Genomic DNA, 205,240 nt, shown 5'->3' with positions numbered 1-205,240 from the left:
CATTGGCTCAGACTCTCCGGCTTTGTCTTTTTGTTGTATAATCTATGTGTGTGTGTGTGTGTTCTGCGTTCTGTTGTCTGGCTTTGTTCAGCCCTATTCAGACAAGGTTAGTTTTATATGGGGATGTTGGGTAATTCAGTAATTACCAGATCTTCTCAGTCATTTTAATCACGTACGAATCTGTCAGTCATTTGACTGCAGGAAATTACAGCATGTTCTACCTACTATAAAACGGCCGTAACTCTGCACTTTCTAGAACTTTAGCACTTTAAATATTGCTGTTTCTTAAGTTCTCTTAACTGTTGGTGTCCAGTTCTCTATTAAGCTACCTGCTATAGTTCAATAAATTCCCCACTGGAAGGGTTTCAGGACAAGTACAGCGGATACAACTCGTGTCACTTTATGAGCTTTTATTGCGCACATACACAATACTCATCCACAAACCAGGTAGCCTGAATGCTACTGCTACGCTAGCCTGTCAGTTGGATATTATTGACGTTAGTTAAGTTAGGTTGTAAACCTGCAATGAAACACAAACACCAGAATTAACTAATAAAATTACACAATCATGTGATATTAAATTTTGACCTGAATTACTAGCAATGCTATTTTATAGTCACTCACCGGCAAGGCATACCAGTCCTGAACATCAACTAAATGAAAATGAAACTTAAAGGTGAAACGCCTGCGTACTGTAACTAATTAAGCATACTCAGACACTTAGTCTGGAGACCAGGAACAATATTAAACAAACCTTTAACCTAGTAAGAATATAACATATAACATGAAATATAACATAAATATGCCTTCATTTGGAATAAGTCGGTAAATGTACACACTTATTTTCTCAAATACCCCAGAACATCCATCACATGTAATATATATATATATATAACACTAGTTATACCTGCTGGAAAGTTCTACAGTTGGTCAATAGAAGACGCTAGAAAATATAAAACGTTACATTTGGACGGATGCATGTTTTTATTAAGCTTTTTATGCTGTCCGGTGTTTATGTACACATGTAAAAGAGAAATGACAAATGAGTAGTATGTAGTATTTAGACAAATGAGAACAGTGTTTAGGAAAATTAGAAAGAACACATGCACACATGTTTTATTTTTTTTATTTAAGCAGAGTGAGAGCGGGACATTGTTAAACTCCGCACATCGGACAGTGCTGGGCGGATTACTTGTGAATTGTTATCAGATAATGCAATAAACAAAAAATGCAATCAGTAACGTAATCTCATAAATTAATCATTAGTAGGCCTAATCTGATTTTTGGGGTAATCTAATCCGATTACTTTTGGATTACTTTTAACCTATTCTATATTTTGTTACATATATTTGAGTAGCATCCTCATTTTAACATAAAAGCACAAAGAGAAAAATTTTTTATTTCATTCTTTATTAATTTGGGGGAGGGGACCGATTCTGCATATCGTGGCGCTGTTTTGTGGTCTGTTTTGCATAACGCAGCGGCTCATTTTAGTTTATCACGGCCCATTCAGCCTGTTTCGCGGAAAGACCCACCGGTTTGCTCGGTTCTCCCGATGGCCAGTCCGCCCCTGATTGGCCCCAAAGTGCATCGGCCCAGCGGGAAAATGCCCAGTATGCCAGATTACCAGTATAGCCCTGACCTCTTCCAAATCTGAGGTGCCACCGAGTCACACAAGGAAAGATTGTGTCAAGTTTCATGCAGTTGACTCCACTGCATCAGCAGCAACAGTACAGCAACAAAATGTTCATCTGTGAGACTATTGCAGTTCTGGGGTAAGAATTTGATGAAATTGATATGAAAATGATCAATAAATGATTAACAATTTACTGCCGTTGCCTTGTTAATATGTAATAATGTGATCTATAAAACATAACTGCGGTCTGATTATGAATATTTTCAAATGTAATTTAATCCAATTACAAGTACTTGATTATTGTAATCTGATTACATAATTCAGATTACATGCAATATGGTACTTCCCAGCACTGGTTTTGGAAAATATATTCTAGATGGACAGTTAAAATGACATAATGTGAAGCGACTGTCCATATTTTTAATTCAAGAGTGTAATTTATGAATACAGGGTTGTTAATGTCACCAGTTCTGTTGTATTAAGAGAGATATTCCAATCAATTTCTTCTTATAATCATAGATACATTATCCGCTCATGTTTATCATAATTTCCTGCATAATTATTCAGCACAGTATATATTTTCTATTAGATGAGTTCTGTGTGACAGCAGTGTGTATAGGCCTATACTGTAGACACACCCATCTCAGGGATTTTGCAGCTTATCCCGTGAATATCAACAATAAATATTACAGATGTCCGCAGTAATAATTATTTGACAAATTGAAAATAAAAATGCTCTGTAATAGTTTCAGCGAGTGTATGTGTATTTTGAGTGTATGTTTTGCACATAGGATGTTTTATAGTCCAACCTCTTCATTTCTGTGTGTTATGTTTGGCATTGAGGTTGTTTTATTGAGTTTATTCAACAAATCTAAGAAGACAAAAAAAGATAATTTTTTTCTCCTACTCATTTCTTGTGGTTGGTCAATTTTGACGCAAACAGCAAAAGTGTTGCTTTTTTTTAACACTTAAAAGACTCATCGAATCAAGTCCAAATATTGTTTATATGTGCTGATAGCAAGTCCAAGAAAAGTCGCAAAGTCTTGTACCACTCAACTTGAGGAGTTATTTTTTATTTACAAAAGTACTTGAAATCAGTCAAAAATGACCGATCAGCCCTGGACGGTTAAAAGATTCATACAAAAACAATGATTTGTTCACAAAATCCAGAGTAAGACAGCAAAAAAGCAGCAGCTGCCACTCATCCTTTGCATGATGATGTTTTATTACATGCATTCATTCAGAAATCAACACACTTCACAAAGGCACTTACACGTTCAAGTGAGGAGTTTCAGAATTCTGCTAGCATGAACACTTTTTGCAGGGACACTTACAATCATAAGAAAATATTATTTCTGAATTATTATTATTTTAGGAGTTTTCTGTCAAATCTATTTTTACACACTAAATAGATACCAACAATTACATTTTGGACATGGATTTATTGTAGTAATTAAATGTACTTGTTCAAAACATCCATCAACACCACCAACCCACCCCAATGTCATGATAAACATTTTAATTAAAAATAGCAGGAAACACTCAATTCAAAACACATTATATTTGAAACCGATTGACAGAAACAGATAAAAGAGGAGCTAAGAACACAATACATGCAGTCTCTCAAAATTGTGACAAATGCATCCCAATGCCCTGCAATATTTCATGCCATCTTTGTGGGTCCAGTACACATGCAAATAAAATAAAGTATCCAATTAAACAAGATCACATCATCATTTCGATGATAGAATTTCACATTGCAAATCTGCATTTCAGTTAGTGCCACAAATGAAATTCTTTTGCCCCACTTGAAGAATCGTCTCGGCAGATAAAAGATAGAATTGGCTGGGTTTCCTGTGCACCTGGAATTAAAACTGTTCCCTTGTTTATTCTTCTTAAGTTTGCCATATCCTATGACAGAAATGCTTCTAAATGAAGAAATAAAAAATTGGGATCAAAAAAGTTTTTCCTGAATATTTCTGCTATAAAAGGCCCAAACCTATCGGACTGAACTTCAGTAATTACCCTTTGAAGGTCTCTGCGTTGTTCTGTCTTTTACAAGTGCTGAAGTAAAGCAATTATTGTTCATTTACACTAAACAAATTGATTCTGTTATTAATTTTATCTGACTCCAATTTTAAGTTGACCTCTAATTTAGATTAAAGCTCTGATTACTTTCTGATCATTCTATTAATATGACATTTTTAAGTTATTGATTACTCTAAATCCTTTTCTATTCGTTGTCCTTTTGATCAGTGAAGCCAGTTCCGGTCTTAGTCAGCGGTTGTAGGGTTAACTAATATCGTCTGGTTTGGCTTGTCTCATAACTAGATGATATTGCCATTTAGTCACGTACGGTGAGCAGTGACTGAGTCTTTATATGGCTCTTCTCCTACCCGGTTAGCCTACCTGGTTGTCCTGAGTGGTTAACCCTATATTAAAACTCCAGTATAGATCAATATCCTGGACATAAGTTTGTGGTAACAAGACGCATCCCTCAAATCTACCGGTGATTAATAATTTCGGAGGAATACAGAATAAATAAAAAAGTAATAGTTTATTTGCCAGGTAGGATTTAAAATGTAATTAAAATTAAAGCCAATTTCACACATGATCACAATAAACAACCAATCCTAAAAATAAGAATCAAGAGACACCCGACAAGACTGCAGCAATGGCAAAGCATGGGAGATCTGGTTTAAAGACTCCTGGTAGAGAAAACTACACACAATGTTTTCTGTGTGGGTCAACTGGCTACAGAGGCCCCAATTCCTTTGTCATCTCTCCTTAAATGCCAAGCGATTCTATTGTTTTTTCAGATGTGTATGTTTGATGTTATCCAGGTTTCAGGAAGGTGGACCTTTGAAACTTGTGAGTAGGTCTTTTGATGTTTACAAAGAATGTATCTAATCTGCATACAGCATCTGGTCACTATGAGAGACCTGGGAGGGGTCATGCCCCTGATAGAATACAGTATTTTACTAAGTTTTTTAATCTTACTGTGATTTGACTTTAATGAAAGGGAATGAGACCATTTTACCAGAAGCGCCGAGACCTCTTGAATGTATGATCAAATTCCAAAGATGTATGATCAGAATACCTTTTACATTACAGAACAGGATATGTCATCCTAAAGTGAGATAGATGGCAGATGTGAGATCATTAAAAAGTATGGAGTGTTGTCTTAGGTGGAGATGTTCATCTGTGTGAGTTCTTTTGACTTTTACGACAACTTGGTGCCAGCCTTACACTGCTCATGTGTGGATTCTACACCAGATGAGGCACATTTTATTTCATTTAAAATTCTCTGCACTGTCCGTTTCAGATCCAAACAACCAAGATAAATGTAACCTAACACATATGGCCTATTTTATGTTCATTAATTCAGCAGGTTACACCACATTTAGCAAAACAATATAGGCAGGTGCTGTGCATGTCCTATACAACCTGCTCATGTGATATAAAAACATTATAATAAAAACTAACTAGCAGCACCTGAAACGGCTTCTGCTTTTAATAAGGCAAGACTGATGACAGTGAACTGATTTAAGATAGAATTCAAAACCTTTATTACAAAAATAAGTTACACTCACCTCATTTTACAGTATAAAACAATTTATTTGCTGGAATGCAAAAACATGTTGGCCACCAACAATAGATTAAAACTGTTTACATCATTTCAAAAGGTTGCAATGTTACAGCTTTATCGAGAGGGAGTAAACTGTGTACAAAACCGGTTCAATGGTTCGGTCACTTGCTTGCTATATATGGAATATAAACCAAAACTGCAGTATCCACTTTATACACAACTCGTTTCATATCTTGCCTGTAAATGTGACCACGGGAATGATCGCTCGACAAAGTTCATGATTGATTAAAAACCTCCAAGTTGATGGAACGGAACATAATTCATTGTTCTTCAGAGAGCTGAACTGGTATTTATAGAAAGAAAAAAAAAAGGATACTGCAGGGCTTTGCAAATGCAGCGGATGCATTTGAGATGTTTAAGCCAATACAAAAAGTAACATTATAATCCAAACTATCATACAATCATACACCCAGTAACTACATAATCTGAAGAAGCAAAGCAGCTAATTCAGTTGAAAATGGGATAAAAGCAGGGCTTGTTCCAGCTCATCATATGAGACTCGTTTGCTTGCCCAGTTTCACTGTTTGCAATATGAGCGCAGCAGCCGTTTGACTATATTACATTATCTGCTGCCCTCGTGCATATTTCATTAGAAACAAGCCCTGCTCCTATGTGTTTAAGTGTCTCTATGTACAGTACAGGCAGGGTAGTTCAATCCTCTCTACTGAGGTAGTTAACCGACCCTTAAAAGACTAGTTCTCAAAAGAACCACGTTCCTGGAATGCCTGACTTATCCATGCGAGGCGGTTACACCAAAAACCTGCAGATGTTCTCCATCCAAATCCAAACATTTTGGGTTACATGGATATTCCGACAACAAATTTGTAGTTAGCACTAAAATATACATCAGCATCAAGCTCCTTTGAGCCACTTCAAACCCAGGAGTAGGAAAGAAAAAAATAGAAGTGCAAAAACATTTAACATATCCTTGAGAATGTTAAATTCAATTAAAACAATTGTGGCATATTTAGGCTTGGAGATTATAACCAGGGGGGGTAGGTTTTTTTTCTTTTCTTTTTTAAAGCTGGACTCCATATTTAACAAAACCCTGCAAGTGCAAGATTGTGACTACAGAACTCTTATGGTTTGTCAGGAGTGGCAGTACAGGAGATATGCTTTAATCGAGGCTGGAATATCATTGGAGTCTACCATAACCTTATGAAAACTGGTAGCATCTGGTGTAACCCCCATACAATCAGTCTTCATACTACCTGGTCAGGACCAGCCTCGACCCCCTTTCCCTGGAGGAACAGAAAAACATGTCAATATTATTTACTTTTATACAAACAATGGTATATAATTGGGCAGGTTCATGCAAGAGAAGTGAAACTTGGAGCCACAGCAGACTGTTTTATATGAAGTCTTGGAAAATGTCCAGTTATCCAGATTATTGATTTAAAGGGGAAAGCATTTGTCTGAAGACATTGTGCCACTTAACCAGTGTGAAATATCATCACATTCAAATGAATCATTAGGTTCATTAGGCTGTTCCATTCTAAAGCTCCTTCACAATGTAAAAGCATGTCTTCGTGTTGGAGTGATTTTTAGAGGTTTCTGAACGGTCATGCTGCAAGAAGCCTCATATTTTCAGACTACTTGCACTGAGCTTCATGACGAACTTCCATGTTGAAATAAAGCGACTTGCTAGTTTTTGGTTATGTGTGTTCACAATGTGCCGTAGTTGCTGAAACGCCCTTTTAAATGTGTTAGGAAGATTTTAATGTCCAAACATTTGCAGACAGGGAAGAAATATCCTGAACGCTACTCAAATAAGTTTTCATAGCTTCAATTCAGCCCAAGCTGAACCGATGAACCACAAATGACAGAAAGTTGAAGACTATTAGTGTCAGTATTAGTGCTATTTGAATGAAACCACACGCTTCAATGAGAGATGTAACCGACGCGTGTAGTAAGTCTTTGTTTTCTCTATTTTGTGTTTAATTGAAATGAAAATGCACGTTTTTTATATGTAAAGAATAGTTGAGCTGCCAAAGATGACGAGTTATGTTGAGATTAATTCAATGTGTTTAATGCTGTAAATCTATTTAGCACAGTTCGTGCATTTATTCAATTTGACATTAAAACTGCAGTCGGGTGTACTTTTTAAAGTCTGGTCTGAGTAAGAGAATAGGTTTTTAAAAGAAATCACCCAATGTATATGGGACATTTATTAAAAGTGTTTGAAGCTCAACGGGTATGAAATATCAACGAATGAAACAGGCCGTTAATGAGAAGTCAGATTAACATGATTTTTTTATTCAGACGCAGTGTAATGTAACTGCATTTGGAGAGGTAAATAATCCATTTTAGGTTGGTCACGTGAACACCAAAAAAATATTTACTGACCGCCCTAAAAGAATGGAAATAATCTGCCTTCCCATGAAAACATTTCTGCATGTGTATTGAATGTCGATGCTGGAAACGCCTGAACAGCTTTAAGTAGGACGCGGATGCAGTTGTCCATTGTGATTCTCATGAAACCTGTCAAGAAAAGTCATATTTTAACTCCAATACAATGTTTTTTTGTTAAATATATTAAATTAATGAAGCCTATATTTATGACCATCAATATTTTTTGTGTTGTGGCATTACTTTCAGGACACTTGAGCACATTTTACCCCCAATTCTAGTAGCACAACCAGACATTTACTTTTCCCATTGTATCCCAGGGAGCACTGCTGCTTGCACACTATGTCACGTCCTTTCAGATTTTTCACTTCTTTCCTCAGATGATCAACATTTCGTTTACTCCCTAAACTGTGCTCGTGTCATTCACTGGCCTCCCTGTATCATCCACAGCGATAATCACGTCAGTTCTTGCCGGGACAGCATGAGAGGTACATTCACATTCATTCATCAGTGTAGAGGTATGATAACTGTATTCACACAAGTTTTAATGAACTCAAATCTGTATCTTCTATACAAGTTATTAACAGCAATACATTAACAGTAAATTAAACAATTCACAAATTCACACTAACTCTGAATAAACAAAACAAATTACACTGAACTGAAAATATATCAAAAGGAAAATCTCATCTCACATTTAAGTGCATTACATGTACATACTCTGGCGGCTGTTACATGTTTAAATTTGTCTGATGCAGTGTTGATGTTGACAAGTTTGCATTAGAACGGTTGGTCAGTCATAAATCAAAATGTGCATAAAGCTTTGATTGTGTGTTGCATGTCAAGCTGTTCACCACAGTTTTATTTCACTCATGACTCATTTAATGATGGTTGATCAAGAAAATTCCTTTTTTTCCCGATTAATATCGGAGAAAATGAAAAGGCTGATAGTGCTGCTGTGATGTGTAAATACTTTATAATTTAAGTCATTTAAGTTTCATGTTGTGGTAATGAGAATATCATCATAACCATGTTTTTTTTTTTTTTGCATTGCAGAAATAAAAATTGAGGGTTAAAATAACATGAAATCATATCATGGAAATAATATCACAATGTAAAAACAATTAAATAAATCAAATAAAAGATTCTTCATTAATGCAAAATATAATTTCTTATGTTTCTTTTGATTTGAGTAAAATTGGACCAGGACATTTTCTTGACAGGTTTTGTGAGAATCACCCATTTAAACACTTCATTTGAGGAAGTATGTGCTGGACCACATAATGGTCTTTGAGATTGTGGCCAATAAACATAAGTGTTAGCTCTCCCATGTGTCACTTCCAAAAGGTTTATTCATATATATATATATATATAGAGAGAGAGAGAGAGAGAGAGAGAGAGAGAGAGAGAGATATGAAGGAAAAAGGTTTTTTTTTTTTAACATTTAATATAAATATTTTGTAATACATATAAAACATGCATCTTAGTCATTGGCCACCCCAAACTTCTCGGCACCAGCATCAGCAATTGTAAAATCCATATTGGTCGACCATGACAGCTAGTTTGGAAGACTATTTGAAAATGCAGCAAGTCTTTTAGACTAGTTTTTTACTTTTCAATAATCTCCCAGAAATAAAGAAAAAGTGCAAACCTTTGGTCCGTTTCGTCCACAAGGTGCCTTGCATGTGTAAGCAATTTGAAAAGGGGAGGAAACAAAAGCCAAAACAAGTATTTTGATCACCTGGTCTTTTGTCATGAAAACAATGATAAAAGGGCAAATACAAATTTCCATGACAAAAAATACCCCAAATAGACCAACATCTAGCCTACAGCGTTTTAAAACCTCCTGTCATTGTTCCAAGACTGCTCCATCCACGCATCACGTACCAGTCGACATCTCTGTTGGAAGCCTCCTCTAGAGCCACGGCCACCTCGGCTGAACCCTGCACTTCCACGCTGAGAGAAACCGGCTCGTCCTCGGGTAGCGGTGGAGCCGCGGCCTCTGGTCAGTGAAAGGCCCCGGACCCCTCTGTTGCCTCTTCCTCTCACGTGAGCTTGAAAGTCTTCGTAGCCATAGTACGGATCATCATATCCTCCTCTGTAGTTGTGATAGTCATAGCCGTAGTAATCATAATAATCTTCATAGCTGTAATAGTCTTGTGGATATGAATAACCTCGAGCGCCTCTGCCTCGTGCTCTTGTTGGAGGATGCATATGTGGTGGCCCGTAGTAATAATATTCATCATACCTGAAAGAATGACATTTACATGAAATATACAGCCTCACTGTAATGAGGAACAGTGGACACTAGTCAGGTTAATAGTGGCTAATGCATTTTTTTTCACAAACTGAGATGACGCATTTCCACCTTAAAAGAGTAGATCTAGCAAACTGTTTTAGATACATTTTTTAATGTTTTGTACCCTGGTATTATTTTAAAGTCAGCAATGCTGTGGGTTGGCGTCATCTCACTTCTGACTGCCGTTAACATTTTTTTACCCCCTCTTTTGGAAATGTGTGCACTCAGAAATGTAAAAGGTAACATTAATCTTATAACATTGTGTTGCTTTCAAACGTTCTTATCATTTGAAAGTAATCATGTGAATGTATATAAATCAACTTACAATTGCGTTTTAGCAGCTTGTCTCTGGGCCTTTCGCTCTTTCCTCTTCTGATCAGGCGGCTTTGCAAAGACAATTTCAATTGGTTCTCCTTCTAAATCTTTCCCGTGCATTTCAGCCAATGCCTATTGAAAAACATTTGGTTGAAAAATTGTGTATAAATTACTGACACCCTCTATGAAGATAAAGCAAGACGAGATAATGACCTTTACAGCCCCGTCTCTCTCCTCAAAATGGATGAAAGCGTAGTCTTTCAACTTCTTAACTCTTTCCAGTTTGCCAAACTGACAGAATGTCGTCTCTAGAAGTTCTTCAGTTACTGTGCTTGCAAGATTTCTGACAAAAAGGACTTTGACCTGAGAAATATCATGCGAAAACAACATATGAGAATCACTGCGACATAATTCAAGTGAATCTCATGAAAGCATGAAAATACAAAGTTTAATATGTATTAATAAAAAGTCTAATTTTGTAGGTATTTTGCACAGTGATATTTTCATGACAATTACATTTCCCCCCCAAAAGGATCTTTTCCTTAACGATAAAAAATTATATTATTCTTTTTTTTTTAAATGTACGTGAAGTTTTACTTTCAGTTTGTTACTAATTATTCTCAATGATGATTCTTGTTAGATTATCATTTTTTTTTTTATTTAAATCAGCTTGAATTAAACAGTAAAACAAACACTACAATGTTAAACACACAACATTATTAAAAACATGATAATTAAATCCAATAAATAAATATTTGCAGTGAAAGCCCACAAATAAATGAACTATAATAAATACATAATTCAAATAATGATAAATACAATGAATATAATTTAGATGCATTATTGATCGAAAAAAGGTCCGGCTCTTATTTTGAGGCTGCGGTGCCTTTGAGGTTTGTTGATGTGCTGACTGCCCCCTGCTGATGAGGCTCAAAAAAAAGTTACCAGTATTTCACACTTCAATTGCTCCTATTAGGACTGGGTAAATATAGCAATTTTCTGATGCACCGCAATCTTCATTCGAATGATCTTAAATCACAAGAATTATTTTTTTTTTACTATTTACGCAACGCTCTACAATGCTAGTAAAATCACTCACATGAGTGCTATGAGAATTACAATGTCTGTGATGAGACAATGGCTGGTAAGTGTTGAGATTTCACTCAGCAGTGATTGAGCAGCACAGTGAAGTTCAGCAGTGAGATCTCAGAGTAAAAGTGTGTTTTGACTCGTTCTGTGTAATGTGTGTTCAAAGATGAGATCCACGCAATCCATAGTCATTGAATAATGTCTATTAATTCTGTTCTTAACAGTCGGTTGATGATCAAAACAATAAAAATAAATATTTAATTCTAATCATGCGCAAAAGCCATTGAGTCCTTGCTCATTAATGAGCATTCATTTACAGAACTGTCAGTGTTGTTTACTGATTTTTTTGCACACGTTTTACAAATCAATGTAAATACTAATTAGTAGTATAAATTATGCATTTCACAATATATATGTCAAATATAATACATACAATATAATATCGTATTTAGGAATGGACATTTTAAAAAGGATAAAATGTGACCAAAATGATGAAAAACACCTAAAATACAATTTGTTACATTAATATTTTGGTAATGTACCTAGTTAAAGGGTCCCCTTTATAACAGCATTAGCTGGGAGGAAATGTCTTTCACATATAAGCAAAATGGACATTATAAAAGAAACATACCCATATTAATCAATATTGAATCAAATTTAACATTAAATCGACAACCCAGATAAATACTTCAGTTGGGGGAAAAAAAGTTTTTGCGTTACATTTTAGTGAGATATCTGCTTGACTGTAATGAAAATGTCACAATGCAAAAATGTAATAAAACGTTTTGGCCAAGAAGGCATATTACAAAAAAAAATAATAAGACTATTTATGCAATATATTAGATTTGGGGGTGAAATATGACCCACACGTTCTTATCAGGTTTTGTGACATTCAGACACAACATGCTACTCTTGCATTAAGTTACAGAGCCGACAACTTACCTTTGCCATGACCTCAGGGTCGGGGTCTTCTATGGGGTCAGCCCATTCTACAGTAACCACATTCCCCCAAACCTTCACTTTACCGCTCATTAACCTGCGGCGCGCCTGAGCTGCTGTTTTATGATCCTCGTACTCTAGGAAGCAGAAGCCTCGATTCTTCTTTTTGTCATCGGGCTGATGGTATAAGATGACATCATTCAAGCCCTCTGTTGGAAGTGAGGAAGGATAATTATTTACTCAGTCAAATCTATAATAGAACATTATAGTCCACATTTAATTCTTCAGTTCTACAGACAAAACTGTATCCACCACTAATTGGTTGGATGGTGAAAACTTGGCATGTCACACTAGAATGAAGTAAGAGCTGAATGAGAGTTTGCGGAGGACTACTCCCCTCCAGAAATACTGCCAGCACACAGAGGACATGAAGGCTGAAGGTAAAGTTCACCCTCCAGAACATCAACACTATATCTCAATAGTAAAATTTTCAAATCTTTCATTATTAGCCATTATTGCTGTAATTATTACAAACTATAGGCAAAACTTAAGGCTGCATTACCTACAACAGTAGCCTCAAATAATGCATAAATAGCTATTTATCCACTGGTAATCATTAACCAACAGCCTGTGCACCTGCGTAGTCCAGAGAAGTGAATTAGGAAAGTAATTGCTGCAAATTGTGACTTAAGAGATGCATGTATTTCAGATCAACATGAAGAGTTGATGAGGCCAACACTTACCAGTCACTTTGGTAAACTCCTCAACTATCTGGTCCTTAGTTTTGCTCTTGGGGATTGACCCCACAAAAAGACGATTATTGGCAACAGAGATGCACACACCAATGTGTTTACCCGGTCGAATTTCATTGTTGTTACACTGCAGAAAACATCACAAATAGAAATCAAATGACTGCACTGACTCGGATGAAGTGTGGTAAAAACTTCAACAACACAGAATGATGGTCACTTACGAGTTTGACTGCCTCCTGAGCAGCATCTTTAGTGCAGAAGGTGACAAAGGCATATCCTCTGTTGAGTCCACTGAGAGGGTCCATCATCAGACGGAGATCCCATATGGGTCCAGCTTTCTCAAACAGAGGCACCAGCTCATCCTCAAACAGATCTCTTGGGATTTTTCCCACAAAAATCTATGAACATTTTAACACTATTGTCAGAACAAGGTACAAAAAATGTCCCTGAAATTATTTAGCCTAGAAGGGATTTCTGACACCTTTATAGAGTAATACAGCAATAAATCAGTGATATGATAAACAAGCAGCAGTGCGTTTTGTGTGTCGCACTGACCTCTGTGCCAACGGTGGGCTGTACTCCTGCATGGGTAGAGCCCGGAGGAGGGCCACCATACTTCCTTTGACCAGTCGTGACATCAAGTGTATAACCAGTTCTGTCAAGCAAAGCCTGGCAAAGCAAAAGTTAAACATCGTTAGGTATCAACAAGCAGTCAATTGCTGCACCTAGCCAAAACCACTGACCAAGTTAAAAGGTGAGGAACACTAACTCCCTCTTCCAGACTTACTTTGATTTTGGCCTCATCTGGTCCTTTGGTGGAATCTGACACTTTGGTCCCCTGCTTCTCCCGCTGTCTGTATGTCTTCATTACGCCACACAGAAAGGCACTTTTATTCTGTTCAAAACAGAAATGACATGTGTGTTTATGTGCTCTACATGGGCATGTCACAGTGGGCTGAGAATAAACAAATCCATCCCTTGGATATATCCAAGAATACTACTGATTTTATTGTTCACCAATTGTTTTATCAAGATGTCTGCTTAATGTAAATCCCAACTCATTTGAATGTCTGCTTCAAGTAATTCTCAGCTATTATATTTACAAGTATCCATACAATGAAGATACAAAAGATAAAAGAACACATAAAACCTCAAAATGGATGTAATCATAGATTTGTCGGTCTCCTACATACTTGAACGTGTGAGAGGTCACTGTCTTTAAACTGCAGGAGAACTTGCAGCGCACCCTCTTCGTTGAACTCTTTAAGTGCTTCAATCGCTCGATCATCAAGATCACTGTGTGAAACGAGACCTGCAAGATACAGAAACATCCAAACAATCTGTTAGTAGAGTTCACTTTACTGATCAATACGGTTTTATAATCAGGTCTACTTCGCAGTACTTTTCTGAGCTCATGTCGTGTGTGATTTGACACAGTCGAGTGGAGCCATTCACTGCATCTCATGTAAACAACGCTTTATAATCGCTCATCATCTAATCACGACCAGCTGCTGTCATTGTCCTGCATGTTCACATTTGGCAGCACGCTTCCTCTGACACCAGACACCGAGAACGCACCAGAACTGTATTTTATTATACACATTACTTGCCTAATATATTTACCAATATTCACATGATTATCGGATCCTTAATAACAGATCTACCAATAAATGGTGCCACTTGGTGGGTCTGTACAGTTTAGCACCTAACAATGCCATTTCACCACTGCAATCATGTAGTGAGAATATGATGAATGTCTCACCTGCTATGTAAATTTCATCTAGTTTGACAGCAACTTTTCTCAGTAAGCCCGCGTCTAGCAGCGTCTGGAAGTGCTCTGAATGAGAAATTGCAGTCGAAGAATCCACCGGTTCATCCGTACCATTCCCATTTATATGCTCTGTGGCCATGTCTTTGTGATCTGTGCAGATATGAAGAGCCAAATTAATCCACCACAACTGGATCAAAGTTGAGTGATGTGAAGCCTGGGTTCTTGTCTTTATCACGGACAATAAAAATCACACTTCTGATTGAGGGTAGTTGACAGTGTAATTAATATGCTATATTCAGAAGAATCTTAAAACGTTTAGATTTTAACATTAATAATTGTGTTATTATGCATGTTTTCTTATTCATTGAGACTTAATGAAATATCAAATGAACTATTCATATACACCAGTGAACTGTGAGAAATGTCCAACCAAAAAACTAAATGAGTCAGTTGTTGACAAACTAGGTTGTTCAAGGTGATAAAAATGGACAAATCCTTTTTAAAATACTATATAAGACACGTGTCAAGATAGCAGAAATGTTATCTTTGTGTTCATGTCAGTTTCACCATTTGTTATAAACACATTTAGGCTACAGCATTTACTACATACAAAACTGACTGAAAGACTACACAAGTCATGTGGTGTAACAAAGTAAAACGTATTAAAAGGAATATTAGTTCAATATAAGTTCAGGTTTATCTACGGCATTTGTGGCATAATGTTGTTTACAACAAATGAATTTACACTCATCCCTCATCCCTGTGAATTTGTGAGGGTTTAAAGGCAGAAATGTGACGCTTCTAATTAAAAATAAATCACTTACATTAATTATTCTGTTAAAACTAGTGTATTATTTGAGCTGTAAAGTTGTTTAATTCATCATTTTTACAGTCATTTTATGGTTTGATGATATTATGACAAGGCAACAAAGTTGTGAAATTGGATATAACTTTACACAGATGCGGTTAGTAAGTGATTTTACAGTAAATTCATGATAATACACATTGTTCACATCTTCTGGCTAAACGTTTGAAACAGTATTTTAACACAAAATATTTACACCATTGACTTCCATTTTAAGTCTCACTGGAACACAGATTTTTGCTTTTTTTAAGACAAGGAGGAAAGGGTAGAAATCAACATTATGCCACAAATGCTGTTGATTAACCTTAAAGGGTTAGTTCACCCAAAAATTAAAATAAGCCATCCTAGTTGTATATGACTTTCTTCTTTCAGCCAAACACAATCGGAGTTATATTAAAAAATATCCAGTCTCTTCCAAGCTTTATAATGCACTCTCATGTAAGTTTATAATGAGAGTGAATGGTGCCTCCATCATTGAAGTAATCCATATGGCTCCCGGGGGTTCATAAAGGCCTTCTGAAGCGATGGGTTTTATTTAAAGAAAAATATCCATATTTATAATTTTATAAACTACAATCACTGGCTTCCGGTAATGGCCATCAGCACGTTCATGAGACAGTTGAGTTCCGGCGTATGACTTAAGCGTAACTTAAGCTCTGGTGTGAAGTGACGAATGTGGAAGCGCAGAGGATAGAGTGAGCAAGTGATTATAGTTTAGAAAGTTATAAATATGGATATTTTTCCAAAAACGCATTGTTTCACTTCAGAAGGCCTTTATTAACCCCCTGGAGCTGTATGGATTACTTCTATGATGGATGGATGCACTTTTTTGGCTTCAAAATCTAAGGTACCATTCACTCCCATTATAAAGCTTGGAAGAGCAGGATATTTTGAATATAACTGATTGTGTTTGGCTGAAAGAAGCAAGTCATACACACATAGGATGGCTTGACGGTGAGTAAATTATGGGATCATTTTAATTTTTGGGTGAACTAACCCTTTAACTTGTCTTGAACATGGAACAGTTGTTTAAAATACTGTCCTTGTACCTTAAATACACATATACACAAATTATTCATAAAAAAAGGACACATGTTTCAAGTTAAAAAATATTTTACAAATATTAGAAATTTTTGAGTCAAGACTATAAAGGTGTTACTCTATTTCACACAAATATGAAAATATTGATTTTTAAAGATCTGATAAAACAGTCTCGATGGTTTAAAGGGGTTTTTCTGTTTGTTTTTTTTTCACATATCAGAATTGCGATCTGCATTTTGGTAGCACCATCATATATATATATATATATATATATATATATATATATATATATATATATATACACACACACACACATATATATATATATACACACACACGATTCTGCACTACTCATGCAACATTTATTTTTTCAAGAATTACAGCTTTTAACGAGACTTTGTTATAAAATTACTTTGAACTCAATATTTGATGTTCATCATAAAAGAGGTGTATTCAAGTAATTGATTTGGGAATTACATTTTTGAATAATCTAAAAGTTGCAATTTTTTCTTCATTTAAAAAGTTTTCCTTCTAAAGAAAGAAATTGTAATTTTAAAACAGGTGTATAAGTCATGAGCACTCACATTAAAATGAAGACTCCGGTCATATCAGTCACATTATAAAAGCTGTTTTATTCTACATGGAGAGGGTCCGCACATTGGGGCTGCCATGTTAGAATCACACGACCAGCCGAATACTACTCGCTTAATCTTAGTAACCGTCCTGTTATTGGACACTTTCATTCATTGATTAAAGTAGCCTAATCATGACTGACTGTGAATTTCTACAATGTCATCTAAAACTGAAAACTATTGATTTTTAAATATGCTGCATCCAAACCGCTAGGTGTCAGTGTTAAGTCCAAGATGACATTAAAAAAAAGTTACAGAGTGCTAAAATAGCTCTTTTTTCTAAATAGAAAATATGCAATTATACATTCGTATAAATTAACATTAAATACTGATTTTGGGAGTATGTGTCAATTAATCTTCTAATTTACCATGAAAGCAGCAAAACTACCAACAAAATATCGAAATGTCTCAAGATTGCATCATTCCAGACAACAGCAAAAAGAAAAGGTACAATAAAAATCTGGATTTGGAGAAAGCCAACACACCCTTATAAAGTAAACTGACAGATATCAGATAGTAGTAACATGGTAATAAACAATTAGTCCCATTTGTACACAATTACAGCAACTTAACGTCTCATTTACCTTAAATTTAAATGTGCCAATATGTTTCGGCCATTAAAGAAATACTACAGCAGTCGGGCACCATTTACACATTAATTTACCATGGTATTTACATGGTACGTCAAGACTAACACAATACTTTTGTAAGGGCACAGCACCTCCGAGGCCTCCACGTGTTACCATGTCTGCATCATTTCCGCTTCTGCACGACTCACGAGCATGTGCTCTGAAACATGCTGTCTACATATAAAGTGCTTCAGTCTGAGAACAATTCATGCGTTACAACAGTGTAATTACACAATCTCCGAAACATTAATATATTATAATGCAAACATTAGTAGAACTGATTATTACATTCCGGTTTATAAGAGAGAATGTAGAAACGTATCCAAATGACCACATTCCTTGACAAATAATTATTTGTGCATGTTTTCGGCTTGTTTTACAAACTAACTTTTCTCCAAACGGGCTGTGTCCCTTTGTTGTGTCCGCGCACATTCACTAGGCCACAACACGAGCTACGTGGACAATCTGCGCTCCAATAATACCCCTTTAACTACCTCCGACGTGTCATTTAAGAACACCGGACACATTCACTACCTTCAAATGACACATTTACACTTTTAAAGCACACTTCCACCATGGTTGGACGTGTTAAGTGTGTTTGCATGATAACGTGTGTCAGTGTATTTGAGTTGAGGGAAGGAGGGGCAACATCGTGCTTGACTAGCCAGCAAACAGCACCCCACATCAACGCGTCACTATGCCAGTTTACCAGGGTAAATGCACAGAAAGTATACTAGTATAAGTGAATATGTGAAAATGTCCCTCGTGTCTGTGTGTGACGAGTGGAGCCGCGTGCCGCCACAGAGTCCATTTGCGAAAAGCCGGTGTGAGGCGTCCATTCACGCGCGACTTTTGTTTGGAAACAACCAAAGCATCAGTTCACCGTCAAACACAGCGAACTCTACGCTAATGAAATCTGAAGAGAGGGTTCTCATACCTGTCCGGTAATATCTCAGATTATGTTGGGATAAATCCAGAGGGAAACGAGCCGAAAGAGAATAAAGTGGCCAGATCCCGCCGTGTCTGCGCTCACACTCAAACAGGGCTGATGCAAAATGGCGGCGAAACTCATGCCGCGGGAGTTTTTTTCCGCTTCCGGTTGTACGGGGTTTCTCACACAGTTCTTGGAGGGCTTACGTTACACCGTCTGAAATATGTAACGAATACACAACGGAATGCTCATTCTATAGTGTACACTGCATACTATATCGATAAACTAGTATTAAAAATAGGGTTAAAACACTCACTTTTATAAAAGTATCATCACATGATGTAAACTTTATATATGTTGGCATGATTTTAGTGTGATAAAATCACTTACTAACTGCATCTGTGTTAAAGCTGCACTCAGTAACTTGTCTTAGTGTCATCTTTGACTTACACTGACACACAGTGGTTTGGATGCAGCATCATTTAAAATCAATAGTTTTCAGTTTCAGATGACATTGTAGAAATTCACAGTCAGTCATGATTAATTTAATCAATGAGTGAAAGTGTCAAATTACAGGACGGTTACTGAGATTAAAGCTGCTTTCATGTTCTATCGTAATTATCCTACTTTCCACTTCTGAAGTGGTAATTCCGAGTATGTCATGTTCAAGTTCTTTGTTGTCAGAAAGAACAGGAAACATGGAAGATGTCAGGTTCATGACAGCATGACAGTTGACAGCATAATACATATTATTCAGTTAGCTTGCTGACCATAATGACATTTTGGATTGAAACTGCAAGCATAAACAATTAGCTGTATTTAAAAAAAAAAAAAAAAACCTGTATCATTTTACATGCAAGTTCATGACAATAAAGGAAATTATTTGTTCTTTTTTAAATATTTTTTTCAACTCACATTTTTAAGAGGCTTAAATGCGATTAAAATAGTTGTAAATGGAATATAAAATAAAACATACACTTATGTGTGTGTGTGTGTGTGTATGTGTGTGTGTGTGTGTGAATATAGTGGCACCCCTTCCACCGTCCCAGTTTAACACTCAAAAAAATCCACTCACCTGGAGTCTTATGGAGTACTTTTATGCTGCCTTTATGTGTTTTTTGAAACTTCAAAGTTTTAGAACATGCGTCTGGACCTACAGATCTGAAATTTTCATCTGGCATGGCATGAGGGCGAGTAAGAGAATTTGTATTTTTGGGTGAACTGTTCTTTAAAAGCCCAGGACAAGGACTTGTAGATCAGTGACATGTATGGCCTCAGAGAATTTACTCAACTTTAATGTCCACTACGGAGTACAAAAATGAGTTGCTTGGTTACAGGAGGTTAAAGTACATTTATTTTAAGAGGAACAACGTGGGTTTATTATTTTGTTCTGTGAAATAAAATCAAACCCAGACTAATTATTCAGCCTCTGAACTCTAAAATGTAACACTATAAAAAGATAACATTTATATACATATACATAAATAATTGAATTGTTGTTATGCAAAGAATCATGTGCGTTCATAAGCTATATGCCGATAAATGTGAAATTATCACTTGTGTCATAAATTACATACATAAATATTTGCAGCAAATGCTTACTTGAAATTGATTCATACTTTTATTCTAATGTGTCACAATGCAGGCTGAAGCATTACATCTTACACTAAAAATGTTATGCTACTTGAAAGCATCAACAGCATATCACTTGTCTTCCAAAAGAGAAACATGACAGTTCCAGAATGATACGCCATCATATCAGTGAGTCATTTTTCTCCTGGTGGTGATGGGCAGTTGTTTGGGTGGTGGCGGTCTGCTCCTGATGTTCTGGCACATTGGGATGTGCCTCTCTGCCGGTCCTGGAGCAAACCTCCGGCCGCAGTGTGGGCAGGTCACATATTCAGAGTTCAGGACTGAAACGGACTGTGGCTCTTCACCTCGACCCTGCCGCATGGTCTGAATGAAGGCCTCATGTTTCTGACGCCAGTTATTCTTCTTCAGCTGTGGATATTAACAACACGATGAAAACACACAGACAGTAGAAGTGCAATGTAATAAAGTGAATAGTAACATTGCTAAACAAAATGATTTATCTCTTCAACATTTTCTACTTATGGGTAGTTGACAAAAGGATATGAACTTCTGTTTTTTTTTTCACCATCAAGTTTTTAGGTTACAATTTCTATGAATGTAAAAAGTGTATATTTTTAGATGCTTAAACTTGTCACTGTCTCTCTTAGGGTTTTCCACCAGCTTTAATCACCTTTCTTTGATTTACTGCATTTCACTTAAATAGTCCAGCTATAATTATTGCCTGAAGGCTCACTGACAGAACGTGCCATATCGAGCCAGTGATGCATTGTCACATCATACGTTTGTTGATCAAATGCATGTGTTTTAATATCCTGCAAAAAAAAAAACATTTCATTTCCTGTGATATTTTGAACAATGTTGTGAATTTTGCTGATGTCACCTTTGTAAAATGATGTAGCTGGCTAAAATAAATTAGGGTTTTGTTTTGTTTTTAGTTGAGAATGATTTGAGGTAGATTTGAAAGCATTAGTTAGAATGGCTATACATTATTCTGTAGTTGTATTAGTTGTTAATTCTCACAAAATGCTAATTTTATTCAGATCTTTTTTAAGTCAATAATTTCGTCTTGTCTTTTGCAACATGAAATGGGAAGTCTGAAATCATTTTCAACAGTACAATTAGGACGTTTTAAAACATTTCCACATGTTTGATATCATTTTTCTGTAGCATGTGCAAATCAATTCTCAATAAATCAACAAAAAGTTTAAAAAAATAAATAAATAAATAACAAATACAAATAAATAAACCAATTTCAGAAGCTGAGTATTTAATAAAATTATTTCAAATGTATTTAAACTTTACATGCCAACATTGCAGTGGCTGTAAAACAAATAATCATTAATCACCAAATTTGTTTAAAAATAAACAATTTATCTCATCATCAACACACACCAAACCTGCATTTTTATTAGACATTTTTCAGATTTATTTTGTGCCTATCCTTGATCTAAGGATAAATCATCAGATTTGGCATTTAATATAATAATTGTTTACATTTTCTAGTATGTCTAAATAAGATATTGGTACATGTTTCAGTAATTAAATCCTAGTTGCAGTATTGAGAATTATTCATAATTTATCGTAAAACCCAACTCAAAAACAATTAAAGACTCAAGCTACATTTTTCTCTGACAGATATAATTCATATAACAACCTCTCACACACAATAATATTAAAATACTTAAATTTAGTGATGGAACAATCTACCAAATCTGCTAATCTGTTGATATTTGGCCATACAGAAATTATCATATATTATATTATATTGGTAAAGGGATAAAAAAGCTCACGATACACCATTTACTTAATCGAAATGACACTCAGTTTAAAGTGTGCATGGATGTTAATACATATTCCTTTTCATAAATTTTGTTTATGCATAATTCCAGACGCAGCTCTCTTTTCAACCTGGTTAACAATATATTATATTATTAATTAATAATGCATTCATATTAGAACTAAACAGAAATAAACAGAAATCTAACGTATTATTTAGGCAAACTCTTGACTGACTGTTGATCTTCTGTGCACGTTCATGAGTCTGCACGCGAGCTTTAGAGCGCCTTGCACAAGATCAGCAGTAGTTGCGCAGCACATGGGCATTCAAGTGAAAACTCATTTTGTTTCGCATCGACAGGGCCACCAGTGATCAACAGAAATCATGGCTTGGGTATCTCAGCAAGTAAAGATGCTGACTATCACACCTGGAGTAGCGAGTTTGAATCCGGGGCGTGCTCAGTGAATCCAGCCAGGTCTCCTAGGCAACCAAATTGGCCCGGTTGCTAAGGAGGGTAGAGTCACATGGGGTAACCTCCTTGTGGTCGCTATAATGTGGTTCTCGCTCTCGGTGGGGCGTGCGGTGAGTTGTGTGTGAATGCCATGGAGAATACGCTCTACGTCTCCATGGTAACGCGCTCAACAAGTCACATGATAAGATGCGTGGATTGACGGTCTCAGAAGTGGAGGCAACTGATATTCGTCCTCCGCCACCCGGATTGAGTCATTACACCAACACGAGAACTTAGAGCGCATTGGGAATTCCAACATAGCTGCACACAAACCAGAGAACAGACATTACAAGCAAAGTCAAGTCTTTTTAAAATTACAAGTCTTTAAAAAAATTATATTTTTTGTCCTAAGCAGCTGCAATGAGCAATGGGACATTCTATCGATTGCTTGGTTTCTACATTTGGCATTGTGCCCGGTAACCCCGTCTGCTATGAACTGACCAAAATGCGATGCGTGTTGCAAGCGTGAGGCAATCATCTGTGTTCTGCGACTATGTTAGGGTCCATGAATGACCTTAATGCGAGTAAGGGCAGCCAGTGGGGTTTCTGGTGCCCCTATAGGGTAAGATGGTGCCCCCATAGGGAGTTGGTGCCCTAAGCAGACTGTGTAATATATGTACAGGGAGCGGCGGTACTGGTAGCTACCTTCAGCCTCCGCCATCACACTGTTTGATTGAGGACTCCTTTTCAAACAAATAAGGTTGGATATTAAAATGCATCTATTTTTTTACTACAAACTTATCAAACATGTTTTGTAAGTTCTGTTTACTGGTTTGTGTGCAGCTATGTTGTGTTTTTTGTTCTTAATATCGCTGTGGTCCTGTTGAAGAGAAACAAAACGAGTTTTCGCATAAACGCCCGACCTCACGAGCGGCAGCGTAACTAATGTTGCTCTAGTGCAAGGAGCTCTAAAGCTCATGTGCAGACTCATGAATGTGCACAGAAGATCAACCGTCGGTCAAGAGTTTTGCTTAAAAATACATTAGATTTCGGTTTGAACCCCAACAATGAATATAATTCTTGACAAGTTCTTACTTCTGGGCTCTTGCTCCTTCTGTTGGTCTTCATGAACTTCTCCAACTCTGTTCCTTTCGCTCTGTGCTGTGACATGTCAAAGATCTTGCGTTGAGGGCGTTTTCTCTCACACACCCTCATGTGTGTCTCCAATCTGTCTCGTGAGAAGTGTCGCTGGCACACACCACACATGACAAGATGGTGAGGAGCATCTTGGCTCTCGTCCAGACTGAGTTCTACCTGCTGAAGTCTGTTTCTTTCTCTTTGGCTCGGCTTTCTTTCTGGGATGGCACTCTTCCTTCTGCTTCCAGTGGCATCTTTTGATGGAGTTTGATACAAACCCTCTTTATTTTCCCTCCTCTCACCTTTGAGCTCATTTGTGAAATGCTCTTGCTCGAGGTGAGGTCTGTCCAGTCTCCTTGAGTTGTATGAAGCTGGTTTCCTCACGTTCCACAGGTCCTGCATGTCCCGTCTTCTGTCATATGTCTCCTTTACTTCTTCCACATTCCTCCAATCCCTCTTGTCCCGTGTATCCCATCCCATTGCTCTCTCGCTGACCATCTTCAGATTGGCCATCTCTGAGGAGGGCAGAGGTCGTCTCCTGCCTCTGCTCTCCGCCTGGCCACCATTCTCTCGCTCCCATTTCGCCCATCTTTCCATATCATCTCTGATTTCCCTCTTTTTATTCCCATATCTATCCTGCTCCACTGATTTCTCCTCCCAGTCACCATATCCGTCACTATAACATTTGTTTGCCTCCTTCTCTAAATATCTTGTATTTCTTTCGTCTCCCATTGCACTGTCCTGACGGCTTGACCGCTCTCTCTGGAGTCTCCTCACAGTCTCTTCCGCTTTGAAAATCTTCTGTTGCAGCATCATTTCCTTTGAGTGGATTTCTTTGGACAACCCCACGCGTTTCTCAGAAATTCTCGGTTCCTGGTGCTCATTTTTTAAATCAGTTCTCCTTGTTGATGTTTGATGATATGTTGAATTAAAAGCGTCTGGTTTCCTTACAAACTTCTCTTGTTGTCTAACATTCAGTCTGGGCAAACATGTGTAAAATCGCTCTCGATATTCAGAATTTGTGACATTGCTCAGGCTGTACGCTCTCTTGTGGAGGACTGGCTTCAGAGGAAACACTTTCTCCACTTCAGAAGCTCGTCGTGAAGGAACATATTCATTCGGCTCTTCCAGGAACATGTTGTCTGGATGTTGCCTCTCTCTCATGGAGCTCATCTGTTTCTCCTGGTCTTCTGGCATATCTGACTTGGAGTTGTAGCGAGTTCCCGATGGATTACGCTGTTGACTCATGTCCATTCTGCACAAGACTGGAAGTTTTGAAGATAGAGTCTCTTTTTCCCAAAGATTATGTGCGAGATGATGGTGCGGCACCATTTGCATGTTTATGCAGTAAATAGATCTAAGCTCCAGCAAGAGTTTAAAGTCTAATGCAAGTGTTTTAACCAGAGGTCCGTAGAAGTTTAGAGGGTTTAGGGGGTCTGTGGACCAAAAAATAGATAAAAAAATATTTAATCAGTGTATATTTAAAGGGGTCATGACATGAGGAATCAAGTTTTCCTTGATCTTTTAACATATAAGAGGCCATTCTACTATAAAACATACTGTAAGTTTGAGAACTCAAAACATCCTCCTCAATAAAAAAAAGAGCATTTATTTAAACTAAGCTGCACATTTTTTTGGGACATCACAAGGACCAATATGTTAGCAAAAGACCACCTCTACAGCAAGACATCAACGGCCACTTTTACAACGTTGGACCCATGGCCCCGCCCACTGTCAAACAGGTGAAGAGGAGAAAGATGAGCCTGCCGTAGGAGATTCATCTACACCAAAGGGGATGACAGGACACCTTCCAAAAAGTTTTTCTATATAAACGTGCACTAGACAAAATGCTTTGACTATTCTCATGCATCTCGCACGTCTTTTAAAAGATGCAATGTCGAGTTATAACTCTTAAAAGGAGACCCCCATTTAGCGTCTTGCTGTTTTTAATATAAATGCATCAGGCACGTGTTTTTGCTCCAATCTGCTTTATTTTAAATTGTTGGTCTATGTAAAAATGCAGTAAATGCACAGCTTTGATAGTTTTCATGAGTTTACGACAAAGTGCGCCAATCTTTAAAGACACATCTGTTCTGCTCTATTCAACTATTCATCCGCTGGCTGAGAGAACTGTATGCCATCCTGTATGTAAACAGACATGGGAGATGTGAGATGTCTTGCCTGTGAAGACCAGCATTTCTGCTTTGGCCTGTTGAAGCACCCCAACATCAGGAAAAGAGTAAATGAAACTAACAGTTTCTGATTGCGTCAGTGCAGGATTGTTTCACCGTTTATTGTATTACGTTTGTGTGTTCATAACATTTCAGTGTGGATTGTATGTGTTTTAGGCTCAAATTACAGCATGGATTACTTGTGAAACAGGCATAATACGATTCAAAAAAGGAACTGTTATTGAAGGATGGGGCAGTTAAAAACACTTGGACCCGAGCGAAAATGTTAGTAAACCGTTTCATTCATGAATATTTCAATTACCATTACAGTTTAATAGTTCAAGGCACTGCTGTGCTTGAGTGAACAGTTTAAGACATTTAGATAAAATGTGTTGCATGTGAATGTGTGAATCCTGAAAATAAGTTTAGTTTTATTGCAGAATTGGTTCATTTTCTTCCAACTGAGGTTCAAATATGGCTGTTTTTGAGGGGCTGCACGATATAAGCCAATCATAACAGAGACAGTTTGAGAGGGAAAGAGACAGGGTGGAAAATAATCATATATTATATTACACTAAATTATGACTAAATTACATTATCAGTGAACCTCAGGGAAGGTAAAATGAGTAAAAAAAGGAAAAATGTAATGCCATGAGCCCTTTAAAATTTTTTCAAAATGTGATTATTTTATCTATAGCATTTAATGTACAATTATTTTTTAATAAAATCTCCTTATATATATATATATATATACGTTTTTTTTTCATCTTCTGTATTTATGTACATAGAAAAAAGAAACAAACTGTAAAATATTTGTTTTTATAAAATCTCTTTAAAAAATATAGTAAACATATTTATATACAATACATATTGTTTCAAAATGTGATTATTATTTTTCTATAGCATTTATTTTATATAATTGTTTAGCCAAAAGAAACAACCAGTTTAAAAGTATCAATAAACATACATTTCTGTGATGAATCCAGGACATGGTGGTTAATTGATAAAATAGGTCAACTCTAGTTTACAAAATGTAACGTTTGTCATAATAAAAATTATTATAAAGTGTTAATGTCTCTTATTTTTACATTAGGATGTGTCTTTCTAAGCTGTTATTATTAGTATTTTTTATGGAAAAACATACAAACACATTATAGGCATACTGGGGGATCCAATTCAAATCTTCACATTGTCCAAAAATAACATTATAAACTAAACATGATAATAATTCTTCATAAGCAAAGCAAATATGCGTATCCTTAGAGTCACACAATATCACAATTAATTTGACTTTATTCTAATAGAAGAAATGTTTTAGTGGATTTCTTATTACTGGTCAAAGTAATCTCTAAAACAACTCAAAACAGGGTTTAATAGATATTACATTAGCTTGTTGTAAGTGAAAATGTTCAAAATATTCATTACATTTTAAAATTTGAGTAAATTATTCTTTATATTAGTCTAAAAAAACAGGATCATACTGCCATTCATGACAATTATTTTACGAAATGCATCAAATATACAAGAGAGAGCTGATTCCAGAAGTATTTACAGTCATAACAGCTGCTAATTAAAAGTATAACGATTTCAAAATCAGAGCACTGAGGTGAGATGTCCTCCTTATTTTATGCAAATATTTATGCAACACTTTAAAATCACTTTCCTGGCTCTGAAAAGTTTGATAAACCCTGCCCGAATAAAATATATATATTGTGAATTGAGCATCAAACTCACCAGATATGAGTGTTTTCTTTGAGTGTGAAATGAATATATCTCCAGTTGTGTTTACACTCGTTGCCTAGAAACAAGACCACGCAAGCTTACTGCATGTTTACTATTGGGTGCTTCCGTTTGACGTCATGCCGTAACCCGGGAGAATGACGCACTGCGATGACGTCACCGGTCGGCGCGCGTTGCCAATTGATGAGTGAAAAATCGAAGTCGAGAAGGTGGGTTTAATTTTTCACATTAGGCAAGGCAAATACAACAAATAAAGTCCAATAAACTCTTTTCGGATCAGATTTCAGAAACGAGAAAAGATTTATAATCACCTGACTGTCGGTACGTGATACAGTATGCTTTATGATGATATCAGGGTTCTTATGGTCACGGAAAACCCATTGATAAAAAATAATGATATTCCGGTTTCATGCGCTCATGTGAAGACGATAAAATAGGCTATTTATTCAATATTGTATTCATGACTTTTTTGTTTTGTTTATGTGGAATGTTTGATTATTCAAAAGAAATGAAAGAGTGAACTTGATGAGCACATGCCAGTTATCCACTGCTCAAAAACCCCCAAAGCTGTGAAAACAGTACTCTTATATTTAACCTTTGGGGCCTATTAAAATCCAAAAAGTTTAAACATGCAAAAGTAATTAATTCCTGATCTTATTATTAATGGATTTATGTGCTCCTATATTTTTTTTCAGCCGAAAGTGCGGAAACCCAATTGAAATTGTAGTTCTCCGGCTGACTAGCCATACGCATGGACTCGCCCCGATCGGCCCATGGGTGGCGCTGTAGTGGGGGAAAAAATGTTACATTTTGGGCCTTGACTCTTGAGCCATAATGCCTAGAAAACAAAATATTTTTTTCCTGTGATTCCCTTTGTCATGGCAGATATGTTGGAGTACTATCAAATGGTCGCTTCGCCCTTTCGTTTTTCCCCGCTATTTTTGATTGTTTGAAAAGATTAAAAATGAAATAGTTCTAAGCCGTTCACCCGATTGGAACCAAACCAGTGCAAAAAGATTCAACAGTGTCCCTTCATGAAAAGTTATCAAAGGAATTGTGAACTTTCGATTCATCAACGGTATGCCAAAACATACATAGTGGGCGTGGTCACTTTTACTAAAACGGTTATAACTCATGTGTGGGATGAGATATTATCACTAAATTTGGTAAACATATGCATGGAGTCATTCTGAAGTCAGGAAATTGCGCACCTCTGCCTCTTGGTGACGCTATAATAATCACAAATCTAAAAATGGCTCTGACAATGGAACCGTTGATCTGATCAACTTGAAATTTTGCATGCAGTATCTTTGTCCAAGGTGCCATCAAGGTCTTTGAGGACAGTCTTATATCTTGAAAAACATGGCCGCCTTTGACCAGGCAACTTTTAGCAGCTATTTGATAAGGTTATAAAAGGCCGATTGGAATGAAACTGGGGAGGCCTATTTGTCTCTTGGTCCAAGAGGTGTGCGCAAAATGTGAAAAAATTGGTCACTGGGAGGCGCTCTCATGTGTTTGATTCGTCTATATCGTATATGTTTCGTTTACCGCTGTGTTTCACTCAGACACGTTATTCATACCATATGATAGATCTCATTCTGAACAACTTTGTACCATTGGTTTGAATCAAATCATTTTAAATATTTGAGATTATTTAAACAATATATATTTTTAAAAGTAGACCTAGAATGTTTGCCAGATAGGAACCAATCCAGTGAAGAGAGATACTATGGCATCTCAATATAAATAATTCTAAAAAGTTTGAACATTCAATTCATCGTGTGCCAAAACTCACACTTATGAATGGGGTCATTCTGAGGACACTCACAAATTATTGTGCTCCTCTGCCTTTTGGTGGCATTATAGCAGCCAGGAATGTAAAAAATGGCATATCTCTGTGCTTCCTAGTCTGATGGTTCTGAAAATGAAAGCACTTTATCATTGTTTTAAGTGCTTAAGGTCTGTCTCATTAATACTGAATATCAGTTGCATATGTTCTTAAAGGATCTTAATAGCTTGAACCCTGTTAATTGTTATATTCTTTTTTTATTTTTATTTTTTAATGTTATTTGTATGTTTTATGCCGTCTTTGAATGATAAGTGTAATTATTGTAATATGTCATCATTAATAATAATAAAAAGATGATAATGACTGCTGTGTTATATTTGTATTTCAGGTGATCATGTCCTCTGAAGAACTGTTGTCTGTAGATTATGAGGTGTGTGGGAGGGTGCAGGGGGTGTTCTTTTGAAAATACACACAGGTAATGTACACTGCATCATGTGTAGGGGTTAGTTGTCACACTTTTTACTCAACTGAATATTCTTAGGGTAGATTTATTTTCAAAAGTGAATTTCTTTATAGAGCAAAAATACAGATATTGTCAATAAATTGGAACCTGCTGTTTATTGACACTGGTTTGAGAAGATGTATTATTTGAAATAGGAATTATTACCCAGAGTAAAAAAATAAATAAAAGCAATCTTCCACAACATATTTATAAACTGTATAAAACATATGGCTTTTAGCTAAATGAAAGTGATAAAATGATGATGAAACGCTAAGCAATATATGAAACAACAATATATATAAGGTAACCATTGTTTTGGCCAACAGAAATGTACTAAATAAATTGAATGAAATTACAACATTAAACACACCTGACATATGCCTGCCTCCTGAGAACACAGAAGAACCTTAAGGTTAAAATTTGCAATTGTACGTTTGACTCAACAGTCACTGAGATACAACCAATGTGACAACTAGCCCCTGTCTCCTCTACCTACATGGGAACACATTTTAAGCCTCAGTAGTGTACCAGGACTATGTCTAGTTCATTACTCCAGGTTTGTGTGTGTTGTATTTGCAGTCAGAGGGGAAGAAGCTGGGTCTGGTGGGATGGGTGCAGAACACTGATGCTGGGACGGTTCATGGGCAGCTCCAGGGTCCCGTCTCTAAAGTCCAACAGATGCAGCAGTGGCTTCAAACCACCGGCAGCCCGCAGTCACGAATTGCCAAAGCCGAGTACAAGAACGAGCGCACTGTTGACAAACTGGATTTTAAGGATTTCAATGTAGTTCGTTAATGAAAATAACCAATCAGTTATTATTTATTGCAATAGATATATGTATTATTATATTGCTTTCCAACTTATCTGTTACTGAAATAATTATCATTGGACGCCGCCTAGCAAAACTTGACCAAATGTAGATATGTGAATACAGACTTTTGTTTTACATGCAATAATTATTCAGTTTAATAATTGAAAGAACAAATATGTTTGGAAGTTCAAAATAACATATAAAAAATCCACTAAGCTGAAATATTTGTGGTGGTACGTGCCCCCTCAGTTTGAATGGGCACGACTCCTCTGTTAGCCAGTTAGATAATGTTACTATGGTGACATTTAAATAGTAAGAACTGAGCAATTTTTAATACATAAATGAAAACCAATTGTTTTAATTTAAAAGGCCTAAATATATATGTGCATGATTAATGGACAACACAAGTCCTATAATTTCTTAAGCTCAACTGCTTTGATTTTTCCCAGTTGTGTGATATTGAATTTTGGAAAATAAAATCAACACAACATATTTTTTTAATAATTACATTTGAAACCAAATATAAGCAAAAACACAACACATATCAAAAGAACTGAGATTGTGAACACTACTTACAGTATAAATGCTACATGTATTCATTAGAATGCTTCATAGATGAGAATAAGTGTGAAATTATGTCTTCACATTCAGTGACAAATCAACACATTATACTGTACACTCACCGGCCACTTTACACCTGTACATCTATTTATTCATGCGATTATCTAATCAGCCAATCATGTGGGAGGAGTGTAATTTATAAAATCATGCAGATAAGGGTCAAGGGCTTCAGTTAAGGTTCACATCAACCATCAGAATGGGGATAAAATGTGATCTCGGTGATTTGGACCGTGGTATGATTGTTGGTGCCAGACGGGCTAGTTTAGTATTTCTGGGATTTTCACACACAACAGTATGGGTAAGGGGTCGGCAACCTTTATGACATGGAGCACCAATTTTTTATTTTCCTGGTCAGTGTCTGTACTGTACAGGAAACTGAGGCTGCAGTGGGCATAGGCTCACCAAAACTGGACAGTAGACGATTGGAAAAACATTGCCTGGTCTGACAAATCTGAATTTCTGATGAGGTACACAAATGGTAGGCCCACTACAGCCTCAGTTTTCTGTTCTTGACTGACAGAAGTGGAACCCAACATGGTCTTCTGCCGTTGTAGCCCATCCGCCTCAAGGATCGACATGTTGTGCATTCTGAGATGCTATTCTGCTCATCACAATTGTGCAGAGCTGTTATCTGAGTTACTGTAGACTTTCTGTCAGCTAGAACCAGTCTGGCCATTCTTTGTTGTTCTCTCTCATTTACACAGCCTTTCTGTCTGTTGAACTGCCACTCACTGGATGTTATTTGATCCATTCTCTTTACACTCTAGAGCAGGTGTCGGCAACCTTTTTGACGTGAAGTGCAATTTTTTATTTTCCTGGTCAATGGCTGTGCAGATTCGTGCTCTACAACATCAGGGAAATCAGACCTTTTCTGTCTGAAAATGCTTCACAGCTTCTGGTCCAATTTCTGGTCATTTCAAGACTGGACTACTGCAATTCTCTGTTGGCTGGCCTCCCAGCTAACATAATTAACCCACTGCAGATGGTCCAGAATGCAGCAGCAAGTCTGATTTCAATCAGCCAAAAAGGGCTCATGTCATATTGAACTTAACCTGCACTTACTGTACACACACACACACACACACACACACACACAAAACAATCATAATACTTCTGTCTCTTTCTTCTGCGCTAGCACCTACACTACTCCAGCCACCTTGAGAGTTTGGCAGTACAACACTATAGATGTTGTTGAACTTTGTATGACGAGTTGCTTGCTATGTTCCTCATTTTTAAATTGCTTTGGATAAAAGCGTCTGCTATATGACTAAATGTAAATGCCATGGTTAAAATCACTGCGATCAAATTTTTTCCCCATTCTGATGTGAACATTAACTGAAGCTCCTGACCCTTATCTGAATGATTTTATACATTACACTGCTGCCACATGATTGGCTGATTAGATAATCTCATGAATATGTAGATGTAACTCAAATTCTCTTAAAGGAATATTCCATGTTCAATACTAGTCCAGCTCAATCGACAGTATATGTGGTATAATATCCAATACCACTAAAATCCGCTCATCCCTCCTTTTCTTTAAAAATAAAAAAGGAAAAATCGAGGTTACAGTGAGATACTTACAATGAAAGTGAATGGGGCCAATCCGTAAACGTTAAAATACTCACCGTTTCAAAAATATAGGCACAAGACATAAACAATATGTGCGTTAACATGATTTTATTGTGATTAAATCACATAGTAACCGCATCTGTATAAAGTTATCTCAAATTTTACCACTTTGTTGCCATAGCGATGTAAACACAGAATACCCTGAAACCCTAAAACGACCATAAAAATTACAATTTAAACAACTCTACAGCTCAAATAATACACAAGTTTAAACAGAAGAATTAATGTGCTTTTATAAAATTTCTTTCTTTAAACCCTCCAAAAATTGGCCCCAAATGTGACTGTAAACACAATCTTTTTTTAAATAAATGGAGGGATGAGTCTAAATATTTATGCCACAAATGCTGATGATTGAGCTTAACTTGTATTGAACCTGAAATATTATTTTATTGCGACAACAAAACGAAGTGTGTCACTTGAGGACTGGACCACATTTAGTCTGTTTCTCATCTAAAGGAAATTTAATTCACATTTTGGCTGGAGGAACATGATGATGTGGCATGTTGGCCAAAAAAACATACCTTTCCATAATTTTTTGCTACGCCATGTTTCATGTCTATATTGACCAGCTCGCCTGGTGTTCTCCCAACTCCAAGACTCCAGAATGAATGGACGTATTGTGAGGGAGCCAAACATTCCAAGAAATTTGAGATCCCACCCCCTGCTTCATTCCAAACGCCTAGCTCAGCTGCTTACCTTCGACAGGAGCTTTTTTAAGGCCCACATGGATCCATTCACCAACTGTGAGACCATGTGATAAAAAAATTAGTACAAATGAAATTACAAAAACATGTCCTTTGTGAAGGCATAGATCATAATATTATGGACACAACTTTTTGGTTTGAACAGAATCCAGCTCTTTTCCAAAATCAACACTATAAAATAGCTCTTTGGCTGAAATCGATTCATTTGTGGACAGTGTTTCCAAGTGTTTGAAAAGAGTTTTCTTAATTTAGACTATGTAATCTAAACACAAACACTTTGAGGAGAAAGTACCTAGTAAATTTGGGTAAACCCAACAAAATTAGACATGTCAGTGTAACTCAAATAAATCACTTTGATTTCTTTATGAACTAACTAGTGAGTGCTAACATGCTAATTACCTGCTGGTTGGAAGCACTACACAGTGTAGTTTAGTGACTAATATGGTTAGCACAGCATGTACTCAACGAAGCGAGCAATCGATTTCATTTGCACCATGTACCTTTCCTCATCGTTAGCTCAAGCTCCACTTTTCACCATAGTGGTAACCCCCAAAACGTCTAAATCACAACATACAAAACATTAAACACTAACAAGAATCCCCTTTATATTCATCTTGCACAAAAACACATAAAATAACACTAAATTAACACCACAAAAATATGAATGTAATCCCAACTCAAATGGATTTAATAAACTTCCATTTCATAAATTTAAATGGATGTAACACAATGAAATTAACATTGAGGCAAGTTGTGTCAAAATGTTCTAGAATTGTGATTATTTTAATTAAGTAAACTGAACATGTAGCAAAATCCTTTTTCTAAAGGAAGGCATTATACTCAGTGATAATATTTATTCAAGATGGCGGACGAGCCAAGATTATGAATATACGTACAATTCAATACCCAAATATATTGATGAAGAAATTCTATCTTATTAAAATAGGCTGTTATAGCAAATATTTTTGTATACTCCAATTGCTTATTGACATGTCTTACTATTAGTTTGGCATCACCCTTTAGACGGGTGTAGCAATCATTTTAAAAGAGTGTGTGTGTGTGTGTGTGTGTGGGGGCAGTATTAATATATTGTATTGTATATTAATATATAAGTATGATAGAAGGATTATATTAATATATACCTGGTATTTACTTTTAATATTTGTAGTATTTTAAAGATTCAAGAATTGCTAAATAATTGCAAAATTACACAAAATTTGCTGCAAAACTAAAGGGCCTCTTGTGGAGCACTTGCTTCTGTTTCACATGTGACAATAAAAGACGGAGCACAAGCTGGTCCTGAATAAATTATTTCATCAATTACAATAATGACAATTTTGCATGTGCATTTTTTCATTGTGGTATTTAAATGTATCCAAGTGGCTGGAGTGTCTTGACTACGTTCATCAAAATTCATTCAGATTTAATGATTCAGTGACCATGTCTGGTGATGCCAAAAGGTGACAAATAAGTATCTTGTGTGAAATGAGTTAGTCACTGAATCAATGATCAAAAGAACATTTTAATCCTTTAAAACAGATCTATCATCTGCTTAAATTGGCAAAAACAGCCGAGCAAACAATTACCTCACAAACGTACAGGGTTGTGAGGGTTACTTTTGAAATGTATTCCACTACAGATTACAGAATACATGCTATAAAACGTCATTTGTAATGTATTCCATTAGATTACTCAAGGTCAGTAATGTATTCTAAATATTTTGGATTACTTCTTCAGCACTTGTAGATTTTTTCACTTGTTTTGACTATAAAAACTCAAAATATACATGATAAAAATACATTCTCTGAAAAACCCAAATATCTGATGCAGTGTTGCTTCTAAAACAAGATCAATCTAATTTTCTGATATTTTTACAGGAAAGCAAGACAAATATTAGGGCATATTATCAAGAATAAGTTTTTGTCCTAATATCAAAGGTCTTATTAGAAAAAAGAAATTATGATCCAACATGAATTTTCTTGAGAAATAAATATGATGGTGTCTGGTAACATGTGCGTGTAAAATGGCTAGAAATAGTATTTTAGCTTAGCGTAAAGCTGACTGCTCGTGCTTGCCCTTTTGTCTAAAAGTATTTTGTTTAGTCCCCTTAGATAGTATACACTTAGAGAAACATTATTTCTACCCAGAGGTAATGACCACTAAATTTACAAAGATAGACCAACAATACCTATGTTAAAATAGCTTTATATAATCATGCCAATGATGCACACTTAGCTAGAAAATATTACAATAACCAGAGGTTTAGACTTCACCCTATTTAGGCTTGGTTGAAAACTTCACATTGTCCTAAATGGAAATTCCATATCGAGCCTGTATACTCGAAGTACACTTGAACTAATGCCAATTTGTTAATCAGAGCTCTAAAGTCTCAGTCGGTGTGCTCCATGCTCCACTCAGAACTGAACTTTAGTCTGCTACTAACCTGGTCCTAGATTTGTGGAAACATGGATTTAACGTAATCTATTAAGGACAATGATTTCAAGTAAATCAGAATAAACTCAAATGTAACAATTTATTTACCAGGTAAAATAATACATTTGTCAGTTCCAATTAGACAATAGTAGGAATACAGTATCTGATAGAATACAGTATTTTACTAAGTTCTTTAATCTTACTTGTGATTTGACTTTGATGAAAGGGAATGAGACCATTCTACCAGTTGCACTGAGACCTCTTGAATGATACCAAACATGTATGATCAGAAAACCTTTTACATTACAGAACAGGATAAGTCATAACTTAGATTGTGATGACCCTAAATTGACCTGAGGTGAGAGAGGGAGTAGATTTGGGTGAGATTTGTGTTTTATGGTCCTTAATCAGTAGGGTGTGTTGTCTCAGGTGGAGTTGCTTTTCTGTGTGAGAGTTTTATGATGTTGGCTCTCACAGAGCCTTTTGGGTGTAGACATCCTGGTGCCAGCCTTACAGAGACACTTCCTGTTTCCCATTTTTCGCCATTAATTTAATGCCTCGGCATGGAAACACCGTTCGATATATCAAAATCTGTTCACAATTTAGCATCTTCAATGTCTTGGCATAATGTTGTCTCATGAATCACCTAGGAGGAGTATTTGAAAGTTTAAAAAAAGATTTTAAAAATCCAAAATGGCCGACTTCGTGTTGAGTAGACCTAATGACTATAATTATGAAAGTTGTCTGGCTTGATGAGAACTATATGTACCAATTTTGGTGACTATAGGTGAAAATGGGGGTGCTAAAGAGGCAGCATTACACCCCCATTTGAAGGGGGCGCTATAGAGCCTCCCTACATGCCCATGTGTGAACTTTTGGCCAGACCTAATGGCCAATGACTCTGATGTGTGTGTGCAAAATTTCAAGTAATTTTAAGCATACCAAATGCCTAAAAAATACCCAAATATAGGAAGAAATTAATAATAAAAATTAATGCATTGCCATGCCTACAATATTTAAGATATCAAATATCCCTTTACAATTTTACATCAGCAGTGTCTTGACATTATTCTAAAGAATTTTGAAGCAATTCATGTAAACATAAGAGGGCTATTTCAAAGTCTGTTAAAAGTGCCATACTTCCTGCTTCCAGTTGAATGAAATTGACTGGAATTTATCGCCTCTGCTAGTGACATCATCAGGATGCGCCAAAACCAGGGGCTGTAAATAGATGCGCCACAGGTGCATTTTCAGGTATTTTTGTCTCAAGAGCAGTCCTGGGGCAACCTCAGTGTGGAAATGATGCACAGCATCTCGTTCCGATTTTTCAGGGAACAAGGGTTACAGTTAAGTAACCCAAGATGTTCCCTATCAAAAGCTACACTTTGATGCTGCGCTTGATTTAGCACTTTGGGTAACGAGTATACACACGCTGCCGCACTACAGATGTCTGGACCCCTTACGGTTGTGTAGTTTGTGCTCACAAGAACGCGAGAGGTCTCAGACATGAGCTTGTGAGGTTGACTCAAGGACGGAAAAGCCCGGAGTGGCATGAACATCCAAACTATAAAATCTTATGAATGTATGTGGAGAGGACCAGCCTGCCGCATTACAAACATGCTGTAGAGGGACACCTCCATTCAAAGCTTTAGAGGAAGCGACCCCCCTGGTAGAATGAGCCCTGATACCTACTGGCAAATCTTGACCATGCGCCTCATAGGCCAGGACAACAGCATCCCTCACCCAATGTGACATTGTTTGTTTGGTGGCGGCCACCCCCCTGTTACGGCCCCCATGACAAACGAATAGTTGCCCAGACTTACACCACTGGCTAGTGTGGTGGACGTAAGCCTGAAGGGCAAGGACTGGACACAATCTGTGAAATTTCTCCTGATCCGGCGTTGTAAATGGCGGAGGCCTCAAAAGTGACCGGATATACGGTCGAGAAAGGAACCTTAGGCAGGTAGTCAGGATGAGGATGCAATATTGCTTTCGCCATTCTTGGGGCAAAGTCTAAGCAGGATGGCAAGACAGACAGAGCCTGCAAATCCCCAATACTTCTTAAAGAAGTAATAGCCATAAGAAAACCATCTTAGAGTCAGACATTTGTAAAACGCTGACTCTAGAAGTTCAAAGGTTCAAAGGGGGTCTAAACCAGACCCTCAAGGACTATAGCTAAATCCTATAAAGGGATCCTGGTTCTAATGGGAGGCCTCAGTCGCATTGCCTCATGAACAAAAGTGAGCAAGCAAAGGATGTTTCCCCAGTGGTACCCCGCCAATCAAGCATGGCTAGCCGACAGAGCGGCCACATAAACCCTGAGAGTGGTGGGGCATTCTGAAGTCCACAGCTGAAGCAAGCTGGCAGTTATCTGGATCTGCATTACGTGCAGTGCAACACTTTTCAAAGACACCCCATTTATTGCATAACTTTTCCAAGTGGAAGGAGCCCTAGCACTGAGAATGGTCTCGATAATTTCAGGTGAAAGCCCAGTGTCCCTCAGTTGGTACCCTTCAGGGGCCAAACATGAAGGTTCCACAACTCGGGCAGGGGATGAAATATCGTCCCCTGCGCCTGAGACAGAAGGTCTCTCCTGTCCGGAATCGCATAAGGCGAGCCGTCGAGGAGAGATATTATCTCCGAAAACCATACCCTGTTCGGCCAACATGGCGCTATCAGTAAGAGGCAAGACCCTTGCTCGCAAACTCTGGCCAGAACTCCTGGGAGCAGAGAAACCAGAGAAAACGCATACAGGTGCATTTTGGGCCATGTATGTGCCATCGCGTCCAGAACAAGGGGGGCTGGGTGACTCAGGGAGAAGTAGAGGGGACATTGCGCTGTCTGTTGGGAGGCGAAGAGGTCCACTTCTGCCTTGTAAAATCTTAACCAGATTTGTTTCACTACCTCGGGTTGGAGTTTCCACTCCCCCGTCGGTATTTTCTGTCTGGACAGTAAATCCGCTCCCACATTCAGGCATCCAGGGATGTAAACTGCTCTGATTGACAGGAGCTTGCCCTGGGCCCAAAGGAGAATCTGCCATCCCAGTCTGTTTAGCTGGCATGACCATAGACCTCCTTGATGGTTTAGGTAATAGACTGCCACTGTGTTGTCCACCCGCACCAGGACATGACAGCCTCTCAAATGCTGGAGGAAGTATTTCAGGGCCAGAAATACAGCCATCAACTGTGCCAGTCAAGCTAATGATCCTCACATTCCCTTTGAGCTGGACGATTACTTAAGACCGCTCCCCAGCCCGACAGGAAGGCATCTGTCGTTAACAATCTGCGATGGCAAGACGCACCTAGAGTGGGACCAAAGGTGAGAAACCGGGTTCTGAACCACATAGAGAGGGTACGTAGCCTGTGGTGTGTAACCCTTATCTGCCTTAGGGTACTGGCCCTTGGATGAAATCCCCTGGCTTTGAGCCACAACTGAAACGGTCTCATGAGCAGAAGGCCCAAAGGAATCACAGAGGACGCAGATGCCATGAGACCTAGTATTCGTTGATACTGAAGAACAGTGCAACCTTGGCCTAGCCTGACTTTGCTCACGGTGTTCTGAATGGTCTCGATTTGAGCGGGAGACAATTGTGCCCGCATCACGATCGATACAATCCCCAGATACATAGTTCTCTGAGTAGGAGAGAGAGAGAACCCTTTTCTTGTCGTTGTTTCAAACCCACAGAAACCAGACGAGCTAAAAAGATATTCCTGTGCTGTAATGCCAGTTCTTGTGACTTTGCTAGTATCAGCCAGTCATCTATATAATTCAGAATGCGGATGCCCTGGAGTCGCAGAGGAGCCAGTGCTGCATCCATGCACTTCGTGAATGTGCAGGGTGATAAGGCTGGGCCGAATGGAAGAACTCAATATTGGAAAGCTTCACCCCGAAAGCGAACCTCGGGAACTTGCTGTGTTGTGGCAGAATTTCTCATATGCATCCATGAGATCGATCGTGACCAACCAGTCGTGATGTTGGATTTGAGACACAACTGTCTTGACAGTTAGCATCTTGAACTTGAGCGCCTTGACTGAGCGATTCAAGCCTCAAAGGTATAAAATGTCTTCTTGGGAACCAGGAAGTATCTGCTGTAGTAACCTGACTTTCTCTCTGGAAGAGGAACATGTTCTATGGCCCCTTTGACCAAGTTCTTTCAACAGAAGATGTGCTTGTTCCGGTTTCACGGAAGTGGGAACCATGCTGTTGAAACATGCCCTTCGAAAGAATTGGAAGAGATGGACTCAAGATGGCGCCGAGTATGGCTGCTGCGTTGCGAGCTCCGTTACAACACTGCGGTTTATTGTTTGTTTTGTTTACAGTTCTTTGTTTTTTTGTCTTGGATGTTGTCTGCCTTATTGTTTACCACAGACAAACGCTTTTGGACATTAGTTCTACAATCACACATCGAAAACCGGACTTCAAATTCTAATGCCGTCCGCTGAACCCCTGTCTGTGCTGCTCGATGCGCAGAAGGAAAGGAACGGCGGCGTTCTCATCAGGTAAGGCGTCGTGCAAATCGACCCCGCTACCCAGTATACTACTGGCAAATGTTCAGTCTCTGGACAACAAACTCTGCGAGCTGAGGCGCGGATCTCTTTCCAACGAGAGACGAGGGACTGCTGCGTTATGTGCCTTACAGAAACCTGGCTGTCTACGGAGATTCCAGACTCGGCCATCGAAATCACGGGCTTTTCCGTGCACCGGCGGACAGAGCGAAAGACCTCTCTGGTAAAAGCAGAGGTGGTGGTGTATGTTTTATGATCAACAAATCATGGTGTGATCAGAGGAACGTACATTTCATCAAGTCTTTTGCTCTCCTGATCTGGAATATCTCATGCTTCTGTGTCGACCATTCTGGCTGCCGAGGGAATTCACAGCGGTTATCATCACAGCTGTGTACATCCCCCATAAGCCGACACAGACCGGGCACTCAGGGAACTGTATGGGTGTATAAGTGAGCAGGAAACCGCGCACCCTGAGGCTGCGTTCATTGTTGCCGGGGACTTTAACAAAGCCAACTTCAAAGCAATACGCCCCAAAATACCACCAACACATAAAGTTCAACACCGCGAGGGACCGGGTTTTGGATCATTGTTACTCTCCCTTCGGGAAGGCTACAAATCCCTCCCCGCCCCCCATTTGGCAAATCGGACCATTCTTCCGTTCTGCTTCTGCCCGCTTACAGGCAGAAACTGAAACAGGAAGCACCCACCCTCAGAACGATCCAGTGCTGGTGGGACCAATCAGACTCTGCGCTACAAGACTGTTTTGATCGCAGCGGACTGGGAGATGTTCGGTCCGCCTCTGATGACGACATCGAGGTTTACGCTGACAGCGTAGCGTGTTTCATCAGGAAGTGCGTAGAGGGCGTTGTTCCGACCAAAACTATACTGGATATACCCCAACCAGAAACCATGGGTTACCGGCGATGTTAGCGCGGCACTCACTGCAGCGGACCTCCGCTTTAATTCTCCTAACACGGAGGGCGTAAACAAGCCAGTTATGCCCTCCGTAACACTATCAGTGCAGCTAAGCGCCAGTACAGGCACAAGCTTGAAGGCCAGTTCAACACCACTGACTCCAGAAGTATGTGGCAGGGAATTAACACAATCACGGACTACAAGCGGAATAAAGTCTCCGCCATGAACACGCTGCATCTCTCCCGGACGAACTTAATACATTTTATGCTCGTTTTGAGGACAGTAACACCGCCCTCGCGGAGAGAGCACTCGCTGCTGGCGCTACAGAGGTTGATTCACTCTCCGTCTCTGTTGTGGATGTAACCCGATCATTCCGACGGGTGAACATCCGTAAAGCCGCGAGTCCAGGCGGCATTCGGGCAGCGTCATCAGAGCGTCTTGCGAATCAACTGGCTGGTGTTTTTACGGACATTTTCAATCTGTCCCTCTCCCTGTCTGTAGTCCCCACATGCTTCAAAACATCAACCATTGTGCCTGTACCGAAGCAAGCTATAATCACATGCTTAAATGACTGGCGTCCTGTTGCTCTGACCCCCATCATCAGCAAATGCTTCGAGAGGTTAATCAGAGATCACATCTGCTCTGTTCTGCCCCCTCTTTGGACCCATTGCAGTTTGCCTACCGCAACAACCGCTCCACTGATGATGCCATTGCATCTACAATACACACTGCTCTCTCCCACCTGGAAAAAAGGAACACATATGTGAGAATGCTGTTTGTAGACTACAGCTCAGCATTCAACACCATAGTGCCCTCCAAGCTTGATGAGAAACTCCGGGCTCTGGGCTTAAACAGCTCGCTGTGCAGCTGGATCCTGGATTTCCTGTCAGGCAGACGTCAGGTGGTTAGAATGGGCAGCAACACCTCCTCATCACTGACCCTCAACACTGGAGCCCCGCAGAGCTGTGTTCTCAGCCCACTCCTGTATTCCCTGTACACACATGACTGTGTGGCAACACATAGCTCCAATGCCATCATTAAGTTTGCTGGCGATCACGACGGTGGTAGGTCTGATCACTGACAATGATGAAAGAGCCTACAGAGAGGAGGTGCACACTCTGACACGCTGGTGTCAGGAGCACAACCTCTCCCTCAGCGTCAGTAAAACCAAGGAGCTTGTTGTGGACTTCAGGAAGAAAGGCGGAGAACACAGCCCCATCACCATCAATGGAGCACCGGTGGAGAGAGTCAGCAGCTTCAAGTTCCTCGGTGTCCACATTACTGAGGAACTCACATGAGTCCGTCCACACTGAGGCCGTTGTGAAGAAGGCTCACCAGCGCCTCTTCTTCCTGAGGCGGCTGAGGAAGTTTGGAATGAACCACCACATCCTCACACGGTTCTACACCAGCACTGTAGAGAGCATCCTGACTGGCTGCATCACCGCCTGGTACGGCAATAGCACCGCGTACAACTGCAAAGCCCTGCAAGGGTGGTGCGAACTGCCAGGAACATCATCGGAGGTGAGCTTCCCTCCCTCCAGGACATATACACCAGGCGGTGTGTGAAAAAGCTCGGAGGATCATCAGAGACTCCAGTCACCCAAGTCATGGGCTGTTCTCACTGCTACCATCAGGCAGGCGGTATCGCAGCATCAGGACCCGCACCAGCCGACTACATGATAGCTTTTTCCCCAAGCAATCAGACTGTTGAACTCTTGATCTATCAGGATCAATAATTAGCACTGCACTTTATTAATCTATAATCTCACACTGGACTGTCAACATATTCTCCTCAATACAACTGCTATATATATATATACACATATATATTTCATATACTCCCACTTATTGTATTGTATTGTATATTCTGTTCTATATTCTGCATTGTATATAATTATTGTGTTGTGTAAGTATGTGTACATCTGATTTGTAAATTGTTTTGTGTAAGTATGTGTACATTTGATATGTAAATTGTTTTGTGTAAGTATGTTGTTTACTGTAATAGGTATATGTCTCGTCACTGTCATGACTGCTATGTTGCTCGGAACTGCACACAAGAATTTCACCTACTGTTGCACTTGTGTACATGGTAGTGTGACAATAAAGTGATTTGATTTGATTTGATTTGATTTGATTTGATTTTGATTTGATTTGATTTGATTTGATTTTGATTTGAATGGACCTCGTCGGGCCATTAGAACGGACGGCACGCGGACATCGCTTTGTGATAGTCCTGATGGATTACGCAACGCGATATCCGGAAGCAGTGCCTTTGAGCAACATCTCAGCACATAGTGTTGCAGGGGCACTCTTCAAGATAATCTCCCGGGTGGGGGTTCCGAAAGAAATCCTCACCGACCAAGGCACTACTTTTATGTCACGAACACTTCGCGAACTTTACGAACTCTTGGGCATTAAGTCGATTCGCACTAGCGTGTACCATCCTCAGACAGATGGACTGGTGGAACGATTTAATAAGACGCTCAAAAATATGATTCGTAGAATTGCGTACCTAAGACGCTAGGAATTGGGATAAGTGGCTGGACCCTCTGTTATTCGCGAGTACGAGAGGTCCCGCAAGCCTCCATGGGGTTCTCCCCATTTGAGCTGCTGTACGGGCGACGCCACGCGGGGTCCTCGACGTCATCCGCGAGCTTGGGAGGAGGGACTTTCTAAAAATGAAATTCAATACGTTCTTGATCTTAGAGCAAAACTCCACACACTGGGGAAATTAACACAGGAGAATTTGCTCCAGGCTCAAGAACGCCAACGCCGGCTGTATGACAGGGGTGCTCAGCTACGGGAATTTGCACCGGAGATAAAGTGCTTGTATTACTCCCAACATCGAGCTCTAAATTACTCGCCAAGTGGCAAGGACCCTTTGAGGTCACACGACGCAGTAGGGGATCTCGATTATGAGGTTAAACGTACCGATAGAGGGGCGCGTCAAATATATCACCTCAACCTCCTGAAATTGTGGAGAGAAGAGGCGGCCTCTGTGACGTTGGCAACGGTAGTTCCGGAGAGGGCGGAGCTCGGACCGGAGGTAAACAAAGCCCGCAATCTCAACACCCCGGTTCCTTGTGGAGACCACCTCTCACCGCACCAACTCGCAGAGGTTTCCGAATTACAAAAGGAGTTTGCAGACGTGTTTTCTCCTCTACCGGGCCACACAAACATCATACATCATCATACACCAAAGACGGTCGTCCTTGTTCCCAAGAGCGATGGGTCTGTACGTTTCTGTGTGGATTATAGAAAAGTCAACACGGTGTCTAAATTTGACGCGTACCCAATGCCTGTGTTGATGATCTGCTTGATGATCCAAGACCAAAAAGGGGGTGAGGCAGTTCCTGGGGCTGGCTGGCTATTACAGAAGATTCGTGCCTAATTATTCAGATGTCACCAGCCCGCTGACTGACCTCACTAAAAAGGGGGCTCCAGATCCGGTCCAATGGTCGGAGCAGTGCCAACAGGCGTTTACACAGATTAAAGCTGCACTTTGTTGGGGGCCGCTGTTGCATGCACCTGACTTCTCTCTCCCTACGGCTGGGGGCCGTACTCTCGCAGGTGGTGGAGGGAGAGGAGCGCCCGGTGCTGTACATTAGCCGGAAGCTCTCCTTGAGGGAGACTAAGTACAGCACCGTTGAGAAGGAGTGTCTGGCCATCAAGTGGGCGGTCCTCACCCTCCAATACTACCTGCTGGGGCGGGCCTTCACCCTCTGCTCGGATCACGCCCCACTGCAGTGGCTCCACCGCATGAAAGATACTAACGCCCGGATCACCCGTTGGTATCTGGCCCTCCAGCCTTTTAAGTTCAAGGTGGTCCACAGACCGGGGGTGCAGATGGCTGCCGCTGACTTCCTCTCCAGAAATGGGGGGGGGGGGGGGGGGGGGGTGGTAGGCAGGCCGGATGACGCCCCGGTCTGAGTCGGGCGGTGGGGGTATGTGGCAGCGGGGGGGCGTGGTCAAGCACCCGTCCGGGAGAGAAAAGCGGTAAGGGCGCTCACACCTGAGCTAAATTATGTCTAACACCTGTCTCTAATTGCAGTAGCTTGAGGAGAGCGGCATAAAAAGCAGCAGCAACCGAGCCCAAGGGAGAGCCCGACACGAAGGCCAAGAAGCTACTGTGTTGTATCTTTATGTGTACATTATTTGAGAATTAAAAAGCAACCTTACCTGAAACCTGTTGCTGTTTCCATCCCTTCCTCAGTGGAAACGCTTCACAATGGGATAACCTGGTCATTCAGTACATTCAGCTAGTCCGCTGACTTCATTTTATTGCCACATAACATTGCTGAGATAGACCTCACCAATTGAAGCAACCCCAGATCATAACACTGCCTCCAGAGGCTTGTACAGTGGGCACTATGCATGACGGTTTCATCACTTCATTACCCTGAGGGTAAATCTGGACTCATCAGACCACATGACCTTTTTCCATTGCTCCACAGTCCAATCTTTACGCTCCCAAGCAAATTGAAGTCGTTTTTTCCAGTTAGCCTCACTATCAAGTGGCTTTCTTTTGGCCACACAGCTGTTTAGTCCCAATCCTGTAAGTTCTCATCGCATTGTGCATGTGGAAATGCTCTTACTTACTTTCACTATTAAACATAGCCATGAGTTCTACTGACGACCAAGAGTTTTAGTGACCTCCAATCACAATCATTCAAGATTTTTTAACAACAATATTTCTTCCGTGAAGCTATGGTTCACCAAATCAAATCACTTTATTGTCACACTACCATGTACACAAGTGCAACAGTAGGTGAAAGTCTTGTGTGCAGTTCCGAGCAACATAGCAGTCATGACAGTGACGAGACATATACCAATTACAATAAACAACATATTTACACAACACAATTTACATATCAAATGTACACAACCCAATAATAATATACAATGTACAGTAAACAATACATACAATATAGAATACACATACAATAAAAATAAAAAATATATATACATTAGTTGTATTGAGGAGAATATAATTATGACAGTCCAGTGTGAGATAATAGATTAATAAAGTGCAGTGCTGATGTATATTGATCGTGAGAGATCAAGTGTTCAAAAGTCTGATTGCTTGGGGGAAGAAGCTGTCATGTAGTCAGCTGGTGCGGGTCCTGATGCTGCGATACCGCCTGCCTGATGGTAGCAGTGAGAGCAGCCCATGACTCGGGTGGCTGGGGTCTCTGATGATCCTCCGAGCTTTTTTCACACACCGCCTGTTATATATGTCCTGGAGGGAGGGAAGCTCACCTCTGATGATGTGTCTGGCAGTTCGCACCACCCTTTGCAAGGCTTTGCGGTTGTGGGCGGTGCTATTGCCGTACCAGGCGGTGATGCAGCCAGTCAGGATGCTCTCTAGAGTACTGGTGTAGAACCGTGTGAGGATGTGGTGGTTCATTCCAAACTTCCTCAGCCGTCTCAGGAAGAAGAGGCGCTGGTTTGCCTTCTTCACAACGGCCTCAGTGTGGACGGACCATGTGAGTTCCTCAGTAATGTGGACACCGAGGAACTTGAAACTGCTGACTCTCTCCACCGGTGCTCCATTAATGGTGATGGGGCTGTGTTCTCTGTCTTTCCTCCAGAAGTCCACTACAAGCTCCTTGGTCTTACTGACATTGAGGGAGAGGTTGTGCTCCTGACACCAGCGTGTCAGAGTGTGCACCTCCTCTCTGTAGGCTGTTTCATCATTGTCAGTGATCAGACCTACCACCGTCGTATCGTCAGCAAACTTAATGATGGCATTGGAGCTATGTGTTGCCACACAGTCATGTGTGTACAGGGAATACAGGAGTGGGCTGAGAACACAGCCCTGTGGGGCTCCAGTGTTGAGGATCAGTGATGAGGAGATGTTGCTGCCCATTCTAACCACCTGACGTCTCCCTGACAGGAAGACCAGGATCCAGCTGCACAGCGAGATGTTTAAGCCCAGAGCCTGGAGTTTCACATCAAGCTTGGAAGGCACTATGGTGTTGAATGCTGAGCTGTAGTCTACAAACAGCATTCTCACATATGTGTTCCTTTTTCCAGATGGGGGAGAGCAGTGTGTATTGTAGATGCAATGGCATTATCAGTGGAGCGGTTGTTGCGGTAGGCAAAGATATGATCTCTGATTAGCCTCTCAAAGCATTTGCTGATGATGGGGGTCAGAGCAACAAGACACCAGTCATTTAGGCAAGTGATTTTGTCTTGCTTCGGTACAGGCACAATGGTTGACGTTTTGAAGCATGTGTGGACTACAGACAGGGAGAGGGACAGGTTGAAAATGTCCATAAAAACACCAGACAGTTGGTTCGTGCACGCTCTGAAATCTTCCAGCCCACGTGATCAAAACAGTCTTGTAGCGCAGAGTCTGATTGGTCCGACCAGCACTGGATCGTTCTGAGGGTGGGTGCTTCCCGTTTCAGTTTCTGCCTGTAAGCGGGCAGAAGCAGAACAGAAGAGTGGTCTTATTTGCCAAATGGTGGGCGGGGGAGGGATTTGTAGCCATCCCGAAAAGGAGAATAGCAATGGTCCAAAACCCGGTCCCCTCGTGTTGAAGCTGATGTGTTGGTGGTTTTTGGTGCGATTGTTTTAAAATTGGCTTTGTAACAATGAACGCAGCTTCAGGGTGTGCGGTTTCTTGCTCACTTATGCTCCTATACAGTTTCTTGAACAACCGGTCTGTGTTGGCTTGTGGGGGGATGTTCACAGCTGTGATAATGACCGCTGTGAATTCCCTCGGTAGCCAGAATGGTCGACACAGAAGCATGATATATTCCAAATCAGGAGAGCAGAAAGACTTGATAAAATGTACGTTCCTCTGATCACACCATGATTTGTTGATCATAAAACATACACCACCACCTCTGCTTTTACCTGAGAGGTCTTTCGCTCTGTCCGCTCGGTGCACGGAGAACCCCACGGGTTCGAAGGCCGAGTCTGGAATCTCCACAGACAACCAGGTTTCTGTAAGGCAGATAACGCAGCAATCCCTCATCTCTCATTGGAAAGAGATTCGTGCTCTCAACTTGCAGAGCTTGTTGTCCAGAGACTGAACATTTGCCAGTAGTATACTGGGTAGCTGGGGTCGATTTGCACGACGTCTTACTCAGATGGGTACGCCGGCTCTTTTTCCCCTTTTCCTTCTGCATTTCTGCTGCCGGGCTGGCGCGTTTGTAAACAGCGGGTCGGCATTGAGGAATTTGAAGTCCGGTTTTCGGTGTGTAATTGCAGAACCAATGTCCAAAAGCGTTTGTCTGTCATATACAATAAGGCAGACAACATCCAAGACAAAAAACTGTAAACAAAACAAACAATAAACTGCAGTGTTGTGTCGGAGCTCGCAACGCAGCAGCCATACTCGGTGCCATCTTGAGTCCTTCACCACTATCCTTCCAGGTGTTAATGATGCGTTGGACAGTTCTTAACCCAATTCCAGTGATTTCAGAAATCTCCTTTGTCGTTTTCTTTGCTTGATGCAGACTAATAATTTGCCCCTTCTGAAACACAGTAACATCTTTTCCAACGACCAAGGGATGCGTTTTTAGAAATGAGAAGCTACACACTGCATCAATTAGGTTTAAAATAATTGTTGCCAGCTGAAACATATTAATCACTCCAATAGTGATCCAATAATAGGCTCTTAAGTATCTGCTTATTAAAATACAAATGGTGACATTATTTTTGGCCAGGCAGTGTAGTTCTGAATGACACTTTAGTTTTAGCCCCAAACTTTTAGCCTTTCAAAGCTCTCACAGTGGATGATGAAGTCTTTGAATGGAATAGGGCATAGGGATGATCACTTCTGAATGGAATGCACCCTAATTCAAAACAAAAGCAAGCCGCGCTTCATTCATAGTGACTTGAACAGAATTAATTTTAATACAATTGTCATAAAATACCAATATTAAAATGTGGACCACCTCATAGATAATTTTCAGTTTTTGAAAATACATAATTTGTTCTGTTTAGCTACCTAAAAGTATGCACTAGTCATTTTATTTTGACAGATCTGGGTTGCCGCTACCAGAAATGCTTTAGGGTCAGACATGCACAGTAGCTTTCTTCTCATTCCTTTATTGTTTGCATCCTTGAAATGGTCTATTAAGTCTAGTGTTTAATACAATGGTTTAAATGCATTGTCCTTTGGTATTCTTTAATATTTGCAAACTGTTCAGTCACTCAATTTATACTTTACACTCAGTTTTGTAGTCACTCAATACAAATATTTAAATAAATAAAGTCTATCTTTGATCTAATTTCTTGAAAACACAGGTTGTCTTATTTACTGAATCATATTATTTGTGATATACACAACTAAATTGTTTATTTTCAAAACGTTTTGTTTTCTTTGCTTTCGATTAATGTAATTCTTGAAAACGTGCACTCTACTAGATTACATTATGTAGAGTAAATGTGAACCTGTTCAACAATAGCACAAAAATTATTTTTGCTTGTTAAATTTACTTTAAATTTACTAAGATTGAATCTTTACTGAGATTCAATGCGCTCAATCCGGGTGGTGGAGGACGAATCTCAGTTGCCTCTGTGTCTGAGATGTCAATCCGCACATTTTATTCAAACTCATGACTCTAGGTGTGGAAGTCAGTGTCTTGACTTGCTGAGCTACCCAGGCCCCCATGCAATGGAATTCTTAAACTTAATTAATGGAAGGTTCCTTAATCCATTTGTGTTAAACTACATGAGTACTTTTTTTACTTGATGCAGGGATTAAATATTTTGAAATGAAATGTTATATTTTGTATTTTTGAGCAAGATGAGCAAAGGGGAGACTTAAGTGTTTAATGCTCTTATTTTAGGATTTAGAACAGATTCTGTTACACTGGTTTACCACTGTGGTGAAGACTGGAGCTTTTGCTTAGTTTGAGGATGGGTAAACAAACAACATGCTATATGCTGCTTTAAGGAGCAATTACTACTTAGTATTTAACATTCTAATATTATTGCTAACTAAAAATTTGTTTATAATGTAAATCTGTAATGTGATCCAAAATATGGTGTAAAACTAAAGAAATTAATCAGATATGGACACATGTAAAATCACTTTAAGACTACTTAATTGGGTCATTTTAAAATAACTTTATTCTATTATTTTGAAATTACGTGAATGATTGTTTTTTTTTTTTCTGACAAAGAATTAACTAAACTATGTTGCTGTACATAAATTAATGTGGAACTGATGTACAAGATTAAATCATATGATTTCAAAGCATTTTTTCAGTGCTCTTAACAACATTTAGAAAAAAATTTCAAAATTCGTTTTGTAAAAAAAAGTGCTGTTAGCTCACGTTGGTTTCGTAAGCATCACACAACTGCACTCTCTCACACACACTAGTATCTTCAGATCTGTGCAATTATAGACTCCACGTGCATTTTAAAATGATTATATGCGCATTTGAATGCCGGCCGGCATATAAATAAGCGTTTCGCACATTTCACAGAACACAAAGCAGCAGCACTAGGTTCAGCCCATTGGAATCCCAATACGTAGGTATCCACATATGGACATCTTCCTGTTTGGCTCTGTTACGTCACTGTGTTACGTAGGAGCAGGTGCCGATGCTGAGACCAGAGGGGTCAGAGGAAAAAGATAGCACATTAAATATATATTTAATCATTGGCGATCGCAGTACGAATTATCAAAATATATAATTATTAATTAATTACTAGCCTATAATCTATTTATTTGGTTGCAAAAAAACTGCATTACATTTTAGTCGACGGTCCCATTTGCTCATAGTCTTTCAGAAATGGGTTTCTGTTTACAAAAAACAATCTGAGTTGGTTTATATGAAATGGCAACGGAATATCATATCAGATAGGCCTACATTTATAGTGTCGATTCACCTAATGATGACATGATACGTGTGCAGTTTGCATGAAGTAATACACATGCCATACATTGTTCATGAAGTCTATGTGCTTTCTGTGTGTCCATCAGAATTTTATGAATGAGTTTATAGCTCGTACCACATTTCTCCCCTCACAGGGGTGCTCAACCCCTCACACGGGTGCTCAACTCCCTGCGCCCAAATTGACCTCAGAAGCATGCATTCTGATCGACACATTAGTTAAAACGGACTAAAATACAACAGTGTGCTCATAAAAAAGGCTTTTTCCCTGGAATATGCATCATGTTTTTGTCCGAGTCGCTCCCCACAGCTGGATTGGCACATCCCGTTTCATTCATAAAGTTCAGGCGGACTATAAATAGAAGGAGCTCAGCGCGCTGTGTATCACTGACCAGGTTAATAAAACTGGAGAGAACGACTCGAGCGATTTGAATTTTATAACCTGGGATCTAATACACATTTTTGCCCGTGTGCGCTGGAGAAATGTTCCTGAGCAAAGCGAAGACTGAAGCGGACTCATCCTCTTCCGACGGGGACACCCTCAAACCCCGCACCGATGCGCTGATGGACAGCACGCAGGTACAGCTCGTGTCATCATAAGCTGCAATGTGATCATTAAACCAGACCTATTTGGTGCATATTCATTTAGACCCTTCATATAACATTTAACATGTATAATGTTCATTTGGAGACCGTGTTTCTGCTTAAAAAAATAACAGCATGCATGGTGTTATGGTCATCATTATAGCCTCGTGACGCCTCATCCTTCAGTCTGTGATGTTGCGTGTGATGCTTAATTGCGCATCCTTTGCAATGCATCGCAACATGGAAAGCACTGTACAAATGCAGCTGTTCATTGAGAAATATAAATCCATTGAGGAGAGCCCACAACAGCTCTGCGTAGGCATTGACGTCAGAGACTATGCAAAAGTTAAATATTGATCAGGGCGAGCCTATTTTTAGATGCTTGAGAGTATTTTAAGAACGAGTCATATAGGTAAAGTAGAAACTCGAGTACCTTAGCAATAACCCAATAAAAGTATGAGATAAAAACAATGCGTTACGATGCATTTATGACAGCGCAGTTTATCTGTCCAGGGTTCGTGCGTGGATGCCGAGTCTTCAGGCTCGTTTATTCCGACGGTCACGGCGATCACCAGCACCCCGGATCTGCAGTGGATGGTCCAGCCGACCATCATCACGTCTGTATCTCCGTCTCTGGGTAAAGCTGAAAGCAACGAACCGGCAAAGACCAAGACAGCTGGGAACAAGGGGAAATGCGCTGCCAGAAAGGGCAAGAACGAGCAGGTACACGTTTGTTTTGCAATAGACGTGCATGCTCATCTGTGAAGCATGTGCCGGGTGAGATTGATGGGGATGCAGCTCAGGTTCTGGCGTGTTGCCTAGACCAGCATCCACTTTATATTCAGGTCACAGCGAGTCTGCAACAATAGGCTATTTTTAGACGCATTGCAGAGAGGGATGCTTTTGCCACTGGATTGAATTGGCAACAGAAGTCAAGGATTTGTGCATTCAGTGTGCAAGCTAATATGTGCAATGTTGGCTTTGACTAGCTCTCACCAGAGGAAGAGGAGAAGAAGAAGATCAGGAGAGAGAGGAATAAGATGGCTGCAGCAAAGTGTCGCAACAGACGACGAGAACTCACCGACACCCTCCAGGCGGTTAGTTACTACATACATTAAAAACATGAGGATTTGAAGAGTCAATTTCAAAATAATTTGCAAAAATGTGAATTCTGTATTTTACTCACCCCTCTGTTGTTCCAAATCCATATAACTTTCTTTCTTCTGTGGATGCAAAGGACTGGGTCTGCCAAGCTCCAAAATGACAGATAAACACCATATATGTAATGTAAATGTAAAAAAATAAGTAAATATAGCAGAAAAGATCACAAGTAGCTACTTTCTACATCGAATATGTCAGTTTAAGCGTGAATTAAAAAATATTAAATAATATGTACATTTGCACATAATTCATGAATGTAAAAACGAATGTATCAGGAATATCAGGATGCACATTGAAATCCATGTGACCTTGCCTCAGCAATCAATGTTAATAGTCTCATAAATATTATCTCATAGCATCTGAAATGTTGCTATTGTTATATTCTCTTTTGCTCCAAGATATTAGGCATCTGCCGCTTAATGCTAGCAAACAAAAAGTTCTCCGAGTGTTTTGTCTGTGCGCTCATTACATTTAATAAAAGAGCCACGGTGGCTTCAACCTCCATTTCCATTTATACAGTATATTGTGCAAATTTCCCAGGCTGGAAGTGACAATATTGTTCTCTTAAACAAATGGGATGGAAACACTGCTTTATTCACAAATAATTTTTGCGATTTTATTCGATTTTCAAATAAATACAATTCAAATAATATGGTATTGTTTCTTTAGTGTCACGTCATTGAATGTGTCATATTTGATTCGAGAGGACATTTGCTGTGAATTTTCCAAATTCGAATCATTTGGAAAAGAAATTTGGTCCGTGTATCACACAAAGCATATTGTATGACTTAAGAAGATGTGGAATATTCTGCACAATAGACCTTTTTCACAGTTCCAGTTTTTGGAGGAAAAAAATCCCAATCACAGCTGTGGTAACTAGTTTTTTCCTGGGTAATATAACACAAAGCATAATGTTATAAATGTACACTAAATCATCTAAAAATAAATTACATAAAAGTTATCTGCTAAAAATGCAGAAACGTGTCATCACAGTCTAACAAAAAGGTCTATTGGAAAAAACTAATGGATATTCTTCAAAAATAAACTATTTGTGTTCCACAAAAGGAAGTCATACAGGTTTGGAGTAAATTTGTTTGTGTGAGATATTTCTTCAAATCTGTCTGTCTGTGGAATAATGAGATTTTTGATTTTTCCAGGAAACCGACAAGCTAGAAGAGGACAAAGCAGCTCTACAGGCTGAAATTGAGAATCTCCTGAAGGAAAAGGAGAGGCTTGAATATGTTCTTGCCACTCATAAACCCCTTTGCCAACTGCCTGAAGAGTTGGACTGCATGTTCCCAGAATCTCCTCAGCCTCTTCCAATGTCAGAAGCGGCCACCAAACTCCCGGAGGACAGTCCTCAAGATTCCACTTCTCTTCAGGACTTGGAGATCCCAATGGTTCCATCCACTGCTATTTCTGGGAACTCCAACCTCCTGTTGTGTTCAAGCGCGGAGATCAGTTTGTGCGATCTTGAGCCATCTCTCGACATCAGAGACAAACTCCTTGCAACCGTCGACGAGGACCGCGTCTCTGTGGAAACAGCTCGCTCTGTCCCTGACATTGACTTGACCGGCTCGCTGGGCATCACAGACTGGGAGACACTGTACAAGTCAGTGGCCAATGATCTCGAACCTCTAAGCACCCCGGTGGTGAGCACTTCCACGCCAACCTGCAGCAACTACCTGTCCATCTTTACCTTCGCCTGCCCAGAGCTGGACTCACTGGCCGAGGGACTTGACGGTTGCAAAGGTGGAGTGACCAAAGCAGAATCTAGTGTCGATATCCTCAACTCTCCAACGCTTCTTGCCTTATAAAAGCAAGTGTAGATGATGTAATGTCATGATGTTGTTCTTAACTACTGGATATCGCCATGTTATGATGTCCAGATTTGTAATGTCAATGTGAAGCCAGCTGTTTAATGGCTGCATCCATGAAAAGTGTGATGTGTAAGGTGGGGTGTTCCCTTCTTCCAGATACATTTGATGTAGCCCAAATCCAAGAGCATGTACAATTATCTTTTGAGCAGATATGAACTATGTTCTGGTTTGAAAAGCATGCACAGAGATATCATGAGTAAATCTAAATACATATAAAATACGTATATATATATATATAGAAAGACAGTATATATGTATCAGTTCCATATTTGTTTGATCTGGTGCTAAGTTCTGTCCTGTGGAATTGATCGAGTTGTGTTCGTTTTTTATGGCAATAGTTAATCGACTCGTGTTGTGCTTTATATAAAGTCATATCACAGTTATCGCATACCTCAATGCTATCATTCTACTGTGTTTTCACATCGTTCTTCAATGTTTAGAGTTTTCCATGAAAACATCCAGTGCTATATTGATGGAGATGTATTTTATGATAATTTATTTTTCTACATTTTAAATTTGACTTCTTTGTCAAATGAAAAGAGCAAAATGAGCATTGATTGCTGAATAAATATTCACGATAAACGCGCACTGGCATGCTTGTGTTCTTTGTGTCAAAATAAAGAAATTACTTGCTGATGTAAAGATATTTACTGTATTTCTGTTTGAAATGACCAAACTCTCACGTGACATTCGTTCCTGTGTTGTATACAAAGCGAGCGCTTCCAACGTCTCGCATGAACGCACCTAAGTCACGCAACAGCTCCGTGATGGGTTGACTGGAAGCATTTTTTTTAAGTTAATACAATTTTAATTATCAACTAATTTTTTACACAAACTTATCTATTTGCTTCAGAAGACATTCATTGATTGACTGGAGTGTGGATTACTTTTATGCTTCCTAAATATGACTTTTGGACCGTCAAACAGCCAGCAGTATAATGGCACCCATTCACTTTCATTGTATGGCCATACAGAGCTGAAATGTGCTGATAAAAATCTTCACTTTGGTTCTACTGAAGAAGGAAAGTCATACACATCTGGGATGACTTCAAGATGTGTAAATCATGACAGAATTTTTATTTTTGAGTGAACTACTCCTTTAAAGGCAGAAATGTGAAGCTAATAATTGAATAAAAGCACTAACATCAATTCTTCTGTTAAAACCTGTGTATTATTTGAGCTTTAGAGTTGTTTAAATCGTCATTTATATGGTCATTTTAAGGTTTACTGTGTTATGTCGTTAGAAAGTTTAGTACGTGATTTTATGTTAACACGTATATTGTTTATGTCTTGTGGCTATACTTGGCTCCATTGACTTCCATTGTAAGTGTCTCACTGGAACACTTGGTGCTTTATTAAAGAAAAGGAGGGACGAGTCGAAATACATTTTTGTTGTAATCAACATTATGCCACAAATGCTGTTGATTTAGCTTAAATTGTTTTGAACCGGAAATATTCCTTTATGGTAACAATTGCAGGTTACCTCTTTTTACAGGGTGACGTTCTATTGTTTATTAATGCTTTGGGACAGTCAGTGCTTTTCAAAAGGGCAATAAGGCATCTTGCATGTCACATGTGCATTTGAGAGCAATATAATATTACCACAAACAAGAACCATTATGATGGTATTATGGTACCATGGTATTACCACAGCACTTTTTGAAAGAGACTTAAGCGGAGATAGCATCATTAGGTAATGTCGTTTGGACAGGTATCATGGTAGTACCAAGGTGTTCTTTGAAGAATGTTGGTTCTTTTTTGGTAACATACAAATACTATATTGTAATTTAGAACCATGGTATATATCAAAGTACCAGTGTATTATGACTGATTGGGTGACCTGCTCAGCTGAGATAGGACTGAACGTTTTCAAGTTTTTCTCTTACTGCCATGTTTTTCAGGCATGCACCATAGTAGTAGTAGCAGCACCATCTACAATGATCTGATGTACCTTGAGGTAACATGTAAATATTATGGTGTAAGACTATGGTAATCATTCCATACCAAAGCATTCCAATGTTACACCATCACAGGACTTTTTAAGAGACCTTCTCAGCTGCACTTGTGTGTAGGTCTCCAGCTCGGACCACGCAAACCGCTGACGGTCAACGGAATGTTTGTTTTCTGGTATCTAAGGGGTGGAGCAAGGCTTCTCCACAATTCTCCACTTCTTCTCCATGTGCAGCTCGTTTCTCGTCCTCCCTGCTGACGTCTGACTTCCGCATTCCTCGCTCTTCCCGATCAGGGATCAGCGCTCGAGAAACGAGCTGATGCAACGATTCCCGCTCTTCAAGATCTACTCGCGACCGACAGCTGACGTCAGAAAGGGATTCCACGCGCTCACCGCGGGACCAAAGTCAGGTAAGAGCGCAACTTTGACGAACTTTTGGAGGGCTTCGCGTCCAGACTGTGCATTTCTCTCGGGATGTGCCACAAAAGCGAGTGAGCTGCCAAAGCAGACCGAAATTTTGCGCCTTAGAAGCGCGCGGCAGTATTTCCACGCGCCGATGATGCGCAAAAATGCAGGGGACTCACTAGGTTTTGTGACACATCCCGAGTGTATGCAAGCACAAAATATTATCTTATTTGAATAATAGCATTGGATATTGGTGCACACCCCGTGTCCTGTTTTTTTTTTTTTTTTTAATTGCTGTAGTTGCATTTAATCTTAAATAGCTCTATATTTACAAGATTTGAGCAAATGTCACTCCACCATGTCCATGTCTTGTTCTGTATTAGTAATTGATTAATATCCAATGATGATGATAGTGATGGGACAGATAGGCTCTACACTGCTGTAAGCTCAAGTTCATGTTATATAAGAGGAATTTCCGCTTTGAAATCAATGAGTCAATATATTGGGCGTGGTGCATTCCCACATTAACATTCCTTTATTATTATCATTATTTCTTATTATTTGCATATTGTTCTGTGGCATTGTGCACCAATAAAGCAGAATGTCTTTCTTTGAAGTCGCCTATGGGCATTAACATGGGCAAGGATAAAGGATTTTAGGTTAAAAATACACTTTCTCATGATCAAAATATGTTTCTCATGATCTTATAACCATCTTGCTTTAAAGACTAAAAAAACTAAAACTGTATAACAAGAAAAATTAGAAGTGGATGAGATGCACTGAAAACCCTAACAAGTTGACTCTACCCAATTGATTGAGTAAATTGTTCTCTAAATTGATAAAAGTAATAGCGTCTTCAAATCTTGAGTTATAAAGTTGAACTTAACTATCTAAGTTAAGGTAACTATATGAAAGTAGACTTAACTCCGATTTGCTATTTCACAGTTGTTGTTTTTGCTTAATCATTTGAATTGACTCATACAAGAACACAGTTTAAATGATGAAGATTCAAAATGATTCTTGTTCAATTATTAAATAAACTTATTTCTCCACAGAAATGCATATATGCCTGTCCTTTAGTTGCTCATGCACAATGAGAGCTGAGATAGTTAACAGGATACAACTTGACCAAAGGGGAATATAAGAGAAATTGCACTGGTCACTTTAATTTTTTACCATTTTGATTTACCTTTTAGCATTCTGCAGTTCACTTAGTGTACTCATTTTAGGCAATCTGTACCATGCCCGAGCATGTTTGACCCCCCAAGTCCAGTTCGTTTGACTAGTGTGATCGCTCCATACCATGCCCTGGTACGCTGAACTGTGCCTTGGCTTGAAGAGGTGGGCTCGTGTTCGGTTCAGTTGGCTCAGGCACAGTACACATCTAGTGTGAACGCTAACCGTGACCGAGCACGGAACTCGAAATATGATGTCAATGATGCAACTGGGCAAAGGGATCACTTTGGTCTACAGCATAGGTGCAGTGTTTAATAGAAATTTGGGCAGACGAGAGTATACAGGAACAACTGGATACAACACACAAGAACTCCAAGATATTTGGTAAAATTCCAGACTATTTTCGTGCACGTGGATACCAAAGAACCAATGAGCAATGGCGTGACAAGCTGAAAAAACTACAGGTCCAGTAGCTGAAGGTGCGGGATGCACTCTGTAAATCTGGCAGCTTGACGGACGAAAAGGATAAATTCCAGTGGTACGATGTTATTGATAATTATGCATGTGAGAGGGCTGTGTGTCACCGTGACCCAAACGGCTCAAAATAAACCACAGTGTAAGTAACATTACAATGCAGGACTCCATTGTGCTCTGCAAGAGTTTTCTTCCTGTTTTCTTCAAAACAAAATGTCACATCGTAATGACATAAGCATGCTCAGGCCCAGAACGTTAACTGCAATGTGAGTGCAGGCCAACAGGGGAGTGGGGAGGGGGAATAATCGTGCTTGGGCATGGTACAAGACAACCAGGCCTAGTGTGAGTACGACCTTAAATAGTCCCGTGGTGTGTCAGTTCAGATATTCCATGGGGTCTCTCAGTTATACAAGCTCTTAAACAGTTTTCTTGTTTAATAAAGTAAAATGTTGTTATAAACCGTTTTAGATATCATGTCATGTCAGCGAGCCTACAAGGGTCAAGCACTTTTACTTTCATGAATTACTATAGCGTAATTAGGATTATATTGTGTAAAACAGATGTGTTTATAATATGACTGTGAGAGTCATAGTGCACTGAAGTTACATGTGTGGAATTACTAGTGATCAACACTGCATAGATGATGTGTCATAATAACATTGCTAAAGGCGTCAGCACCGTGAAGGTCACTTTCATTTTGTTGAATTATGCATTTAGTTATAATAGCACTGTTATGCAATGAGAATCAGTTTCACATATAGCTTCCAGATTTGATCACACTCTTCTTTTTGAGTGGAACTGAAACCCATTTCTGAACCAGTGGAAATGCTTGCAGGTCATTGTTTATCTACAAAGGGCACTATGGTTCATTAACTTGGAAAAGGTTGTGGCACTGAAGTCTTAGATAGTCTCACATAAAGTGTTTTAGATAGACTTAGTCTTGGTTAGATACCCGCATCTGCTTGATATCCAGCTGCCACATGCAAACTACATGTAAACTGCTGAAAGAGAGCACTCGAGGACTTTGTGGGAAATCATCACCTTAGCCCCTTCAAATTGCTTGAAACTGTCTTATGTTTAGCTACACTGTGGGGTCCAAAAGACCACATTGAAAAACTGTGATTTTTCTTTTTTCATTTAAACCTGGACATAAACAAACAAAGAGAGGGTATGACTAGGGCTGTCAATTGATTACAACTTTTAATCAAATTAATGACATGATATCCCAACTAATTAATCGCAAATAAACGTCATTTATCACATGTAAATATTTGAGGAGAAAGGTCCCTAAATAAAAAGAATTCAATATATAATGATTAAATTATTATAAATAATCACGCATGATTCTATTTCATTGAACATAAGCGCATCATTGGCCTGTAGTCCACAGAAAATCATTTTGCATATGAATTTGTCAACCTGTCCAAGATAGATGTATTATAGGGGTCTATTTTTTAACTTGTTTTAAATGTAATTGTAGTTCAAACAATAGATTGAGGCTGCATATTATAAAACACTAATATCTGTAAACAAATAAAAGTGCTTGAGTTTAGCCACTGATCAAAAAAGCCTACTAATGGTTCTTAAGTGTTTTTGTTTTGTTCACGTCTTGCATGACCAGCAAACATAAATTATATATTAACATACCTGGTTAGGTAAATGTAAAGCTGTGCAAAGCTCTTCTTCATTGCTGATTCCTGCTGGAATAGTTGATATTTTCTCTCCACTGTCGTCTATCATTTGTAGAACAGTGCAACTGGAGTGCCCGTCAAGTATAAATGCCTCGTGCCATCGAGAGCTACATACGGTCAGATTTGCTTGTTTCCATTGCAGTACACAAGATACTCTTTGGAACATTTTCAAATCATGCTGGATTACATGATCATCAGGGTTTGTTTATGTCAGCTCCAGTGCATGCAGTCATTAAAGCAAATACTAAGACATTCTCAATTTCATGTCAATTTTCAATTCAGTTATTCACTAAAATTGTTACGCTGATAACAGAATTTATAATAAAAGTTTATATTAAATCTGAATGCAATGCAAAATAGAAGCATTTTCACTTGATGTCAAGTGTCTGGATTTTATGCACTGATGCACTGACAAATTCAGATACAGAACTTAAATAATCAACCAGTGGTATGGCCTGTTTACAACTGGTATCTGTATCTGTCTGGCATATTAACAAATGCATATAAAGAGAAGTCTGTGTCTCTGTATGTTGATATGACACACTGAAGACGTTCTGTGAAGTCTTTTGCTGTATATGTACATGCTTGTCCAAATTTTCTGATTGGATGATTATTTCCTTTTAAAGCTGCATGTAATCCGGCACAGTTTACAACTCTTGTTTTAGCCAGAGGCAGCTCTTACTGTTTCTCTTTCCTCTGTGGTACACAACGTTTATCCCGTTTACATTCACACCAATATGCTGATAACTCCCAAAAAAAAAATATTAAAAAAATCTGATAAAGTAAGAATTAATACAGAGTATTAATCTATGTAATACAGAGAAAGTAATTCTCTGTTTTTGACCTCAAACCATGAAGAGGCATACACAAAACACATGCACACATTGGATAAGTCAGAAAGAATGGCAATAATGGTGTTAACATGCAACAAGAAATCAGTTGGTGTCAGCGGTTAATATTTCATTGAGGGTTAATATCTTATTGACAATGTCCTCCTATCCGGCGCATTCTTGATAAGCATTTTTCACCCAAACAAGTGTTATTCAACTTTCTCTCGGAACAACTTCACTTACTCAAACGTCACTGCTGCTTTGGCGTCATGCACATACTTTGTTGAGAAAACGTGAGGCAGAGGTTACTGATTTTCACTGTTAGGACTTAATTAATTCATAAGACAGGTTTACTTTAATTCATCAAGAGAAATAAAGTAGTTGGAGATAAAAACGGGTTTGAAATGTTGCCACAGTTGCTGACAGGTTAAAAATAGCTATTGTTAAGGAGAAATTCCAACATTACTGATAAGCCAAAACATTATGCCCAATATGCTGTTGGTCCTCCGCGTGCTGCCAAAACAGCACCGACCTGCCGAGGCATGTACTCTACAAGACCCCTGAAGGTGTTCTGTGGTATCAAAATGGACATGAGCTTTTAAGGGGACCACTCTCCATTTAAATGCACAATCCTGCAATAATGAAAGCCATGTAATGTAGAAGGGTTGGCTCTCCTAAGAACATGTAATACACATTTGTTATTAATTGTCATTTTCACATTAATGTGGAAAAACCTGTGTGGCAATTGTAAAAGCAGCACTTACAGTAGGCTACAATTTTAGGGAAAACCATCTAAAACTCTTTAAAACCTGCAAATAATAAAACCGGCTGAATAATAAGCAAAGTTTAATAAGAAACTCAACATAAAACAAACATAGACACACATGCAATCCGCATTCGTCTCTCTCTCGCTCTCGAACTGGCGCAGGTGGCTCCCCTTAATCTCGCTCTCCCGCTAATCAGCTGATTCAGCGCCGGCCACACCTTCATCCTCGTCACAGTATGATATCCGTTAATGCAGCATTATGGATTAAATTAAGATTGAAATCATGATGTTGCCTTGCATGATTATTAATTCTGTGTTTAAAACAGTGGCTGTTTTCGGGAAACACTGAGCAGAACATCAACATGAGATGATCCAATATTTATCATTACCATTCAAATCATGAAGCTTTTCAAAATGATCCCTTCCCAAATGTTGGCTAATGATTTCATAACTTCTGCACTCTGTTAGGGTGGTTTTGTGCTGATCAACAAATGTGTTTGTCAAGATTCAATAGTAACATTTTACAATAAAGTTCCATTCATTAACAAACCTGTTCAAGTATGTGGACCCGCGGCAGGCCCAAAAGGAGGCACTATATCGTGGGAAAAGATTACTCTTAAAATGCTCACGTCCCTGAATACATAAGACAGGCATATGTAGTATCATTTGAAAGCTTAGAATCTGAACTTTTAATAGATAGTCATTTCTGCAGGTACTTAAAAATAACAAAAATAAGGCCTTAAATCATCCGTGTTGCAAATATGTGCCACCTAGTGGTTATGATGTAGAAATATTAATATGAATATAAGTCTTTAAAATAGCACTTAAATGGATAAATCATATATTGAATGAATACCCTTATTCTCAGGATTTTGACTGTACAGTTTTTATTTATTTATTTTGCACTAGTTCCATAGTTCACAATGTGAAATATGATATTTGTAAGTCATCAAATACAGCGTCTCTTTTATGCACCGATAACTGCCACAATCCGCTTTTACCTTAGGAAGTTCTCTAAAAAATGTGCAGTTGTTTACTTGTCTGTGAGCTTGCTTGTGTGAATAATAAAGTTTTAGGCACTGGTGAAAAATGTTGCTTAGTGAGGAGTCTTCAAAAATAATGACATAAATAGTTTTCATTTATCAATTAATGTCATACAAAGTCCAGTAAACATAAAGAGCTAAATCAGTTATTGGTGTGACCACCTTTGCCTTCAAAACAGCTCCAATCCTCCTAGATACACCTAGACACAGTTTTCTGGGTTGTTGGCAGATAGGATGTTCAAGCTTCTAGGAGAATTTGGAGTATCTGTTTCGGCTGTCTCAATTGTTTCTGTCTCTTCATGTAATCTCAGACTGACTCGATGATCAGTGGGGGTCTGTGGGGGACATGACATCTGTTGCAGGGCTCCCTGTTCTTCTATTCTAATCTTTTCTATTTACAAAAGTAACGTTTGGGAGTCTAACATTTATATTTCCTTTTGACACTAAAGCTGAAGCTATACATAACTATCTTAAGTTAAATTCTTTTATGAAACATCTTATGTGCTTTTGCACAGGACTGTATCTTAGATGTCCAGAAGAAATATGCAATCCAGCAGAAAAGGCATGCTAAACAAGTCATCATAAATATATGCTATTGATTAATGATAACATGATATACATCATTGCAAAGGGGAGAATGTCAGCTTTCTAATGACACCTAGATTGAGCTTCTATATTGTGGCTGAAATATTAAAAATAAATGGGGGTGGTGCATGAACTGAAAATTAGATTGAATGTCTATGAACAAGCATATCTGCGAAGGGGGCTAAAATGTGTTATAGCGCCACCTATATTTCAGATCGGCATTTTGTGACGGAAGGTGATAGAGGAAAACAAATTAGACCAATTTCAGATCTTGATTGCATTTTTATTTTTCATTTGGACGAACAACGTAATCACATTGGCGGTATGTTACATCATTTTCTTTGCAGGATTTAGCTTTGTGTTAGACAGTATTCCCCTTTAGATATTTACAGAATTGCTGTCCACAATAATGGAGCAATCAATCATTCAGTCAATCAATCAATCAATCAATCAATCAATCAATCAATCAATCAATCAATCAATCAGAGTAACACAGTCTGTGATAATGAAGCACGATATTAAAATAACATGTGGTAATGGTCACAGCGGAGAGAGCGTCAGTCAGGACAGCACACTCCAGTGTTCTATTGAGCTTTCCAGGGAAAATCTAAACAAAGAGAACACTGTTGTATTCTGTTTATTTTTCCAAATTCTTTATGCTGTCATTCCCTCAATACATGCTTGTTTCGACTGGTTTGTATGAAATTGTATTTGGAAGTGTGCAAAAAGTTTCAAAGATGGTGATTTTTACTATGGAAATAATTTTTCATTGGGGCTTTTAGTAAGATGGGGCATGTTTGCATTACGCCTCAGTGTTTTCTGAAAACCCATACATGCAACAATGGCATGAAACATGTTTGATCACATTTAAAAACGTACCTGTTTAAGAAAAGAGTCATATACTGTACCAGGCCCATTATACATACTGTAAGCCCCCCCCAAGCACAAATGAAGCATACGGTTAATATGTATCGCCCCTAACCCTAACGAAATGCACTGGATTGGAAGACGTGCATCGACAGAAGACGCCCACATACGTTTTTTTAGGATTTGAGATTTGTTCAGATCAATATTCAACAGTAAAAGTGGTGTTTGCGTTAGCTAATGGAACTTCCTCAGAGTCATAACTGTTGTGCATGTCCATACAGCAGTACACATATGGCAGTGATTTATTGTAGTTCTTGAATCAGTGTTTTGATGAAGCACACTGAGGGAGTTGTGTCGCCGATGACATTGTCCTGTTCCTCTGCGCCTGCATTCCTCCGGGCTGACACAGAAAACAGTGCACAGATTTGGACGAGAGGAACATGGGCAGCGGTCGGATCTTGGCTGACGTTACCGAGTCTCCTCTCCACGGATTTAAGGGGAATGTGTCTGCGTCTAGTTTTGTGCCTTTCATTAAATTCAGTGGAAAAGAGTCTGTACTGTATGTTGATTATACAATGTATTCATCAGATATAGAACATGGAGAAAGATATCAGAAAGATCTTGTGTGCAGCTTGGACAGTGAAATGCGCTGCATGAATGAATAGAAGGTTTGGGTGCACAATTAAATGCATTAAATAATCACTAGGAATCTGCTGTAGTCTGTAAGTGTGCACTTAATGCATTGTTTCTGTTGTTTAGACTAGTACCTGTTGATAGGAAGGAATTATTTGCACTAATCCACTTTTTAATTGCGTTTGTAATACAGTAATAAAGTCTTTCAATTTGAGCTATTTACATGTTGTAGGCTTTGTTTTGCTAAATGAATTGGCGTTCAGCAACTGTCAGAATATTGATTATATACTGATTATTAGAGATTATTTGTCAGGGTCTCGGATTAAAACTTTAGCAGTAATACTGGTGTTTTAATTTATTTATGGAAAGTTTGTTTCATTTTTGTGAATCAGTTTGAACTGCCCATTTCAATTTACCGATTCATAACTCTGATTAAAATGTATTTGCGTCATCACTGAAAAATGTCCCGGCATAACATTTTTCATACATTAAAATGTTTTACTAAAAATATACATTATGTAGATAATATTGCTGTTTATTTGGTTTGGTTAAGTTAAACTTTATTGTTCCCTTAAGGACATACATGTAATTTATATAAAAAAAGTGTACATGTAGGATTTACATCAACGGGGGGGGGGAAGCTCAATTCTATATGATACTTTATGTAATATACTTCTTGGCATTCACCCATGTGTAGCTTGTAATGCTCTATAGCCTACTATTTAAGAAGTTAATTGATGCTGGCACAATTATTACTATGTATTGTAATACTGGTTGCATGGATACGACGCTGATTAAATATAATTCTTCTTTGAGTTTATTTAGAGAAAAAAATGACAAAGACAAAATGCAATGATTTTTTTGTAACCATATAAAATGTTTCTGTACCTTACTGTTTTGATTAAACATTTTGAATCAATTTGGCTACAATGGCTGTTTGGTTGACATTCCTCTGATTAGAAAAAAGGTACACTTTAGTTAACATCAGTGTTGGGTGTAATGCATTACTAAATAATTAATTACTGTAATTAAATTACTTTTTCATTGAAAAAGGGATTACTCTTAATTTTTTAGTAATTTAATTAGTTACTTCTGCTATAATTGTGTTAAATACTTTATGACTACAGAACAATTCTATATAAAACAATAGTGAATTTAAAATCGAAATTTTAGGTCTAATGTTAAAATACATGTTTTCTTTTTTTTATCCCCTATTCTCCCAATTTGGAATGCCCAATTCCCACTACTTAGTAGGTCCTCGTGGTGGTGCGGTTACTCACCTCAATCTGGGTGGTGGAGGACAAGTCTCAGTTGCCTCCACTTCTGAGACCGTCAATCGGCGCATCTTATCACGTGACTCGTTGTGCATGACACCGCGGAGACTCACAGCATGTGGAGGCTCATGCTACTCTCCACGATCCACACACATCTCACCACACACCCCATTGAGATTGAGAACCAATAATCACCACCATGAGGAGGTTACCCCATGTGACTCTACCCTCCCTAGCAACCGGGCCAATTTGGTTGCTTAGGAGACCTGACTGGAGTCACTCAGCACACCCTGGATTCAAACTAGTGACTCAAGGGGTGATAGTCAGCGTCAATACTCGCTGAGATACCCAGACCCCCAAAATATATGTTTTATAATTTAACACTACCCCTTAAATTCTTTGGCCTGTTCATGAAAAATTAATTTGATTTTATATGATTTATTTGAAAGATTTAAAATGTTTCATGTCTATTCTTGTATTTTTCATCTTGACGAGGTTGATCAGGGTTTTAGAAAGTAATTAGTAATAAGTAATGCAATACATTTTCAGACAGAGTAATTAGTACAGTAATCTATTTACACTGTAGAAGATGTCATTCGTAGATACTAATATTTTTTTTTAGGGTAACTAATCCAACACTGGTTATCATACAATGAAATACTAACAATGAACAATTCTTTTACAGCACTTATTAATCTTAATTATGGCTATGAGATTTCCTTGCAGGAGTGTCGCTCTCTGAAACCCTTTACAATCACATCATTCTCATTGCCAGATGGTGCTTGGCGCTCCAACTCAATGCTCGTGTCATCGCAGGCATATAAAGCACAGCACCATTTCATCAGATTTTTCTCTTCGGTGTCCGCTTGACATCTCTCATCATCTGGAAGCCTGACTTATCCATTTGTCATTTGAAATTGCCCCCCTTTAACAACGAGAAGATTGTTTCTTCTCCCTGTTTGCGCTCTGACGAACAGTGTGTCCCTTGAACACTTCCGTGTTCTATATAGATTGAATTGTTTTGCATTGTGTGTTCTCTTTCAGTGTAAAGAAACTAAAAGAGCCTTTTGCTTAAGTGTTTCCAAAATGTTTCCACAAGCACATGAAAAAACTGTTTGCATTCACCGTGAGCGCATGAAACTCAAGACGGTTTGCTCTCGGCTCACTTTCGTTCTGACAGCTGAAGTCGCTCCACTCTCTTCCCGATATACTCCATCTGCGGCTCCCTAGGGTCCACACAAGGGAAGCACCCAAGGACAGAAAATAGAGTGCAGAGATTTTAAGTGGATTTCTCACAGGTCCAGCCTTGCGTGCCTCCTCTCCTTCATGTCTTGCAGCTTCGCCTATTCAGTACAAGCTGACAAAGCACTCGCTTAAACGGACTGCATTTACCATGAGCACATGAAACTCAAACGCTTCACTCTCTGCTTGCTTTTCTTTCCCGAAAAGCTGAGGATGGTCCCATCTCCTCGCTATATCCAGTGAGGACGGGGTACCGGAGAGTTAGGCTAGAGGATGAGTTGTCGCCGGTTTGAGCCTCGAATCTCTCCTCTTCTCCATCTCAAACGGCTTTGCCTTTTAAGTATGGCCATAATGATCTGTGCCCCACTATTGATGCTCCTGATACGATCACGTTCGGTGGAGGTTATGATGAGACGGATGCGGTATTGCTGGCGATTATCCCTGTCAGGCTTGAGCACTGTCCACTCTGACAAAGCACTCGCAAAACTCGAAAGCTTGCAGATTTGAATTTAAGCACTTGTACAATAAATATTTGTATTCGTAAGTTGAAATTTACACTCACAGCCCAGATGTGAACATTTGTTTTGTTTACAAAAATGCCATTGGCGCTGTTGCATGATGTCATCTAAGATGATCCGTTTTGATTGGTCCGGTATGGATTGTTCCAGATCTTGTGATTGTCACGAACTAATTGGCTAATAGTTTTCAAATCGGGACTGTGAATGTATATTTGAACTTATGAATACAAAAACTTATTGTGTAAGTTCTTAAATTCAAATTCAAATGTGTTCAAAGTGTTGGCGACCCTCTTTAGGGTTCAGGTTGTCACCGTGCAAGCATTTTCTCCTCCTCCCTTTGAGTTGGACGAGGTTAAGAGGCTGTGCATGCTCTATCCTGTCAGGGTACTATGCATGTACATTGACCAAATTAGTAAATTCAGGCTGTCTGAACAGGTCTTTGTTTGCTTTGCATTCAAAGGGTTTTGTCCATCTGCAAACAAAGACTTTCTCACTGGGTTGTGAATGCCATTGTGCTCGCTTACGATTTGCAAGGCATACCGTGTCATGTTAGTGTTAAGGCTCAATACACTAGGAGCATGGCCTCCTCCTGGGTGTCAGTGAAGGGCTAGTCCTTAGAGGACATCTGTCTGACTGCAAGCATGTTTCACTACCCTGTTGGCTAGTGCCTTTATATTACCTTCCAGGTCTATGTCCGTTCTGTCACTTCCCTTCTTAGTGTGCGAAGAAGAATTTTCTGAACAATGTTTCACTACCTGGAATGGCTAGTGTCATTGTTATACTATTACCATAAAGGGTTTATTTGTTCTCCCTCTTCCTTCTATTTTTCAATATGAAGGGGAGGTTATGTCAATGCTTGTACACTACCCTGTTGGCTAGTGGGCATTGCTAAAACAAATGGGAATTTTTATAGTGCAACAAAGTGTTCACAGTTCTCAACAAAACTAACCTATAAATGGCTTACTTATAGTTGTCTATGCATATTAAGCTGTGATAGGAGAAAGTGTTTTAACACCGAAAAACTAACACAAATTCTGCTTTAAGTGCCTGATCTTTCCTATATATATATATATATATATATATATATATATATATATATATATATATATATATATACATATATATATGCTGTTTATATTTATGAATATTTTGTATACTACTACTCACACATTTTACTGCACAAATATATTTGTTTTACCTTGAGATGTGTTTTGAAACTCACTGCTGCCTCTGCTGTGTTGTGCAGCTGTGGTCACAGGCGTTTGTGACATGATGCCCGGACAGATCCCGGACCCCTCGGTGACGGCAGGCTCTCTGCCCAGTCTCGGCCCACTGGCAGGCATCTCTGCCACCACACTAACTGACCAGCTGAAATACGCTGACCTCTGCAACCTCGGGGTCATGCTGTCCCCTTTACATCTACTAGGAAAGCTGGGCAAGCGCCCACTGCAGATTAAAGCTGAGGTGAGTCTTCAGACTTTTAGTTTGGGGACGTTTGGAAGGAACTTTGGGGCAACTGTAATACAAAAAGCACACCTGTTTACACTACTTACTAAACTGTAGTGTCTCTATCAAGTGGATAGAGAGGAACTTTATCAATGAAACAGCTGTATTTTAATTGTTCCATTGGCAGAATGATCTCTTAAAATCCCTACACAATTAGGCTCTGAATTAGAACATCACTAGCATAAATAAAACATCCAACGACAAAGCAAAAGCATTGCTATCTGGCCCAACAAACACAGCACACCATAACAGGTAGACACAGGACATTTCTGTCACAAGAAACGGTTGAGATCATAACAAAATTGAGGCAGAGCTGCATTTTTATACTTAATACAGTCAAATATAAATAAATGTTTGGAACATTTAGAACGGAATGTAACGTGTACATCAAAATGTTGCTAATTTGCCAATGAAAAACTTCCTTTCTGTTATGGGAACACAAGGACTGTTTTTGGATTGAAATACTAGCTTACAGTGTATACTGTATACTGCTAAAAAAAAAAGTAGGAATTGATCCAATCTTATATTAATTCTACATCACTAACTCCATAAGATGTAGAAACGTAATTATATTTTTGATTTGATGATACACAGAAAAACAATTATTAGTTTAGTGTGAAGACAAACATCATTTAAAATAAATGAAAACACTATAATTATAAAAAGGGGTCTGAAGATTTCTATATATTCTGAGATGATTCAGGTCTATGTTTTCAAGGACATTATCCTTAAATGAATAATACATGGAAGTTAATTTCCACATCATTGACTGACACTTCCTGTTGCGTTTACAGGCCTGTGACCAGCAGATGTCCTCAGTGTGCAGTGTTTCATTATGCAAAGCAATTGGTTTACTTGATTTAAAGTTTCGGAAAACTCTGTTTCTCCTATCACAAGTGGTGACATCACCACCTATTGCCCAAAGTGCATTAAATATGGCCAAACATTGTGGAAAATCTTTGGAATAACTTCTAATATTCATGCTTCTGTGCTCGATCTGGAAGTCTGGTTGCAAGCAGCACCTGGTCAAAACTTATAAAGCTGTAAACAATTGTAATTAATTCACCACCTAAAGTGCTCGGCCCGTAACGGCTATTTGGAAAGACATTTTTACTCTTTATTTCATCCTTATTTATTTTTAATCACTGCAGGTGAAGTGTGTAATTTATGCCAATTTATGTCACCAAAGAATTGTTCAAAATAAAGTTTTTTATACTTATTTTTGCTGTTTCCCCTTGCACAGAAAGATGAAGAGGAAGAGCGCAGGAAAAGAAGGCGAGAGAAAAACAAAGTAGCAGCAGCAAGATGTCGAAACAAAAAGAAAGAAAGAACTGAGTATCTACAAAGGGTAGATATGATATTAAATTATACTATCAGTGGTTCTCAACCAGTGTTGAATGTAATCGGATTACAAAGTCATTTGTTCATTTAATATAATTAATTTGTCTCAAAGTAGTTCAAGTTGAAGTTTATTTATAAAGCACACTTATAAACAACCAATGTTAACCAAAGTGCTGTAAATTTAAAATATAATTAAACAGAACTTCCAAAATGTTAAAAAGAACAAACTAATAAAACATTATAAAACCTACACATAAAACTCCTTTAAATATGGGCAATGAGGAAAAAGACCTAACGACAAATGGGAGTGCATTCCACAACCTGGGGGCCGCAACCACAAACGCCCGATCACCTTTGGTTTTCAAACGGGAACGAGGAACAGAGAGGAGTAACTGATTTGATAATCGAAGAGACCTAGGTGCCGAATGTAGATGAAGTAAATCAGCAATGTACTGAGGGGATAAACCATGCAAGGCATTATAAACATACAGCAGAACCTTGAATTTAACTCTGTAACTAACTGGAAGCCAATGTAGGGAAGCGAGAACAGGGGTGATATGCTCTCTTTTCTTGGTACCCGTTAGAAGTCTAGCTGCTGCATTTTGGACTACTTGCAGACGTTAAAAAGAAGATTGAGACAGACCCACATATAAGGCATTGCAGTAATCCAGCCGGGATGTAATAAGAGCATGAATCACTATTTCCAAGTCCTTCTGTAAGAGAAACCGTTTTAATTTAGCAATGGACATTAGACCTTCCTTTAACAACGGCATTTATCTGCTTTTCAAATTATAAGTAAGAATCAAAGATGACACCCAAGTTCTTAACTCTATTGTGCTAAAGTACCTAACTGATTTTCAATGTCAGCGATACATAATGAAGAGCCAAAAGAAATGACCTCAGTTTTATCCTCATTAAGAATGAGGACGTTTTCAGATATCCATAATTTAACTTCCTCAAGACAGGAGATGAGATTAATGATGGAACAACAATTGTTAGACCTGACGGAAGGTAAAATTGTGTATCATCAGCATAACAATGATAGGCTACACTGTACTTCTGAAAGATAGAGCCTAAAGGAAGCATATAAAGAGAAAAAGCAGAGGACCCAACACGGAGCCTTGTGGAACTTTGTTGTGGAAGAGAAGTGAGTATCAATACTGATAGAAAAAGTTAAGCACATTTAAACATTTACACATATTTAAATTCTAGTTATCATATTACAGTCAATGATTTTGAATTAAGTTAAAGGGACAGTTCACCCCAAAAAGAAAATTCTCTCATCATTCACTCGCCCTCATATCTTCCCAGATGTGTATGACTTTCTTTCTTATGCTTATGCTCTTTCTTAACACAAATAACAATATTTAAAAAGAATATCTCAACTCTGTAGGTCTTCCCAATGCAAGTTAATGGTGGCCAGAACTTTGAAGCTCTAAAAAGCACATAAAGGCAGCATAAAAGTAATCCATACAACTCCTGACGTTAAATCCATGTCTTCAGAAGTGTTAAATGGGTGATAAACAGATCAATATTTAAGTCCTTTTGTACTATAAGTTCTCCTCCCTGCCCAGTAGGTGGCGATATGCATGAAGAATGTGAATCACCAACAACACAAGAAGAACTCTTATGGTGCGTTCACATACAATGCGAAGCGAGTGTTTCGCGCCGTGTTTCGCGCCGTGTGATTACATACAAAGTCAATGCAAAGATGCGAATATATGCAAATTCACGCGGGGCGGCTCGAACACGCGAAATCGCTTCATTTGCGTAGAAATTTGTATGACACGTTATCACAAAAGCCTAGCAGCATTGAGATTGTCTGGATTTTCCACATAGTGTGTGCAGGATCAAACTGAACAACTAGCTGTTAATGACGCTGCTGTCTGCGACCCTATCGAAACTGACCTCAATCCCACCAGTTGAGAACCATTGCTCTGTGTAAGCTACAGTACTGAGTTAACATACAGCATGAGCATGTGTCATCTTTAAAGTTACTCTCTTATGTTAAAGGAGTCGGAACGTCTGGAGATGATGAACTCTGAGCTCAAGGCACAAATCGAGGAGCTCAAACACGAGCGACAGCAGCTCATACTGATGCTCAATCGCCATCGGCCCACCTGCATCGTGAGTACGGACACCATCAAGACCCCAGAGAAAGAGCCCAACCCCCTCATGGAGCAGCTGAAGTCCAAATGAGAAGAATCGGAGAAGAACGACACATTTCCATGTTACTGTTTACAGGCTGCTCCTCTCCGGCTAACTGAAGCACTTGCTTGAAGCACTTGGACGTTTAAGGGAAAAGAGAGAGAGTGGCTTTTCTGGCCTGTGAGGTTGGAGAATCGAGACTTAATCAAAGCAAAGAAAAACACGCCGATGCCCTGTTTAGATTGGGCACGCATTGGCACTTTTGGCAACTTTTTTTCATTCATGGTCATGAAGTGCCTTATTTGTTTGTTTAAGTCCATTTAGTTCCAAATGAATTGTCAACGATAGACCGATGTATCGGATATTTTGCCATTATCGGTATCAGCCGATAACCGTGTTCACTTGGCCGATAAACAAAACTGTTAATTTTCCCATGAGTCAGTTCCAACATCCACCAATAGATTTGTCAATGGATAGTCAACACTTTCTGTTTCCAAGGTTTTTGCGAATTTTAGTAAATACTGCGTAAAGTTTCACTACAAAATTTGTGTAAAACTGATTTGCTGTTGTTTACTTGTATTAAGTTTATCAGCATTTATATCGGCCATTCTGCTCTCTAGATATCAGCTATTGTAAAACCCATATCGGTCGAGCACTAGTTAGGAATTCATGAAGAAACTCACTCCGTTATCGTGGCAAAGCCATGAAAGGTTACACACCCATTGTTGTGGCATCATGTTAACTGGACTAGTTTTCATGGACTGTCTCCACAATGTTTATTCACCATTTGCTGCCTTCAGTTGATTTTTTTTCTGACGCAGGCGTCATGTATGCACATATGTATGAACTGTTTACATCTTGCCAATTTATTATAGTTATCTACTATATACAGTATATGACTTTTATACTTATTGTACGTTACATGGACTTATCACTAGATGTGATACATTTTATGCAACAATTTCATAACCTCTATTTCTGTGACTTAATTTGTTTTACAATTATTAAACAAGTGATTCATAATATTATTTTGCGATATCTATTTTTTGAGTGGTATGTCTTGTTGTTGCAAAACGTACCGTTTATTTTCAGAGAATGGGTAAAAAATGGTAATAAAATAATGTATGCAATTATAACTGTGTTGGTCACAAAAAGTAAGACCCCTTAAAAATAATGCTTTGAGCTTTCTGATGTGACATTTTTACATTTTGGACATTTTGGTACTGTGTTATGGATAGATTCATTTCTGACCCAAGTGTCTCAATGTGGGCTTGTTGCAGAACCATATTTGACCACATATCTCCATTGGAACAATTAGGGGCACTGTGGAGTTCAGGAGGGCCGCAGAGTCCCTGCCCCACATGCTCTGCTCCACTAAATGCGTAACTCTTAAAAATAGACAAAAATATTTTTTGAGTGTTATACGTAATTGTAAGTCATTGAGTGTTTGATTTGTGTGCAACAATGAACAAGGAGAAAATATGGACATTATTTTAATCGGTTGAGGGGGGGAAAACAAAAGCTTTATTGTGAAGTAACTTTAAAGTAATCAGTAAAGTGATTAATTTTATTGGGTAATCTGATTAAATTTTTATATAAATAATAAGTCATTTGTAGTGGATTACTTTTTGGAGAAACTTAGCAGCCTTGTCTCGTGAAAATGACGTGACCGTGGCAACATCTTTGCACAATGAAATGACGTGTCTTATCATACGTTTGGCTGCAGTTTCCCAGAGAAATGTCCAGGGCACCAAAAGCGAGGGCAAAGGTGTCCGTAATCAGAAGAGGTTACCGCTTCAACTTTGGAGTATTTTTGAGCTGTTCTCTACAACTTTTCACTGTCAAATTTAAAAGCTCACCATTTACACATACTGTGGACTAACTGCCAAAAATTGGTCTAATTGTTTTCAACATTTTATCATCTATAGTCAATAACATATTTTCCTGATGATTTGTTTTGCATGCTTTTCCTACAGGACCTCATATTTTGTTCTGGACATCTAAGATATAACATTGGATTATTCACTTAAGCAAGCTCACAGACAAGTAAAAAACTGCTCAAGGTAACAGCAGATCATATTATTTTGGCTATTTGGGGCTTACAGCAGCAGTGATTAAGCATAAAAGACACATTTGATGACTAACAGAAATCATATTTCACTTTGGAAAGTATTTCAAACTGTGGTATTAGGGCAGCTAAATAAACTTTACAGACAGGGCTTTCATTGGGTATATTATTTGTCTATTAAAGTGCTGTGACGAGGAGGAGAGTGTGGCCAGGCCATGAGGATGCACACCTGGAGCTGAGTTGCCCAACATGACAGAGATAAGGGAGGAGCCGGGGATGCCGGAGGGAGGGAGAGATGTACGCGGCTGTGTGTGTGCGTGACTGTGTGTTTTATGTTATGTTTAAGTTCCTTTGTATCATTAAAGTTTATGTTGACTGCTCACGTCCTCCTTTCCCATCCTTGAATCACATTACATTGGTGCCAAAACCCGGGAAAGGAGGTGGGGCAGGTTGTCCGGGAAAACTCGCCGCTGCCGTCTGCCGGAGAAGCCAGAGGAGCGTCTGAGGACCAAGTGGGTGGCATGCCTGCAAAGTAGAGTGTTTTCTTCTCTTTTCTCTCTCTCTCTCCTTTCTCTCTCCCTCCCCTCGTCTCTCTCAAATTTTCAGGAGGCGGGGAGGACCATTGTGTGGCGGAACGTCCGAAAGGGCAGCGTCTCCCCTCCAGAGATTGGGGATAGGAGTAAGCCAGTCCGGATGGCGCCCTGTCCCGAATCCGGCGGCGGAGGTGTGTGACGAGGAGGAGGGCGTGGCTGAGTCATGAGGATGCACGCCTGGCACTGAGTTGCCCAATCAGCGGGAGAGAGATGAGGGAGGATCCAGTGGACTCCGGAGGGAGAGAGAGAGAGACACACGCAGCTGCTGTGTGTGTGTGCGTGTCTGTGTGTTTTATGTTATGTTCCTTTGTATAATTTTTTTTTCTCCCCTTTTTCTCCCCTATTTGGAATCTCAGTTGCCTTCGAGTCTGAGACCGTCAATCCATGCATCAGGTGAGCTACCGTAAAGGCTAATCACACTGGATTAAGTGTGTAAATGAAGCTGAGTCTGTAACACAAGCGTTAAAATTTCGTTTTTCATATGATGCGTTAAGAGTAACAGTGTTTCGATATCAAACATAGCAGTGTGTGAGCAACTCCGCTCCAGGCGTGCGTCCTCGTGGCCCGGCCACACTCTCCTCCTCGTCACAGCACTTTAATAGACAAATAATATACCCAATGAAAGCTCTGTGTGAATAGTACGTTTTTATGAAGTCATAATCAGCTGTTGTACTCGTGATTTGTGTGGAAGTGAATAAAACATACAGTTGTTGTAGCACCTCTAGTGTTCATTTCACCAGGATACTGCAGCAAAACGTAGAAAGCGGCTCATAAAACTTTTGAGTAACGTCCATTCTATGAGACTAGGTTGAACTTTGCTACCCAACACTGATCGTTTCTGGGGCCCCAATCAAAGTTTGAATTTGTGTTCACTTTATCTCTGAAACTGTTGATTCCTAGTGGTATGATAGGAGTATAGAATCAATTCCATGCCACATATATTTGCAAAAATATAAAGTATTGCAAAATAAAGTAAAGTTTTGCAAAACAAAAAAAGTATTGAGCAAACAAAAAAAAAAAATTTAAAACAAAAATTAAGTATCACAAACGTAAAATAAAGTATCGAGAGAAAAATAGAAAGTTTTGCAAGCAAAAATAAAGAATTGCAAAATATAAATAAAATATAGCAAAAATCAAGATGTAATTAATTGCAAAAATCATTGACTGTTGTAAAATAATCTAAAGATCTTTTATCCTTTTTTATCTCTGCAACAGATTTTTAGGCAGCAATGATTTTGCCACACATCTTTTTCTTTGCAACGCTCCTTTTAATCTGCATTTCCATCACGTGTGAGCTCGTGATACCGTTTTGCCTTTGCGCTTCACTTTATGGCACTGTTTTGACGTGGGGGTGGAGTCAGGGGATTGGGGCGTGTACAACGGGCTCAGTGATGCCTCTCTGGAAGTTACGTCATTAGCTTGAGACACGGATCAAACGTCATGGCTGAGCAAACGCATGCAGGTGGATCTCAGGTATATAAAGTTGATTGTTTAAGGAAACTCATTTTAAAATATTCAATGGGGTATACCCGTCAAGTGAATTTTTAAGACAACGGTTTAATTTTGAAGAAAATGCCTGTACATTTTGTCAAATTGACAGAGACGTTCTGATCATATTTTTTTCTCGTTTTTCTTCAAATACTTTTTGGGAAAATATGTCTTATTGGTTGGAATCAAAGATTCACTCACTGCCCACTTTTGCTATAGGAAACATGTTATGTTTGGAGTGCTGTTGGACGAGAAAAGAAATGAATTTCTTATTAATGTAATGTTGATACTGGGCACATTTTTCATTCATAAGTCTAAATGTATGAAGACGAAACCTTAATTGCCAGAAATTGGCTGGAATAATAAGAGACCTTGAGCTCTTAAAAGAGGAATAAAGAGACCCCTCTGTATTTGTATTTTTTATTTTATACATTTAATTTCTTTTAACTGATATGTGCCTTGCTTAATACTCATTTACCTGTACTTACCAGTGCCATTGTAGATGTACATTCTGTTTTTTGTTCTGTTCTTGGTGTTCAATAAAAAAAAAAAAATTGTTTCCTTTTATTTAATTAGCATTAAATGTGTTTTAACAGCGTTTGCTTCAGATGAAGAAGTTAGAGATCAGTTAAAGCGGTGGATTTATTAGCCATACTCGCTAACATAGCCAGCATCTGCAGTTTATTCTCTCTCAACTGATTGGACTATTGATTGATTCTTATGTTTACTTTATAGATTATAATTGTCTATACCATAGTATGTTGTCTTCTAAAAAAATGTAAACTCCATATTTAAAAATATATAAATAGATGTTACATTATCACTGTTAAAGGAGACATAGATTACAAATAAAAAGTTAAACGATCGTAACAAACAAGCATCCCAGGAAACGATCTACAAACAATAAAAGAACATCACTTATAATGTTAATTGTGCAAAAGCAAAACAAATTTAACAGATTGATTCTCAAGAGTAGGTGCTGATAACCTGGTTATATCCTGCTCTACTCGAGGCAGAGAAACAGCAGGAGAAAGCTGTTGTTGTTGTTGTTGTTGCTGACCCTGACCCGCCTGAATATGGCCGAAGCTTTGAGTCAGAACACTAATAAGATTCGTCACGACATCTAGATATTCTCTCTGCTAAATGTGACATGGCAAATCATTACATGAGATGACCTAGATACACGTACATTTACTGTGAGCATTGTAAGAACTTAAGTAGCTTGTGAACAGGTTCGTTGAGCAATGGAGGAGTCAGAAGACAGCGAAGCAGGTTTGAAATCAGCACTTTAATTTCTTTCACGAACATACGACGGTCACCGCCGTAGAAATGTAAACATAAAACAATATCACACGCAGTCTGTGGAGCTTTCTGGATCCACTCTCTCTCTCTCTCTCTCTCTCTCCCTCCCCTCTCTTCTTCTTCTTTGGGGTTTTACGGCAGCCGGCATCCAATAAGTTGCATTGCTGCCATCTATGGTATTAGCACCTAAGTGCACTATATCCTATTATACAATCCAGTATCTTTTAGAAATTTAAAAAGACACTGCTTTCCCCTTGTGCTTGACCCTACTTCTAAAATATTTTTTAGAGATACTTCTTCCAAGCCAATTACTCGCATTTCTCTGAGCATATCTTGTCTTTGGTGGTCATATTTTCTACATAAAAACAAAACATGATTCACTGTCTCAGGTTCTTGACATGAACACAAGCCACTCTGGTGTTTCCCTAAAATAAATAAAGTGCTGTTCAGAAACGTGTGCCCAATCCTCATTCTAGAAATAATAACCTCTTCCTTACGTCTAACCTCTCCTCCTTTACAAACCTTAACTGAATCAGTTACCCTACTAGAAATAGAGAATAGGTGCCTCCCTTTATTTTCTTGCTCCCAGAACTGTTGCCATTTCAAAATTGTTCCCTGCCACACAATACTTTTACCCTCCGCTTTGGACAGATTTAAGTTTATATCTATTGTTTCCTTTTGAGCAGCTTCCTTGGCCAACTTATCAACCTTTTCATTTGTTGCAATACCTACATGAGCTGGGACCCATACAAATGATATTTCTACTTCTCTCCTTTTCACATCTCTAATTGCCAGAAGAATATCATATACAAGGTCTTGTCGACTCTTTGAGGTCCCTTTCCCCATACTATTAATAGCTGACACAGAGTCACTACATATCAACACTTTATGGTTCTGAATCTGCTCAGTCCATTGCACTGCCATCAGGATTGCATATAATTCCACTGAAAACACACTTAGGAAATTTGAGGTTCTCTTACAAACTTGGGTATTCCACTTCTGAACAACAAAATCTGCTCCTGTAGCACCTGTTTCCTGATCTTTTGAACCATCAGTAAAGATTAATATGTGCTCCTGATATCTCTCTATTATATGACAGTGAAATTCATGCACCAAATCTGATTCAGGATTCTCTGACTTAATCCTAAGTATCGCTAAATCAATCTTTGGAACCTCCAATTGCCATACAGGAACTGATGGCCACAGTACTCCTGGACAAAAGTTCTTATCATGTATAGACATTTCCTGGGCCAGTGCCTCCCCTGTCCATCCAAAACTTTGAGGACTTGCCATCTCTCTCTCCCAGCTTACCTGAATTGTCGCTTTAACTGGGTGATCACACTTTTGACCCATCAAGTTAACCCAATAGTTAGCCTGAAGCTGCTGTCTTCTCAAACAGAGTGGCATTTCTCCTGTTTCTACCTGCAAGGAACACACTGGGGAAGATCGCACAGCTCCTGTACATATTCTTAGTGCCTTAGCTTGAACTATATCTAATCCAGCTAAAACTGACTTGGCTGCAGATCCATAAACCAAACACCCATATTCAATTCTTGCTCTAATTGAATATACATAAATTTGCTTCAAAGAAGCAACATCTGCTCCCCATTCTGTTCCAGCAAGACATCTCATTAAATTCATTACCCTTTTACATTTGTCTACTACTTTTGAAACATGCTCCCTCCATGTAAGTCTTGTGTCAAAAAACACACCAAGAAATTTAAAACTTTTCACTCTTTCCAAATTCCTACCATATAACTTCAATTTTATACTTTCATCTATTCTCCTCCTAGTAAAAAACATAGCCTTTGTCTTCTCAATAGAGAATCTAAACCCCCATTTCCTTCCCCAATCCTCCACTAGGGTTAGAGCTTTCTGCACCTTCTTCAGTGTATACTTTACATTTTTCCCCCCTTTTCCATAGGCTACCATCGTCTGCAAATAATGACTTTCCAATTCCCGGCTGAACACTAGAAAAAACATCATTAATCATTATATTAAACAGCAATGGACTAATAACACTACCTTGAGGTGTACCATTTTCTACAAAGCAGCTTCTAGATTTTTCTGACCCTATTTTCACCTGAATACTTCTATTATTTAAAAAGTCCATTACCCAGTTAAACATATTTCCCCTAATTCCCAACATGTGCATCTTGATTAAAAGACCCTCTACCCATAGCATGCCATATGCTTTTTCTACATCTAAGAATACTGCCACAACAGTCTCTTTATTTATCTGTGCTTTTCTTATTTCATCCTCAAGGCATATGAGTGAATCAATAATACTTTTCCCCTTTCTAAAGCCATTCTGATGACCAGCCATCAACCCCCTTTCTTCAATAAAGTGCATTAGCCTTCCATTCACCACCCTTTCCATTAACTTACTAAATGAGAAGTTAAAGCTATTGGCCTATAATTTGCTGGATTACTAGCATCTTTCCCCGGTTTTCTTATTGGGACAATAACTGCCTCCTTCCATCCTACAGGAATCTTTCCTTCCTCCCAGACTTTATTAAATACATTTAAAACCTTATTCATTCCCTTATCACTTAAATGTCTTAACATAATATAACAAATTTCATCTTTACCAGGAGCTGAATTCTTACACTTATCCAATGCATTTCTTAATTCTCTCAGTGTGAGAGGAACATTATATTTATCCTCTAATTTTTCTTTCTTTTGAATAACCTCAACATATTGACTCCTTGTTTCTTCCCTAGCCCTCCTTTCTTCTTCTGAAAGATTACTGGAGCTATGTACCTTACTCAGTGTGTTCACCATCATTTCTGCTTTCTCTAGGCTTGATATAGCCAACTGCTCTCCATCTGAAAGGATCGGATAATTCCACTCTCTTCTGTTACCTTCCATTTTCTTAATCATTCCCCATACATCATTTATATTAATAGTACTTCCAATTGAGCTACAATAATCCCTCCAGTATGTTCTTTTCCTTTGCCTTATACTCCTTCTCACTACTGCCTGTGCTTTCTTGTATTCAATCAAATGTTGAAAGTTATGAGTTCTTTTTAATTTTCTAAAAGCTCGGTTCCTTTCCCTAACTACCTTTTCACATTCAACACTCCACCATGGAACCGCTTTTTTTACTAGTTTTCCTGAACTTTTTGGTGTTGTAGCCATTGCAGCCATATAAATACTCTGTCGCAACTCAATTTCATTTCTTTCAACATCATTTGTTTCTTGGACTGAACTAATATATAATTCACTTATTTTCATAAATCTCTTCCAGTCTGCCTTTTTGAAAATCCACCTTCCATGACTATCTTCTGTGCTCAACCTTACATCAACGTTCACTTTACATATAATTGGGTAGTGGTCACTTCCAATAGTGCTTTCTCCATGCACTTCCCACTTACACTTTGAAGCCATTCTACTAGACAAGATTGTGAGGTCTAATACTGACTCTTTACCAGTTCTAATATCAATCCTAGTTCTTCTACCATCATTCAGACACACTAAGTTCCTATCATTCATCACCTCCTCAATCACCTGTCCATTGTTGTCTGTCTTTTCTCCTCCCCACAGTGTATTGTGGGCATTAAAATCTCCACACCACACAACATTATCTCTATCCTGGCCTTCTATTTCCTCTAGTTTCTTTAACTCTAACTGTTTACAGGGGTTATAATAATTTATTATTACTATTTTCTTTTTATCTGTCCATACTTCCACTACCACGTATTCTTGCTCCTTCCCTATATCCAACACCCTATAGGGTATCCCCTTCCTTACAAAGGTAGCACACCCACCACCACTTCCTTGCTCTCTGTCTCGTCTGATGCCGATATAATTTGATAAAACAAAATCAAATCTAGGTTTTAACCATGTTTCCTGAATACACATTACATCAGGTTTTACACTTCTACTATCTATAAACTGTTTAAAATCTTGACCATTTGCCAACAGACTCCTTGCATTCCATTGGATAGTGATCATAATAAATAATATCATCCTTTACCTCCTTCCTGACTGGAATGTACAGCAAGACATTCCCTTATTTCTTCCCATTTTAAGTCTAGCATGCCCAAATGCTGAATTGCTGCCTTTGCTATGATTTGAATCCTTTCAGTTTTGGATTTAACCTCAGCTGTTGCATTAATTACCCCTGCAATAAAGATAACCAAGTTCCTCTTTTCACCCCACTCCTTTTTCTCCTTTTCCTTCTCTCTGACATGATCTTGTCGCTGTGTCCATGCATTCCCTGTTGCTATTTCCTGTCTAACATTTTCTTCATTAACCCTCTTTGTTTGCTCCATTCTTTTAACTGCTTCTCCATAAGGAACTCTATCCTTCCTTTTCACACTCTGAATCTCAGTCTCCCTTCTCATTACTTCACAACCCCAGTAGGCCGCACTGTGTTCCCCTCCACAATTACAGCATTTAGGTCTTACTCCCTCTCCACAGTCCCCATAGTCATGCTCCCCACCACATTTAGCACACCTTTTAGTCCCTCTGCACAACTTAGCTACATACCCAAACTTCTGACACTTGTAACATCTTATTGGCTTATGAGTGAACTCTCTTACCCTATATCTCACATATCCAAAGTATAATTCTGTAGGCAACTCTTTTGTGCTAAACTGAACCAAGACTGACTCGGTTTCTTTTTTCTCTACCCCCTTAGTTAAACGCTTCACACTCTGAACAGAATCACATTTTTCTTTTAAATTTTTAACCAGCTCCTTCATCTTAGTTACTAAAGGAATCCCATAAATCACTCCTTTACTTCCTTGTTCACCCACTTTCACGACCCTTACCACCACTGTTTTCCCAACAACTTGTAGTTTTAAAGCTTTTCCAATCTGTTCTTCAGAGCTACATCCAATCAATAAACTGCCATCTTTTAAAATCCTAGCATATTTAACCTCGCCAACCTGATTCTTAATTATTTTCGTCAATTTTAATGGATCCAAACTCTTCACTCCTGGTTCTTCAAACCTCACAACAACAGTCCATTTCTCCTCACTCTCTTTCATTCCTCTAATCCGCTTTGCTTTATTAATCCTCCTCATCTGCCAGTACCCATCTTCTTGATCCAATTCATCCATACTACAACAACTATCTTCCTGATTGTCTGCCACGATAGAGAATACGTGCAATTATATCGTATACCGGACCTATACAGGCCGTCGGCCGATATTCTCGCAGAATACTCTCTCCACTTAGTCTATCCTCCACCCAGCGCGTCTCTCGCCGTGCGCTAAAATGGCAGCGGCAATGACCCGTGGCTTAACTCCTGAACGATGTTTAAACTTATTAAAGAAGGAGATCTATAATTTTGCATGAGAAGCTACAACCTGCTCCACAGCCTACAACCGACCCTCCTTGCCGCGTGGCAGCCTCTCCAGTCTGGTGTCAAATCCGTCCTTTACACAAATATCCGTGGCAAATGTCTCTCAGTTTCTCCCGCGATCGAATGAAACATCTATATTATGAACAAGCCACTGTCCTTCTCAGACCCTCTCTCCCTCTCGACACTTGGCGTCCCTTTAAATGTCTTTCTCCGTATCACTACAACAAGACACAGGTGTTAGAGATAATTACAAACCAGGTGACAAGCCTTACCGCTCTCTCTCTCCCGCAGACTGACACACGACCACGCCCCCCATGCCACATAGCTGTATAACGCAGGGTTAAGAATATAGGGGATGTGAACATTTTATATTTCAAAACTTTATTTTTAAAGACAGAACACATGCATGTTTGTTACGATCGTTTAACTTTTTATTTGTAATCTATTTATTGTCTCCTTTAACAGTCAAGTCTAGTCAATTTTATTTGTATAGTGCCTTTCACAACACACATCGTTTCAAAGCAGCTTTACAGAATATTAGCATTAACAGACGATAAGAACTGTAATGTCTATAAAGTCAATTAATCATCATTGTGTAATTTAGATAAAATACGAATTATAATAGTGTTTATAATTAATTAAATAATAATTGTATTAATAACCCCAGTGAGCAGCTGTAGGCGACTGTGGCAAGGAACACAAAACTCCATAAGATGTAGATTAATGGAGAAAAATAACCTTGGGAGAAACCAGACTCACTGTGGGGGCCAGTTCCCTCTGGCTAACGTTATGAATGTAATGTAAATATTAATTATGTATAGGTAAAATCATGGTTTAAAATTATTAAACTAAGTGATAAGGGTCATTGATTAAACATAGATTGTGTTTGAACTGTAAGATTAATGACCAAAGTCTTTGAAGTCCATCTTGATTAATTGCAGAAGTTCACAGATGCAATTGTCCTTGTTAATTGGCTGATGAAGGCTTTTGTTGGCAATTGTTAGTCTAAGCATTTCATTTCAGGATCGTAGTCCATAAATAGACCGAGGTGATGCAGGTTGGAGTTGGCATCATTTCATCCTCTGAAGTCCGTCATAATAGATTGAAGTGATGTTTGGCTGGCACCAGCTGCATTTAGTCATCATCATTCTGTGACATGTAGCAGTGGAGTCCAACATGAAGCAGGAATGGTGCTGGATCCAGCTAGTTCTGGTGACCTCAGGATAGGAGTCCCGAGGTTGAGACAGGGAAACAAATAAAAAGATGTAAGCGTAGATGCCATTGAATTTATTGCAGAGTTAGAGATCATGCTCAATGTTTCTGGTTTCTGGTTCCGGCAGACCCAACTAAAGCAGCCTAATTGTGGGATAAATTAGGTGTATGCCTGGCTAAATAGATGAGTCTTTAGTCTAGACTTAAACTGAGAGAGTGTGTCTGCATCTCGAACAGTGTTTGGGAGACTATTCCATAGTTTAGGAGACAAATATGAAAAGGATCTTCCTCCTTTTGTGGATTTTGATATTCTAGGAACTATTAACAGGCCAGAATTTTGCGATCTTAATGAACGTGTTGGAATATAGCGTGTTAGAAGATCACTTAAGTACTGCGGAGCTAGACCATTCAAAGCTTTGTACGTAGTTAACAGAATTTTAAAATCAATACGGAATTTAACAGGTAGCCAATGTAACGATGATAAAATGGGGCTAATATGATCATATTTCTTGGTTCTCGTCAGCACTCTGGCTGCTGCATTTTGAACCAATTGAAGTGTATTTATTGATCTTTCTGGACATCCTCCCAGTAATGCATTACAATAATCTAGTCTTGAGGTCATGAAAGCATGAATTAGTTTTTCGGCATCAGCAACCGAGAGCATATGCCATTATTTATCAATATTTCTTAGGTGGAAGAATGCTGTTCTACAAACATTTGTAATTTGATTTTCAAAGGACAGATTGGTATCAAATATAACACCTAAGTTCTTTGCTGTTGAAGATGATGTAACAGCACATCCAGCTAGAGTCAAATTATATTTTAGTGGCTTATTTTTAGAGTTTTTTGGTCCAATAATTAGAACCTCTGTTTTGTCAGAATTGAGTAGAAGGAAATTTCTGGCCATCCAATCTTTTATTTCATTGATACACTCTGCTAATTTTGAGAATTGTGAAATCTCATCAGGTTTTGAAGAAATATAAAGTTGTGTATCATCAGCATAGCAGTGGAAACTTATTCCACGATTCCTGATAATATCTCCCAGGGAAGCATATACATGGAGAAAAGCAGAGGCCCTAAAACTGATCCCTGTGGCACTCCATACTTTACTTTTGTTTGGTTTGACAATTCCTCATTTAAATAGACAAAGTGGTAGCGGTCTGCTAAATATGACCTAAACCATGCTAATGCCACTCCACAAATTCCAACATAATTCTCCAGCCTATTCAAGAGAATGTTGTGATCTATCATGTCGAATGCAGCACTAAGATCTAAAAGCACTAGAAGAGAAATGCAGCCACGATCAGATGATAAGAGCAAGTCATTTGTAACTCTGATAAGTGCAGTCTCTGTACTGTGATGAGGCCTAAATCCTGATTGAAATTCTTCATATATACTATTTCTCTGTAGAAATGAACATATTTGGGAGGATACTACCTTTTCTAGTATTTTTGACATAAACGGGAGATTTGAAATCGGTCTATAATTAGCAAGTTCTCCAGGATCAAGTTGTGGCTTCTTAATTAGCGGTTTGATAATTGCCATTTTAAAGTTTATTGGGACATGTCCTAAGCATAGCGAGGAGTTAATGATATTAAGAAGAGGTTCTGATATTACAGGAGATACCTCTTTTAAGAGCTTATTTGGTATAGGATCTAACAAACAAGTTGTGGCTTTTGATGTTTCGATAAGTTTTGTTAGCTCTTCATGACCTATGATAGCGAAGGATTGAAGTTGCACATGAGGGAAATTATTCGACACTGTTTTCTGAGGTGCTATGACAGATGATTGCATAATTCCAATTTTATTTCTGATTATTTCAATTTTATCTGTAAAGAAATTCATGAAGTCATTACTCTTGAGCTGTGACGTAATATCTGGTTCGGTTGAGGCTTTATTCCTAACCAATTTAGCCACAGTACTGAATAAATATCTAGGATTGTTGTGGTTATTTTCTATGAGTTTACAAGGGTGCTAGAGAAGACTGCATTTAAATTTTTTGTTATTTCATCAAGTTCTTCTGGGCTTTGGGGTTTATTGAGTATATGAGATAGATCTGGAAGAGTATTAGTGAAGTCATCTTTAGTGGACGAAAGAATAGTTCTACCTGAACGATAGCGTGGTGTAGATTGAGTAACATTAGCTGATTGCAGAATGCAAGAGATGAGGTAATGATCCGAGATGTCATCGCTCTGCTGCAGAATTTCTATATTATCAACATCAACTCCATATGAAAGAATTAAATCTAGCGTATGATTATGGCGATGAGTTGGTCCTGTTACATTTTGTCTGACTCCAAGAGAGTTGAGAATATCGATAAATGCTAATCCCAGTGTATCATTTTAATTATCTATGTGAATGTTGAAGTCACCAACAATTAAGGCTCTATCTACAGTAACTACAAGATCTGATAAAAAATTTGCAAATTCACTAAGGAAATCTGAATAAGGCCCGGGTGATCTATACACTGTAGCAAGGGTAAAGGACGACAGAGATTTTTTATTTATATTTGTATTTGACGGTGCCACATTAAGCATTATTAGTTCAAAAGACTTACATTTATATCCTGTCCTCTGAGTAACACCAAAAACTTCACTGTAAATTGTAGCAACACCTCCTCCTCGACCCTTCAGGCGAGGTTCATGTTTATAACAATAACCTGGGGAGTAGATTCATTTAAACTAATATATTCATCCGGTTTAAGCCAGGTTTCAGTCAAACAGAGTGCATCCAATCTATGATCTGTAATCATTTCATTGACAATTAGTGCTTTGGTAGCAAGAGATCTAATGTTTAGTAGCCCTATTTTTATATGATGTTTATTTTTAATTTGTTTGTTTTGTTCAAGTTTGACCTTAATCAAATTTTTTCTAAATGATTTAGTGAGGGTTTTGTGGTTTGTAGTTTGGGGAACAGACACAGTCTCTATGAGATATCTAGGTGATACAGTCTCTATGTGTTGTAGTTTATGTGAACTGTGTGACGTCTCATGGCAGCTAGCAAACGTTCGGATTAACCAGTTTGTCTGCTTCCTGACCTGGGCCCCATTTAGTCAATTAATATCATTATTAAGTCTATAAGCCAAATTACTAGAGAGGAGAGCGGCACCTTCCTGGAGGGATAACGGTGATAATGTTACATCTAAATATGGAGTTTACATTTTTTAGAAGACAACATACTATGGTATAGACAATTATAATCTATAAAATAAACATAAGAATCAATCAATAGTCCAATCAATTGAGAGAGAATAAACTGCAGATGCTGGCTATTTTAGTGAGTATGGCTAATAAATCCACCACTTTAACTGATCTCTAACTTCTTCATCTGAAGCAAACGCTGTTAAAACACATTTAATGCTAATTAAATAAAAGGAAACAATCAACTTTATATACCTGAGATCCACCTGCATGCCTCTGATCGGCCATGATGTTTGAGCCGTGTCTCAAGCTAATGACGTAACTTCCAGAGAGGCATCACTGAGCCCGTTGTACACGCCCCAATCCCCTGACTCCACCCCCACGTCAAAACAGTGCCATAAAGTGAAACGCAGAGAAAAGTGAAGCGCAAAGGCAAAAGCGGTATCACGAGCTCACACGTGATGGAAATGCAGATTAAAAGGAGCGTTGCAAAGAAAAGATGTGTGGCAAAATCATTGCTGCCTAAAAATCTGTTGCAGAGATAAAAAAGGATAAAAGATCTTTAGATTATTTTACAACAGTCATTGATTTTTGCAATTAATTACATCTTGATTTTTGCTATATTTTATTTATATTTTGCAATTCTTTATTTTTGTTTGCAAAACTTTCTTTTTTCTCTCGATACTTTATTTTACGTTTGTGATACTTAATTTTTGTTTTAAATTTTTTTTTTTTGTTTGCTCAATACTTTTTTTGTTTTGCAAAACTTTATTTTATTTTGCAATACTTTATATTTTTGCAAATATATGTGGCATGGAATTGATCCCATATTAGGGGCTTTATTTTAGAATCTCGTCAAATGGCTGATTGAGAAATGTGTGAATATCTGTTTTAAAAAAGTCAGTCAAACTAAATATTTCTTTTTCACAGAACAAATTCTGCATCCTAATATGGCCCAACATAGATTATAAATAGACATGGGGGATTTACATGATTTATTGTCAGTCCTGAACCCTGAGTAGCTGATAGAAAGATGTTCAGATCACTTGTGGCCAGCAGGGCCGCCAAAACTCTGGGGCCCCCAAACATTTGTGTGGAGCTTTACACAGCCAAGGTGTTAAATACAGTACTATATGCAATACAGTACACTAAATATTATATACATCCAATATGCAATACACAAAAGCACTATCGGGATGTGTTGGGTTGATCACGTGCTAAAGATTCACTGTCATGTCATTTGGAGAAACGATGATGATGATCGAAGTGAAGTTTGAACCTCGCATGAGTGAATCACAGTGATATCAGACGCACAGTTGTTTCCTGGAGCGAAGAGCGTGACTTCTGAATCCACCTTTGAACTGGATCGCTGTTTATTGAGTCAGTCGGAATGTGATTCTTTGGCTCATTTAAAGCTGGATTTACGCGTCAGGAGTAGTTAGACCGACGCGCTTTACAGTTCATAAACACATTGCGGCTTTGACCGGATTTCAGAGGCACAAAATGTGTGAAAGGGGCGACAATGACGCTGGAAAGGACGGAGTGATCCACACAAACCAGACGAGAAGCTCCGATCTGAACTCGGATCACATTGAAATCACCGAATGCAAAGACACCGGCACAGGTCCCACTCGTTTATACCGGAGGAGATGGCTTATAGTGTTCCTCTTCAGCTCGTACTCGCTGTGCAACGCGTTCCAGTGGATCCAGTATGGAATCATCAACAACATCTTCATGAAGTTTTACAACGTGACTTCTTTCACCATCGACTGGCTTTCCATGATCTTTATGTTGACTTACATCCCTTAATCTTTCCAGTGACATGGCTGTTGGATCGGAAGGGGCTGCGGGTGATCGCGTTGGTCGCCGCGTCCATCAACTGCGTCGGGACGTGGATCAAAGTGGCCAGCGTTCAGCCCAGTCTGTTCTGGGTCACGATGCTGGGACAGTTCGCCAGTTCATTCGCGCAGGTGTTCATCCTGGGAATGCCGTCTCAGGTCGCGTCCGTGTGGTTCGGTTCGGATGAGGTGTCCACCGCTTGCGCCGTCGGAGTGTTTGGAAACCAGGTGCGTAAAGGCGCACAGCACCAACAGACACTTAGTTATTTACATGAAAACTGTGCTTTGAGGCTCTATATAAAATCATATTGATTTCCTGCCCGTAAACGAGCACCTGAAAGAAGGGTTGGCCCCTTACGGAAATCTACTTTTATTAACCACCTTTGTCATCAAAAGAAGAAATGATAAAAGGTTTAAAAATAAATAAAAAATTCAAAATGAGTTCAAAATCATTTTGATATTTGTTTCTTGGGCTTAATGTCACAAATGTCATGTGGTGTAACCATCTGGTCAAGAGAAGCCTTAAGAAAAGATGAAACATGAAAATGTTGGCATGAGTAGTGCAGAATAATATTTTATTAGTATTTACTTAAAAAAAAAAATAAATATATATATATATATATATATATATATATATATATATAATATATATATATATATATATATATATATATATATATAATAATATTTAAAAGCATTTGTCCGCCAGTTCAAAGTCAGGTGGTAACCAATATGTAGGTAGCCATTTTGTTGTCATGTGACAGAAAAACACAATACAGAGAGGCTTTAGACCCTCAAACGTGTAAGTTTAAATATATATTTGTCATATCATTAAATATCAATATCAAATTAAAATACTAAATATAAGTAACTGTATTCCACTATAGTTACAATTTAAATCACTGGTAATAAGAATATAGTTACATGTACATTCAAAAGTATTTTGATTACTGAAGAGATTACTTTGCATTATATTGTCATTTGTTTCTTTTAACATTTAGTCTATTCAGCTAGAAATCATTGATACATATAAATGATGTGATCCAAAGAGCATCAAACAGCAGTGAAACACTTTCTGATGATGTGTTTCATTTATGCATTCGCTTTCACGCTGTCAGTGAAAAGGTGGATATGATGTCATTGAGGAGGCTGAAGAGAGGAGCTACATAATGTTTCTACAGCGTAGAAATGCTTTGACAGATTAAACATAATAAATATACGATTACATGCCGTATCAATGTTTTTTTTATGTGATTAGGTTATTTGTTTTTACAAGAAATGCTAACCAATGTAGCCTGTAGCATCATATAGAAAGCTACAAATATTATATGTTCTGCCTCATTCTATGAACAGACTACACATACGATCAGAAAAGGATGTCGTTTTACAAACTGTGAGGGTTTGAAGTTTGGAGCAGCAAATGTATTTAACCATGTATAAATTGTCATCTCAACATTTATCTTTATGCTAAACTAAAATGCTATTTCTTGCCTTTACATGCATGTGTTATCAGGCAGCGATTATATTTTATAATGAATTCTATGAAGAAAATTCACATTAAGGCATTACCTTTTTCTCTAGTAAGACCTTTGATATTAGAGCAAAGATGTACTGCAAAAGTTTTATTCTTAAAACATTTTAAATAAAAATAAATCAACCAGTGCTGAAGAAGTAATCCAACATATTTAGATTACTTTACTGACCTTGAGTAATCTAACAGAATAGTTACAAATTACATTTTACAGCATGTATTCTGTAATCTGTAGTGGAATACTTTTTAAAAGTCACAACCCTGGTTATAGCTATGGTGTAACCCTGAGAAAACGTCTTCATATTCTCGACTAAACAATTCATGATAAAATACAGTTTTTGTATAGAAATATGTAAAACCAACATGCACACAAAGCTGAATTGTCTTCATGTGTTTTAAACTAGATTTGTGATTACAGACAATCTGATTTGTCACAAACTATCATTACCACGATACATTTTGTAGGGTTTAGATGGGGATAGCCTTGTAATAGACCCATATATCGTCCAGGGCAGTGTTTCCCAAAAGCATTGTAAGCCTATGTAGAACGTAGAAACAGTTGGCCTCAATGGCCTCTATGATAAATTTAAGCTTATGATGCTTTTGGGAAACGCTGCCCAGGCCAGTTAATTGGCCGATATTCGTTCCTTTTGTGATTTATCAGCATTGACTAATAACTGTGTTTTTTCGCTAATAAACAGAAGTGTTAACTTTCCCTTGTGTCAGTTCCAGAACCTACTAAAATTTGTCAATCAACGATAAACAATTTTAAGCGAATTTGAGGATATATTGAATTAAATAAGTGTTGTTTTCACTATGTACTATGTATTTTGTATACTATTATGATGATAGTAAAACTTTTGTAATATGGCACTTTTTGTACCACTGTCTCCCTAAGATGATTCGCTGATGTTCTTCCTCTTTTGTAAGTCGCTTTGGATAAAAGCGTCTGCCAAATGAATAAATGTAAATGTAAATCTGCATTTATATTGGCCATCCTGCTCATCCAGCATCCTGGTATTGGTACCGGTCATTGAAAAACCCATCTTTGTCGATCGCTAGTATGGCCCTTTTGAACATTTATGTTTAAATATGCAGGTAAATGAATGTCTCATTTTATCTCAGGTTACAAATGCTCACACAGCACTTTGAGTCACCTGTATTTTAAATTAGTCATTTTATACATAACATATTTGTGCCATATAAGTGAAAAGAGTTACACTTTAAATTGAGCTGTTTTCATTCTTTGCACTTTTAAATACTGCTGCATGCAAAAGTTAATTATTTTCTCTACTCATCATTACACTAATTTACACCTTTCATAATGGAGTTTATGTGGAATTCACATTGAAAAGAATTAGGAAAGTGTGGCTAGCCAAAGATTTACTGTTAACCAAAACATAGCAGCTTCACAACCTGCCATGGTTTATCCATGAACTATCAACTTTGCTCCCAGCACTTTTCCAGGTTAAACTTGTAATGCATTCAGTGTTATAATGAGTAAAAGGAAAGTAAGATATCTTGGTGATTGTTGCTCTCTTGTTTAGCTTCCAAATAGGACCAATAGTTGATGATTCCATATTGGCATGGCCATTGCAGATTATCTGTAAATTCATCATATTTTGAATCAAAGCATTCCGTTAATTGAAGAGAGAAAACTGCTGGCAACAGTGAAGGTAAACATAGCAAACATTTGCATGAGCTTAAGTGGTTTAAAAGGAATAGACACACATAAGTAAACATGTGCTTTGTTGGCCCTTTCTTGAGAACTTCAGTGTCATGCAAAAAATCTACCAGTGCTGAAGAAGTAATCCAAAGTATTTAGATTACGTTACTGACCTTGAGTAATCTAATGAAATACATTACAAATTACATTTAACAGCATGTATCCAAGAACAGGCAGTAAATCCATTAATGATGAGTAAAACAGGAATAATAATGCTCTGTAATGCACTCAAAAGAATAACTAGACTTTGCAAAGAACCGAGAACACCCAGCATTTATACAGTGTATACAGGTGACTGATTCGTAGAATGGGCATCAGGTGGGTCAGAGTCTGTGTCAGTACTCGGGTGATTGTGACCTCTGGTACCAGTCTACCAGATATTGTACTTGCTGACCCAGGAGGGTTCTGATGTGATAAGCCTCTTCTCCATCAATCACAAAAAGGAGAGGGCCCAGGGTTTCGTGACCCGTGGAGTTGTTTGCTGATCTTCCCAGTTTGAGCAGGGATACATGGAAGGCAAAAGAGATATGATAATGAGACAGCAGATGAAGTCTGTAAGACAGTGGTGTTAATTGTTTAATGATCTTGAAAGGGCCTACATACCTCAGACTTAATTTCTTTGAGGGGATCCTGTGGAGAGCCATACTGGTTGACCGGGTCTCAGTTGGGGAACTGATCGGCAGCGGCGGCAATCTACTGGATGCTTTTGCTGTCTTATGGCTCACTAGAGATGGACATGTGCTGCGCTCCATGCACATTTATCTCAGTTCATAACTTGAGTGAAGACATCAGCATTGTTCTGTATCTACAGTAATAGATGGTGTCTTGTATCTTGTCTCAGGTGCCCAGAGCAGGGAGAGGTGTGCACATTGAATAACACGTGTTCTCACAGACTTTCTACCCTTTCTGGTGGACAGTCATTGGGTCAGAGAATCAATGTTTTGGGCATGCTAGATTTCATCCTATATTTCCCACCTCACCGGAGTAAGTAGTAGTGCTGGTGGGAGAATAGTGTCTTGTTTTTCCCTGGTACATTGGGCTTTGTGTAAACATGGTTGCGCATCTGCTTTGGTGTTACTTGAATCAGGTCTTTAAGTGATGGTAAAGTTGAATTGGGTAAAGAACGGAGACCAGCCCACTTGTCAGGGTCCAGTTGCTTTGCTGTCTGAATATATTTCAAATTGTTGTGATCAGTGAGAACTTTAAATGTTTGATGTTGCGCTCCTTCTATCCAATGCTGTCATTCTTCAAATGTTGCTTTAATTGCGATTGACCACGTTGTAATTCTGTTCAGCAGGTGTGAGCTTGTGTGCAATGAAAGCACATGGTACAGTTTAGGCAGTGTTCTGTGATGTTGAGGAAGAACTGCACCTTCTCTGCACTCAGATGCATTGAACTTAACCACGAATGGTAAAGTGGGATCAGTGTGATGGAGAATAGGAGTGCTCAATGAACCGGTCTTTAGGTCCTCAAATGCTTGCACTGCATTGTCATTCCATTGCAGTCTTTTGGGTATCCATCACTGCTTTTGGCAGGAGATGTACCTGATAGGAGCTCGATGGCACAGTCCTGAGGTTGGTGAGGGAGTAACTGAGTAAGGCTTTGACCTTACTAAAAGCTTTACAGAGATTGGAGTAAACAGCGGGAATGCCCGTTTTGTGGTCCATTGGGGATCTTTCCACGTAGGTGACTAGACAAGAAATTGGGGGAACGGCATGAAGAAATTGCAAATGACATGGTTTACTCCACCTCTGAATGTTTCCCCTACCCTACGAAATATTTGGATTGCGTTTGTCTATTCAAGGGAAACCAAAAACTAGAGAGTTTCCCAATTTGTAGTGTATCAGCTTCAGTGGTGTGGGATATGGTACCGTTGACAAGGGGCCGTCCATCTAACATTGAATAGTGGATAGGGAAGTACAAGAAACAATGGCTAAGTCTAGAGCCTTTACTAGATCAGAATCCATAAAATGATCAGCAGCAGCAGAGTCATTCAGAGCATTAACTTCGATCTTGTTGGATGTGTATATAATAGTGGTGAGTACTAAACTCAGATTCAAAACTGAAGACAAACTGAACAAGTTTCACAGACATGTGACTAACAGAAATGGAGTAATGTGTCCCTTTACAAAGAGGGGTCAAAATCAAAAGTAACAGTCAGTATCTGGTGTGTCCACCAGCTGCATTAAGTCCTGCAGTGCATCATCTCCTCATGGACCGCACCTGATTTGCCAGTTCTTGCAGTGAGATGTCACCCATGCACTCTTCTAATCATCTACAGTGTATTATAACAGAAACTGAAACACCATAAAATAATTCAAGTACATTAAAAACATAAGATATCAAGATATCTGTCAATTATACCTAAAATAATAAAAGAAACAATCTGCCAATGAGGTAAGAAAATTCTAAAGTTTATTTTTCTTACCCCATTGGCAAATAGTTTTTCTCACTAAACTGTGAGTGTGATATTATGATTGCTAAATATTTTTTTCATCCTTTCTTTCATTCTTTTAAGATTGGTTAGATATTTGTAATGGAGAAAAAGACAAATACTCATTAAGAAAATGTTTTTTGCAGAGCATGGGCTAATAAATAGAGTACGAGTTGTTGGAAGTCCACCATGGTGCATTCCTAATTATAATCGTTACTATTTATGGTTTATATAGTGTCAGTCTCCCATCATTTATTGGCTTTAGCACAGTTTAGTGTACAGTCTGCAGCTGGCAGGCTGTTTAATAAGGTTGCTTCTAGAATACAATCGTTCTCTGTTATGTCACTTCCTTTCTTCTTCAAAACACACAAAAAAAACCACGTTTTGTCAGGGTGCTGTCCTAACATCTCTGATCATTGTGCCATTGTAGAAAACTTGCTGCATTTGAGATACATTTCACAAGCCATTTAACTTCTTAAATGTGATTTATTTCCTGTTGAAAACAGATATTTAACAAGAGCAAATGTAGGACGAGGTAAAAATAAGAGTGCTTGGAGACAAAAATGAATGCAACGTTTCTTTTGTGATGCCATGTGTTAGGGAATAGCTCCCGAGTGTCGTTCTCTGCTTGTCAACTGAAGTCACACATAAATAATGTGCAATGCCTGATGAATTTATAAAGACAATTCTAGTTTTGGTCAAATTGTGGAGTGACTAGAACTGCAAAGTACAACACAGTAATAGGAAGTACAAGGATGGCTTCATAAAACCGTGGTGTTGCAGATTCACTCCTAGTGTCCCGCTTCATTGAATAGTGAGTTTACAAGTAAAAAAGGTTCGACTTCTTACAACTGCTAAATAGAAACCGTAAACAAATACGGCATGAACCCTGAATGATATTTCACCCAAAATTGAAAGTTATGTCATTATTTACTCGATCCATACTCATTTGTTGTTTCAAGTCAATCAATAGCTATGGTCGAACATAATGACATTTAAGTCATTATTCAATGAAAATCCTCCCCTTGTAGCTTTAAAATGTTATTGTCCATCTTGCATATTCAAACCAGCGTGATGCGTTCGCTTAAGATGCGCATGCATGAACCGGTGCCATTTTGGTAACATCGCAAATGAGATTTCTGAGCTTTGGCAGAGGAGTTAAATGATTAGTACATTTTCTTATACAAGTCATTTCTTACAAAGTCATGCAGTCTTATAAGGTCTTCTGCTAAACTGTTCTTGTTGTTATTCAGAGAGTTTTAATTTCATGCTAGGTCACAATATGACATTTATGACTCTTAGACCAATAAGAGATTGAGATATGAGTCTATAACATTACACAGGGTGTGTGTGTTTGGATTTAGATAAGGGGCGGATGATGATTTCATATTAATCAAACAGTTGAAATACATCAGAGCCCATTTGATCTTGTGGATGGGTGGATTGTAGTTGTATTTAAGGAATGAGATGTTATAACAAGCAGCTCTGAAATGAATATGACCTCATGTCTGGATTGTTCGGTTAGGCTCAAGTAAATTACAAAAACAATATTTCTCATTATCACCCTGAGTGCTATTCACCTTTTGACCTGTAGCTGTATTGAACTGACCCTTACATGAAGAGTTGTGCAGTGCTGTTGTCTCACATAGCTGCATAAAACTGTTCCACTTTGCTGCTTATTCTGGCAAAGAATCACCCACTTAGACAGGAAGGTGTAAGGCAACCACATACAATTCATTTTGTCTCTACCTGTCATCTAGAGGTGGTTTTATCTGAAATAGATTATACAACAATAATAGTATAATAAATTCTAATTACAGCGGGAAATGTGTTCACTGATTAAAAAGGCATAAATGGTCTGCACTTATATAGCGCCTTTTTATTAACCTTAGAGGTTACCAAAGTGCTTTACACTGTGTCCCAATCACCCATTCTCACACACACACACATTCACACACCAATGATGGCAGAGCTGCCATGCAAGGCGCTAGCCTGCCATTGGGAGCAACTTGGGGTTCAGTGTCTTGCCCAAGGACACTTTGGCATGTGGAGTCATGTGGGCCAACCCTGCGATTAGCGGCCGACCCGCTCTACCACCTGAGCCACAGCCGCCCCATAAACATGTGATCAGAGGAAGTAAAAGCAATCTATATGCATCAGACGGTCAGTGAACGGACTGTGGCACGTCTGAGGCGGACACAAACTGTGCAGTGAACTCTTCATTTTCTTCCCCTGCAGCTTGGCATTGCTATTGGCTTCTTAGTGCCACCCGTTCTTGTGCCCAATGTTGATGACATCAATGAACTGGCTCAACACATCAGCGTCATGTTCTACATCACAGCTGGAGTGGCGACCGTCATCTTTCTGCTGGTCGTGTTTGGTAAGACATCCACTATATTTTTGACAATTTGTTTAAAGTTGCAGTCAGAAGCCTCGACTCAACTCATGTGAAATGCGCTTTACAATGACGAAAGGACATTATATAATTATTAGGCTGTTACTGTTGTCTTTTCTTATAAAAGTTTAAATACTGTAGGAAAATCATACAGCTTTGTTCTTATAATGCTTAAACATTCTACTGAAGTCAGTAGATTTGAATAAAGGAGAAGGGAAGGACATTATTGATACACTCATTAATATTATTAGACTCTTATTGTTGTCGTCTTGGATGAAAAGTCTTAGCGGTTCACAAACTTAATGGAAACTATAGATCTGATTTGTACTTATAATGCTAAAATACTATAAAGACTCTTGGTAGATTTTGGTTTGAACATCTCAAAATGATTCAATGACTCACTCATAGCACATAAGAAACTCATTTGTCGCCACCTTGTGGAATCTCCTGTGGGTCACTGAACTAGTCAATTAATGAAACTGAACAAATTTCAGATAAAATAGCTTAAGTTGGTGCTTATAGCTTTTAAAACAAAACCTGGAAAACTTTTCGTGGATCTGTGATCGTCTCAGCCTTGACAATCATGCGTTTGTATCCTTGTGAGTTATAAACTTTAGACAACGATGACCGTCGGACCACTGATTTTTATTTATTTATTCATTCACACTGGGTTGGTAGCGTGTTGATTCTGCCTTAATACTTCAGGATGTGAAATAATGTTCAGTAATTCAACGCTTATACCGCCATTACCACATGTAGTGTGCGGAAACACTGAATGTAGACATAAAAATTACATTAGAAATAAAATAAAATATAATTGATAGGAATATGACGCATCTGGATAAAAATGAACATTTGAATGCACAATTAATTCAATGAAAATTGTGATCATTAAAATGCAAAAGTCTGTGATTTAATGAAGTAAATATATAATTTGCAAGTGATGTGCGCTTCCACATGAATGTGAGCTGGCCGCTCATACACTGAAAACACCTCATCGTGATCGTCACGTGCACTCTTGTGTGTGAGATGACAGAGATCACTCTGAAGTGCACAGCACATGCAGACTGTGTATTTATTTCATTAATAATCACACTGGGACATGCAGCAAACTGCTTATCTAGAGGTGAGAAACTACCATCAACAAAAACACACAGATATGCCAAAATAAAAGCTTGATTTAAGTGGATGCATGTGTGCTCAAATATTACACTTGTTGGGCATGAATTATCCTGGAACATTGTGCCTTGAAAAGAGTGGGAACCCTGGCTTAAGCATAATGCATGTTAAAATACTGTAAATCTTGTGTGGTAAAATTGCTTACTAACATTGTCAATATAAAGTTATCCAGTATTTCAACTCCATTGACATGACAACCATGTAGACGGAAATCCCGAAAATCCCGGTATATTTTCAGAAGAATAATGTAGAATAAGGGATGAAATCAGAGCTTCCTCTAACAGCCTCCCCTCTTAAACATCATGTTTGGAGCATGAGTAGCAGAACTGCAGGCAAGAAATGCTCACTCATTTCCAGTTATGGACTGTGGTCCATTGTGTAATGATTTCGATCAGATCATGGGGTTTGTGTAATAGTCAGCTCTCATTTCTGTTCCGCGAGTGCCGTTGAAGTCTCGCGCCTGCAGAACCGCAGTTACGTCCATTAGTTGCTGTAATGTGAGATCATGCACGAGGCAGGGCTGTGATTGGATGGAAGCGTTCTTTCTCATGAATAATGTGGAGAAACGCTCAGAATTTATTCATGTTCATTTGTATTGTATTTCCAGTCAGAACTTGGAGTTTACTCACCATATCGCTGCATCCTATATGTTTATTATGCAGACTGCGTAGGGCACCAATACCCTGGGGGGCATCAGAAACTCCACCGGCTGCCCTTTCTCACATGTTAAATATTTTTCAAGGTCACGATAGCATTCGCGTAACAAAGACAATCACTTCACTCTATATTTAAAAATGTTTTATGAAAGTTTTTTATTATTTGGTATATAAAACCTACTCTGCTCTTAACCCTCCTATTGTCTTAAGAAACCGCACTCTCCTTTTGTCCTTTGGGCCATTTTTGACCCGTATTGAAAATCATTAAAAATGCTTAAATTCTTTGTTAGTTTACAATGGCCATGGTATTTGTAGTAAAACTATAGTAACCACAAGATTTATCTGTAGTAAGAACATGGTCAGAGGTGCAACTACCATATATATAATGTATGGACGCCATATAAAGGGGGGCGTGGCGACTCTCTAAAGGGGGAGCACACCAATCCTCAACGATAGTAAGGTGTAACGAATGAAGCTCGGAAGCAAGTGCAAGTAAAACTCAGTTTATTAACTGTAAAGTTGAAATAATAAAGTCCAAGGTGACGTTTTAGTGGCGCAGGAACTCCAATGGTCAGATGAATCCGGTGAGATCCGGAGTGCTGAACAAACACGACGAATCCACAAACATCCACACGAACACGAACAGGAACAACGAAGGCACAGGACTGGAGCTTAGAGGGATCAACACAACCGGACATCACAAAACAACGATCTGACAAAGAGATGAGAAAGTGGTGAGTATTTAAGGGTAACGAAATGGGTAGCAGCTGGTGAAGGGAAGTGATTACAGCTGATTGCTGAACACGTAACGAGCAGTCACGCCACACACACATCCACACACACACACACACACACGTAAACAACAGAGCACGAGACGAGGAAGAGACAGGATTTATGAACCGTGACAGTACCCCCAGGGACGCCTCCTGGGTTCCAGGCTCCCTACCTGCCGATTGTAATCATCGATAAGGGAGTGATCCAGAATGTCCCTGGCCGGTACCCAACTTCACTCCTCCGGACCGTAACCTTCTCAGTCCACCAGGTACTGAAATCCGCGCCCCCTCCGTCTTGAGTCCAGAATGCGATTGACCGAATAAGTAGGTTCCCCATCTACGAGTCACGGCGGGGGAACCGGAACCGGCGGATTAATGCGGGAGTAAAAAACGGGTTTTATTTTGGAAACATGAAAGACGGGGTGAATTCTCCTGTACGCCGGAGGAAGGTTGAGGCGGACTACCACCGGACTAACAATCTTGGTGACAGTGAATGGGCCGATGAATTTGGGTGCAAGTTTATTAGATACAGAGCGGAGAGGAATGTTCTTGGTAGAAAGCCACACTTTTTGACCAATGACGTATACGGGGGGCCTAGACCGGTGGCGATCGGCTTTGGCCTTGGTGCGCGACCCCACTTGGAGTAGAGTCTCACGGGCCTTAGTCCAAGTGCGGTGACACCTCTGGACGAAGGCGTGAGCGGAGGGGACAGCGACCTCGGATTCCAGACTAGGAAAAATTGGTGGCTGGTAACCTACACTACACTCAAACGGAGATAGGCCCGTGGATGACCCTGGCAACGTGTTGTGGGCGTACTCCACCATAGAGAGATGTTGACTCCACGAGGAAGGATTCTTGGATACCAAACATCGTAACGTTCTCTCCAAGTCCTGGTTGGCTCGCTCAGATTGACCATTGCTCTGGGGATGAAACCCTGAGGACAAACTGACAGTCGCTCCCAGTAGTTTACAAAACTCTCGCCAAAATTTGGACACAAATTGGGGTCCTCTGTCAGAAACCACGTCTGTCGGGAGGCCATGTAATCGAAAAGACGTGGTCAATGACGATCACCGCTGTCTCCTTGGCTGAGGGTAATTTGGGCAAGGGAATGAAATGAGCCGCCGAGAATCGGTCCACCACGGTTAAAACTACCGTGTACCCCTGGGAGGGTGGGAGGGCGGTAATAAAATCTAGAGCGATATGGGACCAGGGTCTCGAAGGCACCGGCAGCGGTTGAAGTAACCCGTCTGGGGGTCGATTGGAAGTCTTACCAGTGGCACAAACTGAGCACGCCAAGACAAAACTGTGAACGTCGCGAGCCATCTGAGGCCACCAGAATCGTTGCTTGACTAAAAACTTAGTTCGATTAACTCCCGGATGACAAGCCACATTGGAACAATGTCCCCACTGAATAACGCTGGACCGTAACCCCTCCGGCACAAACAAACGATTCGGTGGGCACCGAGCCGGGGGCGTTACCCCTTCTAAGGCCGTCTTGACCTTCGATTCGATCTCCCATGTGAGTGAAGAGATGAATAGAGTCTCTGGTAAAATGCACTCAGGAGTGGACGTGCGTTCGGAGCGATCAAAAATACGTGATAAAGAATTGGGTTTGATGTTCTTGGAACCCGGGCGGTACGAGAGAGTAAAATCAAAACGACCGAAAAAAAGAGCCCACCGAGCCTGCCTGGAGTTTAGTCTTTTAGCTGTGCGAATGTATTCCAAGTTCTTGTGATCGGTCCAGACGATAAAGGGTACCCCCGAACCCTCCAACCAGTGGCGCCATTCCTCCAAGGCTAACTTGACTGCCAACAACTCTCTGTTACCAATGTCATAATTACGTTCGGCCGAGGACAAGCGATGAGAAAAAAACGCACAAGGATGCATCTTATCGTCTGAAGGAGAACGCTGGGATAACACTGCGCCTACCCCCACCTCTGACGCATCGACCTCTACCACGAACTGACGTGACGGATCAGGGGATATCAGGATGGGAGCTGAAACGAAGCAGCCTTTTAGTTTGGAGAACGCAGCCTCGGCTGCGTCTGACCACCTGAACGTCGTTCTGGGAGAGGTCAAGGCGGTCAGAGGCGCGGCTAGTTGACTGAAATTGCGAATGAAACGCCGGTAGAAATTGGCGAACCCCAGAAACCTCAGTAGAGCCTTACGGGAATCTGGACTTGGCCAATCCACCACAGCCTTGATCTTCTCAGGATCCATCGCATTCCCTCAACCGACACGATGTACCCTAGGAAAGGAACAGACTGTGCATGAAAAGCGCATTTCTCCACCTTGACAAAAGCCCATTCTCTAGCAACCTCTGAAGCACTTGCCGGACGTGCTGCACGTGTTCCTGGAGAGAAGAAGAAAAAATCAATATGTCATCCAGGTAGACATATATGAACTGGTCGACCATGTCTCGCAGCACGTCATTAACAAGTGCCTGGAAGACCGCTGGGGAGTTGGACAGGCCGAGCGGCATGACCAAGTATTCAAAGTGCCCCTGGGGGTGTTAAAGCGGTCTTCCATTCATCCCCCTCCTGATGCGGACCAAATGATAAGCATTGCGTAAATCCAATTTCGTGAAGATAGATGCTCCCTGCAACCTCTCGAAAGCCGAAGACATCAACGGCAAAGGATAAGTATTCTTTACCGTGATGCTGTTCAGCCCCGGTAATCAATACAAGGTCGCAGAGATCCATCCCTCTTCCCCACAAAAAGAACCCGCCCCGCGGAGAAGAGGAAGGGCGGATGAACCCTGTTGCTAGAGCATCAGAAATATATTTCTCCATAGCCTCCCTCTCTGGAACCGAGAGTGAATATAACTTGCCCTTAGGCGGAGACGTACCTGGCAATAACTCTATGGCACAGTCATAGGGACGATGTGGAGGAGAGAAGCAGCCCGAGACTTACTGAACACCTCCTTCAGGTCCAGGTACTCCGCGGGCACGTTAGATAAATCCACGGTCTCCTCCTGAAACACAGGGACAGAAACAGACGGACAGGCAGACATTAGACAAGACTTATGACATTGAGTGCTCCACGCAGACACAGACTTCAATTGCCAGTCCACTTTAGGGTTGTGGACGGGTGAGCCAGGGATGACCAAGGACGATGGGGGCGAGAGGAGTGTCCAGGATGTAGAAGGAGATGGTTTCGGTGTGATTGCCTGACGTGATGAGGGTGATGTCTTCAGTGGCTAGTGAAATGGTGGGAAGTTCCTGGCCATTGAGGGCGTGTACAGCAATCTGATGTGTGAGGGACCTGAGGGGAACTTGGTGGTTGCGTGCAAACGTGTAGTCCATGAAGTTACCTTCCGCCCCAGAATCCAGGAGTGCTCGACAGTTGTGACGGTGGGTGGACCATTGGAGTCTTACCGGAAGGAGAGTAGATGTCGATGAGGTCTTCTCGGCGGAGATACCACCTGATAGTAGCCTCATACTTACTATCGGGCTGGACCTTTTAAAGGACAGTTGTAAGCGAAGTGTCCAGCTCCTCCACAGTACATGCAGAGGCCCTGGGATCTCCGCCTTTCCTTCTCCTCCTGGGAAAGCCGGGCTCGACCCACCTGCATGGGCTCGGGATCGCAGATGGGGCTGACCGCATACCCGCCTCCAGAGCGTTGGCCTCCAAGTCCTCCCGAAGGACGGTTGGTCTGTGCTTGCTGTTCCACTCTGGACAGCCTAGCGTCCACTCTTAACGCTAGTGCGATGAGGTCGTTGAGCTTGGTGGGAAGATCCATGGCGTATATCTCACTTTGGACGCGGTCAGACAGCCCATGCAGGAACATGTCCCACTGCGCCTCCTCGTTCCATTGGCTCTCCACCGCTAGGGTCCGGAACTCGATAGAGAAATCCGATACGGATCTCTCTCCCTGACGCAAATCGGCCAGCACTCTGGCTGCTTCTCTACCGGCAGCGGCACGGTCAAAAACTTGCTTCATCTCGGCAGACAGGGCTTGGAACGAGGCGCAGCATTCGTCCTGGTTTTCCCACACCGCTATTCCCCATAGCGCCGCTCTCCCAGTCAGTAGTGTCAGGACAAAGGCGACCTTGGTTCTCTCATCCTGGAATGTTCTGGGCTGGAGAGAAAAATGCATTGAGCATCGTGTTAGGAAAGCTCGGCAAAAACTGGGTTCACCTGAATACGGCTCTGGAACCGGTAGGCGGGGCTCCGAGTGGGAGGGATCCGCTGGAGGTGGTTGGGGAATCGGTGGTGCGGGCGACGCAGTGGGAGCTCGCAGAAGTTGGATTTGCTGGGTGAGACCGGACACCTGCGCCACTAAAGCCTGAACAGAGCGAGCTGTGTCATTGAGATTCTTCTCTTGGTTCTCCATACGAAGTCTGCTGTTGTTCACGAATTCCTCCAGACTCTCTGAACTGTTACTCGCTGCTTCCATCTTGGGTCAGATCGTTCTGTAACGAATGAAGCTCGGAAGCAAGTGCAAGTAAAACTCAGTTTATTAACTGTAAAGTTGAAATTATTAAAGTCCAAGGTGACGGTTTAGTGGCGCAGGAACTCCAATGGTCAGATGAATCCGGTGAGAAGCGTGGTGAGGAGTGCTGAACAAACACGACGAATCCACAAACATCCACACGAACACGAACAGGAACAACGAAGGCACAGGACTGGAGCTTAGAGGGATCAATACAACCGGACATCACAAAACAACGATCTGACAAAGAGATGAGAAAATGGTGAGTATTTAAGGGTAACGAAATGGGTAGCAGCTGGTGAAGGGAAGTGATTACAGCTGATTGCTGAACACGTAACGAGCAGTCACGCCACACACACATCCACACACACACACACACACACACGTAAACAACAGAGCACGAGACGAGGAAGAGACAGGATTTATGAACCGTGACAGTAAGGGTTGTGAAAATGTGACATACCTGCTCGAAAAAGGGTAGTTGCGCCCCTGACCATGGTTGCTATATGGATAGAATATTACTATAGTAAAACCATGGTTTCCATCCAAAAATAAAATAAATGCATAAATTGCAATAAAATAATAATAATAAAAATGGTTAGCCTAAAATATTCATGGTACAATATTACTATAGAAAATACATGTTTTCTGCCAAAAACCCTGTTACAACAGTCTATTGGAGCACTTTATTATAAGATTACATTTCTTTACAATAGTAAATGCATTAACTAACAATTAACTAAATCTTATTTATACAGTATTTATTCATCTTTGTTAATGTTAGTTAATAAAAATAAAAATTTTCATTTTTAATGTACTAACTAATGTAAACATATCCAACTTTTGATTTTAAAAATCATATTTTGAAATGAACATTAAACAAGATGAATAAATGCTGTAAAAGTATTATTCATTGTTACTTCATGTTAACTAATGTAGTTTATGTGGAAACTTATTTTAAAGTGTTACCACATTATTACGATAGTAAATCGTAATAATGGAGTGGTGGTGGTGTAGTGGCTAAAGCACAGGGCTGTTAATCAGAAGGTCGCAGGTTCTAACCCCACGGCCACCACCATTGTGTCCTTGAGTAAGGCACTTAACTCCAGGTTGCTCTGGGGGGATTGTCCCTGTAATAAGTGCACTGTAAGTCGCTTTGGATAAAAGCGTCTGCCAAATGCATAAATGTAGATGTAAATGTAAATCCATAGCAAAACCATGATACCAACAAAATTATGAGTTTTATTACCATTGTTTTTGTTTTCCTGTATTAAAACTGATTTCACTATGAATATCATGGTTAAAATATGGTTACTGTAGTAAAAGCATGGTATATTTATTGCAAGGTCAAGCAAAACAATATTTTTTGAAATTCCCGCCCTGTCCTCCAGGGGCACTGTATGTGTATGGACATGTGCAAGCGCCTGAGGAGAGAGGATGCGATTTGTGTTAAAGATGCAGTTGGGGGAGCCAGAGAACAATATGTGGCTAGGAGCTCAATTTGAGAATATTTGAAATATTCTGAGGTCAAATTTGATTCATAGATGTACAAAAAAACTATTTAAAATTGTGTAACATCCAGAAAGTCCAAAGGTGAAAGTCATAACTAGTTCTTTCCACATGGGTCAAAATTGACCCGTTCAGACACTGGAAGGAACGATTTGTTTTAAATTGTTATTTCTCTTAAACAATTATAGACAAAAATACATTTTCTTTTCAGTTTTGTGTGTTTTGATGGACTTGACAGTCACAATGTTTGGTTCCAGTACTAAAAAATATACAGTATTTATAACATATTCTTTACCTGTCCCGGGTCAAAAATGACCCGGGACAGGTAAATTTCATTTACCTGTTGGTATTTCATTGGTAGCTGAATTCATAATCACGTTATCTATAACAATTAATAAATGAACACCCAAGAGGTCAGATGTCTATACATTAAAGCTGTTTTGGAACAACATATATTGTGAAATGCCGATATACAAATAAAATGTGAATGAATCTCCACTGTATGATCTAAGGGCTCTTTATTGTTTTCAGTGCTGGTAAGTGTTGTTGTGATATACTTGATTGTGATCTAGTGAAAAGTGTCATGCTTTTTGAAGTCAGATTTTCATCTGTGGTTAATTATTCACAGCGCTGATTAGACTGACCGTGTGCTTCAGTGTTTCAGGATAAACCAGAAATACCGCCGTCTGCGGCTCAAGCTGCTCTCAGAAACACTCCCGCGGGACAATACTCGTACACGGCATCGATCGGGAGACTGCTCAGCAACAAACCCTTCATCCTACTCATCATCAGTTACGGTATACATCAACTTAAAACACATTCTACACATATTTTACTTAATAGGTCTGCACTGATAACACAAGTCAGATTAGATAAGGAGATCAGTTGAAATCTCATGCGATATTATTCAGACTGTTATCAGCGTTTCAATGTGATGTAATATCAGTGTGTCTACATCAGCTCAAAGCCATCTTTAGATGGGAGCTCTGGAATGATGTTCTGGATGTTGAACAGCATTATTATTCTATCATCAGTTGTTGCTGTTCTCACATGTTGATTATAAATAGAAATAATATAAAATGGAATAGTGTTGTGTGTGTATATAAAAAGAATTCAATCCAATAAAAAAGGTCAACAATTGCAAAGACATTGTGTTGTGCACACATTTGCAGACTAACTGTTCTGCTAGTGAATGTGTTAGCCAGATCATATAACTGGGGTCAAAGGTCATGAGAGTTTAGCTTCTGGGGCCGGTTGCATAAGACTGTTTTAGACTAGTCTTACTAGTTAGTCGTCTAAAATGTTGGTCTTAATTTTTTCAGTCAGTTGCATAAAAACTTAGACCAGTCTAATTAAAGACCAAAATGTTAGACAGCACACCTCAGGCTAACTTTTGTTTACATTCCATTTTGCCAATGAAAATAACTGTCAGCTGAGACAGTGGGGGCTGAAAGGGGCTTGAGTTGAGACTTGGTTGAAGACTTTGACTTCAAAAATGGTAACAAAATGTTGTGTTTTTAATTATATGGGTTAAATCACTAAATGTGTTCATTAAAATACATTTTGAAGCACTGTAGTCCTCTAATAAGCAAATATTCTCAGCGAATAAAAAATTTATTGAGCGTCCACTGTCGCCATTTTTTTTAAGCTGTTCAGTGTCTTATTTTTCCCACAATGCAATGCAAATTAGACTGTCTTACTAAAGACAACTGTGAGCTTGTTTTGTGCAACAGGCTTTCTATGGCGTCATTAGCTAGTCAAACTAATTGTTAGATGCAGTCTTAAGTTAATGGCTATGTTTATGCAACCGGCCCCTGATTATACCAGACTATGGCTGTGTGGCTGGGCGGAGGGCGGGGCCGGGTTGTGATTCTGCACACCCGGCCCCTAATCAGGCTAATTAACCCTCGAGAGGGATAAAGGCTGACCGAAGACGGCAGTCCGACAGAGAGAGAGAGAGAGAGAAACCTGTGTGTGTGTTTGTCTTTTGGTTCAGTTTATAATTCAAATATTATTTATATTGTCAAGTCAGTTCTCGCCTCCTAATTTCCCTTTAAAAGCTCCCAATAGATGGAGAATGTATCTCTGCAGAACAAAAATGGGCTTTTCCCAATCAGTGGGCGTTTTTAAACCATTGAGATTCCCTACTTTCATTGGATAGTTTAGAAACGCCCATCCCGGTTTGAAAACGCCCACAGATTTGAAAACACCCATTACTGTTCTGCAGAGACCTGTACTTTGATAGATGTGTTCTACGTCCTCCTTCCCTTCCAAATTCTTTTAAGGTAGCTTGGCAAGACTGGTCTTAATAAGAACACAAGTCCGTTCTCCGCATTCTTTGAATTGAGATTCACCCTAAGTTCACAGTGGAATACTATCTTGCTACTTATAGAATGCTGTGCATTTATTTGTATTTAATATATATATTTAAAAAGAGTATGTGAAACATTATGCCTTGTGCAATGATATATACTTGAACAGTAGTATGCTACATGGCTGTCATACAACTTTATTTAGTGCATGTTTAATTTAGTGCAGCAAGCGATGTCTAGTTATTGTCTTAGTTAATGTTTGTTTTGCATTTTTAATTAACTTTTGTGTAAAAAAAAAAAACATGTCTGAATAGCAGTTGTATCCAAAAGGCCCAGAGAAACAGCTGGGTTTGGGTCAGTTTTAGTATGAATTCTGGTTCGGGTTTGTAATCAATGAAAAACCAACAGGTTTTTTAGACATCGTGTCAAGGTTAAAGGAAATTCCAAGTTTCAAAAAAGCATGCTGAGACTCCTGTGTTGTGTTTTAAACCGGTTCATACTGTACGATTGTTTCTATCCTTTACGATTGCTGCATGTCAGACCGTACGATATGACCCCAGTAGAGATGCCAAGACAGACTGTGCGACATCAACTATCTTCTATGTCAGACTCTACGATATACATCTTTTCAGACTTACTGACGATCGACAGCATTGAATGGGCATTTGAAGTCATTAGTCCACATCACATTGCCTCATCCACATAAAAGCAGGACAAAAAAAGGACACGAATGCAGGCAGTGCCCCAAAAAGGGGCATATGCTCCAAACCACCAGCAAAGATGTAGGGAGCCCCTAACTCTGTGGAAGTGAAGCTGACCACACCCCCTTCCAGAGCTAACCCGCCCTCTTTTAGAGATCCCGCCCCATTTGAAGCGCTCTGGCCTGCAGCTAATCCTACTTGATAAAGAGATAACACATAAATAACAAGCCATATTTGTGTTGACATATCTCATAGTCAAGCTAGTATCAGTCATCTGATGCTGTGTTCTCTTACGAGAGGTTCTCTCGTATTGCGTAAGCTAGCTTACGCTACGGGAAAGATTCATCTTTTCTGAGATATTGAAGCCAAAAAATTATCCTTAATTTTTGTATCCATTGTTAACGGCAGCTGCAGACCTTGAGCGTGCTATCTAGCGAGCTCATAGGTTGCTCTGCGGCAACTGCTGCAGCCTATAGACGAGCTTGGGCGAACTCGCATCCAATGAGAGGCGTCCGCGCGCTCACTGCATCAAAGCCCGCCAAAATGGGCATGACTAGAGTGCATATAAGTGTAGTTCGTAGGCTGGAACCCTGATTTTCATCTCTTCAGCGAAGCTCTTCGCATCGCTGACCTGGAAGCCGCGTCGCCGTTCGAGGGGCATCAAGCAAGCGTGGACAGCGCTAGAAGAAGCCGGCCGTCTCAGCCACCTTCAGCCATCCTGCAAGCTATGCCATCCGACGACGTATCCTTTTTATTCAGCAAGCTAGTTCTTACGAACTACTCACAAAAGAGTACGAGCGTCTTTTTCAAGATGCCTCGTTCCACTTGCACCTCATGTCGCGCCCTTCTCAGCACCGGAGACCGCCACATCATCTGCGCTCTCTGCCTGGGACTGGGGCACGCAGAGCTCGCCCTCGCTGAGGGCGGATGCGATTTCTGCGAGGAGCTACCGATGTCGACCCTGCGGGCTCGACTCGAAGCGCTCAAAGCAGAAGCCGCCGCGCCGCCTTACATTCCGCCGCGCAGAAAGAAGCGCCGCTCCCAAAGGCTGCCGGAAACTGTGGTTGAAGCGACTGCCTCACCGGAGCCTCTCCCTCGAGCATCGTTTTCACCCTCCCCGCCCCCCCGGGACGCGCAGTTGCCGCCGAGCAGCCGCACTGCTGCCATCTCGGATGACGAGGCAGAGGATAAGGCCTGCTGTTCCATCATGGCTTCGGACAGCGAGGAGTGGTCAGGCTCCCAAGCCTCCTCCTCGGCCCAGGAATCCAGCAGGACCCGCGCCGAGTCGAAGGGGAGTTAACACGCCTCCTCACACAGGCCGTCGACCGCCTCGGGCTCGAGTGGTCACCGCCCCCTGAGCAGGCACCCAACAGACTCGATGGCTGCTTTCTTCAAAGCCATCGCCACTCTACACCCGCGGCCCGGGCCGCTCCCTTCCTGCCGGAACTACACACGGAGCTTGCAAAGTCGTGGAACACTCCTTTTTCGGCCAGGACCCGTTCCCACGTCTCCACCTCTCTCGCGTCGGTGGACGGCGCCACCGAGAGAGGCTACTCCTCCATCCCTCCGGTCGAGGACTCGGTAGCAGCACACCTTTGCCCGCCCTCCGCGAGATGGCGGTCTAAGCCTGTGCTCCCGTCTAAGGCCTGCAGAGCGACTTCAGCCTATGTTGGCCGCGCCTATTCCGCCGCCGGCCAAGCCGCATCTGCTCTGCACTCCATGGCCGTTTTACAGATCCTACAAGCGGACCTTCTTCGGGAGTGGGATGAGAAAGGCAGGCACCCAGAGGCTGTTACTGATCTACGAAGCGCGACAGACCTTGCCCTTCACGCTACCAAAGCTGCAGCTCAAGCCCTAGGGAAGTGCATGGCCTCGCTGACTGTGACCGAGAGACACCTGTGGCTAACGCTAGCCGACATGGGAGAAGCAGAGTGCTCCACGTTCCTCAACGCACCGCTCTCTCCGACCGGTCTCTTCGGCTCCGCGGTGAGTGGCATTGTTGACCGCTTCTCAGAAGTCCAGAAAGCCACTCAAGCCATGAACCTCTTCCTGCCGCGTTGCGCTAGCTCCTCTGCAGGCCGCTCACGTGATCAGCCTCCTGCACGAGCCTCTTCACAGCGCCCAGCTCAACAATCTCAGACTTCTCAGCGTCGACAGGGCGGCCGCCCTCGATCGCGCTCAGACAGCCGCCGCAGACCGCCGCCCCCCCCGCGGGCCTCGATTTAAAGTAACGCTGAAACCAGAGCAACCGAAGTCTTCCTAACTTTGTTGAACAAACGACGGCTCAGTCCCGCCACGGCCGGACCACCGTCAAAGCTTTGCCCCCTGTCAGTCCCCTTCTCTCAGGCTACTACAGTGGTGAATTTAGCAGCCAACAAGCCAGTGACACTGCCCGCTTGCTCAGCACTCAAACGCCGTTTCACGGCGACCCAAATAAATCTTGTAAAGAGCAAACATGTCTTATGTGTAGAAAATGTGCCCACAACCCAGTGTTCGCCCCTACACACAAGCATAACACATCCCGTGCCCCTATCAGAGCACGCTCTCATAAAGCGGTTACTGAACCGCTCGAGCGTCAGAGTCAATGAAGGCGCCCACAAATGCGTGCGGCGCCCATTCTCTGGCCGCTCTGTCACACGACCAGCCCTATGTGTAGAAAATGTGCCCACAATCCAGTGTTCACTTCTGCACACAAGCACTGCATGTCTCGTGTCCCCACCAGAGCACGCTCACATAAAGCGGTTACGAACCGCTCGAGCGCTAGAGTCAATAAATGCGCCCACGAATACGTGCGCGCGCCCATTCTCTGCCCGCTCTGTTACACGGCCAGCAAACATTCCTCTGTGTGTAAGTCCAGTGCCCATGACTATGCTTGCGCATCACGTAACAGATGTGACTCTTTCCCCATTCATTCAAATCGGGAAGTCACTCACAAAACAGCCTGTTCATGCTGTCTGCGAGCAATCATGCATGAACACACTAAACGCGCTCACACATTTTGTTCAGCCCTCTGTGTGCGGCAATCAGAGCGAATTGGCCATTCACCCTCTAGCGTTATGCTTCAAAGCGTGGGAAGCTATTCCAGGGATATCCAAGTGGGTGTTAAGCACAATACAACAGGGCTATTTGCTACAGTTCGATCGCCGCCCTCCTCGCTTCAGAGTGCGGCTCGAAACCACTGTGAACACGGAAGCAGCGTGCATGCTTCGTTCAGAAATAGCAAGCCTTCTGTGCAAAAGGGCCATAGAGAAAGTGCCACCCTCTCTGAGCGAGTCGGGGCTTTACAGCCGTTATTTTCTTGTTCCCAAGAAAGACGGCGGCCTCAGACCCATATTAGATCTCAGGGTTTTGAACAAGGTGCTTGCAAAAAGACCGTTCAAAATGCTTACAATCAGGAAACTCCTCGCGCATGTGCGCCAGGGGACTGGTTTATTTCTCTCGATCTGAAAGATGCATACTTTCAGATTCAGATAAATCCGTCACAGGCCATTCTTGAGATTCGCCTCGACGGCCAGGTTTATCAATACACCGTCCTCCCGTTCGGCCTGTCCTTAGCACCCCGTACTTTCACGAAGTGCATGGATGCGGCGCTCGCACCCCTGTGGAGTCAGGGTTTGCGAATTTTGAACTATTTGGATGACTGGCTGATTATGGCACAGTCACATATGGAGCTTCTGTCTCACAGAGCAGTTCTCCTCAGCCATCTGAACAGTTTGGGTCTTGCAGTCAATTGGACCAAGAGCTCACTACAGCCCAGTCAGACAATTTCCTTCCTTGGAATAGAACTAGACTCTGTGGCAATGACGGCTCGCTTATCTACACAGCGCGCGCGCCGTGTTCAGCGACTAGCCGCATCTTTTCAGATGAACAGCCTCACGCCTCTGAAGACATTCCAGAGAGTGCTAGGTTACATAGCCTCAGCCGCAGCAGTACTTCAGCTGGGTTTACTGCACATGCGCCCGCTTCAGCATTGGCTAAACACCCGCGCGTCTCGCCGGGCTTGGGCCACAGGCCGCCAGCCCATCAAGGTGACTCAGACCTGTATATCAGCTCTGCAGCCCTGGACAGTGGCCGAATGGTATCAGCGAGGAGTGACAATGGGAGCTGTATCTCGCCGAAAAGTCATCTCGACAGACGCGTCCAACACGGGTTGGGGCGCGGTCTGCGAGGGCTCTCCGGTTTTCGGCCTATGGTCAGTTCAGGAAAAGCTCCTTCACATAAATTGTCTGGAAATGATAGCGGTCGAGTACGCGCCGTGCGCTTTCTCCCGGTCATTCAGGGTCACCACGTCCTGGTCCGTTCGGACAACAGATCTGTGGTATCCTACCTAAACCGTCAGGGCGGTGTCAGATCCAGGAACCTCTTCCATCTGATCGAAACGCATACTGAGTTGGTCCCAGTGCCACCTGCGCTCGCTGAGGGCGACGCACGTGCCAGGCCACCTGAACGACGGCCTGGACAGACTGTCCAGAGACAATATTCCCCAGGGAATGGTCCCTGCACGCTCAAACAGTCCAGACGTTATGGCACCTATTCGGCAGAGCAGAGATAGACCTCTTTGCGTCCAAAGAGAACTCTCACTGCCCAATATTTTTCTCGAAAGCGAGGACGCCGCTGGCCCAGGACTGGCCCAGACGCCCGCTTACGCCTTCCCTCCCGTCTCGCTATTGCCACAGGTAATGCAGAGGATCAGGAAACGCGTCACTCGGTGCTCCTCATAGCCCCGCGTTGGGAGAATCAGACATGGTTCCCGGAGCTTACGCAGCTGTCACTGACAGCGCCGTGGCCCATCCCAGTGAGAGCAGATCTCCTCTCTCAAGCTCACGGCACAATCTGGCATCCCCACCCAGAGCGCTGGGCGCTGCATGCGTGGGTGATCAACGACTACCCGTCGCTCTGCCAGAAGGAGTAATAAACACCATCATACACGCTAGAGCCCCTTCCACGAGAAGACTCTATGCGTCAAAATGGTCTGTGTTCTCAAAATGGTGCACCGACAGAGACCTGGACCCGCGGACATGTGGGGTGTCGTCGCTGCTCGTATTCCTACAAGAGCTGCTGGATAAGGGCAGATCCCCATCCACGCTCAAAGTGTATGTGGCGGCCGTTGCGGTGTTCGCTGAACCCCTGCACGGCCAGTCATGGGGTAAACACGAGCTGGTCATCCGCTTCCTCAGGGGAGCTAGAAGGATGAACCCCCCGCGCCACCCATCGGTTTCTATCTGGGATCTTTCTATAGTCCTCGAAACTATGAAAGCCCCCCCCTTTCGAACCACTTCAATCCGTGGATTTGAAATACCTTTCACTCAAAACCGTTTTTCTGACTGCCCTGTCATCAGTCAAACGTGTGGGAGACCTTCACGCACTGTCTGTCAGCGCTGCGTGTCTTGAGTTTGGACCAAGTGACTCCAAGGTCATTTTAAAGCCTAGACACGGCTATGTTCCCAAGGTGATCGGTACTCCTTTCAGAGCACAGGTCATTTCCCTATCGGCGCTGCCAGCACCCGATAGTGAACGCGACGCCAATCTCCTTTGCCTGGTCAGAGCACTGAGATTGTATACTGCGCAGCTCCGCCGCTTTCAGACGCTCTGAGCAGCTTTTTGTTTCGCTCGAGGGCGCACCAAAGGTCTCGCCGCTCGAAACAGACACTATCTAGATGGATAGTGGACGCTATTGCTGCTGCATACGCGTCAAAAGATCCTGCCATGCCCGCTGGGCATTAGGGCTCACTCCACTAGAGGCATGGCATCCTCGTGGGCATGGTCCAGCTGGATTTCCATTCACGACATATGTGTGGCAGCGGGATGGACTTCCCTCCACCTTTGTCAGATTTTACAATATGGAAGTGCCCGCTCTGCAGGCAAAACTACTAGCGGTTTAATACGCTACAGCTCCCCTGGTGAGCTGCACTGATGGGTCACATTCCACACAGACCGCACCGCCTCTGTCGTTCCCTTCCCACTATGTGCTTATGTATTACACAATCAACGACCCGCATTCTTGCCGGCCAAATATTATTTCCCCACTCATAAGGGCTCCCCGGTCCCCCCTAATTCCCTGGGGCTCATACAGTGGATGCTTGGTGCGCACGGCGTTGACAATGGGTTCCCGTAGCGTAAGCTAGCTTACGCAATACGAGAGAACCTCTCGTAAGAGAACGTATCGGTTACCTAACGTAACCTTGGTTCTCTCTAGATGAGGGAACGAGTATTGCCAGTGAAACCAGCAAAAAATGTATATATTTCTATGACAGCATGTTTCTCATTATCTTTGTGCTTCACAGGACTGAATGTGGGCTGTTTCTACAGCGTTTCCACTCTGTTGAACAGAATGATCATGGAGCATTACCCTGTGAGTCTCGCTGTCAACATCCACAAGTCACATTACATGATCTCAGGGTTTAACACCCTGCTGTTAGCTATATGACACTTCTGAATGGTGCTTGCATTAACAAAAAGAAGTCTTATTTAAAGACCCTTGGACTACCATGATACATGACTCTTATAATATTTATCGTCTCGCTCACAGGGTGAAGAGGTGAGTGCTGGGAGGATTGGTTTGACTCTTGTTATCGCTGGGATGGTCGGCTCTCTCATCTGTGGAATCTGGCTGGACAAAACCAAGACTTACAAGTGAGCTATACATCTTGACAATATACACACAGTGCAGATGTACAGTTCTAAGGAGCAATTTCCAACAATTTTTATATATGCAGTATATATTGTTTCCAGAGCTCCACTGTTAGTGGCAAGAAAAATTATGTGAACCTTTTGGAATTAGCTGGTTAATGAATCAAAGAGAGTGCATGTTACACCACTCCTTGTCTCACTTCACTGGCTGCCGGTTGATGCACGTATCAAATTCACAGCTCTGATGCTGGCATACAGAACAGTCACTGGGTCTGCTCCAGCATACCTAAAATAATTTCTGCAGAGCTACGTTCCCACCAGAAGCCTGCGGTCGGCTAAGGAATGGCGCCTTGTTGTACCAACACAAAGAGGCACCAAAACACTTTCCCGGGTTTCATCGTACTACGTTGGTGGAATGACCTTCCAAACTCCATCCGTGAAGCTGACTCACTCTCTGTCTTAAAACAACTGGTTAAAAGCACATCTTTTCCATGAGCGCTTAACCAGTCACAAAATAAAACATCTTTACTTTATTGTGCTTCAGTCTGTTTTGATTACTCCTAATCTGATGCTAGTGAAACTTTGTAATACAGCACTTTTCGTACCACTGTCTCCTTAAGTTGAATCACTTATGATGTATTCCTCTTTTATATGTCACTTTGGATAAAAGCGTCTGCCAAATGAATAAATGTAAATTTGCTGGTTTTCTGCATTAATTGGTCATAAATGTGATCTCAGCTTCATGAAAGTCACAATTATAGACAAACACAATGTGCTTAATCTAACAACACACAAACAATTATAATCTTTCATGTCTTTATTGAACACCTCTTATTTAGCATTCAAAGTAATGTGGAAAAAGTAAGTAAACCCCTAGGCTGAAGATGTCCAAAAAATTCTATTAGATTCAGGAGTTGGCAATCCTGGCACCCAGTTAATAAAAACGAGATTGGAGGTGTGGGTTAGAGCTACTTTGACTTATAAATAGCACTCAAACATTTTAAGTTTTCTATTCACAAGAAGCATCTGCTGATGTGGACCAGGCCTCGCAAAAAGAGATTTCAGAGGACCTATGATCAAGAATTGTTGCTTTGCATAAAGTTGGAAAGGGTTACAAAGTTATCTGGAAGAGTTTAGATATTCATCTGTCAACAGTTAGACAAACTCTCTATAAATGGAGATGATTTAGTACTATGGGTACTCTCACTAGAAGTGGCCGTCCTGGCAAGATGACTCTTAACGACACACCGCAGAATGCTCAATGAGGTAAAAAAGATCCCCTGAGTGACAGATAAATACTTGAAGGAATCATTGGAACTGGTAACATCTCTGTTCATGAGTCTAATATACAGAAAACATTAAACAGACATGGCATGGACATCATAAAGGAAGCCACTGCTTTCCAAAAATGCTGCACTACATATGACATAAAAAGGGTACTGCATACAAACATGAAAACATCATCCCAACGGTGAAGTACGGTGGAGGGAGCATCGTGATTTGGGACTGCTTTGCTGCTTCGGGGCCTGGACCGCTTGCCATCATCGAGGGAAAAATGAATTCCCAAATCCATCAAGATATCCTACAGGATAATGTCAGGGTGGCTGTGCTAATTCCAGAGGGTTCACATACGTTTTATTGCCAATGTAGTTCATAAAGTTAGTATAGCTTTCTTGCAGCAAAATAAATAAATAAATCATACAGTTTTTCATGACCATTTCAAACCTCTCTATGAGCCTAAGAATTGAACAGGAACAGGTTTCCTGCTGTCTTGAAAAATTGCCCCTGTTTGTGAAATGTTTGAGTTTTGAGGTCTGAAAGTTACAGTATGTTTTCATATTATAGTGAACTCTCAAAAGTATTTGATTAGTTATGATGTCACCCCTATAAATATTTCCTGGCCAGTGTGTAATAAAAGGAATATTCCAGGTTCAATACAAGTTCAGCTCAATCAACAGTGTTTGTGGCATAATGTTGATTACCACAAAAACAAATGGGTTATAGTGAGACAATTTGTACTAGATATAACTTACTAAGAAAAGGTTATTAAGTGATTTTATCTCAACAAAAACATTCAAAGTTACTTTGTAAACTAGTATGCCAACTGCCATTGAACACTAGTCATCGTTATCCAAATGTGTTAATGGAGAGCTCTAGTGTGGATGAGAGCTGTGAATGTAGTGAAATGAATGAATGAATGTGGACATGGCCTGAGAGGGAAGTCCTGCTGTGACTGAAGTTAACTAGCTACTTATTGAAATAATTGTGTAATCAGGAAATGCAAGGTTAGATTTCATCTCATTTGAATGTCAATACATGTGCATTTCCTGAAGTAACAAACAGAAAATGTGCAGAAATCTAAGTACACTTAATAATAAACTGAGGTAACTGCAGTTAGCCTGTAATGAGCTTTTCTTCATAATGAACCTGCTGTTTATTTTTACTGTTTTAGAGGATTTGCAGAGTTAGATCAGAGATTACAGGCATTATTACTCACTCTGCACATGTTTCAAGAATGCAGAACTGAATTGATGGAAAGTTCTTGTTATATCATCTCTCTGGGCAGAAAAGAACATGTTAAAGTAGTGGGTGGGGCCAAGCGTGTGATGATGTAAAGTAGGTGCTGATGTTTTTCAGATTTTGAAAATGCTGAAATTTGAAACAATACATATACTACTTTTCCTATTAAAATGCATTCATTTCCATCTTTGGAAAGAAAACAGAACAAAATGTATCAATATAATGCTTTAATAACATTTTCAAACAAACCTTTCCACAGTATAAATATATTCAAGTAACATGAAATTTTTCCCAAGTCTAAGTGTGAGTTTGACTAATTGAAAGAACTAGTCCTCACATAGGTTGTATATTCATTGCAGTGATCATTAAATCTGTTCATCACGATTCGCGTCAGAGCATCAATGTCAGAGTTAAGAGTCGCTTTATACTCCACATGAAAAGCGCATACGGACAAAAATGTCCATTCTGTGTTTGGGTGATATTTAAGACTTGGCGTGCTTCTTTGGTAATTAAAATGCACCTTACATAGGCTTAAAATACTTGATGTCTATCAAGTCCATCTGGGCTTGTTTTGTACATCAAATAGTGCTAAGAGCTCTTTCCTCCATCATGTTATCACTGACAGAGAAGCGCTGTTGTGTGTGTGTGTGTGTGTGTGTGTGTGTGTGTGTGTGTGTGTGTGTGTGTGTGTGTGTGTGTGTGTGTGGCATCAGTATAATGACTCCGGGCGGACACATCGCAAAGGTTCCGCCCTTCCCAACAAGTGTTTCTGCTGGAGTATTCCTGATGGTGTGTTAACTGTAACACGTTAATTGCAAATTAGAATAACGTACGCATTAAAGGTTTTTTTAAATAATCGTATGTGTTAACACTTTAATTCTGACAGCTCTAATATACATCCAAATGTTTAACTGTGATAATATCTATATATTAAGGTACAGCATTGGGTTACAGACACTATTCCACAATAAGGGGAACTCTGAGGCCACCTATAGGCTATACTTGACATTGTTATGGCACTCCAGTGTTTTCATAAATATTCAACTTGGCTTTTTACTCAATTAAAGGTAACAATTTTATATATATAAACATATATAATGGTGTAATTTGAGCTAATTGAGTTCTAAATACATAAAGTCCCCCCAAAAATGCAAAAATTGAAAGATTGTGTTATAACTATGAAAGCAGTGTTGTGTAGTTTGGAAAAGATGGGTTACACAAAGACTGGTCTGGACATTTTTGCGAGTGTTGCTCCAGCATGAACGTAACACAAGGGTTAGGCATTTTAGTGAAATCACAATATTTAATTTCAATAAAAGCAAAATTTTGGTCAAATTAGACTTTACTACATTCTATATAACTCATTAAAATATAATGGTGTTGAATTGGGGCATTAAAAATAGCATTTATTTGAAAAGTTATTTTGCATTACACACTAATCTATCAAACATTTCCATACCCATTATAAAGACTCTTCACTGTAATGAAGCTCTGGTTTAAAAACTGCCCTTTCAATGAGCACAAATCATCCTGGCACTTGTAATCGCCACTCAGATTTGCCCCAGGCGGGTCCCAGCAGCAGCAGTAAAGTGGGGCATTATCTTACGCGTGGTTGTACAGAACGGTGCTTCTTCTTAGTACACTGTTTGTTTAAATAGAGCTATAGCCAAAAAAGACAGTCTCACATGTACAGGAACCCTGTTTTTCTAAGGAGACTGTTTATGATTGACACAAGCTGACACATGCGACAAAACATTCCCTACAACTGAAACCGACATCAGTTTTGAAAATAGCAACATTGACACTTCATAGATGATCATTAGCATGTTCTTAACACAGATGTACCATTTCATTTAGTTTATTCATAGTTGTGTACTTTATTTGATCAATATTTTGACCGTTTCATTATCACACACTACTCCTAACACCACCTGTCCTCAGAACGTCACTCAATAAATCATATTTATACACAGGAAAAACCCAAATATATAATGGATATCTTTCAAAGTTATAATGTCTTGATAGAAAGGAAGAAGTTCGTTTAAAAAATAACTTTTGTATTTCAATTTCATAACAAAATTCATCCATCATATTTTATTGGGTAATGTTTAACAAAATGAAATGCCAAAAAATAATATTTAGATTTTTATTCGTTTAACTTTGTTAAAAATGTAATTTGATGCAAGTAAAATATGTAAATTCTAAAAATAGGCACAAATATTTATATATATATATATATATATGTGTGTGTGTTATTTCTCAGATATTTATGAAAATATTTACACCATTAGGCAGTATGAAAGTCAACCTACATCCTGAATTTCACCTGCTCTGAGGTCAACAAGGTCACTCAGCCTCTAGTACAATAGTGTGATATAATTAGGGACTTGTGCTTTTATTTTCATGTGTTTCATGAAACCAGTATAAATCAACAGCATCACACAAATTAAAAAGGTTTTTTCTCATTGTAAGTAGAACAACATCTAGCAACATCAGAAAAAACGTGTTACTGGATTTAATAGATGTGTGATGGATATTTTGTCAGCAGATGTTCTTGAAACTCTCCTGTAATCTCAATTCATTTATTTATTGATGCGATTAAACACATTATTGTTATATCTGAGTGTTTATGAGTAATTATTTTGATGAGTATATTTTGACATTCACATATACTTTGTCAACAGTCATGCGTGTTATTTCTCTTTGTCTTTTCCCAGACAGACGACACTCTCAGTTTATCTGCTGTCTTTTGTCGGGATGGTCGTCTACACATTCACCCTGGACTTGGGTCATCTGTGGGTCGTGTTCCTCACGTCAGGAGCAATGGGGTAAGAGTGTGACCGTAATACTGTAACCTAAAGGGACCACAAGAAGTATTTGGACACTTAAAATTGTCTGATTGTCATTGCAATAGATAGCATAATATCAAAGTAAGCAACATTTATTTTAAAGATAACACAAGAACACTTTTCAACCATAACATTTACATATACTATCCAGGATATGTTGAATAGGATGCAATGCTTTTTCTCTCAATGCTGCTGAAGGAAAAGTTGACTTGTTTCCAATTTAAATGATCAAATACAGTTTTTGGTACAATCCTTCATGGTTAAAATGCAGATTGAATCAAATCTACTGGGCTTTTATTGAAACTCAAGGCATTGTGCTTCATTAGGAAGTCTAAAAGTCTGGTGTTTAAAGTACTGTAGAAAACCTGAGGTTAATAACCTAAGTTACTGTTCGCACAGATGCCTTGGTCGTTGTTAGGGTCCAGTTTGTCACCACTCTTATAAATGGAGCTAATGAGACCCTGATTCTAGATTTCAGGGGAATAACCTGATCCAGATTGAATTTTTCCACATTTTCTGTGCTGATTTTGGAGGAAAGTCTAAAGGCTAATTCAGAATCTAGGGTACAGGGTTTTAACATCTGTTAAGAAGTTATGGGAGAGAGACCTGAATTTAGTACTGGAGGATGGAGAATGTGTAGGATTTCAAAAAATGTCAAGTCTATGTCAAGGGATGCAAGGGTGCACCTCATTCAATTTAAGATTCTGCATCATTTTTATTGGACTCCCTCTAGACTATATAGGCTTGGCCTTAAAGACACACCTACTTGCTGGTGATGTTAACTGGAGGATGGGGACATAGCCCATGTTTTTGGGAGTGGGTGGGAGGCACATAACTGATAAAAGTTGATTCCTTTGTATTGTTGTGTTGTTTGTTTAAATATGTGTATGGAATCAATAAAAATATTGTTAATGACAAAAAAATACAAATATCAATGTAACTGATATTAAATGTACATAAGTATCAAAAGTACAAGTAAATTATGTAAATAATGGCACAGCTGGTCATTGTAGAATCATACACATGGGACCTTGGTGAAATGTAAAAGTAGCCACATTTCATTACACATATAAACAGTGCTCCAGGAAAGGCGGGAGACTTGAACAAATGTCAAGGCACATAAGTTGATCATTATTTCACACAACACACACTATCCAGCAAACTGATTTTGATTCAAATCGGTTTGCTAAATGATTCATTTAGATTGCTTTTCAAAACGATTTTGAGATTCAAAAGAAAACAATTGATCAGGAGAAGCAACTCACCTCGTTCGCAAATCAGACATCAGTATCAGAGTCACATACAGGTTACATTTACAGTTGTTATTTTTTGCATTGTGCAGTCCCAAAAACTGCCAAACGGGTCTTTAGAAAAGAATCGAATCAAAAGTATTTATTTTCTCTTCATGAAATGTAGTGAAGAAATATTTAAAAAATGTACTTAAGGACATGTACATTTCTGGTGTTTCTGATGTCTTCTGTCTGAAGGTTCTTCATGACGGGTTATCTGCCGCTGGGTTTTGAGTTTGCAGTGGAGCTCACTTACCCAGAATCAGAGGGCACTTCATCAGGACTGCTCAATTGCTCAGCACAGGTCAAACATTTGTTCTGTTCCTTTATACAGTATACACCATTAGCCAGAACATTAAAACCACCTGCCTAATATTGTGTAAATTGTGATAGAAAATTGTGAATATCTGAACAAATATCCTTCATACCAATTATCCCTACAAGCAGGCACCATTATCAACTGTGTTAATAATCTTAAAATGGCCAAATATCAGCCAATTAATCAGCCTGCCAGATCACTAATTCTAACCAAAACCTCAGCCAACTTTGTGGACCTGCTTACCTGTTTTGAGGAAGATGTGAAGGTGTATTAAGTTAACTGCACGTTTACATAAGCAACTAGTGCATGATTAACAAAAGAGTGATTGTGTAAAGATCTTTGTTTTGTGTGCAGATGTTTGGAATCGCATTCACCATCATTCAAGGCAAAATCATTGATCACTTTAGCACACAGGCTGGTAACATGTTCCTCTGTGTCTTCCTTCTCATTGGCTTCATCATGACAGGTGCAAACACAATGCTCACCACACCAACACTAAACGCCAAACTCAACACTTGACCACTTAACACCACATGAATACTAAACACCACTTTCATCACACGACTGATGGAGATAAAACACCACACTTGTGACCACTTGTTAAAATACACCACTTATCAGAGGACTACTAGTTATAAGCACCAAACTCAACACATGACCTTTGAACACCACAATGATCACATGGCCGCTTGATAAAACACCACACTCATCACATGACCACTAGATAAAACCCCACATGCATCACATGACAACTTGATAAACCATCACACTTAGCACATGAATGCTAACATAAACACCACACTCATCTCATGACCACTAAACGTCACACTCATCACATGACTACTAAACACCACACTCATTACATGACCGCTAGATTAAACATCCCACGAATCACACCACACTTGTCACATGACAGCTAGATAAATCACCACACTTATCACACAACCACTAAACACCACACTCGTCACATGACCACTAGATAAAACACCACACATATTACATGACCAGTTACAGCCACACTCATCACATGACCACTAAACACCACACTCATTACATGACCTCTAGATTAAACATCCCACATATCACACAACCAATAAACACCACACTCGTTACTTGACTGTGCGATAAAACACCACACATATCACATGACCAGTTAAAGCCACACTCATCACATGACCACTAAACACCACACTCATTACATGACCTCTAGATTAAACATCTCACGTATCACACAACCACTAAACACCACACTTGTCACATGACCACTAGATAAAACACCACACATATCACATGACCAGTTAAAGCCACACTCATCACATGACCACTAAACACCACACTCATTACATGACCGCTAGATTAAACATCACACTTATCACACAACCACTAAACACCACACTCATTACATGACCGCTTGATTAAACATCACACTCGTCACTTGACTGTGCGATAAAACACCACACATATCACATGACCAGTTAAAGCCACACTCATCACATGACCACTAAACACCACACTCATTACATGACCGCTTGATTAAACACCACACTTGTCACTTGACTGTGCGATAAAACACCACACATATCACATGACCAGTTAAAGCCACACTCATCACATGACCACTAAACACAACACTCATTACATGACCGCTTGATTAAACATCACACTTATCACACAACCACTAAACACCACACTCATTACATGACCGCTTGATTAAACATCACACTTATCACATGACCACTAAACACAACACTCATTACATGACCGCTTGATTAAACATCACACTTATCACACAACCACTAAACACCACACTCATTACATGACCTCTAGATTAAAAATCTCACGTATCACACAACCACTAAACACCACACTTGTCACATGACCACTAGATAAAACACCACACATATCACATGACCAGTTAAAGCCACACTCATCACATGACCACTAAACACCACACTCATTACATGACCGCTTGATTAAACATCACACTTATCACACAACCACTAAACACCACACTCATTACATGACCGCTTGATTAAACATCACACTCGTCACTTGACTGTGCGATAAAACACCACACATATCGCATGACCAGTTAAAGCCACACTCATCACATGACCACTAAACACCACACTCATTACATGACCGCTTGATTAAACACCACACTTGTCACTTGACTGTGCGATAAAACACCACACATATCACATGACCAGTTAAAGCCACACTCATCACATGACCACTAAACACAACACTCATTACATGACCGCTTGATTAAACATCACACTTATCACACAACCACTAAACACCACACTCATTACATGACCGCTTGATTAAACATCACACTTATCACATGACCACTAAACACAACACTCATTACATGACCGCTTGATTAAACATCACACTTATCACACAACCACTAAACACCACACTCATTACATGACCGCTTGATTAAACATCACACTTATCACACAACCACTAAACACCACACTCGTCACTTGACTGTGAGATAAAACACGACACTCATCACATAACCAATAAACACCACACTCATCTCATGACAACTAAACCTCACACTCATCACATGACCACTAAACACCACACTCATTACATGACCGTTAGATTGTCAAATGGCAGCTAGATGAAACACCACACTTATCACACAACCACAAAGCACCATACTCGTCACATGACTGCTAGATAAAACACCGCACTTATCACATGACCACTAAACACCACACTTGTCACATGACTACTAGATAAAACACCACACATCTCACATGACCAGTTAAATCCACACTTGTCACATGACCTCTAGATTAAACACCACACATATCACATGACCAGTTAAAGCCACACTCATTACATGACCAATAAACACCACACTCATCAAATGATTGCTAGATAAAACACCACACTCTCATTACATGACCAGTAAACACCATACCCGTCACAGGACCACTAGATAAAACACCACGCCCATCACGTGACCACTAAGTAAATAACAATACACCTCACATGACCACTTGTTTATTTCTGCACTCATCTGCTGCCTTTGTATATATCAAAGTACTTATGGGTACTTCTGATGCCATCATTGTGCTATGAGACAACCGCAGTATGTATGGTGGTATGCTTACATAAAAACCATTATAGTAGGGTAGACCGAGTACCGTTGTAACACTTTTAGCTTTTTCTATGCTTGGCAATTACTGAACAGAACAAACATGCCATTTCATGTACAAAGTTCCTGTTTGCCACCATTAGTGTGTGAAGACAATGAACGCAGTTGTTACATTTGTCCTCATGCGGGTGCTGTTGTAACACTACCTTGGGACAGTTGTAACACTCTTTTGTAGTGCGCTAAATACGACAATGTAAAGTGGAAATGACATGCAAACAAACAAAAATATACATTTACAATTATATTTTTGGACTAAATCTACCTAAATATCCAAATCCAGTAAATCTATGCAAATATGTAGCCCTGTGTATAATGTACTGGTATGTCTGTCTATCTGGCTTTCTACAAATAATTAATTCATTTATTTGTTTTCCTACTTATCTAAGCTTTCTGACTGAATACAAGCTAACAAAACTCCAGAAGGTTTATTTGCCACCATGTTCCTTATATAGCGGGTACAGTTATAACACAGTGTTATTTGTCCCCTACTGACCACCTTGCTTATTTGATTAAGTTTCTCATTGACCTTGCATGTCCCAAAATATGGTAATTTTAAGTAAACAAATAATTACAACAAGGAAAGTTTCATTTCACGGTCAGTTCAGAATAATGATTTATTCACAATGAAAGAGAAGAAACGGATGTTCTCTAATAATTTTGCATCAGTGTGCAATACATCCACCAAATGTCTCTCTCTCTCTTCACAGCATTTATCAAATCTGACCTGCGACGGCAGAAGGCCAACCAGATGTCTCGCTCAGAGACTAGCACTGTAAGTATGTTTTAGTTTGACCTCTTAGGGTCGCAGTCTGTCGTCTTAACACTACTAAACTTTGACCTTTAGGACTTTCTTGGTTTAAACCTGAGCGCTCGTCCCACAGCTCTGAACACTGTTGTATGCTGGTTTCAACATTTAGCAAGACTTTTTGCATCAGTTATCTTATGTTACATTTGAGTTAAAGTATTGCTCTTAATCCAGGTATAGGTTTATATCCAGCTGCTTTTTGGATAAATCAGCATACACAGACTGTATTCATGAACAAGTGTTTTGATGCATACAGAATGAATTAAAGATGGCGGTTTGCCAGCTTTCTTTTCTGTCCAATATTCAGTTCAACCAAAAATGTCATCACTTACTCACTGTCATGTCGTTTAGACCCTGTCTCACAAAGCGAGATGTTTTGTGGGATGTCTAAATTCCTCTTTTTCCAACAATGAAATTGAATTGCGTTCATGAGATTTGAGATAATTGTGTAATTCTCTACTTTTCACATCAAACCATGAAGAGGCGTGCACACGACATGTGCGCACATAAGAACGCCAGTGAAGGTGTTAAGGCCAGTTACATGCATGGGAAAAAATCTACCCGTGTCGATTGGTTCATTATTATATTACACCGCTTTTTACCTTAAAAAATATTGCATTTACATAACCACGCACATTGCCGGCTTATTTAGCATAATCGGTTTGAGACAGTGCATGCAAACACACTCATTGAACTACGACTTTGTGAGAGAGTAATTGACGACAGAATGTTCATGTTTAGGTAACTTATTCATTTCACTTTTGGTAAATTGGCGATTGCTGTGTCCCCTGTGACCCCTTCATGCTTCCTATCTCAAGCCACTTCTGCGATTCGTTCTTCAGCTGTCCTCTTCTCTTTTGGTGTGTTTTCTCATGGTTGCAAGACAGTTCTTTCAACGAATGGACGTGGGTTTGTTGTGGTGATCCTCACAGTTCTCAGTTGGGTCATGGTGTGCTGGTTCAGGGGTGTGAGATGGTTTAGTCTGGACTCTGGGGAACTTTGGGCCATGCTTTTGATGGCTAGTTTTTGTTCTAGAGTTCAAACGGTTGGTCTTCAGTGCAGCGTTATGGGGCTACAATACCCTACAGCCCCATAGAGGAGGAGTTTCCACATTAACCCACCATCAGTGCCCACCAGAGCGTCAGCGGTCTAGGTATGGGTGCAATACAGTCAGTTATTCTCTCTCTGTACCACAATGGATGCAGGTTTGGAACAACATTATGGTAAGCAAATAATAACAGAATTGTCATATTTGGGTGAATTGCTGTATTCTTGAAGCTCAGAGATTGTGACAAGAAGGTTGCTGGTTCAATGTCCATGAGCCATCATCATTGTGACCTTGATCAAGACCCTTTACCTCATGTTTCTTAAGCAGGATTGTCCCTTCAGATATAAGTGTCTGCTAGATGTCTGATGACTGACTAATACGGAGAAAACAACTGTCCCTACTGGCACCTGCACCTGGAAATGGCTCCTGATATTCTAATTAAACTTGTGGAGTAGGTCAGGTCCCATGGTCATACCTCTGTCTCATGTCCTGCAGTCATTACAGATGTCTTTCTGTCCAGTGGAAGTGGAGGAGACAGTGGTCTGTCTGATCCTGATGATGTGCGATTAGATCTGACAGTTCAGCAGAAAGAGCTGCAGGTCACATCTGAGACAACATGCTTATTCTGCTGCTGTTTCATAGAGGGGGAACCTGAAGTGTCCACGTCTTGTCTCCTGCATGTAGTCTAGATTCCAGTAGTCCGTTTAGTCTCTGAAAGTTTGCTCGGCGATATGTGGGGCCCAACTGGTGTAAGAATTGGCATAACAGAAAAACATCTTTAGAACCATTACAAACAGGGTTGTTTTGTGGTTTTTAACTATGTGTATATGGGTGTTTCTTCAACTTTGGTCACTTTCAGCATTGTGAAGTTCTCTAATTAAAATGTCCAACAGTGCACATTCATCACAGGAGATTTGTCATTTTTGTGTCATTTCCAGCACATCTCAAATTCTGCATTGTGTTTATTAGAATTCTTTAATCAGGAAATTAATCTGATGGAAATTACATTTGTAACATTTTTCAAATAAAATGACCGAAGACTTTGTCTTGCTAAGGATAATTTCATAGCTAATATGTTATGTATCCTTAATACACACAATCAAATCATATTTTCACACTCCGTGCATAATTTAACTAAATTACAGCTTGTTTACATGTTTTGTGTTTATTTCAGTCTTTGTTTAGATGATCATAATGTTACACATGTAATCATTTGTATAATGTGTTATAGATTGTTATTATTGAAAGTCTGGGTCTGAGACGAGGCTAGAACAGTCAAATCTAACATAAAAGGCATTTGAAAAAAGTACAATAAATAAATCCTGAAGGGCTGGTAAACAGTTTTCAAGTAATTATTATAGTATTAATGTGACATATAGCCAAAAAAAAAAAGCTACAATCTGAAATTGGAGAAACACCCATAAATATTTGTTTAATACAACAGATTCACTATAAATCAAGAATTAGAGCAGAACTAAATACAAATTCAAGCCAACAAACAATAATACAGTGGCTAGAAAAAGTAAGTGAACCCTTTGGAATTAGCTGGTTTTCTGCATTAATTGTTCATAAAATGTGATCTCATCTTCATTAAAGTCACAAGTATAGACAAACACAATGTGCTTAATCTAACAACACACAATAATAATCTTTCATGTCTTTATTAAATACATCCCATTAAACATTCACAGTGCTGTAAGTGAATCCTTGGATTTAATAACTGGTCGATCCTCCTTTGGCAGCAATAACCTCAATCAAGTGTTTCTGGTATCTGTGGATTAGACCTGCACAACATTCAGAAGGAATTCTGGATCATACTTCCTTACAGAACTGCTTCAGTTCAGACATATTCTTATGATGTCTGGTGTCTCTCTTGAGGTCATTCCACAGCATCTCTATTGGGTTAATGTCTGGACTCTGACTGGGACACTCCAAAAAGTGGATTTTCTTTTTTTGAAGTCATTCTGTAGTGGATTTACTTTGATGTTTAGTGTCATTGTCCTGCTGCATTGATCAACTTCTATTGAGTTTCAGCTGGTGCACAGACACCCCGACATTATCCTGTAGGAGATCTAGATATTCCCATTTTCCCACCAAATCATGATGTTTCCTCCACCATACTGCACTGTTGGGATGATGTTTTCATGTTTGTATGCGGTGCTGTTTTTATGCCATACGAAGAGCTGCGTGTTCTTCCCAAACAATTCAACCGTACATTCATCAGTCCACAAAACACTTTCTTCAGGAACTTCAGGAGCGCAGCAATGTTTTTTGGAAAGCAGTGGCTTCCTTCGTGGTGTCCTGCCATGAACACATGTCTGTTTAATGTTTCCTGTTTAGTAGACTCATGAAAAGCTGGACGGCCACTTCTAGTGAGAGTATTTTATATGTCAAAGTATCTCTAACCCACACCTCCAATCTAGTTTCATTACTTGGATGCCAGATATGCAAACTCCTGACTTTTTTTGTTGTATTTAGCATGGATTCACTTTTCTTTATTACTGCTGGATTAATTTACTTTTTCCACAGCACTGTTAATGTTTAATGGGATGTGTTCAGTAAAATTATAATTGTTATCTTATTGATTCATAGATACACAATAAAGCAAAACACAACACATATTGAATCAATATTTAACCCCCACTAATACCCCTCCCCAATCATCAAACCCACCCTGACCCCCAACAAACACCCCTCTGGTCACATTAAATACACACACACACACACACACACACACACACACACACACACACACACAATACGTATATATATAATAAACATACATCATTAAACTAAAATTGAGTCCCCCAAAACGCTAAATAATTGCCCCATTTCCTATCAAACAATTCCCAAAAAGCCTTCTACTTGCCACCTTCTCGAAAGTTGCCACCCTCCCCATATCTGCACACCTCTCCCTAAATGAGGGTGCTCCATCCGACTTCTATCCACTTAAAATAATTTGCCTGCCAATCATGATACTGGTCAGAACCCAATTTTGTATGTGTTTATCCCCCAAATTTATGATTGCCCCATCACCCAAAGTACAGAGTCTGGGGCAAAGTAAAATTTGAGTGCCCAAAATGTCATAAAACTCTGAACCTTCAACTAAAATTCTTAGATCTTAACACACCACCAAAAAACATGGGTCACCAGGAGGAGGGTGTGTCTTTAAGACCAAGCCTATACAATCTTGAGGGGGTCCAATAGAATCGATGTAAAATCTTGAATTGCATAAGGTGAACCCTTGCATCTCTAGATTCAGACTTGATGTTTTTTTAAATCCTAGTCCACACTCCCTCCTCCAATACCAAATGTAGGGTTAGGTACTCTTTTTTGCTAAAATTTGTCAATGTAAACCATTTTTGAAACAAATTTGAATGGATGTTTAAATTCTCTGTTTCTTCTTCTTTTCAGAAATCATCTGAACATCCCGAAGATGCAAAACCATCACCAGTGAAGGAGATCAAGATGTGATGGGAAAACTCTTCAAACACAGACTCCCTTGTGCTACACTCCATAAAAGACACATAAAGACTGCTTAAAGACTTTATTTTCAAATGATTTATGAATTGGGATTTTTGTAGAAGTGAAGTGCTTTTGAAGTTCATCGGTGAGGATGATGCATTTCTTTACACAGCTAATATACACAAATTACTGCTGTTAAATGACTATAGGCACAAGTGACAGAACATTATATATATACACACGGCCGGTCAAACGTTTTGAAACACTCATTCTTTATTATCATTTTTTCTTCACATTTTATAATAATAGTGAAGTCATCATGGAATGACATAAATGGAAATATGGGAATTATGTTGTGACTAAACAAAATCCCAAATAAATGAAAACTGTGTAATATTTGATGATCTTTGTGTAGATTTTGCAGACATGAACTTCTTGAGGTTTCACCCTGAGATGATTTTAAACAGTATTGAAGGAGTTCCCATCTGTGTTGGGCACTTATTATGGGCTGCTTTTCTTTATTATTTCATCAGAGTCATCCATTTCAAAAACTGTTTTTTTTATTACATTTTACTTTTATAATGAAATAAATGAATATGGTTGCACAATTCAATTTTTATCTACAAAACTAATTTTAATCATTTAATCATTTAATCATTTAATCATACACCTTCAGATAAAAAGATCTTTAAGATCATGAGAAACATTTCAGTCAAGAGACCCCAAACTTTTGACCGGTAGTGTGTATATACAGTTTAAGTCAGAAGTTTACATCCACATTAGCCAAATACATTTATACTCCGTTTAATCGTTGAACACATTCCTGTTTTCTGTTTTTAGTGCAATGTTGTGTGTAAATTGTTCACATTATTGTTCCTTAAATCTCCCCTTAACTTCATGTTCGAGAACCAAATCTTTTTATTGCTGTATTCATTTATGCGTCTGCTTTCAAATCACATTTAGAGATTGAGAGATGTGACTGATTCACTTTTCAAATCTGATCGGGCCGCATTCAGGAGAAGGATCTTGATATGACATCTATTGATGCTGTGCATCACTATATTATCATGGAGGGGCAATCAATGTCCTTCAACCAAACCATGAAGCAACTGACGTGTTTACTACATTCAGACATGTTTAATGATGAATTCATGTACTGAACTGCTTGAGTGTGGAAAAGTTCATGTGAGTGTGATATAAAGAATATATTAAAAAACAAGCATATCTACAAGCATTATATACAGTATGCTGTAGTGTGTTCTGTAGTTACAGATCGGACTGCGCTGGCACTTTTGTCTCATTTTAACAGATTCTTTATACACAGTGACATTAATGATAATTCACTTTTTTGGTTTGTTATGGCTTTAAATATTCAGAACTGGTGTGTTCTGCGTGATCCGTGTGATGTTAGAAATGCTTTTGTATTGCACTGTGTAATTCTCTGTGTTGTAGTTCACATCTTACAGTATTTGCAAAGAATCATTTTGTTTATGACCTAAAATCTATAGGTCAATAGTGTTGTAAAATGAACCACATATTCAGTAATAAGGAGTGATATCTAGTTTTTTTAAAGCGCTACTTGGCGAACATGTCATTTGTATGAATGTCTTGTATTTGTTTGTTAGCAGAACAGGTTGGTTTAACTTGCACATGAGTGATGTAAACATCATTAATAATATGCATTAATGGTTATTCCAGTAATATATGGGTGTTTCTTCCATTTCAGGCACTTTTAGCAGTGTGGATTCTGAGAAACTATGTTTTGTACACACTTAGATGTGTCTGCTAACGGTGTGTGTTCATGCATCACAAGAGATTTGGATCATTTTTGTCATGAAAATTCCCAGCACATCTCAACGTCCTGAGACCCGAGTGTGACTGCTGTGTATTTTCCATTCCCTAACTAGTAGCACCTAGAAAACAATTATAATAATCATTTTAAACCAAATAGTTTTCCTAATAATTGATGTCCTCATATGTGGACAGCGGGACTAAGTTGTGACATTTTAAATAATATCAAGGTATAGAAAGTCAGATATTATCATCAAATAGTTAATGATGTGTCCAGGAGTGTTGATTATTCATGTTTTTGAGACATTACATCAGTAATTATCATAATTAATTCAGAGTAATGTCCAGCATCATCCAATCACTGTCAACCATATTAAAATAAAATGATCCATTATAAATGTTGAATCTATGTACTGATGATCATTGTCCCATGTGTGTCAAACATGTTGAGTGATCCAAACATCATCTGCAGCCTGAAACTGAACTTTTCATCAGATTTTAGGAGTGAACACACTTAACTGTATAGAGAGATATAGGATGCTCCCTTGCTCCCTATTTAGTGCATGACTTAACCACCAGTGTGCTGTCTGTCTGCACTGGTCTCAGAACAGTTATAGAGAGCTATAGGATGCCCCCTTGCTCCCTATTTAGTGCATGAATTAACCTCCAGTGTGCTGTCTGTCTGCACTGGTCTCAGAACAGTTATAGGAGAGCTATAGGATGCTCCCTTGCTCCCTATTTAGTGAATGACTTAACCTCCAGTGTGCTGTCTGTCTGCACTGGTCTCAGAACAGTTATAGAGAGCTATAGGATGCTCCCTTGCTCCCTATTTAGTGCATGACTTAACCGCCAGTGTGCTGTCTGTCTGCACTGGTCTCAGAACAGTTATAGAGAGCTATAGGATGCCCCCTTGCTCCCTATTTAGTGCATGAATTAACCTCCAGTGTGCTGTCTGTCTGCACTGGTCTCAGAACAGTTATAGGAGAGCTATAGGATGCTCCCTTGCTCCCTATTTAGTGAATGACTTAACCTCCAGTGTGCTGTCTGTCTGCACTGGTCTCAGAACAGTTATAGAGAGCTATAGGATGTTCCCTTGCTTCCTATTTAGTGCATGACTTAACCTCCAGTGTGCTCTCTGTCTGCACTGGTCTCAGAACAGTTATAGGAGAGCTATAGGATGCTCCCTTGCTCCCTATTTAGTGAATGACTTAACATCCAGTGTGCTGTCTGTCTGCACTGGTCTCAGAACAGTTTGAAATGCACCTTATTTTCATCATAACTCCATATAAAGCCTCTGAAAGACACATTTATCAGTTTTTGGATGAATACATTCATTCTCAATGTGATAATGTACAGTAAATATATGATCGTTTAACTGAAACTGAGCATACACTCCACAAATGTGTTTTGCAATAAATCGCTCAAAATGGCAAATAGGATGTAACAAGAGACTCTTATCTTTTGACTCAAACAGGTTTTAATGTAAAGACTTTATTAGATTTCTTACCAGATGTAGGTTCAACCAAACACAAACTCTGCTGTGATCGACTTCATGTTGTTTTGTCACATGACTCGTTTATCCTTTTACTGACAGCACAGAGTCTCCTGAACTGAGATCAGTCAGTTTAAATGAAATTAAATGTTGTGTTGCAAACAGTGAAGCCAAAATACAATATCCACACATGTGGACATGCGGTCACACGAGGTTAATAGTATTCTGCTGGAAATGACATTTTAAAGTTGAATGAAATGAAATGACGGTCTAACATTTAAGTATCCTAAATACACACAATTAAATTATATTTTCATACTCTTTGCATAATTTGGCAACATTTCAGCTTTATTGGAAATTACCCCAAATACAAATATTCTAGAAATGACACAACTGTGGGACAGTCATACGTTTTTGAATGTTTTATTTATTGTTGAAAATAATTGATAGAAGTAACTTTGTTTGTTTTTTTAACTCAAATCAATAAATCTGCCACAATGCAGAAAAACAGACATAAATTACAATAAATATCCTCAGTGCGACACACACACACACACACACACACACACACACACGGTCAGAGATTATATCACAGAGCTTTTTTCTTTTTTCATTTGTAAATTATTATTATTATGCATTTACTTTGAGTTATTATATTTTTATGTTTGAAATAAATGATTGGTAGAAAAATGCTTATTTTGTGTCTTTTAGTAACATCATGGTCAGGTTTGATTGCAGCATAATGACATTAACTGCAAAAACTGACACTTCAAATCAATTTATAATGTTAAACTTTGACAAATAATAGTTTGATAATGTCTAAATATATATCCAAATGCACATCTTGTGATAAAATATAAAATAACGTTACAACAAGTCCAGACTACACAATATGTGTCTACAGTCATCTGCTGGCTGTTACTGGCATCACATGATTATCAAGACATGTCATGTGTATTTTGTTCACCAGATGGCATCAATCTGCCTCCAATTTATGTCACATTCTCATAATTGCATGTGTAACATCTACCTGTCCTCATCGCTAGCTCAAACTCCACCAAACGTCCCCTTTATATATATATATCTTGCATAAAAACACATAAAATAACATTTATGAGTTTTGCAGACAGATTTATCCAGTGTATACATTCTATATGTTTGTGTGTCCCTGGGAATTAAACCCATGAGCTTGGTGTTGCTAGCACCATGTTCTACCAGCGGAGCTACAGGAACCCTATTATTAATAATAATAATAATAATAATAATAATAATAGTGTAGTTTACATTTTCATAGTTTATAATTGACAGTCTGGGTCTGAGACAATGATACAATCTGTACATAAACGACATCTGAAAAATAGCAAAAATAAATGACGAAGGCCTGGTCAAATAAAGTCAGTTTAAATGTGACCTTCATAAAAATTAAACCAGGGACATGAAATTGCAAAGTTGAAGAAACAGCCATACATTCATGGTTTAGCTAATGCTAGATTTATTTGATTAGAATTATACAGTATGAGTCACTTAAGATCTATGATTTTTCTATAATACAAAAAGCTTTATAATATTTATATATTCCAGCTAAAAGTTTGGACTGAATTTCTGTTTCTCATGTTCTTCACTACCATTTGATTTAACTGCTTCAAATAGACAAGTAATCTATACTAAATTTTTACGATTGCTATTCAATACTTTTAACCATTTTCCTAAACTCTTGACACAGTTAGCACAACATCTGTCTGTGTAGGCTATACAATTAACACATTTCTTGTTGCTTGGACACAAATTTTTACACACAAGCTCAACCAAGACCAAAACTGCCAAATTAACAAATGCTTTCACACTGCATGTCAGAACAGATAACACCATGTTCTAAACCTATAAACTTACAGCCTAAAGTCAAAGTGAACAGCTGCTCATATTGTGAATTGAAACACAAACATGTCTCCTGTATTTTATTCCATTGCTACTGAGAAACGGCAGATTGAAGTTATGCAAATGAACCACAGCCGATTCCCATCTAGGAAACACACTCAGGTGTTGAGGTTCTTTCAATCGCATGACCATATGGTATACAGTAAAACAGGACCTCTTTGGGCTGATCTTGTGTGGAAAAGCCTGCACGAGGGAGAGGAAGACGAGTACCAGGACAAGGGCAAGGATGCGTGTTGGCGCTCACAGAAGGGCCAGAGTTAGTGTAACTGATTAAATAAGAGCTACTATCATACACCATGTCATAAACCAAGGGCTATCATACAGAGAGTCTGGTGAACGAGTACAGCCAAATATCAGTCGGGACACAGTGGCATCCATTGTCCAGATTTTTCGAGAAACCAACAGGTAGGATATTGTAGTAGGGCTTCTCCTACAATGAAATAAACCTGAAGGACATCAAGTCCAGAGTTGTTGAGGACTACCTTGTCTTAGGGAACATTGCAGCAATCAGCACAACATCCATATATCAGACTCTAGCTAAACACAGAGTCCAAATGAAACGACTATATAAAGTTCCTTATGAAAGGAACAGTGAGCGCATCAAAGAACTCCGTCACCAATACGTCCATGTACGGTTATGCAATACAGTCATTACTGTACTATACACAGTGTGTTTTGCAGTAAACTGCTCTATGAACCTGGCGCACAGTAGGACATACAGTAGGTATACAGTAAAGCATTCACACACTGTCTGATTACTTTCAGAGAGTCATGGATTTAGAGGCCAATCAAGTCCCACATGAAATTATTAAGTTAACGAGGCTGGCTTCAATTTGGGGAAAAGGCGTCAGCGTGGTAGAAACGTAATTGGCAAAAGGGCCACAGTTACCGTGCCAGGCCAGAGAGGAGCCAACATCACCATGTGCGCCGCAATCTCCAACAACGGTGCACTTCTGCATAAATGTGAGATTGGCCCCTACTTCTCCTGTTTTTAGAAGACCTTCACGAAAGACTGGTGCCAGTGGTAGAAAGGGGACAGGTGGGAGACCACTTGCCAATATATGTGATCACATGGGACAATGTAGCATTCCCGTGCAGTCCCAGCCTGGCTTGACACCCATCCGAGGATAAAGTCCCTTTTCCTTGCCCCTTACTCCCGTTTCCTCAACCCCACTGAGGAGTTTTTCTCAGCCTGGAGATGGAAGGTTTCTTCACAGGACCAAATGTCCCTCCTGGATGCAATGGATGCTGCATGCCAAGACATCACAGCTGAACACTGCCAGGGGTGGATAAGGCATGCCAAATGATTTTTCCCAAGATGCCTTGCCAGAGAAGATATCAGGTGTGATGTGGATGAGAACATGTGGGCAAATTCTATAAAGCTACTCTGAGATGGGTCGTTCATTTTTGTATTGAATTTCTGCAGCAAAAGAAAAATGCATTAACTAAACTCAACAAAACAAAAATGTAGAGGCTTCAAAAGAAACACGAGTGCAAAACACAATCTATGATCAATACAATATACCGTCTATTGTATAAGGGCAGACCTGGCACACATCAAATAATGCATTGTGCTAGGATTGACTTAATGCGCCTGTTGGAAGAGAACATGTGTTAGTGTTTTGGAATAATTATTAGATTTTGAGACATGTTTGCAGTGTTTTGGTAGACATAGTGTATTGTGTTAGTGTATTATTGTATTCTGAAAATTAGTTTTGGAGTTTAGTTTAAAATGTGTGATGTGTGTTGTAGGTGTGGTGCATTAAGAGTTTAGGAAAATTGTCATAGCGATCGTAAAAACATTTGATAACAAAATAAAAAAAAAAAAAAAGAGATGAGTTGTAGCAGACACATATCCAGCATACATGGGAACGCTGTCAGTTTAGTTTTAAAAGCATCTCAAGATGTCCAGAGCGTGCCGTTAACCAAAAAATATTATTTGCTTTCGATTTCACTGTTTGTTGTAAATATGTCTTTAAATATCATTAAGCTGAAAACTGACTGTAGTTTGGGCTCATATATTTGGACTGGCGAGCAGTTGATGGCAGCAGAGGCTCATAACAAACAACGGACCAATCAGAATCATGTTCTGCTCTCAGGACACGGGATGCTCCATATGTAGCAGAATTTTGCGCCGATTATAGCCTGTACCCTTATCAGTGCCCGAAGGCTTCAGCGCTGAAGCATCACCAGCAATGCTGTGAATGTCATTGGATGTCAGTTCCTCTTCTTCTGACGAGCTCCACTAACTTCCTGCATCTCAGAGACACACTGCAACCCAATCAACATGCCCACAATAGAGAAACCTGCAGACACAAAGAGACTGTTACAGACCTGTAGAGAGCTGACACTGCTGTCCATTATAAACACTGTAGATGTGGGAAATACATTTAGTGGTAAGCTATTTAAACATTTCCATAAGTATGTCCTTTCCTAATATATCAGCTATTGGTAATGAAATGTTAGATATTTTCCTCTGAGCTAATGATCTCAGCTTTAAAACGACCCCTAGATTGAGCTTCTAGTCCATTCAGAAGCCGAGATATTCGATGAAACAACGGGAAACATACGTGCATGCAATCCAAAACTGACTGAACGTCTGTGGTGCGAGTGCTCAGCTGTGTAAGAGCGCCACCTACAATTCAGATCTACATATTGTGATGGAAGGTGATAGTGCTTGCTGCCGTTTAGTGGAATAAAATAAGACGTTTAGCAGGGAGATATATAAAAAGAACCAGAATTACATGCTTATGTTAAACAAAATTATGTTCATCATAAGATTGCAAACATATACAATATTATTTATGAATGATTGGAATCTTTTCTTAAAATTTGGGGGGTTTTCTGTAAAATTAGACCAATTTTATGCAATTAGTCCATTGTATATGTGTAACGTGAGCTTTTAAATTTGTGAGTGAAAGCGTGCTGGCGGCAGACATAAATTGTGTTTGGTGTAAACCCATCATGCAAAACTCAAGAAAACACACATGGTGCACAATTGGACCTTCACTGTATGGAAATGAGCAGCTCAAAGATTCTGCCTGACATTTCAATAAAATCAAAGAAAAATAATAAAGGGTTAAAACGACACGAGGATGAGTAAATGATGACAGAATATACATTTTTGCGTAATCAGGCCCTTCAAGAGTATTCATTGCTTACTTGCTACAATCAGAGGGGCCATGACTCCAATGGTCAGAGGAGCCGTTTTATAGATGAACGCTTCTGACAGGAAGTGACCGAGCGCCAGTACAAACGTCCACAAGGTGATGTGATAAAGCCTGAAATCAGAGAACAAAATGTCAGTCAGACAGATGCATGATGCTGCAATAGAAATCATCATTATTATTCTATAAGAGTTTAAATCTCACGTTCTGTTCTGAATGTCTATTGCACAGGCGCAGCGGATGATGGAGGACAGGAGAGTCCAGATGCCAAACGTTCTCGCCTGGAGACCATTTACTGCAGAATTACACATAGAACGTTCAGCAGCATGTCTATAAACTTTCTTTTTAACTCATTGGTAAGACTTCCTAGAAGTGTTATACATAGTATAGAAAACTATACTTCTTTACAACACCGTCAGATATGTATTTGCAATACATATCTGAAAGGACAGTACACATTTTTGGGGTGTGTCTAACGATGAGGACACATAGCGCATTGAGTGACAAGCAAGAAACAACGGGTAAATCCAACAATTTGGTGACATTGCGGCTTGGAACTTACTTTTCTAAGTATCTTCATGTTTCATAATTAAAATGACATTATCACTATTTCTACACATATGTTATACTTGACCATGTATGACCAACATCACAAAATAAAGTAAATTATAAATATAACAAGTAATCTAAAAATATTTTTTCTGAATGGCTGATGTGACCTCCGGCGTGTGTGATGTCACTTCATAACACAGATATTCAATTCAAAAGGTCACAGGGTGGACAATAAGTCAAGGGACACGGTTTCTGTACCTCCACTATCAGTGTTAAAATAATACATTTACCACCAAAAATTACATGTTAGTGAAAGAATGTAGTACTATACTCTTAATTGTATATTTATAGCCTAAAAGATGTTTGACGTGGAGCAATGGGGACATGAGGAAATGACTCTGTGTAACATTATTAATAGACTTTATTATTTACCAAGCCAATTAAAATTGTAATACAGTAAATTATAAATACCACAACTTGTACCGGGGACTTAAACGTCTCCAAACTGTAGGAAGGACCTCTCAGGAGGTTTTACCTAAACATAAATGAAGACTATGAACGATGGGAGTAGCCAGGAAATTACTTTTTGGTGGGCCTCAAATCAAAATGAATGGGCTGTTTTCGCACAAATGTTTTGTTTTTGACCCAATTTTTACATTCACAGAAGCAGCACATTTGAACAGTCCTTCCACACTTTCAGAAATCAGAATATATGCATTTTTGAAATTATTTTATGAATATATATTTGAAGTCAAAGGAAAATCTCTAATATTCTGGGGGGTCCTATGACTAAATTGGGTGGGCCGGCTACACCACTGCTATGAACATATCTTACTGATTTACCCTAAATATTTCATTGGGACATAAAATGACATAACCCAGAGACCCAAGCATAGCACTGATGTATGTATTCAATATGTAAACTTTACCCCATCAAACCGGGAACAGTGATACAGATATATAGTTCTTCTTTAATAATAATAGTTTCATTACAGTAAACAAACGGCCCAATTCTTTAATGCTGGTCATCATGTATGCATCCATATAACCCTTTTAGTCCCAGTACTCAAGAATCAGTATTATGCATAATTTGATTCTGATGAATCTTATTAATTCATAATAATGCTCAAATGTTGAGACCGTATTGAGGTGTGCCCGTGTAGAGTTTCTCCGATAAGAAGCTGTGATCTCTGAAGCTCTGTACTGTATTCCCCATCGCGATCACAGACACCATGAGCAGCCAACTCCTCAAAACATTCAGAACCCGACTCATTCTTCACCTGAAATCAACATCACAACGATCATTCAGGTACTAGACGCTCCATTTGTGCCAAACCAAACTGCACCCTCAATTCAATCGCTAGAGACGAGATATAGTAGCATTGTTCTTACCTTAATTATCAGTTTTAATAAGTATACGTATTGTATAACTGTAACAAATGCGAAATCAATCTACTAAGCGACTTTTCAAACAGCGGTCAAACATGTTAACGTGCTGCTTATCACAACACTCCAGTACATGTGCGCTGACCAACCAGAAACAGATGATGGTGTTTCCGTCACGTCAGACCACCATCCCATTGGTTAGTTTAGAGGCGGTGCTTCAAAAGACCGCCCACAAGGGGAAGCTTCCACCAATCACTGATTGCTGAGCGTCTGATGATATCCACAGTCGTTTAAAGGGTAACTAAACACCTGCTCAGAGTCTGACTCCACCCACTAGAAATATTTGAAAATGCAGGAAAAGTGGGCAGACCCCGGCGGGGATAGAGGGAACGAACCGAGTGCGGGGCTGAGCGGGGGGGGGGGGGGGCACCTGAGACTCGTAGTGACGGATTAATTGACAGCTGCTGTCAGACTCTATGTTATTATTATTCCTCACACGGTCGCAAGACGACATGTACATGAATCTGGCGTGGTGAGCTGGAACCTGCTTACGTCAGCTGTCACCGCTTACGTCACGAAGTACCGCAACAGCCAATAGGAAAATTCAACTGCAGTAGCCACCGTTCAACCTGAAGAGGGCAGCACTCAGACGTTTTTACACCATATATTGTAGAATTAAAACACTTTATACACAAATGTCAAAAAAATTACTTGAATCAATGACCAGTACTAATAAAGCCCCATGCTTACAGATCATTAACTAAAAAAAGTTGGTTTAGGGTTTAGTTACCCTTTAAGAGGTAGACCATTGTGAAATATAACCCTGGCATCATTTTTTTATTTATTTAATGTGTGTGTATATATATATATATCAAAATATATGGTAAACATTTGTCGCGAGTTTGTATTAATCTTGTGTGTTATCAATAAAAAAAATAATAATAAAAGTAGACAACAAATAGAAAGTAGCCTTTAAGTATACGATAACAAAAGAATCATATTTTAAAAGTTTTATGAAATCCACTTAGTTTAAAAATGTTGGGGCATATTTTAAGCGCAGTGCATTACCTGAAGTCATACGTGCAAAGTCAATGGACATGGCAATGAAGTTTTTGTATTTTCGTGCAAGCATGCGTGCGCTAATTCTAGGCGTAAGTGGGTTGGGCTAATCGGTTCAAAGGAGGTTCTTCTCTGGTCCCGTCTCTGTCCTATTATATATTCCATTCCCTGTCCAGCACCAGCGATATAAACAAAGACAGCACATTCTTAAGAAGTTGGAAGTGTAAATGGACGGTATGAATTAGACGAATATAAATACGGATTTACATTATTTTCTGCGTTATTTATGTCCTCGTTAAACAAGACATGTTCCTTTTATATGCATGGAAAATGTGGTTCATATGAATGTAGGCTTTGTTAAATTACAGAGAATGCAATTATTAATAATAATTTTCATCTACTGACACACAAATCATGTCGAGTATTAACAGTGATTGTATCGGCACACACTTCACTTCTACTGGCCGACACTGATTAAAAAAAATGGAATTCATGTATTGAAACACACACACACAAAAAAAAAATCTATATTCAAACTACACTTCAAACGAAACAAAAACAAATCAAAATATTGAATTGGTCAAACAATAATACGAAATCCAAAAGTTTTACTCACTCCAGCTTCTTCCAGCGGCCGCTTTTGCAGTGATTTAAAAAGCACTCTACGACAACAGGTGGAACATTATAAGTCAAAATTAAATAAAAAACTAAATATGCAAGAATAATAATACATATAACAATAAAAATCATAACTGAAAAATAAACCATGACCTCAAGAAAGTTTAACACAAATCTCATTTTCTGTTTCAACAGGGATTGAAGGGACATAATTTGATGTTCTGTACTTTCAGAATTTAAACATGAAGTTCATCCTCACCTGCTGGTGAAATCTCCAAACTGTAAATGGGTCAATGACGTACAAGGATTTTCAACAGGCCAATTTTAAAATGACCAAAATAAGGATATCTATTGCAATTGTTCAAACATTAAGAATGTTGTGTACACATAAATTCATATTAAAAAATGTAATTAAGTGATTTTAGGGTTTTTTCATCTAGATGAATTCGCCGTGGCCTAGAAAAATGTCATGTGGTGCGACCGGGATTTAACTTAAAATTCATACATTTTCCTTAACCTGAATAACATTTTTAACAAGTTCTCAGTAATATAAAGGTGTTAAGAAATAAATGATTTGCATTTGTTGTGATTTTTTATAAATGATGATCTCATATTTTTGTTCTTCAATGTCACGGTCACCTTCTTAAATGTAAATAAAGCCTTATTTTTCCTGTAAATCGCATAAAACTGATAAAAATGTTTAAAAAATATCATTCACTTAAGCATACTGTATCAGTGATTAATATTTCAGTCACATAAATTCAATATTTTATTTTGAATTGAATACAGTAATTGCTAGGTTTGGTCGCACCACATGATGAGTGGTCGCTCCAAATGACACGAAGACCTCATATAGTCACAAATATATTTAAAGAGATCAATAAATGATAAATTCCATACAAAAAATAGATTTAAAAGAGATTTTATTAAAATTTCACAGAATTTTCATGAACACAAACATTTCATAAACATTTTTGTTTTTCTAAAACTCATCACAAACATTTATAAGTGCAGCACACATTCATGGCTTTGTTTTGAACATTTCATTTAACTTGACAATCATCATGTTGCTGATGGGTATTTGGAATGTCCACGTGAAAGTGAGGTACATGGTGTAAACTGCAAGCATTTATTAACCCCAGTTATTTCTTAACTTTGTCCAATCTTGACTGCTCAACTTAGAGTAGCGTGAGGTTGCTGGCTCAGGTTCTGAGATGACAGCATGAACATCTTTTTTACAGTAGAAAATGACATCTGGAGTTTGTGGCCACATGAATAAGTTCTTTTCACCCACCTGCCGCATGGAGCTAACCTGGACTTCCTCTCGCACAACCTCAAGGACCTGGCCTACATATGGAAGATCATCATAGGTTACGATCACAAACTTGCCACTCAAGTCTTGAAGACCAGCTTGTTCCCTTGGAGGCTCAGGTGCACTTGAGGGATCCTCAGTGTGCCACATGTTGTCCCTCAGGTCTACTTTCACTGGCTGGTAACATAGGCATGTCTTCATTTCGGCATGCTTGCAGAAGCATGACACCTCCCTATGACTAATTTGTGCAGCTTGTGAAGACAAAACCTGGTGTATCTTTAAGGTGCCCCTCACAGCCATCAATTTGCCTGGAATCAGCTCATCATACTTTTGAATGCTCTCTTCGCTTATCCAATGGTGAGTAATAGTTGACCCTGATTTGTTGGCCAGCATCTCATACAAGTCCAGTGGAGTCTGCAGCTTGCCTCCTCGTTGCACGCAGAGATCTGCATCCCTCTTTACGGCACCGCCAATGCCATCCGGGGCACCCTTTCCATGGGACTTTTCTGAATAATTCCATGTAACATGCTTGAACCCAGAAAGGAAAGGCACAGTACTAAGGAGGTAAAAGTTTGCTTTGTTCCTGTACTGTGTAACGGGTCCATCACTGATTATGTGTAGAACTGTAATCTGGAACTGTAATCTGTGGGCAGGTTCCCCGAAACTCTTTCAGTATGGGCTCCAGGATTGCCCACACTGCCAGCTCATGATGGCGGAGGCTGTCTGACAGTGTTGCATTTGGTGCCATGGACTGTGTAGAGGACAGAAGTGTGTATTGTGGCCTGCTTTCGGCTGCCTCCAAAATGATAAGCTTGTATTTCTGTACTCACCTTGCAGGCATAGTTTTCCAAAAAAAATCAACATGAAGAACAGTTTCAAATTCAGTTAGATTTTGTTTTATGTCACAAAACTGTTCTGTTTGGTGGATCCAGTTGAATTGATGTATGGCTAAAGCTTCTAGCTTTTTGTTGAACAGCTCTTTTAAGTTTTAAGAATGTTTTAACATACCTTTCTCTTATCATAGCAAGGTACTCCGCTCTTGCTGCAGGGTCAGAATTAATATGGCGAGCGCTTTTTACTTTGCTTGGCAGTGCAAATCTTCTGGTAAAATAGATGAACAGTTATAAATATATAAATAAACAATGAATGCATAATTACCAAAGTGAAATTACATTCTCTAAATTATATTTTTGTATTTTTCTCATGATATCGTACAAAGATAAAACATAAACCATTGTGTCTTAAATATTAGAAAAAATTACTCAAATGACTGCATAAATATCTATTCCAAATAATACTAAAATAAAGTACTTTACGTATATAAATCATTAATTGAATATAAAAGCACAAAAACTGCCAATCTAGGACATATATCTATCATGGAAAACACACTGCAATGGTCGCACCACATGATATTTTCAAGTTCAGTTCAAATTTACAGGCACAGAATTATCCACCTAAATTAAACAAGCTAGCTTCCCACAAAAAGTCACTATGAAATTTATAATCAAAATATATATTTGTAGAAAAAGAATAATATTCAATTTTTTTTGAAGTCATACCACATGATATCCAAATGTGGCAACTACATACCAGCCGTTAAAAATGAACTTTTTTTTCCAAATTTGTGAGAGAGTTACAAACCTGCTTGCTGCTTCCATGGGTCCTTGGCAAACTGGTACATCATGCAACTTCCAGTCTTTGAATGGATTTCAACATAGAAGTCCCAAAGTGGTCGTTTCTTGATGGTCGCACCACATGATATTTCATAAAACAGACATCATCGGACAAAGTTTGTTTGTATATTATGATGGAAATATAAATACAAATGCTTTGCAATTTTGTTCAGGACTACAAAACACTTGGAAATAATGCCGAATAGGGCATAAAATAAATTTGAATAAATTTAGAGTCATTTCAAAGATGTTTTCAAAACCGCAGTCATGGCCGGACGGTCGCACCACATGATATTTTGACACTTTAAATAACAGAACAATTACAAATAAATAAAGGTTTTTGAAAAGTTAAAGTGAGTACATATAATAGAGAGGTACTACATATATATGGTATCTTTTTATGCATTTAAACCTTTTTTTAACTGAAAAAAAAATGCAGTTGGACAGAAAATGTAGGCGTCACGTCATTGACCCAAATGCAGGAACTCACAGTTAAGAGGCGGTATTGAAACGTCTTAGAACAATGACATATTTCACAGGAAAATAGCAAATTGCACTTTGTATCACTTCATTTACATACATACAATACACCCACAGTAGTGTAAACACTCCCACCCACGCCCCCTTGCGCTTTGTGCTGGCACGAAAATTGCATGAGAATTAGTGCTCTCATGAAAACGAGATAAGACGTTGCACAAGTGCAGTTACAGGAATACTCAAACCAGCCCGTATGGCATCAACAATCATCCATGCGATTATCTAATCAGCCATTCGTGTGGCAGCAGTTCAGTTTATAAAAAAATTCAGATACGGGTCAGGAGCTTCTGTTAATGTTCACATCAACCATCAGAATGGGGAAAAATTTGATCTCAGTGATTTGGACTGTGGCATGATTGTTGGTGCCAGACGAGCTGATTTGAGTATTTCTGGGATTTTTACACACAACAGTCTCTAGAATTTACTCTGAATGCTGCCAAAAGCAAAACACATCCAGTGAACGGCAGTTCTGCGGATGGAAATGTCCTGTTGATGAAAGAGATCAACAGAGAATGACCAAACTGGTTTGAACTGACAAAGTCTACGGTAACTCAGATAACCGCTCTGTACAATTGTAGTGAGAAGAATATCATCTCTGAATGCTGTTCTGAGATGCGGGTTGGCGCTGTTTTAGCGGTACTAATAATAGGCAGGTGGTTTTAATGTTGTGGCTGATAAACTCAGCAAATAAAGGAGTTTAAACAATGTTTCCATGCTTGTTCAATGAACCATAAACGATTAATGAACATGCACCTGTAGAACGGTCGTTAAGATTCTAACAGCTTACAGACGGCAATTAAGATCACAGTTATAAAAACTTAGGACACTAAAGAGACCTTTCTACTGACTCTGAAATACACCAAAAGAAAGATGCCCAGTGTCCCTGCTCACCTGCGTGAACGTGCTTTAGGCATGTATGGAGGCATGAGGACGGCAGATGTGGTCAGGGCAATAAATGCAATGTCTGTAATGTAAGACACCTAAGACAGCACTACAGGGAGACAGGAAGAACAGCTGATCATCCTCAAAGTGGCAGACCACATGTAACAACATCTGCACAGGATCTGTACATCCGAATATCACACCTGCGGGACAGGGACATGATGGCAACAACAGCTGCCCGAGTTACACCAGGAACACACAATCCCTCCATCAGTGCTCAGACTGTCCACAATTGGCTGAGAGAGGCTGGACTGAGGGCTTGAAGGCCTGTTGTATGGCAGGTCCTTACCAGAGATCACTGGCAACAACATCACCTATGGGCACAAACCCACCTTCACTGGACAAGACAGGGCTGGCAAAAAGTGCTCTTCACTGACGAGTCGTGGTTTTGTCTCACCAGGTGTGATGGTCAGACTCGCTTTTATTGTCGATTGAATGAGCTGAGGCCTGTACTCTGGAGCGGGATCGATTTGGAGGTGGAGGGTCCGTCATGGTCTGGAGCGGTGTGTCACAGCATCATCAGACTGAGCTTGTTGTCATTGTAGGCAATCTCAATGCTGTGCATTACAGGGAAGACATCCTCCTCCCTCATGTGGTACCCTTCCTGTAGTCACATGACCCTCCAGCATGACAATGCCACCAGCCATACAGCTCGTTCTGTGCGGGATTTCCTGCAAGATAGGAATATCAATGTTCTGCCATGGCCAGTGAAGAGCCTGGATCTCAATCCCATTGAGCACTTCTGGGACCTGTTTGATCAGAGGATGAGGGCTAGGGCCATTCCCCCAGAAATGTCTGGGAACTTGCAAGTGCCTGGTGGAAGTGTGGTGTAACATCTCACGGCAAGAATGGGCAAATCTGGTGCAGTCCATGAGGAGATGATGCACTGCAGGACTTAATGCAGCTGGTGCCACACCAGATACTGACTGTGACTTTTTTGACCCCTCATTTGTTCAGGGACACATTAGTCCATTTCTGTTAGTCACATGTCTGTGAAACTTGTTCAGTTTATGTCTTAGTTGTTGACTCTTTACACTTGTTAAATATGCTGAAAATAAAAGCAGTTGAAAGTGAGAGGACGTTTCTTTTTTTGCTGAGTTTATTGTATAAAAAGATTAAGTCAGTATTTTGTTTTATTCATTTATTCTTTACTGTTACTTGCTAAATGTAATATTCACTGAAGCAAATTTAATAAACAAATCATCAGTATTTTCACTCAATGGTAAGGTTCATAAGACTGCTTTATTTTTGAATTATTTTGTAATGTGCCAATATTGCATATTTACATTAAGCCCATTAAAACTTTTGGACTTTTTTGGTAAATATTTAATTTACATTTATTTGTATCTTGTTTTTTATTCATCTTGAAATAAAAAGAATTAGGTAACAACTGGGGTAGTTTTTTTGGGTGAATGTACCATATCATTATAACGAATGAGATTGTGAGACAATAAAGTGCTAATAGATTGTTGAATTCTTAATTAGATCAGGTAAAATGAGAAGGCTATTACTTATACTTGTTAAATACACGCACACACACGTGAAAGTATTGCTCTAGTGCAGAGGCTTAAATTGGCGAGCTTAAGCACAAATAAGAGTGAATCTTCTCTGAAGATCTGATGAGATCAAAACAAATCGAAGGTCCCGAAGACCCGTAAGATCTCCTCATTGTGCTGTTAGCATCCTCTGCTGGTAAAGCGAGTGACGCACAAATTATAGTGAAGTCCGTTTGAATTGTAATGTCTGTAAAAGAATTGAAATTCTTATACCCAGTCCTCACCTCCCTCAGAATCAAAACTACATGAAACTGCCGGAGCAGAAGGAAGGCTTTATCAACAACCATCATGTGTTCAATCATGCAAATCATCTCCACTTCAGGATTCATACTTAGCTTGTTTGCTGTTCCAACAGCCAGAGTAACATATATTAGCCTTTTAAACATGAGCATTTCTGAATATTTGATGTATTTGTAATATATAGCCTCTTATCAATGAATAAACTCTTGAATTGTAAAGAAGAGTTGGTATATATTTGGTTTGTAATCTTGTTAAGGCGTGAGAATAACAAACCAACTGACCACATAGGCTACCATCTTTAGCACGAGACCACACCGTTAGCTTGATAACCACATCCTGAGCTGAAGAAGCACTGTAACTTACTTTCATACACTAGAAATCTTGTGAGTGTCAAACATCACCACACGCACGCAAACCTTAAAGGAGAAACCTCCACCTGATGTCTGAAGTGTTCACATACATATTGAATACATTTTTCAACCTGCCATTTTTAAAGAAATTGTTTTTTGTCACAACTAAATAGAACATACAAGTCAAGATCAATCGACAACATTTGTGGCATAATGTTGATCACAAGACTCCTCCCTCCTTACCTGCTGGAAATCATACTTAGGCTGGTCTGTGTTTTGCAACATTTTGCAAATTGGTCATTAGATGGTGCAAGCTGGTCATTAAATGATCCAAGATGGTCATAAACTGGTCAATAGATGGTCCAAAGGCTTGTATTTAGCTGGTCCAAGCTAGTCATTGGCTGGTCCAAGCTGGTCTTAAGTTGGTCATTAGCTAATCAAAACTGGTTCAAGCTAGTCATTAGATAGTCCAAGATGGTCATTAGCTGGTCCAAGTGGTCTTTAGCAAATCAAAGCAAGTCATTAGCCAATCAAAGCTGGTTCAAGCTAGTCATTAGCTGGAGAAGTTGGTCATTAGCTAATCAAAGCTGGTTCAAGCTAGTCACTAGCTGGTCATTAAATGGTTCAAGCTGGTTTTTAGCTAGGAGACCGGCTTGGGCCAGCTCAAGGTAGTCAAGTTGGTTTTGGAACATGGTAGCAGCATTTTGCTGCCATGGCATTGAAGTTGTAAAGCTGGATTAAATTTTACACAAAAAAAGTTTCATGATTTTATCAAACTAAATTCATGTTAACACATTGTTTTCGTCGTGTCTATAATTTTAAAACAGTATTTTAACGTTAACGGATTGGCCCCATTCATTCCATTGCAAGTGTTCATAGACTGGCTTCAGTTTGTCTGTACAGACAGTCACTGTTTCTGATGTTGTATGAACAGGACAATGAGAGTCATACCTGAAAGTTAATACTGTTGTCAATCCCAAACACTGTGAACACAGCCTATAATCGGGTCAGTTTTGTGTTTAGAACTTTTTCACAGACTGTGATGACGCATTTCTGCCTTATTTATTAAGGTAAATCTAGTGAGTTTTTTTAGACTCAACATTTTTTTTTAATATTAAGTGTAAATGTATAATATTATGCTTCTTGTTATATTACCCTGCAATTAGTTGTAAAAACAAATCACCACAGCTGCTGAAATTAATATTTTCTGTGATCTCCCATTCACCGCTGTTGAATTTAACCCTGCAATTGTTTACGCCTGCGTTCCAAAACTCAGAGCGTGGAAAAGGTCCATTGCCATCAAAGCAAACAACAGGAAAGTAAATAAGTCACAGACCATGAGCTTTTCATTCATTTATTCTTTAAAATCTTTGTTCTCCGTATGTAGTATCTTTTTTACACAGGGTAGACAGAACCTGTTCAGTTGTGCGTGACATGTTGTGGTCTTCATGTGGCTAAAAAGTGTACAAAAACAAACACCTGTAACTGACTCACTGGAACATAGTGTTTCTGTTTTGCTGATCTTTTTTTACACTGATTAAATATGATATACTTTATATAACTATAATTCATTTGCCATTTCGTTTTTTTCTGTGCGCTGAATTGAAACATACAATTAAGCAATAAGGACAGCGAGAAACTCCAATATATTCTGAATCCCCAGCAGACAATATATGATAAAACTTAACACGAGGCTAATCGAAGCAAACCCCAACCTATTCACGCCTGTCCATCCATTATTCTAACAGTGACGTGTCTTTCCCTAGTTTATGAACAGAAATCAAATGCAGACGGGGGACATTGTGTGATTATAACAATTCAAGCGAGATGAGAACGTTTTGGGTGAAGAAAGAGTCTTCCGTTCATTCAAGTTTGTTCCACGTCTCTCTTCACATATCTAGCAGCAGCACTCGAGGGTCTTCCACCACGGATTTGATCTTTCGGAGGAAAGTGACCGCCTCTCTGCCATCAATCAAACGGTGGTCGTACGTCAGAGCCACATACATCATCGGCCTGATCTCAACCTGAATGAACAGAGAGAACATGAAAATGGAGGAAGAATGAGAAACTAAATAAAAAAGTTTCACTGAAATGTTACCAAAAATCAAAATTAGGCTATATTAGAATATTACAGACATTCAAGTTGGGGTAAAAAAAATCTGATTTTTAAATCGACATTGTTTCCCACGTCCACAAGAGGGTGCAACAATTCAATATAAACCAATTAGCAACCGATCGATTGTTTATTGCAAGGAACATATCTTACTGTGAACAAATGTGCGTAAAATGATCAGAAGTCAAAAGAATTAACCAGTTCAGATTCTCAAATATTAAGTAGCTAAAAAAGTAAAACAAGAAAAACACTACAGTTCTGTGTGTGTCGCACAATTGCCTATTCTGATGTCGTCAGCACTACCAAGCTCAAGCTTCATAATTTGCCGGTTCCACAGTGCTTTTCATTAAATAAACTTGTATGAATGTAACTATAGCTGATGCATCAAGGCAGTCAAGACACAACCGCCAAAGACCGCCACTTCACACTGAACGTGTCCTTTTTCTATGCAAGCATGCACTAGATGGACATATTTGTCCGTTGCGTCTTGCTGTTTTTTCAGCGTCTTGTGTAGTAATAATGTCTTTTCTTATGCTGTGTCAATTTGAAAGGAAATTCAACCTTTACAAGACAACTGGTTTTGTTTTATTCATTGTGTTCACTGTCATAATCAGTGCTCAGCTCACATCCAAAATTCATTTTGGCATTTGAATGTGCATTTTTTTCTTAAATTTGACGAATATTTGATTTTCGAACTTTCATTTGACAGCCTTGGTGTGAAGCAGAAACAACATTCAAAGGTTTCTTTAAAAAGTGCAACATCAGAAATGTGTCAACAAGTAGATGTTTTGCTATAGTGATCAGAATGCAGTGGTATCAGTGAGCAGGACATTTTACATTATTTACACATGAAAACGATGTAGAAACATGCAGCAATGTAAAAATACAGAGCAGGACAAACAAGTCAAGATGAGGAGAAACTTGCTATAGAGAGCAATAATCTGGTTCCGGAACTAAAAATCCCATTTATTTCCTCCATAGAGGAATTGATTTTCAATTATAACATATAAACCTTCAAATACAGACCTACAGTGAGCTCTGAGGTTGTTAATCGATGGTACAGTGCTGTGGAAAAGTATTTGCCCCATCCAGATTTCTTCTGTTTGTGTATACTTCCTACTAAATTGTTTACATTTTTTTTTTTTTTAACAAAATCTAACATAAAATAAGGCAATCTGAGTAAACACAAAATACAGTTTTTAAATGATGATGATGTTAATTATTGAAGCAATAAAATGATCCAATAACAACTGGGCCTGTGTGAAACAGTATTTGCCCCATTAGTTACTAAATCCCCAAATCTATGAAACTGCATTCATAATGAGGTTCAGTTGGATTAGACACACCCAGACCTTATTACTGCCCGCCCTGTTTAATCAAATCATCACCTAAATATAACTTTTTCAGCAGCATGAAGTTGCTAAAGGGTCTTGCCCAGTAGCACACTATGCCAGGGTTAAAAGAAATTCCAGAAATTAGGAAAAAGGTGATTGAAATGCATCAGTCTGGGAAGGGTTACAAAGCTATTTCAAAGGCTCTGAGACTCCAAAGAACCACAGTGAGAGACATTATCTCCAAATGGAGAAAACTTGGCACAGTAGGGAACCTTCCCAGAAGTTGCCAACCTTCCAACATTCCTCCAATAGCACAGCGACGACTCATCCAGGAAGTCACATAAAAAGCCAAGGACAACATCCAAGGAACTGCTGGCCACTCTTGCATCTAAAGGTCACTGTTCATGACTCCACTATCAGTAAGACACTGAGCAATAATGCCATCCATGCAAGTGTGGTGAGGCGAAAACCACTTCTAACCCAGAAGAACATTAAAGCTCGTCTGAATTTTGCCAAAACACACCTTGATGATCCTCAAAGCTTTTGGCAGAATGTTATGTCGAAAGTGGAACTGTTTGGAAGACAGGTTTCCGTTACATCTGGCGTAAATCAAACAAAGAATTCCATAAAATTCATGTGGATGGTGGTTCAGGTTGTCTTTGTTTTATGTTATATCTTGTTTGAAGATCTAAAACAATTCAGTATGAAAAATACACAAAAACAGAAGAAATCAGGAAGGGGCAAATACTTTTTGCAAGCAACAAAGTTTGCCAAAACAGCTCTGCAGCTCCGTCCACTCCCATGATGCAGTGAATGATGCAATCGATTCTACTTATATATTTGTATATATCTGAATATTTTGCAATAAACATAAAATATATTGTTTTTATACTTATAAATCAACGAGTTTGATTTTAATTAGATTTTAGGAAATCCTATGGAAAAAATACTTTTAGAAGCGAGATGGCTTAAAAAGTGGGCGGGCACAGTGGCTCTCTTTTAGGGCACAACGCAAAGCAGAGTTTAGTCGATTATGGTTGCCAAGCAAGCACCCTTCAAAAAAAAATCTTACCACCGCAAAATTTGCCGCTCATTATTTTCACATGCAAATGAGCTTTTGATTCGCCACAAATGTTTGCCAGAAGTTTGGAGCTCTTCGTCGGTAGTGGAGAACCTCCAGCAAACCTTTGGTAACAATTGACAATTTGCCACAAAGCTGATTTGCATGTGAAAATTATCAGTGGAGAATTTACGGCAAGTTTGACATCGATTTTTGTAAGGGTTGTTGCATTAATATAGAATTCCACTGATGTGCGGTCACTGGTGTGCATGTGTATATATAAATTGGCATTTTTTGCCTTTGAAAGTGACTCATAATTTTATATACATATTAGCTTAACTGTTTGAAGTCTATAATTTAAACTTATGAATGTTTTATATTTGGTTTTGCGTTCATACATTTCCAAATAAAAAGATAGAATAGTCAAATAAATGGCATTAATGAATAAGTAATTTAAATCAAATGTATAAAATCATGAGCACTCCCATGAGATGAAGACTTCACTCAAATGAACAACCTTATAAAAGATGTTTAAATTTACATGGAGAGGGTCTCCTCATGGGGGCAGTCATGTCAGAATCACATGACCAGCCGAACACTACTCGCCTAATCTCCTGTTACCGCTCTTTCATGGGACAATTTCACTCATGTATTAAATGAATCATGGCTGACTGTGAGTAGTAATTTCTGTAATTGCATCAGAAACTACAAAATATTGCCTCTAGGTGTCGGTTTAAGTTCAAGATGAACAAACAAAAAAATGACTAAATGCACCTTTAAGATATTGCTACATGATATAAAATGACTGATAATGTGAAATGATTTTGTTCATACCATCCCCACCCCTGTGTGGCACAAGACTAGACATTAATATCACATCTAACCTTCCCACCAACAGCCACAGGCCTGTCAAAAATGCCGTGCATGCCCAGAATGGCCGACTGTGGAGGGTTGATGATCGGCGTCCCAAACATCGATCCAAACACCCCTCCGTTACTGATGGTAAACGTGCCGCCGTCCATATCCTCCACTGCCAGGTCATTCTTACGAGCCTATACAGAACAAAAGAAAACAATGTTTCAAGACATGAAAAAGTACAAAAAGTTTCTGATTCAGACCAAATATTAAATGTGTGTATTTGCTTAATGTTTACGAGCTCAAATCTAACAGACAAACTCAAAGCCACAAAACTCCAATTTTGCTCTTTTGTCCATGAGTTCTTCAAGGCCGATGCATTTAGTAAAACGCTTAAAAAAAAAAAAAAAAAATGAGCAGTGTGTTCTGATTAACTTTGAAAAGGACCCTGCAGAGTCCATTTAAGGCATAAACCGCAGCATTATTCAGAAATGATATGGTTTGATATTTTTTCTTCTCTTGACATGTGCTTCGTCAATGACCCCACTGCTGTTTTTTAAGGTCATGTAATATTTATCTAAAAGATTTCTGGTTAGCTGCACCATTTGCAACTAAATAATCATATCTTCAGACTGCACAAGCATCCATTTCTCTTTCCAGTGAGTAATGTGAATCATGTCAGCAAAAGCGCTCACCTTTTCTCCAAGTTCATTAATGGTTTTCTCAATGTCAGCGAAGTTCATTCCTTCAACACTTCTAATCACCGGCACCACGAGACCCTGAGAAATTACACCATGTTCAACACAGTTACAACATATATTTCCACTTCATACTGATATAATTGTCATCTTTTGAAACAAGAATCAAATTTAAAAAACTATAAAATACAAATTATGATTACTGTTCAGGAGAGAGAGAAACAAAGCTTGTTCCTCAGCTAATTTTATTCTGATTTAAATAAGAAAAATCACTGTTACACTGGCAAATTGGTTTATGCATGAAAACGTTGATACAAATTTTTTTTTATCACAATTTATAAAAACTAAATTCAAATGCACAATCCATAAAAAATTACTGAACTAAGAACATGCAATATTTAATTTTCAATCATTCTCACATTAATGAGGAAAAACCATCATTACCTGACACTTGAAAAAGCTGCACTTACCTATTCATGATGAGGTAAAACCACTCAAACTCTTTGAAAACCACAAACTATAACTTCTGAGACATTAAAGCTTCGGCATACATCAAGGCTGCATGATTAATTGAGTTAAAACTGAAATCGCAATAAGATCTTGTGTGATTACTAAAGCTTGAAAGGCTGTGTTTTAAAATAGACTGCAATAAGCACTTCAGTCAGCATTGTGTAAGCAAGTAGCGCTCTCTAGTGGTCTGGACAGCATATCAATAATCACAAACTTAAAAGGCAGTTTTGTTCCTTTGGTTTAAAATTGTTTCCTCCATGATGTGGTTGACATTTCCGTGGAGTTGCCTAATATAACATGTTTGCATAATATGAATGTGTTGTTTTATTATATAGAGTACAAACATGTAAAATGTAAGTTCTGCTGTTTTGAACTGCAATAACAGATGTGCAAAAATGTTTTAGAATTATAAAATAACCTTTTTTATTTCAGATCAACCATCACGCTACGATATTTAGCAATTTTTTTTTTTATTAGGGCAGCCCCAACAAAAGATTTTCCTAGTTGACTAGTAGTCGTTAGTTTAAGCCATTAATTCCTTATATATATATATATATGGGGGGCATCAGTAAATGGTTTGTGTTCCAGGGCTGAGGAATAATGCTATAAGTAACATTGCTAACACTGTTCTACATTACAGAGAAATACTAAACCGTAATCATGAGCCTTTCAAATATAAAGCACATGCACGAAGCGAGCCGCAACGACACCAACCAAAGCAGTAATGATTCTGAATGTGTCGGAAAAAGCAGCAAGAGTCTGAACGTTGTGTTCATTTATAGAGAGAAATGCACATTAGGATTGTGCCGACAGACGATGATCTCGGGGATCGGCGATGGTCAGAGTGATCACTAATTGCTGATGCCTTTGATGATGTCGAGATGATATTTGGCTGGTTTTCCCATGTATTCAATTATCATTAGAGATGTTGCCCTTCACAACCATCTTTCAAAAACAACACACATTTTAATTGCACTTATTTTTTTTCAGTTTCATTTGAATTGTTAGTTAAAATAAATAAAAGATAAAGTTCAAAGTTTGAAATCAAGGTCTTGCTTCATTGTGCATTCTTAACCCTAACCCTGCTTAATGAAAATTACCTCATAGTTCCACCTAGTGTTCAACCAGCGGTAATACCGGTGTTTGTCGGTTTCCTGGGGAGTTTTTTTTTCTGCGACCAACCGACCAATCAAAACTTCTCATCGACTAACGTTTGGTCGACTATCAGGGGCAGCACTACTTTTTATCTACTATTTATCTTTCATAGTGGCTCACTTTATTAATTTTGGCCTGTCATGTGTTCAACAGATACAATATATTTTCAATGTAATTTACTTTACAAAAAATTTCATATCGGTGCATCCCTACTTATTAGTTTCTTTTGATTCTGAGGTGACATGACCCAAACATGTTTCATGAGATGAAACCCCTTGCAGTAGCTTTATAAGAGCATTATTAGAGGTCATGAAGTTATAATCAGCAGAAATTACCTTTGGTGTAGCGACTGCCACACTAATATCCACATAATCTCGATACACAATCTCTTTGGTTGTATCATCAATGACTGGAAAGATAAAAACAATAAATCAGCTTTCTTAGTATACACCCTTATACTGCCTAATCCTGATTTTAGCACACATTCATGTACTTTAGAGTTTGTCCTTAGTAATTGAAAACGTGTGGCAAATTGCAATTCAACTGATTTTGTTTTTAGTGTTTTTGAATAAAATGTTGATTTTTAATTTTATTTTGAATGGTGTGGAAAAGAAACTCTTATGAATAAACATTTATCATTCGCACAAATTAAACAGAAATGAGATGACATGACTTTTTTCAGATTTGTTGGACAGCAAATGTTCTCAGCAGAAACTCTGTTGTGTACATATGTCTTTTCTGAAAGCTGGACAAGCAGTTACATGTAAATATCAGATGAAGAACATGAAACAGGGTGACGCTTCTTGTGAGTAAATGACTCCGGGCAAATACAGACACATGCTGGCTTGATGAAAGTGTGTTAAATGTGGTGTTGTATGTAGGCCAAGCCAATGAGGTTCGCAATGAAACAGGCGTAAAGGTGATCTGTCAAATGTGTTCAGACTAGAAACAGACGACCACAGAGCCACAGACACTCACCAGAGGCTTCATCTGAAGTGGCAACACATTAAGAGCTGAACCAGCTTGAGGGTTAGATTCATTTAAAAAACATTTGCACTAATATAGTGAAACATGTCAAAGATCCATTAACGCAAGGACATTTTCAGTGCTCCTCACCTGTGTAGGGTGTAATCTGATTACAAAGTAATGTATTGTGTGTGTAGAGGCACGTACCAGCATTAACAGCAGGCTGATCCGTAAGGGCATATGCAGCAGCTTTAACAAATGCCGACATGAAGCCCAGTTTAATGCCATGTTTCTTCAGGAAAGCGTCTTTATATTGTGTCCTCATCTCTGTTATGTTGCTGTCATAGAGAAAAACAGGACAGTATTAACATGTAACACAATATGGTTATCTCACGATTCTGTTCGATGAGCAATACGAGGTTCACAAAACAATATATTATAACACTTTAATGACAAAGTACGACAGAAAATTGTGTTAATTTGGCATTACGTGGGGTTGGCGCCTGAATATTTAGCAATGATGTTAAGACCTCATGAAACAGTTAGGCCTCTTAGATCTTCATGTCGTGAACTGTTGGCTAAGAGGTGCAAATCAAAAGGCGATAGAGAATTTGTAGTGAAGGCCCCACGATTATGGAACAGCCTGCCCAGGGATATTGCATCTGCTGAATCGGTGACTGTTTTTAAGTTTTGTTTAAAAACTAATTTTTATAGAATTGCTTTTATTAATATGTGAACATGTGTTTTACTGCATGTGTTGCTTTTATTACTATGTGAACATGCTGGTTTAACTGTGTGTTTTTGATTTTATGTTTTGTGAAGCACTTTGTGCTTAGTCGCTAAAAGGTGCTATATACAATGCATTCAGAAAGTATTCAGACCCCTTAATTTCTTTACATTTTATGTTGCAGCATTATGCTAAAATGCTTTAAAAAAAAAAAGAAAAGATTTTTGATAACATTGCATATCACATTGACAGTATTCAGACCCTTAACTCAGAACTTAGTTGAAGCACCTTTGGCAGCAATTACAGCCTCAAGTCTTTTTGGGTATGATGCGACAGTCTTTGCACACCTGGATTTGGGGATTTTCTGCCCGTCTCTGCAGATCTTCTCAAGCTTTGTCAGGTTGGATGGGGACCGTTGATGGACAGCCATTTTTAGGTCACTCCAGAGATGTTCGATTGGGTTCAAGTATGGGCTATGGCTGGTGCACTCAAGGACATTCACAGAGTTGTCCCCTAAGCGACTCTTGAGTTGTCTTGGCTGTGTGCTCAGGGTCATTGTTCTGTTGGAAGGTGAACCTTCAACCCAGTCTGAGGTCCTGAGCGCTCTGAACCAGGTGTTCATTAAGGAGATCTCTGTATTTTGCTGCATTCAGCTTTCATGAAACCCTGACCAGTCCCTGCCTGGTTGTTCCAAACTTCTTCCATTTAAGAATTATGGAGGTCACTGTGCTCTTGAGAACCTTCAATGCAGCCAAATATTTTTGTAGCCTTGCCCAGATCTGTGCCGTGACACAATCCTGTCTCCAAGCTCTGCAGGCAGTTCCTTTGACCTCATGTGTTGGTTTTTGCTTTGATATACATTTTCTGCTGATAGACCTCATATAGACAGGTTTGTGCTTTTCCAAATCATGTCCAATCAGTTGAATTTGCCACAGTTTGCCAATTAAAGTGTAGAAACATCTCAAAGATGATCCAGAGAAATGGGATGCACCTGTGCTAAATTTCAAGTGTCATAGCAAAGGGTCTGAATACTTATGTCTAGTGTTGTCACGGTACCAAAATTTCAGTAGTCGGTAACGATACCCGTAGAACTTCCACGGTTCTCGATACCAATTTCGATAGCACAGCAAAAATATGGCAATAAGATAACGTGCTATTGAACACACCAGTTTAGTTATTTTTAACAATTTAATAATTATTATGTCCCATTTTTTTAGTTCATTTTAATTTCATCATAAAAATGGCGTCTAATCAAAGAATTCTTAAAACTTTTAACATGTGAAAATATACAATTTTTGCCAAACTTCAATTTAATAGCAGTCATGCTTGTGAAATATTGCTTTATTATTATTATTATCATTACTACTACTACTACTACTACTACTACAGTGAATATTACATTTTACTATACAGTTGTAATATATTTGTCACAATTTCTTCAATTTCAGGCATCTAGCTTTTATTATGAATCATGCTTTTATGATGTGCTTTTTGCCGGAAACTTCACTTTTCTAGATAAACCATTCGTGACACGGTCTAGTGTGATAATTGAAGACTTTTAAGTTACGTCTCACATCTCATCTCTTTACACTGGCCTTTGAGTCTGACAAATGAAATGTAGGACATAGTTTTGGAGTGTTTGTATTTTAAGTGTTTGGATTACTGGTGTTTGTGCAAGTGTTCATTTTTAAAATGTTAACATTACTTTGAAGCTCGGTCAACTCAGTTGTTTTAACTTTCAAGTTTAGTTGGAATTAAAGCACAATAAATTTTTTTATACATATTTTATGTAAATATATAATCTACATGTATTACGCACCTTAGAGTGGTTTAGTGCTCTGCTCGGTCATCTGATACAACGTGAATGATTCTCAGAGTAGGTGGAGTTTCTAGTGGATGAGCGGTCGGATTTATAAAGGACACAGCTCATCCACACTAAGATCGCAGCCATCAGAGGTTTAATAAAAATCACACTAGGACCGGTCATGATTTTTATTTGATTAAATGTCCATTTCAGTGTAAAAGAAGTAACAGAGCAAGTGAGCATTTTAAAGCTGTCCTGTGTCAGGCATACTGCATTGCATATTGTTTTTATTTTAGTATCAACTAGTTACCAAAGTAAGGGTATTTTTGACAACACTACTTTTGTCAATGTGATATTTCAGTTTTTCATTTTTAATTAATTATGGGGTTTGGAGTGTAGATTGATGTGAATTTTATTTATTTATTTGTTTTTTAAAGCATTTTAGCATAAGGCTGCATCATAACAAAACGTAATATAAAATTAAGGGGTCTGAATACTTTTTGAATTAACTGTAAATAAAATTATTATTATTATATTGTGACAAGGAGGGGGGCATAGCCACGCCCGGTGCTGAATTGTCCTAATCAGCCAGGAGGGGGATAAAGATGAGCAGGAGGCACCAGTTCGAGAGAGAGAGACATGCGGCCTTTGTGTTTGTCTGTCTGTGTTTTATGTTTCAGTTTCTTTAAACCATTAAAAGTTTGTTGACTGCTCAGCCAGTTCCCACCTCCTCCTTTCCCTTAAGCTGAGACCTTCCCAATACACTGTTGCCGAAACCCAGAAAGGAAGAAGGGTGCGCGGTCATGGAGTCCTCGCTGCTGCCGTCCGCCAGGAAGTGGAGGGGACGCTGCCGTCCGTCAGGAAGCGAACAAGCAATGACCATCTGCCAGGGGTCGGAGGACTCGCTGCCATCCACCAGAGGAGTGACTGTGGTCCTCCGGAGGGCGGAGAAGTGGTTGAGGACCAGCTGGCAAGTTTTTCTCTCTCTCTATATCTATATGTGAGGAGGAGGGTGGTGTGGCCGGGCGTGAATACCATTAAAAGTTTACATTGACTGCTCAGCCAGTTCCCACCTCCTCCTTTCCCTTAAGTAGAGACCTTCCCCGTTACATAAATTATAATTTATTTGAGCAAAATGTGAGCAAAACGCAAATTGGAATTTCAGAGTTTTCCAATACACAATATGAAAGTTCATATTAAGTTTTTCTCAGATACATTTGGCTATAAGAGAAACATTAAATATGATGGGTAGCAAAGGAACCCATCTCACTTGGTTCTATCTCCAGGCTAGCTCAGTGACATTTTTTTTGAGGGGAATATATATATATATTAGGGCTGTCAATCGATTACAATTTGTAATCAAATTAATTACATGGTGTCCCGATTGTTAAGTTGAGCTATAGTCTTGTTTCCACAGGGGGCCAATAGAGTTTGGGGGAGACGAGAGAGGGGGTATGAGGAAGAGATGTGGAGTGAAGTTAGTTGGTATGGTTGATGGAAATAAAAGGTTCAGACGAAAAACTTTTGCGATTCATCATTTGAAGTTAACGATTAATTAATCGCATATTCAAATATTTGCTGAGAAAGCCCCTCATATAACAATTATTCAATATACAATGATGAAATAATGATACATAGTTATCTTTAAATATTACAAATTATATATATATATATAAAATATTCAGATAATTAAAATGCATTACATTCTTGTGGCAGAAGAGTTCATCATTGATAACAATACAATATACGGCTTTATAATACAATGTATTGTTTACTACCATATTATTGATCATAAGTCAATCATTGGCACACAGTTCACAGCAATCCATTACACAAGTGAATTTGTCAATCAGTTGGAGATTTATTATGAGGGCTTGTTTAAGAACCCGTCAATTTACATCTGTGTCAGACATGATTGTGTAGCGTCTCGGGTGCGTTACGTCATAAACATAACATTTTTAGGTCACTGTTTCAAGTTAAATATAGTTTAATACTTAGAACACATCTTGAGATCCCTTAGATCGCATTTGCGCTCATTCGAGTGTTTTGAACGCAAGAACGTAACGCATTTCTGTGTTGTTCAGCCTACTGAAATGTTTTCTTCACTGCGTAAACTGTGTGTTGCTCATAAAGCTGAAATTTCACTTACTGCCCTCTGGAGTAAACAGGTGGTACTACAAGCTTGCATTTCTCCGGAATCTTCCTTATTATGGTCAGGGGGCATGCGATTAATGCGTTAAATTGACGTTAAAAGACGTTATTAATGAGTTAAATTGACAGCCCTATATATAAATACACACACACACACACACACACACAGTATGTATATGATGTAATGCATCTGAATTATTTGCCTTGTAATATTTATTATGATAGTTCATATTCAGTATCTTGCTTAATCTGGCTTTTAAGCACTTATTGGAGTAACAAGATATTATGTGTGGGTATGATTTGTGATGTTGAAACCCTGTTTTCAAAAGATTATTGGACATCAGGAGAAACTCAGGATTTGACATTAATTGTGATATTTCACGGACCACTGTCATTGTTATCGCGTCTACTCCATTAGGACCCATTTGCCCTGCAGCCGCTGCTGGTCAATTTGAACTTTTCTCAGAGCAATCTAACAAACTTTGTGTAACTGCTGGGACCAATATGAGGTGAAAATGTATAGCGATGAACTGATATGAACGAGACAACCGCGTAAGACCTAATGGGATAAATGGGACCTCGTCTGCCCCACCAATGTTGTGAAAGGATATGAAAATAATGTTAAACTTCTAAAACATGTATGCACTTATTTTGAATACAGTAAAAAAAGATTGAATATGTAAACTTAAAAACAGCCTGTTTTGATTGAACGCATAAGTCAAATATTATTGTTTGTTGTATGTTGAACAATAGTATAAGCACTTAAGGTGCACATTGCCTGTCTGAGGTTTTTTTATTTGCCACATTTCTCAAGCTTTAAAAGTGTTAAATGTGTCAGGATGTGTATTACATGGTCTACGTAATCATACAGGCCAATTGAATCAAGCTTTCTTTCAGAAAGAAACTACATATATTTTTTCACCATAAACCATAGATACTAACTTATTAACACACACTATTACATTATATAATGCTTAATAGATGATTAAAACAGCATATCCACCATTAAAAGCCACTTCTCTGAAGAAACGGTCACAGTAATTTCACCTATACATTCATATGAATTTTAACTTATGATTTATTTTTTTTATTTTTTTAAATCATGATTTTAAGGGCATGTTGAGTCAACAACCAAAATGAAAAATATTCACACAATAACCTGCCAGCAATGAGAAGACATCTTATTTGCAACAACTTGGTTTGAGTGGTTTATGGCATTCAAGGTAACTTTCCTTTCTAAATCAAAAATCTTCGATCAAGTATGTTGTTGACAGCAGTCTGCCCATGTTTGGAGAGTAAAAAATGAAAAAGGCTGGGCTGTAGCTCTTGGTAATTCTCTATTTTCCTGTGTCTAACGCCGTTTAGCCTCTCTGGTTACTCCGCTAACAGAATTAATGCCGTCCCAAGACACACGCTCTTTGAGAAAGGAGAGAAGACGCGATAAAAATCTTCACTTTCCAAAACCCTTTAAATCTTATTGGGTTGTCATAATAGGCCATAACGTTCCACACGGCTCACACGCAGCTCTCGAGGGATGTCCGGCAGATGCTCGCTGGCCGCCAACGGAGCGTGCTCCTTCATCTGCAGACTGTCCGACCCTGCGGAGTCTTCCTCTCACCCCATCAATGCCAATGAGATTAGAGCGGCTGAAAGGCAATACGGCCATTTGCGCTGGGGAGACGTCCTGTAAGTGTCCTCTTCAGAGGTGAGGGAGGGAGCACGTGGACATTAAGGTTTCCTTGTAAATTAATAAAGCGCATTTTACCCATCTTATCTTTGTTTTTACCAACATTAGGACCAAATATTTACATTCCATGCTTTAAGTGGGGATTTGGTTTCACAAATCTCTTCCCGTAGACCAGATTCCAATCTATAACCATTTGGATGGGCATTGCGGAGCTGATAATCAGGTTTGGACAATGAGCGAAATTTTCACTGGCCATGACCAGGCTTTACTATGTGTCAGTGGTTTATACTATACAGGACCAGGGGTCTTCAACCTTTCTCAGGACAGAGATGGAGCAGGACGAGATGGAGCCCCAGTTACATATTGTATACAATTGAGGGGTGAATTCACCAAACAATTGTGCCACTTTTGCACGGGGCATTTCAGCGCAAAAAGCTGCATCTTATTAGTAATTACCCACAATTATATTAATTTACATCGAGCCATTACCGCCAGATGAAAGCAGGTGGTAAAATGCATCACTGATTTTTTTTTAAACCAAGATCGGCCCATCCAGATTATTTTTAAAGTGCCCTTTAGCACACTTTTGCCAAGTATATGCTGCACTTATATGTTTATGCCCCACACAGTAAAATTACACAGTGAATTGCAAACATTTATCTGAATTGTAAACAGTTCTGAATAGTTCAGTTGTCACTATCAATGGTCATTATGACAATGTTGATGTGAACATTAACTGAAGCGCCTGACCTGAATCTGCGTGATTTTATGCACTGCTGCCACAAGATTGGCTGATTAGATAATCGCATGGAGTATTTCTGGGATTTCCACACACACAACAGTCTCTAGAATTTACTCAGAATGATTCAAAAAACAAAGTGTCAGTTCTGTGGATGGAAACACTTGTTGATGAGAGAGCTCAACAGAGAATGGCCAGACTGGTTCAAACTTACAGAAAGTCTACAGTAACTCCGATAACCGCTCTGTACAATTGTGGTCAGAATGCTATTCTCAGATGCGGGTTGGTGTTGTTTTGGCGGCACGAGGGGGACAATACAATTTTAGGCAGGCGGTTTTAATGTTGTGGCTGATCAGTGTATATCCAATACAAGCTCCTTAACTGCTCCAGTGAGAAATCATTATACTGAAATGATTTGATTACTGTCTTTGGTGTTTTGTTCACTAGTAATTAAGCAACTGTATGATGATGCAGTTAAACTTAAATTGCTCTTATTAGTGGTTTTGTGACCAACATTAATCTGATTTAAATTGGGATCCTCACAGAATAGTGCTGGGATGAGTGACTGATGAGATATTGAGAGCACCACCCCTGAGAGCGCACGTTGAAGGGAGTGAAGCTGAAAGCGCTCATGATCACTCAAACTGTCTATATCACTGCACACAATGTCTGATTGTCACAACATCACGTATATGCAGATTTGTATTTGCATGTTTATTTGTTGTTTAATTCGTTTTTATACCCGTTTGCAGTATCTTTATTCTCTCCTTGCTTATTGTGCAATTACTACCGTAATGACTCTAGAAAATGGGCAACTTAAAACTCATAAAAGTGTAATTCTTACAATTGTTTTTAAATAACTAAGCATATTGCAAAAACGATCGGCCCTAAATCTAGGCAAGACCGGCCAATCACTAATTTAAGACTAAGATTGGCAGATTTAGCTCGGTGGCCGATCGATCAGTGAACTGGCATAAATCCAGATGTGCGGTGTAGTCAAGAGCATGTTAAAGAGATAATTCAGTTAGTCAACAGCCTAGTTTCCATCCACCTTTCACGCTATTTTGTTATCGAGAAAGTGAAAATGCGACATTTGCCGCCTTATGCCCGTTTCCATTCAAACGGCCGTTTATCGATAAAAATGGTGTGCGTGATGACGTCATGCCTAAATAAACACTTTGTCGCATACGTTTCGGTTTAGAGGATAAGAAATCTGCCCTGAAGCCATTTCCATTCAGAAATGCGTGTTTATCACTAATTCGCATCCCATATGTCGCAAATTTTTTCCTCCGAATTTTTGGTAAAATGGGGAGATTATTGAGACAATTTGTTAAAATTAGCCAGTATACGGTCATTTTAATTTGACAAATAAAAGCAATCAGAAGAGGAGGAATTGTAATCAAAAGGGAGCAGTTGCCCTTCTGATAGGACTGTAATATTGGTCCTGATGTTGCACCTATTGCAGGTTGGCACCGGTTACGAGCTGGCAACCTGTCGGCAAAAGTACTGGCGGAAACTTTCATTCTCAGTATAAGGACCATCATCAATCGATGTGTATTTGATGTGTGCACGGCTATTAAAGAAAAACTGATGTGGTGTAATATCAGGGTATACATATGATACATTTTTGATATTCAACATTTTGAACAATCATTAATCAAAAGCATCACCATCACAACTGCATTATGTCCCGCATATTTCTCCAGCAACTTTTAACCACCAACTGAACTTGATAGTCATCTAATCATAATGCAAATTTATATTTTCTGAAGCAGTAAATGCGATCCGAGCTACAGAGGGTTATATTTAAAGTATTTAAATGTTCAAAAACTCATTTTCTGAAAGTGAACTCAATATTCGAATAATAGTTCTGATAGTTTATAGTCTTGAAAAAAGTGCAGAACATTCTGAGAACGTCATTCAGCCAACTGTTTTCATCAACAGAACAGGGTAAATCTAATTTCAGTTTGAGAAAAGGCATATATAGGTCTAGAAAAAATTTCATTTAATACAGGGGATTTTGCTGTCATTTTTTCAAAAGTAGACTAAACTATAATTTAATAGAATTGGACTGTAAGTGTTCAAAAAAAAAAAAAAGCTTTTCACCTAGCATTGTGTATTTATTTTTAATTTAAAACATCTTTGTGCACAGAAATTATAGGTTTTATGTTTTGTGGGCTAATTCCGTGACTACTGTCTATTATTTTGAATGGTGTGGAAAAGGAACTTTAATAAATAAATGGATGGATACAGCGATTCAATTAATCACAAACAGTGGCCATTCATTTGTTCAATATACAGCAGATATTTGTGTTGGCACCCCTGGAAGTGTCACGTTTGCAGATCGGCTCTATATGCCGTAAAGATCAATCCATAATCACGTACAATGAATTAGCTTTCAAAACTGTCACCATGATTAACACAGGCTAATGATTGGGGCTAACTCTGTCATGTGACACTACATTTTTGCGTTAATGCCAATTTTATTATTTTTCATGACATTTGATGTATCAACAGAGTTTATGTGCTTGATTTAAACGGAAAAATATTATGTCGACATTTGTGACATCCTCTGTTATAAAGCGAATCAGCCTGCAAGGTCGGAATAGCGCAAGCAAATTTCATTCTGCAGTGTTTTTGTGAGCACATTTGTGTTGTTGCCTGATCTGAATAATTCATTTAGTGAATCATCAGCTTAAACAAGCGCAGATAGTGCATGCATATAACCAGATCTTTTACCGGGTGCAATTCATTCTTAGTGAATTCCTCCCACCTCAAGTGTTCCCTATGGTACGCAAAGCAGATGTGCTTACTTGCGCAACCCTCTACTGCAGCGCTGCTCACACAGATCTGCAACACGCTATCAGCGACTCATGATGAGCATGGTCGCGCAAATGGTTTGTTCACTATCCACGCTTCTGTTGACTAGTGCAGTTTCTTCACACTTTAAAATGTTTTACCATTCTATTCAGTTAATATCTAAATAAACCAGGATGTGTGCTGCGAATATGAGGATTCCTGCAAGAGGAAGATTTGGTATGCATGTGCGAGGGACCTCAACATGCTAACGGACTTTTAACTAAATAAAAAACATAGCAGTACCACCGCAGACCCCTTGTTGAACACCTTTGGTAGGTATGTCCAAACCTTTAACTGGAGCATTAAAAATGTTTTACATATTGCCAAAGATTTCAAAAAGGAACACACCTCATGTCCACTTCATTGAATGTTGTCAACATGGCACAGGTGGTCTGAGCTTCCTTCAGTCTCTGAGCGATTCTCAGCCTCATGCGGTTCATTTTCACCTGCAATAAAAACACAGAATAAAACAAAGCTATGGAGATGATAACCAGCATATAAAACAATACTGCATGCATTCAATTATGTCTCTGTGAAATGAAATGCATTCAAGTTGGGTTTAAAACATCATGCTAATAAACAACAATTACACAATTTGCCATTTCATACTAGCAAAATTGTGCACACTGATAAGGGAGGGTCTCAATATCATTGCTCCCAATTTTGGGGATAGTCTCTCAAACCCCCTTTAACATATTGAAATTAAACTTGCCACGTAGAGTATTACCACCATAATTCCCGGAATGTAATTCCTAAATGTGAATAACTGCCTTCAAACTCATTCTTCTCTCTATGCATTAGAGGGGTGCATATATGGGCACATGGAGTACAATGATTAAAACATTTACAAGGTCAACTTCACATCTTTTCAAAAATCATTTTTTGTGACTCCTGCTAGTTTGTTGAATCTTCACTAAAATTGACAAAGATTATATTGAGACCAAGCCTCATTAAAGTCACTAATTGGATTCTTTGCTCCAATTACTGGTCAAAAAATATACAGCTGGAAATTCCTGTACTACATTCCCTATATTAACCACCAGGGATGATATGACCAAAAAAATTAAATCGGATTAATATTACAATGTGCTTGGCCCTAAATTATTCTTTAATGTGCTGAATGATTAATTAGATTGATGGTGCCAAACCTAAAACAATCTGAAGTACACGTGCCATTGTGTTTAGTATAATATGTTAATCATTGAGTGGGTGATGTCTCACCCGGTGTTCTGATCGGGCCGGTTTGGCTCCAGTGTCTACAGCCGTAGTTGCAGGAGCTGCAGTGGGTTTGATGGCTGAAACTGCACATAAAAAGATACATTTATGATAATTCTGTGCCATCCTTGAAGTATAGTACCTCAGTGACAAACATCTGACAATATATTCATTAACATTTAGAAGTATCATGCTAGATCTTACTAGTTGAAATCAACATCATAAGCAGAAAGAAAACCACCCCAAACTACAAATCAATAGTGTGGCTGATGTCTGTTGAGGCCCCTTTACAAGCACTTACTAAAACATCTGAACTACAGGAACGTCACTGAAGTGTTGTTCAATCACAAAACTCTTGATTATGACTTAAAAGCTATTTTAAACTTAAAGCTCTTCAAGTGAAGTGCCTTAATGACAGTGACAGACCTGGTTTGGACTGGATGGGTTGTCCTGGCACAGGGGGCACCGGGGGCATTGAGGTGGGGATGTGCCCGACAGCAGCAGCAGGAGGTGGTGGTGCAGCGGCTGATGCAGGAACTTCAGCTGCAGGAGGAGGTGCTGTCGCTGTCTTAGCCGCTACCGCTGAAACATTAAACAATGTCAGAGTGTAAACCACTGCAGCAGAAAGTGTGTGTGGTCCAAATAATCACTTATTTATAATAATGACCACTTCCTGAGGTGGAAAGACGACAGGCTGCTTGATTTATGACTTGATGGTTATTATGAAGATGGAAAACATGATCATTTGAAAATAATCTGTAAAGGAATATTTCAAATTAAAATTGTCATTATATCTTCAGTCTGTTTCTTACACAAAGCTAACGTATGGATTCAGAAGAATTACAATATGGAGCACAAATTGTATGGACCACATTTATTATAGTTTTATGGTGCTGTTGCTTAAAAGCTTCAGTCCCCCATTCAATGCAGTTCCATGGAAAAGTGTGACCAGCACAGTTGTCATACAGTTAGAACAACATGACAGAAACTAGGAATGGGCGATTAATCAAATGTTATTTTCAATTACGATTTTGGTGTCCAACGATTATGAAAACAAAATAATACAGATAAAATGATTATTGTGAAGCATTCCATTTTGCAATGAAACTCCCCAGCATTATATCTTTATAGTATCTTTTATTCATGTTCAAATAATAAGGAAGCGGGTTATGAAATAAACTGTGAAACTGTCATTTCTCTGTGCGGTCAGCGGCATGTCTATGAGTTGCTTGAAGTGACCGAAGAATAGATTGAATCTTGTCGTGGCTGATGCACACGCTGGCGGAGGGACGCTCGTCACTCAGACACATTTGCAGCAGCTAGACTATAACATGATGGCTCATGACGTAGTGAATCATAATATGTGTCATGTTCACTTTGTGTATCTTATCATGAAGAAAATCTGCGACGTGCAGCTCTATTAAGAAGAGAGTTTTGTTTTTTTGTGAGTTGAAAGTGAACAAAGGTGAGAGAGTCTTGGCAATTAAAACACTGGAAAAAAATACGTTTTTGATGAGTCTTTTTTGGCTTATTTTCCAAAATAATATCTAAAACTCGTACAAACAACGTACATTTACTTTAGGAGCTATAATGTGGAAGACAAAATTGTTATCGGAGAATGTTGAATACAATATTTAATCAGGGCTCGACATTAATGTGGAACAAGTGTATTTTTTAAGGGGCTACAGAAAGAGAATTTTACTTGCCCAATTTGAGAAGCAGACTTATTAAAACGTCAAAAACGAAAAAATAACTGGCTCCATGTGTGATAGCCTAGGCCTTTGTCACTTATTAGAAAGTTCATATTCTTATTCTGCTGTTGAAAGTAATCCAGAGCACATCATTTTATAATTCACTAGTGATCTAGTAACAGCTGCGCCCTGTTTGATTGACAGGTGGCATATGTGTGTTCCAAAAATGCTCACACTAATGCGCACCTGAACGGTCAAATACATTTCCAACTGCCGCCAAAATGCCCATCTTGGTGAGGTATTCATATAAACACAGAGAGTGATGTCTAAACTGAAAATAAACAGTAGAGAAAAAAAGCGGATTTGTATTAAAATGTCGGGTTTGTAAGTATAAATGTAAGCTAATAGACCTGCTGCTGTCTAGTAAGTCATTATAATAATCAAACCTCCAGAACAAGAAAATGAGGAAACACTCACTGCTCTTGACTGAATAACTTTAGTAGCTTTAAAAAGTATGAATGTATTATAATCATACAGTGAAGACCAGTAGTAGTTTTATGTTGCATTTCATTCTGAATGTTTCCTTGAATACATGAAACTGCTGTTAGAAAGCAGTTTAAAAAAAGCACAGAATTTTTAATTTGTATAATTTGTTCTATTATTTTAATCCATTTCTATTCATTGCCAATTTTTATTGTTATTTTATTACTGACTGTTTACTTGGCTTGAATAATTTCTTTACAAGTTTTATTTAAATGTTTAATAAATGCATGATGTTTCCAAAGTCAATGAGTAAGTGTGTTAAATAATCATGATCTCAATACTGACCAAAAAAAAAAATCATGATTATGATTTTTACCATAATCGAGCAGCACTAACAGAAACTATTGCTTTAAGCATTAAAGGAGTATTCCGGGTTCAATACAACATGCTCTGCACAGCATCGATTATTCTGACAAACAAAAATTGTGTTTACAGTGATGCACTTGCATTAAGTATCCAACTCAAATATATAGCACAGTGAACAGACAAATACCACATGCTTCCACGCACTTCAACCCTTTCATTTCATTACTAAAACTAATCAGTTGTGTTTTTACGCACAAGCTTTAGTCAGACTAAATCTGAACTGGTCTAAATTTTGTGAAGTCAGACCAATGAACCTACATAATGCAATTGTAGCTTGGCTTTGTCCAACATGTATACACCTTAATTGCATCACAATTGGCAAGAGGTGACGTGAGACGTGCATTTATCACTTCCACAGCTGACATGCTTTTCAAATACTCGATTACTAAGACTGTAGCTCGATTATAACTGCACATGTAAACATACTGTTTTGAAAGTATATCCATTCAACTTGGAGATTAGTCTGCCAAATGTCTGAATGTAAATGTAGAAAAAGAGAAGCGTTCAAATCTAGTGGTGCACAAATCACGTGACTGACCGCCTTTCTTGAGTCTGAACAGAGGAGTTCCTCCTTCTACTTTCCCACCATCAGGAACCAGCAGCTCTTCGATTACTCCTGCAGCGGGGGAGGGCACCTGCACCGACGTCTACATGATGGAAAAGAGTTCACGTCATTTCATCACTGTATATATATTTACACGAAATCAAACACAGAATACACAAAAATGTCTGTATAGCCATGGATTGGATGTTATCAATCTGCAAACATTTCAGGATGTTCCATAGCAATGAATTGGAGATTTCCATAAACTGAACAATTTTCAGTCAAATGAGCTCATGAAGTGGTAAAAAATGGAATAGAACTTGTGACATTATTAATTGTAATTAAAATTATGTTAATAAAGTAATTGAGAAATATTTGAAGGAAACATGCCATTGTTTTCACTTGTTAATATTTATATTATTATTAGGGCTGTCAATCGATTACATGTTTGACTGAATTACATGATATGCCAATTCATTAACCAAATTCATTGCATGTATAAATACTTGGTAAGAAAGGCCCCCACATAAAATTACTTTAGTATATAACAATTAGAAATACAATATGTAATTCAGATCATTCAAATACATTATTTAATATACATTGTATGACAAGTAAAGCATTGAGACAATACAAAAAGAAATGGCTTTAGAAGTCAAAATAACAAAAGCCTCTTTTTGGCCCACCTATGTCTATTTTTAAATGTTGGTCTTTACTCACTCTCACTCATAAAAGCTTTTTAGGCTGCGCTGACTGCCCCATACTGCCACAGATTCATAAAAACCAATCAAAGGTGGTACATCAAGCTTCATTTGCTCCATGTTAGGAAAATTCCTTATTAATGTATTATTTCTCATAATTCATCGCACAGTTAACACATTCAATTCAACTGCATTTTACTTTTTGCAGGGGTATTAAAAGTGGTATCAACAAAAGTGCAATTGTTCACGGCTACTGTTAGCGACTACTTAAATTGTGGTATCGTGCCAACCTTAATAACATTTATACTACTCCCTGGAACACACACAGAATGACAACAGTTCTGCTCTTACCTTATCAGTCTCAATTTCACACACAACCTCATCTTCAGAGACAGTGTCTCCTACAGCTGGACAGAGAGGTGAAACAGGGTGAATATGGTACAAGCAGGACCGATTTCTCTGAAGCTCAGCTGATAAACACAAAAGAGGCGTCGTCTTACCTTTCTCCCACCTCACGTCTCCCTCTGTGACAGACTCTGCAAACGCCGGTGTGTTAACTGTAATAACTTCATTCCCTGAAATGACATCAGAAGTTTGTCCAGAAGTTTGTCAAGATGATCACCGAAACCTTTATTACCTTTATTATTGTGTTATTATTTATATATGGTATTATTTAAGATTTGAATGCCTAAATAGCTAATTGACTATTGGGTAACATTTTCTAAGAGCCTGCGCTCTCTGTGGCGCAGCGAGTTATTAAAATGTGATTACGAAGACAAACGTTTATTGAATGTCTTTGGAATAACATGCACTGATGAATCGATCACAATAAGACCAGGAATATGAACATGACTACACGTTAACTTCTCATCAAGACATAAGTCCTTTTCTGTTTCAGTGTAGGCAGAGTTTTAATAAATCAAAGTGCTTTTTAACTCCTGGTGTCACGAGAACATAAAACAAGCAGAAATCTATTAGGCTTGTACAGTGCAACATTTTTGCTCGCATTTGCGATTCAAAATATAATAGGCGGTGACAATTTTGAACCTATTTGCAGGTGTGCGTTACGTGTAATTTACGCTTATGAAGAGCACTGCAATAAAGAATGTGCACTAAGTTTGATGTCTGCTACACTTTTCACAGATCTCATGCACCCAAACTTTAGCGCGCCTTATTAAAAATCTTAATATTATGTTTTTTGTTGTTGTTGTTTAATTACATAGCAGGAATTAAGGAAATTTTCTGTGGTGGGCACAAATGGCCAGTCAAAGAATTTACGAGGGTGTTGCAGCAACATAATTTAACTTACAATAAATATGTATTATAATACAAATATTTAATTATACCAAATCATTAAAATATTATATTGTACCAAAATTGTAATAGTAAATTACAGTGATAACTAATTTAAAAATAACAAAACAATTTCGAGCACTCAGTTCTGCATGCTAATACATTTTATTTTTGTGCCAATTAATTATTTAGTTCAATAGCACCAGTGCTAACACCTTACAAAACTGTACAACCATGTCTATTACTGATTACACAAATCTTGTCTCAATCAAACAGGTTGCTGTTAAGATGTAGTGCACAGGCAGGTACATACTGCGAGCTGCAGTTGTGTTGAAGTATCTGATTTGACAGACACTTGACCGGGTCTCACATCTTCTGAAAATCAACAGCAAATATTAAATATCACAATTCAATCCACGGAAATATTTTATTTTGGATCTGCAGGTTACACTGTTCCAGAGGTGAGTGAGGCGCCTACATAGACAGCATTATTTCAGACATCATATGCATGTTTCTGACACAAGGGCTGATTAAAAAGGTAGGGAACTTACTTATGCGATAACAGAGGCAACAAGAGAGACTTTTATTACAGATAATATTTCATACAAAACAAAAAAAAGCATAGATAAAAATGTATTACTTTATCTAATATTTGTGTGTACTCTGTATTTTTTATGTATATTAGAGTATTGTGGCTTAACTTCAAACTGTTGAAATAAACAGCGCATCGAGTGTCTCGATGTCTATATAAATAGCACTCCAAAATGCTCAGAACGTAGGGCAGCTGACTAGGTTTTAAAACAGAGGAAGTGCTTTCTCAGTTCTGGGACAAATGAAGTGACTCTTTCTGATTTTGCTGATACTTACAGACTGTACTGGAAGGAGACACACGGACTAGCTGATATACCTGGAGGAAAAATGAGAGACAGGTACATCTTATCAAGTTTATTTGCTTTCATATGGCACTGCCAGAAAAAAAGAAAAGATATGGGACCTAACAGATGCACAACTCACCTGATGTAGTCCGTCTTGCAAAAACACTGTTACCCTGAAGGAACAGAATTGTATGAATTAGTCAGGATGCAGAATAAAACACTTTTCGATCCGTGAGTGTATTATATCTTAAACGTATAACTACAGAAGTATTAAAGACCAAAACAAACATACTTTTTTGTATTTTCATTTCTACGGCCCTACGTGGTTAAAACCCAGAGAGATTTGGGGCTCTCAATGTTGTTCTATGTGAAAATATTTCAATTGTCCATTTTCAATGTTTGAAAAACCAAATGTGGGTCACATGGTATGAAGCTAGTTTTCTTGTCCAACAAAACAAAGGTCTGAAGTATAAATAATGTAGAAACTAGAAATGCACTTTAATTAATACACTTAAAAACGATAATATCGAAATCCAAAAATTCATACATTTTTAAGAATAAGCGACACATGTGATTCTTCAGTTCAGTCACATATGTCTAAGGGTCCCAGACTAAAATAAATAACTACAGAAATATTGGCTCCAAAACGCCACGTTATAAGTTGTCGAATTAAACACAACAAAAACAAAGTTAAAGTTTTCATATTACAAAATTAGTCAACAACATTAGATCATCAACGATCGCATGTTAATGTGATTTTTCAGTTTTTTATTTTTAATAAATTTGCAAAGATTTCAAACAAACTTTTTAATATTTGAATACATTTGAAAACGCGCCAAATATCATCTCGACATCAAAGGCATCAGCTATTTGCGATCACTCTGACCATCGTCGATCCCCGAGATCATCGTCTGTCGGCACAATCCTAATGTGCATTTCTCTCCATAAATTAATGCAATGTTCAAACTCTTGCTGCTTTTTGGAACCATTTAGTTTTTGTCACATTTGCAACCATTTTAGTTGGAGCCTGGATTCCTGTATCTAGTTTTTAGATTTCACAAATGTTTACAATATTTAAATGCACAGTTGACATGCTGCCTTCAAACTGCCACCAACAACTAACACACTCTACCAGTGCAAAATAATGAAGCCCATTACAGAGTAACAGAGAAAATGGTTTATCTTAGAGATGTTTCAAATGTAGAAACTTGTTTTGTCAGTTTAACAGCACATGGCACACACAACATTAAACTACAACAGTTCTCATCAGTGATGCGACAGGCCATTATAATGAGGCATCAAAGCTGAACACATGGCCTGAAGTGCAGTTGTGCGGTAGTGACAGGTTACTGACTGGGCCAATGGGGCCTGTGCCCAAGGGCCCTTGACAACCAGGAGGCCCTTGACTGCCTGGGAGTGCCCTGGGCTTTAAGACTGCGCAATCTAGTTTGGTGATCCCCGCTCGAAAACCCTTAAGGTGCGTACACGCTGCGCGTGACAGCGACTCCATCCCATTCATTTTCAATGAGAGCACAGCGACTTCCGGCGACACGAGCTGTCGTGACCATTGGCGACTAGATGTGGGCGTGTCCAGCGATGCGACAAAGTTGAGACAAGTTCAACTTTATTCAAGAGCGACTTACGGAAGCGACAGCCAATAGGAGAGACGACGGGAGAGCTCACGTGATCCTTCTCTCTCTCTCTCAGCTCCTGCAGTAATGGAAAGATGGATGAAAGGCTAATTCTTGCGGTTAGAAATTTTCCAGTGCTCTATGATATGTCGCTTCCCACGTACAAGGACATTTTTAAGAAAAATACTGCGTGGAAAGGTGTATCTGAGACCGCGGGGATTTTGCGGACCCAGACAGACCGGCATTTGCATTTTCGCCGCAGATAAACAGCACGCCTTGTTTCTCATTCATCTTTCATATAAAGCATTTTATGTACTGATTCCATTTATAGTTAGTCTTTTCCCTCCAAAATGTTTGTTTTTAGAGGCAAGAAAAGAGATTCACTGTCAACAGCAATGGAATGACATCCATGAATGTCATTTATAAACGTTACTAGGCATCCAGTAGTGGGAACGCCCACTAGCGACTTCACCACCAGCCACTGGCGACCTGCAGCGACAAAGTCACTGGCAGTGTGAACGCAGCTTTATGGGCATGAACAACGAACACCCTACCACCCCCGCTCAACAACTTTTGGGTGGAGGTGGGCCCTTGGATATAATTGTCCCCAGGGCCTTTGCTAGTCATAATCAATCCCTGGCTGTAGTGATAGTCAGGGACAGATGTGAGTCACATGATCAATCTCTGTGAAGAGTTTAACCGAGTCTGCATGCTCAACATAAAGTAAATAAGAGCAACACGGCAAAGCTGCACAGACTTTGACATCTACAAAATGAATGGGAATGATTGATTAAGCCTAAAGTGTTTGTAAAGAGTAAAATAATGGTAGTCAACATGATATGCCAAGCAGTTTGTCATGAAATGGTTAATTACAATTATCACGCATGCAGATTTGATCACTACATGGAATATTTGTCAAATGTCAAAAATGCTAAAGGTCGATTACATTTTTTTGTTGTTGAAAAAATTGTAAAATAAAAAATGATGTCACAATAGTGTTGTTAAAATTCCGGTACCGCGGTGCCAAGTCGGTACTCAAACAAAAAATTATTTACGATACCAGAATTTCTGAAGGTACCGGGGTACCGAGTCTACCCGGTACCCATGCAGAGTCAGGAACTTTCGAACGCTCACAACAAGCAAAAGATGGCGACAAGCAAAGCTGTTGCTGCGGAGCCTCAACTGAATCATGTCGAAATGAAAAGTGGAAAAAGCCAGGTTTGGAAATTCATAGTTTAGGAAAACATCATAGATCAGCAAAAACCAATTTGTAAACGCTGCTTTTGCAATTTTCTGATGAAAGGATGAAACACATCAAACTTAATAAAGCACATGAAAGACAGACACCTGGATTTATTCAAGCAAATAAAGCAGGTGAGTTTAAAAGCATATTATAATTTGCATTAGGGCTGAAACGTTTAGTCGACATTATCAACGTCGTTGAAAATACAAAATTGACAAGAAAAATGTTCGTTGTTGAATTGCCGTTTGATCTCATTTAATGTAACATGAAATCACAATAAACTGTAATGGTAACGCGTGACAGCAGCAGTTCACGTCTGATGGAGGAAGAATTACACAGATCAGTCCAGATGCACTCGAAACTTTCACAGTTTATTTTATGTTGATCAAAGTATTAGGGAATGACTAAAAAAATTCCCGTTGTGGAATAAACGGAGGCGGAGCTCTTTAAAGGAAACATCCTGGCGTAACATCTTAAATTGCTTTATTAAAGTTCAAATAATACAAAAGCAGATCATGTTAATAACTATAAATTCAGAAACTGGCATTTATCTGTGTGGTCGGTGCCTCTTCTATGAGTTGCACGAATGTCCCGATCTAATGGGGAGAGATTGAAACAACTCCCGGCTGAGAGAGACTCTGCCTCGGTCGCTCCTCCCTCGCGCACGCGATTAATGCAGCTAGATTAGAACTTATTTAATCATAATATATGTCACTGTGCATTTCTTATCATGACGTAAAATTGGCAATATGCAGCTTTATTAATAAGAGAGCACTTTGCACATTAGTTTGGAAATAGTTTTTTATTCATTCTATTTTATGCTTTTTTTTTTTGTACTTGGTAAAAACTTTAATTCAAAGTTGCAAAAGTTGAAGCAAATCTTATATAAGTGTTCAAAAATACTTTAAGCATTTATTGTTCAGTTTTGTTATAATTAAAAAAGAATATATTTAAATTAAAGTGTTGCTCAATGGCATATTTCTGTTCTTAGTTCTGCTGCTAATGTTTTGTAGACTTTGTTACTAAAAGAGTGTTGTTTAGTAACCTGTTTTTGTGTTTTACTTTGGTACCGAAAATGGTATCGAGTACCGTGAAATTTCACTGGTATTGGTACCGAATACTGAAATTTTGGGACCGTGACAACACCATGTCACAGTGCTAAAAATACACTACTTTTTATACAAGTTCTAACCTAAAAGGTTGACTATGAATTTTTATTTTATATTTAACATACAAGAGGTCGACCGATTTATCGGTTTTACCAAATATTTGGTGCCGATGATTGCTTTTTTGAACGGGTTTCAGCAAAAATCTGAATTTGGAGTCAAGTCTCATCACCATCACGGTTTATTGATTAATTCACGATTATAATATTAAAAGTAATAAAAAGACAAATGATAATTGACAAGCCATTGCTGATGATCTACTACTGATGAATTACTGCTCATCCAGTGATTATTAACCCATATGACAATGTTTACTTTACAGTGCTTCTAATGTAAGACTGCTTGTTTTATTTCCCTTTTGTCTTTGTGAGAGCTGGAAGAACAGACTCTTAGACTCTTCAAAATAAGAGACTCCACTGTATTTCTGGCTTGTATTTAGTTAAAAGTCTCACGTTATCCACTAAATCTTCTTTTGCCTGCACAATGGAGTTTTGCAGTCTCTATTTCTGTGCAGTCTACTACTTTTTTTTTTTTACATTAAATAGATTAAATCTATTTTAAAAGTATCATTCGATTAATCGGTTATCAGCCTTTTCCACCAGCTTAGTAATCAATAATGGCAAATTCCTCTATTGGTCGACCTCTTCCCAATAACTCTGATTACTGATTTGTCACCAATATAATTTCAAAACAGTTTAATATTCATATGAAACAAAAAGTCTCACGTTGGACTCACGATGGAGTGCGTACTCCAGGTAGGGAATGAGGTTTTGCCCCAAGTGAAGGAGTTCAAGTACCTCGGGGTCTTGTTCACGAGTGAGGGGACAATGGAGCGGGAGGTTGGCCAGAGAATCTGGGCAGCGGGGGCGGTATTGCACTCGCTCTATCGCACTGTTGTCACGAAAATAGAGCTGAGCCGAAAGGCAAAGCTCTCGATCTACCGGTCAATTTTTGTTCCTACCCTCACCTATGGTCATGAAGGTTGGGTCATGACCGAAAGAACTAGGTCGCGAGTACAAGCGGCCGAAATGGGCTTCCTCAGATGGGTGGCGGGCTTCTCCCTTAGAGATAGGGTGAGGAGCTCAGTCATCCGTGAGGAGCTCGGAGTAGAGCCGCTGCTCCTTTGCGTCGAAAGGAGTCAGCTGAGGTGGTTTGGGCATCTGGTAAGGATGCCCCCTGGCCGCCTCCCTAGGGAGGTGTTTCAGGCACGTCCAGCTGGGAGGAGGCCTAGGGGAAGACCCAGGACTATGTGGAGACATTACATCTCCACACTGGCCTGGGAACGCCTCGGGGTCCCCCAGTCAGAACTGGTTAATGTGGCTCGGGATAGGGAAGTTTGGGGCCCCCTGCTGGAGCAGCTGCCCCCGGACCCGACTTCGGATAAGCGGTTGAAGATGGATGGATGAAACAAAAACAAGTAATGTTTTTACACACTAACTGTGCTAAGACAATATTTGTCTATTTTTAATAAGTATTAATTCATTGTTATACAAATGAATTTCAATTGTATAACACATTCCTTGACTAAATGGCACTTAAAAAAATACAGAATGTCAGAATACAGAATAATCAGTCCTTCAGCATGTGCAGTGTTATTATATAGAGGTGACAGCTTGACCTCACAGATCTTGTGTTTATTTATAGTCATTTCATGACGAACACATGATATAATTAATGTAAATGAGTATAATGTGCTGTAAACACTAATTTGTGTGTGTTGTGAGAGTTCAGTGTGTCTGTGCAGTGTGAGTACAGTGCATGTGTGTGAAGTGTGAGTAGTGTGACTTCAGTGTGTGTAGTGTGAGTGTTGTGAGTAGTGTGTGTTGTGGGAGTACAGTGTGTGTAGTATGAGTGTTGTATTGTGAGTGTTGTGAGTAGTGTGTGTTGAGGGAGTACAGTGTGCGTAGTGTGTAGTGTGAATACAGTGTGAGTTCAGTGTGTGTGTATTGTGAGTACAGTGTGTGTAGTGTGAGTTCAGTGTGTGTAGAGTGAGTGTTGTGAGTAGTGTGTGTTGTGTGAGTACAGTGTGTGTAGAGTGAGTGTTGTGAGTAGTGTGTGTTGAGTGAGTGTTGCGAGTAGTGTGTGTTGTGTGAGTGTTGCGAGTAGTGTGTGAGTACAGTGTGTGTAGCGTGAGTGTTGTGGTGTGAGTAGTGTGTGAGTATAGTGTGTGTAGTGTGAGTGTTGTATTGTGAGTGTTGTGGTGTGAGTAGTGTGAGTACAGTGTGCGTAGAGTGTTGTAGTGTGAATACAGTGTGTGTATTGTGAGTTCAGTGTGTGTAGAGTGAGTGTTGTGAGTAGTGTGTGTTGTGTGAGTACAGTGTGTGTTGAGTGAGTGTTGTGGGAGTACAGTGTGTGAGTGTTGTAGTGTGAATACAGTGTGAGTTCAGTGTGTGTATTGGGAGTACAGTGTGTGTAGTGCGAGTGTTGTGAATACAGTGTGTGTGTTGTGTGAGTACTGTGAGTGTTGTGGTGTATTGTGAGTACAGTGTATGTTGTAGTGTGAGTACAGTGTGTGTATTGTGAGTACAGTGTGTGTTGTGTGAGTGGTGTGAGTACAGTGTGTGTTGTGTGAGTACAGTGTATGTAGTGTGAGTGTTGTGGTGTATTTTGAGTACAGTGTGTGTTGTGTGAGTACAGTGTATGTAGTGTGAGTGTTGTGGTGTATTTTGAGTACAGTGTGTGTTGTGTGAGTACAGTGTATGTAGTGTGAGTGTTGTGGTGTATTGTGAGTACAGTGTGTTAAGTGTGAGTACAGTCTGTGTTGTGTGAGTGTTGAGTACAGTGTGTGTGTCCTGCTGCCCTTGGGCCTGCGCGCGGCCTACCGCTCTCACTATCATTATCCGCATTAACGGCATTATTATGTTTATTCCGTTATTCAGCGGGACACAGACACGTTAAACACACACGTACCTGTCGCAGGGCGGTGATGGAGCGGCCGAAGCTGCGGGTGAGACAGCGGGAGTGAGTGAACATGTCTTCGGTGAGCACCGCGCGCACTACAGCAGCTCTCTCAGCACGAGCGGAAGCGATGCTCCTGCTGCACACCGGAAAGCGCGCGGAGTGGACCATAATGAGTCAGAAAGAGGGGCGCGCGTGGACTGTACCATGTCACTTTTCAATGTGAGTCATGCTGGCGAGTTCGTTGAAAGTCAACAGTGGAGGATTTTAGCATCAAATTAATCTATCTAAGCCTATGAATATTATTCAAGAAATATTATTGCATATTTGATCACTTTTAGCACTGTGGACTATCGTTAAATTTTTTTTACACTCATTGTACAATTATTAGTGGTGCTTGCCAAAGGCAAGGCATCACTATTGTAATCTCACATACTTATTATTTTTTTTTATTTTTATATCTCCGTACAAAACTTCGGCACCTAACTCGTCCCGCACCGTTTGGCGTAGACCCACGAATGAGGTGTCAAATCGAACGGCCTATTGATGACACGTGTGCTATGACTTTTATAAGCGATCGGGGGTACGGTATTTGCCCCAGGGGCAAAAAAGCGGCCGGAAAATCCCATAGACTTAACATTGCGACAAACTTTGACGCGTCACAGCTCCAAGCGAGGATTTCGCAGAAACGTGTGATTCGCCACATTCGAAGAGGCTGGCAGGCTCTGTAAGAGCATACCTCAATATGGGGTAAATGTTGCATCCCTGGGGGGCAGGAGCCGCCCAAAGTTGCCCCCATTGACTTACAATGGTGTAGGACGGCCCATGAAATGACATGGCATAGGGATTTTGTATAGGGGGCGGGCTCATTTTACTCAGACGACCAATCAGTCTCTCAGGATCATTTTGAATCTATCAAGCCATGCCCTAGCAACAATTTAGAGCACCTTAGCAACAAGTCCCATATACTTCTAATGAAAGAGATCAAAGGGATCTCTATGGATAGAAGTGTCATAGAAACACAAGGGTGGTCTCGTTTGACTCTGAGCAGCAAACAGCCAATCATGAATCACCTCAACACTTCCTAGCCCCTCCCTAGCAACCATTGTCGAACACCTTAGCAACCAAAATCCATACAGGGATATCTTCCATTCTGAATGTCACAGAGGCATGGGAGTTGGTTTATATCATTCATACTGACAAGCAGCCTTTGGAGATTCATGATTGGCAGCTGCCAAGCCACTCCTTAGCAACTACACAGAGTACCCTAGCAACCGAGTATCAAATCACATATTTCTGCACCAGAAAATCGTACAGACTTCCGGGTTGATTTATTTCAAACAGGATGGCAAGGAGACTTCATTAGTATCACTATGGTAACTGCCTAGCAACCAGATTGGGTTACTCTAGCAACCGAGCAACAAATCACATATCTCTGCACCTGAAAACACTACAGACTTCCGGGTTGACTTATTTCAATCAGAATTGCAAGGAGACTTGATAAGTATCACTATGGTAACTGCCTAGCAACCAGATGGGGGTACCCTAGCAACCGGGTAACAAATCACATATCTCTGCACCAGAAAATCAAAGAGACTTCTGGGTTGATTTATTTCAATCAGGATGGTGAGGAGACTTGTTAAGTATCACTATGGTAACTGCCTAGCAACCAAATGGGGTACCCTAGCAACCGGGTAACAAATCACATATCTCTGCACCAGAAAATCGTACAGACTTCTGGGTTGATTTATTTCAATCAGGATGGCAAGGAGACTTCATAAGTATCACTATGCTAACTGCCTAGCAACCAGATGGGGTTACCCTAGCAACTGAGTAACAAATAACATATCTCTGCATCAGAAAAACGTAGAGACTTCTGGTTGGCTTATTTCAATCAGGATGGCAAAGACACTTGATTACAATCACTATGGTAACTGCCTAACAACAAGGAGGGGTTACCCTAGCAACCAAGTAACAAATCACATATCTCTGGATCAGAACATTGTAGAGACTTCCGGGTTGACTGAGTTTACTCAGGATAGCAAGGAGACTTGATAAATATCACTATGGTAACTGCCTAGCAACCAGATGGGGGTACTCTAGCAACCGAGTAAAAAAACACATATCTCAGCAGTTATAAAATGCTATTTGATGAGTTTTGCCACGGCAAGCACCACTCACATTTTCTTCAGGAAATGTACATTCTAGTTTACAATTTACAATTATTCTTCTAACAATGTCCAACAGTGTATGTTCATGCATCAGAGGATATTTATTTAAATTCCCACCATAGTGTCATTGCCAGCACATCTAAAATGCTGTATTGTGTTTAATAGACTTCTGTGCTGGAAATTAAAATGTTTAAAAAAAAAATAATTACATGGGGGACTTGGCAAGGAAAGTAATTCTACTCAGCAGCCATCTTTGGAGCACTCACAGGCAGCTATTGTCTATTTTCTTAAAGTACAGCTCCTATTAACTTAAATGGGAAAGACTGAAATCTCTAAAACAGTTACTCGAGATTATGATCAATTAACACTGGCAGACAAAAGTTTGGAATAATGTACAGATTTTGCTGTTTTGGAAGGAAATTGGTACTTTAATTCACCAAAGTGGCATTCAACTGATCACAAAATATAGTCAGGACATTACTGATGTAAAAACCAGCACAATCACTATCTGAAAAAAGTCATTTTTGATCAAATCTAGACAGCAGCATCACTAACACCTTATACTTGAGTAGGCCTAATCATGATAAATTGTAGGACTGCCCCAGACCAAAGATTTTCGTAGTTGACTAGTAGTCGTTAGTTTAAGCCATTAATCGACTAGTTGTCACACGTTTATTATATTAATTTAATTCCTTATATATATATATTGGCCCCGCGACCCGACTTCGGATAAGCGGTTGAAGATGGATGGATGGATGGATGGATATATATATTGGGGGCATCAGTAAATGGTTTGTGTTCCAGGGCTGAGGAATAATGCAATAAGTAACATTGCTAACACTGTTCTACATTACAGAGAAATACTAAACCGTAATCATGAGCCTTTCAAATATAAAGCACATGCACGAAGCGAGCCGCAGCGACACCAACCAAAGCAGTAATGATCCTGAATGTGTCGGAAAAAGCAGCAAGAGTCTGAACGTTGTGTTCATTTATAGAGACAAAATGCACATCGACGATGATCTCGGGGATCGGTGATGGTCAGAGTGATGATGCCTTTGATAATATCGAGACAATATTTGGCGCATTTTCCCATGCATTACATTTATTATTATTATCATCAAATTAATATTACAAATAATTTGCCCGTAGACACACAGACACATGCTTGAAGAAACACACTTTATTATATTATTAAGATCAGATGACAGAAAAGTCGTCTATGTGCATGAATGACACGCTGATACGGAGGCGGGCAGTCTCGTGAACACGTGTAAGTAAAAGGTTCTCACTCTTTCTTTGTTTCAGTCTTCTGAATTTTGTTTTGCAAGAACAGTATCATCTATGAGTGCTGCAAATGACCTCAGACATCTCAGTTCAGGAGGTGTTTTGAGTTCAGTTCACTTTATTTCCACAGAACAGTTCATTGTGAACACAACTCTGCAGCCTATACATCTGTGATTAAAACATAAATACAAAAACACCTCCAACCATGAGTTATATTTCAGTGATTATGATCATTATTATTTGTACATTTATAATTGTTTTTATGTCTTCTTTTGTGTAGTAATTTTCTGCCTGCATGTTTAGACGGACACTTACCTGACCGTAAATGGAAAGGTGGTTACTTATATACTTAAATATATTTATGTATATATATATATATATATATATATATATATATATATATATATATATATATATACACACACACACGTATTATTCTTTTATCACTTCCTTTTTCATTTCGTTTGAATTTAGAAATGTATTTGATTGCTAAAGTTTTTGAGTTTTTCATTTTTTAAATAAATTAATTTAATTTTCCATGTAAAATCACTAAAACAAGAATCCCGGGGGTTTCAGTTGTAATTGGATATTGATATATATATATTTAGCTCTCAAAGCAAAGTGTTAGCTTTAGCACATTAGCCAACCTAATAAAATGACAGACTATGTCTTGCTAAGGCCAACTGCATAGCTGACATTGTATATATACATCCTAAATACACACAATTAAACAATATTGTCACACTTTCTACTAATTTTGACCATATTACAGCTTGATTGGAAATGACGACCACTAAAAACTAATATTTCCCTTAATTTTTTTGTTTTGTCTCATATTTCATCTCAAGAGTGCTCTTCACTGACACTTTTATTCACTTGATTAAGAAGTACACTAACTTCTGAACAAACTTGATTAGGGGTGAAATTGCTTTTTTGTGGTGGAAATGACACCAAAACTGTGGGACAGTCATAATTTCTGAACAATTCATAGAAATAATGATTATTTTACTCTTTATGTAGATTATCATAGTTTTTAACATGTAATAATTTGTATTATTATAATGGATTTTCATAGTTTAATATTGAAAGTCTGGGCCTGGGACTAAAACAGACTAAAACAGCAAATCTGCACATAAAAGTAATCTGAAAAGTTCCAAAAATAAACGATGAAGTCCTCGTAAATGTTTCCTAGTCAGGATTAATGTGACCTTCATTGAAATAAAAATCAACCCCTGGTACACAAAAGTGCTCAAAGTGTCTAAGCAGCTTACAGTATGTCATCGATATGCACATAGTGCATAGTGTGTAAATTGTTTAGAACGCAAACTCTATTTTTGTGTAGTTATTGTATTTTACTGGAGGCTAGCTGACGTATGGGAAGTTTTCATCATCAGATTTTGCTCATTCCAGGTCGAGTCTCTGCTGCCATTAAAGCACAATGGAGAGGAATGCTGAAATTCATGTAGATTTGTATTTAATTATATGCTAATAATATTATTTGTAACACAATTATTTGCATTAAATTAGTACATGAGAGTGCAAAATAAAGTCACTTGTAACGTGTCACCTTTATACTTGCTGATTCAGTTGCTTTATATCAGCTAATTTTTAGGAAATAACACAGGTATGAATTATTTTCATACATATTTGGCATTCTTTGTAGTGGTTTATTACTTCCTAGTTAAGCACAAGCGTTTACTTTTTACATTAGGCTGCTCCTGGTTTCTTATTGGCTGGTGTGTCGATCGAGGGGCGGATCTGGCCACACCCACATCACCAGGGAGAGAGAGAAGAGAGCGAGCCGAGCACACACTGGCAGTCACGCGTCTCCAGAGCAACAGGTAAGCGCGCTCTCTCTCTTCTCATCTTTTGCTGAAGTTTCTTTCATAGAAACTCATACTTTTATATTGCCTTTACTTCTTTAATAAAAACCTCATACTTTGCTATTCGAATATTTTAAGGTTCGTTTTAAACACCTAATGTTGTAATGTTCATTTTTAAATACCTACTAATATGAACATGTTGACTATACATGTGCATACACACATATACTTAAATATTTATGACATTCGTATGTACTGTATGTTTCATAAATATTCATATGTATTAATATCACATATATTCAAATTGCAAAATCGAAGTCTTTTTAAACTTTTGTGTATATTTAGAGTGTACATTTTCATCTGTAGTGAAAATGAAATGTTACATATGAAAAATCTGTTGATCAGTTTAATTTAAAGGAACTTGTATTTAAATTTGAGCATCTAAATCAACCATAATTACGAAATGCACATTTAATATAACAGTGGCATTGAAAAAAGACTGTGCCTTATTTTGCATTTTATGTTTTATTTTGTATATTTATTATAATATGCAGTCTAATATTACTAATCTGTTTCCTTATTATTTATAAATAAATAAATGATAATATATAAAGATTTTATTTAAAAAAAACTCTAAAAGATCAACCACAATTCTTTTAAACCAGAACTAAATGTTTCATGTTTCATAACTTTAAATATCACCATTTCTTCAGAATCTGGAAAATGACAATTTTGTTTGGCATATGAGAGCTTAATGTAAAGAGTTACCTTAATTATATCCCTTATTTAATTATCATTTATTTATTACAGAGTACCAGTTTCTAAGGCTCATTATTGCGTACGGAATCGGCAACTGCTGCCTGTGAAAACATGAATCTGAGCCCGTCTGAACAAAGCATGCACAAGCTGAGCGAGAGCTGCATGGAAGGCAACAAAGCCAACCTCCTGCTCCCCTGTTTCCGCAGAAGCATGTATGATGAGTCCCTCGCTTCTTACCACAACGGCTCCATCATATCTCACCTCCTGCGTAAAACTATTCACAATAAACTGACTTCCCTAGACAACAACCTCCTTTACCTGCCCTCAGCTAATGTGTCTGGTGGAAGCGTGGTCGAATCTGAATCCAACATGACTGATTTCGCTCAAGAGGACCAGAGCAGCATGTCCTTCAAAGATAGCATGGAGGATTTGTCTCCTGGGTGTCAACCCTTTAACGCGGACATTGAGCGACCATTAAACGATCACCTCCAAGCCAAACGCGCCCGGGTGGAGAACATCATACGGGGCATGGCTGGTTCACCCAATTCCAGGTCGCACATTGAAGGAGAAAATGAATGTGAAGCCATGCAGTGTCGAAGAGAAGTTCTGAAAGAGAACAAGCGCAAGCAGAGGCTTCCCCAACACCAGGAACCCAATCATTCCAATGGGCAACCCAACATTAGAGGCAAGACAAGCAAAGATGAAGAGTGTCACAAACTGAAGGAGCAGCTCCAAAGCATGCAGCGTCTCTTGCATCAACTTCAGGAGAAGATCTCGCATGTGCACGACCAGAAGTACTCAGAGGACAGGAAACATGGGAGATTGGAACAAGACACCCAAGATCCACTGCTGAAGTTTGAACAAAGTCTTGGAGGCAGCTACAAAGACAAAGTGAACAATAATTTATTTTCCGATAGGGAGGTCAAGAACCTTCAGGAGACTCTTAAATGTGAGCTGACCAGGACCGTGAGTGAAAGCATTGATATGGTCTTCAGAAAAATCTCGATGACTCTACTAAACCAATTATCCGAGCCACAGTCTTGCCAGAGTCCAGAATACTCAGAGTCAGAGAACCAAACTCAACAAGATTCCCCTCAGGAGCTGTCGGACTCTGATGAAATAGTCAAATCCGTATCTGAGGATCGCTTTGAGAGCTCGCCCGTCAATAGCCCAGAACACCAGACCGAAGCTCTGTCCCTGGTGGTTCGTAAACCTTCCCTTAGCCAATTAAACTCAGTCAACCAGGGTGTAAAGAGACCCTACCCACTCCACCAGACTCCTTTTCAGTTTGGCTACAACACTTCTCTCCACGACAGCCAGATCCTGGAGCACCTTCTGAAATATGGACCTCATTCGACCTTCTCCGGACTGCCCTGTCTGCCTCCGCCCTTGGAAAGGTCATCTCCGGACACCATTGAGCATTCCTGGGAAAGCATCGGCATGAGGTCCAAGGTGAACTCTGGGCATCTGGGTCAGCACCATCGCCCGACACCTCCTGGACTGGTCACAGTCGACACGATCTGCCTCCCGCATGTCAAGATGGAGTGTGGAGATCTGCAGAGCATGGCAGAGAGAAGCTCCTTCATGTCACTCAATATATCCTTTATAGTGCTTTGGCCTCAGCAAATCAAAGCTAGAACCAAAAATATACATAAAAAGTAATCAAGAAACATTAAATCTCTCATCCAAATAAATATAAAGAAATGAAAATACAATATTGTCAAGCTACACGCAGGGAAAAGGTATCGCTCAGATGTTGCTCTTTCATAGATAATGAGACTTACATTTAATTTGTGGGTGAACTATCCCTTTAATGGAGTTTTCACATGATTTTCTTCCTAAATTTCTAGACACAAATGATATTTTTAACCAGCAGAAAAGAGTTTAGAGCTGTAAGATTAGCAACCTGGTCTAATTTGTATGTGGCTCGTTGTACGTATCACGGCAGTTTCCTGGTGAAATGAACACTAGATGTGCTACATCAACAAAACATTTTATTATGCATAAAATGGCAAGTTATCAGTTAAGAAACACTTGCTTTTTACCCTGTTCCTCACACAATGCTATCTTATGACATCAAAACAATTTTACTATAGCGCATGACTTGTTTTAATATTTGCATTACATAACCAACTACGTTTAAATGCTTGTTCAAGAGTGATCAAATTGCGTGGTAGCTCGACTGATAGAGCCTTGCACGTGTGATGTAATGGACCTGATGTATGAGTCCTGAATATTTGAATATTTGTGACAACTGCGCTAAAAACGATCTAGATGCGGCACCAACAATGAAACAGGGCGCAGGTGTCTCAACTTGCGTTTTTGACAGTTTGAAGTTCTTTTTGTGGGCATGTAAATATTTTGCCACCATCCTTAGTATCTATTCTCAATTTGGCCGTAAACATCAGTGCACAAGAGATTCTCCGACGATGCAAGAGTTTCTTGAAGGAGTGTTACTTCACAAAACAAACTCCAGCTGCTAAGCGGAACCAGCACAAAAAGAAACAAAATGGCCCCCAGCTTCCTCAGATCGTCAAGTGTCTCTTCTCAGTGAGTCATGCTCACTTGGGGGTCACGTAAGAAACTGCAAATGGTTTATTCACCCCATTGTCTCTATGAAAGACTATGCTTGCTGTGGGCATGTAAATATTTTGTGGCCATCCTTAGTATCTATTCTAGGTTGGCCGGGAATATCAGTGCAAAAGCGATCTTCCGTTGATGTAAGAGTTTCTTGCATTCCATGAATCGTTCACCTTTCTCTCTTGTCGATTTTCGCAAACAAGTAAATGCTGTGGTTTTTCCAAGAAAGCCTTCCTTTACTCCTCGCCTCTGTAACACAAGATCTTTATCAGATGATCTCCAAAATGTGGCAAAAATTGATTGGGCTCTGTCTCCCTCCATGGATCTGCGAGCCGGAAACTCTGTGAGCTCACTCGATTTCCTGCTTATGGCCTGTTATGTCGAGCAGACTCGGAAAGAGCTCGTCTAGGAATTTGACCATATCTCAGCCTTCTTTTTTCTCAGGAATTCCAACAATTTGGACGTTGTTCCGCCGATTATGATCCTCCAAATCCTCCAGTTTTTCCCCAAATGCATTGCAAGTCTATCTAGGTCACTAGCAGATTAGCAGCTAATTCCCTCTTGATGACTCCAGATAATCGATCCGTCTCTCGACGTCCCAGATTCTTGTAACCAATCCAGATCATTTGGCCTCCATCGCTGTAATCAATCGACATATTACAACAAGATCCTCCAGGTCCGCTACGACTTTCGCATCACAGACGTGCTCGCCAGTTGCCGCTGAATTCCTCCCGCGGCTGAGTTTTTAATTCTTTGACATGTTGACTTCTTAGAACAGTTATGTAGCAGGGTGTATCGAATCTCACTGGTTTATGATAAAAAATTATTAAAAACTATTCGCTCACACGTCTGACCCTCGCATGGCCCCACGCGACTCCCAGTTTAAAGTTCTTTTTAACTTGACATGGTGTTTAAAATATGCCGGTCCTGCGCGAGACGTTGAAGAAAAAGTGAGACGCAGTGCAAATGTCAAAGACATTTGTCCAGTGTGTGTTTACATAGGAAAACAATGGGAAAACAGAACAGACACGCGCAAAAACACATTCAGTGTGAACGGCCCCTAACTCTCCCTAAGAGCATGTGTGCGAAACAAGTTCGTAAGCCTGTTTATTTTTTCATTAATTACAAACTTGAACCCAAAGTTCTACTTGAAAAACTGACCTGCATCTAGCCCAAAACCCGTCGGGCACAGGTCAAGACATCTGGTTTTGTTGATTTAAAACTCGTTAGAACATTAACCTAAAAAAACCTCATCTGTTTAGGGGAAAATTGATCTTGCTTTTAGTGCCACACATTGACATTTCACCTCGGAACTGCCGCAAATAAGAGTAATGAACCACGTAATATAATTTTTGTCGCCACAGTCACATCATTTTCATGAAATGAGGCTGAAAATTAACACCAGAGTTCATATGAGACTTTGATATCTTGGTAAATTTGAGCAGCGTTTGAGATCTCTTCTGAAACTCAAGAGGAAACGTGAGAAGCAAAGTCTCCATTTGAGCTCATGGCTGACTGAGAGAAACAATTGAGGTATTAAAGAGATCCCACTTGTGATTTTTCTTTTCCATGCATACAAATTTCATTAAGAAGATTTTTATGGCATGCAAATGCACAACAAATGCGAGTGTCTAACTGTTAGACAAAATGAATTGTATTTCTATCTGATTTCATCAAAGGACTGACAAAAGACTTTAGTACGCATTAGTCCTTTGATGTAATCAGATAGAAATACAATTCATCTTTTAGGAGTCACAAGAAGACTATCTAATTTGAAATTATATCTATGCGTTTTATTCTTTGTTTAGCTTGAGCTGCTTTTGAAAATCCCCTTCTTTGTTTAGTTGACTGCCTTTATTTAATATCTAGTAGTTAACATTCAGATATTGCTGAACAAACGACCAGCTCTTGAGCAATCGTTGAATTGAGTGCAGCGGTGTGCTGTTCCACTAACGCAGACTTCAAGGAGAATTTTTGCTTTGATCTCGGTAACCCCAAAGAAAATTGTAGCATCTTCTTTAATCTGGGCTCAGTAATGACTTTAAGTCTAGGAAAAGACAAATAAAAAGGAATACAAGGCTTTGATAAGAATTGTTAAGAACAAAAGCCAATTTTCAAAGGCAGAAAAAGCAACAGTTTCTCTTCTGGAAATTCTCAGATTTTTTTTTTCCATCAGACTTGAAAAGGTGCATAATATGTTTCTGCACTCTCAATGTGATTGGACTGGATGAGAGAGGTTACTTTTGGTTGTTTGTGGAAAGCAAGCTCTCAGCTGTCATTATACACCATCATCAATGGCCGGTGTGTTGTGTGGGCCAATGTTGCAGCTTGCTTTGCTTTTAAACATCATTACACTTATGTAATGGATGTTTATTGTGTTGGAATAGTTATTCTTTCATTAGCAATGAGGGTTTAATATTAGCAACATCTCTAATGTTCTACTTCCGAACCAACATGCTTCTTTGAGAAAATCAATCTTTTGTTGCAGTTTTCTAATATTGTTTAACCTCACACTTGGTAAGGATGAGTTCTAATGTAACATTTCTCAAAGTACACATTTCACTATTTTTAAGTGCCGCTAAAATGTGAAAGGACGTAAGTGGACACCGTACATCCTCCTTGAGTAAATTGAATTTCTATATTATATTAACACTCAATGTTTCACAACAAAGCAATTACTATCGGCAGATAAGAGGCAAACAGCTCAGACTGCAGGTCTCTAATTGAAGTCCTTAATCTAATTTGTTGAGCTTGTTTTCTTGTTAGCAGATGCTGTCGTGTGGTAATCGACTCCCTGGTTAATACAGAATTGTCCAAATGGATATGATTTAGACCAATGAATAGGAGATATTCACACTGCATTTATGATTCATTTTATTTCTTTTGTTTTCAAAAAATTGCATAATTTAGCAAACGAATTTAGTTGCTAATATATACAGTATATATATATATATATAAAATGAGATGAGATGAGATGTTGTAAGACCAGTTTGATTACCACATCATTATTGTGATCATTTTGAGGCCTTAACGTTCTTCACATTCAGGAGGGTTTGACCCCAAACCATCTGAAGAAAGCCAAACTGATGTTCTTCTACACGCGCTACCCAAGCTCAAATTTACTCAAGAACTTTTTCCCTGATGTTAAGGTATGTCACGTTTACTCATTTGTGTGGTCAACCAAATTACTGGTTAATAATGCCTCTGTTTACATTTATTAGTGTAGGGAAAATCAGGGGCTAGTTGTCACATTTTTATGTCCTGTGAATGTCTCAGGGCAGGATTATTTTTGGAAGTCAATTTCTGTATTGGCACAACCCCTAAAGTCTTGACTACAAAAGCAACATTTCCACTATCATTGGCCAGAAAACAAAGATACCCTATGAGGTAAGTTGTCGCAGTGGCACCTTTTGCAAAATGTGATGATTCAAACAATTATGAAACACAAACTGATTAATGAAACAACAAAAATATTAAAAGAACCATAAAAATGATCAAACCATTGATTTGGCAAACAGAAATTGTAGTTAGCGAATTTCAAATGACAACATATAAAGCACATTAAAATGTATGCTTGTGGTTTTATTGTGCTTAATTATAACAAAACCAGCTGTTACAAAATGTGATATTAGAATTAAGAAAACAATCTAATTTAAGAAGAAATTAAACCAGGTGTTTGAAAACAACAAACAAAAACACTATATGTGTGTGTAATTGAACGTTTGACTCAAAACCTTACAGTTACTGACATGCAATAAATCCCTTGTGACAACTAGCCCAGATCTGCCCTGTTATGTGTTTTGTAGCGGTAAAGTCATTATATTCTATTTCCAAGGTTTGTCTTGCATTTTCTTTTGAAGAACCTCTCAATCTTACTGATTTTATATTACTCCATATTAATAAATGGTGAGTCTGCTCTGACTTTACATTCAAATAGACTAGTTCTTTTAATCCAGAAAAGAGCTTGCTATTGCTTCGGCAAACAAACCCAAAATATTACCACAAAAATAGACGCTTGAGCAAGTGGATGCACAAATATTCTTGAATGTCAGGCTGACGGTTCCTGAATCGCTGGTTTAACTTTGACAAAGTTAATAGAACATTTCTCAAGTCAGCGAAAGGAGACAAAGGGAGCAGCACCTCCTCTATTGAGCGTTAACCCTTCAGCTTTCCAGCTTTCACCACACAACAATAGAAGAGTGCTGAGGCGCGAGTATAGCTGTGTGTGTGTGTCTAGCGCTGTATCCTGTGTGTGCGTGTGTGTGACGTATCCTGAGGCACAAGTGTTGTGATGATGAGTTAACACAACTGCCAAAAGCCAGTGCTGCTCGTGCAGTTGAACACAAGTTGATTTTAATTGCTGTACTGATTAAGACTATACACAGTTCATTTGAACAGGCTCATTTTCAGTAAACCATGTCACTTGTGTTTGAAAATGTCAGGAACATTGTTTTTTTTTGTTTGTTTCATAAAAAAAATGACTGCTGAACTTTCTAGAAATCACGTTTTTCTACCTCATATGTAAAGTACCAGGGCAGTACCCACTGTAAGGGGACTTCACAGCTACAAATGACTGGTAAACAAATATGTGTTTTTCAATGTCTGATTCGTAAACGTTTCCCTCTATCCCAAATGTATATTAAGTTATTTATCATTACTAATCATAACTTTAATCCTAATGTGCTGTTATATATAATATAGCTCTATATTGCTCTCTGAAATACTCAATTCAGAATAATGAGAGCACATATGACGATAAAGAGATAATTCTTCGGTCATTCGAGTATTGCGAGTCAACTCTACAAGTAAGCTTATAAAATCTTTTATTTCAAATCATTATTTCATATGAAGACATATTTCATATCCATTATATATATTTGGCAAGTAGTCGTGTAATAAGCAGGATAATGAGCAGTAAGTCATTTTTGCAAAAAAAGAACTCCGATGCAAACCGGAGGTGGATTTCAGCCATTTCTGAAGACTCTGGGGTCTCTTTCTTCTCAAATAATAATGTGATTTCAACTCAGATCATTATGTCATGTCCATTTATTCATTTATTTGGCAAGTAGTCGTGTAATAGGCAGGATAATGAGCAGTCAAACAGTCATTTTCGCAAAATAAACACCATCCAAACTCCGGAGGTGGTCCATTTCATGCCCAATTAATTATTCATTTATGAATTTATTCAGTAGCATTATAATCTGCAGTCAGACGGTCATTGTTGCAAAATAAACCGCTTCAGGTTGATATAACCTGTCGGTTTATTTTATTTTGCATTTATTTTACAATAATGACCAGCTGACTGTACATTGTCTCTTACTTTCCGTCCCATGTGTTCAGGAGAACAAAATTGTCACTTCTGGGGAAATTGGCACAAAAGGGAAGTTGAAACCATTGTTGCTCTTTTGTTTAATGTAATAAATGACTTGCAGTTTAGAATGCACAGACGGTCTCACAAACTTCATGTTCAATCATTTTTAATGACAGACTTTGGCATTTTAGAATAACCAGAGCATTTTTAGATGCAAAGTGATGATAGGTTAGTCCAGTTATGAGTGAATTATTCAGTCACATGACTTGTTGAGGCATGTTGTTTTTTTATATATGTATCTTGGAATACAAGTGATTGCATACATTTTTTTATGTGCATTTTGGATATTTTATTGGCATCTTGGTGTTTTCTCACAGCATTTTTTATGCAATATCTTAAAATTCATGTGGATGTAAACCCAGCTAATGTGGCACAAAAGTAGGTTAATGATCCATGACACTACTAACATTTGCAGTGGTGTGCATTGACATTTCAGAAGTAACCAGAAGGCAGCTTAATGCAGATCAATCTAAAAAGCACAGGGTGTAATTCAGTCTTTAACGTGTTTATTTGCATGTTTGCATACATAATAACTTATTAGCACTGAAATTTTGCACCGAAATACTGTATCCTGTCTGGCCAGACTCCAGTTACCCATTCAGCCTTCTTGTCCGATCCTGTAACAGGACAACTGGGCTCCCCTGTCACCTAAAGATCAGTAAGGAGAGTCACCGACAACCTCCTGCCTGTCCCAAACTCTTCTGTGGGAAGCCACAGCACACAAAGCCTGGACTAATCCCAGTGTCCGACTCCATTCCGATCAAGCAAACGCAGTGAGAAAGAATCCTCCTTCTGACCTCTCGATCTGTGGTTTCTCACAGTCCGCAGACGAAGCGTCTTTGACGAGGGTTCAGCCCTTCAGGCATTAGTTTAGCTCTCTATTTTCCTCTCTGTTAGCGGATGAGCAGTTATAATAACAGGGCTGATGTGAAGACAGAGTTTCAGCTGATGTTTGTATAGCTGTGATTCTGTGTGCAAGACATCGGGTGGGAAAGACTAGTTGTCATATACAGCTGATTAAACACACTATGCAATTACAGAAAACTGTTTTAATGTGTAATGATATTGATGTTAAAATACTATCTCATATTCCAGCTTAATATGAAGAGACAGCTTTAAGACAGGTGTAGGTTGATTTCCCCAAAATGTAAAAACACGTTATCTTTGTGACACTTTCAAAACATTCCTCCGTTTGTTTGAGCATCTTAACACAGCAACATTGACTCAACCAATGGTATGAGATTGGGTTGGGACCAATCTGGAAAATGTTTGGTAAACCTGTCCATGGTAAACCAAAACCATGGTAATCAATAAATACATATTTAAATAATTTAAAACATAATGAAATCATTAAAATCAGGCATTATAATGCATTGGTAATGTCTCATAATAAGCCTTATAATATGTTATAATACTTACCTACTTACAGTGATACCTTAGATTATAATGCATTATAACATTTCAATTTATCTGAAGAAGTTATAATGATATGCTTGTGACAAAAATGCAATGTCTTCTTCAACATCCATATAATATTTTTAAGTCCAGCTTGTAATATGGTAGTTATTTACAAATGTAAAGGAACACACATTCAATGTAAATTTTGAGACAATAAGAAAAACACTTGTAAAACTGCAGTACAAGGTTCATTTCAGTAACTCTCATTGGAGAATTGTTTTTTCATGTTGATCCCATATGTAGCCAAATTTTCGTTACTTCTTATACAAAACACACCCTAAGAATACAAAAAATCAAACTGTTTCTATTCAATAAACACTATTGTTGTGCATTTTATTTGGAGATATAAAAACAAGAGAAATGCTAATATTCTGATTTGCAAAAATGCATTTCAATTAGCGCAGTCAGTTGATATTTTTTTTAATTGCGATTAATCTCATAATCTTAGTTCTTAGTTAATTGTGATTAATTGCAGATTTTAAAAGTGCTAAAATTAGACCCTATACATACACTACCGGTCAAAAGTTTGGGGTCACTTGACTGAAATATTTCTCATGATGTGAAGGCGTATGCTTAAATGTTTAAATATAATTGTGCCACCATATACATTTATTTAATAATAAAAGTAAAATGTAATTAAAAAACAGTTTTTGAAATGGATGACTCTGATGAAATAATAAAGAAAAGCAGCCCATAATAAGTGCCCAACACAGATGGGAACTCCTTCAATACTGTTTAAAATCATCTCAGGGTGAAACCTCAAGAAGTTCATGAGAAAATGTCCAGAGTTCATGTCTGCAAAATCTACACAGACTATGGGAATTATGAATAAAGTATTATTTCATAATTCCCATAGTCCCATTAATGCTATTCCATAATGTTGATTACTTTAATATTATTCTAAATGTGAAACAAATATATATATAATAAAGAATGAGTAAGAGTTTTAAAACTTTTGACCGGTAGTGTACTTCTTCTCCTGTCAAAATGCATTTATTTCCTACTTAGTGAAGATAACAAAACAATACGTAATAATATAATGCTTTATTAACATTTTCAAACAAAGCCTTTCACAGTATAAAGATAGAAATGCACTAAAATAACACTAATTCAAGTCACATTAAATGTTCCCAAAGTGTAATTATGAGGTTGACTAATTGAAAGAACTGGTCTCCACATAGGTTGTATATTCCCTGCACTGGGCATTAAAACATTTAAACTATCATCATCCACAATATGAATCTGTCAGTAGACTGTGGCTATCTATAGACTGTGCCGCTTTGAACTCTTATAGTGCTTATAGTCAAAAACATCTCATTCTGTGTTTTGGTGATAGACTTGGTATTCTTGTGTGGTAATTCAAATGCGCCTTACATAATGTGAAAATAATGTTTTTCACAAGTTCCATCTGGGCTTGTTTTGTACATCAAATAGTGCTAAGAGCTCCTTTCTCCAGCACTTTATCACTGACACTGGATCACTGTTGTGTGTGTTGCATTAATTGTGATTAAGAAATATTATTACTTTAAACTTTTTTAATTAATTGCTTTAATGCACTAATTTTGACAGCTCTAATTTAAATACACTCAATTGAAAAAAAAAAAAAGTATGGCTCCAGACATACACAAAATCACTTACCTCAAGAATGTGCATGACAGCACTTACATGATATATATATATATATATATATATATATATATACAGGGGCATGCAAAAGTTTGGGCACCCCTGGTAAAAATGTGGTTTTCTGTGAATAGTTAAGTGAGTAGAAAATGTTTTGATCTCCAAAAGTCATAAAGTTAAAAATGAAACATTCTATTCAACATTTTCAGCAAGATTAGTGTATTATTATAGTTTTGTACAATGTTAGAGTGAAAAAAGGGAAAGGAGCACCATGCAAACGTTTGGGCACCCAAACAGATATGAGCTCTCAGATAACTTTTACCAAAGTCTCAGACCTTAATTAGCTTGTTAAACATTGTCCCAACAATCAGCAGCCATGTGCTCCTCTAAGCAGCTGCCTAGCACTCTGAAAATTAAAATACATACTGCCCACAAAGCAGGAGAAGGCTATAAGAAGATAGCAAAGCGATTTCAGGTAGCCATTTCCTCAGTTCGTAATGTAATTAAGAAATGACAGTTAACAGGAATGGTGGAGGTAAAGTTGAGGTCTGAAAGACCAAGAAAACTTTCAGAGAGAACTGCTCGTAGGATTGCTAGAAAGGTAACTCAAACCCCGTTTGACTGCAAAATAACTTCAAGAAGATTTATCAGACTCTGGAGTAGTGGTGCGCTGCACAAATAACACAGCGACACCTGCACAAATATGACCTTCTCCAAATATGAAGAGTAAATAAAGTAATAAAGTAGTTCCATCCACAAATGCGTTTTTATGACCGTACTCGGTTTTTCCAAATTTTTTTAAATGTGCATGTTCATTGAACTGTTGTATATAAGCAATATCACACTCACAATTGTGCTATATGTCCCTACATCAGCACTGCTGTGATTACCTACAGATTATCTGCGGCCGAATCACAACAGTGCTGATGTAGGGACATATCGCACTCTTGCACTCTCTCTCTCTCTCTCTCTCTCTCTCTCTCTATATATATATATACTTAATGGGATGTTTATTGTTATAATGCATTATACGCTTTAATGTATAACTACGAATTGTTTAAGTATTATGTGTTACTTACGACTGTAGTTACTGTAGTTATAATAATTTTTGAGAAGTTATAACTTATAAGGTGTATTATGATACATCATGAATGCATTATAATGCATTTACAGAGCATAATAAAGATGTGCTTTCCAAGATTTCTTGTTAATTCTTGCAGATGAAGTTGCCAACCAAAACATTGACGATCACTTAATTTAAACCCATATAGAAAATGTAAAGTAAATGTTGGCCAAAATAAATGCTTGAAACATTGGCGTAGTTGTGTGGACGTTTAGCAGTATGTTCAAATGGAAAATGCACAACATAATGTCGATTCTTTGAGAGGTCATAATGGAAAGGGACATCCTACTGAAGCTGATGCCCACTGTGGCTGAGTGTAAGATTTTTGTAAAAACTGTGAGTTCAATTGCTTAAAAAATGAATAGCACACCTCTCCTGAACAAGTCACATGATTTGAGGTCTCAGTCTGTAGAAAACAAAGAACAGGACGAGTTACACGATACACATATTTTTTTTTTTCTGGTTGTGATTCATCCTATGGATAATGTTTAGATTTTTTATTGAACATTTTTACAGGCTCCTGGAACTCATATTTTCTATATTTGAAATGTGTTTTAGTTCAATCGCTGCATCACGTCTCAGCTGATCAAGTGGTTTAGTAACTTCAGAGAGTTCTACTACATCCAGATGGAGAAGTTTGCTCGTCAGGCTATCCTAGACGGTGTGAATGATGTGAAGGACATCTCCATCAGCAGAGAGTCTGAGCTGTTTCGCGCACTCAACATGCACTACAACAAAGCCAACGACTTCCAGGTACGGACACCTTTGCGTACATTACATTGCATTGCAAATGTATTGATTTAAAGTTTCATTATAAGTAAACAAACAATATATTTCCAGCTTTAGTCTCACTTTAAAGGTTTTTAAAGTATCGTTACAAACATGTTCACCTATGGATTAAATTAATGTGATTTTTACTTCTGGAACTTTTAGGCTCAATAGCTCAACTGAGCAACCTGCGGCAATAATCAAACTCGTTCTACTATAATGTCTCAAGTAGTGTTGCAAAGTTAGATCATTTTAGCAAGCCTGTTCATTCGGACAATTCATTTTAATGAACTCAGAAAACAGATTCACTTTTTTTTTGCTGGTTATTAATTTTTACTAAAGCAACATTTTGTCACAACTTGATTTCAATGCGTTCTCTCTATTAGGGCTGAGGGATATATAAAAAAATATTTAATCGATAATCGCCTTAAAAAAATATTGCGATATCCGATTATATCTTCAACCTCCCTGTCGAGGGTCGTTGAATATTTTTGCTTTATTGATTTTGCTTTAAAAATAAAAGTATTTATTGAAACACGTAAAAATTAAACAAAAGATATTTATAAATTAAAATTCCTTGTTGCATTTGGCGGGTGCAAATTTCATACCCTGGGCTACTGTTTAATAAATCTGGCAACTTCCTAGATCCATGATTTTGCCATTTACCAATATTGTTGATCATCATCTGTCAATGAGTGTCGAAATCGGCATTTCGACGATTTGTAAGACTTTGTCGATATCCGATAACATCGTCCTGTCGCCCAGCCCTACTATCCATTTAAATTTGTAAAATGGAAGTTTCAGATCCATTTGAGTTGGGACTACATGGATACTTTTTGTGTTGTTAGAGTAGCATTGATGAATCTGGGCAGGGGATTTCTATTTCCCAACATGCTTTGTAAACTGAAGTGTTATGTGTTTCTGTGTAAGATGAATATAACAGGGAATAATTGTTAGTGTTTAATGTTTTGTGTTGTTGAGGTATAGTCGAGTTGCTGTTATGTTGGAGTTTTGAGTGGATCTTGAGCTAACGATGAGAACAGGTCGATGTCACACATGAAATTGATTGTTCGCTTCATTGAGTAAATGCTGTGATAACTATTGCAGAGTTACTAAACTACACTGTGTAGTGCTTCAAACTAGCATGTATTTAGCATGCTAACATTCACTTTCAGAAATTCAGAAATAAGAGATTTATTTGAGGTACATTGAAACGTGTTATTTTGTTGGGATTTTGTCAACTAGGTTCTTTCTACACAAAATATTTGTGTTGAGATTACACATAGTAATTTTTAGTTAAGAAATCTAATTTCAAACATGTGAAACCACTGTCCATGGCAACAAGTTCAGCCAAAAAGCAATTTTTTATTTTTTTTTTGTAGTGAAATGTTTAGTCAAATACTGCTGTTTACTCTATGTTTTAGATTCATTATATAAATGAGTGTTCTGTTTAATTTTAGTAAATGGTCTGCACTTATATAGCGCTTTTTTAACCTTAGCGGTTTTCAAAGCACTTTACACTGTGACTCCTTCACTCTTTCACATACACCATTGATGGCAGAGCTGCCATGCAAGGCACTAGCCTGCCATTGGGAGCGACTTGGGGTTAGGATGTCTTACCCAAGGACATTTCGGCATGTGGAGTCGTGTGGGGCAGGAATTGAACCGCCAACCCTGCGATTAGTGGCCGACCCGCTCTACCACCTGAGCCACAGCCACAGTAGTTAAGTGTGTCTGTGGGCGTGTATATTAAGTTTGTTATTGAGGTCATGTTCTATTTAACTGAAAACTGCTATTTTTTATATGAACCCTAAATACCCCTAAAGGGTACTTTGACTGTAGTCGAACTACTTAAAATACTGATGCCATTTTAGCTTAGCAAGTAGCTTCACCAACACTGCATGTTTGACATAAGCTAAGGCTAATAATCAGGCCAAGACAGAATCTGCTGATTTATTTTATAGTGTATTTTCTATATTAATTTTGGGCAAAAATCTGTAGAATTCAGAGGAATAGATTTAAAGCTGGTAAAATATGTTAAATGGATCTGATGATACTACACTCTTATTGGTACTTGTATATGCATCATCAAATTAGCCAAATCATTTCATAAATGAACACGCAAAGGGGCGAATGATGTGTAGAATTTAAACAGAAATCCTGTTCTGACAGAACAGATTCCGTGTGAGGTTGCTAAAGATATAAGTTATAAAATTAACTTAAATACAGAGTTATATATTTGTTTGAGCTCAGGAACATCCTGTTTAAATGCACATCAGTCCGACTATAAGAGTCATGTGGATTAATTGGCCATGTATGATGTTCGTCCTCATCCTGACCCGTGTGTCACTCTTCACCTGGATCTGCGCCGTTATCCCAGCAGCACAGCACTGCTGCTGCCTCATCAAACTGTGGGAAGAGGAAGCCGCAGAATCTGCTAAAACAACTTGAGATTACGCGCTGAGCATGCCTGACCGCGGTTTGGATTGCTACTGATGCGAAAAAAGCCAGAAATCC

The 205,240-nt window shown here is 39.0% G+C and overlaps 8 protein-coding genes and 1 pseudogene across 12 annotated transcripts in view; 5 read left to right on the top strand and 4 right to left on the bottom strand.

Moving 5' to 3' along the window:
* Nucleotides 1–5,189: 5,189 nt before the first annotated feature.
* On the bottom strand, nt 5,190–19,059 carry syncripl (synaptotagmin binding, cytoplasmic RNA interacting protein, like). Of its 3 annotated transcripts, none has more exons than XR_007972262.1 (12): nt 18,904–19,059; nt 14,791–14,949; nt 14,222–14,340; nt 13,816–13,923; nt 13,584–13,697; nt 13,250–13,426; nt 13,020–13,155; nt 12,280–12,485; nt 10,462–10,611; nt 10,259–10,380; nt 9,286–9,882; nt 5,190–6,526 (listed from the first exon to the last, which is right to left on the bottom strand). XR_007972262.1 is itself a non-coding variant. In XM_052146014.1 (12 exons), the coding sequence occupies exons 2-12, from the start codon at nt 14,936–14,938 to the stop codon at nt 6,488–6,490; spliced, it is 1,680 nt and encodes a 559-aa protein (XP_052001974.1). In that variant the 5' UTR covers nt 14,939–14,949; nt 18,904–19,059; the 3' UTR covers nt 5,190–6,487. The 3 variants fall into 3 exon arrangements, 2 of the variants coding, with proteins under 2 accessions (XP_052001974.1, XP_052001973.1); XM_052146014.1 differs by having other exon boundaries at nt 9,522–9,882; XM_052146013.1 differs by lacking the exon at nt 5,190–6,526 and having other exon boundaries at nt 8,991–9,882.
* A 1,596-nt stretch (nt 19,060–20,655) lies between these two features.
* On the bottom strand, nt 20,656–25,193 carry zc2hc1c (zinc finger, C2HC-type containing 1C). Its single transcript, XM_052146016.1, has 2 exons — nt 23,814–25,193; nt 20,656–20,898 (listed from the first exon to the last, which is right to left on the bottom strand). Exons 1-2 carry the CDS (start codon nt 25,191–25,193, stop codon nt 20,656–20,658), a joined length of 1,623 nt encoding a protein of 540 aa, XP_052001976.1.
* A 2,711-nt stretch (nt 25,194–27,904) lies between these two features.
* Nucleotides 27,905–31,305, top strand: LOC127657294 (acylphosphatase-1-like). The gene is made up of 3 exons (XM_052146025.1): nt 27,905–27,975; nt 29,944–29,985; nt 30,637–31,305. The coding sequence occupies exons 2-3, from the start codon at nt 29,950–29,952 to the stop codon at nt 30,850–30,852; spliced, it is 252 nt and encodes an 83-aa protein (XP_052001985.1). The 5' UTR covers nt 27,905–27,975; nt 29,944–29,949; the 3' UTR covers nt 30,853–31,305.
* Nucleotides 31,306–51,964: 20,659 nt separating this feature from the next.
* LOC127657291 (protein c-Fos-like) lies at nt 51,965–55,707 on the top strand. Its single transcript, XM_052146021.1, has 4 exons — nt 51,965–52,117; nt 52,637–52,846; nt 53,113–53,220; nt 54,442–55,707. Exons 1-4 carry the CDS (start codon nt 52,022–52,024, stop codon nt 55,099–55,101), a joined length of 1,074 nt encoding a protein of 357 aa, XP_052001981.1. The 5' UTR covers nt 51,965–52,021; the 3' UTR covers nt 55,102–55,707.
* A 1,673-nt stretch (nt 55,708–57,380) lies between these two features.
* Nucleotides 57,381–74,630, top strand: LOC127657292 (jun dimerization protein 2-like). Its single transcript, XM_052146022.1, has 4 exons — nt 57,381–57,525; nt 69,866–70,083; nt 71,369–71,473; nt 73,480–74,630. The coding sequence occupies exons 1-4, from the start codon at nt 57,435–57,437 to the stop codon at nt 73,663–73,665; spliced, it is 600 nt and encodes a 199-aa protein (XP_052001982.1). The 5' UTR covers nt 57,381–57,434; the 3' UTR covers nt 73,666–74,630.
* Nucleotides 74,631–90,180: 15,550 nt separating this feature from the next.
* On the top strand, nt 90,181–134,388 carry LOC127657288 (feline leukemia virus subgroup C receptor-related protein 2-like; annotated as a pseudogene).
* Nucleotides 134,389–136,013: 1,625 nt separating this feature from the next.
* On the bottom strand, nt 136,014–142,776 carry erg28 (ergosterol biosynthesis 28 homolog). Of its 2 annotated transcripts, XR_007972263.1 has the most exons (6): nt 142,653–142,776; nt 142,401–142,540; nt 140,913–141,003; nt 140,704–140,822; nt 139,693–139,847; nt 136,014–138,961 (listed from the first exon to the last, which is right to left on the bottom strand). XR_007972263.1 is itself a non-coding variant. In XM_052146024.1 (5 exons), exons 2-5 carry the CDS (start codon nt 142,531–142,533, stop codon nt 139,759–139,761), a joined length of 432 nt encoding a protein of 143 aa, XP_052001984.1. In that variant the 5' UTR covers nt 142,534–142,540; nt 142,653–142,776; the 3' UTR covers nt 136,014–139,758. The 2 variants fall into 2 exon arrangements, 1 of the variants encoding a protein (XP_052001984.1); XM_052146024.1 differs by having other exon boundaries at nt 136,014–139,847.
* A 9,504-nt stretch (nt 142,777–152,280) lies between these two features.
* On the bottom strand, nt 152,281–183,904 carry dlst (dihydrolipoamide S-succinyltransferase). Of its 2 annotated transcripts, none has more exons than XM_052146019.1 (15): nt 183,773–183,904; nt 176,962–176,995; nt 176,815–176,854; nt 176,261–176,322; nt 175,155–175,229; nt 175,006–175,061; nt 173,948–174,056; nt 171,236–171,391; nt 170,816–170,895; nt 169,943–170,040; nt 159,835–159,965; nt 158,997–159,070; nt 156,994–157,077; nt 156,328–156,495; nt 152,281–152,960 (listed from the first exon to the last, which is right to left on the bottom strand). In XM_052146019.1, exons 1-15 carry the CDS (start codon nt 183,833–183,835, stop codon nt 152,826–152,828), a joined length of 1,365 nt encoding a protein of 454 aa, XP_052001979.1. In that variant the 5' UTR covers nt 183,836–183,904; the 3' UTR covers nt 152,281–152,825. The 2 variants fall into 2 exon arrangements, with proteins under 2 accessions (XP_052001979.1, XP_052001980.1); XM_052146020.1 differs by having other exon boundaries at nt 176,261–176,319; nt 183,773–183,891.
* Nucleotides 183,905–189,038: 5,134 nt separating this feature from the next.
* prox2 (prospero homeobox 2) overlaps nt 189,039–205,240 on the top strand; it is a 19,884-nt gene continuing 3,682 nt past the window's right edge. Inside the window, exons 1-4 of the mRNA XM_052146026.1 lie at nt 189,039–189,059; nt 189,852–191,396; nt 195,422–195,529; nt 202,514–202,708. Of these exons, the coding sequence (XP_052001986.1) occupies nt 189,912–191,396; nt 195,422–195,529; nt 202,514–202,708 (1,788 nt within the window). The 5' untranslated portion in view covers nt 189,039–189,059; nt 189,852–189,911. The remainder of the gene's footprint in view (nt 189,060–189,851; nt 191,397–195,421; nt 195,530–202,513; nt 202,709–205,240) is intronic.

This window comes from Xyrauchen texanus, chromosome 16 (genome assembly GCF_025860055.1).
Source record: "Xyrauchen texanus isolate HMW12.3.18 chromosome 16, RBS_HiC_50CHRs, whole genome shotgun sequence".
NCBI classification, from domain to species: domain Eukaryota; kingdom Metazoa; phylum Chordata; class Actinopteri; order Cypriniformes; family Catostomidae; genus Xyrauchen; species Xyrauchen texanus.
This window is presented reverse-complemented; position numbering and strand designations above follow the sequence as displayed.

Bases quoted from the DNA above. Each gene is read 5' to 3' on its own strand.
- syncripl (XM_052146013.1), bottom strand. From the start codon at position 14,938: ATGGCCACAGAGCATATAAATGGGAATGGTACGGATGAACCGGTGGAT. The intron at 13,698-13,815 runs GTAAGTCTGGAA...TTGCTTTGCCAG, and splicing joins CAGATGAGGCCAAAATCAAA to GCTTTGCTTGACAGAACTGG. The intron at 10,612-12,279 runs GTAAGTTGTCGG...GATATTTCTCAG, and splicing joins ACCCTGAGGTCATGGCAAAG to GTCAAAGTCCTTTTTGTCAG.
- zc2hc1c (XM_052146016.1), bottom strand. From the start codon at position 25,193: ATGCAAATGGTGCCGCACCATCATCTCGCACATAATCTTTGGGAAAAA. The intron at 20,899-23,813 runs GTAAGAACTTGT...TAATATCCACAG, and splicing joins GAAGGAGCAAGAGCCCAGAA to CTGAAGAAGAATAACTGGCG.
- LOC127657294 (XM_052146025.1), top strand. From the start codon at position 29,950: ATGTCCTCTGAAGAACTGTTGTCTGTAGATTATGAG. The intron at 29,986-30,636 runs GTGTGTGGGAGG...TTGTATTTGCAG, and splicing joins TGTTGTCTGTAGATTATGAG to TCAGAGGGGAAGAAGCTGGG.
- LOC127657291 (XM_052146021.1), top strand. From the start codon at position 52,022: ATGTTCCTGAGCAAAGCGAAGACTGAAGCGGACTCATCCTCTTCCGAC. The intron at 52,118-52,636 runs GTACAGCTCGTG...TTATCTGTCCAG, and splicing joins CGCTGATGGACAGCACGCAG to GGTTCGTGCGTGGATGCCGA. The intron at 52,847-53,112 runs GTACACGTTTGT...GGCTTTGACTAG, and splicing joins GAAAGGGCAAGAACGAGCAG to CTCTCACCAGAGGAAGAGGA.
- LOC127657292 (XM_052146022.1), top strand. From the start codon at position 57,435: ATGCAACGATTCCCGCTCTTCAAGATCTACTCGCGACCGACAGCTGAC. The intron at 57,526-69,865 runs GTAAGAGCGCAA...TGTGTTGTGCAG, and splicing joins CACCGCGGGACCAAAGTCAG to CTGTGGTCACAGGCGTTTGT. The intron at 71,474-73,479 runs GTAGATATGATA...CTTATGTTAAAG, and splicing joins GAACTGAGTATCTACAAAGG to GAGTCGGAACGTCTGGAGAT.
- erg28 (XM_052146024.1), bottom strand. From the start codon at position 142,533: ATGAGTCGGGTTCTGAATGTTTTGAGGAGTTGGCTGCTCATGGTGTCT. The intron at 141,004-142,400 runs GTCTCAACATTT...GTAATTCTGCAG, and splicing joins CACGGGCACACCTCAATACG to TAAATGGTCTCCAGGCGAGA. The intron at 139,848-140,703 runs GTAAGCAATGAA...TTGTGTCTGCAG, and splicing joins GGCCCCTCTGATTGTAGCAA to GTTTCTCTATTGTGGGCATG.
- dlst (XM_052146019.1), bottom strand. From the start codon at position 183,835: ATGTTCACTCACTCCCGCTGTCTCACCCGCAGCTTCGGCCGCTCCATC. The intron at 176,323-176,814 runs GTAAGTATCAGC...GTTGATTTTCAG, and splicing joins GTCTCCTTCCAGTACAGTCT to AAGATGTGAGACCCGGTCAA. The intron at 175,230-176,260 runs GTATGTACCTGC...ATGTCATTTCAG, and splicing joins CAACACAACTGCAGCTCGCA to GGAATGAAGTTATTACAGTT.